This window comes from Colossoma macropomum, unplaced genomic scaffold (assembly GCF_904425465.1).
Source record: "Colossoma macropomum unplaced genomic scaffold, Colossoma_macropomum, whole genome shotgun sequence".
Lineage (NCBI taxonomy): Eukaryota > Metazoa > Chordata > Actinopteri > Characiformes > Serrasalmidae > Colossoma > Colossoma macropomum.
In genome coordinates, this window is record NW_023494805.1 from 1,977,648 (window position 1) to 2,266,005 (window position 288,358).

At 39.8% G+C, this 288,358-nt stretch overlaps 4 protein-coding genes across 4 annotated transcripts in view; 2 read left to right on the forward strand and 2 right to left on the reverse strand.

The window, feature by feature from the left end:
* The window catches only part of tmie (transmembrane inner ear), a 58,393-nt gene extending 6,368 nt beyond the window's left edge, over positions 1–52,025 (forward strand). The window contains exons 2-5 of the mRNA XM_036596927.1: positions 24,274–24,391; positions 26,626–26,775; positions 49,027–49,173; positions 52,003–52,025. Coding sequence (XP_036452820.1) covers positions 24,274–24,391; positions 26,626–26,775; positions 49,027–49,173; positions 52,003–52,025 — 438 coding nt within the window. The remainder of the gene's footprint in view (positions 1–24,273; positions 24,392–26,625; positions 26,776–49,026; positions 49,174–52,002) is intronic.
* A 3,528-nt stretch (positions 52,026–55,553) lies between these two features.
* Positions 55,554–196,888, reverse strand: pth1r (parathyroid hormone 1 receptor). The gene is made up of 13 exons (XM_036597262.1): positions 196,580–196,888; positions 121,017–121,119; positions 98,409–98,519; positions 93,489–93,613; positions 84,973–85,067; positions 73,792–73,978; positions 68,419–68,572; positions 65,075–65,135; positions 63,690–63,756; positions 62,729–62,823; positions 61,072–61,213; positions 60,895–60,936; positions 55,554–59,183 (listed from the first exon to the last, which is right to left on the reverse strand). Exons 1-13 carry the CDS (start codon positions 196,652–196,654, stop codon positions 58,830–58,832), a joined length of 1,611 nt encoding a protein of 536 aa, XP_036453155.1. The 5' UTR covers positions 196,655–196,888; the 3' UTR covers positions 55,554–58,829.
* Positions 196,889–259,622: 62,734 nt separating this feature from the next.
* On the forward strand, positions 259,623–269,611 carry myl13 (myosin, light chain 13). The gene is made up of 7 exons (XM_036597335.1): positions 259,623–259,844; positions 263,335–263,362; positions 265,125–265,274; positions 266,713–266,886; positions 267,963–268,040; positions 268,885–268,917; positions 269,315–269,611. The coding sequence occupies exons 1-6, from the start codon at positions 259,740–259,742 to the stop codon at positions 268,911–268,913; spliced, it is 564 nt and encodes a 187-aa protein (XP_036453228.1). The 5' UTR covers positions 259,623–259,739; the 3' UTR covers positions 268,914–268,917; positions 269,315–269,611.
* LOC118826037 overlaps positions 269,604–288,358 on the reverse strand; it is a 22,983-nt gene continuing 4,228 nt past the window's right edge. Inside the window, exons 3-8 of the mRNA XM_036596929.1 lie at positions 288,099–288,318; positions 287,758–287,957; positions 284,395–284,667; positions 283,546–283,652; positions 281,063–281,161; positions 269,604–269,782 (exon numbers count right to left, since the gene is read on the reverse strand). Of these exons, the coding sequence (XP_036452822.1) occupies positions 269,604–269,782; positions 281,063–281,161; positions 283,546–283,652; positions 284,395–284,667; positions 287,758–287,957; positions 288,099–288,318 (1,078 nt within the window). The remainder of the gene's footprint in view (positions 269,783–281,062; positions 281,162–283,545; positions 283,653–284,394; positions 284,668–287,757; positions 287,958–288,098; positions 288,319–288,358) is intronic.

Sequence of the window (288,358 nt, forward strand, 5' to 3'; positions counted from 1 at the left end):
AAAGCCAAAGTCTAAATTCCACAGTGTGGAGGGTTTCTACAGCCCTCCGCACGTTTATTAAGGGTGCCGACGCCTCTAAACTGGCTTCTCTAAGAAAAGTTTAAGACGAACAGCTGAGTGGAGTTTCAGGAGAGCATTTCAGGCGCGCTCCTGATTGATGATGATGTTGGTGATAACAGGTGTTGTGAACACTAGCTTCCTGCACCCCCTCTGCAGGCTATAGGAAGGCACAGGTGTGATAAACGTTCTCGGCATGAGGCTACAGAGTTAAACAACACGTACAAACACTGCATCTTACCATTAAACCAAGCAGGAGCGTCCGCAGAGCCCCGTCACCTGGTTTAATGACGGTCCTGCAGCGGAGCTCTAGATCAACATCCGAGGTATTTTTGTTTTATCTCTTCAGGAGAGAAGCAGGTGCTGTGAGCGCGTGTCATTATATGCCATTATGTCCAATATAACTCAAGGCCGCAGAGCTGAAGGCGGAGGTCAGGGTGGAACAGGCTAGCTGTGAATTAGCGTATTAGCTCGCTTGAAGAGAAGGCCGTGTTGTATATATTTCGGTTTGAGCTGTGTAATTGCTGTAAATGTCGCTGTGCTCTCACGCACAATAATCCAGGCTGTGGGCAAAATTCAGGTTCTGGCAAAAAATCAGCTGAAGTGTTTACAGCACAGCAATAAAGCAATTATGCACAATCGCTGTTTGCATCAGGTGCTAATCTTAGCAGCGGCTGAAACGCTGGCTAACCTGTTTAGAGCTCTGTTGCTTTGTCCTGTTTGCTTGTTGAACCATTTCCATTTGTGCAAACACACCTGCATTTTATTCCTCCTCAAATAAGAGCTGAGAATACTCATCTTCCCTGCTTGATTTAGCATCAGCTAATATTTGTGTTTAAACAGCGAGAATACGTCCTGTCTCTGATTATTGGTGCTCCAGTTGTGCAGTCAGACGTGCTAACGCTAAAAAAACAAGAAGGAATTGCATGTGTAAAAGTTTGGGCACCCCTGGTCAAATTCTGTGTTGTTGTTGTTGATTTAACACAAGTCCACAGAGACACACTTCGGCACATTTTAATACACAATTACTGTTTGTTTGCTGAGCTTAACATACTCAAGGAAAAAAATTAAACCAGGCATCTGCAAAAGTTATGGTGCAATAAATATTTTATTTTTGCTGTAAAACTGTTTTGCTGTATGTCCTCTGTAGAGGATCACTTAGAAAATCAACACATGCGCATGGCTTTTTATGTAGCTGTATTAATCTGGGTCAGAGTAGGTCTGCATGTTGTGGAAATTGAAGTCTTTAAAGGATTTTATTTTCAACATTTTAATTAGTGTTCATGTTTTATATTATACACTTACACTCATATTTTGATAGTTCGTATTTACACTGAAAATGTGTGGGTTTATGTATGAAAATCAGTTAATTAATTTCTACGTGAGGCTGTTTTTTTACTGTACCTTTAAAATATCTCTGATTGTTGATTTAACTCTGTTAAATCTTTAAAACTAAAATTTATTTATTTATTTATTTATTTATTATTATACCTGAACAGACTTTTTTTTTTTTTCTGTGCCTTTAAAACTAACATATGTAAATGAGCTCTGTTCTGATTGGCTGCCCTGTACTGTGCTTCATTCAAAAAGCATTCCAGCCTGAAATGTAAAACAAACTGTTAATAGGAGACTGACATTTTCAGGAACACACTCCTATTCACTTCAAAGGGAATGTCCAACAATAGAGGCTGTATGCTGAGTGGGTGGAGCTAAACTGCTGTAGGCTGAATGGGAGGAGCTAAACTGCTGTATATATATATTTTCTGGTTGTGACAACCATGAGAAATGCAAAAACACATAGTATGTCAAACTTTTATTTAAGAGGTGAGGAATATGTGGAGACCATATAGCCTCCTTAAATAATTCAAACACTGCTTGATTTTGAACTGTTAGTGCAGCAGCTGGTTGCTGTTAAGCTCCTCTTGTTTTGCAGGACTCTTATTAAAGTCCTGAAGCGGAGGTCAGGATGGGTCAGAGAGATAACACAACAGCTTTCCGTGCTGTCGATTGCTTCTCTTCTTCTGAAACAGACATTGTTTCTGTTGACTGACTGGAACGGCAGAAACAGTCAATAATGCGATGGGTCTTTAGCGACTGGGACGCTATTTTAATCTACTCTGGCGGTTAAGAGCGCATCCAGGAGCTTCTATTGTTCCTTTAATCAGCTTCCCAGAGGACACTCACTTTCTAATTTAGATGCAACCTTGATTTGTATTTGCGTTGGCCGACTGCTGACAAGATGTGCACAGAGTGCAAAGTGAAGATTTTCGTTCTTGCTTGGTTCCCCACAGCGTTGCCTTTTGATTTTACACATCTACCGAAATGAGTTTTATACATTAGAATATCAAATTTTGCCCCTCACCCCAAATGCAGCCGATCAGATTTTACAGCCTGCACGCTCCCACATCTGTAAAGATTATGGCAGATTTTGTCTGACGTGAAAAAGACTGTAAAATAACTGTTATGTCAGTTGCGTCAAACCACGTGGAGTTAATGAGTAATTGAGTAATCTCAAATAGACTAGCTGATGTGGTTTCTGACTCTGTGTGACACACTGATGGGACAGAAATGAACAGAAACAGTGCCAGAAACCACATAAGCAAGTCTGTTAAGTCTGAGAACACTTGATAGAACTTGGCTATCAAAAATAGATGGATGAGTGTAATGCAGAATTCAGCCTCCAACATGGCTGCTACTGTAATGATAGTAATTAAAATGTAATTATATTCAATAAGCGCCTGTCGTCACCCAAGGACTGGTTCTTGGTTCCTCCTATAAAATGTCCAAAGTAAGAGCTTCAGTTTGGCTATCTGGGCTTCAAGTGAGAGATGAGGCTGGATTTGTCCAACAATCCACTTATTTGCTTTCTTGCCAAGCAAGATTCTCTCCAAAAATCAAAGACATCAATATTTTTCCTGGCCTGCTTTTTATTGTCCAGCTGTCACATCCATAAAGAACATCAGAGAAGACCACAGCCTGGACAGTTCTGATCTTTTTTCTGATTTTTTGTAGCGACTCTTTTCAAGCTCCTTCATCTTCGTTCTGCTGAGTGTCGATGTGCGTCATATTTCTTGAGTGCTGGATACTACTGATGTTAATAATTGATCTGAGTGCGTAAAAGCTGTCCACCACTTCTACATCAATGGTAAAGTTAGTGTCTTTCCTTTTGTCATAGCCTCGGTCTTCTTCATATTAAGTTAAGATTAAATTACCCTTATTAGTCCCACAACGGGGAAATTTCACCTCCGCATTTAACCCATCCATGCAGTGAAACACCACATACACACTAGTGAACACACACACTAGGGGGCAGTGAGCACACTTACCCGGAGCGGTGGGCAGCCCTATCCACAGTGCCCAGGGAGCAGTTGGGGGTTAGCTGTCTTGCTCAAGGGCACTTCCATCACGTACTGTCGGCTCAGGGGATCGAACCAGCGACCTTCCGGTCTTCTGGTTCCCTAACCTCCAGCCCATGACAACCACCTGCTGCTGGTTGTTGCTGCATGAGGAGACCAGCTGTCCCCATTGGCTATGAGTCCCACCACAGTGGTTTCATCTGCAAACTTCAATGCAGATGACAATGGTGACAATGGGCAGCCTTGTCAAGCTCCTTTTCCAATGTGGAACCAGTCTGAACATTTTCTGTCATGACTGTAGCTTGTTGATCAGTATGGAGGTTCCTCATTAAACAGTGAGATGCTCTGGTGTTCCCATTTTCTTCAGGATGTTCCATTATATGTGGTTGGCACAGTTGAAGGCTTTTCTGTTGGCTTCATTCTTAAGTTCCGGCTTTTCGAATTACTCGGTTACTTTAATGTATCACCAGTGACATCTCTTCAGTGGGTCATTCAGTATCAGAAACCATTATTTATTCAAGTCTTTTAGAGATACTAAACAACTCCACACTACATAGTTTCCATTACTTTACATTATTAGGCTTGTAACTAAAGTGCAAAACTAGAGAAGCAAATTCAGACACCCAATAAACTACGACTGAGAGTATAATAACTGCACTAAGGCAGGAAAACAGGGCAAATTATCTTTCTTTAACACTTAAATAGCCCAAAGTTTTATTAGACATTTCTATAACATAAAAATCGCTCAGCCAGTATGCCCTGAAGTTCCTGTAGTTACTGAATATGAATAATATATACTGTACATACACCTGTGACTGCCTCACAGCGACTGAACTATGTATCACTATGCAACGGCACAAAAAAACCCTTGTGCTTCTAATGAATAATCTTTGACTCTGATGCTGCTCACATGGAGCACCGAGTGTACTGATGAAGTAAGAACCCGTTTTTGTTTAAACTGAGGGACTGACAACTTATATTCTTAACTAGAACTGGGCTGGTCAGCTAGTTAACAGGCTAAAAGAGCCAACAGCCTAAACAGCTCCATCATTAATATCACAGGCTAGAATTAAAGTACTTATGGTGTGATTAACTGTAGAACAGCAGTATAAAAGACTAAAGAATGTCACTTAAATGTCTAACAAGCTTCTGATGTTCATGTTTGAGTCAGAAGTCGTGTCAAACTCTAAAGCGTGGCTTCTTGTGTCTTATTGCTTTAATAAGCTTCAGTATGTAATAAGGCTGGGATCTTAAGGGGTTAACCAATCTCCTTTTAAGATTAACACACACTGAAACATTCATATCTAGCAGTTTCGGGCTCTCCACCTCAGGAACGTTATGCCTCGGTTCTCTCTGTTGTGTTTGTTTGTCTTTTTGTATGTGTCTCTCTCTTTCTCCTATATTTCAAGTCCATATCCTCTACTTGTCCAGTCATCATGGTGACCCACAGCATAAAACAACATAAAGCACACTGATCTGAGGATCATTCGCACCTGTCTGGGTGAATGCAGATAGAGGAGTGAAGAGGAGGAGAGAGGAGGAGAGGTGGAGGGAATAGTAATGAGGCTCTGGCAGATAGTGGAGATTATTTTGTCCTCTTTTTGTGATGTACAGTGGTGTTTCCCTCCCAGCACGACTGAGCCAAGAGCCGAATCCCTTAGAGACCCCCACAGAGACCCCCTACAGAGAGAGGAATTTAACACATTTCTCCATTATGTGCCTCGAGTGGCCTGGCTCTGGCTCTTTAGTGTGCTTTCTAACACCACCTATTATCATTTCTTTCTTTTTGTGAATCTTTCTGCCTCTGTGCTGGGATTGATTGTCCTCCCTCCAAAGCGGGTGAAATTACCACAGCAGACTGGGTTATTATGGGATGGGAAGACACAGCTGTGTATATTGGCGTTTTATATTGTTGTGTATCTCTGCTGTCGTGTATCTGTCCATTTTTGACGTTTTTCAGTTTTTGACATCATTTGAAAATGTCTGTCTCTTTACATTCTGTGTAAATTTCGTGATGAATGGACCAAAAGAAACAACACAAAATGACTTGGAAAAAAATCTGGTTCCATTGACTTACATTGAAGGTAAAGCGGGTTTTTTCCTTCTCCTGTAAAATTGTCATTTTGGAGGTACAAGGTTTCCTTCCGACAACAGCGATATGTCATGGTAGAGGTTTGCATGGCCTTCATTATAAATGAAGCCACCCACTTCAGCCACATATCACGTCCTATTGCATGTGCAAAATCCAGTGCTGTTCTTACCCACTTCAACTCATGACTATTCGCACCTGACCACTTTGGGCTATGGTCCTTGTAGCCTTTATAGAGCAGCCCACACTAGAGGTTTGCACTCCTGCCAGAATCTTGTGGTGCGGGACTAATTTTCAGTGTTCAGAGCGGGACGGAACATGCATGAAGAGAAATCCTGCAAATGAATAAATAGCCTAAATAAAGTAGAACGAACACTAAATCATATATGTAAACAATATAAATGATAACAGTAAAAAGTTAAAACATTTTAAAGACAATCAGCTGATTACATAAACACGCAAATTCTTCCTCCTTTAAGAGCAAACAGAACATTAAGAACGGACAGACATTAACGTCACCCGATAAATTAAGAGCTAACAGTGACAACAACAATAACTGAGCCAAGGCCAGAGTCATCAGAACAGTATAGTTAAGAGCTAATAGATAAACAGAGCAGCATAACCACCGCCAGCCAAATGAGTGAGCTGAGAGGCGGCTGTGCGAAATCCCGCCCCCTCTTGATCCAATCAGGCTCTCTGATTGGTCAAAAGGAGACAACCTGATCCACCTATAGGGCGAAAGATAGGTAAAACTGAGTGGAAAAGATAGAGAGAGAGAGAGAGAGAGAGAGAGAGAGAGAGAGCATGCAAGAGAGAAAAAAGCACTGTAACACTGTGGTTTAATTCCTGCTTTGTGTTTACTGGGAATAAACACCGTTTGGTGAAGTTACTCACAGTGAGCCTGATGACGATGACTGCTGTGTTATTTCAGCAGAGAATAATGTATTTGTGAATAGACTGTGTCAGATATTGGATATTAGTTCGCCTTGGCGGAACTGCGTGGGTGGGTGGGTGGGAGCGGGACAAAACATTTCGGTTGTGGGCGGGGAGCGGGAGAAATGATTCCAATTTTCTGCAAGAGCAGGATGAAATCTTGTGGGAGCTGGGCTGAAAAAACCTCTAGCCCAAACAACCCAAACCCCAAAAGCCAAATTTCTTTGAAAAACTTCGATTTAGTGTACAAGTTATTTAGTGGAGGTTTCATTATGCGTAGGCATCGTATAATGATCACTAACGTGTTTTTCTCTGCAGCTCATTTGTTGCCCACCTATCCGCTACCACAAGCAGCTGAAAACTGTCTAAGCCTGCCCCACACAGCGAGCCATATTAACCCCCCCTGCCCCCTGCAAGAGGTCACTACCTGCTGTTTGATTACCTGCTATGCCTGCAGTGCCACAGAATTAATCCCGGCCGCAAATTTTTCTGAACTTGCCTTGCGCAGACCTCTATATTAGGTCTGTCAAATGATCAGCGCGATTAATTGCAATGAATCCCGTTATTTTGTGCAATTAATTGCATTTGTCCTATTTGGTGGGGTGTATTTTTAAACAATAAAACATTAGAGAGAATTCGTTATTGCCAATGACATCATAGCAGCTTGCAAGTATGAGATAAAGGTGAGCACAGCAGATCATCATAGCCGTGATGAAATTCACCATAACGCACAGCCAGTGTTCTATTGCTTTTACACAAACAATGAATGGAAAAGTAAAGCAAAGAAGACCTGGACATTGTGTGTTTTGATACTGGCAAATCCTTCCACCACAAAAAGTAGTGCATTTTTGCTTTATAGATGGAGCCGTAAATCTGGATCTGTGTCAGGTTGAGCTCAGCTTTCAATATTTTCCAGATGAAGCTGAATGTGGTTTTGATTCAGTCAGTCTGGAAAGCGTTTCACAGCCCATCTTGTTTGCTGAATTGGATTCTGTTGGTTTCTGGCTGATTCCACTTTGTTTATTCGCTCAGCTGCCAACTGAACAGCTCGCTTAGGATCAACGACAGGTTCTGAAGTTGATGTAGTCCTGCGGTCACTCTCTCTTCTTCAGAATCGGATCCAAATGGGCTGCAGGTTCTAGAAGATAGGTAATAAGTGCAATTTCTGTTTTGGTCATTTCTTAGCAATAGGTGCTTAATGGATTGATACAGTTATCGTGGAAAGAAATGCGCTGTTATATATATCACATATATCATATATACAGTCAGCAGTTCAGCTCCTCCGTGATTCTCGCTCTCATTCATTCAGCTCGTGGGTGGTGGTGGAACTGGAGCTCCACCAGCTGCTGCTTTTGTTAGTTTGCTGCTTGTTGATTTATCCATAGTTCTCCTGTGAGCATCAGTGCAGCGTAGTCTGCTGAAGATGCTGAAGGTTTCCCTTTACACAACATTTAAAAGCTGCATTTTAATGAAAGCTCTACAATCACAGATTCTATCAGTGACATACAGTGCTGCAGATGGGCTTCAGCCTGTAATACTATGGATGGGTTAAAGGGTCAAGCTGGGAAAATGCCCTAATGTTCTTTTTTTTTTGTGGCATTAATAATTTATTGCATATTATAAGCACTCAGCCCTTTATAAATCCACAAATTAAATCCCAAAGAAGTAGAGACAGTATGTCAAATGCCAATTGAAACAGAAAGCAGTGATGAGTAAATTCTGTTCAATCTGTATTAAACTGAAAACTGTTATACTTTAAGTTTTTTTTTGGTAAATATATGCTTATTTCAAATTTGATGGCTGTGATATGTTCCAGAAAAGTTGGGGCAGGAGTAGGTTTACCACTGTGTTACATCAACTTTTCTTTTAACAGCACTTAATAATCATTTTGGAACTGAAGACCCAGTTTGGAAAACTGAATTTTTTGCTTTTCTTCAGTTATACAAGTCTTCATCTGTGCAGCTGTAAGGAGCCATGCTGTTGTAACATGTGCAGAATGGTCCTTGGTGTTGTCATGTTCAAATAAGTAGGACATCCCTGAAAAAGATGGCGTCTAACAGTCAACATATGTTGTTCAAAATGTGGTCAGCATTAATGGTGCTTTCATAGATGTGCAGGTTACCCACTAATACCCCATCACACCACGACAGATACTGGATTTTAAACTTTATGCTGGTAACAATCTGGATGGTTCTTTTCTTCTTTGGACTGGAGAGCTAGACGCCCATTATTTCCATAAATAATCTGAAACGTTGACTCCTCAGACCACAATACAAGTTTCCACTGAGCATCAGTCCATTTCAGACGAGCTTCAGTCCAGAGAAGTCGGCAGTTGACATATGACTTCCACTGTGCAGAGGACAGTCTTAACTTAGATTCATGGCTGCAGTGACAGTGTTTTTACTGACACGGTTTATCAAAGTATTCCCAAGCCCACTTGGTGACATCCATCAAAGAGGCATGTCAGTTTTTAGTGCAGTTTATGCTGATTGCACAGAGATTTCTCCAGATTTCCTGAATCTGTTGATATTATGAACCGTAGAGGGATGAGATCCCTAAAATCCTTGCAGATGTCTGTTGAGGAATGTTGTTCTTTAACAGTTGGACTATTTGCGGATGGATTTTTTGCATTTCGACTCATCCTCACTCATAAAGGAAGAGCCTTCCTGGATGCTCGTTTTCTACCCAGGCATGTTAAAATATCTTCTGGACATTTAACAATGATCCTGGTCTTAAACTGACCCTGTCCCAGTGTTTGGAACGAGCTGCAGGGATCAATTTCTGAATGTTCAGAGTGTATATTTGTGTATAAGTGTGCGTTTACATGCAATCAATAATCCGATCATGAGTTCTGCAGTTTTCCAATTATTCAATTAGTCATGTAAACATCATACTCTGATCTTAAAATCTGATTAAGAAATCTGATAAAGAGGCTGGATTTTAGCTCAGTGATCAGATTTCTCAGTGCAGGTAAACTTCTACTCTGATTTCTTTTGGATTTCTCAGTCTGCACATGTGCAGAACAGACTGCTGTACCGAAAATAAGCGAGCAGCGTCACTGCACTGCACTGTTTTTATAAAAACCTGCGGCATGAAGTTTACGTCACGTCTTCATCTGTGAGTTTATTAGCCGGTTGTAAAGCAGAAATCTGATTACTATCTGACTCATGTAAATTTCCCCATTATCTGATTACTCAACAGCATGTAAACACGTTGATCAGATTACTGAGAAAATCTGATTTTCTGCAGTTATCAGATTAGGTGCATGTAAACACACTCAATGGCGATATCTCTGACCTCCTCTGCTTCCATTCCACATCACAAGCCCTACAATCGTATCATCAGTTGAAAGGCCAGTCTCTTGGCCAGTCCACGCTTTCAGATGAGGTTCAAAGGCAACCTGCCTTTTCTGTAGCTGCACCAAGACTCTGGAACAGTCTTACTGCTTTTCAGAAAGGAATCCCCCACAATAGAGGTCAAAACCCATTTATTTTCTCAGGCATTTGAGTCTTATCATTGAGTATGCATTCGGTATCTGTTCTGGCGTGGTTTGCTCTGTCTTGCCGGTGTAGCTCTTCTGTTTTGTTTCATTGTTTTTATTTTGGTTAGTTTTTGTATGCATGTTATATTGTTGAATGTATTGTGTAGTCTGGATTAGTTAGTGGTCATTTTAAGGGACATTATTGTGCAGCACTTTGGGCGACACTTGTTGTTCTTAACTATTTTCCTGTTACACTGTTGTAGTGATATTACTGTGTTTTGCTTTGCACTTCAGAGCCATTGCTGTGATTGAAGAGGATAGTTGAACAAAGACTCGTGTTAGTGCGCTGCCCTTTGAAGTCTGTGGAATTCTGTCTTTTCTAATATAAATGGATGTGTTAAAATAGAAAGCCATTTAAACTTTGCAATTTTTCTTCACAACAACTGAAGGAACACCTGATAGAAGAGAATGAAACCAACCCAGCCCATTTTCTCTCTTTGTTGTGATGTCAAGTTTTCACAATTTTGGGTAAACCTGCTGTGCATACCAAGGAAGACACTTTGATGAATGTGAAGCTGAATGTTGAAGATGAATAATATACAAAGTGCTGGCACAGAGCTGCTTTATGATACTCAGACCTGTTGGAAAACATCTCTGGGGCTCCTCATGAAGCTGCGTAACAGAATGGCCAGAGTGTGTAAAGCTGCACCAAGACAAAAACTTTCTAAAAGATTTAAAGAAGAAGATCATTTTGATTTTATGGTCACTGCATAATGCCATGTTTTCATAGTTGATGTCTTCATTGCTATTCTATAATAAGTAAAACAAGTAGACTAACTAGAAACGTGCGTTTCCTGAAGGAAACGTCGGATGGTTGCACAGCTTAAATGGTTCCCACTTTCTGCTAGGTTGCTAGGTGGCTGCTATGGTATCTAAGGTGGTTGCTAAGGTGTTGCTAGGTGGTTGCTAAGGTAGCAAAGGTGGTTGATATGGTGTTGCTAGGGGTTTGGTATTGAATCCCAGTTGGTTGTTGGCAGTTGCTACCGTGTCCCAGGTGGTTGCTAAGGTGTTGCTAGGTGGTTGCCATGGAACCTGAGGTGGCTGCTTTGGTGTTGCCAGGCAGTTGCTATGGTATCCCACCTGGTTGCTAAGATGTTGCTATGGATTCCTATGCAGCTGCTAAATTGTTGCTAGGCAGTTGCCATGGCGTATGAGGTGTTTAAGTCATTCTTAGGAAGTTGCTAGTAGTGGTAGCTACATGTTGTTGAAAATGAATGGGAGTCTATGGGAGGAAAGAGGGATGAAAAAACGACACATAGAGGAGTGCGGGTCAGTGTGGCTGTGGATTAGAGCTTGGGGAACTGCCTTGAGTGAGTACATTTAGTTTGGTGGCTGTTAGGCAAAAAAGTAATAGAGTTTATGTGGTGGTGAAAATGAATGGGACTCTATGGGAGAAACGAGGGATGGAAAAAAAGACAAACGGATGAGTGCAGGTCAGAACAACATTGAATATCTGGCCTGAGATAGTGTATGTGAAACGGTGTCTTTCGGTCAAGCAGAAATACAGTAGATTGACATGCAATTTTTCACCCCATTCATTCCTATGGAAAAAATTCCATTGCTACATGGAATCCATGCATCCAGTCAAAAAGCTATCTGCAAGCACAAGTCTCACAATCAGACCAGACATTCTGCGTTGGAATGGTGTTGATGTCTCAAAAACTGCAGGACGAGTTACACGGCAAAAAATCTGGAAAAATAAATTTGAATAAAAGAGGAGAAGAATAATACAAATCGGATAACAACACAGTTTAACCTTAAAAACAACCTTAAAAACAAGGAAAACTGTGTCTAAGCTTTTAACTGGTTATATACATCCATCCATTGGGCTGATGGCAGTTTAGCCCCGCCCATTCACGATGATGTTATAAGGAGTGTTTCAGCCTGCAGTGCTTTTTGAGTGACACACAATGCAGAACAGGCAATCAGAACAGAGCTCATTTGCATATATGACATTTTTCTAGGTGAAAATAAGTTAACACATCCTCTACAGAGAACTGTTTTACTGAGCATTTCTCTAAACATTTTAAGTCATTTCTATTGATTTGCTGAGTTAGCATCTTGAAAAACAAACAAACACAGTACACAATGTGCCAGAACCTGCCACCTTTTCTGTTTTATTTTCCTCTAATATGGTAAAATCATGGAATAAACAATGATTGTGTATTATACTGTGCAGAAGTGTGTCTCTGTAGACGATATGTTCACTTACTTACACTGAGAAAATCAACAACAACATGGAATTCGACCAGATGTGCACCCAAACTTTTGCATATAAAGATACAAACTCCACCCTAAAAGAAGTGTGTGGGTCTGTTTCGGTGTTCTTTAGTTGTTATTTTTCATTTTAGCAGTTAAACAGACCTGAAATGTGGGGTGGCTGCAGCCCTCTCAGTCCCCCTCAGCCCCAAACTTCTGTTTTACACTTATTTAGAAAATCAACAACGTCGAATGTGAGCAGGGGCGCCCAAATCTTTGCACTGCATCAGTTTTCATGGTGCAGTAATAAAAACAGCATGTATAATGCGGCTGGTTGAAAAATGGTCATGTAAAAATGATTTATGATTTTATTTTTACATAAAAAAGAGGAAAATGAGAACTATAAGAAAACTGTACAATGTAGTCCCTTAAACTGAAGCAAGGTGTACCCAAACTTTGGACAGGCAGTGTAAATAAAAAACCACCAAACATACGGTTATATGGAGAACCGCACCCATCCAATAACATGGTGGCCTGCTGTGTCCAGTCACTCGAACCTAAGCCCTGGACACAGCATCCGCCTCCACAACACTAAGCTAATGCCTTTTCAGCCTGCAGCTTTTAGTGGCTGGTGATAAATCCCAGCAGGAGACCGTACGGGTTCTGCTGCCCGTGTTTATTGACCGAGATGCAGACGTCAATATTAAACTGCTTTCTGCCGAAGGGGAGCATGTCGTGTCTTGTGGCCGTCACACAGAGGATGGCGTCCTGTTCCTGATGAACAGCGAACGATCAATCAGCCGAGCTCCCGCTGATGCACCATGATGGTGATGTAAATAGATCTGTCACACTGTCTCCATCGTGACCTTTCCTGGGCCTGAACACTAACCTGCGCCAAAAACAACAGCTCGTTTCAATCGGACATTTCGGCACCTCCTTTAGCAATGCAGAAAACAGCACTGCAGAACACTCAGGGCTTTCCAGAGAAGGCCTGAATATTTCTGAGACCTAAAAAAATGGATACAGTCAAGCTCTCCCATTGGTTAGGACTTCAGGAGCTGGACTGAAGGCCTTACACGGTAGATTAACTACCAGCATAATTAGGAAGTCATTGTTTAGATTTCCAGTAGGTCCAGTAGTCAAGACCCCATGTGACAAACACAACCAGATCATGCCCTCAACACAATCCTCTACAAATCCTCTAAAAGTATTTTAATTTTCTGGTAATATTAGCCCGTTTCACAGTGCACTGCACTACAGTTCCCAGCATGCACTGCCAAAAGCAATCTAAGAGACAGTGGTTACACCTCAATTCTACACAATTCCACACTAGTCATATCACTAAACACACTAGCTGCATTGCAGCTGCAGTTCAACCACTATAAACACTAAACGGCATCTCAGCAGCTCAGAATCTGAGCCCAAGTGTTAATGAACTTGCAGCAAAGAAAGGATATCAGGTGACCAGTCCAGGCGAATGTACATGTGCGTGTTCAGTTCTGTTGTAATACGCTGGCGCAGTATGGCTGCTGCTTTACATCGTTTTTTGTTTGTTTTGTTTTGTATTGTATTGTTTGTGTGAATATTTTAAAGTTTCCCTAGCTGAGGAATTTGCCATTCCACCGAGATCCAGCCGAGAGTGATTCTCCACCCGTGGCTCAGAGACTTCTGACTAGCTGTTTGGGTGATGCTACATCACAGCTATAATGTGGCCTGGACCGGGCCGCTTGAGTGACGCTGTATTGTGGCTACGAAGCTGCCTGAACCAGGGATCTGATCAACATGACATCGTAGATACGTGGCTGCTGGGCTGGCTGCTTGGATGACACAGCATTGCAGCTGTGGGGCTGCCTGGACCAGCAGTGTTTGGCTGCATGAGTAGCGCTATGCGGCAGCTACGAGGCCTCTTGCTCCAGCTGCCTAAGCAATGCTACATCACAGCTACGTGGCTGTCAGGGCTGGCCGCCTGGGTGTCGCTGCGCTGCAGCTATGAGGCTTCCTGGACTGGTGGTGTTCGGCTGCAGGAAAATGCTACCCCTTCGTGGTTAAGGACTTTTTCGGCCTTCAAGGCATTCCTGGCTGGCTGTCTGTGTGAAGCACCGTAGACGTAGAGTGACTGTTCCTGCAGCTAAAGACTCTTTTTGGGCTAGCTAAGTGACTCTGTACCATGGTCATTGTAATCCCCCCTCACTAGCTGTTATTTTCTGATTTTTTTGTAAAGCGTTCTTGGGTTTGAGAAAGCCGCTATATACATTGTTTACTCTAGAATGGGCAAAAAGTATTCATGTGAATCGCCTTCAGCTTAGTGCTAACAAACCAGTATAATCCTCAAGGGATGCTAGCAGAAATTAGCATCATTGCAGAAGTAGATTTTTCCTCGTGTTTTGGACGAGTTTTGGTATTTTTTGGCCCAAATTGAAAGCCTAGCTTTAATAGTCATGGATCACCACTGAAAAACAAGAAACAATTTCCCCGGACACAAAAACGTAGAAATCACTTAAATGTTTTACTATTGATACACCTGTTGTAAATGTACCTGTACATCTCTTACAGAGATGATCCTTTAGCCTCTATAGCAGTGGTCACTAACCCTGGTCATGGGGATCTACCGTTATGCAGAGACTGGCCCCAACTGCAGTCTTCCACACCTACTCTGGCTAATTAACCTCTTCCGATGTAATTGACTGGCTGGATCAGATGCATTGGTGTTAGCATGTTAGCAGAGGGCTAGCATATTAGATGCAGGTTGGAACTAAACTCCGCAGAAAAGCAGATCCCCAGTTAGCAAGTTAGCTGATACCTTAGGTCAGACTGGCAAAGAAAGGAAATGGTCTCTGGCATTTGGCAGGCAAATGACATTTCATTACCATCTTCCATTCACCAGTTGGATTATACAAAGGAGAGATCCAGGAGATAAACCAGTGACCAAAAATAAAAGTGTCTCAGACAGGTGCTCAGAGGTAGCTCGGCAAAATTCGGACTGTAGCCCAACAAAATTCTGCACTGTAAAACCTGATGAGTTAAGTCAACTCAAATGATTTGAGGAAACTGATTACCTCAAATGTTCAACAACGCATTTACACTTAAGTAAATTGAATAAATTGTACTGACTCTATTTGTTTTGTTGATATTAAATTGAGTATTAGGGGACTTTTGTTTAAGTTGTTCTAACTCAAAATAACTAAAATAACCAGTAATTGTAAATTAAATTCACCGCTAGGCTCTTGTTTGGATAAATTCATATTGTATTGCATTGCAGAGATATGATCATAGACACTTGTAAGGTCTCGTCGCCTTCATATCACTACAGACCACCTCTCCAGACATTTATGGTGCAGTCCAGAGTACAGATGTAGTCTTTGTAGCCTTTAGACACAGTAGAACCAAATTCAGCCAAGAGGAACTTAGTATCTCAGCTCCCCCAACACTGATTTTTCATCAGTACTGATTAGTATGAATCATTATAGTTTACAGAACGAGTGACTCAAGGGAAGCTAGTCTGGGGAGAGTGACAACACACAGACGGTGAAGAGACACGCCCAATATGTAAATAAATGGTACTAAGAGCCAATAGGAATGATGTGAGTTTTACTGGAGAAGGTTTGCTTTGACCAAACATTTATCAAGTTAATCTTAGAGTCTAAACTAAATTGAAATAAGTTTATTCAACATTTGATGGGATCTTTGAGTCTGAAATCAAAATAAAGTTACGAAAAAAGCAAATCATTTAAAAGTAAACATTTATGCTGTTTATCACATTAAGCCACACTAAATTTTTAACAGTCTTTAAAAACAACCCATTATTGGCCTGTTTGCATTTGCATGTAAAGTCAAGTTAAATAAAAATAGTGAATTTAACACATTTAAATAAAGTTACCTCGACTCAGAATATGCTGAAAAAACAGTCTTACTCAAAATGACTGAGTTACTATTGCAACAATTCATTTTTGAGTTAATTTGATTTTTTTCAGATTGTTACTCCAAATTTCCGTAGTGTTTAAGTTGTATTAACTTAATTATTTCAATATGATGTGCAGTGAGTTTTACAGTGTGTCTGAACCCGAGAGTAGCCAAAAAATGGGTCATTCTACAGAAACATCCATTTTTGTGTTTACAGATATATTACACTTAAAAAGCATGTTAGGGTTACAATTTATTTACATTTTAAAATAAAACAATAAGTTATTTTAACAATTACACCTTCTTGAGCCTCAATTTAGCAATATTGGTTTTCAAATCAATCATATTGAATTCCAAGCACCACAGAAGAGCTCGTCCTCACAGTCATGTGTGAAGGCTGAAGCCATATTTTGAAGAAAAAAAATGTTTTTCTGCAATTTTAACTGCAATAATCTATACATGACTATGGAATATATGAATTAAATGACATAAAGAAAACAAATACATATTATAAAATATATAATGAAAGTTCCCCAGGAGTCGTGTCACTGGTGTTACTGCAGTAACAAAAAACCTCTTATTTTGAAATAAAAGTCACACTGATGACATCACTTGACTTCCTTTTGCCTGTTTTCTGAGGATCTATGAAGAAAAGCACATGGTGAGTCCACTGTGTCTTTCAGTTATCAGAGATTTTCTCATTTAGCTCATGATTTCATATGAAGCTTTTAGCTGAAGTCACTGGTGTGACCGACTTTATTCTGAGGTAGCTGTGAAAAAATAGAATACAAATGGATTAAATTGCATATTTTAGTGGATACTCCATGATTGACAACATGTGGTTTGATGCTCCGTAGCAGCCGTTTGGTTTGGTTGGGACGGAAAGATCCTGGTGACAAACCAGTGAGTGATGAGGAAAATGTCACTGCTATACAGATTGTTTGATTTGAAAACATCTATCCAACATATGTAGCATGTTGTAGATAAGGACATGAAATCACTACATTTCAGGTGGTGGGAAAAAGTGGAGTCTTAGAAAGAGATGAAGATGAAGGAGAACGCGCTCCCTGGGTTCTCATTCCAAATGCATGTTGTTCATCTCACAAACACAAACTTTACTTCAAAGCATCATCCACACACACACACACACACACACACACACACACACACACACGCACACTATCAAACTCCCTGCACACTCCCTTGTGCGAGCTGCCCCACATCTTCACATGAAAGCTCAGTGTAATCCGGAATTGGATTTACAGGTGACCTGCTGAGACCTACTGCAGAAAAGCAACTGCACACATGTTTTGCCATTCAGTGGATTTTGTCTCAACATCCTGAATCCCAGGTTCAATTTGTTCTAAGGTGGTTCTTGCTCATGTCCTGCTGTGCCCTTGGACATCACAAACGCTTGAAGAACTTACAGGTGACAGCTAGAACCAAACCTGAATATAATCTAAAAGGTTCCGTTTGAACTAAACCTGAATATAATCTAAAACAGGAGCCACCAGTCATTCACAAAAGGCAGGTGTGGCAGTCCCAGTTGTAACTAATCAAAATTCTGTCTGAACCCATCTGTCACCTGACAAAACTCTGTTCCAACCTGCCTTATCACTCAAAAAAATCTGTATGGACCCCACCATGACCCTAAAAAATCTGTCCCAACTTCACTGTAACACAACAAAACTGTCTGATCCAATTACAACATAACAAAATTCTGTCTGAATCTGATCTTACACAAGCAATATTCTGTCCTAAATTGACTGTAGCTCAAAAAAAACCTGATTGAACTTCCATCTGATCAATGGTAGCCCAACAAACTTCTGTCTGAATGCAACTGTAGCCCACAAAATTCTGTCTGAACTCGACTGTAGCCCACAAAATTCAGTCTGAACTCGACTGTAGCCCACAAAATTCTGTCTGAACCGACTGTAGCCCACAAAATTCAGTCTGAACCGACTGTAGCCCACAAAATTCAGTCTGAACCGACTGTAGCCCACAAAATTCTGTCTGAACCGTCTGTAGCCCCACAAAATTCTGTCTGAACCGTCTGTAGCCCACAAAATTCTGTCTGAACTCGACTGTAGCTCACAAAATTCAGTCTGAACCGACTGTAGCTCACAAAATTCTGTCTGAACCGTCTGTAGCCCACAAAATTCTGTCTGAACTCGACTGTAGCCCACAAAATTCAGTCTGAACCGACTGTAGCTCACAAAATTCAGTCTGAACCGACTGTAGCTCACAAAATTCAGTCTGAACCGACTGTAGCCCACAAAATTCTGTCTGAACTTGACTGTAGCCCACAAAATTCTGTCTGAACCGACTGTAGCCCACAAAATTCTGTCTGAACTCGACTGTAGCCCACAAAATTCAGTCTGAACTCGACTGTAGCCCCACAAAATTCTGTCTGAACCGACTGTAGCCCACAAAATTCTGTCTGAACCGACTGTAGCCCCACAAAATTCAGTCTGAACCGACTGTAGCCCCACAAAATTCAGTCTGAACCGACTGTAGCTCACAAAATTCAGTCTGAACTCGACTGTAGCCCACAAAATTCTGTCTGAACCGACTGTAGCCTACAAAATTCTGTCTGAACTCGACTGTAGCCCACAAAATTCAGTCTGAACCGACTGTAGCCCACAAAATTCTGTCTGAACTCGACTGTAGCCCACAAAATTCTGTCTGAACTCGACTGTAGCCCACAAAATTCTGTCTGAACCGACTGTAGCCCACAAAATTCAGTCTGAACTCGACTGTAGCCCACAAAATTCTGTCTGAACCGACTGTAGCCCACAAAATTCAGTCTGAACTCAACTGTAGCCCTCAAAATTCTGTCTGAACCGACTGTAGCCCACAAAATTCAGTCTGAACTCGACTGTAGCCCACAAAATTCTGTCTGAACCGACTGTAGCCCACAAAATTCTGTCTGAACTCGACTGTAGCCCCACAAAATTCTGTCTGAACTCGACTGTAGCCCACAAAATTCTGTCTGAACCGACTGCAGCCCACAAAATTCTGTCTGAACTCGACTGTAGCCCACAAAATTCTGTCCGAACTCGACTGTAGCCCACAAAATTCAGTCTGAACTCGACTGTAGCCCCACAAAATTCTGTCTGAACTCGACTGTAGCCCACAAAATTCTGTCTGAACTCGACTGTAGCCCACAAAATTCAGTCTGAACTCGACTGTAGCCCACAAAATTCTGTCTGAAATCAGTTAGCTGACAAAACTCAGTCCTAACCCAACAGCATGTATGTGCATGTGGCAGTGTGGGTAGCCAATCTGTATGTAAGTCACAATATTATAGTCACAAAGGCCATTTAAAGGCCACTAAAATAAAACTCAGACAGTCAGTGTGTCTCTGTAGGTGGAGCTTCTGAGGCTGTGATGTGCTCTGGTTCAGCTCTGGTTCAGCTCTGGTTCAGCAGTGCCGTAAACTCCCAGCAGCAGACGCTGTGTAACCTGTCCCAAACTTCAGAAAACTTCTTGACCTTGTCGTCCTCTAATAAGTAAGACTTTTAAGGAGAAGACTATTTATTGTTTTGTTCTACAGAGTTGAGCTGTGAGGTCAGAGCATAGTCCAATTACCCATGATGCATCTCCTCACATCGGTGAGGAGGCTCATATCGGTGAATCTTGCTCGACAAATATTTGAGAAATGGTGTCTGAAGCCGAGCAAACCTTGACGGGAATAATCAGGCTCTGACCAGTTCAGACAAATATTTCATGCTGCAGTTCCGCTCCTGTCCCGCCGTCCTGCTCTCCATCGTCCGGGTGACGGTGCGGTACAGCGGCGTTATCTTCTGCTGGTCCTGACCTTTGACCGTAGCCTTGTTTAATCAGAAATGTGAAACCTCTGCGCTGAAGGTTCTCGCTGTGTCTCTGCGTGTTTCCGGCTCTTTCTAACGATGATCTCCCTCTGCTGCTGTCTTAAAGGGGAATTCCACCAATTTTTCAAAATTTCCTTGTAGTTGAGTGTTTGAGATGTAAACAGAGAGATTCAGAGTGGTTTGGTGTGAAATGGTTCAGATCTCTTTACAGTGGTGGTGATAGGAACAAGGGGTCGCCATGACTACAACACAAATATAGACATTTTATTTACTATCCAATGGAATGTTGATGATGGAAAATACTGGAAAATCTAAAATAATAATAAGTTTTGTTTGGGGACTATTTTGCCTCACAGCGCCCTGCATATTTTGTATCCCTCCACCATGAATGGAGTTTAAGAACAAAAACTTCTTAAAACTATCATAAAACAGTGTCTCAGTCATCAGGCAGTGAATTCATAACCATTTCATGTAGTAACTTTCTGTGAGGGAGCTTTTAGAGGTGGACGCCTGGTTCCTCTCACTACCACTGTGAACAATTCAGACTCAGTCAGTTTATCTAGAACAGAGCGTTTCACACCAAACCACTCTGAAGGACTCTGCCATGTTAACTATTATGCAATAATTTTGAAAAATTGCTTGGGTTTCCCTGTAACGTTCTACTGTTTTACTGTATGAATCTGACTGCCTGTATGATACAGACCTAGTCTAGTCATCTATTCAGCTAGAGTCTGCTTATCCTTCTTAATCTCTCTCTCTCTCTCTCTCTCTCTCTCTCTCTCTCTCTCTCTCCTTCTTTCTGTCTCTGTTTTTACGCTGTTTTTCTCTTTCTCTCTTACGATTTACAGACAGGTTTATTTACTTATTCATTCACAGTTCTGACACCTGCTGACACTCCTGACTGTAACATGACTGAATCCCCAGCTCTGACAGCTCTGACATTCAACCCTCACCCGTCGCTGCATCACAGAGTCCTGTATTCATACAGGAGCATCTCCAGCACAGAGAACGACAGAACGACAGAACGACAGGAGAGAGGGGGGGGGGAGATACAGAGGAGGAAAGGATGAAAGGACAAACGATAGGGAAAGAAAGAAAGAAAAAGAGAGATAGTGAGACAGCAACATAGACAGAGGGGGAGAGAGAAAGAGAGTGTGAAAGAAAGATGAACAGAGAGAGGGATACAGAGTTAGAGAGAAAGAAAGATAGATGAAGAGGGAGACAGAGAGGTAAAGAGAGTGAGAAAGAGAGAAGGAAGAGAGAACGATGAACACAGAGTGAGGTAGAGAGAGAGACATGAACAGAGAGAGAGCAAGAGATGAACAGAATGAGAGAGATGAACACACAGAGCGAGAGTGAGAGAGAGATGAACAGAGAGAGAAAGAGAGATGTGTGAGAGAGGGAGCGACATGAGAGGGAGGGAGCGACATGAACAGAGAGAGAAAGAGAGATGAACAGAGAGAGAGAGATGAACAGAGAGAGAGAGAGAGAGAGATGAACGGAGAGAAAGAAGGAGGGAGAGAGAAATATCAACAGAGAGAGAGAGAGAAGTAAATAGAGAATGAGGGAGGTAGAGAGAGAGAGATGAACAGAGAGAGAAGTAAATAGAGAATGAGGGAGGTAAAGAGAGAGAGATGAACAGAGAGAGAAATAAATAGAGAATGAGGGAGGTAAAGAGAGAGAGATGAACAGAGAGAGAGAAGTAAATAGAGAATGAGGGAGGTAAAGAGAGAGAGATGAACAGAGAGAGAGAAGTAAATAGAGAATGAGGGAGGTAAAGAGAGAGAGAGAGAGATGAACAGAGAGAGAGAAGTAAATAGAGAATGAGGGAGGTAAAGAGAGAGAGAGAGAGATGAACAGAGAGAGAGAAGTAAATAGAGAATGAGGGAGGTAAAGAGTGAGAGAGAGAGAGAGAGAGAGAAGTAAATAGAGAATGAGGGAGGTAAAGAGTGAGAGAGAGAGAGAGAGAGAGAGAGAAGTAAATAGAGAATGAGGGAGGTAGAGAGAGAGAGATGAACAGAGAGAGAAGTAAATAGAGAATGAGGGAGGTAGAGAGAGAGATATGAACAGAGAGAGAGAAGTAAACAGAGAATGAGGGAGGTAGAGAGAGAGAGATGAACAGAGAGAGAGAGAAGTAAATAGAGAATGAGGGAGGTAAAGAGAGAGAGAGATGAACAGAGTGAGAGAAGTAAATAGAGAATGAGGGAGGTAAAGAGAGAGAGAGAGAGATGAACAGAAAGAGAGAAGTAAATAGAGAATGAGAGAGGTAAAGAGAGAGAGAGATGAACAGAGAGAGAAGTAAATAGAGAATAAGGGAGGTAAAGAGAGAGAGAGAGAGATGAACAGAGAGAGAGAAGTAAATAGAGAATGAGGGAGGTAAAGAGAGAGAGAGATGAACAGAGAGAGAGAAGTAAATAGAGAATGAGGGAGGTAAAGAGAGAGAGAGATGAACAGAGGGAGGTAACGAGAGGAGAGGCTCGACTTTTTAAATCTAATAGTGTCATAATCTTTAGATTCATGTTTATATTCAGTGTGTCTTCATTGGCGTCAGTGTAACGTCCAGCATTGAAAGAGTGACCACAACAATAATAACAACACAAACAAATAATAATAATAATAATAATAATAATAATACGTATGAAATAATGACAATAACCACAGCTACATTGTTGACTATGTAAAAAGCCTTTTTCATTTAGCCTTTAGTTTGTTACTATAGCAGCTTTAACATTAGCTTCTTCTGTAAAGCTCTGCACAGATTTTATTCTCACTGATCTGAAAAACAAAAAGCTTAAACATGCTAACAGGCTAACAGAGAGTGTGAGCTAGAAATAGCCAATCAGCATGATGTCATTTGCATAATGCTAATTCATCATCACTCTACACAAACGTTTACGTTTTTATTCTGAATATTAGTGCTGATTCAGTGTAAGAGCCATAAAGCTGAGTTAGCTGGGTTTATTTCATTTCCAGTCAAAACAGCCGTTAAGTAGAAGCTCCTCATTTTAGGAGATGTTTGTGAGGAAGTTAGATATCAGATTATTCACCTGCACAATGGACAACTTGTACTTGTACACAGTTTTGACTGGAAAATCTCCCGACCCAAGTGAGTGGAATCAGGCAGGTAGATGAAGCAAAGCAATGTGCGTACATGGGTGTCCAGGACTGTGCTGAGGACTCAGTGGTCACAGCAGGGCTTCTCAACCTTTTTCACCCCAAGGCCCACCTGTTTATAACTATAAAGCATAGCCGCCCACAGAAAACCTAAAATCAACTTTTTTTTAATAGTTTTCTTTTTTTTTCTTAATTGCTCACCATGAAAACCTGTAAATTAGGGACTGAAAAAGATCAGGTCGTCCATTTAACTACAATCACAGAAACCAAAATTTGCAGTTATGTTGAAAAACGTAACATCTTCTAAGCCGCTTATCCTTCTGGGTTGCGGGGGGAGCTGGAGCCTATCCCAGCAGGTCACCAGTCCATCGCAGGGCAGACAGACAGACACATACATTCACACACACACACACTCACACCTAGGGGCGGTTTAGCATGTCCAGTTGGCCTGACTGCACGTCTTTGGACGGTGGGAGGAAACCGGAGAACCCGGAGGAAACCCACACAGACACTTCTTTGCCATTAGTTTATCAAGCTGAGTCTAACCACTCAGGTCGCTGATGTTCGGCCAGAAATCAAACACAGATCTTCAGTATAATTTTATGGCTCGTTTGTCGTTTTTATCAGCTGCAGCTGGAGCTGCAGGAACGATATGAGAGCAATAAGTCAGACGTTAAAACAGGCAGATTATACTGACGGTACAGCGCCGACCTGCTGATAGAAGAAGAGGAAAGCCTGATGATTCCCTCGTTTCATCGTACGATGCGTCCCACCAGCAGTGAACTGAACAGGGTTCGGTTGGAAGCTGACCGAGACCCGCGGGTTTCGTATGTTTGTTTCAGACCCAAATACGGGTGGAGTGTTCACACATGTCAAACTACAGAAAACGTTTGATAGGTCCACACCGAACACAGCAGGAGAAACACCCTGAAGAACCTATCAGTCTCTGGCTGACTGCGCTGCACGCTGGCGGCTGCATCGTCTCAGACTGATGATGTCTAATTAGCCTGCGACTGCGGCATTTTTGTTTATACGTCTCTACCGGCCCACTGTGAACTACTGCCTCCCCCTGAGTTCAGGCCTGCGGACCACTAGAGAGTCCTTCACGGCCCACTGGTGGTCTGCAGCCCACAGGTTGAGAAACTCTGGTCTACAGGATATGAAACAGGTGGAAATCATTTCTGATACGGCAGAAACGAAGCAGTAATGTGGGTAGAAATTCATACACTTCTCTGATGTCTCCCACCACAGCTCCTTCCTACGGACCCCCCACCAAAGCCGGACCCCATCACCTCTGAGACTGTGGTCTTCTGGGGTCTCCGGTTATGGCAGGTCGTTGGAATCTTCTCCATGTTCATCCTGGCGATTAGTAAGTTCTTGATTTTTGATGTTTCGGAAATGTTTATGGGAAGATAGAGTGAAAACCAAATGTACAGTTTTACCCTCTTAGGCCAAAACTAGTGAACGATCAACCGCTTCTGTAGACATACACTGCTACAAAGCTAACATAGCTAACAACTAAAGAAAGCTCATATCCCACCAATTAGCATGGTGCTAACTGCATAGCTAACAGGAGCTATGAGGCTACGACAGGTAGCAGGTAATGGAAGGTTATTAGAACCAATTAGCATGGTGCTAACTGCATAGCTAACAGTAGCTATGACGCTACAACAGGTAGCAAGTAACAGAAGCTTATTAGAACCGATTAGCACGGTGCTAACTGCATATCTAACAGGAGCTATGAGGCTACAACAGGTAGCAAGTAACAGAAGCTTATTAGAACCGATTAGCACGGTGCTAACTGCATAGCTAAGAGGAGCTATGAGGCTACAATAGGTAGCAAGTAACGGAAGGTTATTAGAATCGATTAGCATGGTGCTAACTGCAAACCTAACAGTAGCTATGAGGCTACAATAGGTAGCAAGTAATTATTGGCACTGATTAGCATGGTGCTAACTGCATAGCCATCAGGAGCTATGACGCTACAATAGGTATCAAGTAACAGAAGCTTCTTATCATGGTAAATTATCTGCGTTTTTTGTCTGTTTCGTTAAACTTTGGGGGATATTAATTTATAAAAGTTGGTGTTCATATTGCTTTAGAATCATCAGAACTTCAGAAAAATCATAAGTTGACAGCCTGAATACTGACTACTTAAAGTTAAAACATAGTTTTTACACTGTGAACTGCAGCTGAGAGTCAAACAGGTTTCAAGTGAATTACGCAATGCTGAAAAGTACTTTAGTGTAGAGAAAACGAGTCTCTGTGCTGTACTGTGGTCTGACGAGTCTGTGTGCTGTACTGTGGTCTGATGAGTCTGTGTGCTGTACTGTGGTCTGATGAGTCTGTGTGCTGTACTGTGGTCTGATGAGTCTGTGTGCTGTACTGTGGTCTGATGAGTCTCTGTGCTGTACTGTGGTCTGATGAGTCTGTGTGCTGTACTGTGGTCTGACGAGTCTGTGTGCTGTACTGTGGTCTGATGAGTCTCTGTGCTGTACTGTGGTCTGACGAGTCTGTGTGCTGTACTGTGGTCTGACGAGTCTGTGTGCTGTACTGTGGTCTGATGAGTCTCTGTGCTGTACTGTGGTCTGATGAGTCTGTGTGCTGTACTGTGGTCTGACGAGTCTCTGTGCTGTACTGTGGTCTGACGAGTCTGTGTGCTGTACTGTGGTCTGATTAGTCTGTGTGCTGTGATGTGGTCTGAGTCTGTGTGCTGTACTGTGGTCTGATGAGTCTCTGTGCTGTACTGTGGTCTGATGAGTCTGTGTGCTGTACTGTGGTCTGATGAGTCTGTGTCCTGTAATGTGGTCTGACGAGTCTATGTGCTGTACTGTGGTCTGATGAGTCTGTGTCCTGTACTGTGGTCTGATGAGTCTGTGTCCTGTACTGTGGTCTGACGAGTCTGTGTGCTGTACTGTGGTCTGATGAGTCTGTGTCCTGTACTGTGGTCTGACGAGTCTCTGTGCTGTACTGTGGTCTGATGAGTCTGTGTGCTGTACTGTGGTCTGACGAGTCTGTGTGCTGTACTGTGGTCTGATGAGTCTGTGTGCTGTACTGTGGTCTGACGAGTCTATGTGCTGTGATGTGGTCTGAGTCTGTGTGCTGTACTGTGGTCTGACGAGTCTGTGTGCTGTACTGTGGTCTGACGAGTCTGTGTGCTGTACTGTGGTCTGACGAGTCTGTGTGCTGTACTGTGGTCTGACGAGTCTGTGTGCTGTACTGTGGTCTGATGAGTCTGTGTGCTGTACTGTGGTCTGATGAGTCTGTGCTGTACTGTGGTCTAATGAGTCTCTGTGCTGTACTGTGGTCTGATGAGTCTGTGTGCTGTACTGTGGTCTGATGAGTCTGTGTGCTGTACTGTGGTCTGATGAGTCTCTGTGTTGTACTGTGGTCTGATGAGTCTCTGTGCTGTACTGTGGTCTGATGAGTCTCTGTGCTGTACTGTGGTCTGATGAGTCTGTGTGCTGTACTGTGGTCTGATGAGTCTGTGTGCTGTACTGTGGTCTGATGAGTCTCTGTGCTGTACTGTGGTCTGATGAGTCTGTGTGCTGTACTGTGGTCTGATGGGAGTGATGAGTCCTTTCCTCTGTCTTCCTTTCACAGTCATAACGCTCTGCTGCATCTTTAAATGCCGAATTCCTCGGACGAAGAAGGAGATCGAGGCCCGGCACAATCAGAGACAGGCGGCTAAAACCTACGCTAACACGCTGGAGACGGTTCCTCCTCTCAACGAGCTCACGGAGGTCCCAGGAGGTAAAAACACTCGCTCTGCCCTTTGGTCTCTCAGAGAACTGATCTGATCTGCTTTATCCTTCTGTCTGATTCGGGCCTCCACTCTGTTTCAGCCGTGGTGTTCGCTGATGATGAATCAGGACACTGACGTTTCCTGTGGAATCATTTAATTTAACGGTGCACAGCATTTAAAAATGCTAACATGCTAATAATGAATGAAGTCTCATTAAGGCTAACGAGGCCAAATTTAAATGTGTATATCATTTAAAAATGCTAACATGCTAATAATGAATGAAATGTAACTGAGGCTAACAGGTACCAATGTATAAGTGTGCATCATTTAAAAACGCTAACATGCTAATAATGAATGAAGTCTAATTGAGGCTAACATGGTCAAATTTAAAGGTATACATAATTTAAAAATGCTAATATGCTAACAATGATCGAAGTCTAATTGAAGCTAATGAGGTTGAATTTAAAGGTGTACATAATTAAAAAATCCTAGCATGCTAATAATGATTGAAGTCTAATTGAAGCTAATGAGGTTGAATTTAAAGGTGTACATAATTTAAAAATGCTAATTATGCTAATAATGAATGAGGTCTAGTAGAGGCTAACAGGGACAAATTTCAATGTGTATATTGTTTAAAAATGCTAATTATGCTAATAATGAATGAAATATAGTTGAGGCTAATGGGGTCACATGTAAGGTGTACAGTACCCAAAAATGACAACACTAGTAATGACTGAAATTTGACCAATAGGTCTGAATTTAAAGATGTGTTTAAATGAAAAATGCTAACATGCTAATAATGAATGAAATCTAATAGAGACTAATGGGGTCAAATTTGAAGTTGTGCTTTGCCCCAGTAATGCAGGAGGGAGTTTAAAGTTGGGGGTGCTGAAATATTAAGCAGTATGAAGTTGACGAACACCATGACGTCATGGAAAATAATTTTTGTTATTTTAATTTTATGGATAATTTGCATTAAATAGAACATGCCATAATGTTACATTATGCATGGGCTCCCTATCCCAGTCCTGGCGACCTGACACCAGCATAATTTTGTGCTTTGTCTCATCAAACTCACCTGATTCCACTCGTTAGGGAATTAACAAGAGCCTCGTTGGCTGGGTGAAGTGGGAAGATTAGAGAAAACATAAAAGTGTGCAAATCAAAGGGTCGCCAAAGGGTATCAAAGGGTCACCAGCACTGAGACTGGGAACTGAAACCGAACTAACAGCAGAACTGAGATATCAAGCTGAGAGGTGACCATTTACTTTGTTTATATGTAACCGAGGGTGTCCGGAGCCCACCAGCAGGCCCACGGTTTTAGTACACACTTCTATAATCTAAGAATAGCTCAGTCAGTTTGCACTGACGTCCCTGTAGTTACTGAATAATCAGCTTCAGTATGTAATAAACCTGATATTTTAAGGGGTTAATATACACGTCGAAATTCAACACATGGAGAATTAAAAAAAAATATTTGGGGCTCAAAACTGGCTCACAACTCCGCATACACTTTTACTCTGGACTCCGCTCGTGTTTCAGAGACACGCCCCTAAAGTTGGAGAAAAAGGAGTGATTTGGTTCGCTGTGATAAAATGCAGAGTAAACTAAAACCCAATGTGTCAAACACAAGGCCTGTGGGCCAGATCAGTCCTGTGACACCGTCCTATTCGGCCCATGAAATCATTTAATTCTCTATTATTATTATTATTATTAGCCCGTTTCACCCTGAGATGCACTACAGTCCCCAGCATGCACTGCAACATAGTGTCCGTTCTGATCCCCAACAACAATCTCTGGGTCGGCGGTTACACACAAAAAAAGATACCTGGTGTCTCGTTCATGCAAATGAGCAGTTTTAAAAAAGCTAACTAAACCATTTTTATTTAGAAATAATTTTGAATAACTTTCAATGCCCTTTTTGCTGCTGCAGCTTTGGCATATTTTGAATAAACAATGTCCCGGTCAGGTGATGGCAAAATATTAAGTAAAAATGAAACAAAACACCACTGGCCTGCTTATTTGAGTTTAACACACACACACACACACACACACACACACACACACACACACACACAATCTAAACCGCTTATCCCCCTGGGTCGCGGGGGGAGCTGGAGCCTATCCCAGCTGTCATTGGACAGTTTAACATATTTTACAGCCACTTTATAGTTTATTTTTTCCCAATATATTAAATTCAGTAAACAGTAAATATGCATTAAATGGGCAGACGTGTGTCTCTGTAGAGGACCTGTTAACGAACTAACTTTCACTTAGAAAACCAACACAAACATGGAATTTGACCAGGGGCGCACAAACTTTTGCACAAAAGACAGAACGATACAAACTCCACCCTAAAAGAAGCCCTGGGGTCTGTTTCAGTGTTCTTTGGTTTTTATCATTCATTTGTTTTTAGGAGGTAAACAGTCCTGAAATATGGGACGGCTGCAGCCCCCCCAACCCCCCCACTCCTGTATCCCCCCGGCTCTCAGCTGAGCTCTTCCTCTCTGCTCTCTCTCCTCCTGACTCCTCTGCTCTCCGTTTCTTCTCTCTCTCCTCCTCTGTAAGCTCCAGCTGACTCCTCCTCAGCGGTGAGGACCGTCTCGGAGCAGGTCCAGAGCCGAGAGGCCGGTCAGCTGGAGGCCGTCCGCGAGGAAGACGAGCTGACCAATCACCTCGGCCAGCCCCAGAGCGGATAACTGATCTTCATCTCTTCCTTCTTCACATGTGTTTCTCTTGCTCACTTTTCTCTCTCTCTCTCTCTGTCTCTCTCTCTCTCTCTCTCTCTCTATATATATATATATATATATATATATATATATATATACACACTGATCAGCCATAACATTAAAACGACTTACACTCGTTGTCCATTCTATCAGCTCCACTTACTATATAGGTGTTACAGACTGTAGTCCATCTGTTTCTCTGCATACTTTGTTAGCCCCCTTTTACCCTGTTCTTCAGTGGTCAGGACCCCCATGGACCCCCACAAAGCAGGTACTATTTGGGTGGTGGGTCATTCTCAGCACTGCGGTAACACTGACGTGGTGGAGGTGTGTTAGTGTGTGCTGAGCTGGTCTGAGTGGATCAGACACAGCAGTGCTGCTGTGTCTGAAGAACAGGGTAAAAGGGGGCTAACAAAGTATCAGAGAAACAGATGGACTACAGTCTGTAACTGTAGAACTACAAAGTGCACCTATATAGTAAGTGGAGCTGATAAAATGGACAATGAGCGTAGAAACAAGGAGGTGGTCAGAATGTTATGCATGTATATATATATATATACATATATATATATAATCTGCATTCAGAGTTCACTGCTGTATTTTCTTCAGATAAGAGCCTGTAGGCTAGTCTGAGCCCGTCCTCCTGTACACCTTTGCTGCTGTGGACCTACAGCTGGTCTCTTCCCTCTGTTGTCCTGTGAGGTGGCTGTACAGTTGTAGTTGTATATTTAGAGAAGAGTTTATTGTGCAGTGTTTGGATAGGTTGCCTGTATTCACTGTGTATGTCGTCTATCTGCTGCTGCTCTGTGTTAAATGTAGCGCCGCGTCCTGGAGAAACTACATCTCGTTCCTCTGTCAACACATCTGTGATGAGGAGACATGACAACAAAGCTGAGTTTGACTTTGACTTTACTGCAGTGAAACAACGGCTGCAGTAAAAGTATAAAACTTGAGTAGAAACACAACAGTAGCAGCTCAAACAAAGGACTTCAGTACTGAGTAACTCACAGAACTGCAGTGGATCTCAACGTCAGGAGCTGAAGTTTGTACGGCTCTGTTCTTCTCCTTTTGGATACTTTCAAAAGGTGACGTGAGCGCTCACACTGCAAAAATCTATGACGGTGGTTTAGAGCCACTGTTAATAAAAATAAAAACAGTAGACATCAAGAATAAAGTCGTAATATTTTGAGAAAAAAGTTGTACTATTTCGAAAAAAAGTCATAATACTTCGAGAATAAAGTCTTAATATTTGGAGGATAAAGTGGGCTGTACTGTAACTATAGGGGGCTGCCATAACGCATTGGGGTCTGACTTATATACATGTGTAATTACATTCATTTCACAAAGAACCCTTTTTATTTTTCAGACTGCATTCATGTTTTGAAATTGTATCTGTTTGTTGCTGCACTATGAGCTGACCTAACAGGTGTTATCATTATAAACGTGGAGATTTCAGCCGATGGTTCGAGTCAGGTTTATATACGTTTGATTTTTTATGGCGTCAGGCTCACTGTTAGTCCAGCAGGTCCAGATGTGATCTTGAGACAAGATTGTTTAGGGGCAAACATAAAAAATGTGCTAAATCTGAGTGGAAGTTGGAGGTGCTAGTGCACTTGTGAAGCCTGTCATTAGTCCGTAGAAGTCTTGCAGTGCAGGACTAATTTCAGTGTTGTGCGCGGGAGTGGGCGAGTAACCAGCCCCCTGCAGGAGGGAACAGGACGAAGCATGCATGAAAAGAAACAAATGGCCTAAATGAAGTAGAACAATCACTAAATCATACATATATATATATATATATATATAATATATATTATATATAATATAGCTGTCAGGGAGAAAACTTTGTATCTCCATTTTTGTCATTTTTTCGTTTTTGACATAATTTGCAAATACCTGTTGTCCTTTACATTGTATGTAAGTTTCACGATAAATGGCCCAAAAGGACTTAGAAAAACGTCTGGTTCCATTGACTGTACTTCTGTAATCCATCTGTAACAGTGACTAAATCCTTAGTAGTTACATTGTTCTTGCATATGTTGTTCATATGTAATTACACAGTTATTAGAGACTCTATATAAAGCGGGACCCATGATACTCATATGTTTCATATCAAAATGCTCCGTTATCTTCATCACTCCTTTCCAAAACCTGTGGTAAAACAAGTCCAGCTCCAATGGGCCTTGACTCTCCTCTACTTTCTTCATCTGTTCATCCACTTTCTACTGTCTCTGTATGTTACACTGAATAAAACCTTTACCTTTCCCTGCTGTACTCCTTGCCTGCTGTACTCCTTGTCTGTTATCTCTTCCTCAAAGTCAGTGAGTCAAAGGTACACTGAATGAATGATGTATACTGTGGTACTGTGTTCATGTCGTCTCCGTGAGGAACTTGGAGAATGGAGGCCTGACTGTCCCAACAACTGACCGTATTTGTAGAACACAGACGATTCATTTATTCCTCCTAAGTGAGAGCAAACTTTTTTGATTATTATTGAAACTTATTGCTGCAAGTGGACACACAGATTTACAGACACTGGTGTAGGTCTTGTTTACGTTCTGTGATATATAACATTGGTGTCAGTGTGGAAAATATAAGACATCTAGAGGGCAGTAATGATGTTGTTATGCACGCTTGCATCATATTTCCGCTGTCCCTGTGAGGACACAGCTCTGTCTTCGGCTTCTATATTTGTGGAGCAATTGTCACTGTAATAGGATGCATAACAGCAGCTCCTGCATCCCTTCACTCAGGCTTTCAACACATCTGGATTTAGACCAGCATCTGGATTTAAACTTTAGATTGAAAGTGAAAAAACTACAAACCAGTCTTAATGGTCAATTCAGTTCACTTCTGTTCTATTCAATCCGTATTTATTTACATATCTGTTTATACAACAGTCACTGTTTTAAAGTAGTTTGTCCAGAAATGTGAATCCAGGCCTCTAAGGAGTGTTTCTGAGTTTTTGAGGGAGACAGTGTTAGGAGAAACTCTTTAAGAGCATGAGGAAGAACCACTGAGAACCAAGTCTCAAAAGGAGAAACTCTCTAAGAACATGAGGAAGAAACACTGAGAACCAAGTCTCAAAAGGATAAACTCTCTAAGAACATGAGGAAGAGCCACTGAGAGGAACCAAAACTCAAAAGGAGAAACTGTCTGAGAACATGAGGAAGAACCACTGAGAGGAACCAAGACTCAAAAGGAGAAACTCCTAAGAACATGAGGAAGAACCACTGAGAGGAACCAAGACTCAAAAGGAGAAACTCTCTAAGAACATGAGGAAGAACCACTGAGAGGAACCAAGACTCAAAAGGAGAAACTCTCTAAGAACATGAGGAAGAACCACTGAGAGTAACCAAGACTCAAAAGGAGAAACTGTCTAAGAACATGAGGAAGAACCACTGAGAGGAACCAAGACTCAAAAGGAGAAACTCTCTAAGAACATGAGGAAGAACCACTGAGAGGAACCGAGACTCAAGAGGAGAAACTCCCTAAGAAAATGAGGAAGAGCCACTGAGAGGAACCAAGACTCAAAAGCAGAAACTCCCCAAAAGCAAGAGGAACTACCAAGGAAGCAAGACTGAAAAGCAAAGACTCCCTAAAAGTATGAGGAAGAACCAGTGAGTGGAACCATAACTCAAAAGGAGAAACTGTCTGAGAACATGAGGAAGAACCACTGAGAGGAACCAAAACTCAAAAGGAGAAACTGTCTGAGAACATGAGGAAGAACCACTGAGAGGAACCAAAACTCAAAAGGATAAACTGTCTGAGAACATGAGGAAGAACCACTGAGAGGAACCAAGACTCAAAAGGAGAAACTCTCTAAGAACATGAGGAAGAACCACTGAGAGGAACCAAGACTCAAAAGGAGAAACTGTCTAAGAACATGAGGAAGAACCACTGAGAGGAACCAAGACTCAGGAGGAGAAACTGTCTAAGAACATGAGGAAGAACCACTGAGAGGAACCAAGACTCAAAAGGAGAAACTCCCCAAAAGCATGAAGAACTACCAAGGAAGCAAGACTGAAAAGCAAAGACTCCTTAAAAGCATGAGGAAGAACCACTGAGTGGAACCATAACTCAAAGGGACAAACTCCATAAGAGCATGAGGAAGAACCACTGAGAAGAACCAAGACTCAAAATGAGACAATAACTCAGTTTTTAGCCATGTGGTTTGGTCAATATGATAACATATTCCATCTAATTTGTGTTCAGGCAACACAAAAATCTGTTAAAACAGTTTCCCAGACGTGGTTTAGGCCTAGACTTGGATTAAACTGCAGCACCAATGATAAATCACCATCAGAAATCCTGTTTAATCTAGATTTAGGCTTAATCTGTGTCCAGAAACATAGCATGTTTGAGAGTGTGGAGGCAGCAGATAGAGATCAGGTTTAAAACCACTGGAATGTTCTTTTAACGGCTGAGATGAACTGGTGGTGGAAATTCCTCACTGACTGAACTGGCGCTGTGGAACGTCTGAAGCTCCTGTAGTGATGGATAAGGTGCTGATATTGGCTGTATACTCTGTTGTTGTTGCTACCAAACTGACCCGTAGTTACATCCCTGTTATGAAGTGCTGAACTCTGAACACTGGGCTCTGGAGCACATTGAACAGTAGCACCTCTGAGGCCAGTAAAGCACACTGTATGGTCATTTATCACGGCCTGTCTGAGTAACCTGAGGTCACTGGACTGCTGCCTCAGCACGTCCTGATTATCATCTGTAAAGTCCAACTGACGTCATGAGCGTTTAACAGCAGCGTGGCCGCTATAAAGGATTATAATGACCTATAAAGGATTATAATGAACTATAAAGGAGTATAATTAGGGATGCACCGATATGGGAACAATACATAATACATATTGTGGGCCGATACCAATAATACATAAATATAAAATGGAGAAATTGAAACTAGACTCACCTGAATCAGCATTACAGAAAAAAATATAACATTTATTTCTGTAGGGTTACAAATGCATTAAATAAATAAATAAATAAATAAATAAAGTTTAGTGTAATCTTCTAGCATAAGCCAGACAGAAAACGCAGCTATTTCTTCCGTTTTTTTTTTTTGTTCTTTTTGGTTTATTACTCTATGGTACACTTTTCATCAGCCACAGTTTAAACCCCAAAATGTTCCAGGATTGTAGAGCCATTGTAGAGAGGAGCAGTGTGCTTGTGCCTTTGGGACTGATTGCATGTACGGCTTTCATACAGCGTTTATTCAAAGCATAACGTTTTTCCCCATAGGAAATGAATGAATGTTGAAAAAAATTCAAATCTGTCACAAATGATGTCACAAAGGATGCTCTGCCCCTCATAGACTCACATACACACTAGCACATATTACCAACCACCTAGGATACCACTGTAATGGCCTAGCAACACATCTGCAATCACCTGGGCTAACACAGCAACAGCATTGCAACACCTTAGCAACCATATGGGAAACTATAGCAATGGCCTAGCAACACCTTAGCAACCATATGGGAAACCATAGCAATGCCCTAGCAACAGCTTAGCAATGACCTGGGAAACCATAGCAATGGCTTAGCAACACCTTAATAACCATATGGCAAACCATAGCAATGGCTTAGCAACACCTTAATAACCATATGGGAAACCATAGCAGTGCCCTAGCAACACCTTAGCAACCGTATGCGAAACCATAGCAATGGCTTAGTAACACCTTAGCAACCATATGGGAAACCACAGCAATGCCCTAGCAACACCTTAGCAACCATATGGGAAACCATAGCAATGCCCTAGCAACACCTTAATAACCATAAGGGATACCATAGCAATGGCCTAGCAACACCTTAGCAACCATATAAGAAACCATAGAAATATTATTATTATTATAAAAGACTCCATTAAAATGCAGGACTCCTCTTTTGTTTTCATCCTGCCTTCTGCCCGATGACAGCTGGGATAGGCTCCAGCGACCCAGAAGGATAAGCGGTTTAGATGATGTGTGTGTGTGTGTGTGTGTTTTGTTTTCTGCTTTTAATCTGCGTTTATTTTGCCAACAAAATACAAAAAAAGGTAAAAATGGTCACTGGGTTGCATTTCCACACAGTGGCATAGCTGCAGAAAAGCACACTGTCTCTGTGAAGCTGCCCAGTCCAAAAACAACAGCTCCAGTATGAGCGCGCTGGGGTGACCCGTGCCATAATTATCCCATAATTAGGGCTAAGCACGTCCTAATGGGGATTTGTAAGCGCTCCTTTGGGGCCGTTTAGAGCAGGAAATGACCCTCTCTGGGTGCTATACGCTGCCCGGGTCACCGTGGCCCTGCCCTGAACTCTCTTTTCTCGCTGCTTTGCAAACAATGTCAGCGGGTTTCCACGGAGACGCTGACTTGATTAATTAGGCCATGCGGGAAGAACAAATACTTTAAATAGGGGCTTTAGAGGAAAGAGCTGAGCGGCATTTGTGGCACTTACACTTACATTGTTGCACAGCATTTTATAGCAGCGTCGCATAAAATAAACGAAAAAATCTACGTGAATTTATATAAAATGCGGCCCGTGGTCTGTAAACATGTTCCAGCGAGGCCGAAGTGCGTACGAGTCATGTTCCTAATCACTATTAATTACTCATCTGAATGAGAAAAATCGAGCAAGGCCGTCTGAATAGTAATGAACTCATACAACCTTGTTCAGTGCGTTTAATGTTTGGAATGCCGAAACCATGCAGGTCACATACCAGCGCATAATTACTGTAACTGCTTATAATTACGCGTTTAGCTCTAGCGAAGGTGTCTCCGGGGTGTAAGAGTGGGAATAGGCTGGGTTTGTGTTAGAACCTTTGCACCAAAGCAGATTTAAGATTAGATTTTATCTAAATAAATTTTGGAATTCAATTTGTTTACCTCTCTACTCCAAACATTGTCAGTGGCCTAGCAACACCTAGGCAACCATATCGGAAACCATAACAATGGCCTACCAACACCTTAGCAACCATATGGGAAACCACAGCAATGCCCTAGCAACACCTTAGCAACCATTTGGGAAACCACAGCAATGCCCTAGCAACACCTTAGCAACCATATGGGAAACCATAGCAATGCCCTAGCAACACCTAAGCAACCATATGGGAAACCACAGCAATGGCCTCACAACATCTTAGTAACCACCTGGGATAACACAGTGATGGCCTAGCAGCACCTTAGCAACCATATGGGGAACCATATCATTGACCTAGTAACACCTTAGCAACCATATGGGAAACCATAGCAATGCCCTAGCAACACCTAAGCAACCATATGGGAAACCATAGCAATGGCCTCACTACATCTTAGTAACCACCTGGGATAGCACAGTGATGGCCTAGCAGCACCTTAGCAACCATATGGGAAACCATATCAATGACCTAGTAACACCTTAGCAACCATATGGGAAACCATAGCAATGCCCTAGCAACACCTAAGCAACCATATGGGAAACCACGGCAATGGCCTTACTACATCTTAGTAACCACCTGGGATAACACAGCAATGGCCTAGCAGCACCTTAGCAACCATATGGGAAACCATATCAATGACCTAGTAACACCTTAGCAACCATATGGGAATCCATATCAGTGACCTAGTAACACCTTAGCAACCATATGGGAAACCATATCAATGACCTAGTAACACCTTAGCAACCATTTGGGAATCCATATCAATGACCTAGTAACACCTTAGCAACCATATGGGAAACCATATCAATGACCTAGTAACACCTTAGCAACCATATGGGAATCCATATCAATGACCTAGTAACACCTTAGCAACCATATGGGAAACCATATCAATGACCTAGTAACACCTTAGCAACCATATGGGAATCCATATCAATGACCTAGTAACACCTTAGCAACCATATAGGAAACCATATCAATGACCTAGTAACACCTTAGCAACCATATGGGAAACCATATCAATGACCTAGTAACACCTTAGCAACCATATGGGAAACCATATCAATGACCTAGTAACACCTTAGCAACCATTTGGGAAACCATAGCAATGGCCCAACAACATCTTAGTAAACTGAAGTTTGTTTCTTTAGCTTTAGCTCTGGAGCTACGAGGCTAATGTAGCTAACCAGTAATGGAAGTTCGTTAGCAATTAGCATGATGCTAACTGCATCAAATCATCACCTACTTGCCTCAAACCGTGTGGAGCTGTTGAGTAATACATGTCAAAGCTTGTGATGATGCTGATTTTGCTATGGGGTTCTAGTTACATGTTAGCACTAAGCTAACAGAGATTCACATGAACTTGGCTGTTCTAAATTAAACTCAAACATTCAGAGCCTGTAAAAGACGTTCCTTATGTTTTATGTGACGTATCTAGAACTTCCAGAAGGACTACAGTGACGTTTTTTGGTCCCATGATTGGTTCATTCCGTCACTTCCTAATGATGTTGGTAGTTAATCTAACATGTAAGGCCTTCAGTTCAGCTCCTGAAGTCCTAATCAATGGGAGAGCAGCTCAGGTGTATCGACCTAGATACCACAGAGAGAACAATCCTGATTGGATAATTTTCTGTTAGGTATTTTAAGGTTTTAACCCTTTTGTTTCCAACTATAATGACTATAACTTAATAATGAAATTAGAGTGTTATAGAAATTAGAGCCCTTCCAGCAAATATTATAAAGATGTTAATGGAAAAGAAACAAAATCTAAATATTTATTATTCATGTTTTAATTGAACCAACACAACTGTACACCGATCAGGCATAACATTCTGACCACCTCCCTGTTTCTGTCCTCATTGTCCATTTTATCAGCTCCACTTACTATATAGGTGCACTTTGTAGTTCTACAGTTACAGACTGTAGTCCATCTGTTTCTCTGATACTTTGTTAGCCCCCTTTTACCCTGTTCTTCATGGACCCTCACAGAGCAGGTACTATTTGGGTGGTGGATCATTCTCAGCACTGCAGTAACACTGACATGGTGGTGGTGTGTTAGTGTGTGTTGCACTGGTCTGAGTGGATCAGACACAGCAGTGCTGCTGGAGTTTTTAAACACTTCAGTGTCACTGCTGGACTGAGAATAGTCCACCAACCTAAAATACCCAGCCAACAGCGTCCTGTGGGCAGCGTCCTGTGACCACTGATGAAGGACTAGAGGATGACCAACACAAACTGTGCAGCAGCAGATGAGCTATCGTCTCTGACTTTACATCTACAAGGTGGACTGACAAGGTAGGAGTGTCTAATAGAGTGAACAGTGAGTGGACACAGTGTTTAAAAACTCCAGCAGCACTGCTGTGTCTGATCCACTCGTACCAGCACAACACACACTAACACACCACCACCACATCAGTGATACCGCAGTGCTGAGAATGATCCACCACCCAAATAGTACCTGCTCTGTGAGGGTCCATGGGGGTCCTGACCACTGAAGAACAGGGTAACAAAGTATCAGAGAAACAGATGGACTACAGTCTGTAACTGTAGAACTACAAAGTGCACCTATACAGTAAGTGGAGCTGATAAAATGGACAATGAGTGTAGAAACAAGGAGGTGGTCATGATGTTATGCCTGATTGGTTTATGTAATAATACATAGTAATAGTAATGTTTTATTAATATAGCGAATTTCCAAAGCTCAAGGTCGCTTTACAGAGCATCCAAAACAGCAAAACAGCCATGAGACACATAAAGAAAACAAAACAAGAGGGAGGATATTAATATTAATAACAAAAATAACACAGCAAAAGAAAATGTTTCACAGGAATCAAAGGAAAATGCAAAGATTGCAAATCAAAGGAATAAAATAAATGGACAGAAACGAGAGTCCAACGTACAGCACAGCTATGAAGTTACAGAAGATCAGTACTGAGTGAAGATGAACCTGAAATATTCTAAACTAATGAGTTTACACTCTGATGATAAGTAGCATCGCTAGGGTTCATATCCTGATGGGTGGTTTCTGAGGTCTGTGGTTTACCCTTTGACCTGACGTGCACTTTTCCAGTTTTGACATCCTGAAGGCTTCACAAGCACTACTACACGTACAGTCTCTTACAGTGTGATAGACACAGTGACTAAAACAGCCTGTTTAACCGTACCGAATACAGAGGGGTTGGAAAAATGGCCACATAGAAGGGAATTATGACTGTTTTTGGTGCGTAAACCCATACAAATGTATTAAGTGGAGCTCAGGGAGGAAATAAATGAAATATAAGAAAAATACAATGTGGGCTTTTAATCTGCATGCATTCACAAAGCCACGTCAAAGGCAGCATTGTTCCCCAGGAAAAGCTCAGCATTTATGTTTTCACTCTCGATGCTTGACAAGATCTTAATAGATGAGTTAAAAAAACATTAATGCAGTTCATGCTGGTTTCTGTGGTTCTGGTTGTGGTTCTGAGTCTGAGTGCAGTAGAAGAGACAGAGAGAGGAACTGGAAAATACTTCAGCGTCATCTGCTCAGATTAATGTGACGGGTTGGTGAAATATTCTATTTTGTTTACCCCTTGACCTTACACGTGGTTGATTAGCAGGCCTGGCTCTTCCAGGAGGTCATCAGTAAAATAATCCCATTGCAATGTTGTCTGTGACACTCCTGCACCAAGTAACAGCAGCAGGGAGCTAATTGTGGGAATAATGGAGGGGACATGCTTCCTCTGGGATCATGCTTCCACTGGATCAGTGGGACAATGTGTGAAGGAGACGGATATTGAGGAAGGTGTGCGTATGTGATTCCCAGCTCATAGCTAAGGACAGACGGGTGAGAACGCAGCACTCCTCTTCCTCTCGGAAAATGAGGAAAGGACGTCCAGCAGAGTGGAGAGCCGCAGTCGGAGACGCCTTCTCAGACTCGAACTCACATGTTTAATGGCGTTTTTGAAATGATGTTTCAGTCGGTAAATAGGGCTGCAGCTAATGATTATTTCCCAAATCAGTTCATCTTTAGAAGTTATTATCTTCCGAATTCTCCAATCTGTTTAGTCACAAGGCCGATTTCAGAAGGGACTGAATTTAGGACAGTAGCAATTTAAGCAATAGAACACAGAGGGAGTGTGTTAACGCGAAATAACATCACGGCTGTGATTTGGCCGTGAACGCGGCGTTTAATATGTTTTAATGTTCGCAGTTCCTTCACCAAATTATAGTTCCTTAATGAGCAGCTTGTTGCTATGTCAGAGTAACGAGCTCCGCCCACTCGCTGCACAGCCGGCAGTTCGTTCTCCAGCTCCTCACACTAAATTCCCAAACTGTCATCACCACTGAGCAGCTTTTCAGTCGGCAGCTGTGACAGAAGAACAGCTAAACAACCTGGAATCAGCCAGAAATGAACCCAACACCATTCGCCAAATGTGTAGTCTGATCTTCAGAGTCTGACCAAATCAGACTGAGCCATAAAACTGCCTCAATATCAAGTTCAGCTCAGTTTTGTCAATTTTTGCCAGATCAGTATTAATGTTGTTTTGTTCCAGCCAGTCTGTAAAGCATCTTACAGTCCCATTTAGTTTGGCGAATGGTGTTGGGTTCATTTCTGGCTGATTCCAGGTTGTTTAGCTGTTCTTCTGTCACAGCTGCCGACTGAAAAGCTGCTCAGTGGTGATGACAGTTTGGGAATTTAGTGTCGTCTCATCTTCAGAGTCTGACCAAATCGGCTGTCGGTCAAATGTGATCTTAAAAGTGTCCATTTTCTGATTGTGAAGTAAGAAGTAAAAACGTTCAAATGTCTTGAGCATCTCCTACAGCTGTCAAAGTCATTGCTTAGCAACGGCGTCTCAGCGGGGTGATACAGTGTTTGTGAAAAAGCCCTGATGTTATGGTGAAATAACAGCACGGTTAGAACACTTCTCAACCAATCAGCTTGCCTCGCCGGAACTAACTGTGTAACACAGAATAACAGTTCCTACCTTCATAATCTCATCATAAACTCCAGATAAGAAAACAGCATCACACAAACATCCTAACTAGACTAAACCTCCTAAATCCTGTCCTAACTTTAGGATGAACCCCAACAGGGTCCTCACTTCTGTTTAAGCGTCTGTTTCTACTGTTAGTCATTCAGTTTCAAAAAAGACTTTTGTAGCTGTAATTAAGGGCGACATAGCAAGATCACTAACGTACTTTAGTTTTGACTGGCTGTCTTACATTATTGGACATTATTGATAATCGTTTTTCGTGGTGTCGACGGGACCCCAGAGTGCAACTAATTTAAATATGTGCATCCAGGTCCCCAGTCCAGTCTTGTACCTAGAGCCCCAGAATCACTAAATCCACCTCTGGAAAGAAGATATGTCAAAACAACGGGCCTCATTCTCCAATATCTTCCTAAGTTTGTTCTTAAGTGTGTTCCTGAGAAAAGTCCTAAGAAAAAGTCTACGTCAGATTCATGACGTGTTCTTAAAGCACAGAGCTGTTCTCACCTTTGTGTTCTTGAGTGTGTGTAGATTCTGTTCTTACCTAAGAACAAACCCCAAATAAAACACTGGTGAACGTCAGAATCTTCATTAATCTACGTAACTGGATTTTAAGAAGAAATTTCTTGAGAACGGCTGGTGAACGAGACCCAACGTTACTTATTTTAACCCTTGTGCAGTCTTCATTCTGTGTACTCTCCTTGTCCTAAGGGTCAAAAATCACCCGCCTTCGCTAAACCCCTAAAATAAAGCAGCTTAATTAAATTTAAAACCACAAATCTCTTTTGCATGAAGAAACAACCAGCCATTCATCACAAACCTCTGGGGTTTCCCTCTTCACAGTGCAGAAGGCCTGCATTTAATCAGTGGCATAAGGGCCGGAAAATCGCTCTACCACTCTTTGTATCTGCGTAGACCCTCTGGTCAGTCACATGCTCACGGACAAGAAGGCTTTAGCTTTGTTTTGAGTTCAGTTAGTAGCTCATATATTCTCAATTTTCTCATTATGTGTGTGGCTTTGTGGTTTTTGTCGTGTGTAAATGATTTTATCACTGTCTGGTCAGAAATGACCCCTAAAACCATCTTTCTACCCTGGTGGTGTACAGCTTTCATGGAAATATGAACAAAGGCAGTGTTTCACTTTTTCTAATGTTGGGGTCACTTGAGGAAAAGCCACCAAGTCTCAAGCTGAGAAAAGATGATTTATGGGTTTTTCTCTGCTGTTAAACATAGTAGCGGGTCATTTTTGACCCTTAAGAAGGTTTGGAATATTTTCAAAGGCTATAAATCTCACAACTAACAAATATGTTAATGAGGATTAGTGTCACAGCGTTACTGAGCACTTGTGAGTGATAAACAGCATCAATGCTTGTTTTATCACTGCAGCCCACTGCTGGGGGGCTTTATACCCCTCTAGCCCTCACTTGGCATTGGGCATGTTGACCGTAGGGTCTTGCAGGGCTGCTCCAAACAGTCCCGTTCTATTGCTCAGTGTTTTTCGATGGAGATTCCACAAGCTTTCATGGAAATTTGAACAAAGGCAATGTTTCACTTTTTCTAATGCTGGGGTCATTTCAGGAAAAGCCACCAAGTTTCAAGCTGGAAAAAGATGATTTATGGGGTTTTCTGTGCTGGTAAACATAGTCACGGCCCATTTTTGACCCTTATGAAGGTTGGTAATGCAGTGTTTTGGAATATTATCGATCTTACAACTAACAGATGTGTTAGCGAGGTCCTAAATCATTGAACTTTCTCTCATACATAGGTTTTCCAGAACTAAACATGACAAGGATCAGTGTCACAGAGTTACTGAGGTCTTCAGAGGGGTGAACAATCACAGTGGCGCACTTGCGAGTGATAAACAGCACAAGCGTTTGTTGTACTACTGTTTATTTCACCGCAGCCCAATCAGGAGCTCAAAGTGAAAGAACATGCTTGCTAGAGCACAACCTAACAAAGTGCACTGCTTTTTAGTTAGTCTCACTGGGCCAGATGTGATCTAATGACAAGAACTTGTTTTTATTACTTTCCTCAAGTGCAATATTCTCACTGTAGTGCAAGATATGTTTACTGATTTGAAGCATATTTCTTATAACGTGAGATCATTTTGCTTAATAAAATTACTAAAAACAAGCAAAAAATGTCTAGAATTAAGTTAAATAATCTTGTAATAAGATTACAATTGTCTCAACTTGAGAAATATCAGATATGTCAACTAGATTTAAGATGATTTCACTTGCCAAGGTATCGTTTTTACAGTGCAGCATCAGAACTGGCATCAGAATAGGCTTCACTTTAAGGCCTTTTCACAGATTTTTACAGATGGAAAAATCAGGTCATGTTTTAAAAGTGAACACGCATATTAACGCTATGCTAATGTGCTCTTATCTATCGGTATAACAAAGAATATCAGGGATATTGAGTGGAGTTTTACTGGAACAGGAGTCTGACGTGTGACTGTAGAACGTAATGTTAATATTTGATGATTTAGTGTCCCAAAAGCACTGAAATTGTATCATTTTTTTCCTATCAAATATGAAATGTCTGAGTGTGCGTGTGGAGGGAGATACAGGTTGCTATAAAAATGTCATTTTCACATGTCTGCTGTCTGACAGCTACTTGTTTGCTGGTTAATGAATGCAGGTCAGCAGAGAATAGAAACACAGCGGCCTGACCACACGCTAGAGACCACACTGCAGAGACACGGCCAGAAAGCCAACACGCTGTAAAGTAACACATTAACATGTATAGGAAATCAATCCGGTGATGGATAACGTGGTCCTGTATATGGTCTGTCACAGAATCAGTAGAAATATGAGAAAATGATTCTGGAATATTGAGTGAAATAGTATTTTTTTAGCCATTTATTGTTCACTATGTACTCGTTACTCTGAGGCACTGAAACATGAAAAAAATGAGGTTGATCAAAACTGAGGCCGAACGTCTGAGAGCACATTGAAGATCTGAGATTTCTTCATCTAAAACTGCAAACAAACAACAACATTTTAGAAATTTTAAACCTTTTAAAACAAAGAAAATTATGACAAATAAAATCACAAAGAAGTGTTTAAGATTTCAGGCCAAGTTTACTATTTGAATGTCCTTCGCTGTAAAAAAATGCACGTTTTTAACCAAAAAAGTAAGTCAATCTGGTTGATTTTATGATTTTTTTTCAGTTCATCGAACTTCTACGCTGCAAAAATGGTGTCTTGTCAAGGGAAATGATCTTAAATCTAGTCAATATGTCTAATATTTCCATTTTGAGATGGTTGTGCACTTATTTTAAGATTATCTAGCTGAATTCTAGACATTTTATACCTGTTTTAAGTCATTTTATTTAGTAAAATGGTCTCACTATACTGGCAGGTAATTTTGCTGGTTTCAAGCACATTTCTTACAACAAGCAAAGTGATCTTCCAATATAGTGAGATGAGTTTACTCAACAAAATGTCTTAATATATTTTATATTTAAGATAATTTTGCTTGACACTTGATTTTTGCAGTGTAATATCAAGCTAATGGACCAACAGTTTGTTTTACACATGAATTAATTTGTTAAATAATTCATTAGTGCTAACTTCATATTTGAAGCCCAGTCAACTCACTTTCAGTCAACCAGGTTGACTGACTTTTTTATAGTTGCAGAAGTTTCATATTTTTTTAGTGTCTGTACAAAAAGATCAGATGTATTTTGAATCGTGTTGCTTCCAGTGAAGCTCATGTTCAGACGACTCTCAGGTGGGTTTGATCTGCTCATCAGAGGCTCTGCACAAACTTGTGGAGTTCAGCTCGAGTGCATGTTGTCATTAAAGCAGAGGGACACGCTGCAGCAAATACTAATACATTCTGATATTCATGTAAATATGCAGGGATTCTACTTGTTATGCTGATGATATAATTTATCAACAAAAACTTTGCATTTAATAGAAAAGAATGTAAAATAGAAGCATTTCACTACTTCACTCTTTCACTATTTCAGTCTCACTGTATAGTGTATATAGTCTACAATCTGGGCGTGGCCTTAATTTTGGTGCACTTAGCCAACATCATCAGCCATAAACAGTAAAAACGCAAATATCCTGCATTTCCTCCAAAATGAAGGTGTTAATAGTGAGTCTGTGCTGCCGTGACAGTCTCTACTCTTCTGGGAAGGCTTTACACTAGATGTTAAACATTGCTGTGAGGATTTGATTGAGCATTAGTGAGGTCAGGTATTGATGTTGGATGGTCAGTTCTGGATCACTAACTCATCCCAAATGTGTTGGATGGAGCTCCATCACTCCAGAGAACACAGTTCTACTGGGCATGGTGACCTTAGGCTCATGAGCAGCTGCCACAAAGTGTCCATCTTTATTGGTCAGTGCTTTTCTGTGGATATTATACAAGCTGCATGTGTCAGCAGTGGGTGCACAAATAAGGGGAATACTGTACATAAGCAGAGAGATTCAGAGTGGTTTGGTGTGAAATGGTTCAGATGTCTTTACAGTGGTGGTGATAGGAACCAGGGGTCACCATGACTACAACACAAATATAGACATTTTATTTACTATCAAAACCACCAGTGAACCTACAGGAGTCTTCTGAGCTTATATGGAATGTTGATGATGGAAAATAGTGGAAAATCTGAAATAATAAGTTTCCTTTGGGGACTATTTTGCCTCACAGCGCCCTGCATATTATGTATCCCTCCACTATGAATGGAGTTTAAAGGTGAAGTCTTCATAAAACTATCATAAAACAGTGTCTCAGGCATCAGGCAGTGAATTCATAACCATTTCCTGTAGTAACTTTCTGTGAGGGAGCTTTTAGAGGTGGACGTCTGGTTCCTATCACCACCACTGTGAACAGTTCTGACTCTAGAATGGAGCATTTCAGACCAAACAACTCTGAATGACTCTGTTTACGTCCCCATTTAATTTAGAAAATTGAGTGTAATTCACCTTTAAGACCAAAACATGTATACATTGACTCTGCTGTAATTGATGGAATGGAAATGTGTGGTGTAATTAAATTATTTTACTGAGTGTAAAATTGTATATGGGGACATTTTGCCTTCCTCTGTTTGAGCATGTTCTGCCATTGGCTTTGCATTGCAACTATATGGCATCATTTAGCATCCTCAGGATGGGCAAAAGCTAAAAAAGAGAGAAAAATCCCATAAATCGGTGTTTCTGTGTTGTCAGCGCGCGTCAAGCTAACACATTTTCCAATCTGCAGCGCGTCCTCTGCCTAAGTGCAACACTCAGGCTGGAATTTAGCTGTAATTGGATGTCACGCCTCTGTGGACGATTTCCACAGCACTGTACAAATATCCGCACTCGCGTAACGTGAAAGGACGGATTTTAAGCTGCAGCCACAAACAGCAGCTTCAGGCCCAGATTCATTCACTTCACTCTGCCTCACTGAGGTCTGCTCTGCATTTTCAACAGCACTTTGGGAATGTAGGCTACTGATTAATAATACAATATTAATTTATAATAGTTACATAATGAAGCAAATCTTCTTCTTCCTCCTTTTTCCTCTTCTTCTTCTTCTTCTATCTCATGGTACACATTTTTTGTCCATTAACCCGTCCCAAAGTTTGTGAGATATTAACACCATTCCAGCTCCAGAATGTTTGGTCTGATTTGTAATGTTTGGTGTGATCGGGAATGTTTGATCTGATTGGTAATATTTGGGATGATTGGTGATATTTGTTCTGATCAGGAATGTTTGATCTGATTGGTAATGTTTAGTCTGATCAGGAATGTTTTGTCTGATTGCTGATGTTTAGTGTGATTAGTAATGTTTGGTCTGATTGGGAATGTTTGGTCTGATTGGGAATGTTTGGTGTGATTGGTGATATTTGGTCTGATCAGGAATGTTTGGTCTGATTGGCGATGTTTGGTGTGATTGAGAATGTTTGGTCTGATCGGGAATGTTTGGTCTCATTGGTGATGTTTGGTCTGATTGGTGACGTTTGGTCTGATTGGGAATCTTAGGTGTGATCAGGAATGTTTGGTCTGATCAGGAGTGTGCGCTCTGATTGGTGATGTTTGGTCTGATCAGGAATATTTGGTCTGATTGGTAATGTTTGGTGTGAATGAGAATGTTTGGTCTGATTGGTGATGTTTGGTCTGATCAGGAATGTTTGGTCTGATTGGTGATGTTTGGTCTGATCAGGAGTGTTTGGTCTGATTGATGTTTGGTCTGATCAGGAATGTTTGGTCTGATTGGTAATGTTTGGTGTGAATGAGAATGTTTGGTCTGATTGGTAATGTTTGGTCTGATCAGGAATGTTTGGTCTGATCAGGAATGTTTGATCTGATTGGTGATGTTTGGTGTGATTGAGAATGTTTGGTCTTATCAGGAATGTTGGGTCTGATTGGTGATGTTTGGTCTGATCAGGAGTGTTTGGTCTGATTGATGTTTGGTCTGATCAGGAATGTTTGGTCTGATTGGTAATGTTTGGTCTGATCAGGAATGTTTGGTCTGATTGGTAATGTTTGGTCTGATCAGGAATGTTTGATCTGATTGATGTTTGGTGTGATTGAGAATGTTTGGTCTGATCAGGAATGTTGGGTCTGATTGGTAATGTTTGGTCTGATCAGGAATGTTTGGTTTGATTGGTGACGTTTGGTCTGATCAGGAATGTTGGGTCTGATTGATGTTTGGTTTGATCAGGAATGTTTGGTCTGATTGGTGACGTTTGGTCTGATCAGGAATGTTTGGTCTGATTAATGATGTTTGGTCTGATTGGTGATGGTTGGTATGTTTGATCTGATCAGGAATGTTTGGTCTGATTGGTAATGTTTGGTCTGATCAGGAATGTTTGGTCTGATTGGTGATGTTTGGTGTGATTGAGGATGTTTGGTCTGATCAGGAATGTTGGGTCTGATTGGTAATGTTTGGTCTGATCAGGAATGTTGGGTCTGATTGGTAACGTTTGGTCTGATCAGGAATGTTTGGTCTGATTGGTGATGGTTGGTATGTTTGGTCTGATTAGGAATGTTTGGTCTGATTGGTAATGTTTGGTCTGATCAGGAATGTTTGGTCTGATAGGGAATGTTTGGTCAGATTGGGAATGTTTGGTCTGATAGGGAACGTTTGGACTAAGTGGGAATGGTGTGCTTGTATAAAGCGTCTTTCTTTGAATGTAAACTCTTTTAAAAGAAGGTTCTTCAAGGGTTCTTTAGTAAAGAAAATGGTTCTTTATAAAACCCTGAACATTCAAAGAACCCTTTGCATGATTATAGGATTCTTTACATGGTGGAATGGTTCTTCAGATTGATGGAGAATGTGCTGAAGATGGTTCTATATAGAACCTTTTTGAAAATATAGCATCAAAAAGGGTTCTAATATTGTATACAAGGTTGACATCATACGAATAGAAGAACCCTTTTTGGTGCTATATAGATCTTCACCACATTCTCCATCATTCTGAAGAACTCTTTCACCATGTAAAGAACTCTAATCATGTAAAGGGTTCTCTGAGAGTTCCTGGTTCTATAAAGCACCATTTTCTTTAAAGAACCCTTGAAGAACCATCTTTTTTAAGTGTGTAGCTAAAGCTGGTTTGGCCAGATAACCAGCCAGCCATGATTAGCGCTCTTGATAATCAGACAGTCAGTAATGGTGGAGATTTTTCTTTTCTCTTTTTCCCCACTTTCAGCGGCGAAACCTGGCGAGAAGAAGGAGGAAGTGGCCACCGTCTCGGGGAAAGTGGACGGGGAGAAAGGAGAGAAGAAGAAAGACAAGGAAGGGAAAAAGGAGGGAAAAGGAGCGAAGGACGGTAAAGCGGAGGAGAAGGGTGAAGCAGGCAAGAAGAAAGGAGAGAAAGGAGAAAAAGGAGAGAAGGGAGAAAAGGGAGAAAAAGGGGCGTCGAAGAAAGGCGAATCAGAAGGAGGGAAGAGTAAAAAAGGAGGAGAGAAAGGGGGCGGAGACGAGAAAGGTGGGGCCAAAGGAGGAGCCAAGAAACCGGCGAAGAAATGACCGCGTTAAACTTTCACTGAGGACAATATTTATCTGTTCATCTGTTTATTTTATATTCATTTTGATAAAACGTGGTTCTAAGGTTGGGTTTTATAAGAAGTGTATTTGTACATTTACATATATATTTTTAATCTGTAAATATAAATTAAATGCTTCTTGAACCATTCCTTGGGGTGGTCAGTCAATCGTCCAGCTTCTTTGTTCGATGTGTCCGTCTCCTTTTCTCAGTGAGGTTCTTCTTGATCAGCTACACATCCTTTCAGACCCACAGCGCTGAGTCGTCTTCTCACAGTGGAAGGATGGACAGAAACACCTGTGGATGTTTTCAGATCTGAAGCAGCTTGATTTTCTCCTCTCTCTCAGAGATGAAAGCTTTAAGTGCTGTTTATCTGATGGGGGGCAGTTTTGGGGTCGACCAGCTCTTCCAGGTGGTTGTTAGGAGTCTCACTTTCTCTGGAGCTTTTAATCAGTTTTTGAACTCCAGTTTTGGGAACTCTTGTTTTTTCACTTTTTTTTTTCCTTCCTTATGAAAGTTGATTATCTTTTATTTAACCTCCTCACATATATCTCCTGAAACATGAATAGCTTGTACACTCTTTAAAAAGATGGTGTTTTAAGGGTTCTTTATTAAGGAAAATGGTTCTATATAGAACCTTGAACACTCAAAGAACCTTTTTTCATGGTTAAAATGTTCTTTGCATTGTGAAAAGGTTCTTCAGATTGATGAAGAATGTTCTACAGCAAGTTCTATATAGAACCTTTTTGAAAAGGGTTCTAAATAGCACCCAAAAGTGTTCTTCTTTTGTACAACCTTGACACTGTAACAACAGAAGAACCTTGTTTTTGGTGCTTTTTAGAACCATTTTCAAAAAAGGTTCTATATAGAACCATCTACAGCACATTCTCCATCAATCTGATGCAAAGGGTTCTTTGATTGTTCATGGTTCTACATAGAACCATTTTCTTTACTAAAGAACCCTTACAGAACCATCATTTTTAAGCTGGCGCTGATCTCTTGTTAAAGAGAAATGCATTTAAGTGTACTTTTCTAAGTGTACTTAATATGAAAAGTACATACTTTTAATGTTTACACTTTAAATATACTTTAACACACTGTATCTATTATTTTGGAACAATTACTGACAATTGGAATGTATCAAAATTTAAATTAAGCTATGACTAAAGATATCTAATACATACATTTAGCTGTGCTTTTGAGTGCTTTTTATAAACTACTTAAGTTGTACCTAAATACATTTACGTATGTAATTTGTAGACATCACTGTTTACATGTGGAATATATTGTAAATTCACTGCTGGATGCAAGAATACGGCACTGCTCGTTAAAGTGAACTGCAACTGAAACGCACTTAAATCATTTTAAGCACATTCAAACATCACTAAATACACTAAATACATTCAACAAACTGTACTTTTGATAAAACAAGTATATAAACAAAAATATTATTGTGTTATTATTAAACACAGCTTTAGTTGCAGTTAACTAAAGCAAATGTAAAGAAAGAAATTCTACTACACTTGAAATATATTTTAAATTGAAACTCTTTGGTGTACTGACACCTATATTTAATTGCTAATTAAGTTGATTTATGTTTCAACTAAAATGTACTAAATCAAAAAAATATTGCTTTAAAACATACGTCTAAATAATACACTTAAGTAGAAGACAATTAAATAGGCTCTTTGTTTAAGTGTGCTTAAGTCTTACAGCAAATTTAAGTATAATTTAAAATGTGTTACTTTAAAAATATAATTTTTGAAAAGACACAGAAAATGTATGTTTTAGGTTCTGTAAAATTCATGAAATAATTTTAAAGGAAATGTAATAAAAGTACTTTTAGTTTTGTCTGTATACTTTATGCACTTAATTATGCTTCTTTTTCACAAGAGATACGATTTCACCAATAATTGAAACCTGATAAAATATTCACTTAGATCACCGAAACAAAGTCAGTTTAAGTATAAATGTTATTAAATTCATACAGGATTTATAATCTGAGCAGATATGATGGTTCCGTCACACTGACGGTGCTGCTTGAGTGAATTTACTGCATAATTTATGACTAAAACCGAAAGACAACGTTCATCACAGTCGATCAACACTGTTCACTCCTCTGTGAAATCAAACCGACGTCTCACTGTATAAATTTCCATTTATTTCTTATTCACAATACGATGATCATCACTAAATACAATATTGACTTCATTATAAAACCAGCTGTACAGGCATGTAATGTATCAACAGCAGCCGATGGTGTCGGTACAGCAACCACTGTGTTCATATTCATGGTTTTAGACCCATTTTAACGCTTCATTTACCCGCTGAAAGGCAGGCGACACACTCAGTTTGCTCTCCAACTGCTGTGAATATGAATATGTTTAAAAATAAACAAAATAAAAGCCATAATTCCCTGATATCTGGGCACACGAAGGCTACTTTTATAATCAATCGGGTTCATGTGAGGGGCAAAGTAGTGGTAGTTAACAAAATAGAGATATATTTTCTAAAAATACAGATAATTTTTGTTTTTAGTCGCCTCACAGTTCTGAAATATGCGAAATTATAACATATAGAAGAACATTCTCAACTTTACTTTGTTCATATGTGTTATTTGTTTACTTTCTCAATGGTCAGATCCTTCACACGTCCACATTTAACCAAAAATCAAGATATAAACAACATTATATTGACAATAAATTTGTGGAAAGTACCAATGACGCATAAGGTGCTAATACTCAGAAGTAGTATTTCAATTAAATAATTCATAAAAACATCATAAATGATTATTTTTCAGCTTAATAACAGGACGAGGGGCGATAACACTGTTCATTGTATCAAAGTAACAGTAAATTTACAGAAAAAGTGTTTTTCCTTTCAAAGTACCTGCACAAAAAGAACATCAGACAGACGTTAGAACTCAGAACCGTCCATGTTGAGCTACAGTTTGAGAACTTTTTGGAATCTACTGTGAATTTGGTGTTTAGATGAGTGAGAAACTGAGCTGAAAGAGCTTCGGTGACACTGAACTGTCCAGATTTTACTGCCATACACACTTGAGATGGTCCTTCAAGGGTTCTTTAGTAAAAAAAAAAAAAGGTTCTATATAGAATCGTGAGCACTCAAAGAACCCTTTGCATGTTGGAAGTGTTCTTCAGACTTACAGAGAATGTGCTGAAGGTGGTTCTATGTGGAACGTTATTGAAAATGATTTAAGATTGACAGTGTAACAATAGCAGAACACTTTTTGGTGCTATACAGAACCCTTTTCGAAACGGTTCTATATAGAACCATACACCAGACATTAACCATCAGTCTAGGGAAGTATTTCATGATGCAATGAACCCTTTAATCATGTAAAAGGTTCTTTGATTGCTCATTATTCATGGTTCTATATAGAACCATTTCTTGTTTCTGAAGAGCCCTTGAAGAACCATGTTTTTAAGAGTGCAGAAGTGAAAACCTGATGTACTAAAGTTAGGACTGGGCGATAAGGCTAGAACGATTTCATTTAGAACCACACTTCATATATATGTAACATTTTGTTTGGAAAAAAAAAACTATAAACGAGTCTTCTGAGTTCATATGGAATGTTGATGATGGAAAATAGTGGAAAATCTGAAATAATCAGTTTTCTTCGGGGACTATTTTGCCTCCTAACACCCTGCATATTATGTATCCCTCCACCATGAATGGATTTTAAAGGCGAAAACCTTCTCAAAACTATCATAAAACAGTGTCTCAGTCATCAGGCAGTGAATTCATAACCATTTCATGTAGTAACTTTCTGTGAGGGAGCTTTTAGAGGTGGACGTCTGGTTCCTATCACCACTACTGTGACCAGTTCTGACTCTAGAACAGAGCATTTCACACCAAACCTTAAACCACCTAATTGTCCTGAACATTTTATGCACACAAAAAGTGCTTTAGGGTCCACCATGATTTTCAGTGTTGCCTAATTTTAAAATTAAACAGATTTAAATTAAGATTTAAAAAAAAGAAAATAACTGTAAATATATCATAAAAGTTTGACACACGGCCCAGCCCTGACCACAGCACAGCAGAGCACTCACGGCTGGAAACGTGTTAGCGTCGGTCACAATAACGTCCCCTCATAGGTGTCACACTGTGACAGCACAACCACTGCTGCTCTTTCAGCTCATATTTAGAATGGCAGTTTGTTAGGTTCTGTAAACATCATGACGTGTATGTAGGCGACTGTGTAATAAAAGCCTCTACATGTGGACGGACTGAAAGCAGCAGAAACGCTGGATCATAGCGAGCGCAGCTGAAAGCAACACTGGTACTGGTTTCATTAAAAATATAAGACAAAATAAATATAATTCACTTATAGAATTCATAGGAAAATACCTCAGATATAGCGGCAAGTCCTGAACATGAGGTGCGGAATTTTAAACCGTTGCGATGACGTCATTTGGTGTGTTTCGGAAGATTTTGGGAGAAAACGACAGACGTGAATCAGTTATGAGGCACTGCATCTGAATCGGCGTATTAAATATGCAGATTATTAAAGCAAATGATTCCATCAGCACACAGCAGGGCAGCGTTCTCTCATGGAGAACCCTTCAAATCTACAATCCTGATGTCTTATAAAGTTTTGAGTGGATAGTTTGTTTGTTTTTTGCTTGACGTTGTAGCTTCCAAACTTATAACCATTCAAAAGAAAACAAACAGAACCCGAGAACATAAAAAGAGATTATTTTTATAAATAATAAAGAACAGCTTAGCCAGCCTGGGAACACGTTCTTCACCAGCCCCCTAGCCAAAAAGGGTTCTGCTACTGTTAAACAGAAGAAGAACTCTTTCTGGTGCTACACAGAACCATATAAAACACGTTCTCCATCAATCTGAAGAACCATTTCACCATGCAGAGAACTCTTTGAGCATGCAAATGGTTCTACGCAGAACTCATGGTTCTAAATAGAACCACTGCCTATATTAACTGACTGCTGAAGAATCAACAATCAAGTGAGTAGATGATTATTTTGAGTAACATGTTGTTAAGTTCCAAAACCACGCAATAAATTACATGCCCAATGGGTTCTAGATAAGACTGAGGAACAATCTCCAAGTGAGATTATTTTGAGTACAATCAAAGACACTTGAAGGCATAAAAGTCTGACAAAAATTTGTATCTCCAAAATGGTTCGTTTACATTAGAAGGAAAAACGTTCCCAACTTTGAATAGAAGTTAATATTTTGGTCTTTTTTTATCATTAAAATTGGATTGTTTCTATTGGTCCATTCATCATTAAAATTGGAGCGTTTGTTTTATTCCGTTCATCATTAACATTGGAGGATTACTATTGGTCCATTCATCATTAAAATCTGGGCGTTTCTATTGGTCCATTCATCATTAAAATTTGAGCGTTTTCTATTGGTCCATTCATCATTAAAATTGGAGCGTTTCTATTGGTCCGGTCATCATAAAATTTGAACACGTTGTTAAGAGCAGCTGGCATTTTCAACTTGTGCATCAACAAAAAAACAACAATAAATGGAGATGTAATATGTATCTAGAACCAAAACTGCACAAAAAAGCCAGGATTCTTGCTATGATTCTACTGGTTTCTTATCATGTACTTACAGATTAACTTTCCTGTCACATCACAGTGAAATATAGTTTGAGTATTTTTGTTTTTGCCACTTTATTACTCCAAATAATTATTCCATTATGAGTTGTTTTACTATGTTCTTTATCAGCCTGTTATCTAGAATTTGTTTGGAATTTCAGTTTAATTTAGTCAGACTGTTTGAGAACTTACCATCATTTTACCCAAAATTACACAGTACTGTAGAGTTTGTACCCCAGACTTACTCTGTTAATGTCTAGACCTTAAGGGAGTATAAAAGAAAGCAGTACCTCCACTGCCTCCCTTCACTATTCTCCTAAAAATAAAGGTTCTTGAATGGTTTGCTTGGTTTAGAACCTTTCTGTGGAAGTTCTACACTTGTGTAACTTTAAACATGAATTTTCCAAATTTCTGCATAATTCAGAGTGGTCTGGTGTGAAAACTCTCTGTTCTAGAGAAACTCACCGAGTCAGAATTGTTCACAGTGGTGGTGATAGGAACCAGACGTCCACCTCTAAAAGCTCCCTCACAGAAAGTTCCTACATGAAATGGTTATGAATTCACTGCCTGATGACTGAGACACTGTTTTATGATAGTTTTGAGAAGATTTCGCCTTTAAAACACATTCATGGTGGAGGGATACATAATATGCAGGGTGTTATGAGGCAAAATAGATCCCAAACTAGATAATTTCAGATGTTCCACTATTTTCCATCATCAACATTCCATATAAAATCAGAAGACTCGTGTAGGTTCACTGGTGGTTCTGGATAGTAAATAAAATGTCTATATTTGTGTTGTAGTCATGGCGACCCCTGGTTCCTATCACCACCACTGTAAAGACATCTGAACCATTTCACACCGAACCACTCAATTATGAACAATTTTGGAATTTCCTTTTAAAGAAGCACACACCCGAAGGGTCTGTAGGCGACCAAAAGTGGTTCTTCTATAGCACCGCTATAAAGGACCCTTTTTGGCACCTTCATGTTTGAGTATAACACACTTACAGACTGAACTGGACAGACAGCTTGGCAAGAATTTGCAAAAACACAAAGCTCAGCCTAAAAGACATTAGAGTTCTACTCAGGAACCGCGGCTGGCAGGCTGAAGTTTTGGTACAGTGATCCCTGTCTGGGACTACAAGGGACACAATGAGCGTCTGGGCAGCTCAAGGCCAAGAAAAATTTCAGAAAGGTCACATTTTCATTTAAAGAACTTGGCCAGTAGCTTCAAAACGTACCAGGTTTGTTCTGGTGGAACTGGGCAGAACTAGTCATCTGTGGTCTGACAAACGTCAGAGCCCATTAGAGCAGTCCCAGGTAATACGGCTTCACGATGAGCGCTAAAGCGACAGCTCAGTAGAACATTTTCCCCTCACCCCAAATGAAGTGGATGAAGAAATTCTTTATTTTTAGGAGCTGAAGGCAAAGCTAACAATGGAAGCTTCCACCCCACCAATGCACGTTAATGAGCTACAACAGATCGCACAGGTTAGCAAACTTCTCCTCCATCATCTCACGCTCACCTCAGGCCATGTTGAGTTCTATCTAATCTCTAACAGACCTGATTATGTGGGTTCTAACACTATTCTGGTCCATGTTTGTAGAGAACAGTGTATCCTACAGTGTCAGATACCAAATACTGCAGTCTATTAGAGATACTGAACACCTCCACACGGTTTGAGGAGAGCATGTGATGATCTAGGCCTGCGGTTAGCACCATGCTAATTGGTGGAGTTTAGGCTTCTATCACCTGTAGGCTACTTTAGTGCAAAACTACACACAGTGGTTCTTCAAGGGTTCTTTAGTAAAGAAAATGATTGTAAATAGAGCTAAGAACACCCAAAGAACTCTTTGCATGCTTAAATGGTTCTTTGCATGGTGTAATGGTTCTTCAGATTGATGGAGAATGTGTTAAATACGGTTCTATACAGCACCAAAAAGCTTGACATTGTAACAGTAGAAAACCCCTTTTTTTGGTGCTATTTAGAATCCTTTTCAAAAAGGTTCTATATAGAACCATCTACAGCACATTCTTCATCAATCTGGAGAATCATGACGCTAAGATGTCTTTAATCGTGCAAAGAGTTCTTTGAGTGTTCATGGTACTATACAGAACCATTTTCTTTACTACAGAACCCTTGAAGAAGCATCTTTTTTAAGTGTGTATGATGAAAACTTCTGTTCATAACTCATGACTCAACTCCGACTCGATACCGAAGAGTTGTGAAATTTCAGTCCGAGAAAAACAAACAAAAAAAACTAAAGTTGATTCAATTTTGAGCACCGATCTTAATGCAGTAAATAAATTAATGCGTTTACTTTCCGATCAGTTTTGCTACAGTCATGAGCAGCCATTATAATCATCAGGTTCAGTACAGCTTCAAATAATAAGCTTTTTTTTAAACATTTTAAAAAACATACAAATCATTTTTTAAAATGCATTTTCTTAATTTCTCTCCCTGAAACCTCATAGCAGGCGGTTAATTATATATGTGAGAGAGCAGAGAAGAATCTGGTAAAGTAAAAAAAAACAAAGTTTTAGTTCCATTTTTCTTAATGGTCTTCTAAGGTCGTCATTTAATGTTTCATAATAAAAGTTCTTGTATTTAAAAATGGTCACAGGAGATTACAAAACTAGTTGGGACTACTTAAAGTTATCCACGTGCTCTTGTATAATGGATGATGATCTGGATGGTCGGTTGGTCGACCAACAGCAGCATACAGTCAGCAGAGTTCCAAAAATATCGTGCCGCTGGGTTAATATCTGTTTGATAACCAGGTAGTTTGGGTAGCACATATGCTAGCTAATGTGATTGCTAATTTCCCAAAAATGGTACACAAGCTAGCTAACACGTGCTGTGTAACTACATGCTAGCCAACCGTTTCGGTTTGCTTTGCCTCTTTCCTTTAAACGCTGTATTTACTGCCTGAAGCGCTTTAGTTCTGTAATCCAGACTGAAAGTTCTTCTATGATAAAAGCCTCGTTATTTGAAGCCATGTTGAACCTGACAGGCAGCTGATAACAAGACTGAACTAAAATTCTCTATTAAAGTATTTAGTATGTTCAGTACAAACATACCTCGGCCGATCTCTGACCTTTGGGGCAAGGAGGGAAATGGTGCAAGTTTGACTATCACTTTAACACAAACACAAACATTTGGATTAAGCCCATGAGAAGCTCAACGATGCCTTATTCAATGGAGATGAGATGAACCTGAAAGTTGACCTGCTTGTTTTTCCTTCGAAATGCGCCACATGTTCAAAAATACATACAGTATATTACATATTAGCATTACAGCTAATCCGCAACAGAATTTCTCAGAAAACAAAAGGAAAATAGTCTGATTTTTGTCCTCCAAATGCTGCTGGTGACGTCGACCTGGTCTCCATAGTTCCTTTTTGTCCATTAAGGACATGAGGGCTCATCTAAACGACAGCCATCATCACATTTGGCCTTTAGCCTTAAGCCTTTGGCCATTAGCGTTTAGCTGCAGGTCAGCAAACTCCAGCTCTGAAGGACATCCTGAGGAATGAAGGCTCTTCTTACGCTCTTTATCTCACTCTAAATCTCACAATAAACACGCAGCATCCATTTTCTTTGCTGAAGCTTCCAGAGTCATGTGGCTTCTGCAAACGTTCCCAGTCACATGACCACTGAAAGACCCTGACATGACCCCAGCTAAAGCTTCCAGACTCAAATGACCTCAGCGGAAGCTTTCAGGGTCACATGACCTCGGCTGAAGTCCCCAAAGTCATACGACCTTCACCGAAGCTCCTAGAGTGTGACCTCATCCGAAGTTCTGGAAGTCATATGACCTCTACTGAAGCTCCTAGAGTCACATGACCTCTACCGAAGCTCCCAGGGTCACATGACCGTCTCCCTCTCCTCCTCCACCAATGGTGTAGGTTTGTTGTCCTCCTGGACGCTCTTTGACGGCTCCTCCTCCTGGATGTGGAGCTCCTGGCCGGAGGAGGGGATGGACTGTTCTGAAACAGAGCCGTTCTTCACGTAGCCAGGGAGGTTCCGGTGGCCGTTGGTGACCGGCCCCAGCCGGGTGGTCAGGTGAAGAGCCAGCGGGCCGCGAGCCGTCACGTTGGTCACACTGGTGTGAGAAACCATCGGCCCGTAACTGTACGTGTTACTGCCGCTGCGGGCTTTTCTCTTAAAGTCCAGCGCTAAGGTCCTCCTGCTCCACGACTTCTTAATCTCTGCCTGGACCTGGAGAAAAGCCAGCAAACGTCTCCAGCTCAGCCAGACATCTCATTTACACAGTTTCCACACTATACATACGTCGGCAGACTCCAAAACCATCTTACCTGATCAACCAGATTTATCATTCAGGAACTACTATCAATGATTTGGTAATTACTATCAATTATTCAGTACCTAATATGAATTATTCAGTAAATATCATGAATTATTCAGTATGTACTATGAATTATGTAGAATCTACTGTGAATTATTCTGTATCTGTTATGAATGAATTAGTAAGTACTACGAATTATTCAGAAGCTACTGAGTTGTTCAGGATTTGGTTCAATCTACACATTGCTTACTATGAATTATTCAGCATCTACTATGAATTATTCAGCATCTACAAGATATTCAGTATATGCTATGGATTACTCAGAATCTGCTGAATTGTTCAGGATTTGGTTTAATCTACATATTACTTACTATGTATTACTCAGTAACTATTATGAATTATTCAGTTTCTATTGTGAAATATTCAGTATCTACTATGAATCATTCAGATTCTACTGAATTGTTCAGGATTTGGTTCAATCTACACATTATTTAATATGAATTATTCAGTATCTGCTGTAAATGATTAAGAATGATTCAGTATCTATTATGTATTATTACTGAGTATATATACTGAGTATATAAGAATCTGCTGAATTGTTCAGTATTAATTTCAATGTATGCATTACTTACATGTGTATTATTCAGTAACTATTATGAATTATTCAGTATCTACAATGAATTATTTAGAATCTACTGTAAATTATTTAGAATCTACTGTGAATTATTCCGTATCTGTTATGAATTAATTAGTAAGTACTATTAATAATTTAGCATCTACTTCGAATCATTCAGCATATACGAGATATTCAGTATATGCTATGGATTATTCAGAATCTACTATGAGTTAGTCAGAATCTACTGAACTGTTCAGTATTTGGATCAATCAAAACATTACTTACTATGCATTATCCCGTATCTACTATGAATTATTCAGTTTCTACTGTGAAATATTCAGTATCTACTATGAATTATTCAGTATTTAGTTCAAACTGTACCTTATCTACTTTGTATAATTCACAAACTATTCCGAATTGTTCAGTAACTATTATGAAATATAAATAGTGAAGTAGTTTGAATTATATATTATCTATTATGTTTCACTCGGTAACTATTATGAATTATTCAGCATCTACTATGAGTTACTGAGTATCTACTACAAATAATTGAGTATCTACTATACATTATTATTATTCAGTACTTACTATAAATTATTTCGTGTCTAATATGTGTTATTGAGTATCTGCTAATGAATTATTAAGTAAGTACTATAAATTATTTAGTAGCTACAGTGAAACTGGAGGATTTTTAGTGTGGACCCTTTTCTGTTACGCCTTACAAGTAATAACTGTTGACCTCTAAGGGTTAACTTAATCCTGTAAATGGACAGAGTCTGAATTACTCTTCCATTCTTCACCTCACCGCTGTATTATAACTCAGTTTGCACTGTTTTTCACGTAGATGCTGAATAATGCGGCCGTATAGATGTAAGGCTGGGATCCTGAGGAGTGAAACGATGTGTGTGAAGTATCAGAAAGCCTCAGTGATTAATGAGACCAGAGGATATAGTTTCTATTCACTCGTCCCCGTTTCCTTCAGGACATCCAGACGTTGATGATCTTACCTCTCCATTGCAGAAGCAGTATATAATAGCAACAAAGAAGCCCTGAGGAAGATAAAAAGGGAGACTTCAATAAGCGGAGGCGGGAACATAAAAGAGATCCTTCATGATATATCTGAGCATAAAAGCGCCAGTTGATGTTCTTTGTGACTGAGGGAGTGAAGGAGTTTAAAGCAATACCTGGAAGGAGTTGAAGAGCATTTCGTAATGCATCTGTATCTGCCAGGGCACGCCGGACACCTCTGTGTACGGCATGGCCATGAACACGATGTAGTGGACGCCGAACAGCGGCATCAGGACCAGCGTGGACTTCAACAGCTTCCTGTACAACACAGTAACACATGCACAGTTCATACATGCAGCCTCATTCTGTGCAGTCTCAAAATGATGGTTCTTCAAGGGTTCTTTAGTAAAGAAAATGGTTCTATATAGAACCATGAACACTTGAAGAAGTAAAAAGGATTCTTTGCATCATGAAATGGTTCTTCAGATTGATGGAGAATGTGCTGTAGGTGGTTCTGTCTAAAACCATTTTGAAAAGGATTTTGTGTAGCACCAAAATGGGTTCTTCTATTATTAGAAGCTTGACATCATAACAATAGAAGAACCCTTTTGGTGCTATACAGAATCTTTTTGAAATAGAACCATCTATACCACATTCTCCATCAAACTGAAGAACCATTTCACCATGCAAGAACCCTTTTTACTTCTTCAAGTGTTTATGGTTCTATACAGAACCGTTTTCTTTAGTAAAGAAAATGGTTCTATATAAATGGATTAAATGGTTCTTTGCATGGTGAAACGTTCTCCAGATTGATGGAGAATGTACTGTAGGTGGTTCTATCTAAAACCTTTTCAAAATGGATTCTATATACCACCAAAATGGGTTCTTCTATTAATACAAGCTCGACATCATAACAATAGAAGAACCCCTTTGGTGCCATAGAGAATCCTTTTTGAAATAGAACCATCTATACAACATTCTCCATCAATCTGAAGAACCATTTCACCATGCAAAGAAGCCTTTTTACTTCTGCAAGTGTTTACGGTTCTACATAGACCCCTGAGTGTATGAGAACATGACACAGCGCTCAACAGTAGTTTTGGGACACTTTTATGCTCATTTGTCTTTAGAATTATTGAATTTGTTACTGCATTGTGGAAATTGTGCATTACCATATTCACAAAAATATAATTTCAGCTATATTATGACTTATGAATCAATATTTTGGGGCCAACTGAACAACAAAGCTAGAGAACCTTCAGAGAGCCCCATTTTCACTTCAAAACAAATGTTGGGAGACTAATCCAAATGCACATGTTTAGACCAGAGATCTCCAGCGTAGTATCCACCATGAATATACAGTACTTTACTGGCAACTCATTTACTGTAAATTATAAAATGATACATAATGAACTGTAATTATTTATAGAATGTTTGTTATTTACAGCTTATTTACTGAAATAATTTCAGAAAGGGCTTGTTTCATGATGAATGGACCATCAAATAATACATATAATATAATATATATATAATATATATATAATATATATATATATTGCTGTTTACATTGTGTGTAAATTTCATGATGAATGGACCAAAAGAAACGGCCCCGAATGACAGCAATATATATATATATTTTTTATATATGCATATGTGTGTGTGTGTATGTATATAAATTTGTATTGTTCTGTATCATTATTCCTAAATTTACCATGATATGTCATGCTACACTTTAATGAGGCTTTTGTTAATGAGCCTCATATAAAAAGATAATATTAAAACACGAGTAAATAAAAATATTAACTTCTAAAAGTCCTATTTTTGGCCTCTCACCTGTACTGCTGCCTGCTGTCGCATCTTCCCGCATTGCTTTCTCGTAGCTTCGTCGCCAGAACTCGTATGATGTTCAAGAACAACAAGAAATTGACCTTCAGACAGCAGAACAGAGGAAACAAAAACGCATACTCAGGAGTTTAATTATACATTTATAACAATCATTCCAAGACAGATTTTACATAATTACAGAGTTTGCGGACACTGATCATTTCAAAATGTATCTTTGGATGAAGATAAATACACACAAAGCATCAGCACCTACATTAGGACTTCATAACACATGGATAAGCACTGAATAAGGTATTTATAAAGCAATACTCAAACACTTTTGAACCGATTTGGAGGTAATTGCAAGATGGCACGACATTTTATGAAGTAAATGATGTTGCACTGATATTAACTAAACATTTGTTTTATTTATAACACTGTTATTAAGTATCATTCCCAAGTAATGGATCTCATAACCCAGAGGCCTGTTTAAGAACACTGTATATCAGTCCTGTGGAAGATACTGACACCCTTTTTTGAACCTAAGTAACAATTTTCATATTTTTTTTTCATTTATATACAAATACATACACAAATGTTTTTTTTGAGTAAAAGTAAAAGCCCCCCTTCATATCAGTTTATGACTGTCCATCACTTCATTCTGAGGCACCTAATGTCAATACAATGTCATTTACTTCATGAAACATCTGGCTGTTCATCAGCTGTTGATGTATTACTTCGTGGTAATGTTATTCAGTGCTCCTGCGTGTGCCCTGATGACCCCGTGAAGATGTGAAGGAGCCCTCAGATGAAGCGTTATTCATTATGAGACATTATGAGTGCACTGGTGTGTAATGTGACTGAGAGACAGTCTAACATTAAAACTATATTTCCAACATAAATCTTTATAAACCTGTGTTCACACTTCAGTATGTCTGAGTTATTTCAGAGCTGTGGCTATAAAACTCACCACGATGGCTGTCAGAATGGGGATTTGAACAATCCATTTCAGGTTGCCTGCACTGAGGTCCCAACACCTGCACCCGAAACAAACACATACAAACAGAGAGATCTGTCAGATTGAGGGGTCATACATATAGAATATCCCATGTGTATATATATATATATATATATATATATATATATATATATATATATATATATATATGTATATATATATGAGTTTTTTTTCTGACTACAGCAATATATAATATACATATAAGTCTCTATGAAGGTGCAATAATTTAATTTATAACACATTTACATTTTTACATTTATGTGTATTTATATGTAATAACAAAGTCCCATATGTATTATACATGCAAGTGTGCATATTCATGTAATAATAATATATCCAGTGTGTATTTTTTGTAAGTCCAATAAGTCCAGTATACAGGGTGATTCAAAAGATTAATTTCCGATTTCAAAGCGCCATATTTTTGCAACCATGAGGCACCTAGGAACCAATCACAATCCAATTGAAAGAGGGGGTCATAGAGTTTCTGACTGTCAGTGGAAGATGGCTCCCTTCAGTCTGAGAGGAGATGAGACCCCTGAGCAGAAAGCGTTCTGCGTTCTCTACTTCAATAAGAGTGAATCAGTCATAACTGTGCAGTGTGATTTTCGTGGTCAGTGAAGCTCCAACAGCTCAGAGCGTTCGTTGTTGGTTCCACAACACTGGATGATCTCCGAAATCGCACTGAAAGAGCTGTGAGTGCAGCGACACCCGACATGCTCAATCCAGTATGGGATGAGTTTGACTATGGCGTTGATGTTTTCTGTACAGCTGGAGGAGGTTCAGACTGAGACCTTGTACAATTACATAATAAACTTTATACTCATTTAAACCATTTACAGTTCACTGCATTGATCTGTAATGATTTACAAGTGAAATAAATCAGTTTGAAATTGGATAAATCTTTTTAAATCTCCTCATATATTACATATAATTTCCTTTGTGATATATGTACTTGAATATAATACATGTATATTAAATATATAATATATGTTAGTATCTATATGTAGTAACAATTTTCTAAACCTACCTCTAACCCTAACCATCATAAGTGCAGTAATCAAAATAAAGTGGTTTTGGTCCTACAGTTAAAAAATGAAAAATCGAGCTGTTTATTCCATTTTTATCATTTTAGCTCACACTGAGAATCGACCACTGTCTCTGTTTGAGAAGCACATCAGGGCTGCGGGGTCTGATGGATGCTGCTGTCACTTTGAGTTGATGAGGTCATTTTGGAGTGACATTTGTTCAGCATTGTGTGTGGACTAGGTGTGTGTGTGTGTGTGTGTGTGTGTGTGTGTGTGTGTGTGTGTGGTTTCCACGGTAACTGGAACACTCACTCAGTGTCGGCCAGAGTGGCTCGGACGCTGGCCCACACGGTCACAAACATGGCTGGCACACCTGGAACACAGCATGACATCCCTGTCATTAAGAAAAGCTCCCATCTCTGAAACTGTAACTCTACAGGGAAAACAGTTTAACTTCAGTGTACAAAAATATTACATCACAGGAGTTCATTCCAGGTAATTATGGACCAATACTATTCATCCATTTATCATAAAATGTTATAAAGGTAGGAGTTTTAATAAAGTAGATAAGGGATGTATTTTATTTACAGGCTAAATCACTGTGATGAATTTGAATCGAGTAATATGACATCAGTTCGCCCTCTGGCCACTTTAATGGAAACACCTACGTTGTGCTTCCACTAACTGGCCACTTTATTAGAAACACCTACCTTGAACCTCCACTCACTGGCCACTTTATTAAAACACCACCCTTCTACTTCCACCAACTGGCCACTTTATTAGAAACACCTACCTTGTGCTTCCACTAACTGGCCACTTTATTAGAAACACCACTCTTCTACTTCCACCAACTGGCCACTTTATTAGAAACACCTACCTTGTGCTTCCACTAACTGGCCACTTTATTAGAAACACCACCCTTCTACTTCCACTAACTGGCCACTTTATGAGTTGGAGGGGTTTCTGATAAAGTGGCCGGGGAGTTTATTTAAAACCTCAGCTGTCGTCCGGTTGCTCTGAAGTGAACTGGCTCCACTGCATCCACATTGTATGCGCTGTGCACACACATTTCGCACAGTGTGTACAATGCAGGCGCTGTGGGGGACCAAATATCCGGCGCTGCTCATCTTCCAGCTCATGTAGCGGCCAAATATATTAACATCACTGACAGCGCAGCCTTTGAAACTACACACCGGGCTTTAATCACTGCTGCTGGTAATTATCAGCCACAGTCTCACAAAATTAAGGCGCAAGTTACAAAAAGCACTGTGACAAAGATACCTGGATCCCTGTGTGACCCTACAGCCCTACAGTGATCACAGTAATTGTGGTAGTTTGGTTTCTGAGAACCTTCCTTTTTCATCTATTAAGACTGAATGCATTGTATTCCATATATTAATGTGCAGTTTTTTTTTCTTGGCCACACCGATGAAGACAGAATGGATCTTCAGAGGCTCCTACGCTGCCATCCGTCATGACGAAACGACAAGATCAGAGCATTAATTTGCTTTGAAGTCAGAAGAGACTGTTCCAAAATGACGACTTCTAATGCTGTTTCAAAGCACATGAAAGAAAGAAACTTGTAGCTGAGCTGAACGGCATGTTGGCCAACGTGAGTGTTAAAGGAGTTCCACCTTATCCCGAATGTAGCTGATTGGCTACGACATGTTTGGTACCTTAAGTTTGCTTTCTTAGTTTTTGGTCTGGAGCTACAAAGCTAATGTAGCTAATGAGTAGTGGGCGATTGTTAGCATGCTAATCACATGCCTAAATCAACAAATGCTGTGTGGAGGTGTTCAGTATCTCTGATAAACTTGATTATGAGGTTTCTGACTCACAGTTGTCTATAAACACGGACTAACGTACATTAGCATAAAGCTAAAAACAATAGCAGGCATAATTAAACCTTTAGTCCATGTTTATAGATAACAGGGAGTCATACAGTGTCAGAAACCACATCATCTCTTAAGAATCCATAAGTCTATTAGAGATACTGGACACCTCCTCAGAGTTTGATGAATTAGACTCACAGTTAGCATCATGCTAGTTGATATTAAGCTTCCATTACTCGTTAGCAGTATTAGGGTTTTTCATTTAGCCAGTGCTGAAACTAACCTCTTATGCTTGTAGGTATATTTTGGTTTTTCCATTTGAATTTTCATGCCCAAATCATAAGGCAAATTATTCAGTAACTGCATGAAATAACTGTAAATCTTTGGGTTTTTTTTGTAAAAGTTCTCCCTCAAATTAACAGAAAATGTATTTTATTAAGATTAGATTAAGACTAAGTGACCCTTATTAGTCCCATAACGGGGAATTTCACCTCTGCATTTGACCCATCTGTGCAGTGAAACACCACATACACACTAGTCGAACACACACTAGGGGGCAGTGAGCACACTTGCCCGGAGTGGGCAGCCCTGTCCGCAGCGCCCGGGGAGCACTTGGGGGTTGGGTGTCTTGCTCAAGGGCACCTCAGTCACGTACTGTCGGCTCAGGGGGTCGAGCCAGCGACCTTCCGGTCGCAAGGCTGGTTCCCTAATCTCCAGCCCCACGACTGTCCCCAATTATGATCATACACGTATTGCTATATGCTTACAATTTACTGCTGAAAGCCAAACATCTTAGACGCTCTTTATATTTTTTTATAAAAGTAATTTTTACAGAGCAGATCACTGAAGAGACGCCATCTGTTTATAGTTTATAGCCCAGATTTGAGGAAAAATGGGTTGAATTTCAGTAGAAAAAAAAATAGTGAGTTCAGCTTCTTTTATTATAAGGGTTTAAAATTAACCTTTCTTAACCTTATGTGAGGCTTATGTGGGGCAGTCGTGGGCTGGAGGTTAGGGAACCAGCCCTGTGACCGGAAGGTGGCCGGCTTGATCCCCTGAGCCGACAGTTCGTGACCGAAGTGCCCTTGAGCAAGGCACCTAACCCCCATCTGCTCCCCGGGTGCCATGGATAGGGCTGCCCACTGCTCTGGGCAAGTGTGCTCACTGCCCCCTAGTGTGTGTGTTCACTAGTGTGCATGTATGTGTGTGTTCACTGCACGGATGGGTTAAATGCGGAGGTCTAATTCCTCTGTGTGCAAAACACAATTGGGAACATTTGAACAGATGGGGTCTTAATTACAACATAAACATTAATTTCATTCATTCATTTGTCTTTTCTTTGTCCTTTTTCTCTCAAAATAAGATGTTTTGGCTCATTAGAGTCACATTAATGTTATAAAACTAAACCTCACATGGCCTGTAGACTGACCGGCTACACTGACCTCCTGGGACAGTTTATTATAGTAGCTGTTTCTGTGAAACCTAAAGGAAACTTAAACTAATGGTTCCTACCTAAATCTGACCACTGCACTGGATAACATATTTAGCATTGACCTTATACTTAATCTGTAATATAGCCTTTTATGTTTTCATCCAGAGTGACATACAGTGATCATTCAAAGGTAGGTGAAGGTAGTGTTTAGGCGTTTTGGTCTAGAGACTCTTATTGGTAAACTCTAGAGTGGTTGAGGGTGGTTGCCCAGGCAGGGACTCAAACCCTGCAGCAAGGAGGACAAAGGTGTCGCCCACTACACTATAACAACCACTAAGCTATGCTTTTATAGGCTGTACGATTTGCTCCAAAGAACGTCCACATCTGCTTACCCCATCCAATCAGAGTGAAGCCCCAGAGGTACTTCCTGTCGGAGAAGAAGGTCATGAAGATGAGGCTGTGCAGATACAGGCCCTCCACCAAGATCCAGTAGTAGTTTGTGGCCAGAAAGTACAAGAAGAGGGTGACCGCAATCTTACAGCCCACCTGTAGAAGAACAAAAGACAGAAGAGTTAGACTAAAACTGACCAGACACTCCAACCCTCCAGCACCCACCCCTTCCACGTCCACCCCCTCAAACACAGGGGGGTGTTGCCGCAGATTAAATTTGGCAACCATACTGCACCATAAAAATGATGGGCTGAGGCTGTTGGGTCACTTTGTTGTGTTATTTCTTTGGTAGTTTTTGAAGAGCTGAGCTGCTGCGTTAGTGACCATGTGACAATAAACCCCCCCATACAGTGGGTCTATTTTCCAAACACAACAAACTCCGAGGACTCCAGAACGGAGACGGTTAAACAGCTTCTAATCAGGCAGGAGTCCTTACAAAAATCAACAGGTGAACGTCCATAAAATATAGACTTTCACATACTAAAGCTACACTCTGTAAGATTTGGGGATTTGGAGACCCCTCTGGTGAAAATGTGTAACTGCATGCAGAACATTCTGTAAGGTGGGTTATGTTTCCCCCACCTTCCCTGGATGAATCTGATGACTGAAAGAGAATTCAAAGAGAACGCAGTCTAAACTCGGACGCGTCTCTGAGGATGAGAGTGAATTATCTACTATTGTCGTCACATCTTCATCAGTATGATGCTGATTTTCAGATCATCTGAGGCCAAAACATCGAGCTGGACCTTCTTTATGAGTCTGTATGTGACTTCAATATATAAAGACGTATGATGTGGTGTGAAACACTCTGACGCCTCTGACCTTTAAAATAATTACTTCAGGCTTTACAGGGCGACTCACAGCAGCTCACACTCACCATACTTTAGCCTGTTTTTGTTCTCCTCACTCAGTAATGATACTTATGATATTTCTGTCATTATCACTGTGAAACTATTGTGGTTATTATTTATATAATTATCATGATATAACAGACATTGTTTTGTCAAGATAGCATTAATTATGTCCTGATAATGGAATTAATATCTTGAGAAAAAAACATTTGCTATGTCATGATAATGAAATGAATAATTTAAGATCTTGAGAAAATTTTACTGGCTGAGATACGATTAGTTGATGTTAGTTCTCTATAACTTATAGCAACTAACTGTTTCCACTGTTTTACTGGAGGGTCACTGATAGATGTAGCCAAATTTATATTTTTTGAAATATATGGCTGAAAATGACAATATTTTTAAGCATTTTTTAATCTTAATAGTATAATAAAAGTAGCCTACCACTGAGCTAGTTCTTTAAACAAACTTGATAAGCGTTAACTTTATATCATCCCTCTTCTCTTAGGCCCAGTCCCATTTCTTCTTTTTACCCCTTCCCCTTGTTTTCGAGTGTCACCCTATCCCCTTTGAACTGAGTTACAGGGTAGTGGTTGAAATCTTCCCTCTGAAATGGGATCCTCAAATAAAAAGAGCATCACTTCATTAACAGCTACCAGCGCTGCTCTGTAGGGCGACCCTGCCAGTCTGCAGTGACAGCAGAGGAGGGTAAAGTTCAGCTCCTCACTGCTGGGCTTTAGTTACATTTAGGGCATCATATGATCTTCAAAGAGGGGGCAATTATTTATTATCACCCACCCCTAATTCTTCAGTGATATGAAGCTGAAGTCAGATATTCACCAGCTTCTTGTTCGAATTTTCCTGTTCCACCTTAAATGGTGCAGCAGTTACATTCTGGCGCTTCAGGCATCAGAACTGCTGGACTATTTAAGGTGGAACAGGAAAGTTAGCTAGCTAGCAACCGAGACATTAGCATACTATTAGCGATTTTTTATGCTTGTTATGAAGAAAACGACCATAATACACTGAAACAACATTAAACTAAGATAATATAATGGTTATCGTAATTTTTGAAATCAGAAAATTCTCACATTTGTGGGTTTCTTTGGTCTCTTGGGCTCCATCTTGCCAGATTTGCTCTGTTTGGAGTCTCTAAAAAAACCTCCGTTTGGAGGGTCATGTAGCTCTAACACTTCGCCCTACCCCTCTATCTCAACAAGAATCAGGACACCCTACCGCTAGACGTGAACACGCAAAACAGAGGGGTAAGGGCTCAGTGGTAGGGGCGAGGGGTGAAATGGGATTGGGCCTTACTGTCACAGGTAAGGATATTAGATATAAATAAACTGAAGAGGTTTTCATTATTGAGCAGTAGATATTAACCTGATAACCTAACTATTGTAGTAAGAAAAAGAAAATGTAACAATTTAAAAAACTAAAATGCATTATTAGCAAACAAACAAGCTTGTGTTACCCAAGCCGCACTTGGATATAGAAATGATGCTATCTGGGTTGTTTTTAAGCCTCTATTTATTTATTTATTTATTTATTTATTTATTGTGGTCTTGGTTTAGGAACTGCTGCTTAAAAAAATAAAATCTCAAAGAGAAAAACATTATTTTCTTATTTGGGAGAAAGACAATCATTTAGCTCACGACTGCCTTCCTGTCAAACGTCCTGTGAAGTGAGCTGTTATTAGCTTTCATCAGGTAATCAATCTTTTAAAGTGTGATGGATTCAGTCGAGCACCTCTTTAATAACAAGAGCTTTCATTTCAACTTCTTATTCACACGTTTAGAGTTCACTTTAATGCATTATAGTCTTCCCAACACACATTTCAGCACCATCAGTCCTTCATCCAGAATCAGAGGAACCCAGTCTTTCTCCACGTTCATTTGACCGATTAACCCACCACTCCTGGCCCAGCATCATTACAACAGCACAATGAAAAAGGCCCATTTCACATTCATCTGAACAAAACTGGCTTTACTGTGTTAAAATGTTGATTCTGTTCTAAAAGGATCATATACATATTCTGCATGACAGTCAGAGACCTTCACTGGTTTAATTTCAAGTCAAAACAGCCATTAAGGATGAGTTATTTATTAATAAGTGTCACAATAACTGCAGAAAACATATTAAACAGAAAATTACCCAGAAGCCTCAACAGCTAACTCTAATCTCAGCTGTGTGAGTCAGTGAGTCACTCTTTACATTTATTGCAGCTTCCACTCTTTTCAGGAGACTCACTTTCAGCTCCTCAAAGAATCTGCAGACACGCCTCCAAAGTTCAGTCTTAGAAGCTGGTTGATCACTTTCTGAAGTAATCAAACACATTCACTGGTGTTGAGGTCTGGACTCTGGGGTGGTCAGTCCATCGTTCAGCTTCTTTGTTTGGTGTGTCCGTCTCCTTTTCTCAGTGAGGTTCTTCTTGATCAGCTACACATCCTTTCAGACCCACAGCGCTGAGTCGTCTTCTCACAGTGGAAGGATGGACAGAAACACCTGTGGATGTTTTCAGATCTGAAGCAGCTTGATTTTCTCCTCTCTCTCAGAGATGAAAGCTTTAAGTGCTGTTTATCTGATGGGGGCAGTTTTGGGGTCGACCAGGTCTTCCAGGTGGTTGTTAGCAGGCCCATTTTTTACGTATTTTCCATTGAGTTTCTCCTACATTATGCATGTGGATTATCTTATATCTGATCTTCTCAGAAAGTTCTCCTGATAAATGAGTAACTCGAGTTTAATGGCTGTTTTGACTGGAAATTAGATTAATAAATTGGGGTCTCTGATGTTTGCACAGTACAGATGGGTGAAAAGTCAGAGACAAATTTATAAAGAATGGAAAATAGTATGTTAATGAGCTTGGCCCAGTCAGCGATGGACCTCAGGGGATTAAGAAATGGCTCCCCGTGCACTCAAAACAAAACAATTATTCATTACTACGTAGCATGCTAATTAGCGGTGCGGTACAGACACACGGCTGGCGGTGCCCTCAGCTCTCAGATTCTGAGTAGAACCAAAAAGAGTTCAACGAGGTAAGGGGAGCTTGTGGTCTTCAGAAGGTTCAGATGCAAATTAAGGGCAAATTGGAGCTGATTTGTAAAATCTATGTGCTCTGCTCAGTGCAGTGGGCTGTGGAGAGCACTACCGCTGTCTTAATGGAGCTGCTATAGCTTTAGCACTGAACCAGCAATGATCTCTCCCCCGCCCTGCCTGACCATCAGCATTTAAACCTTCTGCAGATGCTCAGCTTTCAAACCTTCTACAGATCCTCAGCATTCAAACCTTCTACAGAGCCTCAGCATTCAAACCCTCTGCAGATACTCAGCTTTCAAACCTTCTACAGATCCTCAGCATTCAAACCTTCTACAGAGCCTCAGCATTCAAACCCTCTGCAGATCCTCAGTGTTCAAACCTTCTGCAGATCCTCAGCATTCAAACCCTCTGCAGATCCTCAGTGTTCAAACCTTCTACAGATACTCAGCATTCAAACCTTCTACAGATCCTCAGCATTCAAACCTTCTGCAGATCCTCAGTGTTCAAACCTTCTACAGATACTCAGCATTCAAACCTTCTACAGATCCTCAGCATTCAAACCTTCTGCAGATCCTCAGCGTTCAAACCTTCTACAGATCCTCAGCATTCAAACCTTCTGCAGATCCTCAGCATTCAAACCTTCTGCAGAAACTTGCAGATAAGCAGAATTTCTGATCTACACTGCTGTTCCAAAGTCTGGGATCATATTAAATGTTGTTACTCTATAAATAAGTTAACCAACATAGATTTGCATCTTACCAACTAGATATCCGAAAATATTTGTAGAAAGTTTTTCGTAACAAGAAAAGGTTTTTAAATGTCAAAGAACACACTGTAATTATCTATTTATAGATGTGTGCTTTGAGATTTCATAGCCAGGTTTGAAACTATAGGTTTTCTGGATGTTAATTTTATTAGAACTTTTCATTGTAGAATCTTCTACAGCTCTGTTTGTCACTCTGGACACATCTAACTTTTCTACATTCCTTTACAGCATTTTATCTGCTACAAAGTATGTTTATATTGTAGAAAACACAGTTTTGAACAGTGATTTGAACATCTGACTGCAAAATGGACAATATTAATTAAAACTATTAATCTGAATAAAACCAATGTTATTGTTAGTGAGGTAAACCTTTGGACAGTAATTCTAAACCTCTGAACTGTGACTGTAAATGTTTGGTAAGTAAATGAACAGCAACTCGATATTTATGTTAGAATTTTTGAACAGAAACTGTACATTTTTTATACAAAATTCAGAATTTTTGAGCAGCAACTGTGCATTTTAGATGAGAAATTCTGAAGAATCGAACTGTGATCATAAAATTTCAAAAAGAAATACAGAACATTTGAACTTTTTACTTTTTTTAACATTTTAAAATTTTTGAGCGATGGTGTATGTAGGAATCGGTGACTGAGTGGACATACAAACTGAGCCTTATTGGCGGGCGGAGCCTCGGTGATGGACTTCAGATCCTCCACGGTGACCCGATCCGTCTCCTCCAGCGCCACTCCAGAGTACAACACCACGTCCTTCACAAAGATACTGATGGCCCTCAGCATGAACGACACAAACAGGTGCATGTGGATGTAGTTCCTGGTACAGTGCAGCCGCCTGGAGAGAGAGAGAGAGAGAGAGAGAGAGAGAGAGAGAGAGAAAGGGAGAAAGGGAGAGAGATAAAGAGAGATAAAGAGAGAGAGAGAGAGAGAGAGAGAGAGAGAGACAGAGTTAAACTCTACATAAGCTTTAAGAGTCCAGTCATTCCAGCCTAAATCATGTCTCTATATAACACTGGCTGCAGTGCTATTCTCTTCATCATCATCACTTCACAGCAGAACCAGCTGAACATCAGAAAACACCTCCACCTGCACTTCAGCGCAGACCTAATGACCAGCGGCCTGCAAATAAATGGACATAAGCTCTCCATAGTCATAGAATGTGTTCAAAACTGTACACTAAATAGAATTTTTCATAATAAACTTTGCGTACTGAGTCCTTCAGAGCCTCGAACATGAAGCTTTAGCATCAGCTAGAAAACTGTTGCACTGGTTCCTCAGTGAAGACAATGGTTCTATATAGAATCGTGAACATTCATTTGCATGCTCAAATGGCCATTCACATGGTCAAATGTTCTTCAGATTGATGGAGAATGTGTTATATGTTGCTATACTATATATTACTATATATTGTTCTACATAATACCAAAAGGGTTCTTCCCAAGTGGGTTCTTCTAGTGTTTAAAGCTTGAAATTGTAAAAAAGAAGAACCTCTTTTGGTGCTATAGAACAATTTTTCAAAACAGTTCTATATAGAACCATATACAACACATTCTACTTCAATGTGAAGAACCATTTAAGAATGCCAATGGTTCTTTGAGGGTTCTTGGTTCTATATAGAACCACTGTCTTTACTACAGAGCTCTTGAAGAACCATCATTTTTATGAATGTAGTTAGAATGTAACATTATCAGTTACACATTTTTTTCAGTTATGAAGTGTTTAACAATTACAGATTTGGAAATTTGTAATGCTACATACACTAAAAAATTAGTGTTGAAAAAAAAATAATTTGTTCTTAATGTTCTTAAATCAAACAAAATGCTCTGCCAATATGTTGTGCTTTGCTTAATGACATATTTAATTGGTTTAAGGTTTGACCTCAGAATTGAAAATTGAATCAGATCTAAAATATGTGTAACAGCCCTAATTATAGACTATTAGAGGCCAAATCATTTGCTGACAGAAAGCCATTTGCCTGACAGATGAGGACGACGTTCAGGCTGTTGTAAAAATATGGTGTAGAATCACCAACAGCTCAATCCCCATCGTCTAGAAGAACAATCCACCTCCTAATTAGAGCCAGATGAATCCGCCGCTCGCCATTACACATTCTTCAGCTTTAGAGACCTTAAAAAAGCACAAATATTAAAAACGTGCCTCTGAAAGTGAGCTGTAAAAACAAAATTGCGAGCATGTGCTGCCCACATTGGCTCAGCGTTGCCTGGTCCCCTCCCAGCTCAGCAGAGTTAGAGAACCTCGCACTAATGTTTTCTGACAGCAGCTGAAAGAATGGACAGTTTGCTGACTTCAAAGAAACATCAGCTCCTTTCTGAACGTGCATCACTGATGAAATGAGCTCACACAGCAAAACCAGGTTCTTAAAGGAACGGTTCTAGGAAAGATCAAACGTATACAGTTCACAACCTACTATAGCGTTGATCAGTCAATCAGCCGAGTCATGTTTGGTGTCCAAATTTTGTCCAAAATCCTCTTTTGCACCAGATCTTCAAGGCTAACATTGCTAACAAACACTTGATGTCAATAGTCACCCAAATTTTTTCTGAACATCCTCAACACCTTTCTCAACTCCCTCAAACTGTGTCCAGGAAAGAAGCAAAATGATCTGCCAATGTAGTGGAATAATTTTACTTAATAAAATTAATTAAACCAAGTCAAAAATGTGTAGAAATAGAAAATGTGTCATAATAAATTAAGAACAATCTCAACATGTGAAATATTAGATATAGTGACACAATTTAAGATCATTTCATTTGTCAAAATTTCAGTTTTGCAGTGTTGTTGATGTGGTTTAGGACACAGTATGAGCTGTGAGCTATAAAAATGCAGCATTTAGCTAAGTTTTCATTAAGACCTTGAGAAATAGACAAGGAGAATCCTTCACCACCACAGCTTGGTGAGAAGTTTACAAAATCTGTTTCCAAAAAAGTTGGGACACTGTGCAAAATGTAAACAAAAACAGGATGCAATAAGGTGCAAATCATTTAAACCCTATATTTAATTGAAAATATATAAAGACTCTTCCTCTTTAGCCTGGACGATGCGATGTCCACGATTTCCAAAAACAATTTCAAATTTTGATTTGTACACAGAACACTTTTCCATTTCACCTCAGTATTAAATCTTAAATGGGCTCAGGCCCAGAGAAGGCGGCAGCGTTTCTGGATTCTGTTTATATATGATTTCTTCTTTGCATTTTAGAGTTTTAACTTGCATTTAAGCATTTGAGGATGCAGAGATGAACTGTGTTCAGACAGTGTTTTTCAGAAGTGTTTCTGAGCCCATGCAGTGATTTCCTCTACAGAATCACGTCTGTTTTTAATGCAGTGCTGCCTGAGGGCCTGAAGATCACAGCCAGCCAGTATTGATTTTCAGCCTTGTCCCTTACATACAGAAATTTCTCCAGATTCTCTGAGTCTTTAATGATATTATGTACCACAGATGATGAAAAGCAAAAGTTCTTTACTATTTTACATTGAGAAACGTCATTCTTGAATTGTTGCACTATTTAATTGTGGTGAACCCCTCCTCATCTTCACTTCTGACAGATTCAGCCTCTCTGAGATGCTCTTTTATACCCAATCGTGTTACTGACCTGTTGCCAATCAACCTAATTCATTGTGAGATGTTCTTTTCAGCATTACACAACTTTACCAGTCATTTGTTGGCCCTGTCCCAATGTTTTGAAGCATGCTGCTGGCATAAAATTCAAAATGGGCATATATTTTTCAAAAAATAATAAAATGCCTCAATTTCAACATTTGATATGTTGCCTTTGTGCTATTTTCAATTAAATAAATGGGTTAAGTGATTTGCACATCATTGCATTCTGTTTTTATTTACATTTTGCACATCCTAACATTGCTAACATTGGATAGACATTTGGTGATTTGCTTTAAATCTGGCTCTCCTGAATAATATGTGGCTAATATTCTGAATAATATGAACTGAACTGAAATAGCAGCTTGTCGCTGTTTGCCTTTACAAGCAACAACTTGGAAAAATGTCTGAGATTTCTTTCTAAACATGGTCTTAAACTTACGCGCTGCATCGAGCCTCCAGCAGATGTTTGCAGAGGTTTTGAAAGCATCAATCAAGTCAGACAGGAGCTGCACCCCGTTAAAAACGACAAATGGTTCCACAAATATAGAACCCAAAAGGACAGAAAGTGTCCTTGAAGCCCAACCAGTGGAACTTCATTATTAACAGCATCATTACTGTCTGTGTGGATATTTTCCGTGTTGAAATTTATGGTATGTTTTACAGCACGAAGCGAGCAGGTCGCTGCTACAGCAGTGGCTGTAAAGCTGTGTGTACTCAGTGTCCTGTTTCTGTCCTAATTAATCACGTTAGAACCCGAAGCTTTAGAGCCTGTGTGCCCATTTCACCATGGCAAAACTGCAAAACATACAGTTTAGCTTTTCAGCCCACGCCTACAGCTGAACCGCCTGGCTAATCGTTCAGGGTGTTTTTATTCCGCTCTCCGGCAGCAGGTACGAGCACCTGAGGTCTCATTATGTAGGGAGCGTCTGACCCTCTGCGCCTCCGGGGGCTATTGATCGGAATGGCCGACATCAGTTTGACCAGTTGACCCTTAAACAGTACTGCACTGCAAAAAAAAATGATATCTGGGCAAGTGGAAGCATCTTAAAGAGTTTTCAGCCTATTTCCCAACATTTTTCCTTAATTACTTTTCCCCTCAGTGTTCCCTCTAAAGCTCCTCCCCCAAACGAATACAGCCCCTCCCTCAGTGTTCCCTCTAAAGCTCCTCCCCCAAAACAAATACAGCTCCTCCCTCAGTGTTCCCTCTAAAGCTCCTCCCCCAAACGAATACAGCTCCTCCCTCAGTGTTCCCTCTAAAGCTCCTCCCCCAAACGAATACAGCTCCTCCCTTCAGTGTTCCCTCTGAAGCTCCACCCCAAACAAATACAGCCCCTCCCTTCAGTGTTCCCTCTGAAGCTCCACCCCAAACAAATACAGCCCCTCCCTCAGTGTTCCCTCTGAAGCTCCACCCCAAACAAATACAGCCCCTCCCTTCAGTGTCCCCTCTGAAGCTCCACCCCAAACAAATATAGCCCCTCCCTCAGTGTTCCCTCTGAAGCTCCACCCCAAACAAATACAGCCCCTCCCTTCAGTGTCCCCTCTGAAGCTCCAGCCCAAACAAATATAGCCCCTCCCTCAGTGTTCCCTCTGAAGCTCCACCCCAAACAAATACAGCCCCTCCCTTTAGTGTTCCCTCTGAAGCTCCACCCCAAACAAATATAGCCCCTCCCTCAGTGTTCCCTCTGAAGCTCCACCCCAAACATATACAGCCCCTCCCTTTAATGTTCTGTCCAAAGAGCCACCTCCAAACAAATAAAGCCCCTCCCTTCTGTGTTCGCTCCAAAACTCCACCCCAAATAAATATAGTCCCTCCCTCAGTGTTCCCTCTAAAGCTCCTCCCCCAAACGAATACAGCTCCTCCCTTCAGTGTTCCTCTAAAGCCCCTCCCCCAAACGAATACAGCTCCTCCCTTCAGTGTTCCCTCTGAAGCTCCTCCCCAAACGAATACAGCTCCTCCCTTCAGTGTTCCTCTAAAGCTCCTCCCCCAAACAAATACAGCTCCTCCCTTCAGTGTTCCTCTAAAGCTCCTCCCCCAAACGAATACAGCTCCTCCCTCAGTGTTCCTCTAAAGCTCCTCCCCCAAACAAATACAGCTCCTCCCTCAGTGTTCCTCTAAAGCTCCTCCCCAAAACAAATACAGCTCCTCCCTCAGTGTTCCTCTAAAGCTCCTCCCCCAAAACAAATACAGCTCCTCCTTCAGTGTTCCCTCTAAAGCTCCTCCCCAAAACAAATACAGCTCCTCCTTCAGTGTTCCCTCTAAAGCTCCTCCCCAAAACAAATACAGCTCCTCCCTCAGTGTTCCCTCTAAAGCTCCTCCCCAAAACAAATACAGCTCCTCCCTCAGTGTTCCCTCTAAAGCTCCTCCCCCAAAACAAATACAGCTCCTCCCTCAGTGTTCCCTCTAAAGCTCCTCCCCAAAACAAATACAGCTCCTCCCTCAGTGTTCCCTCTAAAGCTCCTCCCCCAAAACAAATACAGCTCCTCCCTCAGTGTTCCCTCCAAATACATTTTTGGCTGAAAAACAGTGAGTTTGTGGAGATTTAGCGTCTGATACCGAACCTGATCAAATCTGTACGTTAAGTTTTGTTCCACTAAATCTAAATATGAAAAGCTTTGATGTTTATCTGTTCTGTGACATATTTTATGAGGTGTAACTGCTGTTCTACCTGCTATGTGACGCTGATATATGAACCTGCTTTTGAACAGCTCTTCTTGTTGCTGCTGTAACTTTGTGATTTCTTAAGGGATGAATGAAATTTCCATGTGTCAGCTCATCTATCTACATTAGGGATCTTTCGCTTGCCAAAATCTGCTTATTTGGCAGCGCGCAGCTCAAACACAGTCTTAAAGTGTTGCAGTCCACTCAGTCGCCCCGCTAGACCTGCTGCTGACTCTGAGCACGGCTAAATGACCCCGGAGGACTGACCCACAGCAGGCTTTAGTCCAGCCATTTCCCTGCTCAGCCTTACGCTCTTAACACACCGCCGCTGACAGAGCTGGAGGCGAGCCAAGAGCGCTCCGGCTGTCAGCAGCTCCGTCCTGCTCCGGAGTTTTCATTTAAACACGCCAGCCGGATAAATAACGACCGCACTCTCGCTCCGCATTAATTACCCATGTAAATGGAGCTACTGAGCACAAAAGTGCCTCAATCACTCTCACAGTGCCCTGAAAGATCAGGCGACACGACGACTACAAGAAAAAAAATAATAAAAATAACATTCATATGATTCCACTCATTAGAGACCAATCTCGAAAAGTCAACACATCCGACACGGAGCCACTTAACCCTTACCGGTCACAGTTATAACAAAAACAAGCTGTAATTTAATATGAATTATTGGTAGTCCTGCCATGTTGACGTATCTCTGACATAACCATACCACAGACATGTTATGGCAGATGTCATAAGCTGTCATGAGTCATCATGATGGATTATCATGACAATATAAAAGGTAAAGTGTTAATTAATACTCGTGGTTGTGTTGTTCTACCATTGTGGTGGAAAACAATGGTATGTAATTTAAGTGCTAAATGTAGTCTGTTACATTGAACAACATTAAACATATTGTAATGTCACTGACTGTTACACCACTGACTGTAACATCACTGACCATAACACTACAGACTTTAACAGCACTAACTAAAAGACCACTGATCATAATCCCACTGACTGTGATGTCACTCATTGTTACACCACTGACTGTAACACAACTGATAGTAGCGCCACTGAGAGTAACATCACTGACTGTAAAGCCCCTGAATGTAATAGGTCTGACTATAACACAAATGAAACTAACGCAAATGAAACTAACACAGCGGACTGTAACACCACTGACTATAACACCACTGACTGTAACACAACTGACTATAACACCACTGATCATAACACCACTGATCATAACACCACTGATCATAACACCATTGATTGTAACACCACTGACTGTAACACCACTGACTGTAACACCACTGACCGTAACACCACTGATCGTAACAGCACTGATTGTAACACCACTGACTGTAACACCACTGACTGTAACACCACTGACCATAGCACCACTGACCGTAACACCACTGATCGTAACACCACTGACTGTAACACCACTGACCATAACTCCACTGACTGTAACACCACTGACTGTAACACCACTGGCTGATTGTTATACCACTGACTGTAACATCTCTGACTGTAACACCACTGATTGTTATACCACTGACTGTAACACCACTGCTCACTTATAAAATTACTAAAAGCTTTTATAAAATATTCTCCACTGCCAATTTAGTTTCACCATCAACTCATAAGTTGAGTCAAAATTACAAATATTGCATTTATAATACTATTTCATTTCAATTTTAATTTACATTTTGAAATTAAATATAAATTAATCCACCTGCATAATGAAGGAGAAAGTCAAAGTGAAAAAACAAGAGTTCCCAAAACTGGAAAATGTGGCTTCTAACAACCACCTGGAAGACCTGGTCGACCCCAAAACTGCCCCCATCAGATAAACAGCACTTAAAGCTTTCATCTCTGAGAGAGAGGAGAAAATCAAGCTGCTTCAGATCTGAAAACATCCACAGGTGTTTCTGTCCATCCTTCCACTGTGAGAAGACGACTCAGCGCTGTGGGTCTGAAAGGATGTGTAGCTGATCAAGAAGAACCTCACTGAGAAAAGGAGACGGACACATCAAACAGAGAAGCTGAACGATGGACTGACCACCCCAGAGTCCAGACCTCAACACCACTGAATGTGTTTGATTACTTCAGAAAATGATCAACGAGCTTCTAAGACTGAACTTTGGAGGTGTGTCTGCAGATTCTTTGAGGAGCTGAAAGTGAGGCTCCTGAAGAGAATAAAGGCTGTAATGAAGGTACACAGAGTGACTCACTGACTCACACTGTTAAATATGTGATTGTGTATTTGTACTTATCAGCTGTTTTGACATTGATTGGTTGTCTCTGACTTTTGCACAGCACTCTGTTTATATTTACAGAGTACAGCACAGCAATAATAACTCATCCTGTAAACTAGCATGCGGCTAACAACCGAAAGCAGTCGTTTTCTGCAGCTGGCTCTAATGTGAGTCGTTTTCCACTTTCAGAATGAAAACATTTGCTGCTAATAACCGCAAGGTATTACAGTAATCAGAACCACCAGTGCCGAGTGATCTCCAGCAGATGTTCATGACGGCTGACGGGGAAGCTGTAATTCAGTGGAACAACATGCTGCCAATCTATTGCCCTTTAAACCCCGCAAATCAGACAGTGATGCATCCCAGATTTCGCACTCATCCTCATTTCTCTCCAGCTGAATCCTAACACTGATCTGATTCCTGTCCTCGGATAAACAGCCGTCCACAGAGACGCACCTGCAGCGGCAATAACAGCATCGAACACCTGAAATCAGTACAGGCTGAGCTACTCGCTTCTGAGCCAGGCACTGAAAAAGACAACCAAACAAATGAGTACAAATACAGCCTGCTGACTGGCTCTGGAACAGCCGCAGTTTGAAACGAACCCAGCAGTTTCCACACGCCAATCGTTAAAGTGAACCTGAAATTAAAACTGACCTTGTTTATAATTATACACCAATCAGGCATAACATTCTGACCACCTCCTTGTTTCTACACTCACTGTCCATTTTATCAGCTCCACTTACTATATAGGTGCACTTTGTAGTTCTACAGTTACAGACTGTAGTCCATCTGTTTCTCTGATACTTTGTTAGCCCCCTTTTACCCTGTTCTTCAGTGGTCAGGACCCCCATGGACCCTCACAGAGCAGGTACTATTTGAGTGGTGGGTCATTCTCAGCACTGCAGTAACACTGACGTGGTGGTGGTGTGTTAGTGTGTGTTGTGCTGGTCCGAGTGGATCAGACACAGCAGTGCTGCTGGAGTGTCCACTCACTGTCCACTCTATTAGACACTCCTACCTTGTCGGTCCACCTTGTAGATGTAAAGTCAGAGACGATAGCTCATCTGCTGCTGCACAGTTTGTGTTGGTCATCCTCTAGTCCTTCATCAGTGGTCACAGGACGCTGCCCACAGGACGCTGTTGGCTGGATATTTTTGGTTGGTGGACTATTCTCAGTCCAGCAGTGACACTGAGGTGTTTAACAACTCCAGCAGCACTGCTGTGTCTGATCCACTCAGACCAGCACAACACACACTAACACACCACCACCACGTCAGTGTTACTGCAGTGCTGAGAATGACCCACCACTCAAATAGTACCTGCTCTGTGAGGGTCCATGGGGGTCCTGACCACTGAAGAACAGGGTAAAAGGGGGCTAACAAAGTATCAGAGAAACAGATGGACTACAGTCTGTAACTGTAGAACTACAAAGTGCACCTATATAGTAAGTGGAGCTGATAAAGTGGACAATGAGTGTAGAAACAAGGAGGTGGTCATGGTAATGTTTTGCCTGTTCGGTGTACATTGTTAGTTTGTGTTTCTGCTCATATTAAGCCCAATTCATCAGATCCCCAGTGACAGTTTACTACCTTTTTTTCTGAGAGTGTATATCAACTACAGTCTTTACTCAGGTAATACTCAGGTGTATCTTCACAGCTGAAACAGCAGATTTTCCCTTCTGTAATGTTTAATGTTTATCAGGGTGAACTAAAATTTTTGCAGTAAGACTTTTTGATTATAAAACACTTTTAGAAATAAAGGTACTAAACTGTCACTGGGTCAGTGCCCCTCTGTCACTGGGGTGGGACCCTCAAGGGTCCATCTCAGTACCTTTAGTCAGGGAACATAACTGAACCATAATCCACTGAAATGATATGTTCTAAGCTGTACTGACTCCACACACCCCGTCTCGTCTCCAGGACTTTATTTTACTGCTCTGTTTAAAACATTCGGTTATGAAAAGGTACAAATACGAACTTTTCACCTGGAAAAAACGTATTTAAGGTTCACAATCAGACCTTAAAACCACTGTTTGTACCTTGATGAACAAATGTACCTGCACAGAACCTTTATTTCTGACAGTGCAGGTGTGTCATTACCTTCATTATGGGAGCACTTACACTGCACTTGCACATGAATTCCACCTTTACTGACATTTTGCTAGCTGTAGTAGTGCACTTGTATAACATAGTAACCAAACTTCTCGCTTTAAATCATTCTGTGTTGCCCAAACTTAAGCTTAAAGCCAGAACACAAGCGCACTGCTACAGCTAGCTAAACTTTAGGAAAGTAGGCATTTCTGTGCAGATCCAGTGGAAGTATCTCATAATGAAGGCAGGCACAAGATACACTTGTGTGATTACAGTAAAAACTGAAGCTGATACACATGTATAATTACATAAGCATTACTACTGTAATCCATCTATAATCAGTGAATCCATCACCAGTAGTTACAATGTTATTACATATATTGTTAATGTGTAACTACACAGTCATTAGTGACACTTTACACCTTTTCATTTTATTGCTTGTGATTTGTACAGAATGTCAATGGAAACTTTGCCACAGTGTTTCTTCTTCACAATACTAAATTTAGCATGATGATCTTCAAATCTCCTTTCAGATTGTAACATTTCTGCTTTCGTTTTCTGCGCCTTCAGATAAAAAACATAAGAATTGTACCGTTTGGATTTAGCACACAGTGCAGAGCGTAGAACTGTAAACGTGTCCACACCTCCTTTAAACTGCGAGCAGGAATCATAAACTCTCTTCTCTACAGGCGCCAAAGAACCACTTCATCTGTTTACGAAACCCACATATTCATTTACACTCAGTAACCCAGGAACAAGATAAACAGCGCAAATCTGAACCCGCTGACAAACTGGGAGCAGACATGGGTTTAAAACATATTTCAAATTTCTTTATTTTAAAAAAAAAGTTACGTTCCGACTGCACTATATATTATAAACAACTCCACGTCATGGATGTTGTAAGACAAAGCCTCGTATCTCTGAAAATCCACAGAAGAAGGAAAAACACTAACTTTAATGGCTTAATGTACGATTCTGTGACTGAATTATTATTATTACTTTTATATTTACAGTATGTTTATTTGCTCAAATTCCAGAAACCAAAGTGGTAACTTCCTTAAATTTCAGTTAATGAAGTTTAACTCCTCATGAAACGTTCACTCAATGTAAAGTGCAGCTGGCGTCACATTCAAAGACGAAATGATTTACTGTTAATCCAGATATGAAGAGGAAAAAGGTCCATAAACAAACACTGACTCACCGGAAGTATCCTAAGATGACCACAGCCACCATGAGAGAGCCGAGGGAGATGGAGTAGCCGATGGTGTAGATGAGGTAGAGCCGGTCGAACACCTCCTGGACGTGAGAACAACACTGCAGTCAGGACATGCAAATGAAGCTAAAGACAAACTCCACCCACAACCCCGATTATATGCATATAATAGCAGATTCTGCAAAACTTTAATAATCAGACGAATCGGACTTGACTTGAATGACCATTCTGTGGTCAATACAGATTTTAACAGGCTAAAGTCCAGCCTGTTTTTGGTTCATTTTTGCACTTGTTTGCATTTGTTTTACTTCAAGAATCTTGAAGGAATATACAAAGACTGGCCACTTCATTAAGTCCACCCCCTTGTTTCTACACTCATTGTCCATTTTATCAGCTCTACTGACCGTATAGTATCGCTTTGTAGTTCTACAGTTACAGACTGTAGTCCATCTGTTTCTCTGATACTTTGTTACCCTGTTCTTCAGTGGTCAGGACCCCCATGGACCCTCACAGAGCAGGTACTGTTTGGGTGGTGGATCATTCTCAGCACTGCAGTAACACTGACGTGGTGGTGGTGTGTTAGTGTGTGTTGCGCTGGTGCGCAACTCTGACTCGAACCTCAAAGACGCGAGACTCGACTCAGACTCTCACGTCAGAGACCCGAGACTTAACTCAGACTTGAATCTCAGAAACTCAAGAGGCGACCCAGACATACACCTCAGAGACTCCACACGGACTCTCACCTCAGAGACTCAGCTCAGGCAGTCACCTCAGAGACTCGAGACTCGACTCAGACTCTCACCTCGGAGACTCGAGACTCGAGACTCGACTCGGACTCTCACCTCAGAGACTTAAGTCTCGACTTGGACTTTCACCTCAAAGACTCGAGACTCAATTCGGACTTTCACCTCAGAGACTCGAGACTCAGCTCAGACTTGAATCTCAGAGACTGAAGAGTCACCTCGGAAGTACACCTCAGAGACTCGACTTGGACTCTCACCTCAGAGACTCCAGAGCCAATTCTGACTCGAACCTCAGACACTCGAAACTCAACTCTGACCTGAATCTCAGAGACTCAAGAGTCGAGTCAGACTTACACCTCAGAGACTCAAGACTCCACTCAGATTCTCACCTCAGTTTCACACAGAATGTAGACAGACACACAAATCCACCAGTTCCACATGGTGAGAGGCAGATGACGTGTATCTCAGCCCCTCTTCATAGGCTCATAACTCCGGATGTGAGTCTCGTATGATCTCGAGATAAGATGGAATGGAAAGGTCGACTCTACAGATTCAGGAAATGTTTGAACTGGATTTCTGTGCTGGATCATCAAAAGACACAGACACAGATATAGAAACAGAGAACATGTGGGTGAGTTTGTGGACCCCAGAGGGTTAAACCTCAGTTTTGAATGCAGATAGTGGGGATTAAGATCAGACAACCTTCCCTCACTATCATTGAGAGAAAAGGCCCAGCCGGCTCAGAGATCCTCCTTCATACCATCGTTCACTCACAAACATTCCGCAGTGCAGAAGGACAATGAGTTACATCGTTAAAACGGGGCTTTTATGTTGTGTTACGTGTTGTTAATTGTGTAAGTGAGTCTGAAAAGCGTCTCGTATTCAGTCTGGAATTCCATCAACAGTGAGTCATCTGCACATTAATGTTAAGAGCTTCTGCCTCTTTTTCTGGTTCGTTCTTCAGTTTTCACGCTCCAAACGTGAGCGCTCGTTTGCTGTCATCAGTGAAAGCGTCTTGGTAACTCGGAGCAGGTGGAGGAACGGCTCCTGACCGGAATGTTTCACGCTGAATCACCAGAACAACTCGTGAAAGCTCCTGTGTTGGACAGACTAACGTTCAGCAAAGATGTATAAGAGAAATCAAAGACAAGAAAGAGGAAGAATGATGTGATTCATTTTAAAACTCGCTGCTGTCGGAACGAAACCTCGTATCTCCATTTTTGTCATTTTTTCAGTTTTTGACATAATTAAAAAAAAAAAATACCTGTTGTCCTTTACATTGTGTGTAAATTTCATGAAGAATGGACCAAACGAAATGACCCAAAATGACTTGGTAAAAAGTCTGGTTCCATTGACTTACATTAAAAGTAGAGTATGTTTTTTCCTTCTCCTGTAAAGTTACCATTTTGGAGATACAAGATTTTCTTTTGACCACAGCGATTTACTTTCTCAATAAATCAGCAATGACTATTGGTCAGTTTTTATGAAGACAAGGCTTATTTAGCTGATATCAGAACTATCAGAAACTTTTATTTATGTTTTTTCAGTTTCTGACAAAATTTGAAAATACCTGACGGCCTTTACATTGTACATAAATTTCATGATGAATGGACTAAAAGAAACATCCCAAAATGACTTGGAAAAAAGTCTGGTTCCATTGACTTACGTTAAAAGTAAGGCATGTTTTTTCCTTCTCCTGTAAAGTTACCATTTTGGAGATGTTTTGTTCCGAAAGCAGCAAGATATTTCATTTTTTCTACAACCTACTAATCCGTCTTACAGTAACAAATAGAGGCTGATGGATATGCAATTTATGTACATTCGTGTGCAAAATTTTGAGCACCCCTGTTCTAACTACTTGTATTTGTTGTAGGGATGTCATGGGAACCGATACTTCAGTACCAAGTCGATGCCAAAATTCTGACGGTACTTGTCTTTCTACAGTAAGTACGAGGGATGCAATTTGTCCCGATCTGACAGGGGGCAGCACATACACCTACAAGTGTTCTAGTGTGCTGTTAAGTGCCAAAGGAAGAAGAAGAACCACCGTCTACCAGCACGGAAAACAACAACACATGGCAAGTTCAGCTGCAATGACAGCTCCGCCTCAACTCCTCAACAAAGAAAACAGTTAGAGTCACATTAGGAAATACTCTGCGTTCGAAGTGAATCATCACAGATTAGTAACAGATTCACAAAAACCTGTGTGCAAACAGTGAAATCGAACTTTTCAGACGAAAGAAAGAAACACTTCAAACTAAGTGAAGCACCTCAAAAACAGACATTCAGATCTATTCAAAGAACTCAAGCTGAGTTTCATATCATGTTGACCTCTAAAATTCATGCTTATTACATACTAAGGCTTATTATTCAGTAATTACAAGGACTTCAATATATATATATAGAAGTCTGGAATTCCATCAACAGTGAGTCATCTGCACATTAATGTTAAGAACTTCTCCCTCTTTTTCTGGTTCGTTCTTCAATTTTCACGCTCCAAACGTGAGTGCTTGTTTGCTGTCATCAGTGAAAGCGTCTTGGTCACGTTGACCTCTAAACTTCAGGCTTATTACATACTAAGGCTTATTATTCAGTAATTACAAGGACTTCAATATATATATAGCTCTTAGCCAACAACACAATGTCAGGCAGCTGAGTAAAACATATATTAAAAACACACACCTGAGGAAAGGCAGCATGGTGGAATGAAAGCACACTGATGGTGAGTAAAACAAAGGGAAAGAAACCCTCAATATGCAAATAGATGGAGTCAGGAGCCAATGGGAAAGAAATATACGTTTTATCTAAGATTGTGTTAACAAAGCAACAAGTAATTGTATTTCACAGCTTACTTAGTTTGACTCAGTTTCACACATTCGTTCAGCAACTTTAATGAGAAAGAAACGATTAAAACCAACAGAAATGTCGTCATTTTTTGAATGTGGGGTTTCAAAGTTGCCATAGCAACGGATTAAAGTAAATGCCAATCAAGTTAATTTAACTCAAAAATGCCATTTGAGTGTACAAAATCATCAAAAACGTTCCCTTAACTTAGAATTGTTGAGCAATGTGTGGGATATACTGAGTTTTATGTACAACAGACTTTTTTTTTTTGAGTTAAAACAAAATGCGGGATTAAAGTGTATGTTTATTTTAATTGTTTTGGAAATTAATTCACTTCACTATTTATATTTTTCTTTGAAACAAATTGTATCTGCATTTATACACATAAAATGTCTGCAGGGTTATGAAAAATGCATATCCGTTAAGGTGTGTCTGAACTGGAACTGTGCACTGGATATGCAGTGAATTCACAGAGTAAATGAAACGATTCCTCCTGATTCAGCGTTCGGCCGGCAGCAGCTCTCCACTTATCGGAGGTTTTATTTTACTCCAGCAGGGAATCAGGAGCTCAGATGGCCAGTTAAGCTTTGTTTTGTAGTGAATGTGTGCGGCTCCTGAGGGGAAAATCCTGAAGAATTCCTGGTTTGGCGTGAGTTTCCCAAGCGGATCCATCAGGGCTGGAGGCCCACATTAAAGTCTTTACGCCTCTGTCTGGGCGGGGCTCCAGCCAGCGGCCCGGCGAATCCCTGCCCTCGGCGGCGTTTCCGGCCGGAGCGGCCGTTTGTTTGGACAGACAGACGACACCCCGGAGCCGAGGCCGTTAGGACGGTGTGAAAACAGTTGGGGTTTAAGAGCTGGAGACTGAGAGACACTTTCGGCTCAGATTACTGCCACGGGCCGTTCAGAGAAACAAACCAAATGAGCTGGAGCAGAGGGCACTGAGAAGAACTACATCAGAAAAACTTTCAGAAGAGGGTCCAAAAATATCCGGACAGCACTTAGAAAGAGTCCATTCGGCCACTTTAAGGTCACCCAATGCTGATACAGCTTGGATAATCTGGGTGACCAATAGAAAGGGATGCTCTGGAGAAGCTGCACATGAGCATGAGGTCACCATGCCCAATGCCAAGTGTAGGCTAGAGGGGTATAAAGCCCCCCAGCATCAGGCGGTGGAGCAGTGGAACTGCGTTCTCTGGATTGATTGGATTGGAGCTCCATCCAATACCTTTGGAATGAGTTGGAGATCCAGAACTGACCACCCAACATCAGTATCAGACCTCACTAATGCTCAATCAAATCCTCACAGCAATGTTCCAACATCTAGAAGCCTTCCAGAAGAGTAGAGGCTGTTACTGCAGCACAAGCTCAATACTAACACCTTCATTTCAGAAGAAACTCTGCAGTCAACAATGTTTTAAAGATGTTTGCATCTTCTATGGAGATCATTCCACAAAGAGAAGGTCTGGTTTGATCTAATACACCAGGTCTGCACTTCTTTCATCTCACGTCAGTCTTGCTTACTGAAGCAAATCAGAATGATGAAGCAGACAGACCAACATTTAAAAAGTAAAATAACTACATACACTGCAAAACATGATATCTGAACAAGTGAAATTACCTTCAATGTAGTATGAATGTCTAATATTTCTCATTGTGAGATGATTGTAAGAATATTAAAAGATTATTTAACTTATTTTTAGATGATTTTACCTGTTTTAAGTCATTTTATTAAATGATCTCACTGTATTGGCAGGTAATTTGTCTCGTTTCAAGCACAGTTCTTAGAATAAGTAAAATTATCCACCAATATAATGAGATTATTTTACTTAATAAAATTACTTAAAATAAGTAAAAATCATCTAGATATAAGATGAAAAATCTTAGATTAGGCCTACAGTCATCTCAAAATGAGAAACATTGGATATGTCGACTAGATTTATAATAATTTCACTTGCCAAGGCATCATTTTTGCAGTTTAACATAACGAATAATTCAACTAAACATAAATCACTGCTGTCAGAACAAAACCTTAAATCTCCATCTTTTGTCGTTTTTTAGTTTTTGACAAAATTTGAAAATGTCTGTTGCCCTTTACATTGTGCGTAAATGTCATAATGAATGGACCAAAAGAAACAACCCAAAGGTAAAAGGAAAAACGTCTGGTTCCATTGACTTACATTAAAAGTGAAGTATGTTTTTTCCTTTTCCTGTAAAATTAGGATTTTGGAGAGACAAAGTTTTCTTCTGACTGCAGTGAAATACAGTAAATCATAACAGGATTGCACTCATTTTTTTTTAAAAGAAAGTTATTAACATGTTGGTTAGAAGAACACAGGTTTGGGTCCTGACTTCTCAGTAAAAATGTCCATGTTTACTCAAAGCAGCTGCACAATAGTTTCCAAAATAAGTGAATTTTGATTCAGCAGGTTTTCTGTCCTGTTCTAAATTTAGGAAAATGAGTCGAGTCGACAGTTTGTGGAAACTGACAGTACAATACAAACAGATTGGCTTCAAATCTGTGCTTTAAAGAGGCTTCCTTTAACCCAAGCCGGCTGTTAGCGTTTAGCATGTGGGCTTCGATCCAAACCCGGCTAATGTGGCCGTGGCACCCTAACACGTTTAATTTACGCAGATGAATTTTTCATTAAGTGCAGAAACGGCTCCTGGGAGAACATCACAAGCAAACACGGCGGGCAAAATAAGAACCCATGGCCCACCGAGTTGCTGCTGGAGGCAAACGGCAAACCCACCAACTTCGTTACAGTCTGAGCTGGAGACCATACTGAATTTAAGTGACCACATTTAGACCTTTCAGCTCTGCAGATACTGAGTGGTGGACCTTGTGGAGAAATCTGGCCTCGGAGAGCTGGAAGGTTCCCCGTTAAAGCGATAGTCCACAGCAACACTTAAGAATGTCCAACAGAAATGGACAAATAAAGGAATAAGCCATGATAAGATCTTCTGGATCTGCTGGATCTTCTGGTTTTCTGCCATGCATTGATGGGAAAAGCTCATTTAAAGCTCACTGCTGTCGTGTGACTTGACTTTTAAGACATTCAGTCCTTAAGAATTAAAACAATTTGTGTTTTGTTGCATATAATAAAAAACTTCTGACAGCTGAAAATCACTCAGACACATCAATCAAAACGAGCCATTCCAACAGAGCCGTTCACCATTTCACCACTTCGCCACTCCGTACTGAATAATCTGTTTACAGAATCATTCCAAATCGTTATGCTATCAAATTATATACTGCAGAGAAGGAATCCTGAGGGGCGGTTTATGGTTGATTATTTTGCAAAAACAAGTCCAAAGCGAGGCCAAACGTGGTCTCTTTGAAAATCAGATTCTCTGGAAAATATCTTGGGTACTTTCCCTCTTTTTTTTTCTTTTTTGTGGTTGTTGTTGAGAGGGAACTCGAGGGAGGGACGGTTTGTACACATTCCTCATCCAAACGCTACAAAAGTCCTGTTTTTTTTTCTGTTTAGTTCACGAATCCACACCAAAATTAACTTCACACAAAGAGCCAAACCTAAACAAAGTCAAACAAACGAAAGGGGTCCGGAGGCAACGGAGACGTTTATCTTCACATCCCACACGCCTGTGGATCTACATCAGAGAATTACACCGAGCCAGGCCCACATATCACTGCCCTCCCGACTGCCTCCCCACTCTCAACACCCTTACACGCACACTTTCACGCCGGAGTTTAACGGTCATTAAACAGGAAGGGGTTAAGTGTGAACACAAGTCTGGTTACACTGACACGGCCATTGACCTTCAGAAGACCGAGAACAATTACGAGGACACTCAAGGAGAGCTGAAAGATGATGTATCAGCTTCTGCTGTTCTTACAGCTGAATTTTAAGCTTTCATGCATTAAAAATGATGTAAAAACGAGTATTTTGTATGATTTTAGTAGCAGGCTGTTCAAGAAAGCACTTTTGTTTCCTTACAGTGAAATTTTCTTTTTTTGCTGGAGAAAAACTTGCAGGAAGGTACATTTTTATACACAGTTCAGAAACTGAAAATGAGTGACCAAAGCTGAAGGTCAGGAAAATGTGAAAGCATATACAGTACTGTACAAATGAGACCACCCTTCATTTCATTCATTTCCAGTCAAAACAGATGTTAAATGCAAGCTATTCATTTTTTAGCATCAGCAAAAAAGAACACATACTTAACAGAAAATTACCCAGAATCCTCAGCAGCTAAATCTACTCTCAGCTGTTTGAGTGTTCAGTGTGTCTCTCTTTACCTTTATTCCAGCCTCCATTCTCTTCAGGAGACTCACTTTCAGTTCCTCAAAGAATCTGCAGACACACCTCCAAAGTTCAGTCTTAGAAGCTGGTTGATCATTTTCTGAAGTAATCAAACACATTCAGTGGTGTTGAGGTCTGGACTCTGGGGTGGTCAGTCCATCGTTCAGCTTCTTTGTTTGATGTGTCCGTCTCCTTTTCTCAGTGAGGTTCTTCTTGATCAGCTACACATCCTTTCAGACCCACAGCGCTGAGTCGTCTTCTCACAGTGGAAGGATGGACAGAAACACCTGTGGATGTTTTCAGATCTGAAGCAGCTTGATTTTCTCCTCTCTCTCAGAGATGAAAGCTTTAAGTGTTTATCTGATGGGGGCAGTATTGGGGTCTACCAGGGTCTTCCAGGTGGTTGTTAGGAGGAACCTTGTCTCTGGAGCTTTTAATCAGTTTTGGAAACTGCTGGTTTTTCACTTATTGTCCTTTGACTTGTGCATGTGGATTATCTTAAATCTGAAAAAATATCTAATTACTAAATAATGAAAAATGCTTGCACATAACAGCAGTTTTGACTGGGAAGTAAATAAATGAAGGGTGGTCTCTGACTTTTGCACTATACTGTGTATAAGCTGTGTGTGTGTGTGGTGGGGGGTGTACTGCATACCCTCTCCTGGCTCTGGTTGTAGTGGCTGAGGAACTTTGCACACTCGCTGTAGTTGGCCCAGGTTTTGTTGTTACTCGTGGCCAGTTCCCAACTTCCATTCAGGTCACACCTCCTGTAGGCATGACCTAAAGAGACAACACAACCACAAACAACAGTTTTCATACCATCTCAGGGCATTGAGTTTTACATATCATCTTTATGGATGATGTATCTCATCACTGTCAGAACAGAACCTTTTAAAAAAACATTGTTTTGCATATACATATATATATATTTGAAAACACCAGTTGCTTTTAAGCTATGTTAAAATTTCATGATGAATGGATCTCTTTTACTTTAAGTCACATATGTAATATATGTAAGTATCTATATGTGATAATAGTTTTCTAAGTCTAATCCTGTTTCATTTTTTTCTGCTTTAAAAAATAAACATTAAAAAAAAGCCAACACATCCTCTACAGAGACACACTTTAATATGTGCAGATTTTAGTGAACACTTTCTATTAATTTGCTGGGTTCAACATCTTTAAAATAAAACAATAAATGAAATATAAAAAGTGCACATAAAAAGTGCAGAATATAAAAAGGCCACATTCTGTTTTTTTTCCCTAATATGTTAAACTCAGTAAATAAACGGTAGTTGTGTATTAAATTGTGCAGTAGTGTGTCTCTGTAGAGGACAAGTTCACTAATTTACACTCAGAAAATCATCAACAAGATCAAATCTGACCAGGGGTGCACAAACTTTCACACACCACCCTGTACAGCACTCGGAATTCAAGCGAAGTCACGGGTGAACACATGAAAGTGGTCCAGCTGCCACCGCTGTGGGGTAAAAAGTGTCGATTGTGACCCAGATTGAGGTCAAAAGGGGATCTTTGCTGGGCTGGGCTGCAGTGAGGCCCCTCAGCAGAACAATGTCATTATCTAACACCCCTCTAACAGCGTTTTAATGGGCTTCTAATGGAGGTGAGGCGCGCTCGCTGGGAGCGGGGCACTCTGGGAGATAAAACCCGTCACCGTCTGGACTCGGTTCACTTAGCACAGCCTTTCAGTGGGAAATCCCTCACCTCGCCGTGCACTTTAAAGGCCCTCAGCGCTGAACACTGAACTGTCTTTGCTCTCAGGTAGTAAAAGAGTTTGCGGTGCTGTAGAAGAACCTCTTTAGGATTCCTAAACGAGCTTTTATCAAACGATTCTTTAAAGAACGATTTTCTCATCTGATTTACAAAAGGGGTTCTTTACGGAACCACCCAGTAAAAGGGAACCAAAAGTGGTTTCATTTGAAGGGAGCGCTATGTAAACACTGTACAGTCCATAAATGGAAACTAACCTGCCAAAACAGCTTGTTTTCAACTGATCATGGTTGTGATGTCACAAACAAATTACATACCACTGCAGCCTTCAGCAGATTAGCCTTATTTGTACTGGTGAAATGGTCATGTTTAATACATTATGTGAAAATTTCATTACCACTGGACCAAAAGAAATGACCCAAAATTACTTGGACAAAAGGTCTGGTTCCATTTGCTTACATTAAAAGTAAAGTATGTTTTTTCCTTCTCCTGTTTTGGTCCAACAGCAGTTATATATATATATATATATATATATATATATATATATATATATATATAGTGGTGTGAAAAAGTGTTTGCCCCCTTCCTGATTTCTTATTCTTTTGCATATTTGCCACACTTTTCAGATCACCAAACAAATTGAAATATTAGACAAAGATAACACAAGTAAACACAAAATGCAGTTTATAAATGAAGATCTTTATTATTAAGGGAAAAAGAAATCCACAGGGCCCTGTGTGAAAAAGTGATTGCCCCCTAAACCTGATAACTGGTTGGGCCACCCTTAGCAGCAACAACTGCAATCAAGCGTTTGCGATAACTGGCAATGAGTCTTTTACAGCGCTGTGGAGGAATTTTGGCCACTCATCTTTGCAGAATTGTTGTAATTCAGGCACACTGGAGGGTTTCCGAGCATGAACCGCCTTTTTAAGGTCATGCCACAGCATTTCAATCGGATTCAGGTCAGGACTTTGACGAGGCCGCTCCAAAGTCTTAATTTTGTTTTTCTTAAGCCATTCAGAGGTGGACTTGCTGGTGTGTTTTGGATTATAGTCCTGCTGCAGAACCCAATTGTGCTTCAGCTTGAGGTCACGAACAGATGGCCGGACATTCTCCTTCAGGATTTTTTGGTAGACAGCAGAATTCATGGTTCCATTTACCACAGCAAGTCTTCCAGGTCCTGAAGCAGCAAAACAGCCCCAGACCATCACACTACCACCACCATATTTTACTGTTGGTATGATGTTCCTTTTCTGAAATGCTGTGTTACTTCTATGCCAGATGTAACGGTACATACACCTTCCAAAAAGTTCAACTTTTGTCTCGTCAGTCCACAGAGTATTCTCCCAAAAGTCTTGGGGATCATCAAGATGTTTTCTCGCAAAACTGAGACGAGCCTTTATGTTCTTTTTGCTCAGCAGTGGTTTTCGTTTTGGAACTCTGCCATGCAGGTCATTTTTGCCCAGTCTCTTTCTTATGGTGAAGTCATGAACACTGACCTTAACTGAGGCAAGTGAGGCCTGCAGTTCTTTGGATGTTGTTGTGGGTTTTTGTGACCTCTTGGATGAGTCGTCCTGTGCTCTTGGGGTAGTTTTGGTCGGCCGGCCACTCCTGGGAAGGTTCACCACTGTTCCATGTCTTCACCATTTGTGGATAATGGCTCTCACTGTGGTTTGCTGGAGTCCCAAAGCTTTAGAAATGGCTTTATAACCTTACCAGACCGATAGATCTCAATTACTTTGTTTCTCATTTGTTCCTGAATTTCTCTGGATCGTAGCATGATGTCTCACTTTTGAGGATCTTTTGGTCTACTTCACTTTGTCAGGGAGGTCCTATGTAAGTGATTTCTTAATTGAGAACAGGTGTGGCAGTAATCAGGCCTGGGTGTTGTTAGGGAAGTTGAACTCAGCTTTCCAAAGATGTGATAAACCACAGTTAATTTATGTTTTAATGGGGGGGCAATCACTTTTTCACACAGGGCCCTGTAGGTTTGGATTTCTTTTTCCCTCAATAATAAAGACCTTCGTTTAAAAAGAGTAAAGAGAGGGAGGAAAATGTCTATGTACAATTAATTATAGCACTTAAAACTATGCAAATGTTATACATGTATAATAATAATATCTAATGTGTAATAACATGCAATAATAACAATATATTCTTTTTCAGAGAACAAAATACGAAATACGATATATATGTGTGTGTGTGTGTGTATATATATATATATATATATATATATATATATATATATATGCAAACTTCAGACACCAAGCATGTCCCGGCTGATCGACTACTTTTGGGAAATGCGGTGTGGAAACTGCATTTTTTAGCCAAACTATTGTTTCAGATGGACAGATTTCAGCTATTCTCCTCAGAGGTGCAGCACAAAGCTAAAGCCATACAGATTAATGCTTTCATTTCCTTTTTCCCCCAAAAGTAAAAGCAGAATGCGAAGCATCTAAGGAATGTGAGGGCCGTGCTGACGGCTCTCGTTTGCCTTTGGTGCGGTGGACAGACGCGAGAGCTAGACGGAGGTGGCACATTTATTCAAACTAAACCCACAAGGTAAAATTACACTCCTCCTGAGAGCGCACGGCAGAGAGGATTATAATGGTTTGTTATGACAGTGCGCCACTAACACACCTTCAGAGACGGCCTTTTATACTTATCACATTCCCCCAAAGGAAAAAGAGCTCCAGCAAGATCTATTCTGAGGTTAGAGTTGAGGGACTTAGAATATAGTTAGCTTAGCCCTGTAGGGAAACCCTGTTTAAGCCATATAGGTTACACAGATCCATCAATGGGCAGGCTTTCTAATCTCAGAGGGACAGCAGTCAACCCATCCTCGAGTCAAGCAGTGTTAGGAGTATTAGAACCTTCAAGGTGAATTATATTTATAACATTTTTCAGACTGAAAAGAACCAGGAAAGGTATTTCTTAGTTCTACTGTAAAAGGAACTGTCCTCTCCTGTCCTATTTAGAGTCAGTTACTCATTCATCCCATCTACTTATAGGTACCGTATATTGTATAACTGGAAAAACTGCCATTCTCATTTCACATTAGGTTAAATGAATAACTGACTCTAAATGTAGGTATTGTGATATAAACTGAGTCTGTTCTACAGTTTCTCATTAGGCTGAGTGAATAACTGACTCTAAATGTAGGTATTGTGATATAAACCGAGTCTGTTCTACAGTTTTCATTAGGCTGAATGAATAACTGACTCTAAATGTAGGTATTGTGATATAAACTGAGTCTGTTCTACAGTTTCTCATTAGGCTGAATGAATAACTGACTCTAAATGTAGGTATTGTGATATAAACTGAGTCTGTTCTACAGTTTCTCATTAGGCTGAATGAATAACTGACTCTAAATGTAGGTATTGTGATATAAACTGAGTCTGTTCTACAGTTTCTCATTAGGCTGAGTGAATAACTGACTCTAAATGTAGGTATTGTGATATAAACCGAGTCTGTTCTCCAGTTTTTTAGTAGGCTGAATGGTATTTTTTTGTTCTGTAAAGCTCAGCAGAAGCTATGAAAGAACTTTTGCGGGCAGAGCATGGACAGGCCAATCAAATCTTAATGGTTAGGGATCAAAACTACTTCCCAGTTGCTTCTTAAACAACACTTCATAAAATACTGCAGTGTTCTTGCTATCACTGTTAAATCTGTCAGACAGAAACAACCCTGAGGGGCCAGTAAGCCCTAAAAGCTTCTTTAACATAAAACCCCCATCAGGATCTCCTCGAGAGACACTTTCAGGGGTGGTTTACAGATCCAGCTCTTCTTCTCTTTTACATAAACTCAGGCCAGCAGCAGTTTGCAGGGACAGAAAGGCGTTCACCTTTATGGTTAAAGTCATAGATGTATTCAGGGCAAGCAGTGGAGACGGTTCTTCCAGGAGCACCTTCAGGCCAACAAACGATTCCATCCCACTCAGGCAGACAGAAACCCTCTGCAACACAAACAAAATGGCATTTAGAACCATCAGTAGAAGCTTCAATTAGCCTTTTATGTGGTTTCTGACACTGTTTGACATTAATATAACAGGAGATATACTAGAAAATAGGCACCGGTCAGGCATAACATTATGACCACCTCCTTGTTTCTGTGCTCATTGTCCATTTTATCAGCTCCACTTACTACATAGGTGCACTTTGTAGTTCCACAGTTACAGACTGTAGTCCATCTGTTTCTCTGATACTTTGTTAGCCCCCTTTTACCCTGTTCTTCAGTGGTCAGGACCCCCATGGACCCTCACAGAGCAGGTACTATTTGGGTGGTGGATCATTCTCAGCACTGCAGTAACACTGACGTGGTGGTGGTGTGTTAGTGTGTGTTGTGCTGGTATGAGTGGATCAGACACAGCAGTGCTGCTGGAGTGTTTAAACACTGTGTCCACTCACTGTCCACTCTATTAGACACTCCTAGCTTGTCGGTCCACCTTGTAGATGTGAAGTCAGAGACGATAGCTCATCTGCTGCTGCACAGTTTGTGTTGGTCATCCTCTAGTCCTTCATCAGTGGTCACAGGACGCTGCCCACAGGACGCTGTTGGCTGGATATTTTTGGTTAGTGGACTATTCTCAGTCCAGCAGCGACACTGAGGTGTTTAAAAACTCCAGCAGCACTGCTGTGTCTGATCCACTCGTACCAGCGCAACACACACTAACACACCACCACCACCACGTCAGTGTTACTGCAGTGCTGAGAATGATCCACCACCCAGTACCTGCTCTGTGAGGGTTGACCACTGATCAACAAGCCACAGTCATGACCAGAAATGGACAGACAGACTGGTTCCACCCCAGCAAAGGACCTCGACAAGGCTGCCCAGCGTCACCATACCTGTTCAACCTCTATGCTGAAGATATTCTAAGATAAGCTGGGCTGGAGGAAGACGATCAAGGATTCAGGATTGGTGGAAGAAAGATCAAAAACCTTTGATTTGCATATGACAAGACACTCATAGCAGAAAGTCGGTAGGATCTGAAGGCCCTTATAAAGAAAGTTATTAATATAACTATCAATATGAATAAAATAAAGATTTTGACAACAGAAAACGATGTAGAAGATGTGGAAGTGGTGGACAGCTTTGCCTTCTTGGATCAATTATTAACAACAAAAGATCCAGCAGTCCAGAAATACGACACACTGTCACTCGGCAGAACAAGGATGAAGGAACTTGAAAAGAGCTTCAGTGTAATCATGTATCTCAAAGATCAGCATTGTCCAGGCCATGGTCTTCTCTGTGGTTTATGGATGAAAAAGTGGGACAGAAATAAAATGGATGCCTTTGAACTTTGGTGCTGGGGAAGACTTTTGAGAGAATCTTCAATGGCAAGGAAAACAAACAAATGGATCTTTGACCAAACCAGGCCAGATCACCAAACTGAAGCTCTTATTCTGGACATAGGAGAAGAACCAGTTTATGAGAAAAGACTATTAAACTAGGGACAGAGGAAGAGAATGGACAGCAACAAGATGGATGGAGACGCTCAGAGAATCATGAATAAGGCATTAAGAAGCTTAAAGGCCCAAACGGAAGACAGGACCTTCTGGAGAAACACCATCCATATTGTTGCCAGGAATCAGAATTGACTTGATGCCACTTTATAGTAATAGTGAACCAAACATGTCTTGGCTGATTGACCACATTTGGTTTAAGGGGGACGGGGTGGGGGATGCATTTTCTCCATAATTCAGTGTGTGAGACGTAAACAGAGTGATTCAGAGTGGTTTGGTGTGAAATGGTTCAGATGTCTTTGCAGTGGTGGTGACAGGAACCAGGGGTCGCCATGACTACAACACAAATACAGACATTTTATTTACTATCCAGAACCACCAGTGAACCTACACGAGTCTTCTGAGTTTATATGAATGTTGATGATGGAAAATAGTGGAAAATCTGAAATAATAAGTTTTATTTGGGGACTATTTTGCACCCTGCATGTATCCCTCCACCATGAATGGAGTTTATGGCCAAAATCTTCTCAAAACTATCATAAAACACTGAGTGTGTTTACATGCACTTAATAATCCGATAACTGCAGAAAATCAGATTGTGTCAGTAAACCAATCAGCGCGTTTACGTGCACATGGGTAATCAGATAATGTGAAAACTCCAGGTCTACATGACTCAGACAGTAATCAGATTTCTGCTTTGCAACCGGCCAATAAATTCACAGAAGAAGACGTGACGTAAACATAACGTAAAACTTCATGCTGCGGCTTCTTTTTATAAACATCGAGCCACTTTACCTGAAAATATGAACAAACATCATCTAGAAGATGAAGAATATTTAAATCCTTCATTTCGTCAAGCATGTAGTCGGTTTCATTGTTGCTCCAAAAGTGTTTTGCTGCGTCTCGCAGTGACGCTGCTCGCTTATTTTCCGGTACCACCGTTTGTTTTCACACATGCTGACTGAGAAATCCGAAAGAAATCAGAGTAAGAGTTCACATGCACTGAGAAATCTGATTACTCAGCCAAAATCCAGCCTCTTTATCAGATTTCTTGATCAGATTTCTAGACCTTACTCTGATCTGAGTAATCAGAATGTGCTATTTACATGACCATAACTGCAGAAATCTGATTATGATCAGATTACAGAGTGCATGTAAACACACTCAATGTCTCAGACATCAGGCAGTGAATTCATAACCACTTCATGTAGTAACTTTCTGTGAGGGAGCTTTTAGAGGTGGACGTCTGGTTCCTATCACCACCACTGTGAACAGTTCTGACTCAGTAAGTTTTGGTAAGAAGCGTTTCACACCAAACCACTCTGAACGAGTCTGTTTACATCTTAACTGTTTAATTATGTGAAAGCTTTGAACAATCATTGGCATTAAATCCCATTTAAAGTTGACACGGTGGAAGGAGTTTGTCCTGAAGAGCAAATAAAGACTCAGGAAGCAAAACCTGCTGGTGATCACTTCTAGAACATTTACATAAGAGGAACTCACAGATGTGACGCGTGACCTGGAGCACAAATCTCACCAAGATTACACTGGGTGCAAATAATTCTAATGTCAATTGAATTATTGATTATTGAATTATTTGATTAATTCAATTCATCCACGTCATATAAAACCATTCTGCACGTAGCTAAATCTATTAGCCTCGTCAGTACTATTAGCAAGCAGCCTCAGAAGATAACCCTAGTTGAATGGTTTTTGTTATTGCAGTATTAATGTAAAAAGCCAGTGTATCAGCCCTCAAGCCAATATTCAGGTAACGGTTACTTATATTCACATTTGGCTGCTATTAATATACACATCAGGGTTGTCACGATACTAACATTTTGTGTAGTATCACGATACGATACTATGGCACAGAGTTAAAACACTCATCGTCGTCTGAACATTAACTGTTTATTAGTTTAAAAACAGAAAGGAGTTCAAATTTTTACAGCTTCATTTTTTATTCAGTCTTTTTTACACTGCAAGTAAAATTATCTTAAATATAATCAATAAATCTAATATTTCTCCTGTTGAGATTGTTGTAAGCTTAATTTAAGATTATTTGCCTTATTCCTAGATATTTTTACTTGCTTTAAGTAATTTTATTAAGTAACATTATCTCACTACATCGGCAGATCATTTTGCTTGTTGTTGTAAGAAATTAGACTGAAACCAGCAAAAGTATCTGTCAGTATAGAGAGATAGATTTACTTAAAAAATACCTAAAACAAATAAATAATGTCTAGAAATGAGCTAGATAATCTTACAGTAAGTCCACAACCATCTCAATATGGGGAATATTAGAAATATTGACTAGATATAAGATCTTTTCACTTGACAAGATACTACAAAGGCCTTCAAATGCAGGTAAATCCAATGTACACTGAGTGCTAGCTCATTAAAATAAAGAACTGAAAGTATTAAAAGTATTGAAAGTAGTTAAAAGTCTGAGTATTGATTAGTTTGCTGAACTGCAGTATTGAAAAAGTCTAGAACTTTGTATACAGAGCTCAACTTCCTTCTCCTGCAAAGCTACCATTTTGCAGATATGAGGTTTTGTTCAAACAACGATATGTTGATGTAGCTTCTTGTTCTAGCATCAGCATGCTAATGATTAGCATCGTTAGCTGCAATCGTGCACAAGAGTATGAACCAGTCAAATTACGATTAGTTGATTAACCTAATAAGTTAACACATCCTCTACAGAGAACTCAGTGATAGGTGACATTGGTCAGGATATCTATGCACAATTTTAGTGCACAGTTTCTATATATTTATCAAGTGTAACATTGGAAAAAATGCATAAACACAAAATAGCTTGTTATAACTTTTGCACAGGCCACATTTTATGTTTTACTAGTGTGATACAAAGTTATGTTCACTTATAAAATCAACATGAATTTAACCAGGGGTGCCAAAACTTTTGCACAGGACTGTATGTTTCTGTTGACGTTCTGCACAAGCGATAAAATTAAAATTATAAAATTATAAAATTAACCCCCCCCCAAAAAAAATCTTGCTTTGCTTGTTTCCATTAAACTGATTTTTGTGACATCATTTCCTGTAAACAGCTATAGTTGAATAAGTTTTGGTTTATCAATATATAATATATATTATATAATTATAATATAATTTGATATAATGTTTGATGTTTCTACCTCTAACTTCATGTATGCTGCAACTTGTATTAGTAACCTATTGATAATAACATCCCGTTTATTTTATTTTTTATCGTTATTATTATTTTTCTATCAGAGCCGTGATTCCGTTTCCACAGCTGTTTGAGCTCTTTATGTTTAGAAATGCTGGACATCTCTCTCTGTAAGAGCTGAGAAGTGGCCTCCTCAGTCCAGCGCTCCCCCTCCATCACGCTGTTTAGTGTAAGAAGCTCAGGAGGGAAATCTTTCCTACTTCCAATGTAGGTTTTCTCAACATTTCATTTATCGACGAGCAATTTTTCTGCTACAGCTACAGAAAAAAGCTTGATCAACATCCATAAAATATTAGCGACGAATTGAGTTTCTGAAGCCTACATCGACAAACTCTTGAAGAAAAAACCCTTTTGGTGGAAACGCAGGTTTAGACGAGCAATCAGAACCAGTGGAAATGCTCTTTATCAGCAACTCCCTCTGAAAAACTCAGAAAATAATGCATCTATAAATAAATTTAGTGTGCTGTGACAGATTTCCCTCCTGTATCGCTTCTCTGAAGGCCTAGAAGGCCCTGAGGGTTCCCCACTGGCCAACAGTGGCTACATTAAGGTGAGATACAGTTCAAGACCATAATAGAGGCTACTGAGATGTCTCACAGGACATGAAAATGAGCTAGACACACATACAGAACTCGCAATACCGCTGTAATGCCTCTGTGAACGACCCCATCATTTTCACTGGCTCACTGTAAGCTTGTTGACTCTTTACTTCCCTGTTTCATCCACTGACCTAGACATGATGAGTTCAAATGAACAATGATGGTCGTAGAACACAGCCCTATTTTTAAAGCTACTGAATCAGAAACAAAGGTTTTCATTTCTTTGGGTTTTTACTGTTTTTATCTTCCATTACGCGCTTCTAGGTGGTGATTGGCTGCTTCGCACTTCATTCCACGAACTGATCTAAACATGATTTCCATGCAAAATCAAATGATGCACTTTTTAAGGTTACTGCATCAGAAACAATGATCTCCTAAAGTGTGAGCGACTCCATCATTTCACTGGATTTATAACTGACGATTCAGCTCGACTGTTTTCTTCTCTTTCATTTCTATAAAGTGATCAAAATGTAAGGAATTCCACACAAAATCAAGCTCATGTTGAATGTAATGTATTCTCACAGCTACCAACCCAGACAGCCAGTATATATCGGTCCGCTGGCTTGATAAGGTCAGCACCCCGCTGACTGTTTGCCACTGCTGCCCCCCCCTCGGACCACCCAGATTACTGTCCTGCACACAAGCTCTAACTAGTTTTTAGTCTCCTCAAACAGATTTTAGATGCACCCAGACTTTTATTTTGGAAAATAAACTAAAACAAATATTACAAAAATATTACAAAAGTCTAATACTCTGCTTAACCACTGGTGGGCTGCCCGGAAAACGCTGAGCAAAACGCCAGTGGACCACCAGCTTTGCGATCAGCGGGCCGACAGTGGTCCGCTATCCACTTGCTATCAGGGAAATCAGAAACAGTGGCTTTTGTCACAAAGTTTGGAGGTCCGAAAGGCACCAAACCCTAGGAATGACCCTAATTTGGGCTCTTTGTTAGCATTAGCGTCCTTGTTATTAGCATCATAGTTACTTTTGTGATGCCTCCATATACGACCCCATCATTTCACTGGACTGTTAACTGATGATTCAGCTCGGTTGACCGCCCGCTTCGATATTTCATAAACTGATCTTTTCATGATGAACGGAACAGAGCTCTACTTTAAAGCTACTGACTGAGAAATAATGGCTGTCATCTTTCAAAGTCTGGGAACCCAAAAGCCACTAAATACCAGGAACCACTCTAATACAGGCCGTTTGTTAGCATCCCTATGATTAGTGTCGTACAGTCTACTGTGATGCCTCTGTGCGCAGCTTCTTCATTTCACTGGGTTTTAACTGTTGCTCTCTTCAGTTACATGCAAACAAATGGTGATTGGCTTGATCTTGATTCAGTTAATAAACTTGATTCCAATGCAAAATCAAACAGTGCACGTTTTTTAAAGTTACTGCATCAGAAACAGTGGCTTTCATCGTCTAAAGCTTAGAGATCCAAAAGAAATACCAGGAATGTCTCTGATATGGTCTATTTGTTAGCATTAGCATCCCCATAATTAGCATAATAGATATTATTATTATTATTATTATTATTATAACACTGAATGCTTTCTAATGGGAATTGGCTCAATAGTTTCCAATAGAGGCCACTAGTTTCCTGTAGAACACCTTTAGACCCTATTAGGAAGCCACCAAATGCATTTAGGATCAGCCAGTGGTCACCTGTTAAACCACTGGGATCCTTTACACTGTGAAGTCAACCCATTAAAAAGCCTAAACACATTACAAAACCTTCAGGAACCAACAGAAACACTTTTCGGCAGGTGTGTGTTTTTATAGCTACCAAATTGGAAACGACGGCTTTTGTCACTTCAAGTTTGGAGGTTCAAAAGGGACCAAATACCAGGAATGACTATAATATGGACTGTTTGTTAGCATTAGCATCCCTATAATTAGCATCTTAGATACTACTGTGATGCCTTTGAGAACCAGCCCATCATCTCAGTGGATTTTTACTGATGTTTAGCTCCATTATTTGCTTAAGATACTTGTTGTTGACTGTTTGCTTCATCAACTAATCTAGACAACAAAAAAGCCCTATTTTAAAGCTTCAGACTGAGACAGAATGGCTTTCATACCAGGAATGACCCTAATACAGTCCGTTTGTTAGCATTAGCAATGCTATAATTAGTGTCGTACACTCTATAGCGATGCCTCTGTTAACAACTCCTTAATTTCACTGTTTAACTGATGGTTCTCTTCAATCACATGCTACTAACTGTTATTTCCGTCTCTATTTCTTTCAGAAATTGATCTAAACGTGACGAATTCCACACAAAATCGAGCGAACAATGATACTAGCCAGATACAATGGCACTCTGCAACAGGACAAGCGGTGAAAAGATGGCGCAGAAAAGCTGGAAGCGGACCACTCCCACGCTTTCAAAGCCACAGTGCCGAAAATGCGATCGCTGCACTTTTACGACAAAACACCATGCAATTACCCGGCCATACATCAAGGACAAAGCCTCGATTGTTGCGTTCCATTCGCACAAGTCTAAATGATTGAGGCGAATGCGTTTCGATGCATTTGCACTTTTTAAAATGCTCTTGGATGTTAGCTGCCGCTGTGTGTGTCGAACTCAGGGGTTTGATAATGAGAGAGAATTGCCCCCTTTTTCCCACAGCTTCTTGGCCGCGTCGGGCCTTTTTGGCTTCGCTTCCCTCCACTGTTATTGAAACCAGCTGCCCCCAACCCGCCGCAAAATAACTAGTTAAGGATAAAACTGTGCACTCAGACCCACACTGCAGATCTATTACTCTCCCTGTTCCTGTAATCAAAGATTTTTCAAAGGGGCCAAATCAAAGGCCGGGGCCAAAATCTGCTTTATGTGGCCCGAGAGCGACTCGTCACTCCGCACGGGTAATTAAAGGAACGTTCGGAGACAGAAACAGGCCTGCTTTTGCAGGACGCTGGTTCTGGGGTGGGTTTCTAAAATAACAATGACCACCAGTCCCCCCCAGAGAGAGCCTCCGAGTAAATACGTTAACCACCAGACCACCTACCCTAGCCCACCACGCTCAGATTTAGCACGGCACGTATAGCAGGCCCACATACAGGCCTATAATCACCACCCCCCCCCCAACATTCCAAGGCTGTGATGTTTCCATACTCATATCTGGTGAGGTTGTGGTTATTGATGATGTCACTTGGGTTTCTTTAAATAATATTTGCCTTTCCTCCCCTAAAACCCACTGGATCCAGCAGTACGCGCCCACAGCTGATATAAGTTCTGGTATATGAAGGCCTTTTTTTTGCGATTCGCTGCTATTTTCGCTCTGCAGAAGCCGAATCCCTTCTTTTTCTGGCCAAGTTCAAATATAAAGGTGGGAGGAAACTAGACACGTTTTGATTGACCCCATCATTTTGATTGACCCCATCATTTCATTGCATTATTAACTGAGGACTTTCATCCAGTATTATACAACGGTAAGTTCCGGCCACGCAAACTGATTGGTTGAGAAGCGTTCTATCCGTGCTGTTATTTCACCATAACATCACGGTTTTTTCACAAACGCTGTATCACTCCACTGGATACTTTTAAGATCACATTTGACCGACAGCCGATTTGGTCAGACTCTGAAGATGAAACGACACTAAATTGCCAAACTGTCATCACCACTGAGCAGCTTTTCAGTCGGCAGCTGTGACAGAAGAACAGCTGAACAACCTGGAATCAGCCAGAAATGAACCCAACACCATTCGCCAAACGTGTAGTCTGATCTTCAGAGTCTGACCAAATCAGACTGAGCCATAAAACTGCCACAATATCAGGTTCAGCTCAGTTTTGTCAGTTTTTGCCAGATCAGTATTAATGTTGTTTTGTTCCAGCCAGTCTGTAAAGCATCTTACAGCCCATTTAGTTTGGCGAATGGTGTTGGGTTCATTTCTGGCTGATTCCAGGTTGTTTAGCTGTTCTTCTGTCACAGCTGCCGACTGAAAAGCTGCTCAGTGGTGATGACAGTTTGGGAATTTAGTGTAAGGAGCTGGAGAACGAACTGCCGACTGTGCAGCGAGTGGGCGGAGCTCGTTACTCTGACGTAGCAACAAGCTGCTTGTTAAGGAACTATAATTTGGTGAAGGAAGTGCGAACATTAAAACATATTAAACGCCGCGTTCACGGCCCAGTTTATTAATTTATTACTTTATTTATTTAACTGCTGTATAAAAACAATAGAACAGGCAAGGTTGTGTGTAATTTCGTGATAACACACTCCCTCCCTTGTTCTTTTGCTTAAGTAACTTAAGACACTTATTGTCGACTCTTTTCTTCTCCGTTCATTTCAGAAAGTCTAAACATGAAACCTAAACATGAAACATTCCACACAAATCGAGCTAACATTGAATGCAGTGTGTTCTTACTACCAAATCAGAAACAATTAGTGCGTTTACATGCACTCAATAATCCGATCATAATCGGATTTCTGCAGTTATCCGATTATTTAAATGGTCATGTAAACACCATAGTCCGATGTAGAAATCTGATGAAGAAATCTGATAAAGAGAGCTGGATTTTAGCTCAGTAATCAGATTTCTCAGTGCAGGTAAACTCCCATAATCTGGGCTGCTTGTTAGCATTAACATCTTTTTAATTGGCATCTTAGATACTATTGTGATGCCTTTCTCACCATTTCACTGGACTTTTAACTGGTGATTCAGCTCCTGTTCTGCTTTACTGTTGATCACTCCTCCCACTTTGGAGCGTTAGCATTTTATTTTAGACCAAAAGGATCCAGAAAGAGAAGAAGGGAGTCTACCAGGCTTCAGTTTCTATACTGAGAGATGTTAGATAAATTAAGTTCCACTGCAGTTCTATACTTTAAGACAGTTAAAACATATAAAAAGACCATTTTTAATTAGCTTTTCTGGTGCAATTAGCCAAAATTAGCACATGAAGACAAAAGGGTCATTCTACAGAAACGTCCACTTTTCTGTCTCTCTATAGGAGTCACTGGTGTTACTGATCCTCATTGGTGTTACACATAATAAAGGAAACACCAGAGATATTTTTAATGAACAATGCATTTCACAAAATAACTGCTACAGAACATCAAACCACATGTTGTCAGTCATGGAATATCCACCAAAATAGGTAATTTAATCCATTTGGATTCTATTTTTTCACAGCTACCTCAGAATAAAGTCAGTCACACCAGTGACTTCAGCTAAAAGCTTCATATGAAATCATGAGCTAAATGAGAAAATCTCTGATAACTGAAAGACACAGTGGACTCACCATGTGCTTTTCTTAATAGATCCTCAGAAAACAGGTAAAAGGAAGTCAACTGATGTCATCAGTGTGACTTTTATTTCAAAATAAGAGATTTTTTGTTACGCAGTAACACCAGTGACACGTCTCCTGGGGACAACAACTTTCATTATATGTTTTATAATATTTATTTTGTTTTCTTTGTCATTTAAATCATATATTTCAAAGTCATGTAAAGATTATTGCAGTTAAAATAGCAGAAAAACATGTTTTTTACTTCAAAATATGGCCTCAGCCTTCACACATGACTGTGAGGACGTGCTCTTCTGTGGTGCTTGGAATTCTAGATAATTAATTTATAAACCAATATTGCTAAATTGACGGATCAAGAAGGTGTAATTGTTAAAATAACTTATTGTTTTATATTAAAATGTAAATAAATTGTAACACTAACATGTTTTTCAAGTGTAATATATCTGTAAACGCTAGGGACAGAAAAATGGACGTTTCTGTAGAATGACCTGAAATCATTTGTAGGGTTTGTAATACAGCATTGCAGTTTTACTTAGTCTATATGAGTCCTTTCCAAACTTAGCTCCTCTGGTGCTGTTTGAAATGAGCATCTGCAGCTTCAGATTATGTTATTTGGAGATTTTGTAATATTGCAGTCCTTTTTTTTTTACTTCAGGCTGGTTTTAGACGCCTCTAACTCAGCTGGGCTGAAACCTCCACGTCCCTCTGAATGAAGACCTTGTTCCTGCTCCGCTGCGGAGACTCGTGGCTCTCGCAGAAGAGCAAACGAACAGAAACAACAAATATCAGGCTTAGCATAGCACGGGAAAACCCGCCGCGAGGCCCAGCCTTGGCTTGAGGTTTTCCCGCCTCCTCCCAAGAATACAAGAATAGCTAAACCGACTGAGCTAGCCGTTCGCTAATTTCGTACCGCGCAGGGCAAACAATCCGAATCACACATCAGCGCGCCGCCGCGTTAATAATAGCAGGTTTAACGGCCGCTGAGGAGCGGCATGAAAACACGAAGGGTGGTCTGAGGAAAACAGGCGTGCAGGGTGAGGCAGCGGAGAGAGAGAGAGCCAGACACCCAAACGCTCAATCAAAACTCCAGCGTTCCTCACTCAGCAGGCGGGAGGGCCGCGGTGGGCCGGGATCTCACTTCCCATCGCGAACCCCTCGCTGCACAGCCGCTAAAACACTGCGGATGTGGGAGCACCACTCTCGTCCGGTACAGACTGAGCGGCCTTGGCTTTATCCTGCATTATCTCTGGGACAGAGCTCACACGTGACTGTAGGGTCTACAGTCACCATCCCGGACCTGGTACCTCTGGATGGAACCGAACAGGTCCATTCTGACTGTGTTCATCTAACCTACATATTCATAACTGTACTGAAAACACCACATTCTGACTGCTGACCGCTGAGTTCCTTTTAATTGTGTTTATTCTAAAGTTACATAGCAGAGAAATCCACTGACTCGACTCGAGTCACATGTTGACCTGACTCGACCCAACTCAGACTCACACTTAACTGATTTGTGGCTCAGACTCATGCTTAACTGACTCGTGACTCAGACTCACGCTTAACTGACCTGTAACTCAGACTCACGCTTAACTGATTTGTGATTTAGACTCACGCTAAACTGACTTTCCACTGACACACACTTGACTGACTCATGACTCAGACTCACACTTAACTGATTTGTGACTCAGATTGATGTTTAACTGACTTGCCGCTCAGACACACACTTAACTGACTATTGACTGAGACTCAAACTGAACTGATATATGACTCAGACTCACACTTATCTGCTCGCCACTCAGACACACACTTAACTGACTCATGACTCGACTTGGACTTGCGTTTAAGGTCCTTTGTGGCTGACTCATGACTCCAGCTTATGACTCATGACTTGACTTGGACTAGCGTTTAAGGTCACTTGTGACTTGATTCAGACTCACACTTAACTGACTCATAACTCAACTTGGTTTCAGGTTTAACTAACTTGCAACACGATTTAGACTCACGCTTTACTGACCCACAACTCGACTTGGACTCACGCTTAACTGACTCATGACTCGACTCAGACTCGCACTTAACTGACTTGCGACTCAACTTGGTGTCATGCCCAACTGACTCACAACTTGATTCAGACTTGCATTTAACTGCTTTACAACTCAAACTCGCACTTAACTGACTTGCAACATGACTTAGACTCTCGCTTAACTTACTTGAGACTCGACTTGGACTCACACTGAACTGACTTGCGACTCGACTCAGACTCATGCATAACTGACTCGCAACTCGATTCGGATTCGCGTTTAACTGACTTACAACACAAACTCGTGCTCAACTGACTCCTAACATGACTCAGAATCTCGCTTAACTGAATTAAGACTTGATTCAGACTCAGACCTCAGAGACTCAACACTCGAATCACACCCTGGAGACTCAATATTTGACTCTGACTCGAACCTCAGAGACTCAAAAAAACGTCAGAAATACAGAAACACAGTTTAATCTTCTGAAACGCCAGGATGGAAAGTAGAATATTGCACTGATGAGTCAATTGTTATTTTTTAGAATAAAGGATTTGTTCATATTTCTCTGCAACATCATAATCCTATTTCATTCTTGCAGCTGCAGAATGTTATTAGCATGTATCCTACAACGATGTGCAGGAGTCTGTGAATGATTTGGCATTTCTTTCCACTCCACTGAAACAAAAATAGACTACAACTTAAATACAGCAGACGGCCAAACATTTGAAATGAATTAAGGCCGCTAATTAAATTAATGAAGGCCGATAGATTACCAGCCAGAAAACTCACTTACCGCTAATTAAGAAATATAGGCTCCTGTGGCATCCAGGCTGATGCTGCCACTCCACAAAAGGACATCCGTGCTTTTCAGAAGCGAAGCTCTCTAACCTCACAACAGTCTGATTTGATTGTGAGCGTTTAAGATACATTTCAATGCGTCATTTCAGCAAGATTCAAAAACAGGAGAGCAGAGTGAGGCAGCGGAGAGAGAGTCGAAGACCCCCAACAGCTTGATGGAAACTCCATCAGCAGGCGGGAGGGCCGCAGTGGGCCTGGATCTCACTTCCCATCGCGAACCCCTCACTGCGCTAAAGCACTGCGGATGTGGGAGCACCACTCTCGTCTGGTACAGTCTGAGCGGCCTTGGCTTTATCCTGCATTATCTCTGGGACAGAGCTCACACGTGTATAATATCCATAGGCATATTTTTCACTCTCATTAAGGACGACGTCCCTCGTTACACAGTACTGGGCACAAGAGCTCGACCTGTACAGCTGTTTATCTGAGCAGAGAGCAATTTAATTATTATACGTTAGAGTAAAATACAGTAATACACAAATATGCTCTGTGATTGTTCTGTATGTGAGTGAGTATCCTTATCATCTCCAGAGCTCTCCTGGAGGAAGTCCAGGATCTACAGTCACCATCCAGGACCTGGTACCTCTGGATGGAACCGAACAGGTCCATTCTGACTGTGTTCATCTAACCTACATATTCATAACTGTACTGAAAACACCACATTCTGACTGCTGACCATCCATTTTGTCTGTGTTTATTCTGTTATGCAGCAGAGAAATCCACTGACTCGGACTCAAGTTGCACTTGAGTCACATGGTGACCTGACTCACGATTTGACTCGGACTCACACTTACTAACTCAAGACTCAAATTAGACTCAAGCTTAACTGAGTCCCTAAAAGTCACTGTCCTTTGATGAAAGATTACAGAAAACCGTGTTTTTTATATGATATGATAAATTGTGCTTAATACAACTAGGACCATGAACTAAGAAGGTCCACCTTGATTCCAGGTTGGCTGTTATACACCGGAGTAAGTCAGAATCCTCTATCAGGTGGAGTGCAGTGAACCTGAGTGGCCTTCGTGTTCAGCCGTGAGGAGGATTAAACAGCGCTGAGTGGCTTTTCCCTCTCGGAGGGAGTGAACGTCTGCCTGCGCGCTCTGATGAGACGGACGTGTGCACCCTTCCGAACGGGGTCAGAAAACAGCCACCAGAAACAGGAGAGCGTCATCAGGTATACAGGTCAGCTCTGAGGCGCAGACGGAGGAAGACAGCCAGGGGCTCAGAGACGAGCAGCAAAAATGACCAAAACACTGATACACACTGATACACACTGATACACACTGTATACCACTACAACCACACTGATACACACTGATACGCACTGATACACACTGTATTCCACTACAACCACACTGATACACACTGATACACACTGTATACCACTACAACCACACTGATACACACTGATACGCACTGTATTCCACTACAACCACACTGATACACACTGTATACCACTACAACCACACTGATACACACTGATACGCACTGTATTCCACTACAACCACACTGATACACACTGATACACACTGATACACACTGTATTCCACTACAACCACACTGATACACACTGATACACACTGTATTCCACTACAACCACACTGATACACACTGATACACACTGTATACCACTACAACTACACTGATACACACTGATACACACTGTATTCCACTACAACCACACTGATACACACTGTATACCACTACAACTACACTGACACATTGATACACACACTGTATACCACTACAACTACACTGATACACACTGATACACACTGTATACCACTACAACTACACTGATACACACTGTGTAGCCCTAAACCAACACTGATACACACTGTGAACCCCTAAAACAACACTGATACACACTGTGAACCCCTAAAACAACACTGATACACACTGTGTAGCCCTAAAACAACACTGATACACACTGTGTAGCCCTAAACCAACACTGATACACACTGTGTAGCCCTAAACCAACACTGATACACACTGTGTTCCCCTAAAACAACACTGATACACACTGTGTAGCCCTAAACCAACACTGATACACACTGTATAGCCACTACAACCACACACTGATACACACTGTGTAGCCCACTACAACTAACTGACACTGATACACACTGTGTTCCCCTAAACCAACACTGATACACACTGTGTAGCCCTAAACCAACACTGATACACACTGTGTAGCCCTACAACAACACTGATACACACTGTGTTCCCCTAAAACAACACTGATACACACTGTGTTCCCCTAAACACACACACTGATACACACTGTGTACCCCTAAAACAACACTGATACACACTGTGTTCCCCTAAAACAACACTGATACACACTGTGTACCCCTAAAACAACACTGATACACACTGTGTAGCCCTAAACCAACACTGATACACACTGTGTAGCCCTAAACCAACACTGATACACACTGTGTAGCCCTACAACAACACTGATACACACTGTGTTCCCCTAAAACAACACTGATACACACTGTGAACCCCTAAAACAACACTGATACACACTGTGTACCCCTAAAACAACACTGATACACACTGTGTTCCCCTAAAACAACACTGATACACACTGTGTACCCCTAAAACAACACTGATACACACTGTGTTCCCCTAAAACAACACTGATACACACTGTGTACCCCTAAACCAACACTGATACACACTGGACCCCTAAACACACTGATACACACTGTGTAGCCCTAAACCAACACTGATACACACTGTGTAGCCCTAAACCAACACTGATACACACTGTGTAGCCCTACAACAACACTGATACACACTGTGTAGCCCTAAAACAACACTGATACACACTGTGTAGCCCTAAACCAACACTGATACACACTGTGTAGCCCTACAACAACACTGATACACACTGTGTAGCCCAAACCAACACTGATACACACTGTGTAGCCCTAAAACAACACTGATACACACTGTGTTCCCCTAAAACAACACTGATACACACTGTGTTCCCCTAAACCAACACTGATACACACTGTGTTCCCCTAAAACAACACTGATACACACTGTGTAGCCCTAAACCAACACTGATACACACTGTGTAGCCCTACAACAACACTGATACACACTGTGTAGCCCTAAAACAACACTGATACACACTGTGTTCCCCTAAAACAACACTGATACACACTGTGTTCCCCTAAAACAACACTGATACACACTGTGTAGCCCTACAACAACACTGATACACATTGTGTAGCCCAAACCAACACTGATACACACTGTGTAGCCCTAAAACAACACTGATACACACTGTGTTCCCCTAAAACAACACTGATACACACTGTGTTCCCCTAAACCAACACTGATACACACTGTGTTCCCCTAAAACAACACTGATACACACTGTGTAGCCCTAAACCAACACTGATACACACTGTGTAGCCCTACAACAACACTGATACACACTGTGTAGCCCTAAAACAACACTGATACACACTGTGTTCCCCTAAAACAACACTGATACACACTGTGTTCCCCTAAAACAACACTGATACACACTGTGTAGCCCTACAACAACACTGATACACACTGTGTAGCCCTAAAACAACACTGATACACACTGTGTTCCCCTAAAACAACACTGATACACACTGTGTTCCCCTAAAACAACACTGATACACACTGTGTTCCCCTAAAACAACACTGATACACACTGTGTAGCCCCTAAACCAACACTGATACACACTGTGTAGCCCTAAACCAACACTGATACACACTGTGTAGCCCTAAAACAACACTGATACACACTGTGTAGCCCTACAACAACACTGATACACACTGTGTAGCCCTAAACCAACACTGATACACACTGTGTAGCCCTAAAACAACACTGATACACACTGTGTAGCCCTAAAACAACACTGATACACACCGTGTAGCCCTAAAGGAGGCTGTTTTTAGCCGCTTTACGGAATGTCATGCCATGTTGTTTCTTCTTTTTTGATTGGTTAAGTCTGGTTTTGGGAAAAAAGGGCCTTTTTTTCTTTTTCCATACAGCCTTGGCTTCCCTTTGTGGTCGGGCCATAAAATGACTGGAGGCAGGATATCTAAGAATACTTTCTGTGGTAACGACACAGTGGATGATTTGTTATGATCGCACAACTTCTTATTACTGCAGTCGCAGACTCATAAACTTTTACAAAGACTTCCAAGCCCTTCTGAACGATGACAGAAAATCATTTCTCTCAGTCGAAAAGGTTGTTATTACAGATGTAGGAGCCTCTTTTTGGGAATAAAAACACACGACACTGTGGGATCACAGTTCAGTCGCTTAAAAACAGTCCTTTGACAGACTTTCACAGATTTACCAAAACGTTATTGCAGATTAAAAAAAAAATACAAAAAACAGTCTGAAACTAAAGGACAGAACAAAAATGGCATCTGTGAGAAAAACAAGTGGAAGGGGGGAGAGAGAGGGAGAGAGAGAGAGAGGGAGAGAGAAAGGGAGAGAGAGAGAGAGAGAGAGAGAGAGGGACCTGGAAAAGGCCGAGAGAGATGTCGAGAGGCATTAGACGTGACGGAGATCAGAGGAGGGAAACTGGACGTTTACGCTGAAGAGAAGTGAACTCGCCTGCTGTTTCTGTTCAGTGTTTCTGTCCAACAACATTCTGATCAACAGCTGCTGAGATGTAGCATTAGCATTAGCATTACAGCACCATGTGGGGGTCTCTGCATCCCCTTATAAAAACATGCAGACGGGAAACTGAAAGAGCATGAAAGCCTGACGGTGTGCGAGTCTTTCTGCATTCAGAGCTCAAAATTGCTCTACAATTTACATGACACTTCATCCACGGTGAACAGTAAGTAAGACCAGCTTTCCTGTGCACATAGTACAGAGAAAGCGAGAGAGAGAGAGAGAGAGAGGGAGAGAGGGAGAGAGAGAGAGTGAATGCATGCAACTGCACTAAATTTAGACATACCGTATTTTCACTGTCAAAGTACTGTAAAATTTCATGGTCAAGACTCATCTGTTCATTTTCAAGGTTAAATGCATGTAAATAAACAACACATGTACTGTATTTTGACACTTCTGTTAATGTAAATAGACATACTGTAAATTCTATATATCAGACGTATGTGTATGTGGTTATTATTACGGTAAAGTACTGTATGTCCGAATGACTAGTTAAAATCGAACCTGTTAATTTACAGTAAAAAGCAAAATGAAATGACTGTAATTTTACTGTAATAATTACCACACACACAAACATCTGTGAAATTTATATTCTATCTCTGTAAATTAGCAGCAGTGTTACAATACAGTAGTTCACTGTAATAATAACCACATACACAAATATCTGTGAAGTACTGTATGTCAGAATGACTAGTTAAACATCCATACAGGAGCCACTTAATGGAGGCAGACTTTATTAAACGCAGCTAAAATCATGTGCCAACCAATCACTATTTACAGCCAGCAGGAAGAAAAATAGAAAACAAAAAAGAGAGAAAGAAAGAAAGAAAGAAAGAAAGAAAGAAAGAAAACATCACGAGTTAAAGTTTGATAGATGCTATATATATATATATATATATATATATATATATATATATATATATATATATATATGTAAGCCAGTGTGTAAAATAAAGCTGAAGAGTCACTCAGAGCTGATCTATGATCAATAATCTATAACATGTTCACTCCGTCTGTCTTAAACGGTTCCTAGACTTCCTTCAGTTTTTGTCCCTGAGCTCCACTACAGCGTTCCTGCAGAGCTGCGTCCCAAACGCAGTCCGAACTCACACCATCGTTCACACAGGCCTGTGTCACTGTGACTTTAAGACCGGTTTAGTGTTTTTATTCAAAAAGTGGGCAGGAGTTCAGTTCTCTGTGATTTGGCCCTTTAACTGAACCCTGACCGTTACAGTCAGGGGTCTCTCAGGGGGTCTGTGAGGGAGCCGAGGGTCTGTAAATCCTTCAGTCTCCCAGCCGCTCTGAGCCGCAGCGGCGCTCACACTCACTTAATTACTGCTTCCACGCTGCTGCGTTTGGCTGCACGACGCAGACTAACAGGAGCAAAACAGGCAAATAATCACAATCTGGCAACAACAGAAGCCCACCAGAGCCCACCGACACGGGCTGGTTTAAAGGCCTGGGGAGAGACGAGCTGAAAAAACAGACAGAGAAAAAAGAAAAAGCAAAGAAAGAAAGAAAGAAAGAAAGAAAGAAAAAATAAATAGAAAGAGAAAAGACAAAAAGAAAGAAAGAAAAAGAAAGAAAGAAAGAGAGACAGGGAGAGAGGGAGGGAAAGAGAGAGAGAGAGAGACAAGGAAAGAAAGGGGGGGAGAGAGAGAAAGACAGAGAGAGACGGGGAGAGAGAGAGAAAGAGAGAGGCAGGGAGAGAGAGAGGGAGAGAGACAGGGAAAGAAGGGGGGGGAGAGAGAGACAGAGAGAGACGGGGGAGAAAGAGAGACAGAGAGAGAGAGAAAGAGAGAGACAGGGAAAGAAAGAGGGAGAGAGAGAGATAGAGAGAGACAGGGGGAGAGAGAGAGAGAGAGAGAGAGAGAGAGAGAGAGAGAGAGAGAGAGAGACAGAGAGAAGAGAGAGACAGGGAAAGAAAGGGGGGGAGAGAGAGAGAGAGAGAGAGAGAGAGAGAGAGAGAAAGAGAGAGACAGGGAGAGATTTGATTTCTTTATCTTTTTTATATGATTTTGTTTTTATCAGTTAAACTACTATTCAAATGTTATATTATATGATTTAAATGTCATTACTTGATTGATTTGTTTGTGTTTAAGGAAAGTATTATCTAATTCTTTGTATACGTTCTTTATTTGATTTAAATTAATTCATTTTTGGCTTTTTTGAATAAATTGCTAATAAATTTTTAGATTATTTTTTATAACAATTATTTTATTTTAATTTGTTATTCTGTTTGATTGTAAAGCACTTTGAACTGCCTCATTTGAACTGTTTTTACTGTTCATAGATGTAATTGTTTAAATTACCACTCATTTTTATTTTAATTAGATCCTCTGATTCTAAAGCACTCTGAGCTGCTCTGAGTATGAAAGGCGCTCCATAATTAGAATGTTCTATTATGATTATTAGTGCTATGATTAGGATCGTTGTTATTATGATGAAGGATCTTTGCGGTAAAGGGCCGAAGCTGCGCCAGCGCGTACAGACAGAGTTATTTTCTCGGCCTGCGTGTGTAGAGAGGGTTCTGCGTGTACCGCGAGGGTTCTGCGTGTACAGTAACAGTGTGTTTCTTGGTCTCTGTAATGAGGAGTGTCAGGGCAGCGTAATATAAACTAATGGATCCTGTTGGCTTTGGCTGAGGCTGATGGACTGGAGCAGGCAGCCGCGACTCAATCAACGTCACTTCATCTCAGCAGCGGCCTGATGGGATGTGACACACTGCATAAACTCAATAAAACACCTGACCGGCTCTGAGGACCCTTCACACGGACCCCCGCGGAGAATACAGCAATAACAAACCCGCCGGTTAGCGAAATACATTGTCTAATATGACTGGAGGCAAAATCCCAAATATAGCCCGTCAGCCGAGACGTGTCTGTCTGGAGTTTTAGCACTGAAGCTACGAGGCTAATGTGGCTAACAGCTTGCAAAGGCTAATAACGCTGTTACAAAGTTTACATAGCCGGTTTATGAGGAGCCTGGCCTTTTCCTGTTTCCCCCCGTTATATCAGAAGCATGACCGCGAAACACCAGGGGGCGCCTTCGAGCGAGTCCTCAATGAATGGGGGTGAATGGAGCTAAACGGCTAAAAACAAGAAGTTAATAGTTTCTAATCACTCGCCCAGAACTTTCCTTTGATTTTAGAAAGTAGACGGATGTATTTCACTAAAAAAGCAAAGAAAACTCACCTGTATGTTTCCTTTTTCTACAGCAAACGGGTTTTGGGCAGCAGGACACTGGCATTACTGCCACCGAGTGCTGATTGGTTAGTGTTACTGCTACTGAGCGCTGACTGGTTAGCATTATTGCTACTGAGTGCTGATTGGTTAGCATTACTGCTACTGAGTGCTGATTGGTTAGCATTACTGCTACTGAGCGCTGATTGGTTGGCATTACTGCTACTGAGCGCTGAATGGTTGGCATTACTGCTACTGAGAGCTGATTGGTTAGCATTACTGCTACTGAGCGCTGATTGGTTAGCATTATTGCTACTGAGCGCTGATTGGTTAGCATTACTGCTACTGAGAGCTGATTGGTTAGCATTACTGCTACTGAGAGCTGATTGCAGCAGTGAGCAGTGCTTGTGTTTTTAATGACTTTAAAATGATGTCAGACTCAGGAAAACGTCCTTCACATGTCCTTATTAAAGAAGGCCGAGAGGAAGACGTCGTGTTCTGAGACACAAAAGCTGGACGTCCGTCCCACCGCCGTCTTTTAAAGATCAGAGCATAAACTTCGTCTCCTCTGAAGACCAGTTTCTGCTCCGCCATGTTGAACGGTATAAACTTTCACTATGACGTGACGAACATGATCAGAACAGACTTAAACTTTCCGATAGGGAATGTAATCAGATACAGGCATTTACACGGATATTATTCTTCTATTTAACGGATTATTTACAGGATTACCCACCTCGATCAGTCGGACAGAAACTGTATTCCGAATGGCCTCAATCAGACTAGACTATTCCAATTGAGGTGTTTACATGGACGTGTTCTATTCTGATTGAGCTATTAGTTGGATTATTAGGCTGCATGGAAATGAGACTACTGTCTCAAATGCATTGTTGACGAATGTCAAGAAAGTGTTTATTTATGTGTTATTACACAAACAGGAAGAGTTGCAAGTGTACGGAATACGGAAGTGTACGGAATACTGAAGTGTATGGAATGCCGTGCTCTTACGTTATGCGGTTAGCACCATGGTAATTGGTGGGGTTTAAGCTTTATAATTTATTAGCTACATCAGCCTCGTAGCTCCAGTGCTGGTGTCTTGGCTGGGTAAAAACACACGGCTGGTATTGGAAAAGGAGGGCAAACGGTGTAAATTACATTTTCTATGGCTTTAGACACTCACCGGGTATTCTGTGCCTGGATTTAATGGCTCGCTCACACTTCCTCTTGGCATTAAACAGCAGATAAATCTGCTCTTCTTTAGTGAGAACGTCGTCAGCCTCAACCTGCAGAGAAAAAACAATAAAACACCTTTAAAATCAATTATTTCTCTCGGCTGCCCTCACATTCCCTCCGTGAACCCGGTTCTGTCTGAGGAACTTTCAGCACTATGAATTTAGAGGTTGTTTTAAAAAAGAATGTAAAAAATGATTAAAACGTAGCAGAAACACTGAACAGAACTTCCTCGGTTATTTGACACGGGTCAGTTTGTATTGATCTGTTATTTGTTGAAATGGCACTATCAAGGCCGCTCTGGCAGCACATCCATAAAATCACACCTGTGCATGTGTGAACACTTCTGCACACAGGCTCTGTGGAGAGTGAGGAGAGTGTGATGAAAGGGTTTCACCTTTGCACTGCGCAGAGCGAGAGCCTGGACTGATACGCCGTGTATCTGAGCCAGTGAAAGGACAGTGATCACAGGTCGTCTCGAGGGTCAAGAAGAGCTTTATCATCGTTCAATGAATATACGGCTTACAGGAGAATGAAATATCGTCCCTCCAGGGCCTCAGATCAACACACAGCACAAGGCCAACAGTGCAACTGAACCTGATAGTACAGATTACAGAGTACAATCATGGGTGGTTTCCCGGGGGGATTGGGGGAGGGGCGTTTTTGTCCCCACATTGAATGCTTAACCATTTCCATGGCTTTAGTACAGTGGACTCCATGGTTATGCTACAGCCATTGAAATGGAACATGCATTTCCATGGTTTTACACTGTTTTCATAGTCGTGCTACACCCATTTCACTGATTACACTACACCCAGCTCCAGAGTTAGGCTAAACCCATTTCCATGGTAACATTATATTTTCATAGTTGCGCCACACACGTCCATGGTTATGCCCCGCCCATTTCCATGGTTACAGTACACCCATTTTAAATTCATTTCCATTATTATGCCCCAAGCACTACAATGGTTATGTTGCAACCATTTCCATGGCTATGCTACAAAGGTTTCCATGGATGCACCACATACATTTCCATGGTTACGCTATAACCATTTTCATGGTCACAGCACAACCATTTCCACAGTTATGCTAGAACCAGTTCAATGGTTACATTACATGCATTTTGTGCTACATCTATTTTCACGGCAATGCTACGTCCATTTCAATGGTTCTGTTAAGTCTGTTGTCATGGTTATACCACACCCATTCTTTTTTTTTACCCGATTTTCTCCCCAATTTAGTCGTCTCCAATCCCACCCGCTAGTTAGGACTCCCCCAATCACACGATACTATCAACGCTAGGAGGGTGAAGGCTAACACAGGCTTCCTCCGAAACCTGTGAAGCGCCACCGCTTCTTTTCGAGCTGCCGCTCATGCAACGTCATTGGACAGCCGAACGCGCTCGGAGGAAAGCGCCAACCGCCAGATCTGTTACGTCAGCTAACAGACGCCTGCGCCGACTAGCATCGCGCTAGTGATGGGGGGAGAAGGGGGGCCATCCTACCCACCCAGAGAGAGCGAGGCCAGTTGTGCTCTCTCGGACTCCCGGCTATGGATGGCTGTAGCATCACCAGGGATCGAACTCGTGATCTCCTGATGAGAGGGCCAACGCTTAGACGGTTGCGCCACTCGGGAGCACTACACCCCCTACACTATTTTGAAGTTTAAAGCAGACGATACTGTACGCTAAATCAGCAGATTATTAGACTGAACTGTACCAGAGACGTTATAAAGGAGGAGGAGACGGTCACTGGTTGAAATATGAATGGGAAAGCTTAAAATGCTCAACGTGGCACCTGTTTGCAGGGAAAACCCCGCCCTTCAAGAAAAAGAGGCAATGAGCTCGCTGGTTACACCACAAGTGGGGAAAGCCTCCCCTTGTGCAGATCGGCAGAAGCGCAGTAGCCAGAACAACCCAGAACACACGCTTTCTGTGTGTTGAGCCAAACGCTACAAACCATTTAGGAGAGATTTGTCAGATTTTATCAGTGATCTCAACTGTGTTGAAACAGTAATCTGACCTTTTCTCTCCTCATTCAGAGAAAGAGGAGTCTGGTCTTGTTTGGCTGGAAATAACTGCCCGGCGGCGTTTCAGAGATGGCCGCCGCGTGAACAGATTTTCCTATAAGGACTTTGACTGGACTCACTGACCGATTCAGTGTCAGTGCGGTACCATAAAGGACGGTGCGCTCTGTACATAAGCAGACACTTAGTAACTCAGGCACGCTTGGCTAAAGATTAAAGACCGGCTCCCTTTCAAACCTTCTGATGACACAGTCACTGTGTTAGCCGCGCAGCGGGCCGTCCGCATTATCACTCGGAGCGGTCAGTAATTATCTCCTGCGCCGCACTGAGAATGACTCTTTAATGTAGCTCATCAGAAACACTGCACCGACGTCAGCTCCATTCACCGCCGTCGTTACATCAACCCCCCCCCCTTCTTTGCATCTATATTCCTGTCAGCGCCGTCCACCAGAGCTTGTAGGGGTCAACAGAGGCTCGTGGGTAAACACTATCGATTTCAGATGGAGGTGTCCGTCCCAGCTGGAGCTTTCGTACTTGCGTTCAGCAGACTGGAAGGCTTTAAGCACGAATCAATCACAATGCTCACTCGTTTAGCATCCGTCTCATCTGTCTCTGCAGCTCACGCCCCAAAAACGCATATTACTATACAAAACATACACAAAGCATTAATGTCCTCCCTCAATTTGAATGAAATACTTTGTAAATAGAAAAATTTCAGACTCTTTATTTACTTTCTCATTGTTTTTTGACACCAGCTGTATTTTACACTGGGAGAAAATTTCTGAAAACAGGTCAATAGAAATGATGCAAAATTACTTCTTAATTCTTAACATTTTACATGCAAAGTTACCATTTTGGAGAAAAAAGAGGTTGATATATATAGTACTGTTCAAATACTGTAAGGACCTGAGGAAATGTTATTGTTCTGTATTTAAAAATCTGCTTATCTGGTCAGTGAGTTTTTATTTGGCCAGAAAAAAACATTAATATTACAATAAATACTAATACTATTCATATAATATGTAGTGATTTATGTATGTCAGTGTGTTTGTTTAACCACTTCCAAACTTGGCAGCTCAGTATTATTTCTAGTTTTTATCCAATACCTGCTTTATCTAATCAATAATTCATTATTTTATATCAGGTGATAGAATTGAACAAATCAAAGTGATGGCTGGAGAGCAGCGAGGTTCAGGAGCCAAACCTGTCATCTTCTAACCAGCTCGCTACATATCAACATCTTTACTGAAAACAAAAATATATTCTTGTCGCTTTGTTCCCGTGTTTATGTTTATTTGCATTTATTCTAATTATAAACAGTGTTTTTTAAGCAAGAAGACGTTGGCTGCTGAGATAAATGATTTTAAACAATGTGCTTAGGCTACTAATTAATCTAATTTATTATTATTAAGATTAAGTGAAAGTAACTGTGCATTTAGTATATATTAATAATAATAATACGTGATGATATAATGAGGATACGCAGTGGGGTCCAAAAGTCTGAGACCACATTTTCATTTAATCCTGGAAATAAACTACAGAAAGTTTTACAATATTGGAAAAAAATGTAAAACAAAGAAAAGTTGTGAGAAGTTAAATGAGAAAGAAAGTCTGAAGATCCTGCTCTATTTCTGGATCACTGTTCAAACTCGATCTGTGACACTGGCCATGTTGAGGTACAAAAAGCTCAGAGTGTTTCTAGTCTGATCTCTTCCAGTGAGGCTGGATCTGATCATAGGTGGATCTGATCTGTTCATCAGGGACTTTTACACAAGCCTGTGTTCATATCAAGGCAAACTGTCATTAAAGCAAATGAATGACAAACCAAATACTAAGAAATCCTTGATGTGAATCTCAAAAATTCAGATTTTTGCTCAAACTGTCACGTTGACAACCTGATAACACAATTTGTAACAAAAATGCTGAATTGACTCCTTAAATTCCCCAAATTTAATTACACACTTCTAGAATTTTAAACTTTAACAGTGTTGAACTTTAACAGTGTTGAACTTTAACAGTGTTGAACTTTAATAGTGTTTAACTTTAATAGTGTTTAACTTTAACCGTGTTGAACTTTAACAGTGTTTAACTTTATAACAGTGTTTAACTTTAACAGTGTTTAACTTTAACCGTGTTTAACTTTAACAGTGTTGAACTTTAACAGTGTTTAACTTTATAACAGTGTTTAACTTTAACAGTGTTTAACTTTAATAATGTTTAACTTTAACAATGTTTAACTTTAACAATGTTTAACTTTAACAGTGTTTACGTACCACAATGAAAATGAGTTGAGCTTAGAACAGCTCATGCATTTCCATGGTTACACCACACTGATTTCCATGGCTACACCACATGCATTTCCATGGTTACACCACACTGATTTCCATGGTTACACCACACTCATTTCCACAGTTACACCACATTCATTTCCATGGTAACACCACACTCATTTCCACAGTTACGCCACACTCACTTCCATGGTTTCACCACACTCACTTCCATGGTTACGTTACACCCATTTCCATGGTTACGCCACATTTGTTTCTATGGTTACACCACACTCATTTCCATGGTTACGCCGCACTCATTTCCATGGTTACGTTACACCCATTTCCATAGTTACACCACACTCATTTCCATGGTTACGCCACACTCATTTCCACGATTACACCACACTCATTTCCATGGTTACGCCACACTCATTTCCACGGTTATGCCACACTCATTTCCATGGTTACGCTGCACTCATTTCCATGGTTACGCCACGCTTGTTTCCATGGTTATGCTACACAATTTACATTATTTTCTGTCATCATGCTGCAACCGCTTCAATGGTTACTTTGCAACCATTTCCATGGTTACGCTACAATCTTTTCCATGGTTATTCAAAACCCACTTTAATGTTTATATTAATCTGTTTTCATGGTTGTGCCACACCCATGTTCATAGTGACTCTAAAGAATATGATGACACCGTACACCTGATCAGCAGATTACTGCACTGAACTGGACTCACTGACCGAGTCAGTGTCAGTGAGGTACCATAAGGGCCGGTGTGCTCCATATGGAAGCAGACACTTAGTAACTCGGACACGCTTGGCTAAAGATTAAAGATCGGCTCCCTTCAAACCTTCTGACAAACACAGTCACTGTGTTAGCCACGCAGCGGGCCGTCCGCCTCATCACTCTGAGCGGTCAGTAATTATCTCCCGCGCCGCAATGAGAATGATTCTTTAATGTAGCTCATCAGAAACACATGAGGTGGTAAATTTAACTGTTTCTCTATGGATATGAAATAATGAAGCTTTTTAATCATCAAAAAAAGTACACAAAGTTACACCTAAATGTGGTTTTAAGAGCTCATATCCTACACTTTCTTACATTACAGTGTTTCACTGAGGTTTGATTAGGACAACCGCTTGTTTTTATGTCCCAAAAACAGTCATATTTCATTTCACATGACCATCTCTATAACCTCTCTTAGTCCCTCACAGTTAAACAGGCCGTTTTTGTTACTGTGCCTTTAAGATTCACTGCTTATAACCTCAGCGTGGGTGGGCGGGGCTAAACTGCTGTAGGCTGAATAGGATGTATGACATCACAGTGAATTCCAAACAGGACGTTTTGAACTTTATCAGTGTTTATGTACCACATCAAACTCTTTTATTCAGAAACAATGCTATGGGCTCTTTAAGCGCTTACAGGTAACTCCTAATATTTAAAGCAGTGTGTTTTCCAGTGTTTATATAAGAGCGTGTTGTATACTTCATGGAAACATCTGCATTGTAAAGTGACAGTTTGGTGCTAATAAGAGCACATTTCCTCTCACAGTGCGAATGCTGATGAAATTATTGAAATATTTGCTCTTATTGGGGCAAAACCTACAGATTTCATCATTCAGGGCCACTTTATTCATAATGATGACACTAACACTGTTTTCCTGAGTGAATAAATATGGGAGGAATTACAGTCTCTATAGTCTATCAATGTTTCCGTACCAAAAAACGTGTTCAGAACAGCAGACGCTGCGACTGAGTACTGCAACGAGCCTGTTTTATTGCAGTGTTTCTCTATGTAAGGGTAACTGAGCAAGTGAACCATATATTCAAACTGAAACATGAAAGTATTTTTATCTTTATAGAGGTTTATTAGCTGTCAAACGTCTGAGGCATGAAGAAAGGTTGATGTAAAAATGAATTATGACTGTTCTGCACTTCTGCACTGTGCAAAAGTAGATAAAGAGACTCTTTATTTATCTGATTTCCAGTCAAAATGGCTGTTAAATTACAAGTTATCCCCACAAAGGTCTCCATTCCATCAGGAGATGTTTCTGAGGAGATAGGAGTTTCCAAAACTGGAGTTCAAAGAATGATTAAAATCTACAGAGAAAATGTGGCTCCTAACAACCACCTGGAAGACCTGGTAGACCCCAAAACTGCCCCCATCAGACAAACACTTAAAGCTTTCATCTCTGAGAGAGAGGAGAAAATCAAGCTGCTTCAGATCTGAAAACATCCACAGGTGTTTCTGTCCATCCTTCCACTGTGAGAAGACGACTCAGCGCTGTGGGTCTGAAAGGATGTGTAGCTGATCAAGAAGAACCTCACTGAGAAAAGGAGACGGACACATCAAACAAAGAAGCTGAACGATGGACTGACCACCCCAGAGTCCAGACCTCAACACCACTGAATGTGTTTGATTACTTCAGAAAATGATCAACCAGCTTCTAAGACTGAACTTTGGAGGTGTGTCTGCAGATTCTTTGAGGAACTGAAAGTGAGTCTCCTGAGAAGAACGGAGGCTGTAATAGAGGTAAAGAGTGACTCACTGACTCTCACAACTGAGATTAGATTTATCTGTTGAGGCTTCTGGGTAATTTTCTGTGTTTAATAAATGAAAGATGGTCTCTAACTTTTGCACAGTGCTGTAATTGGATGTGGCTCTGTTTATGAAAGCAGTTCATGAAATGAATCAAATGCATTAAAGTGTGAGAAAGTCGACTGTAAGACAGCACAAGGTTTATCATATAATGAGTTATGTACGGAATTTATGTTATAAATGTTATGAATATTCATTAACTTAAACATTAAAGTGGAAAACTCATATAAATGAACATGCATTCAATTATTTATTTGCTTGTTTGCTCATTCAGGTCATCAGTGCTGCCTCCGTTTGCGTTTATCTTACAGGTCAGTCAGCGCTGCGCTTTTGCCCACACGGTGACCGGGCAGGGTTTCATTAACTCAGAAACTCAGCCTTTTCTGGAGGAAAGCGGCCAAAATGAAGGTAATGAATAGCCTCCCTTTTATTTCACAGCTGAGCGGCCCTCGGCCGGCCTGAGCCGGGCCGCGTGTTTGGATATGAAAATGAGAACAGAGTTTCACAGCACAGTTTATAATTCATAATTTCCAGCGTTTCTCAGGGGAGGAAACATGGAGAAAACCGATAAGACCCTGAAAAGTCCCCTAAACTCAGAAACACATCACAGACAACAGCCCATTAACGCTCAGACTGACCGGAAAAACAGGACATTAAACTGTCAGTCAGAGAGAAACGGCCGGACTGCGAGCTCAGATCAGCGTTGAGTTTCAGATGAAGGGATAGAGATGAGGAGATGGAGCTCTAACTGGACAATAAAAGACCTTTAAAAGGCTTTTGGAGAAACATCTGATCCTCTATTGCCCACAAGACACACTGCTGGGAAGAGAGCAGGATGCTGAGCACGACTGACGCTCCAAACACAACAAACAAACAAACAAACAAACATAAAATGCTTTTGAGGATAAAAATAAATATGAATTAAAATATGAATCTTTGTTCAGTTCTATTTTTAATGCTGCTGTAAGTCTGCCTGTGTCTAGCTGTCTGTCTGTCTATCTATCTATCTATCTATCTGTCTATCTATGTATCTATCTATCTCTCTGCCTGTCTGTCTGTCTGTCTATCTATGTCTGTCTGTCTATCTATCTATCTATCTATCTATCTATCTATCCATCTGTCTCTCTGCCTGTCTGTCTGTCGGTCTATCTATGTATCCATCTATCTATCTGTCTGCCTGTCTGTCTGCCTATTATCTGTCTGTCTGTCTATCTAGCTATCTAGCTATCTGTCTGTCTATCTACCTGTCCGTCTGTCTGTTTGTCTTTCTGTCTGCTTGCCTGTCTGTCATCCATCTGTCTGGTTGTCTGTCTATCTGTCTGTGTTTCTTTTTATCTATCCCTCTGTCTGTCTGTCTATCTATCTATTTGTCTGTCTATCGGTCTGTCTGTCTGTCTATCTGTCTGCCTATCTATCTATCTGTCTGTCTGTCGATCTATCTGTCTGTCTATCTATCTGTCTGTCTATCGGTCTGTCTGTCTGTCTACCTGTCTGTCTGTCTGCCTATCTATCTATCTGTCTGTCTGTCGATCTATCTGTCTGTCTATCTATCTGTTTGTCTGTCTATCTGTCTGTCTATCAGTCTGTCTGTCTATCTGTCTGTCTTTCTACGTCTGTTTGTCTTCCATCATTTATTTCCTCCTTCATTTCTGTCTTTCCGTCTTTGTTTTTTCACCTCTTTTTTCCTTTTTTCTTTTCCTCTTTTTTTTCTCCCTTCCTTCCTTTCTTTCGGTGCTTTCTGTCTTTCCTATCCTCTATATAGGGCCTGGTATAGTGTATTATATATGTTGTGGTTGCTGTGGTAACAAATGTTCCCTGAAATGTAACTTTACAGCAGAAGAACAAAACGTTATTATCTCTAATGTAATTTAGTGTAATGAGATGTGGGTCCAAGTAATTTGGGGTTATTTCTGGTCTGTTCATCATGAAATATTCACAGAATGTGAAGAGCAGCTGAAGATAAATGACGGCGTAAAACTGTCAGGAGGTTCTGATGATGGCGGTGTTGATGTGTAAGACCCTGTTTGTGTCAGAGTGAGTGTAGAGCGAGCGTGATTGGTGGAGGTCGAGCCCACACACTTCACTACCGATGTCACTGCAATTTCATCTGAAAACATCTTCACAGATCCATTTGAACAGCTTTCTCTGAGCGCCGCTGTGGACGGAGGGATTTCTCCACAGTGTAACACTAACCCTGCTTTAAAAGAGCAGCTCAGTGTCTGCTGAACGTCCCTGAACAGACTCAGGAGAGACAGCGGAGCCTTCAGAGCTCCGAATGAACACAGCACACACACTCCTGAGAATAAGACAAACCCCCTAACGGAACATCTGAGTGTCGATTCATGTTCAAACACAGTTTAACCCCGTTAACAAGCAGCCGATCCGCCAGCGGGCCCCAAGTTTTATTACACACTTCTATGACCTAAAATAGCTCCATTAGCTTGCACTGAAGTCTCTGTAGTTACTGAATAATAAGGCTTTGTATGAAATAAACCTGTTAAAGAGTTAAAGCACTACAGAGAACGCCTGAACATCAACAGTGATCACGCAATGTCATGCAATATGTACACTAAACTAAAAGTCCTGGACTGAAGCTCAGACTATACTTAAACATACTGTGGGTCAATCTCCATTTGGAGGGGAAACCATGTCACAATTGTTTCAGGGCTTAAAAAGATGCTACTAGGCACAGCTCCAGAAGCCAGTATGTACATCTACACAGCTGACCTAAGATTAAATAACACTTTTCCTGTATGATTCTCTGATTTTTCTTTCTTTATCCTGTTTCATATTCGCTCTGCATCTGTAAAACAGCTCGTCACAAAACCAATTTTCAACACTTGAGAAATATAAAACAATATTTTTAAGAGGTTTAACTCAAGAATTTGTATAAACAGACATGTTTACTTTTTATATGATTAATGTTATAATATGTATATTATTTTAAAAATCATTTGTCACAGAGATTTTGGTCACTGGTGTTATCAGGACTCTTGACACTGTATTTTCAGCTCTATTAAACTGCTTCTTTGGGTCGAGGCTCATCAGAGAGGAAGCATCTCAAGGCATGAGAAGGCGAGTCACACTGGCTCACTATATTTCATTAATTTATTAATAATTTTGTTTATCAGGCAGCTCATAGTGTCTATGTGTCACCGGTGTCATGTGCTTTAATTGCTGGGTAATTCAAATTCTGTCAAAATAATGCCATAAATATCATTTTTATTACTGATTTTAAATAGTTGCACAAGGTCACCTGATCAGCCAATGAGTCAGCCAACTTACACCATATTCATACAACACCAGTGACTGTAAAATATGTGTGGAATTAAGATCTCCCTTCTGCATAGATGATAATAGGAGATGTTAGTGGACACATTAAGATTATTTAGTTTTGGGATGAAAGAAATTGATTTTTTAAAAATGTAATCATCTTAATTCCCACTCCAAACGGAGAACGACACCTGTACACTTCCAATTAAATACACACTATAAACGACTAAACTGTAAATCGCTCAAGACTACATACTTACTTATAATTCTAGGTCGCGGTGGAGTGCTGGAGCCTATCCCAGCTGTCATTGGGCGGAAGGCAGGATACACCCTGGACAGGTCGCCAGTCCATCACAGGGCAGACAGACAGACATACATACACAGTCACACACTCACTCATACCTAGGGGCAATTCAGCATGTCCAATCAGCCTGACTGCATGTTTTTGGACTGTGGGAGGAAACCGGAGTACCCAGAGGAAACCCACGCAGACACAGGGAGAACAGGCAAACTCCACACAGAAACGACCCTGGTCACCCTGCCGGGAATCGAACCCAGGCCCTTCTTGCTGTGAGGCGACAGCGCTACCCACTGCACCACCGTGCCGCCCTACTACATACTTATAATAGTTTATTTATTATAATATAGTAACTATAGTTTGCGCTTTAAATTCTACCTCTGCCTTCTGACCCAGTGACTGTTCATGCAGATATCTGTATACACTGTCAATGCACCCACTGTCATCGAGATTTTGTCTATTGTCTTTTTTTTTCATTTTTAATCACTGAGTGGAGAAGTAGAGATATGGGCTTTGAGTCCTATATGGAAGAACTGCCTCTGAAAGCAACATCCATACAAGAACTGAGCATCAGAAGTTTCACAAATTGGGTTTCCATGGTTGAGCAGCTGCACACAAGCCTAAGATCGCTATGTACAATGCCAAGCGTCGGCTGGAGGGGTGTAAAGCGCCGCCACTGGACTCTGGAGCAGTGGAAACGCGTTCTCTCAGCTCCACTATCTGTCAGTCTGATGATGAATCTGGGTTTGGTGGATGCCAGGAGAACGTTACCTACCAGAATGCAGAGCCAACAGTACAGGTTGGTGGAGGAGGGATGATGAGCTGAGGTTATTTTTCAGGCCCCTCAGTTCCAGTGAAGGGTGTTGATGCTACAGCACAAAGACATTTTACACAGTTATCTGCTTCCAGCTTTGTGTCAGCAGTTTGGGGAAGAGCCTTTCCTGTTCCAGCATGACTGAGCCCCAGTGCACAAAGCAGCTCCATAAAGACATGGAGTGACCAGTTTGGTGTGGAGGAACTCCAGTGGCCCTCACAGAGCCCGGACCTCAACCCATCAAACACCTTTGGGATGAACTGGAACATTGACTGTGAGCCAGGCCCTCTCGTCCAACATCAGTGTCTGACCTCATAAATGCTCTTTTGACTGAAAGGACACAAATTCCCACAGAGCTCTCTCCACAATCTCGTAGAAAACTTCCCAGAAGAGTGGAAGCTGTTGTAACTGCAAAGGGGGACCAACTCCATCTTAATGCCTACAGTTTTGGAATGTTATGTCCAGCAAGCTCATATAGGTGTGATGGTCACGTGTCCACATACTTTTGGCCACATAGTGTATGTGCATTATATATGATCATAGGCAGCAGTGATGGGGGGAGACTGGGTTGTTGGGGGGCAGGGGGGCATCACCCCAGCAAAGAAGCTCTAGAAAAGCCACAGTAGTGAAACTGCATTCAATAATTGGAATTGGTTCTTTCCTTGCCACGCAGGGTTGCCAGATTTATGACTTCCCCTCAAATTGGGCTAGTTTGAAAGTGAAGTTGGGGTGGAAATAAAACTTTTTGTGGGCTACTTTCTAAATGTACTGCACCACCAAAATAGATTGAATACTTTCATTCATAAATGGAAAAGTAAACTATAAAATCTACCCTTATTTTTGCACAGGCCACATTTTGTGTTTCGTTTTTTTTAATGTTAAATTCAGCAAATAAACAGTAACTGTGTGTTAAAACGTGCAGTAATGTGTTCTCTATAGATGTATAGATATATGTGTGTTATCTGTACTTATTTACACTTAAAAAATGAATGCAGCGTACATTTGGCCAAGGGCATCCAAACTTTTGCACATGTCTGTATTCTGAAATATCTGCATTTATGGAGAAATGTATGCAGCAGTGTTAATTTTTCATGTTTGCATATGCATATGTCAAACACACTTGGTAATCTATTAGAAACGTGACATATTTTTTGAAAAATATACGTGAGTATATTTCCTTTGCGTATGTCTTTCTGAAATAGACTTACTCTGTCTGCACACGGCGCATCTGAGTGTTAAACTGGCATGCAAATTATTTATTTTCTCAGCCTAAATAAATAAACAACCTTTTGCCCAGCTCGCTCTGCAGCTCTCGTAACTGGATGAGTCAACACAGGAAGCCTTCGCTAGTTTTGACAGTCACTGGAAGCCGCTCTTCTTCTCCGTCCACAGATGTTCCCCAACTAGCACTGAAGAATCGCTCAATTAATCTCCACCAGTCTCCTGATTCAGGGCTAATTATGTCCTGCCTGCAGTATCTCCTCCAGGTTTAGCTGAAGAGCTCCAGGTCGCTCTGTATGTATTGTGCCTTTGTGCCCAAAACAGCATTTCCATCGTTTATAATTGGAGCTCAAATATCCGACCTCCGCAGAACCGCACCGTCTGCTAGCGCAGCGCTCTGTCCATCAATATTTTCTCTTCTCTCAGGTATGAAGTGGGTATTTTGGGAACTGAAAGGGAGCACAGAGGGAAGACATTTACGGCTGCTCACAGCAAACAACCACAAATGGAACAACATTTGGCCACGAGCAAACACCACACAGATACAAACTCTGTTTGCCGAGCCAGACGGGCCAGTATAGAATATTCCAGAGTCCGGTCCAAAGAGGCGAAGATAAATGACATCAAACTTTGCTCTGAACCGACGTGACGCTACGCAGACGCTGGGCCGGTGACGAGCGAGTGACCACAGAATAATCTGGACAAAAAAAACAACATCTCAACATTTCAGCACAGCTGCTGGGAAACGACGGAGCGTGGCGCTTGGCCCGCGATTAAAGACGAGCTTGTATAGCAAAGGAGTTTAGCAAAAAATCTAATGTACGCAGCTTCCCCTCTTATCCCAAATGTTCCCAAATGTGGGGCCACAGGGCACTGACTCAGAAAAACCCTTCAATTGGTTCCTTAAATGCTTCTCTGCCGTCACTCCCCACTATAATTGACTGATACGCAAACCTGTCACCTGATTCGCTGCTTTTCCGAACATTTTCACGTGAAATTGTGTAGATTGGAAGAGTTTTTAAATTTTAGAACAGGTTAAATTCGGTGGACTGTCCACTGAGAGCTAAACGACCATCTACAAATTACAATGCAAATGGCAATCACAGGGGTCCAAGCACCTCACGCTTCATGCAGTCGCCATAGGCCTGTTAGCAGCTAGACCATAAATGATGGGTGGAGTTTTAAAACGGCCTCTATTTATAATAACTGTTGAGGAGCAATTTTTTTTTCCATACATTTAGAGTACATATCGATAAGACATATACATTCATACTGTTTCTCACCTTCTTCATGTAATCTTTCTGTAAATGTTTTCTGAAAAATTCACTTGTTTAAAAGAAAGCTGCAAAATTCTCAACTTTATTTTGGCTCTCACCACCTGCTTCAGTCCACTGCTGCTCCCATAATCCCACTGTTCATTTCAATCATTCCGTAAAGAAGTTCAGTAAAGCTGAGATTAATAGCTGGCTCATCATACTGCTATTGATATTGCTTACTTGGATAAAAAAATATACGGGCAAATTAGCTGCTGCTACTGTTTTTAGCTATGCTAACGTACTTTAGTCCATGTTTATAGGTAACAGTGAGTCATACAGTGTCAGAAACCACATCATCAAGTCTATTAGAGATACTGAACGTCTATACACGGTTTGAGGCGAATGTTATTTAGGCATGCAGTTAGCACCATGCTAATCATCATACATACCCTTCCATTACTTGTTAGCTGCATTAGCCTCGTAGCTCTGGTGCTAAATCTAATGAAACAAGACATGCACACCAGACATGTCTTGTCCAAACACCAAACCCTTTGAGTATTTATTGTATTTATTTTTTTGACCAAACTAGTCCACTGTAGTCGCCAAGCTGTTTGAACTTTGACCCCTCGAGGGCAATAACAGCGTCGTCTCTCGTTGATTGCGCCTTGGAAGCAGCGGTGCAGAGGGCAAGTGAACAAAAGCATCATTCATAACAGGCTGAAACGGAGCTGCTGCAGCATTTCAAAACAAAACGGCACTTATCTAAAGTTAGCGGTAGCGTTTTCACCCTTGAGGGATTTGCTCCAGAAAGAAGCAGTCAATTAAAAACTAAGCGACTTTATGTCACGACAGGACGGCGTTAGTTTCACATGATTTATATTCATGGCCGGCTTTAATTAAGACGTCCTGGGAAAAGTGCGCGCCTGTGGAAAGATGAAGGGGGGGGACGTGTGTGCGTGTGCGTTAGGGGGTCGGAGACGGCTCATGCTAACGGCTATTTCCTCAGGAGACTAACAAGCGCTCCTGTGTGCGAGTGTGACATACTTGAGTCTAATTCAATTGGCTATATATGTTGTGGGCAGCGGGTCAGCCGATGCCTTTGTTCCCGAGGGACTAATAATGTGGCGCTTGGTTTGATAGCTTCGCCAAAACAGCACTGATTCTATCGACATCAGATCCCGCTCGCACTTTCGCACCCAAACAGAATCAACACCCTGGGTCAACACACTGGGTCAACAGCTGCTTCTGAAGCTAACCTGAGCTTTACTAACATGAACATCGAGCAAAGACTGAATGAGAAAAATAAGAACTATCGTAAAACATGGCCTAAAAATTGCTAATCAGACCTGTCTCTGGATTGTGTGGGTGTGGCCTAATATTCTACGAAGCATGCATGATTGACAGCTCTGAGTCCATCACTCCCAGCCTGACATCACTGAAGCAGAACAAAACAGCAGCGCGAGTGAAGCAGAGTAATGAGTGAAACAGGCTCCACATATACAGGCTGCTGTGTTCACTCACTGAAAACACCCAGCTTTTATATGGAGAACCTTTAAGAAGGTTCTCATTCACTTTACTGCCAGTAGCCAGCGGCTGGCTAAATGCCCAAACTAATGAATGGACAGATGGATGGACGACAGGCAGACAGATGTAGTCCACATACTTTGTTAGACGCTTTTCACCCCATTCCTCAATGGTCAGGACCCTCACAGAGCAGGTACTATTTGGGTGGTGGGTCATTCTCAGCACTGCAGTAACACTGACGTGGTGGTGGTGTGTTAGTGTGTGTTGTGCTGGTCTGAGTGGATCAGACACAGCAGTGCTGCTGGAGTTTTTAAACACCTCAGTGTCACTGCTGGACTGAGAATAGTCCACCAACCAAACATATCCAGCCAACAGCGTCCTGTGGGCAGCGTCCTGTGACCACTGATGAAGGACTAGAGGATGACCAGCACAAACTGTGCAGCAGCAGATGAGCTATCGTCTCTGACTTTACATCTACAAGGTGGACTGACAAGGTAGGAGTGTCTAATAGAGTGGACAGTGAGTGGACACAGTGTTTAAAAACTCCAGCAGCACTGCCGTGTCTGATCCACTCGCACCAACACAACACACACTAACACACCACCACCACGTCAGTGTTACTGCAGTGCTGAGAATGACCCACCACCCAAATAGTACCTGCTCTGTGAGGGTCCATGGGGGGTCCTGACCACTGAAGAACAGGGTAAAAGGGGGCTAACAAAGTATCAGAGAAACAGATGGACTACAGTCTGTAACTGTAGAACTACAAAGTGCACCTATATAGTAAGTGGAGCTGATAAAATGGACAATGAGTGTAGAAACAAGGAGGTGGTCATAATGTTAGGCCTGATCGGTGTGTACATATATATATAAAAGTGTGTGTACACATATATGTATATATATCCACATTTTATAAAATGCAGATGAAAAATGCAAACATAAATCAGAAAGCAACAACTGGCAACCTCAGCCCAAAAGTTTAGATATAAAGTGCGTTTCTGCATAAGATGTAAATAAAATAAATAAATAAATAAACAAATCCTGCGTTCCGCTCAGGATCTGCTTTTGTCTTTTAGGTTATTATTCCCTGCAGACTCTCCAGGTTCTTCCAATCAGTTTGACTTCCACTGTTTGCAGATTTTCTAGGTTTCTCTGGGTAAAGTGAATCAATGCAAATGATGAACCAAACAGCAGCAGAGCGGTGTGTTTATCTCAGACAGGGTTAATCACAGAAGTTTCAGCTTCACAAAACCTGACAAACGCAGCCTCGTTGAACTCGCTGTACCTCGTTAAGTTATGCACATGCACAGGAAAGCGTGCCACGGTGGTGGGCAGTACGATGATCTTTACTGTTATCATTAGGGACACATCAAAATTTCAGCCACCGAAAGAAAAAAGGCCAGACAAAGATTAAATGAGACCAGAATGAGCGTCAGAATCGAACACTTCACAGATTAGTAATCACTGAAATGAGAAACGCCGATTAAAACGCTGTTTGTTTGGTCAGAACAGACGCATTCAAACAGTTTCATCAGCAGAACAACAATAGAAATATCAGCCACGTGTGAATATGGGGAAAATTATTATTATTTCAGATGTTCCACTATTTTCCATCATCAACATTCCATATAAACTCAGAAGACTCGTGTAGGTTCACTGGTGGTTCTGGATAGTAAATAAAATGTCGATATTTGTGTTGTAGTCATGGCGACCCCTGGTTCCTATCACCACCACTGTAAAGACATCTGAACCATTTCACACCAAACCTCTCTGAATCACTCTGTTTACATCTCACATGCTGAATTATGGGGGAATTTTGAAAAATTAACCCCCTACTGCGGCAGAAAATATTATCATTAATAAAATATTTGTTCCTCATGACTCTATTAGATGAACTGTCGTGTGAATTGTTGTGACTGAGCTGCTGACGAGCAATGATGGGTGAAAGGGGAGGGGCGAGAACCCCCTGCTGTGAAAAACTATTCACACCTCTCCACAAAGACGGCCATGCCGAGATAAAACAGACAAGTTCAGCTTTTTTCATATAAAACAATCCTGTACAGCTGAAACAATAAACACACAGCTTTAAAACACCGTAACAACACTTTTATACATGTTGACTTGCTTTTATACACGTTCACTTCAGGACGTGTAAATCATGCACACGATAAATTCTATCAAAAATGCTCAGCTCGACTGAGGAAGCTCAGAAACAGGCAGCTACCATGTTGTACGGCTGCTGTAAAAAAACGCTGACACTGGGTTTGTTTACGAGGTTTCGGTTTCAGGCTTGTTTCTGCATGAATTCAAATTAGAGTCTCACTGATGTCAAAACTTTAGCACTGCTAGAATCTGAGAATTAATAATATGAACTAGTTCGATCCCTGGTGATGCCACTGTCTGTAGCCGGGAGTCCAAGAGAGCACAATCGGCCTCGCTCTCTCTGGGTGGGTAGGATGGCCCCCCATCTCCCCCCATCACTCAGCGCGATGCTAGTCAGCGCAGGCGTCTGTTAGCTGACGGAACAGATCTGGCGGTTGGCGCTTTCCTCTGAGCGCGTTCGGCTGTCCAGTGACGTTGCGTGAGTGGCAGTTCGAAAAGAAGTGGTGGCTGGTTTCACAGATCTCGGAGGAAGCCTGTGTTAGCCTTCGCCCTCCTAGCGTTGATAGCATCATGTGATTGGGGGAGTCCTAACTAGCGGGTGGAACTGGAGATGATTAAATTGGGGAGATAATTGGGTTAAAAATCCAAAGGGATAATAATAATAATAATATAAACTAATAAACTAGTCTAATTATATAAACATTATTTAATAATCTAATCACTACCAAACGTCACCAAACATCCGCACATAATTACAGCCACACATCAAAAAGTCTGGCTAATAACATGAAATATGCTAAATATGCTCAATTTACCAGAACAATCAGCCAGTCCAGCCACGTCTCCACAGCTCATTCCCATATTAATTTAATCCACTATTAATCTCCCCACAATTCATTTCTCGTCCTTATCTTTCACTTTAAAACAAGCCACAAATGCACCAGCCGGTCGAACAGCCAATCGCTCGTTAAATGACCAAACAGGCGGTTCCAATTGAGTCCTCTAGCTGAGCAGAGACACCCATTAAGTCATGCTAACATCAGAGGGCTACATTAAAATAGATGGAATTGCAGTGTTTCACATGTATGAGGAAAGAAAACGCAACCCAGACGTCCAGCGATTATGCGTTAGCACGGTGCTGCAGTGTGTGCTTTTCCGTCTGGCCGTCTGGTTTATGTCTGGCCTGCACTTACAGCAGTTATGCTAATTCAAGTGTTTGATTCCGCTTGTAAAAGTGAGAAATCCAAAGAACAAATATAATTCCACTTCACAGTAGTAGCCCTGCCCCGCGGGCCAAATGCTGCTGTGGTCCATTTCAGCGCCGTCTGTGAATATAATTTACTAGCCACCTCAAAGCTAAGCTAAACTGCACCACAGCAGGAGGCCAGTGTCTTCTGCTAGTTAGCCTTAGCGATGCAGCACAGCCGGCCTGAATTCTCTGCATTCTCACAACATGACATTAATTTTTCATGTGTAAAACTGCCAGTGTTGTAGTTTGATGCTGCACAAAGGACATTTGTGAGTGAGCCCCGTTTCTAAATAGCTGGGAAGCTGTGCAAAATGTAAATAACAACAAGACTGCAATGAATGCAAATCATTTAAACCCTGTATTCAATTGAAAATAGTACAAAGACAACATGTCACAAAGGTCGCAGGGCTTAAAAAGAGACTTAAATTATTAGTCACAGCTTTCTTTAAAAAAAAGAAAAATCAAAAAAAAAAAGAAAAATGGGAAATGTGTTATTTAGTCTTAGGTCAACTGTATAAATGTACGTACTGAAACTGTATAAATGTACATACTGAAACTGTGTAAAGGTACATACTAAACTGTGTAAATGTACATACTGAAACTGTATAAAGGTACATACTAAACTGTGTAAATGTACATACTGAAACTGTGTAAATGTACATACTGAAACTGTATAAAGGTACATACTAAACTGTGTAAATGTACATACTGAAACTGTGTAAATGTACATACTGAAACTGTATAAAGGTACATACTAAACTGTGTAAATGTACATACTGAAACTGTGTAAATGTACATACTGAAACTGTATAAATGTACATACTAAACTGTGTAAATGTACATACTGAAACTGTATAAAGGTACATACTAAACTGTGTAAATGTACATACTGAAACTGTGTAAATGTACATACTGAAACTGTATAAAGGTACATACTAAACTGTGTAAATGTACATACTGAAACTGTGTAAATGTACATACTGAAATTGTGTAAAGGTACATACTGGAACTGTGTAAATGTACATACTGAAACTGTGTAAATGTACATACTGAAATTGTGTAAATGTACATACTGAAACTGTGTAAATGTACATACTGAAATTGTGTAAAGGTACATACTATACTGTGTAAATGTACATACTGAAACTGTGTAAATGTACATACTGAAACTGTGTAAATGTACATACTGAAATTGTGTAAATGTACATACTGGAACTGTGTAAATGTACATACTATACTGTGTAAATGTACATACTGAAACTGTGTAAATGTACATACTGAAACTGTGTAAATATAAATACATACTAAAATGGCAGAATAAAAGTCTAAAAATGTCACCTGACTGACTTACACACTTAAAATGTACGCTTCAGTCAGAAGTCGCGTCAAACCCAGACTATCAAATAAATCCCAAATGACTGTTTCCAAGCTGTATTTTGCTCTGTTGGGCTGCAGGATCCAGTATTTAAATTCCTACATAGTGCACTATGTAGGGATCAGGAAGTCGTTTGAGATTCAGCCCAGCGTGGAAAATGGGCGCCGCTGGATTGGTGCTAAATAAGACTCGGTTCATTACTATGTGACAAAATTTTAAAAAGTTCATGAAGTGACTGCAGCTTACAGCGAACGGCTACTGAACGTTCTTCTCCCCATTCAGCGGTCCACAGTTACTTGGCAATACCACACTCTAAAGGAGCTACATTTCTTGGCAGAATACCTGTTTATGTCGATTATTACCAATAATAACAAATTGTTTTTCTAAAAATTTGTGTATTTTATCATATTTTATGTTGGCCACCATTTAATAAAAGCAATAAGCCACTCGAGGCCGTGCATTACAGTGATTTTATCACAGGGAAGAAAGTTTGCCTAATAACACCCTTCCCCGTGGTAAAATCACAGTAACCCACTGCCTCTCGTAGCTTATTGCTTTAGTAACTGAATTGATTTGTTGTCTTAATTTCTACATTAAGAACCGACCACTAGGGGGTGCTACTCACATCTCCACATCCCTGAATTGCAATTCTATTTAGTTGCTGTTTATTCTCGACTGTTTAAACAGATCTTTTGACAGACTGAGCTGTTCTCATTACAGCCCCGACCGACCGAGCTGACCCGGTCAGAACTTTGCCTGGTCACTGTGGCTAAACGCTAGCTGGACACGGTTTCTGTTTTCCTGGCAGTGATGTCTATTGAGGATGTAGTGGTTGTTTTCTTCTGTTCTTTTGTTGAAAGTAAGTGCAGACATGTCCTGAGTGGGCTCTGTGGTGGCGTTCTGGACAGACTGACCGCTCTGATGCAGCGCTCTGCTCTTACCTGAGAGGTTTAACCCCCGAGGGCGTCTTTTCGATCTTCTTAAACTCTCCTTTAAAGGCTTTTCATATAACATGATCCTCATATGTTTCATATCAAAATGCTCCGTTAAGGAAAACGTAAAAATGCTTAAAAAGTCAGCCAGACGTTTGAATCAGTTCAACTGATTCATTGAAATGAATCAAATTTCAGCTGAACGATTCGTTCACACTTTGGACATCACTCGTATGCAGAGCTGTTTCAAGTTAATTTTAGTGCTGTTGAAATTTACATGAAATTTAAACTGGGTCAAAATATCAGAAACAGTGGCTTAAATCATTTTCTGAAAAACATCCTGAACAATTTCTGTTTTTTTTTTTACTTATTGGAAAAAAATAAAACGTGCATAAACTTTTGCACAGGCAACATTTCATATTACATTCAATATATTTTATTTTTTCCTTCATCATGTTAAATTCATATAAACAGTAATGGGGGTCCGAAACTTTTCACACGACTGTACACTTGTGTGGTGACCACTGGTTCCTACATCAACCACCACTGTAAAGAAACCTGAGCCTGAACCGTTTCACACCAGACCACTCAGTCTGACACTTATTCCCTGAAATATGGGGAGAATTTTGGGAAAATGGGTGGAATTCCCCTTCGGAGGCAGCCTGATCGAGCTATAAATTGAGGGCTATGGATTTTTTTACTCGAATGGCCGCAAATAGGGAAAACTTTCCGTTAGCGTATCGTCCTTCATCAGAGGGATAATAAATAATGTAACTGTAATATTTACTCGTCTCAGCGCGGCGCGAGCGCTTTATGGAAATTGGGGCCCGTGTTTGATTTCTGTACTTGTTTTGGTCACTTGCCCTTCTTTACACCACAGCGCTAGCATTTCCTTCCTTGTTTTTGGCCTCGTTTCAAACTGTTCCTCCTCTTTTTTCTCTGCTAAAACGAGCCGAGGGAGCGATCCTGTAATATTACGCTTGTGTTTTGAATGGCGAGGCTACAATCTGGAGGGAAAGAAGGGGAGAGACGTTCCTGTGACACGCCGCTTTTTCTTTCTCTCTTCTCCTCCTTTTCTCTTTTTTTCTCAGGCCTAGCGGCATCCTGGCCGCTCTGCCGCGTCTGACTCAGTGCCACTCATCCTCCTCGACTGTGCAATTTGCATTTGATGACAAAAAACCACAAACCACAAGACTGGCTGTCCCTTGGAGGAGCTCGCGAAACCGCGCGCCTGCTCAGAGCGCCATTCAGCGCCCTAATTACAGCCCTGCTCGGGCCAGAGAGGCCCGAAGAGCAGCGGCTCGGCCTCGCATGGAAACATCTCGCCGGGAACGGCCCTATCTGCCCTCTAATTGAAAAAAATACAGCATTTCTGACCCGTTACGCAACAACGTTTTAATATAATACAGCACTTATTTATTTTTTTGTACTTATTTGTGCATCTTCTGCAGTTTCGCTCACGGCCCGAGCAAAAAAAACACATTCCAATTTTCATCAAAAGCTTAAAAAATAGAACTACTAGTGCTTACATAACCCTGAGAGAGAGAGAGAGAGAGAGAGAGAGAGAGAGAGATGGTCCTGTAATATCATAATGGATATTTAAACCGTGTCAATTATAATGCGTAATTCCCGCCGGCCCGGTGGAGGATGTTTGGCGTCGGCTTTGCATGCTTGTATAAATGCCACCAGGACATTTATTTATTTATTTATTTATTTATTTATTTATTTAACATACACACAGAAAGACACGGAACATAGAGCTTTTAACATGCGATCCAGTGACAGAGCTGGTCTCCATTACCCGTCCGCCTCTGTTGTGTTTTTAAGTGCTTTCTATTTTCAGGCGCCACAGATGTTGCATCCATGACCAAGACGCCAAACAAGGTCCATTAAGCCACAGGAAAAAAAAAAAACAAAAAAAACAAAAAACATGGTTTTATGGATGTAAAATCTGTGTAACGTTTAAATGGTTAGAGGTCAGACTGAACGGCTGGGTTGTAAGACTTTATAGTCGTATGCAAAAGTCAGAAAATCCTTGATCAAATGACGGGTTTTGTTAATCTTCTAAGTGAAATTAAGTTAAAACATCCTTTATAACATAAATAAGGCATTTTTTTCTCCCATATGTTGGGGCACAATTTCTATTCATTTGCTGAGTTTAACATACTGGGAAAAAATGTCATGAAACATATATACTAAAGGTGCCATAACTTTTGCACAGGCCACATTTTATGTTTCGTTTTTCCCCCAATTTGTTAAATTCGGTAAATAAACAGTTACTGTGTATTAAAGTGCGCAGAAGTGTGTCTCTGTAGAGGACGTGTAACTTATTTACACTAAAACATGTAATTAGACCAGGGGTGCACAAACTTTTGCACACGAATACACAGCATTCCTCAAAAGACGGAGGGTCTGCACAGCTGTGTGTTTAATGCGTTAGAAGTCCCACATCCCACATTCTGTTGTTCATCCTGAGGTCCATGTGTGGCGTCTGTGTTTGTTTATGCACTAAATTTACTGTTATATCATATTTTCATCCCTCAGATCTAAACAGGCTGTTTGTGTTACTGTTCAAACAAACATATCCATATTTCTTCATACCCCCCTGTACCACTTCCTTCGCGTGCATACACACCAGTATGTAAAAGTTTGCGCACCCCTGTCAAATTGCATGCTTTGTTGATTTTTCTAAGTGTGAATAAGTTAACACCTCCTCTACAGAGAACACAGTGGAATATGACTTTTTTCGGCTAATTTTTGTGCACAATTTCTATTCATTTAACATATTGGGGAAAAAAAAAACATATAGAAATATGTATAAATATAAAAAGGTGTTATAACTTTTGCACAGGCCACTTTTTATGTTTTATTTCCCATCCAATGTTTTTAATTCAGTAAATATACAGTAACGATCAAATGACAGGTTTTGATTTTCTAGGTAAAAATACGTTAACACATCCTGTACAACTTAAATATGACATCATATCACTGTTGTTGGAACAAAACCTCATATCTCCAAAATAATAACTTTGCAGGAGAGGGAAAAAACATACCCGACTTTTAATGTAGGTCAATGGAACCAGACTTTTTCTGGGTCATTTCTTTTGATCAATTCAAATGAAATTTCCAAAGAAGGTAAAGAGCAACAGGCATTTTCAAAATCTGGAAAATGACAAAAATTAAGATACAAGGTTTTTGTTCCGACAGCATACTAGAAAAAAAAAAAGAAAAACATAAAATATTAAAGGTGCTATAACTTTTGCACAGGCCACAAATCAATGTATTTCCTCCTAAAATGTTAAATTCAGTAAATAAACAGTAACTGTGCATTAAAATGTCCAGTAGTGCGTCGCTGCAGAGGATGTGTATCTCTTTCACACTCAGGAAATCAACAACAACATGGAATTTGACCGGGGGTGCACAAACTTTTGCACACGACTGTATGCAAAATAGCTCTGTTCTGATTGGCTGCCTGCTGAAACACTCAGTATACTGTCATGGTGAGTGATAGCGTGAGGATTATACTGATAATGTGAGGATTAAAGTACAGCAGCCTGACCTGCTGTGGGCTGAACAGGCGGAAATACGTAGTTGTGTTGGTTTTTGTGACATCACAAAAGCAGTGAGTTCAAACTGGGCTGTTTTTGCAGCTTAGTCTCCATATATGGACTCAATGGACTGAAGAGTGATGGTTACACACTACTACATCAAACTCTTATTCCAAAAAAAAAGTGTTGTTTTTCCCTGATATTGGCCCTTTAATGTTACTGTAAAGCGATAAAGAAGCAAGATGTTCCCAAACTTTTGACAGGCAGAGTATTAGATATACCTATCAGCCACAGCTGCTCCATCCAAATGTGCAGTAAATTAAGTTCTTCTGTAGGGCTTTTTTAAAGCCATCCTTGGGGACTATATGCGCTCCACTATTATTACTACTATTATTAATGATATTATTATAATAAAAGCTTGTTTATTCTCGTCTGATTGCATTAGTCAGGTAATTATGTCCTTCATGAGCTGAGTCAGGTGTGCTAGAGACAATATCTGTATGTGATAATCACTGAGAGCACAGAAAATAGATACAGAGCCACTGCTCTGACAATAAATCAATAAATAAGTAAATAAATAAGTAAATAAATAAAAGAATAATTGCATGAAACTAACTTATTTATGCCACACATTTCCATTTAATCAAGCATGGCAGGGTCAGCTTATACAGGCTCGGTTACCTGAACATAAAATACAATCACAATTAACCCTTTAATATATGCAAACAACAACTATTTCTGCCCTTTGATCTGCTGTCCTCCTCTAATAATGTGATTTCTCAGCGCTGCTGTTGTGTCTATATGTAAATGATGTGAGGTAACAAAAGCTGAAATTCACAGATATCCAAGTAATTTGAGTCACAAAGTACCTTTTTCAAACAAGTCAGCGAGTCAATAAGAATACATTTTACACTTCAGTCGCCTTTTATTGTTCCTCTGATGAATAATAATAGATAAATGATGAAAATGAATAACAGTCGTTTCCATGGTGATGTGAACTGTGTTCTGGTTCTTCAAGGGCCCTTCGATAAAGGCAGTGTTCTATTTAGAACCATGAGTTCTATGTAGAATCATTTCATGCTTAAATGCACTGCAAAAACATGATGTCTTGGCGAGTGAAATGATCTTGAATCTAGTCGATATGTCTAAGATTTCTGATATTGAGATTGTTATAGGCCTAATATAAGATTATTCAACTTATATCTAGATGATTTTATTTTATTTATTTTAAGCAATTCTATTAAGTAAAATGATCTCATTATATTGCAGATAATTTTATTTAGTCTAAGAAATGCGCTTGAAACTAGACAAATTATCTGCCAATACAGTGAGATCATTCAATAAAATGACTTATAACAGGTAAAATCATCAAGATATAAGTAGAAATAAGTTAAATACTCTTATAATATCTTACAACCATCTCACAATGAGAAATATCAGATGTTTAGACTACATTTAAGACAATTTCACTTGTTAAGATATAGTTTTTTGCAGGATGGTTCTCTGCATGATGAAATTGTTCTTCAGATTGATGCAGAATGTGCTGTATGTGGTTCTATACAGCACCAAAAAGGTTCTTCTACTGTTGTAAGCTTGAGATCGAAACAGTAGAAGATCCACTTTTGGTGCTTTATGAAACTACTCAACAGATTCTGCATCTGTCTGAAGAACCATTTCACCATGCAAAGAAATTTTAAGCATGAAATACTTCTATATAGAACCCATGGTTCTCAGTAGACCCTGCAAGAACCATCTTTAAGAGTGTAGCTCTTAATTTAAGTCCATTTTTGAGAAACTCCTGTTTTTTTTTACTCTGAATTTCTTCATCTTTATGAAAGTGGATTATCTAATATCTGATTTCTGATGTCCTGAAAAATGAAGAACTTGTACTTTGACTGGTTATGAAATAAATAAGGGGTCTCTGACTTTTTCACAGTGCGGCATTCTTGGTTTGTGGCTTGCTGTAGCGTTTGGACACAAGTCCAGTTTACAGGAGCAGCTGCTAATCTAACACTGGAGAACTTCACTCTGTAATAACATCTTCAAACACAAACTCTGTAAAAGCTACAGTTGGTTTTTGGGGCCGGAGCTAAAAGAAGAGAAGCGAACGTGACTGTATAATTACTCAGCCATGAATAGCATCATCCACTGTGAAGATTTCGGTGCCAGTTGAAAAGCTCTAGAGCAGAAAAGGGAGGATAGTTAGCTACAGCAGCGCTAAGCCTGTCCGTAAACTCTGTAAAATGACACATGCAGGGTTGGGAATATGAGCTACACTGAACTTACACGCAGAACCAAAACACCTTTCAGTTTGAAGAACAGCACCGTTTGAATGCCGAGTGAAGACGTAGCTAGCCACACCTAGCAAGCCAACGCTACGTCAGACAGCTGCTTCAAAACTGAAACCACAAAATGACTTCATGTGTTTTTTTCAGTTTGAAGGTCCTGAATGTCGGACACTTTTAAAGTTCCTGCTCCCCACTAGAAAAAACAGCACTAGACCAGCTTAGCCCAACATGGTATGATGCCGGACAGTGCTGTGTGACCTTGCTGACGCTAATCCCCACATCTGCTCAGCGCAGTAGACTATTTATACGCTTATTTGAGCACACTAATAACGACGCTTACTATTAAATCAGTTCTATTGGTACTTATTGACCTTTAAGAGCTGCAGTTATAGCTGGAAATGAAAAGGACTTTTATACGAGCCCAATAATTAGACCAATTATTTCACAACCAATGAAAAGAGCAGGGAAATTGTGTGGAAAGTGCAGATGCTAAACGTTAAATCCATAAACATTTGTGTTGGTAAGTAGGAGATAATTTTTCTCACAGTGGAATTTTTCCGGGCCACAACTCATAAAATAGCCTGTGTAGCTAAAAACCATAAGAGAACGGCTCCTTGTTTGCAGGCGCTCCTGCATGGTGAAACTCCAAAAAAGCGCCAGTCTTCACCGCTTGAGTGTTTGTACCCAAGAAAAGTAATAGAAAGCAGCAAAAGGATGAAGCCAGTGCCGCCATTCTGCAAACCTGCATGCAGAAAAGTGACGTATGGAACTACACAGTCGGCTTACAGGGTCCAATCTCACCCGTCCTGATTGCACTTCCAATAGAGTTAGCAAGTTAGCATGTTTTCATTATCATGCAAGCCAGCACTGTTAACTCTAAAACATGTCACTGTTTTAATTCAGTCGTGTTCTGGTTTTGTTGTGTTTGTTTATGAATATATTTAAGTTTACAAAAAGTCAGGCATATATATATATATATATATATATATATATATATATATATATATCAACCTATGCCTTTTTAGGTTCCTCCCAGAATTGCTGATTGATGGCTGTGATACATACGATTCATCCAACAATGCTGCGAATACCATGACCGTAAACCAGGGAAAGAAAGTTCAGGAAGGGGATGCGAGATTTGGCACCACAGGATCGGACGGAATTCTTGTGTGTGAAAGCAAACCAGCGATAATGAGCCCCTCCCCCAAACGAGCCCAAAACCAGTGCTGGGTGTGGACTCAAGTATGCGGGACAAGTGTGAAAATGCCCTAAATCTGCGGTAATGTGATTGTAATTATGTGCTGTAAGGCTGTCTATTCTGTCTATTATAATTGCTTCAAATTATTAGCATCAGACAGATGTTTAGATTTGGCTGCTTTTTCAAACTGATATCCATGTAACATAGGAGGTGATGAGGTTGGATGCAAGTGTGAGCTGCTTTTATTTAAATCAGATTTAAAAGAGTGTAAAAACTGAGTTGCAGAAGTTTGTAGAACAGACAAGTCCATGATGAAACAAAACAGAGCTAATCTAGAAACAAAACCTACAACAAGCCCAGTGAAAACGAGCAACAGGGTAAAATAGACAATACAAGACAAAGAAAGCAAACAAAGGGGGGCAAATACACCGAGGGGAAACAAGAAACACCTGGGACTAATGAGAGGGCAGGGCTATAGACTACAGACAGGTGGAGCAGATGACAAGTGGGCGGAACCAGGCAGGAGACAGGCCAAAACAACAACAAAAGCACACGGCACAAGAAAACAAAGGCACATGGCAGACGTAAACAAAAACACACGGCAGTTGGAGACAAGAAACCCAAGGCTTAAACAGAGAAAGACAGGACGTTAGACTGCGTAAGAGGAGAGCGTTTAGCTGACGCTGGGTTACTGCGCGAAAATGTCTGCATTTTATTCATTTTTATTCATTTACACTTTCAAAAAAGATGGATCCTCGAGGGTTCTTTACCATGAACCATGAACACTCAAAGAACTTTGCATGACTAAAAGGTTCTTTGCATCATGAAATGGTTCTTCAGATTGATGGAGAATGTGCTATAATTAGTTCTATTTTGCAAAGGGTTCTGCAATGGTTATGATATCAAGCTTGTTACCATAGAACAACCCTAACTGGCGCTCCCTTTTCTTTCGACGTAATCAGATGATGCACTATTGCTTTCATGGAACATGTTTTACAACGTTGAGTTGCCTGCAACTGTTGCAGGTGAGTTTCAGGTGAGTTGCAGGTTGATTTATATGATGCAACTCACGTGAAACTCACCTGCAACAATTGCAGGCAACTCAAAGTCGTAAAACATGTTTGCAAGTGCAATTTGGTTTCACGTAGGTTTCGGCTAAAGTTGCATGAACGTTTCATTGTGTAAAGCCTCTACACTGGTTGTTGGTGTTTATAACTGGTCTAAATGTGTCTTTTTATGATAAAGGAAGTTGCACAGTGTTCTAGACATACTGGGTGTGTATACCCATCATATACTCAGGAAATAGCGTTACTATGATAACGATACCATTATTATTGCCCACCTCTAGACTGTAACGAAAGACAGCAATCCTCAACAATTTTCTCATCTTTCCTGCTGTTTTATTTAAAACTCTGTCCCTGAGTGGACACTGTGGTCAGAGACACACAGGTGGGATATTTAGCATGCTTCAGAGGATTTCTAACGGGTTTATCAAAAATTCAAAAGACGTGAGGAGCAGAGGAGCATCGGAAAAAAGAGAGAAACCTGGGAAATGGACTGCTATGTGCACAGATATGTGCTGTGTACATTCAAACTGCACACGCACTTCACTATTGACCTCAAGGCTGGCGACATACGCAAACAGGCAGGCAGGCAGAGGTACATTTTCTGCAGTGCAGTGCAAATAATTTGCCTTGTCTAGCATAAAACATGACGAAGTAACATTAATATACCATTAGAATGTACTGAAAATGCCCCTTTAGCTTGATGATTACAGCAACAACTATTAAATTCCTACAAGACCTCATAATAAGTAAATTATTGTTTTGCTTTAGGTCTTTTTGGGGTTATCAGTGACTTTAAATGAGAGTTTGGGGAAAAATGTTAACGTTCTCTGCTGTTCTTGCAAATGTAGCATAATTGGGGGGCTGTTAGCTTCCATTATTAACAATAACATTAGCCTCGTAGCTAAAGTGCAAAAGGAAGAAGAAGCAAACTTCAGACACCAAACATGACTTGGCTCATCAACTACACTTGGGGTAAAGGAAGAGGGAGGAGTTTCAGGCACGTTCCTCCCCCCAAACTTCAGTTATAACTACATTTTGAAATCGGGAGTCAAGCAGACGGACCCTCAAGGGGAACTGAAGATGGTTAGCCAAGAGGAACAAGCCAAACCTGAACCACAGTGGTGCTGAAAGCTGATTACCTCTTACTGAAGCTGTAATTGCCAACAACAGCTTCACAACTAGGTACTAATGTTAATAACTCAGTGTTTGAAGGTTTTTTCTCAATCTGTTTTGTTTTTTAAGCCAATCTTGCTTTAAGCTCATGATTACACACGTTTTTGTTCATTTTTACAGGTAGAACGCCAAAAGACATTATGTGTGAAAATGTGAAGACATTTGTGCTGCAATAACAAAAGAGTCTGAGGACTCATTCCCCTCAGTGTGATTTAAAAGACGTGCCTGGGGAGACGCTTAGAAGACGCTGGCTGATTGACTGAAATCAATAGTTAAAAATCTGTGGACTGATTGACCATTTGAATGTTATTTGTCCATCACGCCAGTTCTTTTCACATAAGGCTCGGGTCAGAAATGTTCCCAGCTCTCTGGTGTTCTTCGCTTACTTCACCCAGGCTGCATAAAACCTGGAACCTCCGCTGATAACAGAAAGACCCTCATTCACATGCATTGTTTATACATTATTTATATATCATTATTCAGGTTTTCCGGCCTCTCTTTGTGATTCTATTATCTCAAATGAAAGGGTCCCTCTGCGTCCGAGGCCTGCAGGTGACTCTCCACACCACTGCACCCGCACCCTCACCACCTTCACCCTGAGCAGACTTGACACACGGCCGTCCGAATCCGCCGCCGCCCAGCAGAGTTCTCACAGCTGAGTGTCAGAGCGCCGGCCTTCAGGCTCCACGGACGCTGTCGGGCAGCACACACTACTCACACACTCAAAACACCAGCTTTACAGAGGAAACTGTGAGAACACACAGCTCGACACGTAGCAGTTCTCTGTGACACAGATACACACGCGTGTGTGTAAGTGGGCGGCGGACAGTAGCTGCAGGAGATACGAGACCTTGAAGTCACTTTTCACCATCACATGAAAAACAGCTAAATAACAGCAGGATGTTTTTCCTCTTCTCTCCTCTTTCCTTTGTAGTTCTACAGTTACAGACTGTAGTCCATCTGTTTCTCTGATACTTTGTTAGCCCCCTTTTACCCTGTTCTTCAGTGGTCAGGACCCCCATGGACCCTCACAGAGCAGGTACTATTTGGGTGGTGGATCATTCTCAGCACTGCAGTGACACTGACATGGTGGTGGTGTGTTAGTGTGTGTTGCGCTGGTACGAGTGGATCAGACACAGCAGTGCCGCTGGAGGTTTTTAAACACCTCAGTGTCACTGCTGGACTGAGAATAGTGACCACTGATGAAGGACTGGAGGAAGACCAACACAAACTGTGCAGCAGCAGATGAGCTATCCTCTCTGACTTTACATCTACAAGGTGGACTGACAAGGTAGGAGTGTCTAATAGAGTGGACAGTGAGTGGACACAGTGTTTAAAACTCCAGCAGCACTGCTGTGTCTGATCCACTCGGACCAGCACAACACACACTAACACACCACCACCACGTCAGTGTCACTGCAGTGCTGAGAATGATCCACCACCCAAATAGTACCTGCTCTGTGAGGGTCCATGGGGGTCCTGACCACTGAAGAACAGGGTAAAAGGGGGCTAACAAAGTACGCAGAGAAACAGATGGACTACAGTCTGTAACTGTAGAACTACAAAGTGCACCTATATAGTAAGTGGAGCTGATAAAATGGACAATGAGCGTAGAAACAAGGAGGTGGTCATAATGTTAGGCCTGACCGGTGTATGTGAAAGAGTTTCATTAAGTGAGTTAATGCTAAAAAAACGTTAATGTGATGAGGCAATATAATCGATCATCTCTTACACATCACTAGCGTCTAGTATTGTTACACCCCTACAATACATGTTGTCTGTGCTGTACTGACATCAGTAACAGTGGGTTGTGTTTTTCTCTGAAGGTCAGCTAATTTAATATCATTATGTACCTGCATAATTTCTCCAGGTGACGATGACGCAGGTCCTTGAGTTACCTAAGACCGCTCTGAGTCATAACGAGTCCGTCCACTCCAGAGACCGGCCGTCAACTAAAGACCCAGAGCGGGAGAATTATTCAGTGATTGTATTCAGGGGCTAAACCCTCGACCACTCCTGTTCAATGAAAGCAAAGGAGGAATGAATAGCTTCATCGAAAAAAACCTTCTGAAGGAATGTTCAGGGTTTTTAATGTGGACGTTAAATGAATTGTTAAATGCCACCACTCCCTCAAAGAAGTACACCGTTCCCCTCGGAGCTGCTGGCCTCGATCTGTCCTTCAGTCCGATCCACAGCAATAAATACAATACATCGTTCTGATTCTGCCACAGTGGCTCTTCTGGCTTTGTTTGGAGATGCTCTCCACAATAAACAGCAGTAGTCATTTTAAAGCGATAGTTTGATAAAAAATCATCAAATTTCCACAGGAAAAGGAGACGATGAAGGCATAATAGTTCAATTTAGTCGATTAATCGGACAGTTATCAGAGAAACCATCGATTACAGAAACAATCATCAATTGCAGCATTAAAATATGTTGCATATATTTAGGGGAAAGAACTAAAAACTGTATAAGAGTTTAATTCAGTCGATTAATGGAATAGTTATATGAGAAGTAATGAATTATGGAAATAATCTTCAGCTGCAGCTCTAAAATACGTGTTTTGTTCCTCTCAAATATTAAAGGAAAAGGATCTGATAAAGGCCTAATAGTTCAATCTAATCAATTCATCAAATAGAATACGTGATTTTTGAAATACTCATTACTTTTAGGCCTAAAATATTTGTTTTGTTTCCTGCACATATTTATATTAAAAGAGCTGAAGAAGCAGTAGTCCTTTTAAAGCGATAGTTTGATGAAAAATCATTAAATTTACACAGCCTTTACGCAGCCAGGTCATGTTTTCTGTCTGAAGCACTGGAGCTACAAGGCTAACGTAGCTAACAAGCAATGAAAGCATATTTACACCAATTAGCATGGTGCTGTGGAGGTGTTCAGTGTCTCTAATAGACTTGATGATGTGGTTTCTGACACTGTGTGACTCACTGTTATCTATAAACACAGGCAAACGTATATTAGCATAGCTAAAAACAGTAGCAGCCATACTGAAAGTGGTTTAGTTCATTTTTTGGAGATTATACTAAACAATCTGACACAGTTTGAGGCGAGTCTGTGATGATTTAGGCATAATAAACGTCCATAATTAGAGCTCCGGCATTAGCCTCGTAGCTCCGGCGCTAAAACTAAAGAAGCTATCGTGTCTAAGCTGATGGGGTACGACCAGGGAAAACAGGAAAATCATGTAAATTAGTATTTTTATGCAGTACTTTTCCTGAATTCACTCATCTGCTAAAATAACACAGTTCCATATAATTTATGCTCATTATTTCTGCAGAATTCCACACGTGGTCTGTTGTGCACTGTGTACTCTTGGTGTTCTCAGCCTATAATTTTCAGGTATATAGTTAAACGTTGCGATCTGCTGTCTTTGTCTTCACCTGGATCTATACATACACAGAGTGACCCGTTAAAGGGAGAGTGTTAAACCAGGCTCAGTGATCGTTTCATCTACACCGACTGCAGTGGATGTGAGGAGATCAGATTCAGATCAAGTTTTTTTCAGATAAAAGAGTTTCTGATGTGCTGGAGTTCCTACAGTCCATGTATGTGCATGAGAACTACAGTCCGTTTTGAATTCCCTGTTTTTGTGATGTCACAAAAGCAACTCATTTACATATATTCAATTATTCTACAGCAGTTTAGCTCCACCCACTCACGCTAAAGCTATATGCAATAAGATGCAGTCCCAAAATATAGGTTCTGTTATCTTCACATGTTTGAGGGGAAAGTACTGAAGATGGCATTATGGTCCGATTTAGTCAATTCATTTATCGATTAATTGATTTTATAAATAGTTGCAAACTGAAAATGCATTTGATTTGCAGAAAAGCATTGAAGAAGTATTGAATGGTTCCATTTAGTTGATTAATTATATAGTTCTTAGAAAAATAATGGATTCTAGAAATAATCATTAGTTGCAACCTATAAAATATGTTTTATTTCCTGCATATATTTAACTGAAAAAGGCATAAAAGTTCAGTTTAGCCGATTAATTGCATTAGTTGTAAGAAGAATCTTCGATTATAGAAGCAAACTTTAGTGGCTGCCTTAAAATAAATGTTTTGTTTCTTGAATATTTTTAAGGGAAAAGAAGTAAAAAAGGCAGAAAAGTTCAATTGAGTCGATTAATCGAATGCAGATTAATCGAATAGTTATCAAAGAAATCAATTAAATAAATAATCATTACTCTCTTAAAATGAATGTTCTGTTTCCTGAATATTTTTAAAGAAAAAAACTGAAGTAGGCATAATAATTCAATTTAGTCGATTAATCGAATGTCGATTAATTGAACAGTTATCAGAGAAATCATCAATTATGGACATAATCATTAATTACAGCCTCAAAATACATGTCTTGTTCTCAGCATATATTAAAGGAAAAGGAAAAGATGAAGGCGTAATAGTTCAATTTAGTCGATTAATCGGATGGTTATCAGAAAAACCATCTATTACAGAAATAATCGTTAATTGCAACATTAATATGTCTTATTTCCTGTGTATATTTAGGGGAAAATAACTGAAAATAGTATAAGAGTTTAATTTAGTTGATTAATCGTTAATAGTTATATGAGAAATAATGAATTACAGAAAGAATCTTTAGCTGCAGCCCAAAAATACATGTTTTATTCCCTGCGTATATTAAAGCAAAAGGATCTGATAAAGGCTTAAAAGTTCAATACAATCGATTAATCGAATAGAATATGTGATTTTAGAAATAATCTTAAAATATTTGTTTTGTTTCCTGCACATATTTATATTAAAAAACTGAAGAAGGCAAAATGATTTGATGTAGTCAATTAGTCAAATAGTAGTCTCGAGATTAACCAATTAAAGGCATTATGAATCAGTTTAGTCGATTAATCGCACAGCTGTCTAAAAAAGAATCGATTATTGAAATAATCAATACTTAAAATGATAGAATTAAACAGTTAACAATGGAAATATCTGCAATGTGCCTCGCTGAGTCCAGCTGTGGGGTTAAGATGGTACCTGCCGACGTCCTCCGGCCAAGGCCACCACCTTGTGCGTGATTGCGGAGGGCATTAGAGCCGGAGGGTGGGAGCGGCTGATTGGAGCGAAGCCTTAAGGCGCTACAGGAGTTAATCAGGAGCTGCTTAATTACTGGGAGGTGTCTCTCTCTCTCTCCCTCTCTCTTTCTCTCTCCCTCTCTCGTCCGTTCTCCAGCATCCCACCCTCTCTGATTAGCTTGTTAAAAGGGCCCATTGTAAATGAACGTTGATGGGAAGGTCAAATGGATCCTCGAGTGATTTTCAGGACGAAGAAGGAAAAAAGAGAAAGAAAAAAAAACTCTAGGTCACAGTGGTCAGGCTTTTCAAAGGCCGTCAAAAGTCTTTCAAACTGAAAAAGACAGCCGTCCACCCATCTCTCATCTTATCGTTTCACTGCTTTTGTCAGCAGTGGTCAAGCCCACACTGGCCAGTGAAAGGAAAGGTGAACGAAAGGATGAAAATCTGAAAAAAGAGTGCTATTAAAGTTTGACCACAGCTTAAATCTACATAGTTTCGAGTGCGGCTGGTCAGCCTGGACGTCTTCTAGAGTTCTGGAGCTACGAGACTAAAGCTAATGCATACACACTCAAAAATGATGGTTCTTCAAGGGTTCTTTAGTAAAGAATGTGGTTCTATAGAGAACCATGAACACTCAAAGGAACCCTTTGCATGATTAAAGGGTTCTTTGCATTGTGAAAGTTCTTCAGACTGATGGAATGTGTGTTTTATAAGGTTCTACATAGAAGCTTTTTGGACAGGGTTCTATGTAACACCAAAAAGGGTTCTTCTGTTGTTACTATGTCAAACGTTTTCGATGCTATCTACAGCACATTCTCCATCAATCTGAAGAACCATTTCACCAAACAAAAAAACGTTTAATCATGCAAAGAGTTCTCTGAGTGTTCTATTTAGAACCACTTTCTGGATTAAAGAACCCTTGAAGAACCATCTTTCTTAAGTGTGTGTCTGTTAAAATGTCTTGTTTGGTAATATTGCTTTATATTTGGTTGGTCTGAAACCCAGAGATGGTGTTGTAACTAATAATATGAGAAGCTTTTAAGTCTTAACACCCAACTTGATTTAATAGTTTTAGTTAAAAGTATTTGTATGTACAGTCACGTGCAAAAGTTTGGGCACCGCTGCTCAAACGTACACGTTGTTGTTGATTTTCTAAGTGTGAATAATTTAACACGTCCTCTACGTCCTCAGAGACACACTTCTGCACACTTTAATACACAGTTACTGTTTATTTTCTGTATTTAACATATTGGGGAAAAAATAAATAAAACAAAAATATAAAATCTTATATAAACGAAAGTGCAGACTTACTTTGCTCTGCTTTAGGCTTTAGCTCAGCTATAGCCACTTTTCTCACACCAAAAGTAGTTTCTGTAAAATGTCTCTCAAATTTCGACTTTTATGAGGCTGAAGTCGCTTCTCATTCGCCAGCTACTTGTTCAAATTATACGTTCCACCTTAAATGGTGACTGAGGTGCCAGAATGTAACAGCTGCACCGTTTAAGGTGGAACGGGAAAATTTGAACGAGAAACTGATTTCAGCTTTGTGACTTTTCAGTGTTTGTCAGTTTCTCGTTGCAGATTAAACGTATCAGGAAACCAGCTGGAGTGATTATAAACACAAATAAGTCCATTCGTCTCCAAATTATCGATGTTCATCTTAAATCTCTCTCTTTGTTGTTTCGTTAGCTACTAGCTAGGTGAGACTTTGTCTGTGTTGCTATGGTGACCAGCAGTCTGCGCTGATCTTCAGGGTTAAAGGGTGAATTAGCAGTTCTACATTAACTCCAGAGTTTAAGACCATGTAGTGTTAAACTGTGTTGAACGATCAGCAGAGCTTTATTTTACTGTAAAGGAGGATTATTTTATTTTTACCTATAAATCTGATTCAGCTGTGGAGCCACAACAGGGCAGAAAAAGAGACGCATGTGGCTCCGGAGACACATGTTGCCGACCCCTGACCTAGACTGTTTCCTGTCATGTGCAGAGTGAGACATGAAGCTTGAAGATTCAGTAATTCAGTATAAAATGTTGGCGCATTAGTTAAATATAGAAATATTACACAATTCAAAAGGACTATACAGAACGCAAAAGGTTCAAAAATAACCCCGTTTCACTTCTGTTATTCTTCTGTAGCCGGTTTACACTATAATAACAGCCTGTTTGATCTGTTCCTCGTTATTACTGTAATTGTACTCCAGCAGAATCACCTGCGTCTCCCTACCTTCGTCCATTTTTACAGATAACAGCGTGTCAGGACACAAGGACGCTGCTTTAATGAACAACGCTGTCCCTGCGAGGCTCTGTCCTTGAGCAGACACTCTGAAGAAGCTTCAAAGCCACAAGGTGTTTATCTTCTCGCCGCTTCTACAACTTTTGAATAAGCCCTGATTTGCATATGATTTGCATGCGATGCAGTCGCCTACGGTGTTGCTCCTGAACCGAGTGAAGCAGCCGGCGCTGAGTGGTCTGTCTTCAGGTGGAAAGGTGTTTTTCTGTAAAGCAGCATGAAGACGCTCCTCTGCATGACTCACTAATGATCTAACTGTGCTGTTAAGGTGGTAAGGAAGTTTTAACTGTCGCTGCCAGAGCAATCAGCAGCGCTATAATGAAGGTTTTATCCTGCAGAGCTCATAAACAAGTTCCACAGCGGCTGAGAAGCGTCCTAAAACCCATACAGGAGCTCACCAGCGTGCACATCAGTCACGGCTAATAGCTTCAAATCTGACTGACAGAGCTGTCTGTCCGCCAGTGGGCCGTGATTGACCTTCTGAAATCCAATTTTACACCAGCTCCTCCTTCATTAGGGGCAATTTTACTAATTACAAGATAATTGGTTCCATGAAAGCAAATATGAATGATGTCAGACATTAAGCAGCAGCAAAAAGACGAAGCTGTAAGTGACCGGCCACTTTATCAGAAACACCTTCACCTCACTGGTGAACGGTCAGAGACTGCAGATCATCTGTCAGTGCACAGGGTGTGTTAGCCATCCTCTAGAGCTTCAACAGTGGTCAGTTTCTGACCACAGAGCCACTCTCACCTGAAAAATTTCTGTTAATTTTTTTCTGTTTCTGGCAGCAGTATGTCAAAATTTTGACTTACATGTCCAATAATAATGACTGATCATGAAATATTGACTTACTATCTCAAAATTATAACTTACTTTCTTAAAGTTATGACTTTGTGGAAATAATGACTTATTTTCCTAAAATTTTGACTTAATATGTCAAGATAATAAGTTCTTATTCCTAAAAAAATTCTTACTTTCTTGAAATTTATTGACTCATTATTTTGACATAGTATGTCAGAATTTCGTCTTAATAACTAAGAATAACTAAAAATGTCGTTATTTCAAGATACTAAGAAAATATTTCAGGTAGTTGAGCTATTATTTTGAAAAAAGTCATTATTTTGAAAAGTCAAAATGTTGAGAACATAATATGATTACAAGATAAAAGTCCATATTTTGACATACTGCTGCAAATATGGATATTTCACTTATTATTTATAAAAATATGGATATTTGACTACAAATCATTTTCAAAAATACGAATATTTGAGTACCAGTCATTCACAAAAATACAGATACCTGAAATCTAGAAGTTCAGAAATACAGATATTTGAGCGATAAAGAGTTAAAATGCCGCCGCTGGTGAAGTGTGGACGGTGTGGAGGAGTGAGTGTGCAGCTCCGCCGCTCTGCTCAGCTCCTGCCTGCATTAATGTGGAGGTACCTGGGGGGGCAGAGGGGGGCTGAGGATAAATAAGCTCCAGTGTTTGGCCACGACGTCACAGAGGCTAACGCTAACACCCTCCTCACCTAAATCTGCAGCCAAGACTCCAACAGAGCAGCAGCACACAAACATTCTCAGAGAACTGCAGTTCAGCTTCCTTCCCTTCTGACCAACCTGACAGGGAAGATCCTCCTCGCACACGAGCTGAACGCTTCACATGGTGTTTTCACACACATGGAAACAGTTATTACGTGTGGAAAAATACGGAATCTTTAAGAAGGATGTGAAAATATGAAAAAAGGTTCTGATCACGTGATAAAACGTGTGACACAAGTGAAAAACGTGTGATCATGGGAAAAAAGTGTGATCTTGTGGAAAAATGTGTTGTGAAAAAAATGTGTGATCTTGGGAAAAGATATGCAATCCTGTGAAAAAAAACATGTGATCTTGTGAAAAATGTGTGATCATGGGAAAAAACGTGTGATCTTGTGAAAAAATGTGTGATCACGAGGAAAAAAACGTGATCTTGTGAAAAACGCGTGTGATCATGGGATAAAATGTGTGATGTTGTGAAAAAACGTGATCCTGTAAAAAAAAAACTTGTGATCATGGGATAAAACGTGTGATCTTATGAAAAAACGTGTGATCATGGGATAAAACGTTTGATCTTATGAAAAAAACGTGTGATCACGGGAAAAAACGTGTGATCTTGTGAAAAAAACTGTGATCTTGTGAAAAAACGTGATCTTGTGAAAAAACGTGTGATCATGGGAAAAAACTTGTGATCTTGTGAAAAAACGTGTGATCATGGGATAAAACGTGTGATCTTATGAAAAAACGTGTGATCATGGGAAAAAAATTGTGATCTTGTGAAAAAAACGTGTGATCTTGTGAAAAAAACGTGATCTTGTGAAAAAACGTGTGATCCTGTGGAAAAACGTGTGATCTTGTGAACATGTGATCACGTTTGCTGTTTCAGGACACAACGTCACACATAATCACATATTACTCATTACATGTTTACTTGTGATCATGTGGTTTTTAAACACTTCGCATGTGAAACATACGTGACTTTACTGTGTGTGTGGGGGGGTGGGGTTGGCCTTTATATCTGTTCGGGGCCACTTTCGACTTGCACAACAGCCACGTTGGATGAAAGCACAGTGTAAATAAGGCGTGTTTAATCTGTAATGTGGACTGTGCTGGAACGGCACTAATCCGTAGAGGAGCTTATTTATTCATTCATTCACTCTTTCTTTCTGTCTCTCGTGCTGCGGGATGAGAAGACCACTCTACACCCATCTACGCTTTCGCTTCCGTCTGTATTTTCCTCTGAGAGGATTTCTCCAAGCTGTCTATCTTACAGCACAAACCCCCCCAAGGACTGCAACCAAACTAATAAAGCTTCTTTTAAAGACGCCTCAACGCCCACCAGCTCCACCTCCTCATGCGTCACTGCTACACGTCTACACATCCACTCCAGCAGCTCCACGGCCGAACTGCTGACAGCTCCAGCCCTCAGCGCACGTTTGGGGGGAGCGCGTTCACTTCAAAGCTCTTTTAATGCCGCCTTGTGTCGAGGATTAAAAGGAAAGTTCCTACATTTTTGGAAATTAAAACATTTTTCCATTCTTTGTAATCAGACAAAGCCCACAGCTCTGCTTTCTCTGAGCAGTTTGGAGCTAGCTTGGCCTAGCCTAGCGCCACCCTTACATCCTCTTAGCATTCCAAATAAAACGTATTCAGGTTGAACATGTTCTTCGAACTGCTTTTAGAGCTAAATGACATGTTTAATCCGTCACAGCCTGCTGGTTCTTTGTGAAGGACTCCTGGAAGACAGTGGCTCTGCGCTAATAACTAGCGTCAGTGAGGAAACTGATGGACTGTCACCTCCTATAAAAGCCGAGAAAGAAGAATGAAATCCCGAAGCAACGCCTGCAGCGTCTGCGCGGAGCAACGAGTGACAGAAATCTGACTCAAATCTCCTGCTTATTACTTCATTTGGAGTAAAAGCCGGCCGGCTTAGTCTGGACACTATCATTCATCACGCCAGGCTAGGCTAACTCTATCAGACGCTACCTTCAAACCACACAGGAGGTAGTGCTACAACACGATCACTGAACTTATACAACGCTGGGTCAGAAAAACTGAATAAAAAGAGCAGATTAACTTCCGTGAAGTCAGGCAGGAGCTTTTTCATTCTGGCTTGAACTTCCATTATTTTGGTCTGAAGTGTTGTAACTCATGATAAAACGGTATCTATGATGGTATCACATCTTTATTTATGAAGCGTTTTCACTCACAGTCCTTCCAGAATAAGAGAAGAGCAAAAAACAAAGGAGATAAATGTCTTTGTTGTTTGATTTGACACTGAAAATAAAAGTGAACTTCAAGGAGAAATGAAACGTTTGACCATCACACCTACACTTTTAAGAAAAATGGTTCTTTAAGGGTTCTTTAGCCATGAAAACGGTTCTATATAGAACCATGAACATTCAAAGGACCTTGCATGGACACAGCAGTGCTGCTGGAGTTGTTAAACACCTCAGTGTCACTGCTGGACTGAGAATAGTCCACCAACCAAAAACATCCAGCCAACAGCGTCCTGTGGGCAGCGTCCTGTGACCACCGATGAAGGACTAGAGGATGACCAACACAAACTGTGCAGCAGCAGATGAGCTATCGTCTCTGACTTTACATCTACAAGGAGGACTGACAAGGTAGGAGTGTCTAATAGAGTGGACAGTGAGTGGACACAGTGTTTAAAAACTCCAGCAGCACTGCTGTGTCTGATCCACTCGCACCAGCACAACACACACTAACACACCACCACCACGTCAGTGTTACTGCAGTGCTGAGAATGACCCACCACCCAAACAGTACCTGCTCTGTGAGGGTCCATGGGGGTCCTGACCACTGAAGAACAGGGTAAAAGGGGGCTAACAAAGTATCAGAGAAACAGATGGACTCCTTGTAAAAACAAGGAGGTGGTCAGAATGTTATGCCTGATCAGTGTATGTGTGTGTGTATATATATATATATATACATACTGGAAAAATCTTAATTTGGTCTCAGTCTTAACTCGGACTCAGATCTAGTGATCTTGACTAGCTTGACCATTCAATCAATTATTCCTTTGAAACTGACCTGTACTCTCCTCTTTTCAGGTTCTATTCTGTCAGAGACGGTTCAGAAACTACGCTGAGAAGAACTGAAGCTCCCGACGCTGCTGAGAGTTTTCACGTGTCGACGCGAGTGCGTCAAGCGGAGACTTTGGGAATGCGGCACTGGCCGGCACTCTGGGGCCCAATGATTGATGGGTTAGAAGAGTCTGGGAGACAGGCGGGGTGGGGGTGGCAGGGTGGGGGTGCGAGAGAGCAGAGTTGGAGTGAGTTCAGGTCAGAAATCGCCAAGATCTTCTTCACAGACCACATTAGCATACGAATGAATGAGGAACGTGCGCCGTGTTTGTCATAAGAACACGTAACTCATTAGCGTGTGAATCATAATGGGCTTCAGTCGCTGTCGCCAAGATACAGTATCTGTACCTGAAACCCCTCAGACTGATTTAACCAAGGAAGTGGGACCCCCACACCACATCGCAGAACATCTGACAACAGAACACTGCGTTGTTGCCATGTCGCGGTTTCAGGGTTATTCATGGTGTACACATGGTTCTTCAAGGGTTTTAGTAAAGACAGTGGTTCTATATAGAGCCATGAACACCCAAAGAAATATTTGCATGCTAAACTGGTTCTTTGCATGGTGAAATGTTCTCCAGATTGATGGAGAATGTGTCGTCTATGGCTCTATATAGCACCAAAAAGGGTTCTTCAGTTGTTATGATGTCAAGCTTGTAAAAAGGTTCTATGGAGAACATTTCACCATGCAAAGAACGAGTAAATAGAACTGTGAACACAAGGAAGCATCTGCATGCTTAATGGGCTCGTTGCAAGGTAAAATGGTTCTATTTACACTAAAGAACCCTTGAAGAACCATCTTTTAAAGAGGGTAAGATTGAACAGTCACTGTCGAGTTTACAGATTAAAGTCCATGTCCTGAAATCAGGGGTTCTCGGCTCATTTTAGCCACAACCATCTTGAATCTAGATGGTCTTCTTCAAGTTTCTGCACATGCAGGGTGTGAGAACTTCACCGTGCTGGGCGATGCCACATCACTAGTTCATTAAAGAGGGAGACAGACAGACAGAGAGACAGACAGAGCAGAGAGAGGGAGAGTTTATTCCTCCAGTCTGTGTAATCTGAGGCGAAATGGATTCAGTCAGTCTGCGATAATAAGTCTGATTAGAGGTTTTAATTAAAGTTCTCGTTCTGCTACGTTGGCCTGTTAAAGAGAACCTTCAGTCGGCGGCAAAAAGATAAATAACGGGGCCGGCGAGTAAATAAATAAATAAATAACGCACAAATAAAACGCATGAGTGCCTCTACACATGTCCCGTCACGCCTGTGGCGTCCGTCCAAACGGCCTGACAGGAAGAACGCCGGGCGCTGAAATATCGCCGTTTCGCCGAAGATGTAAAAGTGGCATTGAGTTACACACACACACATTCTTCCAGTGGAAAAGGGTGAGAGAGGAAAAAAACCCTCCCGCAGGTCAGGAGAAGTCAAGTAAACAGAGCTTTCCTGAGTCAAACACTGCTGCGCCAACGGTGCCCTCCGCTATTAAAGCAGCTCAGTTAGCGCCGAGCGCTAAAGCAGCGCCAAAACGTCTCTGTAAAGCCACATTTCAGAGAAGAGCGAACAGTTTCCCAGCCTCACCCCAAAAACACAGGCAGGCAGGCAGGAGAGGCGCTCGGTGTGTGGAGTTCTTTAGCACTGGAGCTACGAGCTAATGTAGCTCTTTTACTTATTCATTACCATTCCATGTAGTAACTTTCTGTGAGGGAGCTTTTAGAGGTAGACGTCTGGTTCCTATCACCACCACTGTGAACAGTTCTGACTCGGTAAGTTTCTCTAGAACAGAGTCTGTTTACATCTTAACTGCTTAATTATGCGGAGAGAGAAACAGTATAATTCACCTTTTAGACTTGGATGTAGTATCTGAGAACCAGGGGTCTCAAAGTACTGACCTGCAGGCCCCGTCCAGCTGCTCCATCACATATTTACAGTTTATCCTTAAATCTGGCCTGGAAATCGTATTGTTGTTGTTGTTGTTATTATTATTATTATTATTATTATTATAGATAAACATTTACATGACGGGTAGCTTTGCTTCACTCAGCAGACACTGTGACTTATTGCCCAACATAAGCTCTACAAAATCAGCTTAGACTGATGATTATGCTACAAAAAGGTAAAAACTGACGATCCTTTCAAAATAGGAGTCCCATACAACACTGCTGCAAAATAACTATTTGATTTCAATACTAAAGCATTTATTAAACACAATGCATTTATACCACAACTTCTACTACTACTACTAATAATAATAATACTTGTTATTATTATTATTATTATTATTATTATTTTAATTATTATACAAATGCTTACAGTTATGCATGATTGTAAATGTAACTGAAGTTAAAAAAATTAAACAAGAGATTTTTCCTCCTTATTTTTTAAACCAGCCCCCAATGGTGAAGACCGCCTGACTAGTGGACTGTAAAGTAAGCAGCTAAAACACAGCCCATTTGGAATTCTCTTCTTTTGTGATGTCACAAACACATTTAGATATATCCACCTGTTGAGGCTACAGCAGTTTAGCCCCGCCCACTCACAATGACGTTATAAAGAGTGTTTCAGTCTAGACTGCTTTTTAAATGAGGCACAGCCGATCAGAACAGAGCTCATTTACATATGTCAGTCTTAAAGGTACAGTAACAGAAACAGCCTGTTTAATTCTAAGAGATAGGTCAGAAAATTGTCATGTGGTAACGAACTATGACTGCTTTTGGGATATAAAACCTTTTGAATATTATAAGTGGCCCTTTAGTGGGAAAAATAAAATAGCAGAAAAATGTAGGATGCAGGTTTTAAATGGGACAATTAATGAGTTAGAGTTAGACCAATCAGAAGCAGCCAAACATTTATATGCTGTGACATCACAACCATGACTAACTGGTGCCAGAAAAAAGTGGATAATGCTGGTGTTCATGGCCAAAAACAAAAATTGATTTGCAATAATAGTGAGAAAAATAACTATTAGACATTTTCTCTGAATTGTTCAGCCGTATTGGTCGGTACTCTAAAAGCATTCAGTTTCAATAACCAGCCCTGATTATCAATATCAGAGAAATATTAAATTCTCTTACAATTAAGATCAGTATTGTTTTGTCAGCCAGGTCAGCTCACGAGGACACGATGGAATGAAAGAGATGATGAATGAAAGTGGAAATGGTTTTTATCAGAGTTCTATCAGCAGGTGTGTGTAAATGGTTTGGCCTGGTTGATGATGTTGGCGATGGTGTTTGAAGGTTGGAGCTGCCTGAGCGCATTAAGTCCTCCTTCCCGGACGAGACTGCGCCCCTGCGGAGATGAGCAGATAATCGCTCCCTCAGACGCAATAACGTGGCCTTTAGTTTAGTTTCCTTCACGCTCAGCCCCTCTGACCCTCACTCCTCACAACAGTATTGACTGTATTGTAGCTGAAAGGTCAGCGCCAGCAGGCCGAACATCTGTGCCTTCGGCTGGACTGGACCGACTCTCAGAAGAAAAAAGGTGAACAATTGAGGGAGAAAAATCACAGTAATTAACACTCGCCCCCTACACTTCCTGTAGTGTATTACAGTCTGTCAGAGTGACTGTGTGGATCATATGAACAGTATAGAGCTTTTTAAATGAAACAGTAGAAGCCATATCGCCCCCTACACTTCCTGTAGTGTATTACAGTCTGTCAGAGTGACTGTGTGGATCATATGAACAGTATAGAGCTTTTTAAATGAAACAGTAGAAGCCATATCGCCCCCTACACTTCCTGTAGTGTATTACAGTCTGTCAGAGTGACTGTGTGGATCATATGAACAGTATAGAGCTTTTTAAATGAAACAGTAGAAGCCATATCGCCCCCTACACTTCCTGTAGTGTATTACAGTCTGTCAGAGTGACTGTGTGGATCATATGAACAGTATAGAGCTTTTTAAATGAAACAGTAGAAGCCATATCGCCCCCTACACTTCCTGTAGTGTATTACAGTCTGTCAGAGTGACTGTGTGGATCATATGAACAGTATAGAGCTTTTTAAATGAAACAGTAGAAGCCATATCGCCCCCTACACTTCCTGTAGTGTATTACAGTCTGTCAGAGTGACTGTGTGGATCATATGAACAGTATAGAGCTTTTTAAATGAAACAGTAGAAGCCATATCGCCCCCTACACTTCCTGTAGTGTATTACAGTCTGTCAGAGTGACTGTGTGGATCATATGAACATTATAGAGGCTTTTTAAATGAAACAGTAGAAGCCATATCGCCCCCTACACTTCCTGTAGTGTATTACAGTCTGTCAGAGTGACTGTGTGGATCATATGAACATTATAGAGCGCTTTTTAAATGAAACAGTAGAAGCCATATCGCCCCCTACACTTCCTGTAGTGTATTACAGTCTGTCAGAGTGACTGTGTGGATCATATGAACATTATAGAGCTTTTTAAATGAAACAGTAGAAGCCATATCGCCCCCTAAACTTCCTGTAGTGTATTACAGTCTGTCAGAGTGACTGTGTGGATCATATGAACATTATAGAGCTTTTTAAATGAAACAGTAGAAGCCATATCGCCCCCTACACTTCCTGTAGTGTATTACAGTCTGTCAGAATGACTGTTTGTTGTTGTTGTACATTTTTGAAGTATTTTTGAAAGATACACTGAACATACTAAGCTTTTTGAGTAGAAAATAACCTGTATTCATTTTGGCCAAAATATGACAGCATGCTTTATTGAATATTATTATGACTCATCATAACTGACACAGAGGTGCATTTTTACATCCCTACTTTCTGTACAACATATTCATACAGCTCATAAGAATTACATTAAAGAACACTTTTTTCTACTTTCCAAACATTTTGTCAAGTGTCCGGCTCTATGCCATCGTTTCCTGCCCAGCGGTGGAGATATGGCAATCAGTCACATGTCACTTCATGATAAGCAGAATTAACCAACCGCTAACATGCTTACAACACTAGAGCCTCATCACTCAGTGGAGAGTCTGCAAGGTTACAGCACAGAGCGTGATTTAGGAAAGAAAAAAGAGAGGGAAAAAAAAGTCTGATTGCAATCATGACCGTTTGTACCCAGAAACAGCCACACAAATGAAAGGACCAATCAGCAGAGCCTCCAGCCGCAGGTCAGCGCTGTCACAGTAACCGCAGGAGGAGGATGAGTCGAACCCTGGCTCACTCTGTGTGCGTTTGACCTTCCCGACTGACCACACCGGCCATTCTTTTACAAAAGACGAGGAACAGTGACAGTTTTCACAGCTCAGAAAAATCTTGATGTCATTTAGAGTGATAGTTGGGCCACAAATCAAATGTACACACTTCCACATTACCCTGAATACAAGACCTGTTCGGTGCCTTAGGACCCTATTTAGACCCTTAGTTAGGACCCCCCAGTCACACTACAGGACTGAAAGCCAGCACAGTCTTCCTCTGAGACCTGTGAAGCACCGCATCTCTTCAAACTGCCGCTAATGCAACGTCATTGGACACCTGAATGCGCTTGGAGGAAAGCATTAACCACCAGTTCTGCTACATCAGCTAACAGGCGCCTGCGCTGACCAGCGGCGCACTGAGTGATACTTATACCTCACACCAATTAGCGTGGTGCTAACTGCATGCCTAAATCATCACTAGGGATGGGCACAGGTACGTAGGTAGTTGGTTGACTTTTCAAGTATTAGAATATTGAAGTCACTGGCTGCCCTGCTAGGAAAACCAGCATGGCTGGTCACCAGCAAAACCAACATATGTTGTGCTTTGGATGCTGGTGTGCTGGTCAAACAGCATGACCACACTGGGGTGACCAGCTAAACCAGAACCAGACCAGCATAAACCAGCATAGACCAGCTTGGACCAGCATGAGATGCTTGCTGGTCTGTGCTGTTTCTTTCAGCTTGGTGGGTATTTGTTGCGTTTCATCACAGGGGGGCTGATTTTACGTTTTAATGAGAATGTAAAATGTGACAGTTTAGTATCTGTGAGAATATTTTATTGTTGCTACTCTGAAACATGAGTGCCCAAACATGAGCGCATTTCCAAGGACGTGATGTTAAGGATGTGACTTAGAAGGCAGGGCTAGCACAGTTTTACCACTAACTAGGCTAACTACTCTAGCTGTTCTTAGCTGAGGCCAGAAACAGTGAAAATACGTTTCTCAGACAAACCAACATGTCGGCACATCGTCCACTGAGGAGAAAAGACCCCGTGTAGAGGAAGACGAGTCCTCCTCAGCATCTAACGCTGTATTGTTAGTGTTAGCTAACTGTTCATCAGAAGAGGCAGCCTCTGTTACTCATCCAACACAAAAACTATGGATTTCCGTCTGATTTTGGAATAATAAAACAACCTAACACCAGTGATATCATTTAAAAGGTAAGCCTGTGGACCGGTGAACAGTTCGGGTGAAGTTTCTTTCCCCGCGGTTGGCCGTATATCTGTTCAGTACCTATTTGAGATACTCAAATGTTATTTTGGACAGAATTCCGATTTGTTAAGTAATCTCAAATAAACTTGCTGTGGTTTCTGAGCCTCGTTTGCATGTATCTGGATTCATCTGAAAACTTTCTTTTTCTTTTTCTTAAAAAAAGGTTTTTAGACAGAATCTGGAAGTACTCACCCACACCAGCCCAGGAGGAAAAAAATCTCACATCAAATGCCTTCAGAACAACATTACAAGCCTGTGTATTGACAATATTCTAGAAATATTGAGCATGAAGATGTGTCTAAAATTATTAAGATAGTGGGCAGATTCATGTGTGGACTGACAGCTGACAGTGTAATGATAAAATAAAGATATATAGATAGATAGATAGATAGATCTAGAAACCAATGGAACCAGACTTTTTTCCATGTTATTTTGGGTCGTTTCTTTTGGTCCGTTCATCATGAAATTTACACACAATGTAAAGGACAACAGGCATTTTCAGATTATTCAAAAACTGAAAACCAACAAAAATGGAGATGCGAGGTTTGGTTCTAACAGCAGAGAGAGTCTATATATTCTATAATAGAATCACACAACCCAGTACCTGCAGCACCCTCAACACAGAAAACCCCACTGCAAGTGCTGTGAAGTCAGCGTTTTCAAAAACATTTTCATATGACCAGAGAAACTGGAAACTGGAGAAACATATGGATCAAAAATATCCATATACATGTAAATGGGGCCTGATACTGTATGAAATAGTGTTATCGACAGGCTTCAAATTGGGGCAGGGGTCTTGGGGGTCCCCTGGCAGAAAGTCTGTTAAGTGGTCTATGTATTGATGCATACTATATTTACAGTGTGTCTCTGTGAGGTTTACCCCTGCAGTTCTTCCATTGCTATGCAGGAGTCTTCATTTCTGTATCAATATAAAAATTTTACACTTAAAGCTCACAAGAAGACACAACCAGGCTACATTTTCTCAGTTAATTAATTGAAAGTTATTATGTAGATATTAGAAAATGTGATTTAATCGTCCGCAGGCAAGACATAAAACCAGATTCCGATTTAGTTCACCAGACAAAAGGGTAAAGATCTGGTCATATGTTGGTAAAACCTAAAATTAAAAGTTTTTGCTAATAAAAACAGATTTGTTGACGTATGGCTGCTAACAACATTTGTTTTCTCCATGTCTTTACAGCAACTGCTGATTTAAAGTTAGAGAACCCTCAAGCTCTAACGTTCTCCAGTCCATAGGGAGGAAACTAACATCAGAAAATTTGAATTTTATTAAACAAAGTAAATCCGACTTTTGTCCTCTTATAAGAGAGGTCTGTTTACTCTTATGGGATTCTGGGTCCCTGACACTTTGGACCTTGGTTACCTATAAAAATGGATAGAAGTACATTAACATAAATAAAAACAGTGCTTTCTGCTCTGAAGAGTGGATCTTACCCAAACCGTAGTCGTTTCTGAGTGAACTCCTGACGGACTACATTTAAATGGAAGGTGAAATTGAGTAAATGTTTTTTTTTCTCTGAACTGTTCCTCTAATTTGAGGAACGGAAAGGGTGAGCAGAGGTGCCGGTCACAGTGCTGGTGAACCCTCGAAGGATGGAATTGATTTTTTCACTGAGCGAGAGTGAGGCTGTGGGGCTTCATGGTGAATTTGGAGGACGTGCCTTCCTCTCCACTCGCTGAGCACCGCTTGGACACGTGTGTGGCAGGAATTATGAAGGCTGAGAGGGAGTCAGAGCTCAGACTCAACACGCTTTAAAGCCCTGTTCCTCTGTACAACACCTCACACTGAACACAAACACCTAAACAACAACTTACAGCACCCAGCACTGAACACAAACACCTAAACAACAACTTACAGCACCCAGCACTGAACACAAACACCTAAACAACAACCTACAACACCCAGCACTGAACACAAACACCTAAACAACAACTTACAGCACCCAGCACTGAACACAAACACCTAAACAACAACCTACAACACCCAGCACTGAACACAAACACCTAAACAACAACTTACAGCACCCAGCACTGAACACAAACACCTAAACAACAACCTACAACACCCAGCACTGAACACAAACACCTAAACAACAACTTACAGCACCCAGCACTGAACACAAACACCTAAACAACAACTTACAGCACCCAGCACTGAACACAAACACCTAAACAACAACTTACAGCACCCAGCACTGAACACAAACACCTAAACAACAACTTACAGCACCCAGCACTGAACACAAACACCTAAACAACAACCTACAACACCCAGCACTGAACACAAACACCTAAACAACAACTTACAGCACCCAGCACTGAACACAAACACCTAAACAACAACCTACAACACCCAGCACTGAACACAAACACCTAAACAACAACTTACAGCACCCAGCACTGAACACAAACACATAAACAACAACCTACAGCCAATTTGGAATACGGCTAATTTAATATAGTTAAATTTGGAAAGTGATGACATAAACATAATAAAATGGTATTGAACGATATTTTGCACATTTCAAAGCATTTCCTGTAACCTGTTCATACACTTTACTTCATTTTTACAACACAATTGTAGAGATGTAGAGATGTAGGTGGACACGGGAGGAAACGATAGTAAATATTTGGTAATTGTGAGAGAGTTGAAACCTTTAGCCCATCACACTCCTGCTAATGAAGGGAAATAAACAGTCCCGGGTGGCCGTTATGAGGCTTATCTGTCTCTTCCAGCTGATGTGGATGGAGGTGTGTACGTGTGAACTGATGCGTCCAGGAGGTCACAGACTGTGTGCAGAAGACAAAACAATGAATTGAGGTGCTTTAATTCATGTGGTTTGTGCTAATAAAAGCCTCCAGACAGCCTGTTGTTGTGCCTTTCTGTCCATTACAGCTTACAAATCATTATGCATTCTCTTTAGAGAAGAATGAACGAAGCCATGTATTTATATATATTGTACATTTGAAGCTATGTATATATATATATAATATATAATATATAATATATATATATATATATATATATTTACACAAATTTGCTAATATATTTTAAGAGAGCAACAAAACTGTCTGCTGATTCAGAGCTAAAAAGGAAGTTTGCTGGCTTTTCTTTCACGTCCGATTGTTTTAACGGGTATTACTCTAATAAATGAAAGCGAAGACGCTGTAAATGAGTCTGAAAGTCAGAAGCAGATGTGTTTAAATGGAAAACGCACACTTCTCAGCCCCACAGGAAACAGAGAGATGGGAATGATGATGATGAAAGCAGAGGGGAAGTGATTTATGTCCTTCCTTTCTTTATTCTTCACTCACAGTCAGTGACTGAATAAGCTTTCAATGCGTTTGTGACATCAAACTCACGTTTGAAGCTGCAAACTCCCAGCTAAAAACCACAGCATGTGATCTACAGGCATTAAATGGGAGCTCCACCCAAATTCCCAAAGTTCCACAAACAGTGAGGGGACACAAGTGTTCAGACACTTTTGATTCTTTGTTATTGCATGTACTTCCTGTGTACATATCCACTTCATTATGTCTTTTGACTTTGTTCTCACTTTAAGACAAAGCAGAACTCTTCTGGAACAAAGTCTGAGCAGATGAAACAAAGACAGAACCTCTGGAAGAAATTCAGCTCGTCATGTTTGGAGAAAGGAGGGTTGCCATGTGATCCCAAAAACACCCACAGTGAAGTATGAAGGTGGGAGCATCATGATATGGAGCTGCTTCTGCGCTGTAACAGCACTGAGCCATTACACACCATCGAAGGACGCATGAATGGAGCAATGTACCAGGAGATATTAGAGGACAGTTTGGTTCTATTTAATATTAAATGCCTCTATAACAGTGTAGTTACATATTAACAACACTGTAACTACTGCTGATATATTCACTGTTACAAATGGAATACAGTAGTACAGCCTTTGTAAATATACATGTGTATCAACTTCAGTTTTTTGGTCATTTTGTACTTTTTTACAGAAGTTGAAAAGGCCAGTTGCCCTTTACATTGTGCTGAAATTTCACAATGAATGGACCAACAGAAAAGCTCCAAAATTACTTGAAAATTAAACTAGTTCCATTAAACTCCATTCAATATTAAGAACCTATTTCCTTCTCCTGTAAAGTTACCATTTGGGAGATATGAGGTTTTGTTCTGACAGCAGTGATTTGCTGATTCTTATCATCATTATTATAAGACATCAAGTCACTTCTGACTCCTGGTGACCATTTGGATGGTGGGTCTCCAGAACATCCTGTGTTCTGGCTCTTCAGGCTTCAGAATGGCTGGTTCATGATCCTCTGATAGTCTCCATCCATCATGTAGGTGGTTGTTCTCTTCCTCTTTTACCTTCAACTCTTCCGAGAATAAAGGCCTTTCCCAATGAACTGGTTCTTCTCAGAGTGTGTCCAAAATAAGAGCTCCAGTTTGGTCATCTGGGCTTCGAGTGAGAGGTGAGGCTTCGTTGAAGGTCCATTTTTCTTTGCAATCAAAGGTTCTTCACCAACACCAAAGTTCAAAGGAATCAATATTTTTTCCTGTCTTGCTGTTTACTGTCCAGCTTTCACATCACACAACCACAGAGATGACCACAGCCTGGGCAGTTCTGATCTTTGTCACTTGTGTAATTACAGGAACAAAGTTCATACACATCTGTGTTTACATAAGCGTCCATCTGTAAACAGTGACATCACCAGTAGTTACATTGTTGTTGCATGTGTTGTTAATATTTAACTACATAGTTATTAGAGACACTTGGAGAGTGTAACAGGCCTTAAAAAGTGGTACAGACTGGGAAACTGAATCTGGAGAGATGAAGGGTGTCTCAACAAAACATTGACCCCAAACATACAAACATACAGTCAAAATAACACAAGACTGGTTTCTAAAGAAGGTGAAGGTGTTTGCATGGCTTGGCCAACCTTGTGACTTTGCAACAACATACTGATATTGATTTATGGTGTCTTGGTGTCTTTTTTCCCAACCAGTTTTATTTTTTAATCCTATTTTCTTTAGAATGCATACTACATATTTATAAGAACAAAGTCAAAAAACACTGGGCCTCATTCTCCAAAATCTTCCTAAGTTTTTTCTTAAGTGTGTTTTTGAGAAAGATCCTAAGAAAAAGTCTACGTCAGATTCATGACGTGTTCTTAAAGCGCAGAACTGTTCTCACCTTTGTGCTCTTGAGTGTGTGTAGATTCTGTTCTTACCTAAGAACAAACCCCAAATAAGAAAACACTGAATGTCAGAATCTGCGTAGACATTTCCTCTTAAAGCGGTTGGTGAATGAGACCCAACATGTGCGTAGAATGGAGGACTGGAAGTTTATTAAATAATAAAAACAAAAGTGACTGAAATCTTGTTTCCCCTCACTGTAATTCATCTTGTAGATGTAAGCGAAGTCATTCGTTGTGGTCTGATGTGAAATGATTCACTGAAGAGAAACTGACTCAGATTTCCGAAGTATGTAAAACATTCAGGTCAGCTCTAAATTCTTCAGTTTGTGTGGTTAGACTGTGAATCTCATAACAGATTCGTTTGAAGTGACAGCTCAAGCAAACACGCTAACATGGCAAACAATGAATGGAAATTCATAGGCATGAATTAACAAGACCCCATTCACATAATGCCAACTGTGGCCTATTGACTTTCATTTGGTGTTAGCAACATTGGCTTTTAATTGAACCATTCCATTAAACTTTAATCAGGCCATTGGGCTGAGGTCAACATCAGTACACGGAGCCACACTTACACAGCCTTATCATGGAAACCCTCACTTTTAATTAAAGAGAAAAAACAAAGAAGCTGAACGATGGACTGACCACCCCAGAGTCCAGACCTCAACATCACTGTGTGATTACTTCAGAAAATGATCAACCAACTTCTAAGACTGAACTTTGGAGATTTGTCTGCAGATTCTTTGAACTGAAAGTGAGTCTCCTGAAAAGAATGGAGGCTGTAATAAAAGTAAAGAGAGACACACTGAACACTCAGACGGCTGAGATTAGATTTAGCTGTTGAGGCTTCTGCACAGCTCTGTAAAAATCACTGAGTGTGTTTACAGGCACTTAATAATCCGAAAACCAGATTGTGTCAGTAATCCGATCAACACTTTTACATGCACTTGAGTAATCAGATAATTGGGGTCTCCAGGTCTACATGAGTCAGACAGTAATCAGATTTCTTCTTTACAACCAGCCAATAAATTCACAGAAGAAGACATCGTGTAAATGTAACTTAAAACTCAAACTTCATGCCGTGGCTTTTTGTAAAAACATTGCGCTACTTTACCTGAAAATATGAACATACGTCATCTAGAAGATGAAGAATATTTAAATTTTTCATTTGCTTTGCTTTGCTGTGTCTCGCAGTGACGCTGCTCGCTTATTTCTGGTACCGCTGTCTGTTTTCGCACATGCTCACACTGAGAAATATGAAAGAAATCAGAGTAAGAGCCTACATGCACTGAGAAATCTGACCACTGAGCTAAAATCCAGCCTCTTTGTCAGATTTCTTAATCGACCTTACTCCGACCTAAAAAATCAGAGGGTGCTGTTTACGTGACCACTTGAATAATCAGATAACTGCAGAAATCTGATTATGATCAGACTACTGAGTGCATGTAAACACACTCCTTGATTTCAGGGGACCATGTAAAGTGAAGTAAAGTGTAAACAGTTATTTTTAACTTTTGTAATTAGGCAGATTCAATATAATCGATATTCACTTGAGCTGAAAGCGCCATAAAAAAAGACAGAGGTGAGAGCAGAGACCATCAATATGGAGGATTATTTCACAATTCAAACTGTCTCATCCAAGACCAAGCAGGTGTGGACAGTTAGCATGATGAAAAAGTGAAGCTGGCAGACCGAAATAAGCTCCCTCAACACCGCCAGTTCACTGAAACACTCCTCAGAAGAGCGCGGACGCTGCGGCTGAGTCTAACAACCTCATTTCACTTTCTCTTCACATTCTTCAAACTGAGAAAAGCTTTCCATGCATCACACAGCCTGCCGGCAAATTAGCAGAACACTGGTAGTGTCAACGCTCGGCTTACGGCGCAATCTCAGCTCACACACACAGGCACTAGAACCTATCTGGGTTTTCAAAGCAGCCCCTCCACACGCGTCTAGATATTTCTGAAAATGTAGCTTTTTGTTCTCTCATCCAATTTAACACTATAGCTCAGTCTCAAATGGCTCCTCACTCCCTATACACACTCTTAAAAAAGATGGTTCTTCAAGGGTTCTTTAGTAAAGACAACGGTTCTATATAGAACCATGAACATTCAAAGAACTCCCTGCATGACTAAATGGTTCTTTGCATGGAGACATGGTTCTCCAGATTGGAGAATGTGTTGTATAAGCTTCTATATAGAACCTTTTTGAAAATGGTTCTATGCAGCACTAAAAAAGCCTTCTGCTATTGTTGCAAAATCAAGCTTGTAACGATCAAAGAACCACTTTTGGTGCTATGTAGTACCATTTTCACAAGGGCTCTATATAGATCCATCTACAGCACATTCTCCATCAACCTGAAGAATTTTCACAATGCAACCACAACCATTTAAGCATGCAAAGGGTTCTATGAGTGTTCATGGTTCTATATAGAACCATTTTCTTTACTAAAGAACCCTTGAAGAACCATTTTTAAGTGTGTAGTGCACTATGTAAGTCATGAAGTTCTAGCTTCTACACCCCTACAATGCACTATTTGCACTATTTAGTGCACTATTTGCCCAGTATGGAATTGTGTAAACATGGCTGAATCCCAAATTACTATTGGTTAGCTGTATTAAACACTTGAGTGCGTTTGCATGCACTCAATAATCTGATCATAACTTTGATTTCTGCAGTTGTCACATTATTCAAATGGTTATGTAAACACAAATCTGATAAAGAGGCTGGATTTTGGCTCAGTAATCAGATTTCTCAGTGCATATAAACTCTTACTCTGATTTCTTTCGGATTTCTCAGTCTGAGCATGTGTGAAAACGGACAGCGGCACTGGAAATAAGCGAGCAGTGTTGCAGCGAGACGCAGCAAAACACTTTTGGAGCGACACTGAAACCAAATACATTCTTGATGAAATGAAGGATTTGAATATTCTTCATCTTCTAGATGATGTTTGTTCATATTTTCTGGTAAAGTTGCTCAATGTTTTTTTTTTTTTTTAAAAAGCCGCGGCTTGAAGCTTCAGCAGTATGTTATGTTTACGTCTCGTCTTCTTCTGTGAGTTCATTGGCTGGTTGTAAAGCAGAAATCTGATTACTGTCTGACTCATGTAGACCTGGAGTTTCCCCATTATCTGATTACTCAAGTGCATGTAAACTTGTTGATCTGATTACCGACAAAATCTGATTTTCTGCAGTTATCAGATTATTAAGTGCCTTTAAACACACTCAGTGTTTGGGTGCAGGAGGCAGCGTTTTATGCCGTGCACTTCATAGGGAGCTATTTAAGATTCAGTGTTTGTTTTCAGTCATTAAAAACATTCTTCTGAAAACGCTGCCTGATCGGGTCTGTTTCAGCTGTTTCAGAGACGGTGGCGTAGCCATGGCACTGCAAATGACCCAAGCGACTGCAAAAATGGGATACCTTATAAAGCGTCCATGAATGGCTTATAATGAGTTTATTAATGGTTATTAATGAGGTCACAACCAGCTTAAAATCATTAATAAGCAGTTACAGCACATATTTATTTTTATTACCTTTTAATCCTTTGACTTGTTGTCTGCATTTCTTAAGGACAGTCACAGAGTACATCCATCCATCCATCATCTAAACCGCTTATCCTTCTGGGCTCGCGGTGGGATGCTGGAGCCTATCCCAGCTGCCATTGGGCGGAAGGCAGGACACACCCTGGACAGGTCGCCAGTCCATCGCAGGGCAGACAGACAGACATACATACATATACAATCACACACACACTCACACCTAGGGGCAATTTAACGTGTCCAATCAGCCTGACTGCATGTTTTTGGACTGTGGGAGGAAACCGGAGTACCCGAAGGAAACCCACGCAGACACGGGGAGAACAGGCAAACTCCACACAGAAACGACCCTGGTCACCCGGCCGGGAATCGAACCCAGGCCCTTCTTGCTGTGAGGCGACAGCGCTACCCACTGCGCCACCGTGCCGCCCAAAAGGATGAACAGACAAACTGAAATGCAAATGGATGTTCATCCTTTTACATTGAAATCTTATTAATAGGTTTTTTATCTTGGTTTTATTTTATATTTTTCCTTCTTAATCAAATCTTAATTCTTTTGCCATTTATCTTCTGTTTTTTCTGTTAATTTGTTTATGTAGTTTTGTTTATTTTAGTCTCACCTGATTAAATTCCATTATAATTTCTTTTGCAGTCAATTTATAATCTTAGCCCTTTTGTTAATGCTCGACTACATTGGAAATGAGGGTCACCCTCTGTGTATTTCTGAGTAAAAATAAAGGTTGATTGATTGATTGATTGATTGATTGAATCATTGTATTCATAGTTTTTGATGGCATTTTTAAATGTAGTATTACTGTGATTGTAACTGAGTCAAAGTATTCAATCATAGTTGAGTAAAGCATAAATCTTAGAAACATGTACTTAAATATGCTTCAATCTTCCAGTTCAGCTCAGGGGTGTAAACCACTTAACTATCGAATACATATACACCAGTTTCAGAAACCGGCTGCCCTGAAACCGTCGACTGAAACACTGTAAATGCCTGAGCCCCAGCTCCTCACACCAGCTAAGGGCTGGGCGCCTGGGTGTGATTCAGCCTCATCAGACGTGATCTCATGAGTTCTCTGAAGCACATTAGCGCTCAGCTGATGTACAGCATCTATCACATCCTTTTCACATCCTGCAGGCTGCGATAGATGCTGCCCATCAGCTCAGCGCTAATGTGCTTCAGAGAACTCATGAGGTCACGTCTGATGAAGCCGAACCACACCCAGACGCCCACACAGGCCCGTTTCAGTTACTCCAAAGCCGCGGAGGCCAGGCTTCACGATCGCTCGCTGTCAGCTGCCCCCACCAGAACTCTCACCGGTGTGATGAGACTCGGCTTTACAACAGAACTAGCATTAGCATGCTAACTGCATAGCTAAAGTATTAAAAAAGATGAAGCCACTGAGGACAAGACAAGCCTGAACCATGACTGGCATTGCTCATCGAGCAGCTTTGTTATGGTATAAATCAACATTTTGTGATGAAACTGTCAAATAGACCACAACTCTGTAACACCACTAGCTTTGCCATGCTAAGTCATGCTAACTGTGTACAATTACGGCAACTTTTTTGTCAAAATGTCAGCAAAAACTCTGCAATATGACTGCCATTGTAATGCTAACTACCATGCTATCTGTGTAATTATGATATAAAGCATGATGACTGTGATAAAGAACACAACTGACTAGCATTGCTGAGCTAACTGCTAACTTGGTTAAAAATTAGTGATGAAGCTGTTGAAGGAAATGCAACTCTGCGTAATGACTAGCACTGCCACAGTAGCTGCCATGCTAATTGTATAATAAAAGTGTAAAAAAGATTTTGTGTGATGGGGAAAACACAACTCTGCAACATGACTAGCATTGCCATGCTAACTATCATGCTCACTGTGCATAATTATGGTGTAAAGCAACATTTTGTGAAATGAAACCATTGGAGAAACACAACTCAGCAACATGACTAGCACTGCTCAGCTAACTGCTGACCTGTATATAACTAAACTGTGATGAAACTGTTGGAGAAAATGCTAATTAACAATGCTGGAATACAATATGACTAGCATTGCTATAGCAACCACTAAGCTGACTGTATAACTGTAGTATAAAATTATATAAATATAAATATAAATAATAATGTGATGAAACTGTTAGAGAAACACAACTCGACAACATGACTAGCATTTCTAAGCTAACTGCTAAATTATAGCCTATATGGAAAAAAAAAAAATATTGTAATAAAATTGTTGGAGAAAATACTAGACTAGCATTCCTATAGCAACTGCCACGCTAACTGTATAATTATAGTAAAACAAAAAAATTACACGATGAAACTGTTAGGGAAACACAACGCTGCAATATGACTAGCATCGCCATGCTAACTGCATATTTACGGCATTAAACAACATTTTGTGTGAGGAAACTATTCGGCAAATGCAACATGACTAGCATTGCTAAGCTAACTGCTAAATTATAGCCTATGTGAAAAAAAAATATAAAATTGTAATAAAATTGTTGGAGAAAATGCAGTTCTTTAACAAGACTAGCATTGCTATAGCAACTGCTATGCTAACTGTGCAATTACAGTATGAAAAGCATTCCATGTGATGAAACACAACTCGGCAACATGACTAGCATTACTGAGCTAACTGCTAAATTATAGTCTACATTAAAAAAAGCCTGTAATAAAATTGCTGGAGAAAATACTAGACTAGCATTCCTATAGCAACTGCCACGCTAACTGTATAATTATAGTAAAACAAAAAAATGATGTGATGAAACTTTTAGAGGAATGCACCTTGGCAACAGGACTAGCATCGCCATGCTATCTGCATAATTACGGCATTAAACACAGTTTACATGTGGAAACCACGTGGAAAATGAAACAGGGACTAGCATGGCTGAGCTAACTGCTAAATTACAGCCTGTATGTAAAACCCTGTAATAAAACTGCTGGAGAAAATGCGATGCTTTAACAAGACTAGCATCGCCATGCTAACTGTGTAATTATGGTATAAAGGAACATTTTGTGATTCTGCTGTGTTTATGGGTTTTGTTCTCCACTCCCACCACAGCTCCTCAGGGAGGAGCAGGTCTGAGATGAATCAGGAGCTGAAGCCTTTGTAGACGGTTCATCTGAACACCCAGCAAAATCAATCTGTATCCTGTACCGCTAATTAAGACTGATTTGTGGGAGGAACCACACAGACCAGCAGTCAGAACTGTGACTGACTCAAAGTGCTCGGACTGCTTTCTCTTTCACTTTACAGTAACTGAGCATATTTAAGCCTAAGTTTATTAATCGTTTTAAGGATTCAGAGTTATTATATACAGTAAACAACACACTGTATGCATCTATTTACAATCATATTTTTGTCAGGTTACTGCCCTGAAGATTTGACCAGCACTTTTCAAGTACGAGGCAGTCTGGGTGATAATTTTACTAGAACTTCACAGCAGATTTTAGACTCACTGCCTGAATAAAATGTTATTGCTTGAGCAAAAAATAAAAATGTGACTGATTTCTGGGAAATGATTCAGATGTTCGATTCATTAAAAGTTATTTTGCTGCATATATTAGACTCACTCTCCGAATAAAATGATACTGTATATAGAAAAAAAGACAATTTAATTGATTTGTGAATCAGTGATTCAGTGATCCAGACATCTGATTAATTAAAAAGAATCCTTGACAAACTGAATCAATCTCATCGTTAGTGTATTGGCTGATTCGACCTCATGATCTGCTCGAATGTTGATTTGTGAGTCAGTGATTCAGAAATTTGATTTATAAAAAAGAGTTATTTTGGAGCACATATTAGAATACAGAATTACTGTACATAGAAAAATTAGAATTGTGTCTATTTTGTGAATAAATGATTCAGTGAATCAGACATTTGATTCATTAAAACTGTTATTTAGTTAGAATGTGGTTGATAAACTGAATCCAACTCATCTCTAGCCTTTTGGCTGACGTGACCCCATGACTGGCTCTAATGTTGATTCATGAACTAATGAATCAGTGATTCAGGTACTTGATTCGTTAAATGAGTTATTTCACAGTAGACATTAGACTCATTTGCTAAATCCAATGTTACTGTAGATTGAAAAATTAGAATTTCACTGATTTGTAAAGCAAAGAATCAGCAATTCAGACATTTGATTGATTAAAACAGTTTATTAGAAAGAATATGCTTGATAAAATGAATCCAATCTGACCTAAAGTTGATTCATGAATCAGTGAATCAGTGAATCACTTTGATTCATTAACAGAGTTATTTCACAGCAGATATTAGACTGACTCCCTGAATCCAATGTTTCTATAAATAGAAGAGATGCAAATTCCAGTGATTTGTGAATCAGTGAAACAGTGATTCAGCCATTTGATTCATTGAAAAGAGTTACTTTAAAAGAAAGGGCTCGATCAACCGAACTCCTCTCCAGTCTCTTGGTTGGTGTGACCCCGTGCCCTGCTCTAAATGCCTGGGCTGTCGAGGAAGCATTGTTTTGTGGCGCCTCTTATAAACACACACAGTCTCCACTGTTTTGTTGTGGACTAAAAGATGCACGCAGTGCGTTTTAGAGGCACCGGCTGAGTCATGAGGGCGGAATTAGTTGCACACTGAGACTCCTGAAAAGTAGCTTTTTCCCTCCGCTAAATACATGTGGGAACACTGTGAGTCACTTGGTCCAAATAAGTGCTTCCCCCACAATAATGCATGCTGGGAGATTAGCATGTGAGTATGGGGTCATTGTGACTGCTATCTCAACCGAATTCACCACAGCTGTCAACAAAACTGTGCTTTTCAGCAGAAAAAATGCAAAAACGCCCAGTGGTGAGGTAAACTGGCTGGTTGATATATGGATATATTGGCGAAATATCATAGTACAATAATATTAAACTGCATTGGTCAATTTAAGATGTGTTACTTAAAGACTAACCTGCATTACTTTGACCATAATTACAGTATTTGTAGGATTATCTGGATACCATGTTTAAAAAAAAAACACCCACAGAGACTCCTCTGAAGCTCTGATTGGTCAGCATGCTCACAGCACACAGTAAAAAACACAGTGATTGGTTAGATGACTCATTTGCATATTGTCCTTTTTTTAAGGACAGTAAAAAAAGAACAGCATAACGTACTCTGTCTCGAAATGTACATATAAACTAAACTGCAAAAAATGCCCATTATGAATTCATTCTTGGCTGTGATGTCACAACCATGTGTGCACTGACCAATCAGTAGTTCCATTCAGCAGTTTAGCTCCACCATTCAGTCTACAGCAGTTTAGCTCCACCATTCAGCTACAGCAGTTTAGCTCCACCATTCAGTCTACAGCAGTTTAGCTCCACCATTCAGCTACAGCAGTTTAGCTCCACCATTCAGCTACAGCAGTTTAGCTCCACCATTCAGTCTACAGCAGTTTAGCTCCACCATTCAGCTACAGCAGTTTAGCTTCACCATTCAGTCTACAGCAGTTTAGCCCCACCATTCAGTCTACAGCAGTTTAGCTCCACCCATTCAGCTACAGCAGTTTAGCTCCACTATTCAGCTACAGCAGTTTAGCCCCACCATTCACCTACAGCAGTTTAGCTCCACCATTCAGCCGCAGCGGTTTAGCCCCACCATTCAGCTACAGCGGTTTAGCTCCACCCATTCAGCCTACAGCGGTTTAGCCCCACCATTCAGTCTACAGCAGTTTAGCTCCACCATTCAGCTACAGCAGTTTAGCCCCACCATTCAGTCTACAGCAGTTTAGCCCCACCATTCAGTCTACAGCAGTTTGGCTCCACCATTCAGTCTACAGCAGTTTAGCCCCACCATTCAGTCTACAGCAGTTTGGCTCCACCATTCAGTCTACAGCGGTTTAGCTCCACCATTCAGTCTACAGCAGTTTAGCTCCACCATTCAGTCTACAGCAGTTTAGCTCCACCATTCAGTCTACAGCAGTTTAGCTCCACCATTCAGTCTACAGCAGTTTAGCCCCACCATTCAGTCTACAGCAGTTTAGCTCCACCATTCAGTCTACAGCAGTGCAGAAAGTGCAGAAAATCAGAATAGAACTCATTTGTGTATATCAGTCACAATTACATTTCATTCTAAGGGATTAAGAGAGTTGGAAATGGTCACATAAACACGAATTATGATGTTTTTGATCCATAAACCCAGAAGAAAGTTACAGATGGACTTCAAGAAATGTGTAAAACATGTCAAGTCTGGGCTCATTAATAGGCGACGTGTTATGAAGCTCTGAAAGGTCGCATGCAGCAGCATCTGAGCTGATTAGCGCTGTTAGCTTATCGCTATAGCGCACTGCAGGTCAGAGAGGAGCGTTATGAGGAAAGTGTGTGATAAGGGCTGCCTGGAGCCATCAGCAAACATGAGAGCGCTCTGGGGGTCCCATGACATTGTGATCAACACCCCCCACCCCGCAACTGAGAGCCCGTGTAATACACTGATGTGTACAAGTGAAATATTGATTCAGATATAACAACCATATCAGCAGAGAGCTGAGCTTTTACATGTCCACAGTTTATACTGCAGCGCTCCTGTCCCAGCGGAGTACAGCACTTTCCTCTTCATTAGCCTGAGACAGATACACAGCAGCACTGAGACCGGACCACAGTCCACAGTACAGCTGGACGACATGATAAAACAGGGGTTGGCAACATGCGGCTCTTTTCCTGCCCTGTTCTGGCTCCACAGCAGAATTAGATTAGTAGGTAAAAATAAAATAATCCTCCTTTACAGTAAAATGAAGCTCTGCTGATCGTTCAACACAGTTTAACAGTAAATGGTCTTAAACTCTGGAGTTAATGTAGAACTGCTAATTCACCCTTTAACCCTGAAGATCAGCACAGACTGCTGGTCACCATAGCAACGCAGACAACAGTCTCACCTAGCTAACAGCTATCGAAACAACAAAGAGAGAGATTTAAGACGAACATCGATAATTTGGAGACAAATGGACTTACTTGTGTTTATAATCACTCCAGCTGGTTTCCTGATACGTTTAATCTGCAATGAGAAACTGTCAAACACTAACAAGTCATAAAGCTGATGTCAGTTTCTCGTTCAAATTTCCCTGTTCCACCTTAAATGGCACCCCATTTAAAGTGGAACAGGGAAAATTCAAACAAGAAGCTGGCAAATGAGAAGCGACTTCAGATTGGCTCCACTCTTGTGGAAAAGTTTCCTGCCAGAGATGTGAGAAAAGCGGCTATAGCTGAGCTAAAGCTTAAAACAGAGCAAAGCAAGTCTGCGTTTTTGTTTATATTATATATGTTTTAGCCCATATTAGTACATCAGCACATACTGAGATATATTTACAGCTAAGATGGCAAAATGTTGTGGCTCCTAAGGTGGTTTGATTTTTGTTGAATAGACAAAATGGCTCTTCTTAACATTTGGGGTTGCGACCCCTGTGATAAAACAAAACCATTCAAGACATTTTCACAATACACAGTAGGTACACTGTGAAAATGATACCTGGGCAAGTGAAATCTAGATGATATCTAGACTATATATGCAATACACGCAAACTGTCTGATTCTCATTCTCATTTTTACTCATTTTATGTTATTTCACCAAGAGCACCTCATGCTCATCTCTTTGTCTCTGCTGTCTATTCTATCTGACCCCACATCACTGAATATTTTTACACTGTGTATGAAGTGTTTTCTTTGTAATCACTCACCAAAAAAGTTCTAAAGTTTCTGCATAACTCAGTGTGCGAGCTGTAAACAGAGTGATTCAGAGTGGTTTGGTGTGAAATGGTTCAGATGTCTTTACAGTGGTGGTGATAGGAACCAGGGGTCACCATGACTACAACACAAATATAGACATTTTATTTACTATCCAGAACCACCAGTGAACCTACACGAGTCTTCTGAGTTTATATGGAATGTTGATGATGGAAAATAGTGGAAAATCTGAAATAATAAGTTTTATTTGGGGACTATTTTGCCTCACAATGTATCCCTCCACCATGAATGGAGTTCAAGGCCAAAATCTTCTCAAAACTATCATAAAACAGTGTCTCAGTCATCAGGCAGTGAATTCATAACCATTTCATGTAGTAACTTTCTGTGAGGGAGCTTTTAGAGGTGGACGTCTGGTTCCTATCACCACCACTGTGAACAGTTCTGACTCGGTAAGTTTCTCTAGAACAGAGCGTTTCACACCAAACCACTCTGAAAGACTCTGCTTACATCTGAAGTCTGATGCACTTTAGTTAAAATAAAGCTTATTTGTCTAAGTTAACTCTGCAGCACAGTGAGTGCAATGACACATATGTGAGGGTCATGTTTGTCTCCAGTCAGAACTTTGAACTGTTTGAGCTGGTAATAAAACATCAGGTTTTTTCCCAACATGCAGTTTCAGAGCGTTTATCTTCTTTATTGAAGATAAATCAATGGAATCATAAAGGTAGTGCTGATGAGGAAGTTGATGAGCTCCTGCTGTTTTGTTCTCTTTCTTGCACCAAAGATAAACGCAGTACTGCGAACACTAACCAGAGAGAGCACATTTACGGAAAAGAAAATCACTGCTTGTTTAGTTTTTATGTATTTTGAACTCCTTTCGAAAATAGCCTGGATTAGAGTTTTAATCTAACAAGTCTAAAACATTGATGCGTGACCAGTAGAAGCTCACCCATCTATATGATTTATCAGCACTACTTAAAGGCTCTGCTGATTGCCTGAATTTCATTTTCAGTTCTCGTGTTGTTAATATCAGAGCTCCCTCAGTCCAGATAGCCTCTCGGTGATGTAGAACATGGTGCCATATATCTGAATGAAGAGGCTCACTCTCGATTCAGCCATCGAGGAGCTTTTAAATTCTCATATTCCAGCCAGATTCCTTCTGACCATCACTCAGCTTTAAGACCAGTGTTACACTAGTGTTATTACCCTGACTCAGTCGCAGCGACTACACTACATACATGTGAATCATATACACGCACATTTATAACCTCGTTAATTAGTCAACTTATAACCTTGTTAATTACTGTCAACTTAAACTGTATGTAAATATTCATCTGCATTTGAAACCCATAGTTTTATAAATGTAATAATTTCTTTAGAATCTATCTATCTATCTATCTATCTATCTATCTATCTATCTATCTATCTGTCTGTCTGTCTGTCTGTCTGTCTGTCTACCTGTCTGTCTGTCTGTCCACTGGACTGGTGTGAATTTGTTTATTAGTGAAGTTCATTGAGGCTGAATTATCACAAGAAAAACCCACAGCTGATACAACAGTAATATCAGTAATATCAGTGAAATCCGTAATATCAGTGAAATCCATAATATCAGTAATATCAGTGAAATCAGTAATATCAGTGAAATCCATAATATCAGTAATATCAGTGAAATCAGTAATATCAGTAATATCAGTGAAATCCGTAATATCAGTGAAATCTGTAATATCAGTAATACTCAGTAATATCAGTGAAATCAGTAATATCAGTGAAATCCATAATGTCAGTAATATCAGTGAAATCAGTAATATCAGTAATATCAGTAATGCCACTAATACTAGAAAATCAGTAAGATCAGTGATATCAGTAATATCAGCAATACCTGTAATACTAGTATTACCAGTAAGACCAGTAATACCAGTAATACTAGTAATACTAGTATTACCAATAAGATCAGTAATACCAGTAATACTAGTAATATCAGTAAGATCAGCAATACCAGTAAGATCAGCAATTCTAGTAATACCGGTATGATCAGTAATACCAGTAATACCAGTAATATCAGTAAGACCAGTAATACTAGTAATACCAATAAGATCAGTAATACCGGTAATATCAGTCATACCAGTAATATCAGTAAAATCAGTAATATCTCAATTATATCAGTAATATCATCAAGACCAGTAATGTAATAATAGTACTACCAGTAAGATCAGTAATACCAGTAATATCAGTGATATCAGTAATACAAGTAATATAAGAAAAATTAGTAATATCAATAATATCAGTAAAATCTGTAACATCAGTTATACCAGTAAGATCAGTAACACCAGTAAGATCAGCAATATCAGTAACACTAGTAATATCAGTAATACCAGTAATACTAGTAATATCAGTGAGATCAGTAACACCGGTAGTATCAGTAAAATCAGTAATTTCAATAATATTGCATTTTTTTATTTATATTTTTTATATTTTTGTTTAAGAATTGGAAATGCCAGTTGGGGTCATTAAAGAGTAAATTGTTATTTATACTGGAACTTTAAAGAAATGTTCTAGTATGTTTCATCTGTTTATTTAGTCACACAGTGTAAAAAAATCTTAATACGAATCTGCCAAAAAATCAGCTTTAAGGAAATCGAAATCAGAATCAGCCTAAAAACTTAATCCCCTCATATTGTGACACATCTAGTGAGCAGCATCTCTCACAACATCCATCTAAAGCTGCCTGGCTGCTGAGCGCAGTGCTGAACGAGGCGGCAGATTTCAATGGGAGGTGAACTGTGACTCGTCTCATTATAGACGGCACCTTTCATGCTTTTGTATTTGGTTCACACACACAAAGCACAAAGGAGCGTCTACCGCTGCGTCCACACGTATCCGGATAGTTTTGATGACGTAGTTTTTTTTTCTGCATTTGAGTTTTCGTTCACAGAGGTTATTGAAAACTTTCCAGGGTGCTTCTGAAAACTCAGTTTACAGTGTTTTCTTGAGGAAAGGAAAACGACAGCTTATTGAAAACGCTGTTAACTTGCTCACGTCTGTTGCTGTTTTCATTTATTGAGCATGAAGATTTCTGAAATATGACGACTCAGTTGGTTCTGTGTGTTTAGCAATTTAGGGGTGATGTTTGGAGTTGAATTTGGCTTCACTTTTCTTTAAACAGTGCGGAGGCCTCAGAATGTACTGCACTCAGTTCTTGTAAACTGCAAATATTAAAAATACCTCAGTGATTTTAAAGATATGTGACTTAATGATCGTGAACCGAAGTCAGATTCTGAATAATTTGTAAATCCACAACGTAAATGGGGTGAAAAGCTATTAAAACTCTGTGTGAACGTTCCAGAGATGGTGCTGTAGACATAAACAACCTAAACAACCTCAAGGCAAGCAGTAGGCTTTCTTTTCTTTTATAAGCTTTTATTTTCTGGCAGTAATCGGACTCTTTGTGAAACACAGAATTACGGAGGTCTGGCAGCATGCTGGCCAAAGTCTACTAGCGTGTAACACAGCATAACGTGCCATATTGTAGCACGACATCAAGACATTGTTACAAAATCTCTGCTTTAGCTTTGTGGTGCACACCATATCAGCATATATTATGTTCTTCTTTTGGTGTATGACAACAAATGTTATGTGGTATTATTGCCTCTACTTGTCTGAAATGCTCATGCGAGTGTTTTTGCATCAAAAGCTACGGCACATTTTATGTGTCATTTTTTTTTTCTCAATGTTGTAAACACAACAATTAAAATTCTGCAGAGGATGTGCTAAACTAATTTCTCATGGGGGGTTCCAACCTTTTCATAAAGACAACACAAACTTAATTAAGGATGCACTGTGGACCACAGGATTCAGTGCTTCAATGATCGGTTCACACAAAGCAGTGGGCAGCAGATGTTAAACCCAATATAAATCTACAGAAGAGGAGAAAACTGACCGTACTGAATATTAAATAGAGCCACAGCACTAGAAATGAGCCAGTGTGATTGTAGAGATTTTCAATATGCTGCTGGTGTGAACAAATATTTTTTTGAAAACATTGGGCAAAAAAATGTTTTTAAAAATGGCCAGATACCAGCCCTAAAGCTCATATACATAGGCAAAATCAGAGTGTTTGCAAACATTAAGGAATGGCTGTAGTTCCTGGTGGATAAGTCAGCATGGAAGCCGCTCAGTTTACCAGACAATTGACGGTAAAACAGAACAGACTAAACCTTGGTTGATATAACATAGTGGCACGCTAAATTAACCTAATTTCTCATGGGGGTGTCACAACCTTTCCATAAAGACAACACAAACTTAATTAAGGATGCATTGAGGACCACAGGATTCAGTGCTTCAATGATCGATTCACACAAAGCTACAGCAGTGGGCAGCAGATGCTTAATCCAATATAAGTCTACAGAAGTGGAGAAAACTGGCCCTATTGAATATTAAATAGAGCCACAGTACTGGAGGTGAGCCAGTGTGGACTGGTGTGAATGCAGAGATTTGCTGCTGGTGTGAGCAAATTTTTTTTTTTAAATCATTGGCCAAAAAATTTGTTTTTAAAAATGCAGAGATACAAGCCCTAAAGCTCCTATACATAGACAAAATCAGTGTTCGCAAACACTAAGGTTGGCTGTAGTTCCTGGTGGATAAGTCAGCATAGAAACCACTCAGTTTACTGTGCAATTGACGGTAAATGCAAACAAAACAGACAAAACACTGACAATAATGATAAAATCTTCGTGTTTGAGGCTGTAAGGTCAAACAGTGGGTACATTTTTCTTGTTCCAGCAGGTAGAGCTACTATAAGTCGTGCTAATGCCACTGGGGGATCCTCTGTGTTTGCTAACACTGACAGCCGAAGCTATTAACAAACCAGTGAATCCTTTTCTCTTCCTGATGAAGTAGCCAAGCAGTATTTTACGATCAATAAGAGCACCAGAGTGTAAACTAGGAGAGTTTATTAATGTGTTGACTGCTATTTTTAGAATTATGACTTTTGTTGAGGATTTGCACTAAACTAATAACTTCAACATAAGCTAGTTAAGAAGCTAACGCTGTTAGCATTGATGCTAGTGGCCACAGAATGAGTGTTTTTGCTTATATTTTCTTCCTGAACAGAGAAAAACTGAAGCTTGGTTTGTTTTTTCACATGATCACGTGTAAACAGAGACATTTCTGTGAGCGCGAGCAGAAAACAGTGTAGTAGTTTCATATCAGCCAATAAAGTAAACTAACTAGCAAGAAATATTGGCTCATTTATGACACATTTTATATTTTATATCGTCGCTGTCCAATGAAAACCATGTATCTCCATTTTTGTCAATTTTTTGTTTTCTACATCATTTCAACACACCAGATGTCCTTTACGTTGTGTAGAAATCTCATGATGAATGGACCAACAGAAATGCTCTAAAGCCACTTGGACTAAAATCTTTTTACATTGACTTACAGTGAAAGGTAAGAGTGTTTCTGTCTTCTTCTGTAAAGTTACTATTTTGGAGAAACTTGTTTTCCTTTGGACAGCGACAGTATGTCATGTTTTATATTTTTTCCAACATGTTCAGATAAAAAAGACTAAAATTTGTTCCTCACTGAGGATTCAAAAATCTAAAGAGGCGTAAAGAGAACGTCGCTTTGTGGACCATAGGAGTCAATGCTTCAGTAATTGGTTCACACAAAGCTACAGCAGTGGGCGGCAGAGGCATCCCAAATCCAATATATATCTACAGAAGTGGAGAATATTGATTATATTGAACATTAAATGCACAAGAGTACAGCCCGTTAAATGACTAAGCTCCAGCTCTTTTTTATATGACAATAAATAAGAATAACAAGCTTGAGTAAAAGTCAACCACTTCAAAAAACCTGAATGATTACAGGAATGCAACCTTGTTCTAAAGGAGAGTTGTGTAACGTATGATTCAACACAGTAATATTTGGTTCAAGGCTACAGAAACAGATATGAGCATCTTAAACATAATCTACAGTAATGGAGAATGAAGGTGAACATGCGGAAACTGACCATTAAAAACAGCCACAAGAGCCAGTTTAGTGACCAAGCTCCAGCTTTTTTTATGCACAAGTAAAGAAAATTAAATATCTAAAGAGAACACAATGCACACTTACTGAATGGGAGATGAACTGTGGACCACAGGATTCAGTGTCATAATACATTAGCATTTTGCATACCTACACACATACTTAAGCATCTTAAATCCAACATATAGATTCTGCACTGGAGAACATAGAGCCATACGAGACCACTGAGTGACCAAGCTCCAGCTTTTTGTACACACAAAAGACAACAGCAAGCAAAAATAACTTGATTCTGGTGCTGAGGTTCACCAAAAGCCCAAATCCAGAGAAAACCTAAACTTAACAGGAGATGAATTCATTGCTTTAATGGTCCACATTTAAAGCTGCAGCAACAGACAAGATCATGAATCCAGTGTATATCTACAGAAGTGGAGAATACGGGCAAACGTGAATACTTCCTTTAAAAACAGCCGCAGCACGAGTTCCAGCTTCTAAAATACTTTTAGACATGAAGGGCAACGACAAGACGGAATAACATTTGCATGACCCCCAAAAACCAAATATGAACAAAGAGAATACAAACTTACTGAATAGGATATGAATGGTGGACCAATTTGTGTCGCCACACAAAAGCTACAGCAACAGAGAGGAGCAATATATCATATATCTAATATGTATCTACAGTAAAGGAGAATAAAGCCAATATATATATATATATATATATATATATATATATATATATATATATATATTTAGTTATGGTAAATTTGCAGGAGAAGGAAAAAACATTTTACACTTTACTTTTAATATGTTTCTTTTTTTTCCATTCTTCATGAAATTTACACACAATGCAAAGGGCAATAGGCATTATATATACAGTATATCTCCGCTTTGTGTCATGCCAAATAACACCCCTCCCCGTAATAAAATCGAAGTAACCCATGGTCTCTTGTGGCTTATTGCTTTAATATATATAGTAAAGGAGAATAAAGCTAATATATATTTACAGTAATGGAGAATAGAGCCTATATATATATATAAATATATATATATATATTACATATATATACATATAATGCATATGCACTGTATAGATACAGTAACTGAGAATAAATCCATTATATGGCTACAGTAATTGAGAAGATATACAATGTATATCTATCACAGTGGAGGATATGACTCTGAATATTAACCATTAAATAGAGCCACAAGAGACAAACCAGTTTAGTGATAAAAAGCAAGAATAACCCAACGAAAAACTTTCAAATAAATAAGATACAAACTTAATTTTTTATTTGGAGATTAATTGTGGACTGTAGAATTTAGCGCTTTAATCCGTTTTGTGTTTGACTGACACGTTAAAACATAAGACTGTATAAGCAGACAAGAGCATCCTAAAACCAATACATATCTACTGTAAAGGAGAACAAATCCATTGTATCACTACAGCGATTGAGAAGATCTCCAATGTGCATGTACAGTAGCGGCAAATTTTGCCTAATGATGAATATTAGCCTTTAAACTGAGCCATAAAACAGACTTGGACAGACAGAAGTGATCATCTCCAGCCTTTTTACACACAGAACATGAGTGAAAACTGCCAAGGCCTGAGTTAAAGTTAACTTAAGAACCCTAAAGTTCACCAGAACACAAGCTCGCTCTGTAGGAGATGAACTTCGCACCATCGCATTCACGGCTGTAATAGGTTTGTGTTTGATTCACACATAAAGCCACAGAAACAGACATGAGTGTCCTAAATCTAACACATATCTACAGTAATCTAGAACACAGAACAGTGAACATCAGCTTTAAACAGAGCCACAGGAGACGAGCCAGTTCTGTGGTTTTTTCTGCATGAAGGGCAACAGCAGAACTAAAGAACTTAATGCTGGTGTTAAAGTTCCTCAAAAACCCCGAACCCTAATAAAGAGTCTTAATAGGAGATGAATTGTCCACCATTAGATTCAATACCTTCATATTTTGAGTTGAATTCACACAGAAAAGCCACAGAAACACACAGGAGCATCCTAAACCCACTGTATCTACAGCAGAGGAGAACACGGGCTATCGAGAACATAAACCACTAAAAAGAGCCACAGCACGAGCTCCAGCTTTTTACGCTTTAATAACCAGCAGGAATAGAGTAACATGAGCTCGGTTCTAAAGGCAACCCAGAAAACTCAATCTGTGTAAAGAGAACACAGACGTGCTGAAGTGACCACACTAAATCCAATTTACCAACATAGAGCTACACTACACTCTTAAAAAAGAGGGTTCTTCAAGGGTTCTTTAGTAAAGAGAATGGGAGCATAGATCCATGAGTTCTATATAGAACCGTTTGGTTCTTTGCATGCCTCAGATTGATAGAAAATGTGCTATTTATGGTTCTATATGCACATTTTTAAAATGGTTCTATATAGCACCACTAAAAAGGGTTCTTCTGTTGTTACAAGCTTGACATCGTAACAATAGCAGAACCCTTTTTGGTGCTGTATAGAACCACATACAACACATTCTCCGTCAGTCTGAAGCATGCAAAGAAGCATTTTAGCATGCAAGTGGTTCTATATGGAACACATGGTTCTAAACAGAACCATTTCCTTTACTAAAGAACATTCTCCATCATTTTGAAGAGCCACTCTTCCATGCAAAGAACCATACAAGCATGCAGATGGTTTTATATAAAACTCACGGCTCTAGATAGAACCATTCCCTTTGCTAAAGAACATTCTCCATCAATCTGAAGAATGATCTCCCCATGCAAAGAACTGTTTAAGCATGCAGATTGTTCTATATAGAACTCATGGTTCTAAATAGAACCATTCCATTTACTTAAGAACATTTGGCATCAACATGTAGAGCCATTACACCATGCAAAGAACCTCTGCAAACCATGAGCTCTATATAGAACCATTACAGCATGCAAATGTTTCTATATAGAACTCTATAACTATATAGTTCTAAATGGAACCATTCCATTTACTTCAGAACCCTTGAAGAACCACCTTTGTGAGAGTGTAGTGGAAAATAAATGCTAACAATGAATATTACACTCTTAGCACTCTTAGAAAAGTGTTCTATATAGTACCAAAAAATGGTTCTTTGGCTTGTAACAACAGTGGAACCCTTTTTGCTGCTATATAAAACCCTTTTGAAAAAGGTTCTATATAAAAGCCATCTACAGCACATACTCCATCAATCTGAAGAACCATTTCACTATGAAAAAAAAAACATTTAATCATGCAAAGGGTTCTCTGAGTGTTCATGGTTCAATATAGACCCATTTTCTCCACTAAAGAACCTTTGGAGAACCATGTTTTTAAGAGGGTAGCCTCGAATAGCCTTGAGTAGTCCTGTGATTGTATGATAGGCAGATATAAGTGACACACTTTTACACTCAAAGCGCAAAAAGAAGCTAGAACAGCTGGAGCTCTGTCCAGAGTTCACTACAAACACTGCCCTGCTGAAAAAGAACCATTAGAACCACTAAGATTAAAACCTAATGTTGTAGCTTTCTAATGAGAATTGGCTTAGGTTTCCAATAGAGACCACTAATTTCCTGTAGAACGATTTTAGATCCCATTAGGAAACCATCAAACGCATTTAGAATCAGCCACTGGTCTCCTGTTAAACCATTAGAGTCCTTTATACTGTGATATCAACCCATTCAGAATGCCAAAACACATTACAAAACCATCAGGAACCAACAGAAACACTTAATGGTTCTATGGGGTTTTTCAGCAGGACAAGCAAGTGGACGCAAACCTGCTGAATGGAAAGCGAATCGAGAACAAAACGTGTGTTTGGACCACAACAAAAGACAAGAGCATCCCAAATCTGATATCTACAGTGGGGCACACTCTTAAAAAAGATGGTTCCTCAAGGGTTCTTCAGTAAAGACATGGTTCTGTATGCAACCATGAACATTATAATGATTAAAGCGTTGTTTGCATTGTGAAAGGGTTCTTCAGTTTGTTGTATATGGTTCTACATAGTACCAAAAAGAGTTCTTCAGACTGATGGAGAATGTGCTAGATATAACCTTTTTGAAAACTTTTGGGTTCCACTTCTATTACAATCCAAAGAACCCTTTTTTGGTACTATACAGAACACTTTTTGCCAAGAGTGTAATATTCATTGTTAGCATTTATTTTCCACTACACTCTCAAAAAGGTGGTTCTTCAAGGGTTCTTTAGTAAAGGGAATGGTTATATTTAGAACCGTGGTTCCATATAGAACCATTTTCCTTACTAAAGAACCATCGTTTTTTAAGAGAGTGGAGCCCAGAGGCGCGCAGGTGGATGCTCTCCCTCTAACAGGCGCGATGATGAGCGGCGAGCATCTTCGGCAGGTCCTTTTACGCACGAGGCGCAGCAACAAGAGGGACGATCGCGAGCTCGGCGCCCAGGAAGGGAAGAGAGCGGGAACTCACCAGAGCGCACATGACGCTGAGCAGCGAGCTGAAGAGCAGGAAGCCCAGGCTGTGGCCCACGAGCGCGGAACCCATTCGGACGCAGAGCCTCCAAACTTTACGCAGAAGGAAGGATGGAATGGACGGACGGACGGGACGGGATTAAGAGCTCAGATGCGCCTCAGCCCCCTCCATCTGAGCGCGCACGGCGGCAGGAGCGTCCCAGAAGTGCGCCTTCTCCTCCTCTTCTTGCTCTACCTCTCTCTCTCCCTCTCTCTCTCAGCGTGTGCTTTATTTCTCAGCGCCTGTCTGCTTTCCCCTCTCTCTCCCCCTCTCTCTCTCTCTCTCTCTCTCTCCCCCTCCCTCCCTCCCTCCCTCCCTCCCTGAAATTACATCCACATGTCAGAACTATTTACGTCCTTCAGCTTCTGCGGTAGGAAGTTCAAAATGATTCTTTGTGGATCCAGAAACCGAGGCTTTTATTTTTAGGTCTTTTTTAAAGTCTCCCCCCACGAGGAGGAAAAAAAAAAAAGAGAGAAGAAGAAAAGTCACATCATAAAGCCACACGCGCCTCCGAACCCCTCAATTTCTCTTCTCCCTCCAGCACACATCAAACGGCGCCCACTGTCAGCCTGAGCCGCGCTCAGAAGAGAAGAACGTGGACGCGCATGCACAGACATGGAGCGACGAGCTCAGTCTCACTTCCACACGCTGCTCAGTCCATCCGGAGCCAGCGCGAGCCCCTCAAGCCCACCATAACGCACGGTTTCCAAGCGTGAAGCGTCTCAAATTCGCTCCATCCGCGCCAGGAACACGTAGCCTGTCCCGGGCTGTCACCTCCTGCCCGCTTCTCCTCCCAGTCCAGAGCGCAGCACGGAGGAGTTTCCGCACTAATCAGAGGCTTTTCTGAGACGCACGTTCCAAAAAAGCTGAAGGAAAGAAAGGAGGAAGGAGAGGAGGAGAGAAAGCGAGCCGTGGAAGAAGTTTGGAGAGCTCCTCGTTTGAGAAAGTGCTCCACATGCTGGCAGCTCTGGCACCACCTCCAGGGCTGTGCGTCTGCAATGGAAAGGAGGCGCGAGGCTGTTTTTTTTCCCTTTTTTTTTTCTTTGCGCTGGGTTTTTAAAACCGCGGCTCCAAAAAGAAGGCTAGGCTTGTGTTTTTTCCCCGCCCGTATTCAGGCAGGCCACGCCCACCGGCGCCATGATTGGCAGTCCAACCCCAGCGCAGGAGGTGGGACCCAAGTAGCCAATCCCAGCACCGAACGAGTGATACTACCAGCCAATCCCAGCGCAGGGGGCGTGGCTTTTATGAATACGGGTGGGAAAAGAAATCGCCCGCTCCCAGCACAATCTGCTCATTCACAGTTTTCGCTTTATGTTGGCAAAACGCGCCTTTCTCTGCGGTCCGCGTGCGCGCCGAGCGACCACGAGAGCAATAAAATTATGTAAATACAATGCTGGGGTCAGATTTTTCATCCAGCTCATGAAATGAGTCTTTCAGCGCTTTCATGTTGGCGTCCACATCTCCACCGGCCGGGCAGGTCTCCTGAGCTCCACTTCTTCACGAGCGAAATATGTATTTATTTTCATTTTTCGTCCAAAATCTCCAAGTTGAAGTTGAAGGAACAAAATAATAGTGAACATTTATGCAAACGTGCACCTCGTAGTTTCATATGCATTTAATGTTCTGCCAGTTTCAACGTCCAGATTCAAGGTGTGGACCTGCTGTCCATTCAGCTCTGGGTCTTAACTGGATCTGATGTGTTGGGGTTTCTTACGTCAGCGACCTTCTGCTTCATCATAATACAACCAAAACAGGCTGGCAGGTGACCAGTGGCCAGAACTCGTGTCCTGCAACCGGGCAGAGAAACAGTCTGTGGTTCTGGTGAGGGAACTCCTTTAACACCCTGCAAGAAATCAGCGTAAAAAAAAAGAAGAAAAATCAAAACCAATCAAGATGAAAGACACAAGCAAAATTACCTGCCAACATGGCCGCAAAACTGTGCTTAGATTTTATGGAAACAAGTGCAAATTACCAAAAATGTCTGCGTGATACAAAATTTAGTGCTACGTTAAACATTCAGAAAAGTTTGAATACAACGAAATATAATGAAACAAAGAGCATTATGAGTGTGGCCTAATAATGACCCCCTTTAATTGACACCCCTCAGTCCATCACTCCCAGCCTGCCACACACTTAAAAAAGATGGTTCTTTTGGGGTTCTTTAGTCAAGAAAATGGCTCTATATAGAACCATGAAGGCTTGAAGAACCCTTTGCATGATTAAAGTGTTCCTTGCATCATGAAAGGGTTCCACATAGCACACAGCACCACATAGCACCAAAAAGGGTTATTCTATAACAATAAGAGAAACTTTATTGGTGCTGTATAGAACCCATTTCAAAAAGGTTCTGTATAGAACCATCTTTGCATGATTAAGGGTTCTTTTGCATGGTGAAATGGTTATTCAGATTGATGGAGAATGTGTTGTATATGGTTCTATATGGAACCCTTTTGAAAATGGTCCTATGTAGCACCAAAAAGAGTTCTTTGATTGTTACAAGCTCATATCATAACAATAACCCTTCTTGGTGCTATACAGAACCCTTTTCAAAAAAAGTCCTATATAGAACCATCTACAGCACGGTAATTAATTGAATCACGCATTGGGCTCTTTGAGTGTTCATGGTTCTATATAGAACCATTTTGTGTACTAAAGAACAAAAAATGTTTGTGTGATACAAACTTCTGTGTTTTATTAAACATCCAGCAAAGTTTGAATGAAAAACCCCAGAAATATAATGAAAAAAAAAAGAATTGTGTGGGCGTGGCCTAATATTCTAATGAGCCCTTTTATTGACAATCCTCAATCCATCACTCCCAGCCTGCAACACACTTAAAAAAGATGATTCTTTAAGTGTTGTTTAGTAAAGAAAGTGGTTCTATATAGAACCATGGACACTCAAAGAATTCTTTGCTTGATTAAAGGGTTCTTTGCATTTTGAAAGTGTTCTTCAGATTGATGGAGAATGTGCTGTAGATGGTTCTATATAGAATCTTCTGAAAAAGCGTTCCACATAGCACCGAAAAGGGTTTTTTTTTATTGTTACAAGCTCATATCATAACAATAACAGAATCCTTTTTGGTTCTATGCAGAACCCTTTTCAGAAAGGTTTTATATAGAACCATCTACAGCACATTAATTAATTTCATCATGCAAAGGGTTCTTTGAGAATTCATGGATCTAGAACCATTTCCTCTGCTAAAAAGAACCCTTAAAGATCCATCTTTTTGAAGTGTGCACAAATGAAGAACTAAACAAACTAAACAACTCAACTAAATGTTTGTGTGATACGAAATTCAGTGTTTTATTAAACATCCAGCAAAGTTTAAAAAACCCAGAAATATAATAAAACAAAAAAACAATGTGGGTGTGGCCTAATATTCTAAGGAGCCCTATTAATTGACCTTTCTCAGTCCATCACTTCCAGCCTGCAACACTCTTAAAAAAGATGGTTGTTTAAGTGTTCTTTAGTAAAGACAAAAATGGTCCTATGTTCAACCCCATTTCCAAAAAAGTCAGGACGCTTTGCAAAATGTAAATAAAAACAAAATGCAATGATATGCAAATCATTTAAACCCTATATTTAATTGAAAAAAAGTATAAAGACAAGATATCAAATGTTGAAACTGATAAATTTTATTGTTTTTTAAAAAATATTTGCCCATTTTGAATTTGATGTCAACAACTCATTCCAAAAACGTTGGGACGGGTTCAACAAAAGGCTGGTAAAGTTCTGTAATGCTGAAAAACAACAGGTCAGTAACATGATAGGGTATAAAAAAGCATCTCAGAGAGGCGGAGTCTTTCAGAAGTAAGATGAGGAGGGGTTCACCACTCTGCGAAAGACACAAGCAAATAGCGCAACAATTCAAGAAAAACGTTTCTCCGAGTAAAATAGCAAAGAACTTTTGCTTTTCATCATCTACGGTACATAATATCATTGAAAGATTCAGAGAATCTGGAGAAATCTCTGTATGTAAGGGACAAGGCTGAAAACCAGTATTTGCTGGCCGTGATCTTTGGGTCCTCAGGCAGCACTGCATTAAAAACAGACATGATTCTGTAGTGGAAATCACTGCAGAAACACTTCTGAAACCACTGTCTGTGAAAACAGTTCGTCACTGCATCCACAAATGCAAGTTAAAACTCTAAAATGCAAAGAAGAAACCAGATATAAACAGGATCCAGAAATGCTGCCACCTTCTCTGGGCCTGAGCTCATTTAAAATGGACTGAGCTGAAGTGGAAAAGTGTCCTGTGGTCTGACGAATCAACATGGAAATCATGGACACTGTGTCCTCTGGGCTAAAGACCACTCAGCTTGTTATCAGTGCACAGTTCAAAAGCCAGTATTCATGATGGTATAGGGGGGCATTAGTGCACATGGCATGGGTGACGTGTGCATCTGTGAAGGCGCCATTGATGCTGAACAATACATACATGTTTGGGCAACATATGCTGCCATCCAGACGACGTCTTTTTCAGGGAATGCCTTGATTATTTCAGCAAGACAATGTCAAACCACATTCTGCATGCATTACAGCAGCTCCAGGTGCTAAACTGACCTGCCTGCAGTCCAGACCTGTCACCAGTGAAAACATTTGCTGCATTATGAAATGAAAAATATGACAAAGGAGACCCTGAAATGTTGGGCAGTTCTAATTCTATATCAAACCAGAACGAGAAAACATTTCACTTTACAAAACTACAGCAGTGTCTCCTCAGTTCCCAAACGCTTACAGAGAAATGGGGTTGTAGAACTATGAAAACTCAAAGAACTCTTTGCATGATTAAAGGGTTCTTTGGTTCTTTGTATCTTGAAAGCGTTCTTCAGACTGATGGAGATCTGTAGATGGTTCTATACAGAACCTTTTTGAAAAGGGTTCTATACAGCATCAAAAAGGGTTCTTTTATTGTTACAGACTTGAAGTCTTAACCCTTTTGAAGAACCTGAAGAACCCTTTTTTGGTGCTATATAGAGTCCCTTTCAAAAAGGTTCTATATAGAATCATTTTCTTTACTAAAGAACCCTTGAAGAGCCATCATTTTTAAGAGTGTGTGATAAACCACTTAAGTCCTCCAAGATGAAACACAGAGGATTAAAAATGGCCAGAAGCCATGTGGAGACGCTGCGAACGTCTCAACAAGCCAGGACATCTGAAAATGAGGAGATCTCCTGTTTATGTAAAGATGAACAGACTAGACCGAATTTGTCTGAGGTTAATAAGCTTGAACAGTTTTGAAGCTCGTCACTATGAAAGAAGAAATTTCAACAGAGCTTTATTTCAGGAATGTGATGTTTTGGAATGTTTGTAGAGATTTTAAGGTGAGACATTTGTCCAGGGAAATTCTTAAGACAAGCAAAATTTCTTCTTTCGTGATGGAGACCTTCAAAACTATCCACTTCTCTCAGCAAAAAGGTTTTATTTCATTTGAAGAGGTCAATGAGCTATTCATAGTGAAAGTTTCTAAAAGCTCACTGATTAATCTGTTCTAATCTGTTCATAAACTGTCAAAAAGAACCGATTAAACAGTTTTTTTTTAATGTTTATCAGACTTAACGTTAACTTCAGTCCAAAAAAGTCCAAAAAGTCTGCGGACTCCAGAGTTTCTTCTCAAATTAGGGTGTTAATAGTGAGTCTGTGCTGCAGTAACAGCCTCTACTCTTCTGGGAAGGCTTTACACTAGATGTTGAACATTGGTGTGAGGATTTGATTGAGCATTAATGAGGTCAGGTACTGATGTTGGATGGTCAGTTCTGGATCACTTTAACTTATCCCAAAGGTGCTGGAGTTTCACAGCCCAATGCTGGGGGGCCTTATACCCCTCTAGCCCACTCTTGGCATTGGGCATGGTGACCTTAGGTTCATGTGAGGCTGTTCCAGAGCATCTAAACCCCCTCAGTTAGTGGTATCTGAGAAATTCCCCCAACACATTGTGGAGCTATGGCTGTTGCTTACCCAGCTCCTGCCACCCTGGCACCTCACCATGAGCTAAATGCTACCCTTCAGCTAGTGGTTGCTGAGGCATGTAGCCACGTCTTGCAGAGCTGCAGCCAGTTCTTCCCAAGTTCCTGCATTCTATATTGGAAGCTAACCGCTGCCCCTTGGCCAGCTGGATGCTGCTATATCTAGGACTTCTAGCAGGCCCACCTTGACACTCAGGCCGGTCTTGCTGGGCTCCTGCATAATGTTTAATTCCACCCATTGCAAACTGAGCCTGACAGCACTGGAATCTGACGAGAGCCGCAAACTCAGTCTTTCCTCCGAGATGAAACAGTGTTGATGTCAAAACATGTTCAGTTCCTGCTGTATTGAACATTTCGGTGGACCCGTCTTCATCATCTGACTCTGAAATGTGCTCATGCGGTGCTCTCTGGTGGGAAACATGTTTTTATGATAAAACCAAGACCACCTGAAAGCAGCATGCAGTCGTATGTGAAAGTTTGTGCACCCCTGGTCAAAGTCCATGTTGTTGTTGATTTTAGTGTAAATAAGTGAACACATGTTCACATCTGTACAGTTTAATACACAATTACTGTTAATTTACTGAATTTATCACACTGGAGGAAAAACAAACACTCTAAATGTGTCTAGAGCAAAAGTTATGGCACATTTTATATTTTATGTATGTTTAGAAACATAAATCTGAAATATATAATAAAGTTTTGTATAAACTTTTATATAAATATAAAAAGTGTCCTGTGCACACTGTATATTTTGTATGAAATTTTATTTATTTGATTTGAACATATTGGGGGAAAAAAACATAAAGTGTCCTGTGCAAAAGTTCTGGCACACGTTGTTTTATATATGTTGTAAAATATAAATATAAATATGTAACAGTGTTAAGATAAAAATTAGCATAAAATTTTATATAAAGTATAAAAAGTGTCTTGGGCTACAATTATGGCACACTTTATGATTTAAATATGTTTCAAAATATAAATATGAACATGTAATAAAGTTAAAATAGAAATGTAAATAAATTTTTATTAAAAGTGTAGAAAGTGTCCTGTGCTTAAGTTAAGGCACACTTTCTGTTGTGTATATGTTTTAAAACATAAATATATAACAAAGTTAACATAAAATTGTAAATAATATTAATAAATATAAAATTATAAAAAGTGCCCTGTGCAAAAGTTATGGCACATTTTATACATATAAATATATTAAAAAGTTTATTCCTTGTAGAGGATTTGTGTTCAATTGTTTTCACTTAGAAAACAAACAGCAAAACATGTAATTCGACTGGGGGTTTAAACTTTTACACATGACTGTAAGTCCATCATAGCTCCGTTGTGCAGCTCAGAGGTTTTTGTCCAGTCCTCCCACTGGTCCACTATTTTCTCGTGCTCTGCTTCCTGAGACTTTTAGCCAGGTAATCAGTGCACCTGTATCAGGTGTGATTGAAGATGGAATAGAGCAGATTCTGCACTCGCTGGACGTCCCTGAGGATTAGATTGAAAAGCTGTGTGCAGTGGTTATTATTCTCGCTCCTGCTGGCCCGTTTGGTTGTATAAAGTGGAAAATAAAGCTCTGTGCGTTGCTGTGCTGTGGACTCCCGAGAGCCCTTTAAAACACAGCACAGTGTCATTTGCCAGACGGAATGTTCTCCAAAACACATGCTGCATTTTAAGGGCAAATATCGTCTGGCGTTGTATTATTTTCCACCAGGTCTACTTATCAACGTATCAAATTTGTGTACTTTTATATCTCAAAAACAGCCATAACTCATTTCTACATGACCATTTTCCACCCTCTCTTTATCCCTCAGAATACAACAGACTGTGTGGTTACTGTGTCTTTAAGACAGATTTATGTAAATCAGCTCTATTCTAAATGGCTATGCCACATTTAAAAGCAGTTTGGGTTGAAACACTCTTTATAACTTTAGCTTGAGTGGGCGGAGCTAAACTGCTGCCGCCTGAATAGGCGAATGTATGTAAAAGCATCAGACATTCAACTTCGGACTTTAAAACAAGTTTTTTTACAGCTTAACTTCTGTATTTGGGTCATTCTACAGAAACGTCCATTTTTGTGCATCTAGCGTTTACAGACATATTATACTTGAAAAACATCTTAGGGTTACAATTTATTTATATTTTAAAACAAAACAAGTTATTTTACCAATTACACATTCTTGAGTCATCAATTCAGCAATTTTTAAATCAATTATCTACAATTCCAAGCACCACAGAAGAGCTGGTCATCAGTCATGTGTGAAGGCTGAGGCCATATTTTGAAATAAAAACCATGTTTTTCTGCTATTGTAACTGCAATAATCTACACATGACTATAACATATATGATTTAAATGACAAAGAAAACAAAAGCCAAATAAATATTATAAAATATATAATGAAAGTTGTCCCCAGGAGTCGTGTCACTGGTGTTACTGCATATCAAAAAACCTCTTATTTTGAAATAAAAGTCACACTGATGACATCACTTGGCTTCCTTTTACCTGTTTTCTGAGGATCTATGAAGAAAAGCACATGGTGAGTCCACTGTGTCTTTCAGTTATCAGAGATTTTCTCTTTTAGCTCATGATTTCATATGAAGCTTTTAGCTGAAGTCACTGGTGTGACCGACTTTATTCTGAGGTAACTGTGAAAAAATAGAATCCAAATGGATTAAATTACATATTTTAGTGGATATTCCATGATTGACATCATGTGGTTTGACACTCTGTAGCAGCCGTTTGGTAAAATGCATTGTTCATTAAAATGTCTCTGGTGTTCCTTTTATTATGAGTAACACCAATGACGATCAATAACACCAGTGACTCCTATGGACAGACAGAAAAGTGGACGTTTCCGTAGAATGACCCATACGCACCATCTGAAATGATGGAATGAAACAATGCTTATACACCAGAAGATTTCTGAACAGCAGGTAATCATGTTTGCCCCTGTTAAAAATAGCCACTGTGTGCAGAATCCAGAGCTACAGTTACACTTGTTACTTTCTTATCTACTCAGACAACCTGACAGATTTTACGTCAGAGGTTTGTTGATCTCCATCCATTATCGGGGTCAAAATGGCAGAGATTTGTTATGTATGTCTAAATATTTGATCTGTCTGACACTCTGACGGAGGCTTGTGATCTCTCAGCCACAGATAACACTCTTTTCTGAATGTTGTTTATCCCAAAATCCCATTTTCTCCCGTAAGAAGCTTTCTCCCTCAAGCATGCAGGCGTTAGAAAATGAAGCTGCTACGCCAAAACAAACTTCCACAATCTGCAAATAAATAACAGAGACACGAACGCAACAACAGCAGCAGGCGCTCCGGAGTGGCGGGGAACATGTTATCTGATTTTCAGAGGCACTCTAACTAAACTGAAGGCTCTCCGTCGCAGTGCCTTCTGAACAGACGGTCAGAAACACTCTAATAAATTCACTCACTCCTCCGGGAGTCTCACTCCTCAGAGAGCTCTTTCTGTTCACTTCAGTTTTCAGAAAGACTAACAGACCGAAGAGCTGTGACTTTACTGCAACGGCCTTTGTTGTCGCACCTTTTCCATCATATGCATTTAATAGTAATAGAGTAATAAACGTTTTACAGTTAGCACCTTTCATACATTCATATGCTTCTATTTAGAACCCTTTTGAAAATTCTATAGAGCACCAAAATGGTTTGGTGTCGAGCTTCTTACAATAGAAGAACCTTTTATGGTGCTATAATTAAAGGAATAAGCTACGAGAGGCCATGCGTTAATGTAATTTCACCACGGGGAAGGCTGTTCTTAGGCACAACGTGAAGCGGAGTAAAACCACCTTTTCGGTGATAAAATTGCTGTAACGTATGGCCTTGAGTGGCTTATTGCTTTTATAAAACGGCGGCCAACATAAAATATGATAAAATACACAAGTTTTTAGAAAATAATTTGTCAACATAAACAACTATTCTGCCAAGAAATGTAGTTCCTTTAGAGTACAGTATCTTGTCAGTCAACCATGGATGGCTGAACGAGGAGATTGTTCAGTCGTCCATCGCTGTGCCATGATTTTTTTACATTTTAAAATTTTTTGGCTTCTGACAATGAACATATAATAACACAGCACTGTTCAATGCAAAAACTTTCACTTTATAAGTACTTTCAGTCACCAAATTACCACTGCAAGTCTTATTTAGCACTAATCCAGCGGCGCCCTCTTCTCACGCTAGGGCTGAATCTCAAACGGCTCCCTACATAGTGCACTACGTAGGAGTTTAGATACTGGATCCTGCAGCCCAACGGTGCAAGATATGGCTAGGAAATAGTAATTTGGGACTCAGACACATCCACACCCGATAAATGATGCACTGTTTGGCAGCAGAGGCTAGAATTTCTAAACTTTCAAAGCTTGCACACTATTTAGGGAGTATGGAGCCGTTTGGGATTCAGCCTGGGTTTGACGCGACTTCTGTCTGAAGCGTGTAAAACATTCAGCTGACATTTTTTAGCCTTATATGCTGCCGTTTTACAGTTAATCAAACCATAAGTGGAAGTGTTGGAACAGGTAGGCTGATGAATGCACTGCTGTCAGGAAGTGGGCTATAGCTTGATGTTATGACATTGCAGGACATAGCGCGTTTGGAAAATGTATCAAACAAATCCTTCCTACTTTTTCACAGGCCTACCCAAAAATTATTTCTGCTTACATCACTAGTAGACTCATGCCCAGCCTAAATCTACAGTCCTTTCCAGACTTGCAGACATGCAGACTAAAAAAAAAATACTTTTATTTAAAAAAATCAAACTGATGTTTAATTTTCACGGATGAAAAATTTCAAGTTTTGAAAATGAACACATGCATATACTACAATACTATACCAATGTCTGTTCATACCTGGTCTTTTGTTGTGTTTTTTACTCAGTTTCCCCACTAGCTGGCGCTCCTTCTATCACACAGTCCCATCAGACATATTTTCCTCTTGGGTTTCCAGATATGGGCAGCTGTGGCATTGCTGGGATTCAAACTCACAACCTCCTGATGTTGGGATGAGTTATTAGACAGTTACACCACATGAGACAATGCAATGCTTTAAAGTTAAAACAACAAATATTTTCTCCAGTGTATTAAACATTTGTAGAAACTAAACCTGAGCTGCTTCATGTGTTCCAGAGTGGTGCAGTGGACTAAGCCAACACCCCAACAGGAGGTTGTGAGTTTGAGCCCCAGTGATGCCATAGCCATCCATAAGTGTTTACCCAAGAGGAAAAATGTCCAGCAGGATTGTATGATGAAAAGAGTCCTGGCTGGTGGGGAAGATGAGTATAAAAAACAAGTTCATTTTATTTACAACTCAAAAATTAAGAGTATTTTTAACTTAACTGAGAAGTTTGAGTTGTGTGAACTCTGGTGTCCTCAAGTTGGGTCAACTCAAGAAAAGCCATGTAATCAGTTACTATATCATTTTAAGTTGAGCTGACCTCATTTATTACAGTGTATAAAACCAGTGTCTTTACTAAAGAACCCTTGAAGGACCATGTTTTTAAAGGGGAAGCCCAGAGGTTATAAATCCAGTTGTGAGTCACCTTTTTGTTCTGTTTGGTTCTACTCTGTTTGGTTATATGCATCTGTGCAGCTGTTGTTCTGTTTGCCCTCGTACTGAAAGTGAAATTAAACTGTCTCTGTTGCTGAGCTGTGATCTCCTGAGGACTCTCTCACAGACATTACACTGTCATTTCTAAGCCACTGTCCAGACTGAAGGCTTTACAGAACACACACTGCCTCCAGTCTGGACTGACCGGGGAATTGGCTACAATTATTTTAAAAACCAATTCCAGCATCATAACATTGGATGAATCCACTGCACCCTCTCTGGTAATAAAGTCATAAATAAAATATTTAGTACATAAAATATTAAAATCCCAATCCGAAGTTTGTTACGGTCATCAGCAGCAGGCTCTGAGGACAGTGGACAGCGCTCCCGCACTTCATACTCCAGACTGTTGCCGGCCTAACCAAAGTTTTTTAAAAGTGTGAGGTGAAAAAGGTGAAGAGGGCGTAATCTCCAGCCACGCTCTTCTGCTGAGAGAGTATTCGAGTTTCTGAAAAGAGGAACGCTGTTTCATGCCGAGCAGGAACAGTCTTAGACACAGGTCTGCAAAGGTTCAGTCAGTTTAATTAATCCTTCATTAAATTAAATGAGTTTAGCCAATTCTTCATTCAGTTAAATTGGTTTAGTCATTGTTTCAATATTTAAATCAGATTAATCAATTCTTCATTCAGTTGAATCAGTTTAGTCAGTTCTTCATTGAGTTAAATCAGTTTAATTAGTTCTTTAATAAATTCTTCATTAATCATCGCTTCATTACGTTCAGAAGGTTAATCAACCCAGTGTTGCACTTCAAACCACCTCAGACCCACCCGTCTCAGAGGACCATCCCACATGAATCAGATGAACCCTCTAGACTTATTAGATTATTGTCATTGTGCTACACATTCAATTCATGTTACATAGTTATTTACATGCAAATACATAATTACAGCTTTTATTACAAAATTATACATTTACATTCAGTTTACATTCATATAGAGGCATTCGAATCTGCACATTAATTAAACTGATCACAAACAGTTGACAAAAATATAATGGATGTTTTTGTCTCTCCGCAAAACAGCTTCTAATCACAAAGACAAACATGGTAAGGATTGAAAGTTTAGGGTTGAAAATCTGCACTTTCCACACAATTTCGCTGCTTCTTTTAACGAGCTATGAGACAGAAAGTACTCATTTAAAAATGAAGACGAGGTGTCTGGAGGAGTAAACACCCCGGGGGACCTCAGGGGGTTTAATACTTTATTTAAACCCAGAAATAAGGCTGTACACACCCCGGTGAGGAGCCCCCTACTGCTTTGATTAGAAAGCCCACGCCAGTCAGTGTACAGGATTCCTTATCTGTGCTTATAGGTCTGAGCTGCTGACAGCAGAGAACCCAGAAGAACCACATTCTCAGAGTCAGTGTTTGGTAAATGTTCCAGCAGCAGATAAACATTCTACGTACCATCAAACCAACATTACATCAATGTCACCCAGCATTCAGCACCGTGCAGTGAGCAGTCAATGAGAATAGCATGATTGATTAAACTGATTTAACTTAGTGAAGGATTGTCACTGGTATGATATTTCAAATGCTATCCCAGGTAGTTGCTAAGTTGTTGCTATGCTATACCAGGTGCTTGCTATGATGTTGCTAGACTGTTGCTATGCTATCCCAAGCAGTTGCTGAGGTGATGCTAGGTTGCTGCTGTAGTATTCCAGGTGGTTGCTAAGTTGTTGCTAGGCTATTGCTATGCTATCCCAGGTATTTGCTATTGTGTTGCTTGACTATTGCTATGCTATCCCAGGCAGATGCTGAGGTGATGCTAGGTGGTTGCTGTAGTATTCCAGGTGGTTGCTAAGTTGTTGCTAGGCTTTTGCTATACCATCCCATGTGGTTGGTAAGGTGTTGCTAAGCAGATGCTATGCTATGTCAGGTGGTTGCTAAGGTGTTGCTAGACTGTTGCTATGCTACCTTAGGTGGTTGCTGATATGTGTTTCTATATGAGAGATATGTCAGTGTTTGTGGTGGTTAGATTTTTTAATTTTCTCAACATTCTTACATTAATTTCCTTTGGGGAAAAAGTGTACATCAGTGATCTGTCCCAAAAGCACAAGTGCACTGTTCCTAATAAAGCGTAACATAATAACAGTAAGGAGAAGATAATGAAGAACAGTGAATTGATTTTGTCAAGCCAACTTAATTAAAAACACAACTAAGACAGCAAGAATAATGTAAAAACTAAGACTTAAATCAGTGAAAGCGGCTGCAGGCTGAGTAGAGGTGGTTACAGATTAGAAGGTGAAAAAGCCTTTGCTGTAACATGGCTATGGATAAAAAAAAGCTTTCAGAAACGTATGGATTCATTTTCACAGATATTCAAAGAATAACCACAGCATGACCACACCGCCAAATTGATCTCAGGCAATTTTGAAAGCTCAGGGAACGTGTCTCCCCCCACCGCCTCTGATTTTGCACCAGTGAATCATGGAGCTGCTGTATCAAAGCCCAAAAACCTAAAGAGAACCTGGTAAACTGGCCTGAGTTCAGCAGAAAGGCACTTCTTCCCAGCATGCTCTCTCAGGCCTGCGTTAGCACTCAACTGAAAGGTCACCTCAGCATATGAATATTTGCGTTGGTAAGGGCTACCAAATCACATCCTTCGGTCGTCATGACACTTGTGGACCTGATCAATATATACCAGAGAGACACGCTTTCATCTCACATTCTGTACTGACTGTCAGAATCAGGTTTATTTCAGTAGGAACGTTTCGCATATGAGGATATGTGCACACAATGAAATTGCTTTAATCCTCTCAACGAATGTGCCGGCGTGTCAGATTAGATGTTTCTCTGTGTTTCTATTAATATCTTTGTGAGGATCCAGCGCAGAAATCCGGTTGAAACATTTCCTGAATCTGTAGAGTCACCCTTTCCATTCCATCTCATCATGAGATCATACGTGACTCACATCCGGAGTTATGAGCCTATGAAGAGGGGCTGAGATACACGTCATCTGCCTCTCACCGTGTGGAACTGGTGGATTCGTGTGTCCGTCTACATTTTATACAAAACTGAGCAACAGACACTCAGGAAATCACTCAGGACTGACCATCACTCCGGAAACTCTCCATTCTTCATTCAGTCGCGTCAGACACAGACGTTAGTGGCTATTTTATTCATACAGTCCACCACTTTTGTGAACCTGAGACTTTGGCAAACGCATTTCAAGCACCTAACCAATTCATCCAAATTAGTAAAGTTATGTTTCCACAAGCAATATTAAACATTTCTGAAACCAAAATTCCTTTTTTTTAGCTTTTGAGCCCAATTATCTCTTTACACGGTGGTCCAGGTCAAAAGTGCCTCATTACAGCGAGAGCTGAGATTGTTCTGAGATTTTTAATATATAAAATGTGGGTATCATGTTGTATGCAAGAGCCTTTGAAGGCACATTTAAGAATATTTGCAAAAATCAAGAAAACTGCCCTCAGACCCCAGAGGGTTAAATACTGTGGAGTACTGGTCAGCAAACATATGAGGATATCACATTTATTTTCTACCTACAGCTTCAAACACAACTCGAGAATAACTTCTTAAAGATGATATCATGAATGTTTCCTGGTTCAGTGATTAGCCCTAGAGTTACCTCATAACGACTTATTGGTAAGTAAATATGCAGCTGCCTGCTAGCAGATTCTGAGAGCTGTGGTGATTTTCGTGTCCAGTTTACATCAGACAGTCTGTGCACCTCTGTTAGTGGAGTGTCTGAGGCTGAAATGAAACACCACGTCTACATCCCAACCCTCACCTGTGGTCATGAGCTTTGGGTAATGACCGAAAGGATGAGATCACGAATACAAGCGGCGGAAATGAGCTTTCTCCGCAGGGTGATGGGCTACACCTCACTTAATAAGGTGAGGAGCTCGGTCATCCTGGAGGAGCTCAGAGTAGAGCTGCTACTCCTCCCCCTGGACTCCTCCCGGTGGGGGTTTACCAGGCACGGCCTACTGGGACGAGATCCCAGGGTCGTCCTAAGACCCACTGGAGGGATTGTAATGTTAATGTAATGTTGGATGTTACTTTTATTAGAACTTCATTCTGAATGTTAATTTTATTAGAACCTCATTCTGGATATTAATTTTATTAGAACTTCATTCTGGATGTTAATTTTATTAGAACCTCATTCTGGATGTTAATTTTATTAGAACCTCATTCTGGATGTTAATTTATTAGAACCTCATTCTGGATGTTAATTTTATAAGAACTTCATTCTGGATGTTAATTTTATTAGAACCTCATTCTGGATGTTAATTTTATTAGAACTTCATTCTGGATGTTTTACAGTCTCTCTGTTCATCATCTAACATTCCTCCATTTTTTACAGCTTCATACAAATTAGTCCACTCTGATTTGTAGAGTTCCACACTCTGAAAAATAAAGGTTCTTAAAGGATTCTTAGCTTGTGCCTTTGGATCCAGCAAAACTTGGTACAGAGATTTTACATTATGTGGAGGTTCTTTAAACTTGAGAATGTTCTTCACAGTTTTGGCTCATTTACAAAATTTACATCCATTGAAAAGTTCTTTATGGAACCATAAGTAGTTCATAAATGACAATTGTCCTGGTAAATATTTTTTATATGATCATGTGAGAATCATATTATGTATTTATCTCCTTCAAAATTGGTTTTGTATTACTGAAAACATGTATTTGCAGGGATCTTCATGCATGAATGAACATTAATATGTAAATTGCAGAACTGCATCAGCCGTGAAAACATCTGCTCTGGATTTCTCGAGTTTGTCTGCTGACTCAGTGAGAAGAAAAATGACCCCATTAGTCATTCTAAAGAGGACAGTCAGTGACCCCTATTAACCAGACCCTCCATCCGTTTATGGAAAATGATTGCTTCGACTCTTCAGACCTGTGCTTACCCAACATCTATTCAGGAATCAATAACAGCATTATGGAAACTGCTAACATGAGCGTGATTTCATAAAAAACATGATAAATGCAGATGCTAAAGGTTTAAGTGTCTGTATTGACCTGTACAGTGTTTGAACACCATTCTCTGAGGACTGACATGGAAATACTGACACTACACAACTATTTTACAGCAAACCAGCAAATACATACTGGATATATCTCCATCGCTGCAGAACGAAAGGTCAAATCTCCAAAGTGATCTTTACAGGAGAAAGAAAGCATTCTTGTGTTTTAATGTAAGTCAATGGAACCAGAATTTTTTCCAAGTAATTTTGAGCCATTTCTTTCAGTCCATTCCTCACGCAATTTGCACACAATTTAAAGGGTGACAGGCTTTTTAAAAATATGTCAAAAACTGAAAAATGATAAAAACGAAGACGAAGGTTTTGTTCTGACAGCAGTGATTATACACAGTGTCATCAGCGAAGGAGAAGATGCAGGAAGATGCAGGAAAACATTGGTTCTCATTCACCAGCCGTTCTCAAGAAAATATTTCTTCTTAAACCCACTTACGCAGTTTTCATGAAGATTCTGACATTCACCAATGTTTCTTATGTGGGATTTGTTCTGAGGTAACACACTCAAGAGCACAAAGGTGAGAACCGTTCTGCACTTTAAGAACATGTCATGAATCTGACGTAGACTTTTTCTTAGGACCTTTGGTTCTATGGTTCTGTATAGCACTTCTTCTATTGTTTCGATGCCAAACTTGTAACAATAGAAGATCCCTTTATGCTATATAGAACCGTTTTAAAAAAGGTTCTATATAGAACCGTCTACAGGATATTGTCCATCAATCCAAAGAACCCCTTCACAGTGCAAAGAACCTATTAATCATGCAGAGTTATTTGAGATGTTCACTGTTCTACATAGAACCATTTTCTTTACTAAACAACCCTTGAAGAACCATCATTTTTAAGTGTGTACACTTGAAGGCAACCTTCATAGAGGATATATGACACATGTGTAAGCATTTAATAACATACTTATAAAGCAATACTTGAGTATTTATAAACAATTAATGCCAGTAATCGTAAGACAACGTAGTACTGACAGTGAATGACCTTGTGTTGACATAATAGGCCATATGAAGGATATTTATTCTATTTAGAACAATGAACCATCTTTACTAAAAATAAATAACAAACATTTTTTCTTCATAAAACCCGTAATATCTTGCATTTGGCATAAGCTGTTCATAAATACTCAAATAATGCCTTATCAATACATGATTCACTCCCAAGGCATGTGACGTTTGTGTGAAGATGACCTTCAAAGAACCTTACATTTATTTTTCCTTCATTACCATTTATGGAAATTTGATAAGTGATGAAAGATGAGTCCACATGTCCAGTGCGGGGACTCAGAAGGTGATTGGCTTGCGACTCAGATACAGATATTGCAGATCAGAGAGATGTTTTATTCATTTTTTACATGCTCAACACCGACTAAAGACTCGACTGACATATTATGAATGTTAACATGACCCAAACTGAATCACTCAGCAAATATTTGACTGATTTATTGGCTGATTGATGCTAAACATAGCAAAAGAAAACTCTCTCCTCCCCCAACGGATTCCAGCATAGTACATTGATGCCTCTCCAATATTCTGTCACAGAATAGACGGACAGAATTGTTGGCAGATGTTCACCACAAGACAGGCGCCAAATTGGGGTGTAACAATATGCAAGTTTTACACCCTGGAATGTGGTTTTGCAGCACAGTATAAGCTTCCTTTGGGACAGAAGTAAATAAGAAATGCCAGCTTTCATTTTTCAAAGTCCGTCTGCCAAAACCAGAACACCGCTGGTGAAAACATCACCTACATAAAAATAGCTGGGTGTTTTCTCTACCCAACACATGCTTTGAGCCTATTGGGTCATTCTGTTGGGTCATTTCCTCAGTGCTGCGTACACTGAGAAAACAAATGCTGACTTGATTTGATTCAAATTTGTACATCGGTTCCATATGAATAAAATATATTACAATATATTTTTCATTTTACTCATTTTCAGTAAGAACTTGAGTTGATGTGATATACTTTATTCATGTAAAACTGAGGCACTCATTTAAATCAAGTACAGTTCTTTTTTTGACAGTAACAGTGGAGATAATGCAGATGAGACCACACCTCTGAACCCCTGGACATCCAGCAGCAAAGTGGCAGATATAAAAGGTTTGTAAACACTTTTGTATTTAACTGAACTTCAGTCACTTGTTTGCCTCATTAGCGTTAGCTTAGCTAGCAAACAATGACATATTTTGTATGAAATTTTGTTTGAAAATTGCCGCTGCTGTGTCCTCTGGTAAACTAAAAATACTTTGTCCCAGAGTGACGCTGCATCATCTGAACTACGAGGTCATCCAACTGTGAGTGTGTTTACATGCGCTTAATAATCTGATAACTGCAGAGAATCAGATTTTGTCAGTAATCTGATCCACACGTTAACATGCACTTAAGTAATCAGATAATGGGGAAACTCCAGGTTTACATGAGTCAGACAGTAATCAGATTTCTGCTTTGCAGCCAGCCAATAAACTCACAGAAGACGACGTGACAAAAACATAACGTAAAAACTCACTGTACCTGAAAATATGAACATACATCATCTAGAAGATGAAGAATATTTAAATCCTTTATTTCGTCAAGCATGTAGTCGCTTTGAGTGTCACTCCAAAAGTGTTTTGCTGCGTCTCGCAGCAACGCTGCTCACTTATTTCCGGTACCGCCGTCTGTTCCCCCACATGCGCAGACTGAGAAATCCGAAAGAAATCAGAATAAGAGTTTACAGCACTGAGAAATCTGATTACTGAGCTAAAATCCAGCTCTTTATCAGATTTCTTCATCAGATTTCTGGACCTCACTCCGATCTAAGAAATCAGAGTGTGCTGTTTACATGACCATTTGACTAATCAGATAACAGCAGAAATCTGATTATGACCAGATTCTTCAGTGCGTATAAATGCACTCGCTGTTATAGACCAATACCAGCTACTCGAATTGCAGCCTAAAACTGCCAAAGCCTCTAAACTACCACACGGGGCAGAGTCTGCTGGTTTGTGGGGTATTTTAGCAAGGTAGCCAAACTTAATTCAGTTCAGTGCACAGCAGTGTCAGCTCACATATAGTAATATTCATATTTTGGCTCCATAACGAGCTCTTAATTCAGAGGATGCAGTGATATGTTTGCATGGCAAAGCAAATTAGGCTCGAAACATTTTTGTTCCCTACAGAGTGAGATAGTGGTGTTTAAAACATTAATTTTTACCGTAGAGAAAACCAGCTTAGAGTTTCCTATAAGGGGTGATGATGAACACAGAATGACACATGACTTTAGATTATTCTGACCCAAATAATTGGCTTTATTTGGATTTCTTTAATATTTCTGAGTCATCAGAACACCCAGAGAGACTCATCTGGAGCTGTGATTGGTCCGGATGCTCACAGAATACTGTAAACAGTGCTGTGATTGGTTAGAAGGTTCATTTGCATACTGCTTACAGGGTTCAACAATGTCAGTACTGTAAAAGCCAATGTCAGATTTCAATCTCAGCCTTTAACAAATGATATGCTGTGCAGTCCAGATACAGACCGACAGTGTATTTCTGCCTCTCCATTAGTCTTTACTCTGAGTGATGCATTCTCTGACCTCTGGCCATCTGGCTGTATTAGACGGACCGCGAGCAGAAACTCCACCGAGCTCAGAGCAAACACAGCCGCACGGATAAAGCCACTTTAGATGATGTCTCTGTGTTAAGCCTCTTTCAGAGCCAGAAAGCTGTTCATTTCTAAATTGGACCACCAGGCCGTGGCAGTGAAAGGATCCGAGACCACTTATGAAATCAGACGAGTTCGTTCTGCATGTCAACTAATCCCTACAATCTTGCTGGAGGCTAAGCCGGGTTTTAATCACATGTACTGCGTCTATAGTACCGTACAAAAGCCTTCGACCGCCAGGACAGCTGCCTGTTTATCTGTGTGAGTGTTTGTGTTTATGCCAATAAAAACTGCATAAAATTTAAAAATGTACACTCTAAAAACTGCCTTGTTGTTTTCCTACACAAATCCTATGTTGAGACCTTAGGTGGCAGAGTCCCTAACTGAGCGTACATAATGGCTTATACTAGAACAGAAGGCCTCATGCACAAAAATCCACACATCTGGGGTTTATAAGCCATGAAAGTAGCCAATCACAGGTTCACTCCCCTCCCACCCCCTCCACCCTTTCACAGCACCCATTTGCACTTCATTAGGTGCCCTAATACAATTGCCTGATTAAAAAAAATCCATTAATAAATAGAGATAAAATAAATAAAAAGATTCTTTTGAAATGTAGTGAGTAAAAAGTATTAAGTGACAGAAATATTCAAGTAAAGTACAGATACCTAAAAAAATACCTAAGGACAGTCACAGAGTACATGTACTTTGTTACTTACCACCTTGGGTTGAACCCATTGAGTCATTTTGCTGGGTAATTTTGGCGTAGTTTTTGCCGCTGGGTTGGTGGATGGATCAGACTGTGGGTCAGTTTTCCTGCTCACAGCACATTTCTATTTAGTACAGAAATGGTTAATGGAGTTTCATCGATCAAGAGTGCAGAGCCAGGCCGACAGGACTCTGCATAAAAACTACATAAAGCGTGCTTTACTCTGAACTCGTTAATAAATGAAGTAAGTCATTTTTTCTGCACATTTTACTTTTATTTGCTTAAGATTAACACTCTGGAAAAATGAAACATGAAATATAAAATGTGCCATAACTTTTGCACAGACCACATTTTATTCATTGTTTTTTTCCTCAATATGTTAAATTCAGCAAATAAACAGCAACTGAAAACTGAAAACTGCTTTTTCTACACCTGCACTAAAAGTTTGTGTTAGCTAGCTAACAAAGCTATGTTTCTTTCTACTATTTAACTACAAGATTAACTTACTCGCTAACTTAGATATGTTTCGATTGTCTCACTGCACGATTAACACCTGTGCCCAATACGTCTATCGTGATTGACCAGTCGATCACACGGTGCATGTTGGTAGATAGACTTTCTTACTGCTGCTGACGGTGGGCAGGTCACCATGATTGACGTGAAATGTGGCTGCTGTCTCTTTAATTTACTGTTTGTTTCCATTGATACACCACAGCCTGACTAACGCACTGCTGTGAGTTTGCCTCTCTAGAGATCTAGAAAGTTTTCATTTATCGGTTGCCAGTTCGTGTTGCACCATTTTTGCGGTTTTCCTTTTGTAGCCTACACTGAGTCTTTCAGACGAGTGCAAGACCGAGCGCAAAGAAACTGAACACTTACCTCTTCCATGCAGAGCAGGAGGAGGATTATCTTTTTACAATGTCAAACGCCAAATGAATCTGCTTTGGTTTGCAGGGGAACATCAGGAGGCATTTATGAACTCTACACAGAAACTACAATGATGAATTCCCAGATAAAAGTGACCTCAGGAAGAAAAAAGCGGTCCAGACTCTACAAACCGGCTGACACCACTGGGTGCCAATCATCAGAATAAGGTTAGTATAATAGTATAGTATAGTATAGTATAGTATAGATATCCTGAGGAGGCTGAGGTCTTTTGGTGTGTGCACTAAGCCCCTATGGTCATTCTACCAGTCTGTTGTAGTGAGTGCTCCATTCTATGCTGTTGTGTTCTGGGCAGCAGCATTAACAAAAGTGCTCTGAACAAAATAAACAAACTTAGGTCGCACTTTATATTAAGTGTCTCTAATAACTGTGTAGTTACACATGAATAACATATGCAACAACACTGTAACTACTGATGATTTAGTCAATGTTACAGATGGATTAAAGCAGTACAGCCTATGTAATTACACATGTGTATCAACTTCAGTTTTGCCTCATGTAATTACACAAGTGTATCTTCTACACAGGAACTTTCCTGTAGTGTAGTGTTAAAGTTACACTTTAAAATAAGTGGTCAGTTCATGTGTAGTTGTTATGTAGGTACTGTGTAATAATGGAGTGGTAATATAGACGTTGCTTTGGGTTTAATGCAACACATTTAATCAATATCATAAAAGTTGCATTTTAAGATAAGGGGTCGTCTGCTGTTCTGTCACATTACAGGATGGTTTAAAGCTGAAACTGGTTGCAGTGTCACAGCACTAGCAACATAAATGCTAGCTAAATGTTAGGAAAGCTGGCAGTAAGAGTGTAAGTCATGTGTTAATGTATGGTATTATATACTTCCTTTTACTGCTGGAAAAAATGAATTACATTACTGTTATTATCCTTGTGTCATTACATGATAGAGAATAGGCTGTTACAACTATTAAGATACACTTGTGTAATTACATGAGGCAAAACTGAAGTTGATACACATGCGTAATTACATAGGCTGTACTTCTGTTATCCATCCGTAACAGTGACTAAATCATTAGTAGTTACATTGCTGTTGCATATGTTGTTCACATGTAACTACACAGTTATTAGAGACACTTAATATAAAGTGGGACCCAAACTTATTAGGAAGGCAGGCGCTGCTGTACGAATCAAGCTGGACTCTTTGGAGGTTGTGGCAGAACAGAAGACGCTCAACAAGCTGTTAGCCATCTTGGACAACACCTCACACCCCCTGCATGCTACACTGGATAAACGGAGAAGCACATTCAGTGTTACAGCTACGCTGTGTTAAAGAGGCCATGTGAGATCTTTCTTACCCACTGCTATAAGGCTCTACAACAATTCTCCTTACTGCAGAGACGGTACTGATCTCCTGCTGTCTGAACTGTGCTGAACCACATCACTGTATCTCCTCTTCGATTAATAAACACTGTGCAATACATCACAACAATTACTGTAATGACACTTTCACTACGCACTTTACTTTACACTATAATATTGATGCAACTCAGAGTTAGTTATGTCTATAATATGTGCTTTTAGTTTACCTCATACCACTCAGTGCCTGCTGTCTTGTAAATATAGCGAATCTGTCTCATATGCCATGTAAATATGTAAATAGATATACTTTTATTTTATTTCTCTTGTACTTTAACTTATGTCTAGATTTATTTCTATTTTCCATTTTTCTGTATAGTATATGTAAGTTTACGTGCAATTATATGTCTTGCTACTGAAACACTGCAATTTCCCTCCAGGATCAATAAAGTTCTATCTATCTATCTATCTAGTGTGATTTTCAGCCATTTGCCTTGTAATGCTGAATATCAATATGGGGGGTTGTGGTAGTGCCATTGATTTTTGTGTTGCCGTTTTGCAATAGCATGGAACAACAGAACTGCAATCCATATGCATACTATGGGAGTAAATACCACGTTAAGAACAGTTGAAGAGATGATATTCATGCATATTTCATATATATGGGTAAAAAATACTGGTGGGCAAAGTAAAAAATCATGTACTTGAGTGAACATCCTATATTCTATATTTCAAAAGTCGCAATACTTGGACATAAGGCTTCATAACAGTGATATAACAAACATCCATTTATAAACCTGCTGTAGATATAACATTAAAGGAGATATTTATGAGGAGATTAGATATGAGATAATACACTTGCACAATGAATGAGAAAGATCAAAGTGGATAAACAGGAGTTTCCAGAACTGGAGTTCAAAGACTGATTAAAAGCTCCAGAGAAAATGTGGCTCCTAACAACCACCTGGAAGAGCTGGTTGACCCCAAAACTGCCCCCATCAGATAAACAGCACTTAAAGCTTTCATGTCTGAGAGAGAGGAGAAAATCAAGCTGCTTCAGATCTGAAAACATCCACAGGTGTTTCTGTCCATCCTTCCACTGTGAGAAGACGACTCAGCGCTGTGGGTCTGAAAGGATGTGTAGCTGATCAAGAAGAACCTCACTGAGAAAAGGAGACGGACACATCAAACAAAGAAGCTGAACAATGGACTGACCACCCCAGAGTCCAGACCTCAGCACCACTGAATGTGTTTGATTACTTCAGAAAATGATCAACCAGCTTCTAAGACTGAACTTTGGAGGTGTGTCTGCAGATTCTTTGAGGAGCTGAAAGTGAGTCTCCTGAAAAGAAAGGAAGCTGGAATAAAGGTGAAGAGTGACTCACTGACTCACACAGCTGAGACTATATTTAGCTGTTGAGGCTTCTGTGTAATTTTCTGTTAAATGTGTGTTTTCTGCTGTTTTCCTGACACTGAAAATGTCTGTTTTGATTGGAAATGTAATAAATGAATGGTGGTTTCTGATTTGTGCTCAGTTCTGTAGACATTCTCTAAATAAATGTTCTATTCTATGTTAGATGTATGTTTTTCTGTGGAGTGAATTTCACTGAGCTACACTGAGTGTCATCAGCGTGTTGGAACTGGGAGGAGAATAAATGGTCCGGGTTCCTTCTATCCGCCGTATTCACACATTCCTGTTACGGAAAGTGAGAGCAGTGATAAATCAGTGTGTGCGTGCTGGAGAGTTCAAGGCTTTTCCGTCATGGTGTGAAAATCATTCCTCTTCTCCCGCGGCCGTTTTCCTGAGTGAATGGCGTTCTTTGCCATAATGTATGCACAGGTCCTGCTTTTCATTTCTGAAAAAGAAATGAAGATTAGCCCTGTCGCTCTGGCTCTTTCTGCTCTTTCAATCCACTTTCACTTCATTTGCAATTGAGATTATAATTCAGATCTTCAGCTGCAAATTAACCTGGAAAGTCCAAATGTTACTGGAAAGTCGGGTTCTAATCCTTTCTTTTGGAAAGTCACTCTCAGGCTGTATAATAGCCTTGCGGAGCTGCAGGAGGGTGGAGGTCACTTTTTTAAGCTGTATAGTGAAGGACACAGAGCTCTGTCCAACCTCAGGGGGGTGACAAACAAGAAAAATGCTTTATGATATTTATTGAGGGAGACTGAGGACAAACAGCACTGCAGTTCCATTTAGACAGTGACTGCTATAACTGGGGCTGCCAAAGGAAATATTTACATAGAGAATAATTCATCACAGATAATCTCATTAGTTTGTGCAGTTAATCACAATTGTCTTATTTGCTCAAATTTGACACTAAAGAAAGATTTTGTTCCATTTAAAGCACTGCGTTTTATTATTGATATATGAGTGGACAAAATACACAGAATATATTTATTACCTTCTATAATTCAGTGACGTTATTTCTATGGAGGATTAATTTAATATAGAGTTATTTCCATGGATTATTTTATACGACATGATTAATATAATCTGGGATTATTTCTACGGTCTGTTTTACAGCACAGGATTAATATAATCTGGGATTATTTCTGTTGTTTGTTTTATAGGATGTGATTAATATATCCTGGGATTATTTCTGTGGTTCGTTTTATAGGATGGGTTAATATAACCTGGAATTATTTATATGGTTCATTTTGTAGGATGGGATTAATATAACATGGAATTGTTTCTGTGGTTTGTTTTATAGGATGGGATTAATGTAAAATGGGATTCTTTCTGTGGTTTGTTTTATAGAATGGGATTAATGTAACCTGGGATTATTTCTGTGGTTTGTTTTATAGGATGGGATTAATGTAACCTGGGACTATTTATATGGTTCATTTTATAGGATGGGATTAATATAACATGGAATTATTGCTGTGGTTTATTTTTTAGGATGGGATTAATGTAACCTGGGATTCTTTCTGTGGTTTGTTTTATAGGATGAGATTGATACGATCTTGATTTCTTTCTACAGTTCACACAGTAGATTAAAATAGTCTGTGAGTTATTTTATGTTTTGTTTTATAGCACTGGATTAATATAATCTGGGGTTATTTCTACAGTTCAGTTCAAACTAAACTGATGTGCAAGCAGACAGTCTGTAAAATTTGCTGACATTGCAGATTTGGGCTGGAGCAACCATAATTAACTACTCCAGTCTGAAAAGCTACTTAAACTGCTAAAAACTGCACATGTACACATTTCCATCTGTTCAGCCTACAGCAGTTTAGCCTGTTCACGCTGAATTTACGTCCTATCAGTTAGCAGAAAAAAACAAACATGTTTTGCAGTGAGTGATGTCACTGGTTCATCCCTGCCCCAGTTACCTAAAAACCCTCCAACATAAACCACTGCTAGTTATGATTTGGAGATGATTTCAGACTTTACAAGTTGATGAGGACATTCAAATTTATCATAACAATGTTGCTGTGTGAAAGCTTTATGAGTGAGGCAGCCAATCAGTACAGAGCTCATTTACATATGTCAGTCTTGAAACCACAGTAACAAAAGCAGTTGTTTCAGTTCTAAGAGATAAAGAGAGTGTATTTCTGACAGGGATGGGTAAAATGTTTTAGATTTTAATATTACAATGATGAAGGCTCTATTATTTTAACTACAATAAATATTTAGACCCCCCAGTCCCCCACCCAGGCCCCATAATCCCCCCCTCCCCCCCCCGCTTCTGCCCCTGCAATTCCCCCTTGGAAACAGTGTTAAGCCCAGCTGAGTGGTGGAGCAGAGCAGTGGGCTCAGTGCTGATGAAAGGCTGGGAGAAAAGGAGCAGCGGAGTGGAAAATGAAGACGCTGGATGGTAGGATCAGGTTAAAGCCCCCTGGTGCCCTGGTGTGTGAGGGTCCAGCAGTTTAACCCAGGGAAGATCCAGCTGTGTTGCAAGGGCAGGGGATCAATAACCTTGAACAACACAAACAAGTTCTTTATAGTCTGAACACAGTTACATTCTCGCTCGCCCATTCAGTTCTCTCTCACTTCCTCTTTTACCTCTATTTTTTGTCTCAGCCAGTACAGCTACAGTGGAATGGAGTCCACAATCAATCATCGTTCAATAGCCAATCAATCAATCAATCATTAATAATACATTCAACAATCAATCAACAAATCAATCAACAGTCAATCTGTCACCATTCAATTGATCTATACTCAATGAATCACAAATCAACAATCAATGAATCATAAATGAATCCACAAACAGCAATCAATCAATCGATCAGCCATCAATCTGCCATCATTCGGTCTGCTATAAATCAATAGCCAATTAATCATTAATAATATGTTTAATCTTTCAATAATCAGCCAATCAACAAATTAATTCAAAGTCTATTGCCATTCAATCAATCATGAATTTCCAATCAATCAACAATAAATAAATCTTAAATAAATCAACAATCAATCCATCAATCAATCAATCAATCAAGTCAGTATCAGTAATCAAGTACACCCAATTAATCACAATAATGATGATTGATTAATACAATAATTTAATCCGCAATAATTCAACAATCAGACCACAATCATCAATAAATCAATCAATCAATCAAACAATCAATTATTCAAACAGCAATCTATACATCAGCAATCAGTCCACTATTAACAATAAATTATTCACAAATCAATCAAAAATCAATAAATCAGAAATTAATCCACAAGCAGCAATAAAACAATCAACAAATCCAACAAGTAGCAAACATTATACAATCAAAAACTAATCAATAATCTATGAATTAATCGTCAACTAACTAACAAATATTTAAAAATTAATTAAGCAATAATACATCAATCAACAAACAAGTTATCTTATATCAGTGAATAAATTCACTCACATAAGACAACCTGAAATATTTTAAGGAAAGAAAATTGTTTGGAATCTTAAAATCATCTTCGTGTAGATGTTTACTCAGGACTGTTCAGTGTTCTGCTGGACATTCTGCTGGATGCTCTGCTGTATGTTCTGCTGGATGTTCTGCTGGACATTCTGCTGGATGCTCTGCTGTATGTTCTGCTGGATGTTCTGCTGGACATTCTGCTGGATGCTCTGCTGGATGTTCTGCTGAACGTTCTGCTGCTGCGGTTCTTCAGACATTTTTGCAGCTGGCAGCTTTGATGGGAGCTGCGGTCAGATCAGAACACAGATGTGGTGATGTCTGATGTGGTGTATCGTATTTCTGTCACAACGTCGAGCTTCATCCTCTGATGGACTGTTCAGTTCAAGTTCACTACAGCTGCTGAGGGGGGTGGGGTGGGGTGGGGGGGTCTGGACAGCTGGGTGGAGGTTAATGTGCTTCATAACCAACATAACATACTTTAACATTATAAACAGCACATCTTTTACAGGCAACCACGCTGACCACCAAACAGCGGTGTGTAGTGCAGAGCACTGTTTACTCAGTCACCCCTACTCAGGTACTGTTAACATTAGCTTTTCCTGTGATAGGCTAACAGGCTCATTTATTTCTGAGGAGATTAGATATAAGATAACCCAGTTTCAGAAGGAAGGAGAAAGTCAAAGGAAAATAAGTGAAACACAGTTTCCAATACTGGAGATCAAAATAATAAAAAATTAAAATAATAGTCAATTAATAATCACAATAATAAATAATTAAAAGCTCTAGAGAAAATGTGGCTCCTAACAACCAGAAGACCTGGTGGACCCCAAAACTGCCCCCATCAGATAAACAGCACTTAACGCTTTCATCTTTGAGAGAGAGGAGAAAATCAAGCTGCTTCAGATCTGAAAACATCCACAGGTGTTTCTGTCCATCCTTCCACTGTGAGAAGACGACTCAGTGCTGTGGGTCTGAAAGGATGCGTAGCTGTCAAGAAGAACCTCACTGAGAAAAGGAGACGGACACATCAAACAAAGAAGCTGAACGATGGACTGACCACCCCAGAGTCCAGACCTCAACACCACTGAATGGGTTTGATTACTTCAGAAAATGATCAACCAGCTTCTAAGACTGAGCTTGGAAGCTGGAATAAAGGTAAAGAGGGATATACTGAACACTCTGCTGAGGCTTCTGGGTGATTTTCTGCTGTTTTGCTGACATTGAAAAATTAATAATTTGTACTTAGTGGCTGTTTTAACTGAAAATGAACTAAATGAAATAGGTGGTCTCTGACTTGTACACAGTTCTGTATAATACAGAGATTACACTGCAGTTAATTGAGTGTTACACCACTGTGATAAAGGCTGGAAGTACAAATGTTACTCCACACTCAAACTGACCCCTTTAAACTGATCTGTCTGACAGGAACGAGAAGCGCCAGACCTCCGTCAGCCACAGAGCTCAGAGCCTGGTCTCCTCCTCTGACTCTAAACCCTGCAGTGCCATCACACTCACCTCAGGCTGACAAATTTCCACCAACACTAAGCCTGTCTCAAACCATCAGCGTCTCCGTCTCTTCCTTTTTCATCATCTGTGTGGCTTCTAAGAGACTCTGACCTTCTCCATGACGACCCTGCAATACAAATTCATCAGTTTAACACCTTCTGCAACAGTATGATGTTAATTTATGTGCTCCATTGATGAAATTGGCCGTTACACCTCAGTGCCTCATCTTGAAGGACAGTATCTGCTCATGTGTTCCAGTTAGATCTGCAAAACATCATATTTTCTATCAACCAGCTAAGACGCGTTCGCTGTCTTAGGTTTGCAATGATGCTAATGTAGCTAACATGTAATTAAAGCTTGAACAATTATCATTCACCTAACAAATCTACTGCCTCAAACCACGTCGAGTCTTTAAAGCTGCACTTTTTGGGGGATTTGGAGACCTCTCTGGTGGAAATGCGTAATTGCACCCAGAGTGTTGAGAACATTCTGTGATATGGCTTGTGCTTTGGCCCCCTTCCCCTAGTGGATGAATCTGATGACTGAAAGAGAATTCAAAAGGAACTCAGTCTAAACTTGGTGAAGGACTCGTCTTCTGAGGATGAGAGTGAATTATCTATTACTGTCATCACATCTTCATCAGCATAATGTTTATTTTGAGATCATTTGAGGCCGAAACATTGAGCTGGACCTTCTTTTAGAGTCTGTGTGTGATGTTAATACTTAAAAACGACGACGTGGTGTAAAAACTTCTAATTCAGTGTTTCTGACTTTTAAATGATTATTTTGGGCTTTATAAGCAGCAATTTTGACAAAATAGCTTACATAGTGCAGCTTTCAGTATTCACTCAAAGACCTGATTTCGTGGTTTCTGATATTGTATGACTTTTCTTTTCCATAAACTTGGACTAAAGTCCCAAATTCAGGCTTAAACATAGCTGCTACTCAGACCTCAAGGTTTCCTCGACTTTGCTGTGTCCTTTTCGTCAGCTGGTCGATTTTAACTTAATTTATTTCGTGTCGTCATTTAGGGGTAAAAGTTGCACCTTGGTTAAGCGACTTGGGCGACTTAGTGAAGGACGTGTCTTCCGAGAATGTGTGTAACGTCCTGTCTTGTTCTGTCCTCATCTCTCTCTCTGTTTTAGCCTTGGTTTCCTTGTTTTCCTTTGCCATGTGCTTTTTTTTACTTCTGCCACATGCCTTGTTTTGGTTTCTAGCTCCGCCCTGTTGTCACACCTCTTGCTTGTGTCTTGTCTTTAGACTCTTCCCAGTAATCACTCCCAGGTGTTCTCAGTGTATCTATACCCCTGCTTTCAGTCTTGTCTTTGCGTGGCATTGTGTGCGTTTGGTGTGGGTTGGTCTTAGATCAGATGTAACCCTGTTGTGATGTTATTGTTTTAGTTTTGCTCCTCAGTTCTGTTTCTTTCCTTGTTTGTTTTCCTTGTGTTTTTGTTTTCCTGCATATTTCTTCTGTCATGCCAAACTAACTCACACTTGCATCCTGGTTCATCTCCTGCTCACCCAACGTTACAGTGTGAGTGAATTATCTACTATCATCATCATTTCTTCATCCGTATGATGCTGATTTAGAGATCATTTGAGTCCTAAACATCCAGCCGGAGCCTCTTTTGGAGCCTGTGTGTGACATTAAAGACGTACAACGTGGTGCGAAAAACTCCTGACCTGAACTCGAGCTTTATAGGGAAGGATGTTTGTTGGTTGGGTTTATGTTACAGCTTATAAGCTGCGCAGCATCTCGAGAGCTGACTGTAAAGGTATCGAGCTCTTAGGAGCGTTACATTGGGGTTGAAAGGCAAGAATGGAAACGTTAAATGTTGGTTCTGCTCAGAGGGAACCGATTCGTTTTTTCTCTCATTTCTGAGCCCTGCTGCTGCAGTCTTAGCTGTGCCAATGCACTTTTGTTCATGAGGGAAAATAAAATTATGTGAAATTAATTTGGTCATTTTAATTTTCATTATAACTTTAGCAATAACTAGGCTGAATTGAGTGTTATTTAGGTGTCCATTATTGTACCCTTATAATAACGAACATACAATGACATCACAACCATGACAAACTTAACTGCTTAAAATCCCAGGCTTATTACATACTAAGGCTTATTATTATTATAAATAGTAGTAGTAGTAGTATTACTGCATAATAAGCCTTAGTATATAATTAGTATATTATTATTATCATTATTATTATTATTATTATTATTACTTAATAATCATTTTACGGGGTTAAGTTCATCATGATTGTGATGTCATGGTATGCCTATTATTATACCCTTATAATAACAAACATGCCATGACATCACAACTATGACGAATTTAACACCTTAAAATCCCAGGCTTGTTGTATAATGAGGCTTATTAGTAGTAGTAGTAGTAATAGTAGTAGAAGTATTACTGAATAATAAGCCTTATTATCTAATAAGCATATAATTTTGAGGAGTTAAATTCCACATGATTGTGATGTCATGACATGTCCATTATTGTACTCTTATAATAATGAATATACCATGACATCACAACCATGACGAATTGAACCCCTTAAAATCTCAGGCTTATTACACACTAAGGCTTATTATTCAGCAACTACATGGACTTCAAGGCAAACTGAGTTGTTCCTAGGATATAGAAGTGTATAATGAAAATTTGAGCCATTTAAGGGGTTGAGGTGGGCTGTTTTTGGGGCCTAATTTGCATATTCATACTGTATGGTGAACAGCATATTTTAAAACTTGAACACTAACACTTGATATAAATCCTGCTCTCATTATGCATCATACATGCTTTTATAATGTGCAATATAGTATACATAATACCTTATAATGCTTGATATAATGCCTTATAACTACTTCTAAATAGTTATAATTACATGCATATTACAATCCAAGAGTACAGAATTTTAGAAATTGTCAAAATGCCCTATATTATGTGCTCATAAGAACACTGAACACATTAATGTTGTTAGGCACAATAACTATATATGACACACAATGAAGCATTTTGCCTGGTTGCTTACTGATTCCTCTCTCTTTGTCCCTTATGCAGTTGATGATTATTTATGAATTTCCTACTGCCTTTATTAATTTTTAAACAGTGTAGCATGTTTGAATGACCTTGCGTGTAAAAATACACAAGACAGCACTGGTTTACAATGTTCTCATGGACAGATGTTGTGATGCATTCATGAAGTCATATGCGCCTGCTTTATAAAGTGCTATTCAAATTGTTGTTATTACTTAGGAGGGATTGTACAGGCTTAGGCAGTGTTACAAATGCTATATAACACATTATAGATGCATTATGAATGCAGGATTCATAGGAAGTGCTACCACTTCAACTGCATTTACATAAAAACCATTCATTCAATCATTGTCCACAAGATTAGCCCTTTTCAAATGCAAATTCAGCTCTGAGTAATTACTGCTGTAAAATATGTCAGAAGAAAAGAAAGAAACAAGCTTATTGATGAGTGTCATGTTTTCATGAAGCTCTCAGCTCACAAGAATTAACAGTTAACAACCGGAACAAAGCGGTTTAGAAGCTGTAAGTGCTTTCTTTAGCCCAGATGAAGCCACTCTACGGAGATTCTCCCTCCTGCAGAGCACGAACCTTTCACACCTGTCTGTAACACACAGATGCTCCTGAAGGCCTTCATTAGCAGGATCAGGTGTGCTGGACCTGAACTGGAATTATGCAGTGGAGGGACGGAGGGGGGTAAATCTCCAGGAACTGGGCTGGACACAACGGAATTAATGAGCTGTAAACAACAAAAATAAATAATTAATACAAAAAAACCTGAATCTTTCACACAGGAGGAGGTAAGCAAACAGCTCCAAGCTGTTGGAGCATCTAAAAGGATTTAATTTGTTTTTTAATGTTGCAAAAACATAAAAGGAAGGAAAAAACATCTTCGTTGTTTGAAGCTAGAGCAAGGCTTGATTAAGCCTTTATGCATCTACAAAATATGGCTGGAGGTATCTCAATAAAGACAATTCTTGATACATATTTCATGATTTTCCATTTTCCTTTGTTTTAAGAAATGAACTTGTATATTGTACGCACATAACATTCAAATGCAAAACCATACACCAAAGGGTCTGTCAGATATTTCCTCTAACTGTACAGATAAACCAATACAATAACCCCAACATAAAAATAGGATAGAGGGATAGTGTTCAACGACAATTTTGAACTTATTTTTCCATTAAATATAAACAGAGATGAGCAAAATATCAAAAACATTACAACATTATTCTGATCCAACATATATATCATGGTATGTTTTTGAGGTTTGATTAGCCAGAACAGACAAGGTTGGAAGGTTGCAGGTTCAAATCTCACGACTGACTAGGTAGATCTGGTTGTGCCCTTGGTCAAGGCACTTAACCCCCCACTGCCCCAGGTGGCGCTGCTCTGCTGGCAACACTGTGCTGCTCCCAGATTGGGCAGTTAGGCAGCAAAATTATGAATTTCCCTTACAGGACTAATGAAATACACAACATATAACACAACAATATGCAACAGCAATGCCACATACTGTAAAAAATGACTATGATTTTTCATCCTTTCACATACTATGCTGTAGTAAATCCAATTAACCTCTTAAATGGCCAGGAAACAGTGGTGAAGAAAAGGCAAAAAATGGCAGGTCCTAAGTGTAACTACACACTTCTATAAGCTAAGAATAGCTCAGCCAGTTTGCATTATAGTCCATGTAGTTACTGAATAATAAGCTTTAGTGTGTAATAAGCCTGAGATTTTGAAGGGTAAAACAATAATTATGCACCACTTAAGTTTCTCCATTCCAGTTCTGGACGCCCACTGCACTGTACTTTTTTCCATGTGGCCACCACACCTGATCCATCTAATCACCTCAGTAACAGCCCATTATTGGGTTAAAGTGGCTGTGTTAAGCAGGAAAAGTAATAAAGATGTATATGATGTGCTTTAAAAAGCATATAGTGGCATAGTTTCTCATAATAACCATAAAATACCATCATGTAGATACACATATATAATCCTCTCCAACCATGGGCTTAGAGTTGGTGGTTAGGGTTTAAGTCAGGATAAACTATTCACCTTTTTTATCAACAACAAGAAGATATGGCAGATTTACGTACATTTTTGGGCAAAACATTTTCATTAATTACCCCAATAAATCAATTAAACACATTTCACTCCCTGACCAGTCCACACTGCAAAAACGCAGGAATTAAGTTGCAAAAACTGTCTATTTTGTATTTTTTGTTTTTGTAATGGCATGAAACTACTTTTTGATTGATGCACAATACAGAGCAGCCAATCAGAACAGAGCTTATTGACATATATCATCATCAGTGGACATCAGGGGAAAAAACAAAATACAAGGAACAAGCAGGCAATGGGCCCTAAAAAGCTTAAAGAACCTCCACATGATGTAAAGGTTCTATATCACGTAAAGCGTTCTCCTACAATTGTATATCTAGGACAGAAATCTTTTAGGAGTGAATACACCATTTACAATTAAATGCAAAAGTGAAGTGAAAAGAAATAAGATAACACTGTATTAATCCCAAAAAGAAATCAAAGAAAAGAAGTAAATACAGCCTCTGTAGAGATTATTTAATGGAAACTTACTATGTATTTGATTTACTTAAAAAGTGGCAGGGCGGGTAGTAATTGCAGCATCTGAAAACGTTTGGACAAACTTCCAGTTGTAAAGTCTCAGAATTGACTCGTTAGGCCTTACTTTGCTCGTTAAGACTGGTTAGGCAGGTCAAGAAGTCTCATTAGGAGCTGTCAGCTGATAACAATTCCACAGTATAATAAATGCTCAGTCTCTTCAAACCTTCTGCTAACACTCATCGACCATGAGCTCCTCTAAGCAGCTGGCTAAGGATCAAAGCACTTCCAGCTTGCAGTTTACACTGTCTGGAATGTCACTGAGTTGCATTGCACTCAAGGTGAGTGGAAGTCAAGCCAAGATCTGGAAGATCAAGAAAACTCTCAGACAGAATTGCTCAAATGCTGTCCAGAAAGGCAAAGCAAAACCCCCAGATGACAGCAAAGGTTTCGCTAATGCAGGAGTGGTGGGCCACTGTTCTGCTGAACAATCCTGATCTGCATGGAAGAGTCATCAGGAGGAAACCTTACCTGTGACCTCATCACAAAAGTCAATTTCTGAAGGATGCAAAACAACATCTGAATAAAATGAAGCTCTTTGAGTGCAATTACCAAAGGTATGTTTGGAGATAAAAAGGAGCAGCATTTGATGAAGAGAACACCTTGCCAACTGTTAAATAAGGTGGTGGATCTACTGTAATTCGGGTTTGGTTGGCAGCCAGTGGCACAGGAAACAGGAAACTGTACCTTAATGCTGTCTCTACTGGCTCGAAAATAACAATAGGCAAGGGTGCAAAATAAGAAGTAGCACTTTACACTAGGACCCATGTGTTATTCTGTGAGTTATTCTTTCCATCACCCTAAAGAACAGGTACAGGGTGAGTGAAGATGAGTGGTGATCTCTCTGATGTGTTTGTAAGTGCTGCTCCGTGGACAATAAGTGGTTCTCCTAGTCCTGTTCGCCTCTGCACCTCATAACGAGCAGTGAGTCACCTCCCGGTGGAACGACTGCATTTTCAGCCCGGCAAGGGGTCAAGCTCGTCTGTGCAAGGACGAGACGAAGATTTCTCTGACAGATCTCCATTCTCCTCTCCCAGAGGACGCACCGGGTATCTGCAAATCCAATTCCGCAGACCGGAAATCGATGTTATAGCCACCAGACTCTGGGGAGGGGAAAGCAACAGGAATGAGACTCTGAGACTTTGTCTGATTGCTCCACTAGAGATGCATATTGATTTTGACAGGTTTGGTCTGGCTATCCGAAAGCATATATGTTCTAAAATGGCAGTTCTCAGGCAATTCTGAGAATGTACGGTAGAGACCTTATACTGAGTTTAGATCTGAACATGAAGTTGAATATGTGAGACAATAGTGGCTCAAAGGAATTCTTTGGCATCCTGACATTAAGGGACACACTGAGCATCTGGAGTGCTCAAGGCCAGGAGAGACTTCAGCAAGGTCACACTTCCATTGGAAGAAGTACAATCCGTTTGAAAGGAATTGCAAAACTGTACAAAGTTTGTCCTGTTAGAAATGTCTGCAATCAGTCCATTATGATTACAATTCAGTGGTGGATCCATGAGTGGAGCTGCAGGGCACTGGCGCCTATAAAAATCTGATTGGCTCCTTGAGTGTCCCTCTCCTGCTGCTCACTATCTCTAAGCACAGTATTGACTGATATACATGAAAACTGATGATGAATGTGCATTGTGTAGATTTGTGAAATAAATAAGAAAAAAGCAATGTGTGTGAATAAGTAAATGAGCTGTGGCTTGTGATGTGGCACACTTTTCATATGTGGATTGTAGCCTGCGCCAGGGGAGTGACTGACGTGTAATAACATTTCAAGAGTTTCTGGCGTGATGATCAGTCTGTAATGATTTCCTGAGTGACCATTGGTCAGTTTCACACAGAATGTAGATGGACACACGAGTCCACCGGTTCCACACGGTGAGAGGCAGATGATGTGTATTTCAGCCCCTCTTCATAGGCTCATAACTCCAGATGTGAGTCTCGTATGATTTCCTGATAAGATGGAATGGAAAGGGTCAACTCTACAGACTCAGGAAATGATTGAACTGAATTTCTGTGCTGGATCATCACAAAGATACAGAAGCAGATATAGAAACAGAGAATTTGACATGCAGGCAAGTTTGTGGAACCCAGGGGGTTAATTTACTTCAGTTTATACCTACATTTAAAGCCGGTTATTCATTCAGCCTAATGAGAAACTATAGAACAGACTCAGTTTATATCACAATACCTACATTTAGAGTCAGTTATTCATTCAACCTAATGAGAAACTGTAGAACAGACTCAGTTCATATCACAATACCTACATTTAGAGTCAGTTATTCATTCAACCTAATGAGAAACTGTAGAACAGACTCAGTTTATATCACAATACCTACATTTAGAGTCAGTTATTCATTCAACCTAATGAGAAACTGTAGAACAGACTCAGTTTATATCACAATACCTACATTTAGAGTCAGTTATTCATTCAGCCTAATGAGAAACTGTAGAACAGACTCAGTTTATATCACAATACCTACATTTAGAGTCAGTTATTCATTCAACCTAATGAGAAACTGTAGAACAGACTCAGTTTATATCACAATACCTACATTTAGAGTCGGTTATTCATTTCAAATAATGTTTATTCTCTTAGTGTAAAAGCTGGTAGGGATTAAAAGTTTAGAACCTGCAACTTTGACAGAATTTCTCTGCTTAGATCAGCTGCTTCTTTATCACCAGTAATGCCAGTGACTTCTAAGAGTGATCCATAACTCCAGATGTGAGTCTCGTATGATCTCGTGATAAGATGGAATGGAAAGGGCGACACTACAGATTCAGGAAATGATTCAACCGGATTTCTGAGCTACTTTACCACAAAGATACACAAACAGATATAGAAACATCAAATTTGATGTGCAGGCGAGTTTGTGGACCCTGGTGGGTTAACCTACTTGCCCACTGCAGTTTCTTGTCTCTCGTCCATTTTAAGGCCCACCTTCATAAAACAAATGAAGCAAACCTCAGACACAAATAGTGTCTTGGCTGATCAACTACGTCTGAAGGACCGGGGAAATTGTGTTCATTTTGTTCTCCGTGTATTGCTTTAATAAGTTTAGTGCAACAGTTGCTGAGATAAATTTAACCTCACACGCCTCCTTTTTCATTCTATATGCAATTAAACCCTCCAATATGAAACTCTCCTGCATTTGTATTCCGAATTACTAGAAGATGTACAGCATGTAGCACATTTATCAGCCAGCGTTCATTTCCTAAGCAGTGAGAGAATCAGGCTTTGCTCATCTCCTCTTTTGTAGACTTTTTGCCTGCTGGGATGAAGTAATTACAGTGAAACACACGATAGGAAGAGCCAGCTGGAGAGCGCAAAGGAGCTCTCCTGTTTCTGAGATTAAATGACTTAATGATACTTTTACTTACAAACTGTGCCATTACTTTTACGAATCTAAGCTAAATTTAGAGCCAGTTATTCATTCAGCCTAATGAGAAACTGTAGAACAGACTCAGTTTATATCACAATACCTACATTTAGAGTCAGTTATTCATTCAACCTAATGAGAAACTGTAGAACAGACTCAGTTCATATCACAATACCTACATTTAGAGTCAGTTATTCATTCAGCCTAACGAGAAACTATAGAACAGACTGAGTTTATATCACAATACCTACATTTACAATTACTTAGTTCAGCTACTTCTTTATCAGTTTAAATTTCTAATGTTAGTAATTTAGGCAATTAGTGACCTTCTACAAGTAGCCAGTCATCTTACAGGCTGTTTTTCATAGTAAATGCAAAACAAGTAATAGTAGTTACTGAATAATTCATAGTAGATATTTAATAATTTATAGCAGATACTGAATAATTCATAGTAGATATTTAATAATTTATAGTAGATACTGAATAATTCATAGTAGATAATGAATAATTCTTAGTAGTTACTGAATAATTCATACTAGGTGCTGAATAATTCACAGTAGATACTGAGTATTTCAAAGTTATCACTAAATAATTTATAGTAAATATTGAATAGTTCATAATAGATACTGAATAATTCATAGTACACACTGAATAATTCGTAGTAAATACTGAATAATTCATAGTAGATGCTGAATAATTCATAGCTAGTACTTAATTCATAGTAGATACTGAATAGTTTAAAAATTATGAATGAATAGATCATAGCAATTAATGAAAAGTTATTAATAGATACTGAACACATAAAAGCAGTTACGGAATAATTCATGGTGCTTATTGAATAATTCATATTAGACACAAAAAAAATTCATAGTAAATACTGAATCTTATGTATTAAATGCTGTAGAATTCCCAAAAGTGTTTTTGCACAAAATGTATAGAAAGTTAAGATGAGCTGGATAACAGCAAAAATATCTAAATAGATTGTAAAAATATAAAAGCAATTAAGAAAGATTTTTTTATTCTTATTAAACCGTTTTATTTTATTAGATTATTTTGTTCTTATTAAAACTGACAGAATGAACTGGTTTCTCTGATAAATGTCTTTATGAAATGTGTGCAGTGGGTAAAGAGAGAAAATGTGTGTGTGTGTGTGTGTGTGTGTGTGTATGTGTGTGTATGTGTCTGTGTGTGTGTGTGTGTCTGTGTGTGTGTGTGTGTGTGTGTGTGTTAACGGTGAGAGAAGCAGAAGCATAACGAGGTCAGTTTTGATTAAAGATGTCTTGGCGTCTCACTGTGAGACCACTCCTCACGATCAAACTCTGAGTGGACATTTTAAAGCATGGACATTTTTAAATGATTTAATCAGCACTCAGAGCTTTCGTTCATGTGATGCTTCAGAGGAGAGAACCATAGTTCTCATCATCTTCCCCAATCAACAGCTTCCAATTAAGAGCTCCTGGAATAGAACATTCTTCAATTAACTTTTACACATCTCTGACCTGTTAGCACAGCCGTAACATTACCACCAGAAGTCTGTAAGAAAATGATTTGGTGTTTTAGCTTAAAAAGTAATTTACTTGCCTTAAAATTTAGATTTTATTTTATGACACAGTCAGTGTCGTAGTGTTAAGTGTGAATAAACATTTTACTTTGTAAACTCAATCCTGCCATGTAGAGAAGAAAAAAAGGGGTTTGTTTCTTTTTCTGTATCTCTGATTCTGCCAAAATGTTGACTTAGTATCTGAATGACATGTTTTTGAAATAGTGACATAGTATCTCAAAATAATGACTTCTTTAAAACAGTGGCTTAATATCTTCAGGAATGTCTTACTTTCTTCATATGCTGATTTAGTATATTGAATTAATGATTCATTTTCTCAAGATTTTAAGTTAAGATAAAATTTTGATGTACATAAAATAATGAGTTATTAAATTCCATGAATGTGAGACATAATTTTGGCATAAAAAGCTATAACTTCCATTAAGTGACTTCCAAGTCATTATTTTAAAAAAAAAGCTTTTTCAAAATATTGACATATACAAAATAAAAATCCATTTTAATTAAAATCATTTTTCCCTACTTATTATATTGTATTGTTTTTAAAAACCTAATTCTTAATTTAAATGTACGCTCTTCAAAATAAAGGTACCAAAAATGTGTTCTTTAGATCGCTGCCTTAGATCAAGCATGTCAAACTGGGGACCAAAGTGCTGCAGAGATTAGTGTTTACACTCATCTAACACTCTGAATTCAGGTCATGAAGGCTTTGCGAATTAGCTGATGAGCTGAATCAGGTGTGGTTGATGAGGCAGTGAGCTGAAGTCTGCAGAGTTTTGGCCCACAAGGACTGGAGCCTGACATATGTGCCTTAGAAGAACCACTTTTGGTTATCTAAAGAACTTTTTGCTTCTTTAAAGAACTTGCTTTGTAAATGAGATGTGTGAGTGTGAAAGTTGAAAGAACCTCCACATAATGTTGAGGTTCTAGAACAGTTCTAGAAGTTTTTTTCTTGCAGGAGCAGGTTAACACATTAGTTCTTAACATTGTCGTCATGATGAAGCAACATATGTTTTAGTTGTTAGTGGTTAAGCCATGATTTACGGACTAGTGGTGCAGCCAGATTTAGTAGAAGAAAAAATTGAAACTAATTACTTTTATCTAAGGGCTAAATATGCACTTAAATAAAACTGGTGCACTCCAGTCCAGCAGAGGCAGGACCAGCTCTGGCCTTTTGGGGGCCCTAAACAGGATCATTTTCAGTTCAATTTTCATTTTCTAGCTGATGCACTGTAAAATTATGTGGTAACTAATAACACTGATTACCACAAGCTGTCGGAATTATACTAATGTATACTAAATTATACTAATGAATTATACTAAATTATACCTCACTTTAAGCTATGTTGGATCTAACCTTGGTGGCGCTGGTGACAATGTTGCTTTTACAGTAATAAAAGCTTTACTTTCTACATATTTAGTTATGCGCATGAGGACTAATCACAGCTGGAGTATCTAAAACTGGATAAACAGAAAACATTGATAACCACTGTAGTAAAACAAGATAACCAGATCTGTGTTTTATGTTTTGTGAAGCTAAAACTTCAGAAAGCCTGTTTATATTTAACATGGTTTGTTACATAGACCCCAGATTGGCTACTTCAATCCAAAACAAATGACATAACAAATGACATTTTTCCTCCTCATTTGAGCATCAGACAACATAATGGTACAGTAAAAACCCAGAAGATGTTAGGGGAACACTGGTGGCCGTGAGGTCCAAAGTTAAGTTAAGTGACCCTTATTCGTCCCACAACGGGGAAATTTCACCTCCACATTTTGACCCATCCATGCAGTGAAACACCACACATACACTAGTGAATGCACACACACTAGGGGGCAGTGAGCAGCCCCATCCAAGGCACCTGGGGAGTAGGTGGGGGTAAGGTGTCTTGCTCAAGGGCACTTCAGTCACATACTGTCAGCTCAGGGGATCGAACCAGCGACCTTCCAGTCCCAACACTGGTTCCCAAACCTCCAGCCTAAACTGCCCTCGCAGCTGCCTATGTTGCTTATTAGGTACACTGTAAAAAAATGGCTCATCAGTTCAACCTAAAAAAATTACTTCAGGTGGTAACAAGTAAATTACCTAGTTTCATTCAAACTAAATAAATACTTTGAATGAACGATTCGAAGTATTTTTTTTCAGTTGAATAAATCTTGTTCAGTTGCTTCTTACTACATGAAGTGATGTTTAGGTTGAACTGATGAGTCATTTTTACAGTGTAGAGCCCACTCTGAGGAGAGGTTTTCCAAATAGCACATAGAACATACATGAATATGATTGCGAAAAAGACTGAAATGTAAATGTGTGAATGTAACACTAGGGCACTTGATCTTCATTGAGGCTAGAGGGGTTACGTTTACCTCAGTGTTTGGAGGAAACTGGTCACCCCAGGCACTCTGATTCACTCTCATTTTTCATCTTGGACCAATTAACAGTCAATATATACAAAATATAATTAGTCCAGCTTAAATGACCCACGGCGATAAGAGACCTTAAAACCTGTCAAAACAGCAGTAAAGTAGATTGTGTGGTGTTCTCCAGATTGAACTCTTGGACACTGATCTCAGCTTCTTTAGTTCAGCAGTTTGTGTGAACATACTGTTTAAAACCATTTATCTGGGCAATAAGTGCATTTTAGCTTCTAAAAACACCATATATCATTAGAATAAATGCAACAAGAATTTCTCATTTTGTAAAAAGTAAGTGATATCAGATGGTTTGAAGAACAAAGTTTGGTTCCAGATTTCTCCTGGACGCCACCAGACATCACACAGATTTTTTAAGTAGGAAGTATTATTCTCATTTTCAGTGTTTTAGTGTTCATAGTTGTATTTTTGGTCTATCAGAATAGATTATAGCTTCAGTTTTCCAAAAACACATTATTTTCCTCATACTGTTCATCTCTATTCACCCTCTGTCTGAAACGCTCTGCTAGAACTCCTGTGTCTTTAAGCCCCGCCCCCAATGAGCCCAGCATGCTCTGATTGAGTAAAGTAAGAGTAAATCATTAATTTTGTGGTAGATATGCAAAGTAAGTGTTTCTAATAAAGTGGCCAGTAAGTCGAAGTACAAGGTAGGTGTTTCTAATAAAGTGGCCAAAGAGTGTAAGCACAAGGTAGATGTTTCTAATTAAATATGATTGTATTTTATGTATAAAATCAGATAAATAATATCTGGACACAGTGGTCCTGCAGTCAGAAACTGACAAATGATGAACAGGACAGAGTGGGGCTGATAAACTGTCGGCAGTCTGTAATTGTACACCTATACAGTGGAGCTATAGGGTAGGTGTTTCTAATAAAGTGGCCAGTGAGTGGAAACACAAGGTATGTGTTTCTAATAAAGTGGCCAGTGAGTGAAAACACAAGGTAGATGTTTCTAATAAAGTGGCCAGTTAGTGGAAGTACAAGGTAGGTGTTTCTAATAAACTGGCCAGTGAGTTGAAGCACAAGGTAGATGTTTCTAATAAAGTGGCCAGTTAGTGGAAGCACAAGGTAGGTGTTTCTAATAAAGTGGCCAGTTAGTGGAAGCATAAAGTAAGTACAAGGCTGGTTGGTTTAGAAGTTATCTAAATTCCTTACAGTCATTATGCTCTACTATTCAATTGTAATAATGTAATTATATAATTAATTGCACAGTTATGTAATTAATTACATTTACATTTGATTAACCTTCTGCGTGGGTAGGTTTGATTCTGCACTTCTGACTTTTTTCTGTTTCTTTAAATGTCAACAAAGACCAAAATATAAGAAAAATAACTTTTTTTTTCTTCATGTACACAAAAATAACTTTTTATTAAATTCAAATAATAATAAAATATCTCCTCTTCTACTTCCAAACTCAAATGTGTTATAGATACTTTTATAATGTTTTGTTTTCTTTATTGCCTCAGAAGACAGCTGTATTTTTGTCCAATCCTTTGTTGCTCCTGTTGCTGTTTCAGTCTGCAGTTTGTTTGATTGGTGTCTGAAAGGCCAGCAGGTGACACTCTTTTCCTCTTCAACTCTTTCTGACCCTGCAGTTCAGGGTGTGCCACAAACTTTTGGGGTTTGTTTTTTTCTCCTCAAAACTGACCATTATAAGAGATTTAGCGAGACTGATATGAGACTGAAAGCCTAAAACAAACTTCTCCAGAGCTGACACGGCATATTTCTGTGGACGGCGCAGTGGGAAACTTGTTTCGTGTCCAGCGAACTGACCGCTGGTGGCGATTATCCTGTGGTTGGAAAGCGTGGCTGTGAGCCAAAGGGACTAATAGGTTCATCCCTCCTATTGTATTCTGGAATAAAGAGCTCATCCCCATGTTAGACGGGTAATTAAGTGCTCCAGGAGGGTTTAACCCTGTAAATAGAGTCTATTAACTTTCATCTGTGAGTGAAACAGCACTTTACTTTAAATCTCCACTCAAAACTCTGCAGAGACAGGCAGGATGGTTTAAACCCTTCACCCAGTAAACATATCATTACTGCAGTGAAATAATGGCTACAGTAAAAGTGAAAGTACCAAGAAAACAGCTTTAGTAGACGTACAGCAGTAGACAACAAAACTGAGTGACTAGACTGGACACCAGGGGCTGAGCCTACGGTCCTCTTTACGGGGTCACATGGTTACAGCCCGTCCTCTTCCAGAGCGCATCCACTGTGGACTGTATAAAGTGCTCCACCAATTAGAAGCCTGCAAAAGACAGGCCCACGTGATCATGTGAACCATCTACTGGGGTTATTGCGGGTAAACAGCCACCAGGGGGTGGGCTTCTGTGGGGGTATTACAACTGTATATATATGTATATATGCATATATATTTATTTATTTATTTATTTGTTTATTTATTCTATAACATCCTGTCGTGCCGTGTCCTTGTCTTTCTCTGTTTTAGCCTTGGTTTTCTTGTTTTCCTTTGTCTTGTGCTTTTGTTTGTCTGACGTGTCTTTGTTTTCTAGTCCATGTGCTTTTGTTGTTGTTTTAGCTCCTCCCCTGGTTTATCACATGTTCAGCCCACACCTGTTTCTTGTCCTTAGCTCCGCCCCGTCATTGTTCTCAGCTGTCTCTCGTCTTGAGTGTTTGTATATATACCCTTCGTTTTAGTTCTCTTGGCTTGGCATTGAATGTTAAACTGAATGTGAATGTAAATGTGAATCAGAATCTGAATCTCGTTCTGGATTGTTCAGAGATTGGTTGTAGCTTTGTTATGTTCTTGTTTTAGTTTGCTCTTAGTTCTGTTCATGTTTCTTTTGTCTTGGCCATGGACTCTAATAAAACCCACTCAAACTTGCATCCTGCTTCATCTCCTAGACTCCCAGTGTTACAATATATTTCTGCTGCATTCAATAATTTGTACTATTTCATGTTTAATCTATATCTGCCAGATGTGGAGACCTCGCTGTTGGTTTTGATTTATTTGGGTCTGTTTTATAAATAACTAAATAAATAAATAAAAGCCACGAGCGTGTTGATTTGTGCTGCCTCAGAAAGGTGTCAGGTGGCTCTGTGGATGCAGCTGAAGACTAACAAGCCGAGGGCTGTTAGATTTATCTTCAGCTGCGTTCTGCTTAGTGCACTCTAAAGCCTCCGCTGCCTCCAGCTCTGCTCTTTAACACTGAGCTTACTGCCTCACAAAGCCCCACTCAAACAACTGCAGAAATTCTGTGTACAGTGCTAATTAATGTCCAGGAGCTGCTTGTGGGTCCAGATGTCCATTCCTCAGTCCTATAACTTAATACTTACTCAACCAGTTTGCATTAATTAATTTAGACTGCACTGTTTTCTATGCTAGTCAGAAATAAGCCTGGTATTAAGGGGTTAACCCCAAAGAGCCAGACAGCATCAAATGAATTAAACATGGTGTCAAAAAGGTAACAGTCCTACCTTGTACTTCCACTGACTGGCCGCTTTATTAGAAACACCTACCTTGTACTTTCACTCACTGGCCACTTTATTAGAAACACCTACCTTATACTTCTACTAACTGGCCACTTTATTAGAAACATCTACCTTGTACTTCCACTGACTGGCCACTTTATTAGAAACACCTACCTTGTACTTCCACTCACTGGCCACTTTATTAGAAACACATACCTTGTACTTTCAATAACTGGCCACTTTATTAGAAACACCTACCTTATACTTCTACTAACTGGCCGCTTTATTAGAAACACATACCTTGTGCTTCCACTAACTGGCCACTTTATTAGAAACACCCACCTTACAGCTTCACTGTACAGGTGTACAATTACAGACTGCCGACAGTTTATCAGCCTCCTCCGCCCTGTTCATCATTGGTCTGGTCAGTTCCCACTGCAGAACCACTGAGCCCAGGTATTATTTATCTTTTTATGTTATGTTTTTTTGTATCAAAACCAATCATAATTCATTTCTTCATGAGCATTTCTCAATCTCTCTTTATCCCTTTGAATTAAACAGGCTGTTTTTGTTATTGTACTTTTAAGGCTGATCAATGCAAACAAGCTCTGTTCTGATTGGTTGTGCCTATGTTGTGGGCTGAATATGCCAGTATGTGTAAGTTAGTTATTTTTTGTGACATAACAAGAACAATTAATTGAAAAAAAGGCCATTTTCGCAGCCTAGTGTCCATATATGTACCGTACGGATGACAGGTGTGTTTTGAAACTTCAGTGTTTACAACTACATTCAGCTCAGAAGAGCTAAGAATGTCTGTTTTGTATGATATGGGCTCTATAAATATGCAGAACTGTGTTGGAAGTTGGTGAATATTCACACCACGACTCTCGCTGGGAGCACACTTAATGGTAATGTGAGAATCGAAAAAAGGCCATGTTGCTGAAAAAAAGTTTTGCATTAACTTTTTTTATGAAGAAAAATGTCTTCCAGGCTGTATTAATTGGAAAGCGAGTCTGAGCTAATTAGCAAACCTGAGCTAACTTAACCACAGCATGTGCTTTAGGTGTTTGGGTTAGACTTCTGTTATTACTGCACAAATGTGAGAACATGAGCAAGAGCATCTCTGGGGTTTGTGATGTTAATCTGATCAAAATGAACTGTATCTCATCCACACTGTGTCATAATGTCATGTAGTCAGTGTTGTTTCCTTCTCGGGCAGCAGGGGAAATCAATAAGAGGAGCACGGCTGCCTTTCTGTTGTGTTTGAATGCAGGTTTTAAAGGCAGACAGTAATAGAAAACGGCTTAAGGAGAGTGATATACGCCTCAGTGACAGGCAGTCTAGCCTTTACGAAGTAATGATTTCTACAGTAAACATTGGACATAGTGTGACAAATGGCGTTAACTTAGATCATCCAGATCGCATCACGACTGCGGTTGCATTAAAAGTGACTCAGTACTGCATATGTAGTCTTACAGCGCCTGTGTAATGGAATTTCCCCTCCTGTTGTTAAAATGAAAGAGTTAGATGCAGCGTAAGGTGGCTTCACACAGTGAAACTTTAGTTGCTTGGAACATACATGAAACTATACTGCACTTGAGTTGCATAATGTAAAGCGTCCTGCAACTCACTTGAAACTCAACAGTTGCAAGTGTCTCATCTTCGTGAAACAAGGTTCCATCAACAAGACAATCAAAACGATCACGTTCAACACATACTTTTAAACTATGTTTATTTTCTCTCTCACTTTTACCTTAAATTTTACACACAGCTCAGATTTATTTGTGATCCAAACAATGAAAATGATTACAAAAGCAGAGACAGAGATGCGCTGCTCAATGCTTCAAGGACAGATTGAGCAAGACATGAAGTACATGACATAACGGTGACTTAAACATTCATTTAAAAAGGCTTAACATACGCATAACAGTTAAACATTAAGATATAGAAAAAATAACAGCAATGACAGCTGGAAAAATCTAAAGAAAGATGATAAACGTGACAAATATATAAATTACACCTCACAGAAGCCTGTACACGTTGTTTCAAAAAAATGTGAGATGCTAAGTTGGCTATGCAGTGGAGTAATCAAATGTGTTGTGTGCAACTTTGTGTTTGAAATTGCTTCATTTCACTGTAAAGTTGCACTGTTGCACAAATTATGTTGCAGGCAACTAACAACTAATGCAACTAGTTGCATTAAAGTTTCTACTTCGAAAGAATGGATTTTCAGCTCTTTTCACATTTCATTGGCTTTTTTTTTGGAAATACCAGAAGTCATACAGGCTGTAATTATTGGTTGGACTCTATAAAATCTGCCCAGCAACGAACGTCTATTTTGATTGCGCGTATATGAGACAGTACCTTCACAGAAATATGGAAAACTCTCCCTCTCTGACATCGGTTTGTTCCATACATCTACTTCCAAAAAAGTCAGTTGTCCATTAAATGAATATAGTGGAAACATAATTACTTAAAACATGAATCTTTATTGATCAAATTTTTAAAAAATTGAACAAAATCAATATTTGCGATGAATGAGGCCACAAAAAAGCCTAGTAAACTGAAACAGTGTTGTAGAGCTAAGTCGCTGCTAATGTAACTCAGCTATCATTGTAAACTAAAATTAATAACAGCATTAAACAAGTGAATAGTAATGCTAGTCCAATGTTTAATGTTCATTAGAGTTAAATAAGACATGAAAGTGTGGTAAAATACACTTTAACTGATCATATAGAAGGTTTTTGCTTGATATCAGCTACACAGAAGAGCCTTCAGTGCTAGAAGATGAAATCAGACAGAAAGCAACAGTAATCAACAACACTGCAAAGGAAATGTTTCAGGATTGTGAAGAAGATTTGGTTAAAGTGCTGAACAAATTACGCCAATCAATGTGGAAAACCACTCAGTGGCTGGCAGAGGTCAGATTACATCCCAATACCAAGGAAAGGAGGCCGGAAAGAATTATCAAACGTAGATAATACAAACTATATTACTATTTCACCAGGAAAATTATGCTTGTTAAGATCATTCAACACAGATTAGAGCCTTACATTGAAACAGAACTGATAGACGTGCAAGCAGAAATCAGAAAAGGCAGAAGAATAAGGGACATCAACGCTGATGTGCGCTGGATAACTGAAAAAGACAAGAAATTCAAGAAGGAGGTCAACGTGGGTTTCACTGATTACAGCAAAGCCTTCAACCATGTACAATTACGGAATGTCCTCATGTAAATGGGTATGTTCCTTATTAGAACATGGGTGTGTTCTAATGAGGGGCCTCCACACTAATCAGCAAGCAACAGTCATGACAGAAACTAGACAGACTTGTTCTACATTGGCAAAGGAGGCTGCCGACTATCACTGCATTCATCTAACATGTACTCTGAACATGTACTAAGAGAGGCAGGACGGGAGGAAGATGATGGTGGATTCAAGTGTGGTGGAGAAAGTATCAGTAACCTTCAGAACGTGGATGATACAACACTCATAGAGGAAGACCAGGGAGCTCTGACCGCCCTTATAAACAAAGACGGTACATCAGGTCAATTCCCAGCTAATAGAGAACGTTACCACAACGTTCAGCAACGTTTTTAAAAGATTCCAAGAAGGTTAGACTGGAATGTTACAGAACTAGTGTTCCTGGAACGTTTTGAAAACGTGTGTCCTAACAATGGTTTGCGCCACAACGTAATTAGAACGTTGCTCACACAACATTAATAGAACATTCTTCACAGTTATTAGAACGTTGCTCACACAAAGTTAATAGAACATTGTTCACATAGCGTTATTAGAACGTTGCTCCCACAAAGTTAATAGAACATTGTTCACATAGCGTTATAGAACGTTGCTCCCACAACGTTAATAGAACATTGTTCACATGTTATTAGAATGTTGCTCACACAACGTTAATAGAACATTGTTTACACGTCGTTATTAGATTGTTGCTCACACAACGTTAATAGAACATTGTTCACACAACGTTATTAGAACGTTGCTCACATAACATTAATAGAACATTGTTCACACAACGTTAATAGAACATTGTTTACATGTCATTAGAACGTTGCTCACACAACGTTAATAGAACATTCTTCTCATGTTATTAGAACGTTGCTCACACAAAGTTAATAGAACATTGTTCACACAACGTTATCAGAATGTTGCTCACACAACGTTCCAGGTTGGACAGAAACCAACACGTTTAGAATAACTTTCCTACAACTAAAACTGAAAAACATTTATGCAAAAATATTGTCTTCACACACATTTGTGATACTGAATGGATATCACATGTTTTATAAAGTTAAGAGAGTAAAGAGTGGGAGCATTTAAACATTTGCTTTTGACTTTCTTTATTTATTTAAAATGTAAAATAAAATACAAATGTTTAGAAGTTGAGCTTCCATGACTTTTTGAAATATGCCTAACAAATTAAAAAACCCACTGCTTCCTCCAAACACAGAGAAAAATGTATAGGTTCTGAAAAACGTCATACGACGTCACCTAATTTGAGCAGGAGAGATGCTGCAGCGCCCTCGCCCAGTTGGAGCGGGAGTTTGGACGTTCAACAGCGGGCAGTGAAAAAGGTGAGTTGGAATGAAGAAAACAAAGGTTGTGACAATGAAAAAGACCTCCATCTTTATTACTGATGGATCAGAACTGTCCAGGCCGTGGTCTTTGATATGGTTCTTTATAGCTGTAAAGGCCAAACAGTTTGAGATAAAAGCGAATGACCAAGACTGATGGAAGATTTAAGAAGCCATTAAGAAGCCTAAGGAACTCAAACAGAAGACAGGGTATTTAGTAGGAGCCAGAAGCACTTTACGGCTCTTGATAACGATAACAGAGGTTCCCAACCTTTTGCGACTTGTGGCCCAAATGACTGACTACAAAAGCTTTCATGGTCCACAAGAAGATTTCACCCACCTGATCGTTATCTTCTGACTCACCTGATGAGAGATGTTGTTTGGCAGATGCCGAGTGCTGGATGTCAGGCTGAAGAGAGGAAAGCTGTAAACAGCTTCTGACTCAATTCGACAGTTTCAGGTACAGATTTGTTATGTTTAGTCTCCAAGCGATGGCGTAAATCGTTGGGTGAAGAATAATTAGAGAAAGATTTCAGCACATAAAACACAGAGCGGTAGTCGCTCATTTTCACCTCTCACACACATGAAACCCAGCACATGCAACTCACTGCTGTCCCTTTTCTGCATGTACTCACTGTAGTATTCTCTAGTTTTCTCTGTTTGAGATATGGTGGCCGCTGTTCTTGTAGAAGGCCCAGCCTCAGGACCCTTTTAAACCTTAAAATCCCAGAATTATTACACACTTATTAGGAACTACAGAGAGTTCAGTGCAAACTGGCTGAGCTATTTTTAGATTATTCACTGCAAAAAATGCCATCTTGTCAAAAGGAATTATCTTAAATCTAGTCAATGTATCTAATATTTCCCATTTTTAGATGGCTGTGCACTTATTATAAGACTATCTAGCTTATTTGTAGACACCTTTTCACTTGTTTTAAGTGATTTTATTAAGTAAAGTGTCTAGACATAAGATAGATAATCTTAAATTAATCTTAGAACAATCCCAACAGGAGAAATATTAGATTTACTGACTGTATGTGAGATAATTTTACTTAACTAGATACCATTTTTTGCAGTGTAGAAGTGTGTAATAAAACTTTGGGCCCTGGTCATTTCAGGAGTTAACCATTTATCATGATGGATGATAAATGGTTAACTCCTGAACTTTTTGCAAATAATCCCCAATATGTGTCATATTTAAAATTCTGGTCAGTATTTAAACTGTAACGATCATTTGTGGTTTAAAAACTGATGGCCAGTGTTTCCCTTGTAGTACCACCACAGCCCACTGGAGGGCTGCGACCCACAGGCTGAAAACCACTGATAATAATAATGATTTTCTTTGTTATTGATCTTGGTGTGGGTCAGTCATCTCTACCCACACCTCCTCAGAGTGAGCTGGACAATTATGCATGGTTTAGTTTGCTGACTGATGGTCAGGACTTCATTATCTCTGGCTAATAAATCTATTTTGTCACTCTCAGTTCACTGGGCAAGACATGTTGATGATGAAGAGTAACTGCTGGCTTTAGGGTCAGTGAGAGCTTGAGTAATCCACACTGATCTGCAAAATTACTTCCTGATTGATTATGGATTTCTGAATGTCTACAGATTCTGGTTGTGTCTGTGTGTCAGTTTGGTGGTGTTGATGGTGACCATACCTCTAAACATTGTCTGCACAGGCACATGCATAGACTGACCCCAGGGGGCCTTGAGCCCCTGACCTTTTATATCACAATACCTATATTTAGAACGAGTTGTTCATTCAACCTACTGAGAAACTGTAGAACAGACTGAGTTTATATCACAATATTTACATTTAGAGCCGGTTATTCATTCAGCCTAATAAGAAACTGTAGAACAGACTCAGTTTATATCACAATACCTACATTTAGAGTCAGTTATTCATTCAGCCTACTGAGAAACTGTAGAACAGACTCAGTTTATATCACAATACCTACATTTAGAGCCGGTTATTCATTCAGCCTAATGAGAAACTGTAGAACAGACTCAGTTTATATCACAATACCTACATTTAGAGCCGGTTATTCATTCAGCCTAATGAGAAACTGTAGAACAGACTCAGTTTATATCACAATACCTACATTTAGAGTCAGTTATTCATTCAACCCAAAGAGAAACTGTAGAACAGACTCAGTTTATATCACAATACCTACATTTAGAGTCGGTTATTCATTCAGCCTAATGAGAAACTGTAGAACAGACTCAGTTTATATCACAATACCTTGATTATTATTTTCACATTTATCTGAAACCAAAATTTGGTTTGTTTTAGTGAAAACAGCGACCCCAAACTTTCGCACAGTGATCCCAAGCTTTTGAAGTGTAGTGTATCTCATATGAACTGACAGTGACGGGATTTACAGCAATAGTAAGTATGCGATGCACTTCAAACTGTCACTGTCCGCTGTCACAGTAGACGTCCGCTGAGCTTGAGCTTGCAGCCAACAACCGGGATGAAGACACTGTGACATCTTACATCATCTTCTGTGAGGACGTTTGTATTCCCACCGCAACTCAAATACAACGACGACAAGCCCTGGTTCCACGCCAAACTCAGATGGTTGCGTCAGCCCAAAGAGGTGGAGACAGGACTCTATATAATCAAGCGAGGAATATTCTAACAAGGGATCAGAGCAACCAAGAGGAGCTGCTCCAGCAAGCTGAGGAACCTGCTGTCATCCAGCGACTCAACGGCTGAGTGGCCAAGCCTGCAGGACATCACCAGCTACGAGAAGTCGTCCCTCAACGACAAGAGGGGATACGCAGTGAACATGGGACTTCGTCTTATCCTCCAACACCTCGACCAGCCAAGGACCCACGCAACAGTCCTGTACTTACGCATCAGCTCGCCGTTCAGTTCCATCATCCTGGACTTGAGAGTTGGACCTCATAACTTTTCTGAAATAAAACTGACTGGGCTTATTGGGAACACAAGTGGGCTCAAAGGCTACAGCGGCTCCCCGTAATGTTCCTCTTCAAGAGGTGCAACTGTGACTCATTAGGAGCTCATTCAGAAGAATTCATGCACGAATAAACAGGTTACAGTTCATAACGGGCCAAAGAGTAATTCGCAGACGGTGCTGTGCAAATGTTTTAGGCACCTGAGTAAATAAGATTTAAGCTGTTTATCTGGGCAGTGAGTGTTTATTTGCTTAGAAAAACTCTGATATTACAGTGAATACAAATAATATTGACATAATAAGCAGCTGTTTTATGTATGTCAGTGTGTTTGTTTAACCATTTCCTGCCCTCTCCTCGAGGAAGCTCAGTATTATTAAAGGTATTATCCAATACCAGCTTTGTCTAATCAACACTTCATTGCGTTAAATCAGGTGTTGCCGGTGGAACTTAATAAATCTATATGATGTCTGAAGGCATCAGGAACCAAATTTGTTCCTCACACAAACTCATGTTATCAGCTTTTTTGAAAAAATAAATTCTGGATGCTTTTTACTGTATTGGTGTATATTTGCATTTATTCTAATGACTTATGGCACAAACACACTTATTGCCAAGAAATGGTATTTTAAATAATCGGATTAGGTGAAAAGACTTTTGCACAGTACTGTACTGTATATTTCTATAGAATCATATAAGAACAGTGTAAATAGCTGCTTAAAGCAACATTAAATACTTGATTGTCAAGTCTCAAACAAAGCCGAAACAGATCTGCTATGATTGTCTGCAAGCATCCATCGGGGGAGTTCTTGCTGGTTTACCTGTCGATAAAACAATGTAGATGAAACACCACACTTGAGTTTGCATGAGTAACTGAGTAAGGCTACCTAATTATTACTCACCACTATGTACAATGTAAGTGTTTCTAATATAGTGGCCAGTCAGTGGAAGCACAAGGTGGGTGTTTCTAATAAAAGTGGCCAGTTAGTGGAACTACAAGGTGGGTTTTTCCGTTAAAGTGGCCAGCTAGTGGAAGCCCAAGGTGGGTGTTTCTAATAAACTGGCCAGTTAGAGGAAGCATAAGGTAGAAGTTTTGAATAAAGTGACCAGTTAGTGGATGCACAAGGTGGGTGTTTCTAATAAAGTGGCCAGTTAGTGGAAGCCCAAGGTAGGTGTTTCTAATAAAGTGGCCAGCTAGTGGAAGCCCAAGGTAGGTGTTTCTAATAAAGTGGCCAGTTAGTGGAAGCACAAGGTGGGTGTTTTTAATAAACTGGCCAGTTAGTAGACGCACAAGGTGGGTGTTTCTAATAAAGTGGCCAGCTAGTGGAAGCCCAAGGTAGGTGTTTCTAATAAACTGGCCAGTTAGTAGACGCACAAGGTGGGTGTTTCTAATAAAGTGGCCAGCTAGTGGAAGCCCAAGGTAGGTGTTTCTAATAAAGTGGCCAGTTAGTGGAAGCACAAGGTGGGTGTTTCTAATAAAGTGGCCAGCTAGTGGAAGCACAAGGTAGGCGTTTCTAATAAAGTGGCCAGTTTGTCGGAGTGGACAGGGATTGTACGTATGGTAGCTTTATGAAGAGCTCTGTGATTAGGTCACGTTACTGAGAACGAGGCCTGGATCTGCGGTAAACCTTTTTAATGGAAGCCTTACAGCTCTTTACACTGATCCGCTCTTTGTTTGGAGGATGTTAAGTCTTACTCTCAGCACCGTTCAGGGTCGGGGGCAGATACTCAGGGGTTTTGCTCTTATCTCCCGCGGCCCCACCAGTGCAGCCTGGAGCGTTTGTCCGGTCGCTCTCTTTCCCAAATTGTTTACTGAGCCTCAGAGTTACAGCTGCGTTTAGAGCTGAAGGTCACTTCACTGAGGGCCAAATAACAATTGTCATTGTAAATCTGTGTGGACAGCAGGGCTGGACTGAAATAGACAGGCTGTGCAGGTTTGGCGTGGTTCACTGTGCCCCAGAGGACCATGGGATACATATTTGTGACTGAGTCAATGACCGTCACCTGATACAGTCTCACAGACTCAGAGCTGTTATACCAAACACACTCCGCACTGACACACACACAGGGGCTGATACACACTCCGCAGGGCTCCCAGCAATACAGACCAATAACAGTGATAATAATAATAATAATAATAATAATAATAAAAGTCTGTTATAGTCTGTTTATCTCCCCCTTACTCTCTGTCCTTCCCTGTCTTTCTTTTCTCTTTCTCTCTTTCTACCTCTCTCCTCTCTCTCTCCCTACCCTGTCTTTATTCTCTCTCACTCTCTCTCTCTCTCTCTCTCTCTCTCTCTCTCTCTCTCTCTTTTCTCTTTTCCCTCTCTTCCACTCTTTTTTCTCTAAATGTCTTTCTGTCTTTCTACCTCCCTTTTTCTCTATCTCTCCCTCCCTGTTTTTCTTCTCTCTCTCTCTCTCCCATCCTGTCTTTATTCTCTCTCTCTCTCTCCCTTTCTGTCTTTCTTCCCTCTCTCTTTCTCTCTCTCCCTTCCTGTCTTTATTCTCTCTCTTTCTCTCTCTCTCCCTCCCTGTCTTTATTCTCTCTCTTTCTCTCTCTCTCCCTTCCTGTCTTTCTTCTCTCTCTTTCTCCCTCCCTCCCTGTCTTTCTTCTCTCTCTCTTTCTCTCTCCCTCCCCCTTCCTGTCTTTCTTCTATCTCTCTTTCTCCCTCTCCCTTCCTGTCTTTACTCTCTCTCTCTCCCCCTGTCTTTCTTCTCTCTCTATTTCTCTCTCTCCCTCCCTCCCTGTCTTTATTCTCTCTCTTTCTCTCTCTCCCTCCCTCCGTCTTTATTCTCTCTCTCTTTCTCTCTCTCCCTTCCTGTCTTTCTTCTCTCTTTCTTTCTTTTAATTTCTCTCCTTTTCTCTTTTTATCTCTCACTTTTACAGTCTCTCTCTTTCATCTCTCTCTCTCTCCCTCCCTGTCTTTCTTCTCTCTCTCTCTCCCTTCCTGTCTTTCTTCTCTCTCTCTCTCCCTCCCTGTCTTTCTTCTCTCTCTCCCTCCCTGTCTTTCTTCTCTCTATTTCTCTCTCTCTCCCTCCCTGTCTTTCTTCTCTCTATTTCTCTCTCCCTCCCTCCCTGTCTTTATTCTCTCTATTTCTCTCTCTCCCTCCCTCTCTGTCTTTATTCTCTCTCTTTCTCTCTCTCCCTCCCTCCGTCTTTATTCTCTCTCTCTTTCTCTCTCTCCCTTCCTGTCTTTCTTCTCTCTTTCTTTCTTTTAATTTCTCTCCTTTTCTCTTTTTATCTCTCACTTTTACAGTCTCTCTCTTTCATCTCTCTCTCTCTCTCCCTCCCTGTCTTTCTTCACTCTCTCTCCCTACCCTGTCTTTATTCTCTCTCTCTCCCTCCCTGTCTTTCTTCTCTCTCTCTCCCTCCCTGTCTTTCTTCTCTCTATTTCTCTCTCTCCCTCCCTCCCTGTCTTTCTTCTCTCTATTTCTCTCTCCCTCCCTCCCTGTCTTTATTCTCTCTATTTCTCTCTCTCCCTCCCTCCCTATCTTTATTCTCTCTCTCTTTCTCTCTCTCCCTTCCTGTCTTTCTTCTCTCTTTCTTTCTTTTAATTTCTCTCCTTTTCTCTTTTTATCTCTCACTTTTACAGTCTCTCTCTTTCTTCTCTCTCTCTCTCCCTCCCTGTCTTTCTTCTCTCTCTCTCTCCCTCCCTGTCTTTCTTCTCTCTCTCTCCCTCCCTGTCTTTCTTCTCTCTCTCTCTCTCTGTCTTTGTCTCATTCTCTCCCTCCCTGTCTTTCTTCTCTCTCTCTCTGTCTTTGTCTCATTCTCTCTCTCCCTGTCTTTCTTCTCTCTCTCTCTGTCTTTGTCTCATTTTCTCTCTCTCTCTCTCTCTCTCTCTCTCTCTCTCTCTCTCTCTCTCTCTCTCGACCCCTAGGGACCCATAGGTCTTTATGATATATACATAATCATATATAATTATATATTGAGTGTTATTGATTTTAGTCATTTCTCAGATTCTAAAATGCATCATGAGGCATATAAAGAAGAAGAGCATTGTGGGAAATGTAGTACAAAGCATTATACTGTAAATTAAACTGTAATTACATTGTATTAAACTACTACTTGGAGTTCAGGAGAATCTCACTGTGCTGCTTCAGATCCAGCAGGAACTCTGACCTACAGACACAGCAGAGCCTGCAGTGCAGCAGGACGGAGGGCCGAGCTGCGCGATACAGACATTAACACATCACCAGCGGAAACATGAATATGCTAATTGCCTGTAAATGATCTGCACCCATCAGTAAAGGTCAGTCTGACAGGCGTGCGGGGCAGGACGTCCTGAGGAGCTCATTTCCATGTCAGTTTAAATTGATTCATGGGTTTTATCTCATTCCTAATTTGTCTTTGCACAACAGTATCGACCCCTCATTTGTCACCATGTCTTTTTCTTTTTTTTTCTAGTTTTTTTCTTGGTGGATTTATTTAATTTAATATTTTTACCACACTCCAAGATAAGGTAACTGTGACCTGCTGATGGGTTTAATCAAAACTTAAATTAAATTCTCAATTATTTCACCAGAATCCAGAAATAAAACCTGTATCTACTTTTAACAAAAGTGCATGAAAGGAAAACACCTCATCCATTGTGTGCAAGTCACCAGTTTTAACCTTCAGAATCTGTAATTACTCTTCTTTTCTCTATGATTTGACCTCTCAGAGGAGCGGTTAGTTACATAATAAACTGAGTAATGAGTCTAAACTGTTAGTCTTCAGGCTTATTTAACCTGTACTGTCATTAGAGTTATTACTGTCATTGTGCTGTGCTAATTGGCAGCAATTATATGATTACATGACTCACGCTTGGTGGTTACGAGTGAAGTTTCTGCATTACAAAGACTTAATGGGAGTTTTGAAATGCTCCGTTCTAGAGTAACTTACAGAGTCAGAATTGTTCACAGTTGTGGTGATAGGAACCAGGCGTCCACCTCTAAAAACGCTGTTTTATGATAGTTTTGAGAAGATTTTGGCCCTAAAATCCATTCATGGTGGAGGGATACATAATATGCAGGGTGCTGTGAGGCAAAATAGTCCCCAAGGAAAACTTATTATTTCAGATTTTCCACTATTTTCCATCATCAACATTCCATATAAACTCAGAGGACTCGTGTAGGTTCACTGGTGGTTTTGATAGTAAATAAAATGTCTATATTTGTGTTGTAGTCATGGCGACCCCTGGTTCCTATCACCACCACTCTAAAGACATCTGAACCATTTCTCACCAAACCACTCTGAATCACTCTGTTTACAGCTCACACACTGGATTGTGCAGAAATTTCTCACTTTAAACAGAACTTTTTCCCATTTTGACATCATAAAATGACAAAAACAGTGAAAAAAATCTTCTCTTCTACTTAGAAACACTAATGTGGTATAAATCAAAAGTTTAGAAACTGCACTTTCCACACAATTTCTCCACTCCCTACAATGAGCTCTGTCAGAATTAATTAAAGACAGTGTAAGAGCTGTTCTAAAGTGTGAACACAATGGGAGGTCTGTTGTGGGGGTTAAACTAAGCCTGGAAGCTAATGCTTTATTCTCAGTAAAGTGTTTTTAACCTTGCCTCAGTGGGTGACCATTTGCCATGGCCCCAGCTGACCGGACATGTCAGGTCACTATCAGGATGGTTGAATCTGTTGTGTTTCCTCACAGCTCTGTCGCTTAAACAAACACTTACACACTCCTCTTCCTGCAGAGGCAGAACAGGTGACCTGTATGTTTACCCTGAAAAAGATCACAGATTCTTCTGAGAAAAAACGAATGACTGTCATTCACACTTACTGTATTCACTCTTCACTACAGTCACCCAACACTCAGTATAATTCACTCTGAAATACTACAGACAGCATTGGGCATGGACTGCTGTCACTATTGGATGAAATTTCCAAGAAAAATCATAGGCCAACTTCATAAAAATTTCAGTAAAATTGAACACTAAAGATGTGTTAGACTGGGTCATTTTAAAAGATGTTCAATTAGACAAGGTTTTAAAACACTAAAACTCTATTACATGTGGTCATTTTAACACTAAAGCTGAACTAGACTTGGTCATTTTACCCTACCTTTGCATTAGACTGGGTCATTTTACCCTTCCTGTGTATTAGACTGGGCGATTTTACCCTACCTGTGTATTAGACTGGGTATTTTTACACAAAAGCTGTATTAGACTGTGTCATTTTACATTAAAGCTGTATTAGACTGAGTTATTTTACATCAAAGTTGTATCAGACAGGATCATACATACACTAAAGCTGTATTAGACTGGGTTGTTTTACACTACAGCTGAATTAGACTGGGTGATTTTACACTAAATATGTATTAGACTGGGTTATTTTACACTAATGCTGTATTAGACTGGGTCATTTTACACTAAAGTTGTATTAGACTGGGTCATTTTACACCAAGGCTCTATCAGACTGGGTTATTTTACACTAAAGCTGTATCAGACTGGGTTATTTTACACTAATGCTGTATTAGACTGGTTTATTTTACACTAAAGCTGTATCAGACTGGGTCATTTTACACTAATGCTGTATTAGACTGGGTTATTTTACACTAAAGCTGTATCAGACTGGGTCATTTTACACTAAAGCTGTATTAGACTAGGTTATTTTCACACTACATATCTATAGGATTGGGTCACTTTTACACTAAAGCTGTATCAGACTGGGTTATTTCACACTAAAGCTGTATCATACTGGGTTATTTTACACTAAAGCTGTATCAGACTGGGTTATTTTACACTAAATCTGTATTAGACTAGGTTATTTTCACACTATGTATCTATAGGATTGGGTCACTTTTACACTAAAGCTGTATCAGACTGGGTTATTTCACACTAAAGCTGTATCAGACTGGTTTATTTTACACTAAAGCTGTATCAGACTGGGTTATGTTACACTAAAGCTGTATCAGACTGGGTTATTTCACACTAAAGCTGTATCAGACTGGGTTATTTTACACTAAAGCTGTATCAAACTGGGTTATTTTACACTAAAGCTGTATCAGACTGGGTTATTTTACACTAAAACTGTATCAGACTGGGCTATTTTACACTAGATCTGTATCAGACTGGGCTATTTTACATTAAAGCTGTATCAGACTGGGTTATTTCACACTAAAACTGTATCAGACTGTTATAAATCTTTGAAATGCTTTGAAACTCCAGCGGTGGTTAATGAGCAGTTTGCAGCAGGGCACTGTACTGTGGGCACTGTACGCAGTATTAATCTACAGCTTTGGGCCAGTTTTAAAAATAGCTCATTAATCACTTCAGACTGACACAGGTTCTGTCAGACACATCTGTGGCCTTCGCTTTGATTGGTGAAGGGATAATGGATTATCACCGTCAGGCTGAAAGGGGGAATGTTTCTACAGAGGTGACAGGATGTCATATGAAACATGCTGTTTCAGAAAATGATCACACAATGTGTGAGATTAAAGACAGACAGGAGAGGAAGGTACACAGTAGACCGTTACTCCTTTCTGGCCAGTGAGCTTTAGCTCTCATGCGAATGCTCATTAGGCAGATTTGTTTCCAGCACAATCATTATTTCTACTTCTTATTGTGAGTCTCTGCACAGCTCTGTTTGTCGCTGCTTTAATCCTGAAATTTCCAATAACACTTTACTCAAAATCTGATACATAGCATTGTCATAACCATGCCATACATATGTCATGGCAGATGTCATGGGTTGTCATGGTAGATTATGTCCAGTGCTTTAACCTTGTTAAGGTACGATTGATGTTATTGGGTTTTTTTTAGCTGTAATGACATAAAATATTGTGGCATCTGTCATGGAAATTACTAGTTATGGAAACATGACACTGTTATATCACTGAACAAAATCTATCAACGCAACCTGAAAGCATATGACATCTGTTATGACATGTTTACGGCATTGTTATGATAATGTTATGTTGCAGTGTTCAAGTAAAGTGTTACCAAATTTTCTTCAGGATGAATAAAGCTTCTATCTATCTGTCTGTCTGTCTGTCTTTCTGTCTATACACTAATAGCACATGTGTCAATATTACAGTTCTACATTGGGAATAAAGCCAAAGGCCATCCAATTTTTGTTGTCATGTCAACCCTCATCAACACTCAAATCTTTCAGGTGTTTAAACCACCTTTGAGCCAAAAGAGTTTCAACTTTTTACACTTTTATGCTTCTAACTATAGTTTGGAAAGGAAAACTTTCAAATCACTATATATTGGCTGCATTCAAAACCGCATACTACCATCCTAAACATACTGTTCTAATGAATGATTTCTAATGGTGTTGTGCTATTTTTCACATACTATTTGCTATGGAAGAGTATAAATATGTAGAACTAAAACCTAGAACTGCTTTATGTTAACAGAAACAGAGCATTTGCATGTATAGGTTCTTATTTAACCCCTTGAAATCCCATGTTTATTACATACTAAGACTTATTATTCAGTAACTACAGACACTTCAATGCAAACTAGCTGAGCTATTCTTATAGAAATGTGTAATAAAACGTTGGGCCTGCCGGTGGGCCCTGACCATTCAAGGGGTTAACCTCTACAGTCCCTTTTACTGCCAGTGAAAAACCATATTGTAATTTACATTGTTTCTCACTGAAACAAGTGGAGAAATTGTGTGGAAAGTACAGATTCTAAACTTTCCATCCAGACCACATTAGTGTTGGTAAGCAGCAGAGGAGAAAGTTACTATTATGTGACGTCCTGTTTCGCATAAAGAAAAAACATCATTCACTGTTTTTGCCACGTTCTTGTCATTTTTTAAAACAAACGGAAAAAGTCAGATTTGAGAGAGAATGTAAACTGAATATGAATGCAATTAATTTTGTGATTACCTGTATAATGATGGCTTAATTACATTTAATAGCATAGAAAAGTGATAGAGCTCTAAACCTTTAAACAAATCCAGGCTTATAACATCCTAAGGCTTATTATTCAGTGGCTGCATGGAAAACAAGGCAAGCCAGGTCATTCTTACATTCAGGAGTGAGGAATGGAAGCCTGGAGCTGCTGGTTCCTGAAAAGCAACAGTGAGAAAATTAAAATTTCAAAACTCAGTTTTGATGTGAAGGTTGGGTTGTGTTTTCTTCTTTCCCCTGATGTGTAGATGTTTAAGGACAGGAGTGGTGTGTGTGTGTGTGTGTGTGTGGGGGGGGTGAATTGTCATCCAGCCCAGCAGACAGTGGTCTCACATTACCCCCCATTATGTCCTCTCTTTGTGTCTCAGCGGTGATTGACCAATGGCTGTGGGCCATTATTTCTACCCAAATTAGCCGCTCCTGTTCCACCCAGCGATACGGACACACCAGGGCCATTTGTTCTGGGAAGGTGTCTCAAATAGAAGCCACGAGGCGCGTCCTTTTAAGGTTTTCCCTTTATGTTCTGGCACCAATCTGAGACAGGAGGGGTGTGGAGTACCTGTGAGCTCAGGGAATAAAAGACGCCCCTGGCGGTCAGGAGATCTGCACCCAGAGCGTGTCTGAGCCTCAGCCGTCCACCGTCTCCTTCCTCTTCCACTCATCACCCTCACCATGGCACCAAAGAAGGCAGCAAAGGAAGAGCCCAAACCCGCAGCCCCCAAACCTCCAGAGCCTGAGCCCCCAAAGGAGCCCGAGTTTAACCCCGCTGAAGTGCAGGTACTGGACCCACCTCTGTCGTTCACACTTACATTTTAAATTGAGTATTTCATAATGAATGGACCAATAGGAATGGTTCGAGATTACTTGTAATTATATTTGGCCAAATTAATGTACATTAAAAGTTAGGAACATTTTCTTTTTCTCATATGAAGCTACAATTCTTAGGTATAATGCATTATTAAAACAGTGAGAATTAGGTGTGGACAATATTTATCATTATCATGGCATTTACATTTCTTAGCATACTGTGGATATTGCCAGTACATTGCAAAAATAACATAATTAGTCCAATTTACTTGCATAAAAATAATTGTATTTATAGTTTTGTTTGTATTTCTCAGTAGTTTGTGGCATTATTGGTGCCCTTTTCCTGTTCCAGCTTTTTAAACCCCACAAAAACTAAATATTGTGATGCATATCAAGTATCATAAAAAAGTCAAGTACCATGATATATTTTTGCAATATCGCCCACCCCTAGCAATAATTTGCATCTACAGTACAACATAGAAATCTTTGGCCACTTGAAAAAGAGGTTTAAAATTTTTAGACAGTAATGGCTTATTTTGCTTTTTAAAAATGCAAATGACTGAAAATACAGTGATGGTGATTTGTTATCCTTTTGTTCAGAACGTTGGAAAAACCCAGCATTTACAGTTACCTTCCAATACCTACATTATTAAAGGTGATGGTTCTTCAAGGGTTCTTTACTAAAGAAAATGGTTCTATATTGAACCATGAACACTCAAAGAACTTTTTGCAAGATTAACGGGTTCTTTGCATTGAAAAAGGGTTCTTTACAATGACTGACAAGGGTTTCAATATAGCACCAAAACGGGTTCTACTCTTGTTAAGATGTCAAGCTTGTACACTTTTGGTGCCATATTGAACCCTTTTCAAAAAAGGTTCTATATAGAGCCATTTTCTTTACTAAAAGCCCTTAAAGAACCATTTTTTTAGGTAAGCACCAAAGCTAATCAGTGCATTCTTTTAAATGTCCAGGACCCAAGATTTTATTACACATTTCCATAACCTAAGAATAGCTAGTTTGCATCAAAGTCCCTGTAATTAATGAATAATAAGCGTTAGTATGTAATAAGCCTGAGATTTCAAAGGGTTAAACACAACAGCTTTTTAGTATATCCTTATGCTAATGCTAGCAAAGTCTAAGGCAGGGTTCTCCAACCCTGGTCCTGGAGATCTACCTTCCTGCAGAGTTTAGGTTCAACCTGTACCCAGTAAGCTGCCCCGCCCCCTTACTGAACTCCAACACATCTGATCCAGACAATCAGGGACTTGGGAAGAGGTTGATTAGCTGGAGCAGGTGTGGCAGATTGTGGTTGGAACTACGCTCTGCAGAAAGGTAGATGTCCAGGACCAGGGTTGGAGACCTCTGGCCTAAGGATACTATCAAGCTAAGGCGCTAGCATAAATGCTAATACATAAATGAACAGATTAATCACACAGCAATGTTACACTGGACCCAGAGACAGAGAAAAAATGGTCTTCAGCCGTCCATCCATTAACTGCTCTCTTTACGCAAATTACAGGCTTTTTTATGTGAATAACTTTCCCTCATTAAAATGTCATAGAGACAAATGGGCCGACGTTTATTTCTACCACCACAAAAGAAGCACTCGTTCTGTTCTTTCATGAAAGATTAGAGTTTCTCAGCAATGCAGCAAGCCACATTCTGCGTTACAGATCAGAGGGGAATAAAAAGATCCCGTTATCTTTGATGTTAGCTTCTCCGTCGACTCTCCTGAGGGACAAGTGTGACCTTCTCACACACATAATTGGCGAGTGTTTCCTGCTGCTGCCTTCAGCATTGTCGATGGTCCCTAAAGCTATTTTGAGGACCAGCGGAGACGTCATGCAGCGTAGCACACGCAAAGGGACGACCTGCTGTTAAACTGCTGATACGGCTCCGCTAACTCCTGCGATCTGTCAGTCGTGGATAATTACAGCTTAAGTCTAACGCGACTCCCAGGTTTCTATAAGCAGCCGGTGGCCCAGGTTGTTGAAATGTACATTTTCAGTTGCCTGTTAGTCACTCAAGGATGTGCATTTGACGACTATGGTTCAAACAGGGCTTAGCAAAGCAGCTCATGTCTAGCGCTAAAAATGATTCTGTTATTGCGCTGGCTTCCAGTAATGCACCCCTCCTGCGTTTTAATGTTATTACAGCTCGGGATTTCATATATTTAGCTCCGACAAGACATATGAAAGCGATATCCTAAATCATTGGTGTAGCATATCCCTTTACAAACACAAGCTACGCAATTTTTTTTTCCCAGCAATTAATGTTTTGTTTTCCTGGTGGAAGCCATGGTGAGCTGACCACACCGCTCGAGTTTCAGAAAAGCCATCGCAAAAAACAAAAGATATTTCAGCAGCCCATTTTTCCACAGTTGGGAATTTTTTGGGGTTGGTGGGAGCAGCTGTAGTCGTTCGAGTGCGCTGAGGTTCAGGCTGCACGCAATGGGTTTTTCATTATGGTCTTCCACAGTGGACCACCCACCCACTCATGGAACTGATTATGGCAGGGAAATTGCTGAGGGAACCTTCAGGAATGTTTCTATTATTACTTTTGAACCGTTTGATTCCGTTAGCTGTTCATTTTTTGTTAACTTACCATCTTTTTGCTAAGGACGCACAAGTCAAACCACAGGCCCTGGCCACTTTTTTGCACTCTCTTTATCTTCAATCTACATCTTGCTGGGGCACAGTTAGAGACTGTCGGTGTTTCTGATAAAGTGGCCAGTGAGTGGAAGTACAAGGCAGGTGTTTCTGATAAAGTGGCCAGTGAGTAGAAGTAGAAGGTAGGTGTTTCTAATAAAGTGGCCAGTAAGTAGAAATAGAAGGTAGGTGTTTCTAATAAAGTGGCCAGTGAGTGGAAGTACAAGGCAGCTGTTTCTAATAAAGTGGCCAGTTAGTGTAAGTACAAGGTATGTGTTTCTAATAAAATGGCCAGTGAGTGCACATGACCAGTACTTATATGTTGTTATGATTTTCCTTATAATATTTTTGCTCATTTTGCACCCATTGATCTGATTCAGTTCACACCACATGTTATCACCACTCAGTCAGTGAGTACACTGCGTAACCCTGACTAGCCCAAAGCTGAAAGGTCAGTGTCAAATAAGCTCACACCCTGACACCCACCTAAAGGGGTCTCCATATGTGGGAGGGGGTGGGCTCAAGGTCACGCCTGCATTGTTCTGGACAAAAGGCAGGCCGTGGCAGCTGAACGAATTGTGGGTAACTCGAGCTCCAGCTGAATGTGACAAGTCTATGTGGAATATGTGACAGGCTGTGCACCTCAAGGCCAAAGAGCTCTAAAAAAACCCCACTCGTGGCTTCTGCTCTGTTATTCTGTCACATTTCCAGCTAACTAAAGCAGCGATGAAGTCTTCTGAGGTTAATGGATGACTACGTAATTTGTGAATTAGCGCACAATCGCTGAGATATGTTATTTTCTCTCTTGCAGCTGGAGTTCACCCCCGAGCAGATTGAGGGTAAGTGTTCTCCAATTCTTTTATCAAACTGCTTCATAAAGCCCATTCACTTTTTCAAGCAGTCAGTTTATATCACTGCCCTATTATTATTAGCTGCCAGCCCATTTTAATACAAACCTCTACCTCAGCCTATCTGTGAGGGTATTACAATCCAATCAGTGTTTGTTTGACTCCCATTTATGTGCAGCCTCTGTCTTTAAAAAAACACGTTTGATTTTAATTGAAATTGCACTGAGGCTTGATGCTCACATAATCGATTTTTTACACCCCGAAATGAGAAATGTGAGGGTCACCGGCGAGCAGGGTTGTTAACGTCAGAGCACTTTACCACTGGTGGGGAATATTAAAGAGATAAACTTTCAGATTGATTGAGTTTGGTGATCGCCGAAGGCACTGAGGAAATGGCAGACAGCGGGCGTCCAGCATGCCTTCCAGCATCGCAGAGCGCTGACCGCTTCAGCTTTGAGCTTCTCTAACAGCACGGCTGTAACTTTGTTCTGAAAAGCGGTGTCCATGAGGATGAAGGTCAGGCATAAAATATTAAAATAAACTAGAATAAGCACAAAAAGCATCTACAGTAAAACTGCAGGAAACATAGGAATTATATTGTGCTGTGTGGCACATTTTTGCCTCCTATTGTATTACTGTAATACAATGTTATACTATGTAATCTATCTTTTTAAGTATCTATAACACTTTAAGTCCTAAAGTAGACACTAGTAATCAAATTTACTAGAAGATTCTTACAGCAATCCTGTAAAAAGTCCTGTATTTATTACTACTGTCCTTTTCATAATAGGCCAGCATGCTACAATCATAATACAGTACAAACACCATCTAAATAAGCAGATCCACCAGAAACCCACATTCAACAGAGTGTAAAGTTTCAGTAATGTAGCGTATAGAGCTAGCTACCTGTTCTTGAAAACTCAATATATAGGCTAATCAATCCACCAATTTTGGAAATGTCATTCAGAGTGGTTCGGTGTGAAATGCTCATCTCTAGAGAAACTTACAGAGAGAATTGTTCACAGTGGTGGTGACAGGAACCAGACGTCCACCTCTAAAAGCTCCCTCACAGAAAGTTACTACATTAAATGGTTGTGAATTCACTTTGTTTCATGATAGTTTTGAGAAGATTTCGCCTTTAAAACCCCATTCATGGTGGAGGGATACATAATATGCAGGGTGCTGTGAGGCAAAATAGTCCCCAAATAAAACGTATTATTTCAGATTTTCCACTATTTTCCATCATCAACATTCCATATAAACTCAGAAGACTCGTGTAGGTTCACTGGTGGTTCTGGATAGTAAATAAAATGTCTATATTAGTGTTGTAGTCATGGTGACCCCTGGTTCCTGTCACCACCATTGTAAAGACATCTGAACCATTTCACACCAAACCACTCTGTTTGTTGAATCACTCTGTTTACATCTGAAACATTTAATTATGCACAAATTCTGAAATATCAGTGGAGTTCCACTTACAGTAACATTACAGTGACAAAGCATAAGATGTTTAGTGTAAACAGCAAAGCTTCCTGTACATATCTGACTCTCCTTTAACAGATTATGAAGAAGGACAGTGGTAAATTAACTGCTGTTGAGCTGCTCCTCCAGTTTTAAACCTAAACGTCCTTGAGTTGTGGATATGAACTCTAGCAGAGCTGCAATAAGAGTCGAGCCTCTGCGTGTCGTCTCTAAGATCGTACCTGCTGGTGATCTTCCTCAAATGCTTCACCTGCTGTCGTCTTGTCCGCAGATTTCAAGGATGCGTTCCAGCTGTTTGACAGAACGCCAACCAACGAGATGAAGATCACTTACGCTCAGTGTGGAGATGTCATCAGAGCGCTGGGACAGAACCCCACCAACGCTGAGGTCATGTTCGTCCTTGGAAAGCCCAAAGCTGAAGGTGAGCTGCTTTCTTTCACAGGCTTTCTGTCAGATCGGCTTCATTTCTGTCACATTATGCTGAAGAGCAGCATTAATAACACTATACGACACATTCATAAGCCTTCACTGACAACTGACATAAACATAAAGACACATTCTAAAGGCTTATTTCAATTAGGCTGATGTCTTTTAACCTTGTGAAGTGTTATGGCAACTGACACTTGTTGGAATACGTCATGCAGTGTTATGACATGTCATGAAAGGCTTTTGTACACTCTTAAAAACGATAGTCCTTCAATGGTTCTTTAGGAAAGAAAATGTTTTTTTATAGAATCATGAACAACTAAAGAACGCTTTACGTGATTAAAGGGTCTTTTGGCATCATGAAAGGGTTCTTCAGATTGATTGAAAACGTGAATGAATGTGCTGTAGATGGTTCTATATATAATCTTTTTGAAAAGGGTTCTATGTAGCACCAAAAAGGATTACAATGTCAAGCTTGAACCAAAAGATGAGCGCTTTTTGGTGCCTTTTTCAAAAAGGTTCTATATCGAACCACTTTCTTTACAAAAGAGCCCTTGAAAAAACATCTTTTGGGTTCTATGTAGCACCCAAAAGAGTTCTTCTATTGATACAAGCTTGACATCATAACAATAAAAGAACCCTTTTGGGTGCTATATAGAACCGTTTTCAAAAAAGATTCTATATAGAACCATCCACATTCTCCATCAATCTGAAGAACCCTTTCCTAATGCAAACGACCCTTTAATCATACAAAGGGTTCTTTGGTTGTTCATGGTTTTATATAGAACCATTTTCTTTATGACAGAGGCCTTGAAAAAACATATTTGGGGTTCTGTGTAGCACCCAAAAGAGTACTTATATATAGTTACAAGCTTGACATCATAACAATTAAAGAAACCCTTTTGGGTGCTATATAGAACCTTTTTCAATCTGAACAACCCTTTAATCATGCACAGGATTCTTTGGTTGTTCATGGTTCTATGAAGAACCATTTTCTTTCCTAAAGAACCACTGAAGGACCATCTTTTTTTAAGTGTACATAAGCCTTTCATGATCAGTGACATAAATTTATATAAGTTCTAATTATGACTTCAATAGGCGTTTATATTGGTTCCCAGTCTAATCTATGGGGCTCCATGCTAAACATGTATGTCATTAATGTAATGTAGATTAAATGAATGCAGATGCTGTTTGGTTGGTTTAAGACGTGATGAATTTTATTCATGTTTTTTTGACTGACTGTGTTATTACTCTGTTACTACACTGCATGGCGAGTGAAATCGTCTTCAGTCTAGTCGCTATACGTAACATTTCTTATAAGATATAAGCTTATTTAATCTATTTCTAGACATTTTTACCTGCTTTAAATGATGTTATCTTGTGAAATGGTCTTATTTGAAATCCCTGTCTCACGCACCTTCTTCTCTGCTCAGAGATGAATGTCAAGATGCTGGACTTCGACCAGTTCCTGCCTAGGTTCCAGTTCATCTGCAAGGCCAAAGGTCGCGGCACCTTTGAGGACTTCGTGGAGGGTCTGAGGGTCTTCGATAAGGAGGGAAACGGCACAGTGATGGGGGCTGAGCTCCGACACGTCCTCGCCACACTGGGTATGACTCACCGCACCAGTGTTACTGTCATAAACTTTAACCTGACACTGAAATTATTTTGAAAAATTACATGAGCTCAAATAAAATACTACTATACCGTTATTAAGATTAAGGCATATTATACAATGACTACTATGATTTTTTCAGTACCTGCTATGAATTATTCAGTAACTACTAAGAATTATTTAGTGACCATTTTTAGTTATTCAGTATCTACTATGAATTATTCAGTATCTACTATGAATTATTCAGTACTTATTATGAAGTATTCAGTATCGACTATGAATTATTCAGTAACTACTAAGAATTATTAAGTGTCTATTATGAATTAATCAGTAACCACTATTAATTTATCACACTGTATTAATAATTCTGTAAATACTACATTTTCTACTATCAATGATTCAGTATCTAATATGAATTGTTTACTATCAACTATGAATTATTCAGTAACCACTATTATTTTTCAACACTGAGTTAATTATCCAGTAACTACTACATTTTTAGTACAATTTTTCTACAACGAGTTGTTCAGTGTCTACTATGAATGATCCCATATCGACTTTCAAACTAATTAATGTTATATTGTTGTAGTTACCACTGTAGATGTATGTCTATCATTAAAGCAACAGTCCAGCGTTGGTGCCCAAAACCATATTTTTCCAGTTGTCATAGTTTTCAAACAACACTGGTGCTTTTTGTGAAATTTGATTTCATATTTTGTGAATTACAAATAATTATGTTAACATTTTTCCATAAAATTATGAAATGATTTACCTCTTGGGTTGAAAGCTAGTTTTCAGTCAGGATTAGTTTAAGTCTCCGGTGTTCCTCTGTATAAGATAAAGATGGAAAGTGATGATGTACTAAAATGCAGCACTATCACACAAGATTGGAGCAGGAAAGCAGTGCCAGAACAGTTTTATCATGACATGGACAAAAGCACAACATAGAAGTGCAAAGGAGGCACATTTTACACGTCTTTTAGATGCAATTTATAAACCCTCTGAGAATTGCGCTGTCCCTTTAACACTCCTTAAACTTCCATGCTGAGCGAGTTCTGCTGTTGTGTTCAGGTGAGAAGATGAAGGAGGACGAGGTGGAGCAGCTAATGGCCGGGCAGGAAGACGCTAACGGCTGCATCAACTACGAGGGTGAGTGTCGCTGCCTGCCTGCTGATGCTTTAGCATCACAGTGTAGAGCTGAAAATCTGTGAACCACTCAGCCTTGAGCAATCTCAGATTTCACTTAGACTTATTAGATAGATAGATTAGATAGATTAGATTTATTTTGTTACAGTACAAAATGATGTTCAAATGTTTCACGATTGAATCCGAATTTGCATCTGCCAAACGCCATGAATGTAAATGCAAATATAACTGTTGACACAGTAAATACAATAAAAGGCTTTCTTTGGATTTATATACTTGAAAACAGTCTGAGAGTTTTATTTTGGCCAAATAATTATTTCAATTTGCATATTATTAATATTATTATTATTATATTATTATTATTATTATCATCTATGTTTAGATTATTGTTGGTCTAAAATGATAATTGATTCCAAAATAGCTGTACCTAAATTACAACCTTTACACTGCTAATGCGAATTATCTAGGGTTAGGGTTAACATGTAACATAATGTATGTGGTGTATTTTTGTATCATTGTTTCTATTTTTTACAGTGTTTTTCTCATTGTCCTAAGTATTTTTACCCATATGTACTGTAATTCTCACTCCAGGTGGGAGATAATTGCCCAATTTAATCTCTAAAATCACACTTTTTTAAGTGTACTGCACTTTTCTACAGTGTAAGTTGAGATATAAACGTCTCAGAGTGTCTCAGTGTGTCTCAGAGTGTGTGTGTCTCAACTGAGCTGAGGGGTTGATCAGCTGTAGATGGAGCTGTTCTTCACTCACAGCAGCTCTACAGCTCATTTTCTCTGGTTGCTTTTTGAGCTCAGTGTTGAACTCTGGCTGTGTTTTTTCTCTCTGCAGCGTTTGTGAAGCACATCATGGCTGGCTGAGCAGGTACAGCAGATCTCCACACTTCTGCATCCCATAATATATTTTATAACCTACATTTTATCCATGTAGTTATACTACTATTTATACATTAACATTTAATTTAATATTTAGAATTAAGATTTACTACATTATTATTAATATTAAGCTTATTAATAACATAATTATAAATTACATTTTACATTTATTATTGATTATATTTTATTAATTATTATTATTTTATAATTCATATTCATTTCACACATATATTTATTTAATTTGTATTTTATTGTATACAAACAAATATAAAGATTTACTGAATATATATTTACATTGTATGAGAACATGTACATAACATTTCAGCTGTAGTGTTTAATTTGTATTTAAATGAACAATTTACATTTTTAAATTTTTTTCTTCACAGAATCAAGACTGCCATCTGACGACGCAAAGTGTTGTCACAGCTTCACCCTCTTCTTTCTCTTCCTCTTTCCTTTTTCTCTTCTTTACTCTTTTATTTATAAAACATGTCCTCCACTGGCCTCTCTCTGTCCACCGACTATGACCACTTCTCAGACGCTCTCATTCTCCTTTCCTTTTTCTAAAAACCTGTACAGCCAAAAAAAACTGTATGACTGTATTGTATGTCATCACTGTTTCGTTTTGTGGATCAAAAAAACATAAAAAAAGGTTTAATTAAACTTCATGCTTGATTAAAATGGCCTCTTTACCGTCATTTTCATAGGGGAGTTTCTGTAGAAGGTGCAGTGCGCCAGCTCTCCCAGCTGGTTTGAGTTTGGAGGAACAGTGCGAGGTTCCTCATGAGAACGTGGCTCTTTCATGTGTTTTCTCTGAGAGCTGCGGTCCGCAGCGTCGGGCAAATCCAGCCGGCCTGCCCAGAGGTGACATCATCAGAGGTGCTGCTGAGCGCTGTCTTATGTGGTCGTTGGCACTCTGGGCATGAAAATGCATGAGGGCATAAATTAGGCTCTTTTGGACGGAGGACCGGTTATAATGGTCGCTTCCCAGAACCCAACTTTAACTTCAAAAATGGACACAAGACCTCAGCAAACTCCAACATCTGCCACAGAGCCTCATTTAGATGCAGTTCAGTGTACACGCAGAGAACGACACGTATGATCTACAGCTGAACAGCAGACCTGCTGGTACTGTTACTGCAGGGAAATGACGACTGCAGTAGAAATAAAGGTGACTTGAGTAGAAATACAAAATTAGCAGCTCAAAAATCTTCTTAAGTACTGAGAATATAGAACTGCAGTAGAACTTCTTAGTCCCTCCAGCATCTACCAGCTTTAGAACTGACGTTTAGGCTCCATTCCTTTTGGAATCCCTTTGGTCCAAAATAAAAGGCTAAATCTCCAAAGTCAGAGCAGTGATCAACAGTAAAGCAGAACAACAGAATAAATAAAACAGCAAAATTTAAAAAAGGAACTAATAAGAAGAAGAATGAGAAGAATATAGTAAGTAAGTATAACAAGAATGAACTGTTTCATTCTGGCTTCCAGAAATATCATAGCTGAGAGTCAGCGCTGGCTCGGGTGCTCAGTGTTTTTCTGGTTGCCTCAGGTTGTGGAAAAGTCTCTCTTCTGGTGCTGCTGGATTTGAGTGCAGCTTTCACCACAAAGTTGACCATCATATTTTAACAGACAGACTTAAAAACACAGTTTAGGCCTTACTTGACAGATCGCTACCCATTTGTCAGTGTAAATGAGTTTTCTGAACATAGGAAAGTGCAATATGGTGTCCCACAAGGTTCCGTTTTAGGGACCCTACCATTCTCGCTTTATTTACAGGCCCTGGGATACACACTTCTAAAATGATGGTTCTTCAAGGGTTCTTTAATAAAATAATGGTTCTACCTTTGCATGATTAAAGCGTTCTTTGTATCATGAAAGGGTTCTTTGCATATGAAGGGTTCTTAAGATTGATGGAGAATCTGTTGAATATGGTCTTATATAGAACTTTTTTGAAAAGGGTTCTATATAGCACCAAAAGGGTTCTTCTATTATTACAAGATTGACATCGAAACAATAGCAGAACCCTTTTTGGTGCTATATAGAACCCTTTTCAAATAGACTCAATGTAGAACCTTATTCAACACATTCTCCATCAATCTGAAGAACTCTTTCATGATTGAAAGAACCCTTTAGTCATGCAGAGAGTTCTTTGAGCATTTATGGTTCTAGGTAGAATCATTATCTTCACCAAAGTACCCTTGAAGAACCATAATTTTTAAGTGCGTACATAATCCGGAAGCACAATTCTGCCTTTCACTTTAAAGATAATGATACTCAGTTATGCGCACCAACTCGGTCAGAATCAAAGGCACAGTTGCACATAATGGAAGACCGTATTAAAGACATAATATAAATATATAATTAAATAAATGTTAATTACAAAAATGGTGTTTAGAGACGGAGAAGGAATGGATTCCTTTCCTCACTAATATACTTGGGCAGAAGTAAAAGTACTGTAATTTAAAAATTAAAAATAAAGTTTTAGTGTTTTCTTTCAACCAAAATGGGGCTAAGTAGTCTTTGTTTGGTTTTATTTCTCGGTTATTTTGGTGCATGAGGTGTAATAATTTCAAGTCTAAGACAGATGTCGGTTAAATAACTCATATGTTCAAATTTGCATTATCAACAAAATCAAATGAGAATTAAACCTTTAAAGCAGTCTCTTTGTTTGCTCAGGTGAACTCAACATTGAACTCAAATTCAGGTGCACCACACAGTCAAAGAGTGTATGCACTGACACCAGCACCCCCTAGAGGCCTGAGTGGTGCACTTCATTAAAGCCTTACCCCTCTTTGCCTGCAGAAGGAGCAGACACAAGGGCAAATTTAAATAAATTAACCGAATTAACTATAACAAAAGCAAAGGTTTGAACACGACCTGGTCAAATTCCATGTTTTGTTGATCTTCTAAGTGTAAATAAATGAACACATCCTCTACAGAGAACATACTTCTGCACATTTTACATATACATTCCTGTATGTGGCTCATACAGTACAAATCCATCACAAGTAAACATGACACAGTTACTACACACCTCTGATAACTAGTGCAATACAAGAAGATACAATCTCTTAAATCACCAACGATAATCCCAGACCCAAATGAAGCCTAAACCCAGACTAAATAGGATTCTTCATGGTTACAAACACCACTGCTGTTGCTATTTAGTCAAAGACAAGACTTAACCCACCTCCACTGCATTGATAAAGCTTGAAGAAATTCTAAAATTTAGGGGAGCTTTTCTACCAGAGCTTTTGTAATGTAGCCTATTCAGCAAACACACCAGCAGAGGGAGCCATTTTACAATGTAGATCATTTTCAATGTGACTGCAGTTTAACTCTATATCATTGAGAAAATATACAATTTAAATCACAGCACATATTAAATAAAATATATAAAACAGTATATTAGCCAAAAATGAAAAAGAACAGAAAATAAGTTTCTACCAGAGCTTTTGTAATGTAGCCTATTCAGCAAACACACCAGCAGAGGGAGCCATTTTACAATGTAGATCATTTTCAATGTGACTGCAGTTTAACTCTATATCATTGAGAAAATATACAATTTAAATCACAGCACATATTAACAGTTACTGTGAAATATTCTCCAAACACATAATCAAAAAGCCAACTAATCCTTATCAATAGTACAATGATGATAATATATATGATATGTATCCCATGCATTTGTCTTCTCTAATATAAATGTGTACTATTTTTATTTTAAGCAGAAATACTTTCCTGTACATGTTCAGTTTGAATAAGTTGTACACTGCACATTGTATTCAGCGCGTAGCCCAGGGGTGGGCAGTGCCATCCTGGAAAGAAGCATGGCCGCCCTTCTGGCCACCACAGTTATGGAAAAGATGGTCATCCGTCAACAATAAAGCCTCAATTACGCTTTATGGTGGAATCAGGGTAGTTACCAATCAGTTATGAGAGTCTGATGGTGCTGCATTTAATAATTAGCGTATCTTGCTAACAGGCAAGTAAATGTGTGCTTGGTCCTCTGTCTTTCAGTTCATTTTGGCAGTAGCTGTGTTGATGTAAGTGATGACCAAGGCATCACTTTTTTATGTCTTTTTAATACAGAAACACTATATTATTTCGTTTTTTCTAGCTGTGTGCCCTCACAATAAAATCTCTGGGTCTCATCTGGTCTCTGCATCCTATAAGTTGTAACTTCGTCCCTGATTTTATTCTTTAAATTCAACAATAAATAAATAAATAAATAAATAAATAAATAAATGAATGAATGAATGAATGAATGAAAAAAAAAAAACATAGTTCTTTGCTCTGCAGCTTTCGGAAAAGTGCAACGCCCGGCTTAGCCAATCATATCAGACCTGGTAAGTTTTAAACCAATCAAATCAGACATGGGGGCGGGACTCTGCTGCTACGCGCTCTGCAGTCGTCAGTTAGCAACCGCTAAAGCTCTGACAGGATTTTGGCTGAAAGCTAACGGCTAAAATTCACTAAAATAATTAATTAAATAATTTAGCCTCATTAAAACGAATTAATAACATCCAGAATGAAACAGTAAGTAGTTTCAGACTAAGGTTTGCCAACCTACATTACGGATTTATGGCTAATTATAGTCAATATAGCTGAGTTTTTACCCGGTTGCTTGTAGCTGAGTTAGCTAACTTTATGTTTCGCTGAGGTAAATAAAAAGGGGAAGGCTAACACTGAGACTAGCTGACTGAGGAGATAACTAGATTATGAAGTTTAAGACTCTTAGTGAAAGTGTGAAGGAGCAAAAGAAACAGAAATAGCGTTATTTACACTCCATTATATATTATTATTTGGAAACAGTCACACCAGGAGTTATTATCTGTATACTGTTGTTCACAGTAAGGTCATAACAGTGAAAAGGCCACTCAGTGTTGATCATAATGCCATTTTATATCTCTCAGTTCCTCAGCCTGTAGATGGAAACTAAGAGATGGCAGCTCCGTAGAAGGCCAGTCAGGTGAGAAGATTTTTTTTTTTTTAATTCATAAAATAAACACATAAACGAATAAAAATGTAACTGACTAATCTCTCAATAAGTCTTTGCCTCTAAATCAGTGTTTAATTAAAAAATAATAATAATAACGTTACTAAACACAGGTGAGGAGATGAATTGGGAAGCTGAATGAGACTGACAGGGCTGGAGGAGCAGATCTGATGGAGGTTAGTGATGAAGAAGAAGGTGAGCTGTTTAAGATGTCAGTTAAAATTAATACTGAATTTGTAAAAGTTATTCTCTGAATAAATCCTCATTTGTGAGAAAATTTAAAAAAAGGTTAAAGAAAAAAAGAAAAGTTCAAGTGGATTTTTTTTGCATAATTAATAATAAATGCTAAAGAAATAAACAGAGTCATTCGGAGTGGTTTAGTGTGAAACGTTCTGTTCTGCGGTCAGAATTGTTCACGGTGGTGATAGGAGCCAGATGTCCACCTCTAAAAGCTCCCTCACAGAAAGTTACTACATTAAATGGTTATGAATTCACTGCCTGACGTCTGAGACACTGTTTTATGATAGTTTTGAGAAGTTTTTGGTTAAAATATGTATATTTTTTGTCATTTTTATGGCGGAGGGATACATGCAGGGCATTGCGAGGCAAAATAGTCCCCAAAGAAAAATTATTTCAGATTTTCCACTATTTCCATCATCAACATTCAATATAAAGCTCAGAAGACTCGTGTAGGTTCACTGGTGGTTCTGGATGGTAAATAAAATGTCTATATTTGTGTTGTAGTCGTGGTGACCCCTGGTTCCTATCACCACCACTGTAAAGACATCTGAACCATTTCACACCAAACCACTCTGAATCACTGTGTTCACATCTGAAATGCTCAATTATGGAGGAATTTGGAAAAATCAGTGGAATTCCCCTTAATACTGTAAACACAACAACAGAACAAAATCACACTCTTTCTGATTGCAGAATCTACAGAGATAGCATTGCTTGACTTTAATAGGTTTATACATTCTTGAAAAATTCTCCTGGAGCGTGCCCCCAGACTGCCCCTAGTAATCTCCCTATCCATGAATCTCTTGTGACACCCCTGCTAACAGCTGGTGTTCTTCATCACTTAGCGTGCCAAAAAGACTCAATAATAATTTTATTTTTTAATTTTTTAGTTTTATTTCATATACTAATGCACTTTGTCTTTGCTTCTGTTGTTCTTTTGCTTTTATTTGTATAAAACCCTTTGAATTCCCTTGATGTATGAAGTGTGCTATATATAAATCTGCTCCATCTTCTTTTATTCAGCCACTAGATGGCGTAAATGCATCAGAAAAGACCAGCTTGCTATTGGAGGAATACACTGAGAGAAACTGACAGAGAAAAAGATCTAATATATAAGGTGTGAACACACTAACAGTAGTGTAATCAGGAGGAAGCTGTAAATAAAAATGAAGAAATGTTAGATGTGTCCAGAATGATGAAACAGAGCTGTAGAAGATTCTGAAATGACTGAGAAACCTGTAGAACATTAAGAAAGAAGTTTTAACGAAATGAACATCCAGAAAGAAGTTCATCAATATCTAGAATGCTAATGATATTAGTATCCCAAATGCATCATACCTGAAAAGTGCATTCTTAAAACAGATGTGTTCAAAAACAAGACACTCTCTCTCTAAACAGACATATCAGTGTGTTCAGTTGGAGACAACACATTTTGTACTTTTACTTTCGATACTTAAGTACATTTGAAGGCAAATAGTTTTGTACTTTTACACAAGTGGAGGTCTAAAGGGAGAAAATTTTACTGGAGTAATATTTTACCTTGGGTATCTCTACTTTAACTCAAGGACATGGGTTTGTGTACTTCGTCCACCACTGATTTCTATATCCGGTTATGGATAGCACATTATGTTTTACAGAATGTGTTAAATCAGAAAACAATATGACACAAAAAGTGTTCAAACAGGTAACACAAGTTAGTGTGTTGTTATTTAGCACATCACTTTTTAGGCTGTGGTGACCAAAATATAGGTTGTTTCTCATGGTTTTATTTGTGTTACCCAATGCCAGAACAAGCAGAAGCTACATTATTTACCTGTGCAGAACTTGAAGAGTTTAATCTTTACTTTTCACTACATGAACTATGAAGGAAAAGATACAAACAAAGCAAAGACAATTAATAAACAGTTTTTAAAACACTCAAGGAAGGATCGAGGATGTGATAAAGACATGCGGGATGCTTGCTGGACACCTCCTTCCATTCAGGGGTAGACTGGACATTTGGACGTTCTGGAAGTCCAGAATGGCCTTCCATCCAATGGCTGTCGGCCTGGCTCCATGGTTCATCGACCTTCATCGACCTTAACAAAGGTTTATTTTTGCAAATTTTCACCAGCAGCAGCATCTCGCTGACCAATCAATGTCACCTCTGCCTTTGGAATGACCATAGCCAAGATGCAGAGCAGCAAATAAAGCTTTTTCACGAATGCTAAAAGGATCAGAATCTTCAAAAGCAGCTCAAACTGAACTGCGTGGAAGCACTCAGCGTTTCAGCTTTTGAATGAAGTGATGAAGATCTTCATGCTACTTTCACTTTTCCAAAATAGACAGTAGGCCAGTGTCACTGTTTGCTCGATCTGTGACGAATGAACGTTACCCATTTGACATCAAGCTATTTAAATAATCTTTTGTTTACTAAAACAAACAAAGACGTAAAGCGAAATAATCAATTTCAAATTGATATAAATGTACATGGAGTACATTATTTGAAGTGCTGTTATAGGAAATTAGACATGTAAACTCTGTGTCTAAAATAATTTACCTTTACATTTATTTATTTAGCAGCTGCTTTTATCCAAAGCAATGTACAAATGTGCTGTATCTACACATGCTGGTTGTGGTTGGCCTATTTGGTCCAGGGCTGTTTTTAGTCCCAGTCCGTCCCTGCCTCCAATACATCTGTTATCCATTCATCTGATGTCAATGTTTTTATTTTGGTTCACCGAAAAAAAAAAAGAAGTGGAATATGCCTCATTTCTGTCATTTTTGGGTTATTTAGCTTGCCAAATTGACCAGCAGGACCAGTGTATACAAGTAAGATGATTTATTTGAATTTTCTACCATCTATAAACAAACTTCTTTGGTACCCAAAGAAAGTTCTGAATGTAACACCAATTTTTTAAATACTGTGGTGTGTAGTGGTCACATTACACAAAAAAATGGTCAGTTGTAATAAACACCATACACCAGAATGTGTGTATTATAGTACATTACTACCTTACTGTTAACAATATTCCTATGGACAGAAGGTTTTTTTTGGGGGAAGGGATTTTTCCCCAATTTAGCCATCTCCAATTCCACCCGCTGGTTAGAACTCCCCCAATCACACGATACCAGGAGGGTGTAGGCTAGCACAGGCTTCCTCTGAGACCTGTCGCCATCGCTTCTTTTCGAACTGCCTCTCACGCAACGTCATTGGACAGTCGGAAGAAAGCGCCAACCAGCAGTTCTGTTACGTCAGCTAACAGACGCCTGTGTTGACTAGCATCGTGTTAGGTGATGGGGGAGGGGGTCAAAAGGGGCCATCCTACCCACCCTCGCTCTCTGGGTGGGGAGGATGGCCCCTTCTGGACTCCCGGCAACAGATGGCTGTAGAACTCTCCAATCTCCTGATGACAGGGCCAACGCTTAGGCGGTTGCGCCACTCGGGAGCACTGGACAGAAGTTTTAGTGCATTATGGAACCTAACTTTATGAATTTGTATACTTTTGCTGAGGTGTTCTGGATGCAATTATAACTACTAAAGAGCAATTATACAGGCATATGCTAGTGATTATGAGTTGTATATCTATATCAGTATTTCATGTAGCATATTATAAATGTATTTATAATGCATTATGAACACAGAATGAAGTACTGAAGTACTGAACTTGTAAAATGTATATGTGAGCTAGAAATAAAGTGAGACATATTTTAGACTGGAGAAAAGTTTATTTAAGCCACAGCATTTCCAGTGTCTTATTTTTCATCCAGTATTTTTATCCAGTATCTAATTTCTGCTACTGAATTTGCAATGTTACATTAGCATCAAGCTAACAGTTCCATACAGTGATTTTCCCACACTGGATTTAATATTCTTATGGTGCCACTAGTTTAAACAATGACATTCAAAGCTTGTAATATGTGCTTTATATTGCATATTACAGTCTGTCATTGAATCCTTCAGTAAATACTTCAAAGTAAAGCCTCAATGGTGCTGTTTTTTGGAGGAGCCTGTTAGCTGTCTGCTGAGCGGACTGGTTAAACAAAACCACAATCTTACAAAGGGAGTGTTTAGTAGAGACAGACAAGATTGATAACATTACAAATAAAAAATAAAACAATTAAAAATCCCATGGAGGTGCTAACAGAAATGAGCATTATTGTACTGGTGGTAATCACACTCCACTGCCTTCACTCCTCAGCAACTTCATTTTGAGTGTAACTTCAGAAGGGGTCCCATGAGGAGGGAATGATGGGTTTGGGTTACCGCGATGTAATGTAAAACTAAAGTTTATTAAAAACATTAATGTCTAAAACATGCTTAATTTTATCTAGAGCTCACAAATATTAATTAAGTTCTTATAAAGGGATCACAAAATCATTATTTCTATAAATAAAAATCTATACCCAAAATAACAAATATATTAAATCTGTCACTATAATTGAAACTTGCAAATATGTTACGATACATCAGAATTGACTATAAGCTATTATTCCATTCCAGAAAACTATAATTTATAAGTTGGAAAAATATAATTATAACATGGCTCTGGCAGGTTATACTGCATTGGAGAAGCCATGACTTTCTTTTACACTGACAATATAACATTTTATGAACACTACTTATAATGTGTTACGTTAACAATTCATAATACAACCCCATTTCCCAACAAGTTGCAGAATGTAAATAAAAATAGAATGCAATGATATGCCAAACATGTAAACCATATTGCAAAGGAAAATACTACAAAGATAACTTATCAAATGCTGAAATGTTGAGAAATTTTGTTGTTTTTTGAAAATTATATGCCTATTTTTAATTTGATGCCAGCAACACGTTCCAAAAAGATGGGATGGGGGCATGTTTACCATTGTGCTGCATCACATTTTCCTTTAAAAACAATCTGTAAGGGTTTGGGAACTGAGGAGACAAAGCTGTAGTTTTGAAAGTGAAATGTTTTCCTCTTCTTGTTTGATACAGGATTTCAGCTGCCCGACAGTTTGGGGGCTCATTTGTCATATTTTTCATTTCATAATGCGCCAAATGTTATCAGTGGGTGACAAATCTGGACTGCAGGCAGGTCAGTTTAGCACCCAGACTCTTTTAATATAGAGCGATGCTGTTGTAATACATGCAGAATGTGGTTTGGCATCGTCTTGCTGAAATAATCAAACCCTAACCCTACCCCTAAGATGTCGTCTGGATGGCAGCATATGTTGCCAAAACATGTATATATCGTTCAGCGTTAATGGAGCCTTCACAGATGTGCACGTCACCCATGTCAGCCTTGTCCCTTGCATACAGAGGTTTCTCCAGATTCTCTGAATGTTTGAATGATATCATGTACTGTAGATTATGAAAAGCTCAAGTTTTTTGCTAATTTAAATTGAGAAACGTTATTCTTGTACATTTACGGCATTTGGCAGACGCTCTTATCCAGAGCGACTTACAGTTTGATCATTTTACACAGGTAGGCGAAGGTAGTGTTAGGAGTCTTGCCCAAGGACTCTTATTGGTATAGTGTAGGGTGTTTACCAAGGTGGGGTTTGAACCCCAGTCTACAGTGTAGAAGGCAGACGTGTTATCCACCACACTATACCAACCATTTTTGATCGTGCAGTCTTTCACAGAGTAGTGGACCCATCCTCATCTTTACTTCTGAAAGACTCAGCCTCTCTGGGATCTGTTTTAATACCCGATCATATTACTGGCCTGTTGCCAATTAACCACCAGGTGTATTTTTTAGCATTACACAACTTTACCAGCATTTAGTTGTCCCCATCCCAACTTTTTTGGAACATGTTGGGGGCTTCAAATTCAAAATGGGCATATATTTTTTCAAAAAACAATTTCTCAGTTTCAACATTTGATATGTTGTCTTTATACCACTTTCAATTAAATATACTGGTTAAAGTATTTGCATATCATTGCATTTTGTTTTTGTTTACATTCTGCACAGCGTCCCAACTTTTTTGGAAATGGGGTTGTACATAAAAATGGCTATTAAGTGCCTTTTTATAAACATTCATAGCCATGTGTACAGTGTCTTATGAAAGAATTACAGCATGTTATGAATGTGTTCAGGCGGCACGGTGGCGCAGTGGGTAGCGCTGTCGCCTCACAGCAAGAATGGCCTGGGTTTGATTCCCGGCCGGGCGACCAGGGTCATTTCTGTGTGGAGTTTGCCTGTTCTCCCTGTGTCTGCGTGGGTTTCCTCCGGGTACTCCGGTTTCCTCCCACAATCCAAAGACATGCAGTCAGGCTGATTGGACATGCTAAATTGCCCCTAGGTGTGAGTGTGTGTGTGTGAATGTGTATGTCTGTCTGTCTGCCCTGCGATGGACTGGCGACCTGTCCAGGGTGTATCCTGCCTTCCGCCCAATGAGAGCTGGGATAGGCTCCAGCACCCCACCGTGACCCAGAAGGATAAGCAGTTTAGATGATGGATGGATGAATGTGTTCACACACTCTTGTAGATGTGGTGTTCATAGAAAGTATTACCATTGTTATTAACTGATTAATTTCAAACAAATTAATTTCAAATTGATAAGAACATAATGTGAATAGTTAAGAATAATGAAGATTCCAATTTTGTTTTGTTTTTGTTTAGTTTGATTTTCATTCCTCAAACTGTTTAGCAGTGTTATTTACAAAAATGCTTGAGTTTCATACAATATTTGTTCGGCAGAAACATTATCAATGTTTGAATGCAAACGATTTAAAAACCAAGTGTGAACATAAATATATGCCAACACATTTGACATGCAGTCGAGTTGTTTAGACATCACTAATGGTCATAGGAGCGATAAGCATCTTTAATTTCTTTTTTCAAAGATGGATCAGTAAGAAATTTGCCATTTCTTATCCAGTCCATCATCTCTGTCTTTTGGTTTTGGTCAATAAAGTTCTTGCTACTGTATGTTTCACCCAGCCTTGTAAAGCCGTCTTTGTAGAATTGGTTCCTTTTGTCCTGTGTAAGTCCAGATTTAGCGGTCCTGAATTTACGATGGATACCTGCCATTCAACAGTATGAGAATAATTTGGGTTAAATCAGAAAAGCAGTCTGGACAAAGCATTAACACTTCCAAGACTACACTCTTAGAAATAAAGGTAGTAAACGGTTGCTGGGTCAGTTCCCCTCCTGTCACTGGGGTGGTACGCTCAAGGGTACATCTCAGTACCTTTAGTCAGGGAACATAACTGTACCATAATCCACTGAAATGATATTTTCTAAGCTGTACTGACTCCACACACCCTGTCTCGTCTCCAGGCTTTTTATTTTACTGTTGTGTTTTAAAACATTCGGTTATGAAAAGGTACAAATACGAACTTTTCACCTGAAAAAACTTCACAATTGGATCTTAAAACCACTGTTGTACCTTTAAGGTACATTCACATTGTTTGTACCTTCATAAATAAAAAATGTACCTATGTAGTACCTTTATTTCTAACAGTGCAGAGAGCTGAGTTTTACTTTGAGACTTTGCTCATTAACACTTATTAACACCAGCACTTGCATCAGTAATACACACTTAACTATATGGCAGCAAAGATTTATTTCACTGTGGTGTTTTTAGAGCAGTGCAAGAAATATGAACGCTTGGTGTGTTTTTGGGGGGACTCCATGGATCAATGCACAAAAGCCATCAACTTTTCCAATTAAGGCCTACTTACAAACTGGCTGTCCAGAGGAACAAGCATATGCAAGAAGATCTAAGATAAGTGGAGTATTCTTCCATGATCTTGAAAAAGCTTGGGGATAGGCCTGTCCTAGCTGGAGAGGTTCAGCTGGTTTATTTTTCTAGCACTGCTAAGGACGGACTTGGGTGTTTTGGTCAATCATTTTTGTAGAATTTTTGCATTTTGGACAATTTTTGCATTTTGGACATTTTGGATGTTGGAGAAACGGGAGGGGGAAAAGGCATGGAATGTTGTCAACGAAATAAGTGTGTTAGCACGAAATAACATCACGGCTGTGATTTGGTCGACCTCGAGTGTTCTATTGCTTTTATACAACAGTTAAGTAAATAAAGTAAGAAATAAACTGGGCCGTGAACACAGTGTTTCATATATTGCAGTTTCTTCCGCCAAATTATAGTTCCTTAACAAGAAGCTTGTTGCTGTGTCAGAGTAACGAGCTCCGTCCATTCACTGCACAGTCTGCTGTAAGTCTCGCCTTTTGAAGTACAGACTGAGCCATAAAACTGCTGTAATATCAAGATTAGCTCAGTTTTGTCAATTTTTGCCAGATCAGTATTAATGTTGTTTTGTTCCAGCCAGTCTGTAAAGCATCTTACAGTCCATTTAGTTTGGCGAATGGTATTAGGTTCATTTCTGGCTGATTCCAGGTTGTTTAGCTGTCCTTCTGTCACAGCTGCCGACTGAAAAGCTGCTCAGTGGTGATGACAGTTTGGGAATTTAGTGTAGTCTCATCTTCAGAGTGACCAAATCGGCTGTCGGTCAAATGTAATCTTAAAGGTATCCATATTCTAATTGGCGAAAAGTAAGAAGTAAAAACGTTCAAATGGCTTGAGCGTCTCCTACAGCTGTCAAAGTCGTTGCTCAGCAACATCATCTCAGCAGAGTGATACAGTGTTTGTGCAAAAAACCCATGATGTTATGGTGAAATAACAGCACAGTTAGAATGCTGCTCAACCAATCAGCTTGCATAACTAACTGTTGTATAACTTTTGGGTTTTTGTTAGTGTGTGTGTTTGTCCTAAATCATCACATGGATGTGCAGGTAGCCAATCAGAATGTAAAGGACAGAATCCCAACAGTTGTCTCCTGCTTAACATGCAAAAGATGTCAGATGCTGAACCTAGCCAAAATCAAACCCGTTCAGTGGTTTGTTGAGCTTTTGGCCTGCTAGCTAAGCTAACACTAGCACCACAACCAGTTCCACTTTACTGGCCTCACAAATTTGCCCTTAATCTGCAATAGGTATTATATCCGTCATGCTAGCAAGCTTGCAAATTGAATAGCTATTAATTGTACAATGACACCGTGAATTAAAATAAAATATTATATACTTGGGATATTAAAACAAATAGATTTAGTCTACATAATAACACTTGCTAATTTTACAGCTGTGTTTAATTTAGCAGGCTAATATGCAGTCTGAAAGGATACAAGTAGGTAGCTAACCTGGGGTTTGCATTAGTGTTGCACTGTATGCTTCATGGTGTATCTTGAAAAGAATGTTTGTACAGTATGATTTTTATATTGCTGTATGTCTTTCTAACCTACACTTTAGTGGATTGGTATATCGATCCATTTTTCACATTAAGCATTAAGTTTTATTTGAAATAGGTCCTGTGTGGGTTTTAAAAATCAATTTATTTATATGTACAAGATTTAACATTATATATACATGATTTAAACCAATAGTAGCTTACCTAGCTCCTTTCTGAAGTTGTCTGAAAATTGTGGGTGTGCCATCATTAATGAGAGCTTCAGTCCTTTCGGTACATCTCCTTTTTGAAAGGTTTTCACCAGCAAATCTCTGAGGAACATAAACAGAAGACAAGCTTATTGCTCTGGTCAACAGAAGCTCAGTACTAGTAGCTTTAAATGGTAATTTTAAAAAAAATCGTAATTCTAAAAAACATTTAAAATGCATAATTAACTGGTTAAGAAGTAAACGGAGTCGTTCAGAGTGGTTTGGTGTGAATCACTCTGCTCTAGAGAAACTTACCAAGTCAGAATTGTTCACAGTGGTACTGATAGGAACCAGACGTCCACCTTTAAAAGCTACCTCACAGAAAGTGATTACATGAAATGGTTATGAATTCACTGCCTGATGACTGAGATGTTGTTTTGCCATAGTTTTACAATAACGTTTTGGCTTAAAACGTATTACTAGAATCCATTGACAGTGCAGGTACATGCAGGGTGCTGTGAGGCAAAATAGTCTCCAAAGAAAGCATATTATTTTAGATTTTACACTATTTTACCATCATCAACATTCCATATAAAACTCAGAAGACTCGTTGTGTTGTGGTCATGGTGACCCCTGGTTCCTATGACCACCACGGTAAAAACATCTGAGCCATTTCACTCCAAATCACACTGAATCACTCTGTTTACATCTAACACTGAATTACGGAGAAAATCCCTTTTAATTTCACCAAATCATTTGTTGCAGCTCTGTAATGTTACCAATTATACCAATACTTTTGAGACTTGTTAGTATGCATAGTTATTATTGATAGTGATGACTGATTCAGCATGTGTTGAGTGCACACCTGCATGCTGTGCTCTCCCCAGAGCTGCCGGTGGTCAGCACACGTCTGTGGTCATAATACAGTGTGTTCATGCAGATCTGCATGTTTCCAGTCAGGTCATTCTCCATCTTCATGACCTGCTCACAGAAATCCTTGTTCTTTTCTTTCAGTAATTTGACCCTTTTTGGTTCCTTATTATTATCAATCCATTTATGGACATCGCTCAAGACTTTCTTTGGTGGAATGTGGTCTGCCTCAACCATACCTGGGGTGGGCTTCTTCTTATTTGTAAGTCTTTACAATAAAGAAAACAAACAAACCAAAATCCTGTTAATATTCATTACTCTTAATGAGTATGAAAAAAGAACATCATGTTGTAATTAAAGTTTCTGACAATTTCAGTACAGTACTGTGTGAAAGTTTTAAGGCAATCTCTATTTCTCTGGTCTGTAAGTGACAAATTTTGTATGTCAAACTAACGACAATTTTTTTTTCAAAATACAAAATTATTGTTACTTTTACTGTATCTATGTTTATGTGCATCTGTTTTAATGATACGCCACGTTTTTACAAGCTAAAATGACATTTACTGCCAAGATAAAATAAGATTAAAATAATGTATTAAGGTGCCTAAAATATATATATATATTATAAAATTACATACATATATATATACATATATATATATATATATATATATATATAAAGGTGTATTATTGTAAATGCTAATATTTATAATATTATAATAAATCTAATATTTCGTTGCATAGAATAGTAAAAACCAAAACTGAAAAATATCTAGAGAAATGGTCCATGTACCTTCTGTCCATTTGAAAAATGGAATCGTCTTTTACTGATTCAAATAAAAAGTTTTCCTATCACTTTAATTGCAAATATAGGTCCATGTACCTTTTGTTTATTTAATTTTCATTTTAAAAACCAGTTTTGAAGAACGGCAAATGGGTCGATTCTCATTCTGGTTCTGACCAGTCCAGTCTATTGTTGAGATGAAAACCCAGGTACTTATAAGAGTCCACTCTCTCAATGTCCGTTCACAGTAGACAAATGAAGAAATAGTTTTGTTTTACAGTTTCACAAACTAATTATACAACCAAATAACAAACAAACAACAATGGAATAAAGGGTCATATTTTACTGATCCAAATTTCAGATTTCCCATCATACACAGAAATAACCATGCAGAGCGCAAGTATGGAAGCTCAGAAATCACAGAAATCAGGCCTGTGGGTCTGGTGTATTGGTTGGCTATATTAGTTTTTGTATAGGGGCTTGGCATGTACAAACTATATAAAAAAGAAATGATATGAGGAAGTAACTGAACTAGTACCATTTGATGGGGGCTTCCTGCTCCCCAGATCAGCTGCTGATGCGCTCAAGTTCAAGAAGTATCGTTGATGTTGTGCCCCCATGTATGCACGCCGTCAGGCAGGCATATGGACATTCAATTACATTCTGTCTTCCAATCATAACGATCAGTATTGTAGTGTCTTGGTGAAGAAAGAGACACTGAAGGGGCCGTGATTCTGCTCCGAGAAGTGCTCTTTATTTACACCAGCAGAAAAGGCACAAACAGAGCAGCTCGTTAGCAGAGAAGGTCACCTCTGCTTCATGATGGACACTTAACCCAACTAACTAAACACAGAATGAACACAGAACAGCGCATATGGCGGGAATCATGTAGGAGAGTCACTTTCCCATATTGGCACAGTTTTTGCTAATAGAATAAAGTCAACCAACACATTATGTAGACTTCCACAGTGCCAGGTCTAGGCTGACCTTCTCAATGCCCATACTTGATGTTTCCTGTCAGCATTTTTTAACCACAACCGCCTGATTTCTGAGCTCCTGCGACCATAGGTGCACTCTGCTTGTTTATTTTCGGTTAATATATATTAGTAAAATCAACCCTTTATTCTGTTGTTCCTTGTTTATTATTTGATTTCAAGATTAGTCTGCGAAACTGTAAAACAAAGCTATTTCTTGTTTTTTTGCACTGACAATAACAGAACCAAAAATGAGAATCGACCCATTTTCCATTTTTCACTATTGGCTTTTAAAATAAAAATCAAATGTCATAGAGAAATACAGAGTAAAATAGATTGCCATTTTTCCAGTACAGTACCTTCTTTATACAGCAACTACCTGTTGTCTTATCGTCATCAAATGTCAAAATTAACCCAACACACAACCAGGTACGTACTGGTAAGTTCTCTGTAATATGATGGGAACAGAATTGTGTTCTACATTTTGTAGCTTCATTCTTTGTTACATTCTTATGTATTATGTATGTATTCTCTGTATTGACAGTCTTGTTTCACTGGTTAGCTTGCATTAATATTATACATATTCATTTTCACCTTAATTCTATGTGCTGTTTTTATTTTATTTGTCTATATTTTGCACTAAAATATAGATACCACTTATTTTTTAACCATTGCTTTTCACCTTGATCAGATCCATAAAATTATATACAGTATGTTAGAGAACTTTCCAGTAAATGTATCAATTAATATGGAATAAACTACCGTACTGGAAAAAAATATATTTTCTGAGTACTGAGTACAGTTTTTACACCTTTGTAACCTGTACCTGTAACCTACTGTACTCAAACATAGGCATCACAAAGGAAAATTCCTGAAGCAGTTTGGTAGCACTTACCATTACCAGGTAGCTTCTTAATTAACCGTATATTTCTCACATTAGTTACTCTATACTTATATACTGGACTTGTACTCACCAAGTACCAGAGTACCTGGCACATACTACATGCATGCAAACAATGTTCCAGATCGTTACTTGTAAGCACTACATGTTTTCGTATTAAATACTTATGGTACTGTAAAATAAAGTGCCACTGAATATTACACTCATTCACGCTTTGGTACCAGCTGGTCTATGGCTTGTTGCACACAGCTGACCAAGTCAGGCAGCTCCTCAGGCCATAGGAGAGCTATGGTGTCTTTTTTCAGGCTAAAGCTAACACCAAAAGACCTTTATGTCTACTGTTTCAAAAAATGAATTGAATTGGTTCAGTTCAAACTAGACTAGACTAGACTAGACGGTGATTGAGGATCTGCTGCGTTTTCATTTTCATTTGAAACGTGACTGAAGTATTCCTGACTCACACACTGAGCAACACAGGATAACATTAACAAGGTTTGCTCTGTGTGCGCACTGCATTTGTAGCATTCTGGTCTAACGATTATGACAAAACTCATGCCTGCGAAAGAATTTCAGCCTGTATATCAGATGAACTGATACACCACACACTAGTACTCTTAATATTATTTTGTATGAATAAAACCTGTAGGTTTGAGATGTGTGCTGACTACTGTTATATGTTATAATAATAGATGAAATTACTGTTTGTATTCTCCAACATTTCCTAACTTGCATTCATTGATAATTTGTTGTGGCCTCTTGTTTTTAATGTAATTCTTGTACTTCTCCTCGTCTCCTTTTCTCAGTCCACCTTCTATTTTAAATTTGTTGCAGCTGCTTGTTTGATTAAACATGTTCTGGATCTTCACAGCATTAGCGTATTTGGCTGGCTTTGAGCGGATCTGTAACAGAAAGCACCATCGAAATAACTCATTTTAACAAATTCAAAATTGAATAAGTAAATTTCTATCAATTAAAATATGAATAATATATTAATTGTCACTGATACAATATTAATGTGAACCTTATAAATTATCACTCACCTCCTCACTGACTCTGCTTCGGAGTTCTTTAGCCTTTTCTTTCACAACATGGTCGGGGGCCTTAGTTGTTGCTTGGATGACAGCATGAAAAAGGCAGTTCTGATTTTCTGAATTCACTGCTTGTGTTGAGCCATCAGGGCGTGCAATATCAAAGTGACCTCTTTGTGGGGTGGTTTCACCCTTAATCCTACTTGTCACTTTATCCCATATTCCTCTTTCTCTGTAAAAGCAATAATTAAATCATATCAAAGGTGGTAAAT

What these genes read in the sequence shown, in the direction of transcription:
- pth1r (XM_036597262.1), bottom strand. Translation starts at nt 196,654, where the DNA reads ATGGGTTCCGCGCTCGTGGGCCACAGCCTGGGCTTCCTGCTCTTCAGC. An exon ending in TCAGCGTCATGTGCGCTCTG is followed by an intron (nt 121,120 to 196,579) that starts GTGAGTTCCCGC and finishes TTTTCTCTGCAG; the next exon opens with GTTGAGGCTGACGACGTTCT. An exon ending in GTCATCTTAGGATACTTCCG is followed by an intron (nt 73,979 to 84,972) that starts GTGAGTCAGTGT and finishes CTCTCTCTCCAG; the next exon opens with GCGGCTGCACTGTACCAGGA.
- myl13 (XM_036597335.1), top strand. Translation starts at nt 259,740, where the DNA reads ATGGCACCAAAGAAGGCAGCAAAGGAAGAGCCCAAACCCGCAGCCCCC. An exon ending in TGGAAAGCCCAAAGCTGAAG is followed by an intron (nt 265,275 to 266,712) that starts GTGAGCTGCTTT and finishes TTCTCTGCTCAG; the next exon opens with AGATGAATGTCAAGATGCTG. An exon ending in ACACGTCCTCGCCACACTGG is followed by an intron (nt 266,887 to 267,962) that starts GTATGACTCACC and finishes TGTTGTGTTCAG; the next exon opens with GTGAGAAGATGAAGGAGGAC.